This window comes from Rhyacophila brunnea, unplaced genomic scaffold (genome assembly GCF_057557595.1).
Source record: "Rhyacophila brunnea isolate RB1 unplaced genomic scaffold, BYU_Rbru_1.0 scaffold_7, whole genome shotgun sequence".
Lineage (NCBI taxonomy): Eukaryota > Metazoa > Arthropoda > Insecta > Trichoptera > Rhyacophilidae > Rhyacophila > Rhyacophila brunnea.
Genome location: NW_028233339.1, coordinates 2,972,599 through 3,260,956, shown reverse-complemented (window position 1 = coordinate 3,260,956; position 288,358 = coordinate 2,972,599). Strand labels below are relative to the sequence as shown.

At 31.5% G+C, this 288,358-nt stretch overlaps 1 protein-coding gene and 1 pseudogene across 4 annotated transcripts; one reads left to right on the top strand and one right to left on the bottom strand.

Annotated features, from left to right (window-relative positions):
* The first annotated feature begins 48,566 nt into the window (after positions 1 to 48,566).
* LOC147064382 (ubiquitin-conjugating enzyme E2 G2 pseudogene) lies at positions 48,567 to 50,328 on the top strand (annotated as a pseudogene). 3 transcript variants are annotated; one of them, XR_015071871.1, is made up of 2 exons: positions 48,567 to 48,690; positions 49,310 to 50,328. The product of XR_015071871.1 is annotated as a ubiquitin-conjugating enzyme E2 G2 pseudogene, transcript variant X1 (transcript). The 3 variants fall into 3 exon arrangements; XR_015071873.1 differs by lacking the exon at positions 48,567 to 48,690 and adding an exon at positions 48,785 to 48,925; XR_015071872.1 differs by lacking the exon at positions 48,567 to 48,690 and adding an exon at positions 48,958 to 49,071.
* A 6,859-nt stretch (positions 50,329 to 57,187) lies between these two features.
* On the bottom strand, positions 57,188 to 240,589 carry tnc (tenectin). The gene is made up of 7 exons (XM_085957631.1): positions 239,970 to 240,589; positions 133,096 to 133,197; positions 90,738 to 90,779; positions 72,521 to 72,721; positions 70,955 to 71,218; positions 58,194 to 69,555; positions 57,188 to 57,406 (listed from the first exon to the last, which is right to left on the bottom strand). The coding sequence occupies exons 2-7, from the start codon at positions 133,172 to 133,174 to the stop codon at positions 57,304 to 57,306; spliced, it is 12,051 nt and encodes a 4,016-aa protein (XP_085813757.1). The 5' UTR covers positions 133,175 to 133,197; positions 239,970 to 240,589; the 3' UTR covers positions 57,188 to 57,303.
* Positions 240,590 to 288,358: the final 47,769 nt, after the last annotated feature.

The following is a 288,358-nucleotide window of genomic DNA, read 5'->3' as shown; positions in this document are numbered from 1 at the left end:
GTCTAAAAATAGTTCATATCTAAATAACATAATAAATAAGTTTGATAAGGAATTAGGATACGACAAAAATACGAATAAAAAGGATTTCAAGTTATACACGTCATTTATATTTTTTATATAAAATCGATGTTTTTTAAAATAGATATAAAAAAATATTAAAACTATGAATTAGTCAAAAATCTAAAAGGTGAAAAATTGAAAACTTAATAAACTAAATTTTAATAATACGTATAATCATAACAATAATGTAATAATAACGTAACATATCTACCAAATATGTGACAAATTCACATTTTTTTACAATTTATTGTAAGTTTATCTTTGACTTAAAAAAAATCTTTTTAATGTTTTCAGATACTTACAATATTTATTAATTAATACAGTCGAAATTGTAAATTATTAAAAGAATTCTCAAATTTCAAGCTAATTAATGCCTCCTCATTTATATTTTAAATAGTCAATATAATATGTAGATGTACAAAATCATTTAAATGTAAAAAAAAATTCAATTAAAAAAAAACTTTTATAAACTGTGAATATTGAAAGCGTTCATATTATCATTACATGTTATTTTATGAATTAATTTAATTACGTCTTCTCTTCAATGCCGTGGGAAGATTTTTTAATATTGCATGTTTTTTTAATTTTTTAATTAAAAAATCTAATAGGACTTATGTAGGTACTTATCATTTTTTTTCTAAAAAATAAAAATGTTTAGGTATATCTAGAAATCCTTTTTTTATATCGAGTTTTGATATTGTAATGTGACTGAATTATATTTTTAAATAGGTATGTACTGATTATTAAAAGTGTTAGTTATCAATAAAGTGTATTAAAATACAGTTTTCGTATTTTGTCGTTGAGGCACTGAGGTCACCTACCCTTAAAGCCCGCGTATCCAAGAGAATAAAAAATATTATTCTTTAACTTTGATCCAAACGCCCACTAAGCGACTTTAAATATTTTATTCGACTTAAATATTTGCTTAATCGTTTTGTATAAAATTATTTCGAGGATATTATTTTTTTTCGAAAAATCCTATCGCTTATTCATTTGAGCCGCAAAACTTAAAGCCAGCAAACAAAAACAAGAAATCGGAGGATTAGAAAGAAGAAACATTTACATAGCTGAACGTTTTCCAGTTTCATTTAAATATTGAAAAATGTTTACGAACGAAATTATTTTTCTCAGTAAGCAATTTTATTCTAGCAGAGCAAAAAAAAATACGAAACGTTTTACATTATTTTTTTTTCATCGGGATACTTATTATAAACTTCTAAATTGGATACGAAATTCATTTTTTCCTCTCGCAAATCTCATAAATTTTAAAGAGGAATTGAGTTGATAAGGAGAAGTTTTTTTTGTATCCAATAAAGACTGGAAAAGTTTGTAATGAAATAATTCTGCCTTCGCATAATATCACGCTTTGCCGAGAGAGGCCGCTGATTGTCGTCAAATTAAAGCTTTTTAATCAAAAGCTACGACTTTGATATCATGTAAATTGTGAAATTTGTGATGCTTATTTTAAAAAGTTCGTATTATTTTAACGAAGATTAAAATTTAAAACTGATTTCATATCTCGAACATAAATATCAAACATCTAGTTATCTCGTACAGTTATTGAGATATTGATATAAAAGTACAATAAAAAATGAAGAGCCGTCTTAAGCCGGGTACTCATTAGCGAGCCGTACCTGTAACCGTTCCAACAAACTTTATATGCAAAATAATTATTTATTAGGCTCGCGAATTAACTATTTGGCGTCCAAACTGGTTACTGTATCTTCAACGGTCACATTTACGGCTCGCTAATGAGTACCCAGCATTAAACGACTCCACCCGTATAAATTTTACTTTGTTCACACAAATTTCATAATTTTGTATACATGAAAGTGATTGAAAAATAATCACAATTTATAATAACGGTGATTATTGTAATAACGTATTCATATCTTTACACAATTTGTTGTCTTTTTCTACTAATGGCCTACCAGTTACGCATATAAAATGTAATTGGAGGGTGGTTTAATATGGGTCTAGGACGATTTGGCACCGGACAACTGGACGCCATGGAATTCGAAAATAAAAAGACGTTAATTACTTTGAAAAATATATTTAATATTATTATTTATATTTAAATGGTTATATTATGATTTAATGGTTGGTGAGAATGTAAATATGCAGACGTAAATAATGATTTAATCGTGAATATGTTTAAGTTCCAACGAAAAAAGAGTTTTTTATTTTATATAAAGCCTAGGCATGGTAATTCTCAATCCGCAATTAAGAATACATTATGTTGAATTAAAACTACAAAATAGTAGATAGAAACTGATTAAAATACCTCGTCTACGTTCTTTATACGTGTCTACGACAGTGCGGCGTCCAATTGTCCGGAGTCCAGTTGTCCCATTCCCTTTAATATTGAACTGTACCTACATTGTAATAGGTATAGGTTATTATTTTTTTAAATATGTTCATATTGTTGACCATACGTATCCACTTAATATTGACATATTGTATATGAAGGAGTCTACTGAGATGCTTTATGTACATATACATACAATAATATATATTTTTTTATTTTATTGTATATTTATTTATTTATAAAAAAGAGTATTACGGCATTACAGCTTTTGGCCAATGCGCCATAATACATAATACATACAAATATATAAAAATATCTTAATTACAAATAACAACTAATATGACAAGAAAGAGGAATTATTAATAATCATAATAATCATAATAATTAATAATCAAGTCCTTGCTTTTTCGTACAAGATGGTTGTTAGTAATAGAAATGGAATAATGACAAACACCCAGGCTTTGAGAAAATCACATAAATATATTGTGTCCTCACTGAGAATCGAACCCAGAGCTCCCTACACAATAACTATAATATATGTAATAAAGGATTTCATAGTAAAACAATATGATATAAGAATAATAATATAACAATTTGAAAGTAATATGAATGTATTTAGACATGCAAGTTTCATAACGATTATTAATAATGTGATGAATAATGATTAAAACTGATAATTTTTATGTGGTACAAGCTATGCTTATTTATTATCAGTGTATTATAGAAAAAAAGAAGTTCAGCAAGTTTTCTATTGTATTTTTAAGAAAATAAAAATATACACATATCGACTGCTTAATCTACAAACCGCCTAACTCCACTTGGGTATATTGTTCAGGAAGGAGAAAAAGCTTGATAATTATTTAACTGCAGAGCGGAATTTAACAATTCTAAAAATACACATGGATTTATTATTTTACAAATAAGCTGCACTATAAATTAATACACTATTTTAGCTTCCTTTTTATAAACAAATAAAAATTATATAAAGAGCGTAGTTGTTCCATTTACGATATTGGAAATTTGGCACATGCAGCTGGTTGTTTTGTGTGAAGAACGATAACGCATTTATTTATGGGTTTTTTAGGAGTTTGAAATTTTGTGTGAGCATAGAAAACATGCTTTAAGTATTACAAAATGCCATCAAATTTTCAGTTTGGTCAAAAGTGTAGTTAGCTGGTTTACGGATTAAGCAGTCGATATAATATATTCTTTTTAACACTACAACAGGCTCAGAGGCCCAATTAAAGTAGTGTAGTTTAAAATATATTTAGTAATAGAAGTGAAACAATCATAAACACACAGGCTTTCAGTAAATTACATAAATAATATATTGTACATGCCCCCCCACATCCTAAAGCGGGTCCCCAGGTCAGGATGTTTGGCGGGCTCCCCTACCTATCACTAATTTTAAGAGCAATATGATGTTCTAAATTACTGTTCCCGAAATCCTCAAATGATATTTCGTAGAATCCCTGGGTTCCTCGAGGTAAAATAGTGTATTTTTAGTGATTTTTTGTATTTCCATAACAATAGGCGTGAGCGTCAACCAGTGTAGTGTGAGCTTTACAAATCGCTAATCGCATAGATATAATTTTATTGGATCGATGATGTAATCAGGTTCGAGAGGGTTTCATCAAGCAATGGATGTAACCTTATTGATGATGATGATAAAATAATATTTAATGAACTGTTTACTATTTAAAAAAAAAATACATAAATACATGTATGAACAAAACTCCAACAAAACCATACTAAAAAAATGTTTAAAAATTACTATTTAAAATGATAAAAATGAAATCGATCCCTTTAACATAAGGTATTATTCGCTTATATTTATTAAAAAAGAGATTTATCAGTTAATGAGAATGGTCACATTATTCTTATTTGAAATTATTATACGATGAAAAAAGAAACTAACCAGTTACGTTTGACATAAAACGTCATTTACCACCGATATTCAATTCTCCACTTCTCACCGGTTTTTAAAGTAGACAACTATAAGACTGTTTATTATAAAATAGAAACACCTCCGGTTTTAATATTTATTCTGACTTCACAGAGATTGATCAACAATAAAAGAGAATAATCAAATGCTACACGGAAATAGAGTAACAACATAAGATCAAGATGACTCGCTCGACCCAATGAGCAGATAAGTTCACTTTAGGTGTTTATCGCATTTTTGACAACTAGATAACCATACTTAGCACTAGAAACGGGTGTCAATATGTAATATAAGGTGCTAAGTGTCAAAATAGAGGTCTTGTTTGATCAAAAGTATCAGAGCTAATTAGACTAAGCTGAAGCTGAGAGATTGTGAGTGAAGATTACGAAGTGAACATAGGGTTACGTTTTATTCCATCTACATAACGCTTGCGACTTCCAGGCAAGTAGCAGCGCCTGAGTCTTTTTTTGACCACATGGTCGCTACACTACTTTATTTGTTTACACATCAAGAAAACATTGAATAATCGTTGGGCCGATTAGGATCCCAGTCCCAACCTTAGCCCGCAAAAATATGTAATCCTACTATCCTGTATTCTTATTCTCATCCAGGCACTTAACAATCACGGGTCATCAGCAGACCGTGATTTAATGACAGTCAGTTATTAGTAGACAGCGAAAGAGCCAACTTACTACAGTGTGACCATCGTTTAATAAGCAAGAACTCAATACAAATCTCCGAACGAGCTCAGCAAATCAGAACATCTATTCAAGCCATGTTACCAGCACAGGGTATCTGATCATTCATACAAACGTCATCATAATTCATATTAACCCAAGTGTAATAGTGAGAGCGACACTCCAAAACTATTCACCTACTAGTTCCAGCGCGCGCTAGCCCTCTCAACATCAAAGGTCAGTGCCTGGTATTCTCGTGTAAATCGCCCCCCCTCCCCAGATCCGGAATCTACAAGCTTCCTTCAAAATTACAGTCTACAAAAGCTCAACCAATTTAATATTAAAGACTCGTCTCAGACGTTGATGGAATCTGCATTATATTATTAAACTTCCATTTTTTTCAATAAGTATTGAATTTCAATTTCTTATGAAAAGGTTTATGAAAATACATACACACGTATTTCGTATGCCTACTAAATTATACATAAAATTTTCCATCTCAATTCCACGCGTTGCGTCTCTTCTTTTTGCCTATCCGCGTAGAAAATGAATAAAATTTCCACTAAAATCAACATCCTTTCTTCTATTACGGCGAAATCGTTATTATCTTTCAGGAAAATAAATGCGTAGTTATACTCACGTGTGCTATTTACTTTGTAAATTTCTTCCGCCAGAGCGATCATGTTTCCCGCGTCTTGTCTTTTTTTTTATTTCACTAAAGGAAGATTTTGCTTCATGGAAAGTTTCGCAATTTATATTTCTTTTTAAAAAGGAAAACACGATAAAAAAAAATATCTTAATCTTGTAGAAAATTTGGGAAATTTTGCTCAAGCACCTTTGAATTATATTTAACTAGGTACGTGTAATGAAATATGTATCATTTCTTTCAGAAATACCAAATAATTACGTGTAGTATGTACCAAGAGAACTTATTCATTTACATAAACAAACATTAGAAATTATATTGTTATGTACCTACATCTTATTTAATATAACGAGAGAAATAAGAAACATTATTAAAACATCATAAGAAAATAATATAATCAAATAAAACGAAATACGAAATATGACAACAAAAAAAGTTTGTTTAAAATTTGTATAAAATACCATATAAGGAAATAATCGTATCAATATGGAATATTGAGGACTATCAGTCATGTAACCAATGATGGCCGCGCGGCTTAAGCGACGGTTCAGACACGGCGGAATCAATTTGTACTAGCTTCTATATTATATTCATTCGCATTTACCCGCGGCGGAGCTACTACAAATTTACTCCGCGCGGTCCAATCGAGGCTAGCGTTGGCCTATAGCGTCGTGGGTCCCAGGTTGAAATCCTGGGTCTGGCAAGTACCTACCTACAAATATTGTTTTTCAATTTGTGTATGAGTCAGAGTATGTACATAACAGTTGAGCAAGTGGCTGACATCCATTTCTCGTAAAAACAAAATCTGTTAATACAAACCTCTACCATCGTCGTTTGTTGAATATCCATTTTGTCGAAATCGACCTTTTTATGCAAAATTATTTTTTGTATCTAAATGGACCAGAGGCCGGAACCATCTTATTCTTTAAATTACTTTGTAATTAATACAGCATTCATATGCTGTAAAAACAACAATTTAATTACCTCCATGTATTTAAATATACGATAATGAAATTTTCTTTTCGTCTCCTGAATATTTGACATTTGGTCTATTCGACAAAACTATTATACAGCGACGCTATGTAGATGCCCATATTATGATCGTATTAGGATCGGACATGGTCAGAAGAATCAGTCATCAGATATTATTATAATACAATCCAACGGTTAAAAGTTACCATCAGTTAAAATTCAAAAAATAAAGTACACTATTATAGTAATAATATTCTTTTTTATATTTTTATACACCATATTGTGGCGTGATTTATCATTGATTCCGCTTATTTGTTCATTCTAATAATTCCAAGTTACTTTAAACTTCCTCCCGTAATACTATATTGATATTTTTTGTGTTCAATGAATCAAATTATTTTAGTTACCTACATAGGTAGTAGGTACATATTTATGCAACCAATTAATATATTATTATTAAAAAATTATATATTATGAAAAGTAGGAAACAATACTGTATTTTTATTACTTTTAAATTTTTTACACTGGTAATTTTATATTATTTGTAGAATGAATGTTGTGAAAGTGCTGCTGAGCTCAACTGTTAATTCTGTATGAATGTTGATGTTTTTAATATCACTATATTATTATCTATGTACAAACTCGTGCGAGCCTTATTTGATTTTTTATTTAACTTATCTAATAAAACCGAAAAAAATATGTAATCTACTAGTTAAAAATATTGTAAAATATCGCTAAAACTCGATAATCAAATTTCTAATCGTAGTGCAAACCTACATGGTGTTATATTATATTATATCGCTAATGTTTACATGAATCTTTTAACTTGATATTTCAGCGAAGGACTTGAGCGTCCTTGTAACCTTTACACAGGAACGAGGTTTCTAGACAACTGTCAGATTGGTGTTTCCGATTCACCACTGTCAATGCCCCAAACATGAGTATAAACAATGGTGTGGCAGTTGTAGAGTTGGGTAAAACCTCTACAATTCTTTTAAGATGCCACTAAGCTGCATATTGTTACTCTTTCTAAATTGTCAATAAACAAGTCATACTTTTGATCAATTCATTATTTCGTTGCTCTCTTTCACATTTTTATGAAACATTTTTTTTTATATTTACTGTATTAACAATTATGCTTATATGTATACTGTACAAAAGTTGTAATATTATCAAATAATTTAAAAGAAAGGTAACCCGAGTCTACGCTCTCGCTGCAGAGATTCATCCTGTTATATTGTTCTCTCTGCACAGGAACGCGTATACATTTTATAAATTATTTTATATACTTAGAGGCCATCCATAGACTGAAACTGTATGCGGTTTAGAACCGTGTACGTACCATACTAAATTTATGATTTCTGTTCATAGAAATATTTTTTCACAACGTAGGTATATTTTAAGCATTTGATCGTATCCGTTTATACGTACAACTTAGTGAAATATATTTTCATGAACAGAGCTCATAAGTTTAATATGGCACACGGTTCAAAAGCGTATACGGTTTAAGACTTTTTAACTACCATCAATATTATCATAAATAATTACTGTTCCAGTTCTAACTATATAATTACAATGTATTACTTTGGAGTAAACAGAGTTTTAAGATTAATTTAATATATCGTACAGTGAGTGTACTTATATAATATTATATGACCTATTCAATTTGATTGACATTGATTTATAAGGCTTAAAGTTTTTGATAAAAATAAAAGCTTCGAGAAAAATTTAATAATAACATAATTTTTGACATTATAAAAAAGAGCTTATCACGTCCTGATATTCACAACACATAAAAATACTTTTCTATATGTTTTTCGCTGGCATAGTGAGCTTTACCAATTGTTATGAATATTAGGCAATATCAATAGTATGAGTTGTGAGGTATAAAAGGAGCTATGTAACGCGGGAAAGGGATAGTTGATAAAATTCTGTATATGGGGTGGACGTGTGGAGTAGAAATCACTTATGATTCAAAATATGTTTTTAATTAGTGTGTGTATTGCTGTTAATAACGGTTTTATTTTATTCCTGGAAATTTATTTTAAACTTACTTTTTTGTACGATGAATGGTTTTAAATTATTACTACATGCATTTAACAAAGTCTTCTATAATAATCTATAATATATCTAGATATATCTTAAGACTATTATTATGTGTGTATTTATCATAGATGTTCTAAATATAGAGATAGGCAACGAAGCGGGTTACTCATGCAACCAAATGAAGCATGTCGACGACAGCCGACAACTTACGAGAAAAAGCGACGCGATAAAAAAATGCAGGGCATCACTGAGGATTTACGTTGGCCCTTTGACCGTAGTACCTTATGTAGGTAGTTACTACGTACTCATATAATATAATAATGTTCAGCGAAGGAAGGTTTAAAATAACAACACTGTTAGGATTTTAGTATAATTATATTTGAATGTTGGGAATTTATGAAAAGATAGGTAGGTTATTTAGGTACTTACTCTATATGTCTTTCAAAAGTAATACAAGTAATAAAGTAATTATAATAATAGCAATAAAGTAATTAAAGTAAATAAAATTATAAAAGGTTATAATATATATTATGTCATATTATATTAATCAAAAATAAAGTTTACATAAAGATATAGAAAACACATTATTAAATTCTTGCAAATATCCCATCACTGTAATTAATTCAGCCTTAATTAAGATTAACTTACACATTTGTAATTAGTTCGGGTTTAATTAAGTTATACTACAATATAATATATATATACCTACAATATATATAATATATAAACAACTTTCCTTTCCTAACTTATATAATATATAGTACGCACATATCTATAGGTAGGTATATGGATTATAAATATCTGAACACAAACACGTCTCATAATCAATTAATATTGTAAACAAAATAAATAAATAAATAAATAAATAAATAAATATATATCACGTTATTCACAGTTTTTTAAAATCTTGTGTACTGGTATTCCACGAAGAATTAACAGTGATTAATATCAAAGTATCAACGCATACAATGATATAACAATGCTCAAATATACGATGCAATCAAAATGTGTTTCTTATATTCAATTATAATATTAATAATCAATGCGTTCACTTAAATGCGGTCCTGAGTAGGGAATCCAATCCCGAGCCAAAATTCTGATCCCGGGATTTCGGGATTACAATTTGACAATCCCGGGATCCCGGGACTGGTCCCGGGATTGGGATTTTTTTCCATTGTTAATATAAAATTTTTATATTTACAAATAACATTGATAAAATCGGTCAAAAATAAATCTAGTATAATTTATACTATTTAAGACATTTATTGTTAATATTGTAAACGTTAAATCTTGGAAATACACAAGTTTAATGGAGTAAATAATATTGTAATATAAATAATAATGTGAATTTAATATGAGATTGCTATTTCTGATAGTAAAGACATAATGAATAGATCAGCGAGATTTAAAATAGTAAAGCAAATAATCATGGCGTACTTATGGCCTTTCCGCTTCATAAATCTAATTAGTCAGCCAAATATGAAACTGCCGTAAAACGTATGATATCATGGTGGAATTACTTTGTTAAAAGTGCGAAGCATTGTTTTTTTACCAATCTTTCTCATTTTTAATAATCTATGTGAAAAAATAAAATGAATCGGCAACCTACACATCAAACTTCATTCAAACTCAGTTTATTTCTAATGTAGTTATTTTGTATTAAAAGTATTTTTTCTGTTATATTTTCCATAAAAATTGATAAAAAAATCAATCCCGAAATCCCGGGATTATGTTTATCAATCCCGGGATTCATAGGTATCGAAAATAGCTCGGGATCCCGGGATTGGATTCCCTAGTCCTGAGCAATACAAACACGACTGCTGTTTAATGGTATGTAAACAGAGTAATTCGGAACGAATTTAAGCATGCGTTATGCAGCCGAGATTATTTTAGATTATTATTTTAACATGTATAAAATTAATTAAATATACTCTTTTGTGATACGTCACGGCTCCTAAGCGTTTATTCTTTTCATTACTGTCGATTTTACAATTTAACACACTACACACAACCGTTTTTACTGAATATTATCTAGCTCAGGTGAACCTTTTACGTTGATTTACTAATGCAAACTGAACGTCAATGTGACGCATGTTGAAGTGCTACCATAACTTGATTACCAGCCTGCCTCACCATACTTTCATATAAGTTGCCGTCCCTAGGTATTTATAGTGACTATATTTTAATTGAACATAATACAAAAATAGCACAATATTATAATAACACAGTATTATTATCTTCTTATTGTAAAAACTAAAAATGAATTAGCTTATTATTTAAAAATATACAAAAAACAATTATATTATAGTCATAAGTTACGTTGATGGAACTATAATTTTAAATATCGATCGATAAAATACAATTCCTGGTGAAAAGTTTTTAATATGCCTAATATATACATCTTAATACTAGCGATCGCCAACAACTTTTTCCGTATAAAATTCGAAAAGGAAATGTACACACACCGAAGAAATAAATTAATCCGAGTTATTAATTATTCGATTCCTAGACGTGCGTTTCTTTATTTCATATTTTTAAATATCTAAATGAACATCCACTAAAAGTCTATTATTAAACCGGTTCCAAGCACGTCGTATATCAGCTGTGATTTAGTTATAACAGAACAAACAGATATAGTGAAAGATACTCCATTTTGATTGGCTAATATTATTGGATAATATTATATAGCTTTAAGCCTACCAGTTTTCCACATTTTTATAATAAACCAAATCAAAGACGTTGAAGAAAACCTTCTTAGATATAGATGTCGTCTAAACGTATAAAGGTGATCAAAAGACCACCAATACAAAAAAAAAATCATGCAAACCACAATCAGATACTTTTTTACGTACTTTTTTGCAAACCAAAATGATACTTATATCAATCTGGAACTTATGTAGGTGATTTTTATAAGAAACTATAGAATGCTCCACCTCAAAGAAGATTCAATATTTGGGGATCGATGAGCAGGAGGATGATGTTTATTGTCTTGATGCAGAGTACAGAGAGTTACAATGGTCGGATTAAGATAACGGTACAGAGTATCGTGGTGAGCTAGGTGCTCAGACCGAGTTGCGATACGGTTGTCATGATGATCCTGACGAGCTTGGGATTCTGTGCTCGAGAGGTGAATGTTGAGTGACTATGAGCAGATTACTGTGTCGAGCAGTAGCGAAGGGTGGATGAAGGCTATTAATATCCGCCATAAATAGTGCATATTAAACTTTCATACGTATTTGTTTTTATTGAACTAAGACTACAATTTACATTATGGTGTTGGTTAGTTTTTAAAAATCAATTAAACCCGGACTAAACCAAACCATAATAGTTTTGGTATATTTTGGGCGATTCGATAAAATTGTAGATACTTTTTCATTCATACTTATTTGTTTTCGTTCGATTAAGAATACATATTAAACATATTCCTAGCTCATTTTTTCAAATTCATTAAGCCCTGCCTAACCCATACTATAATAGATAAAAAAAATATTCTATATATGAAATATCTAATGTTATGGATGATTTAATTGAATAATTTTAGATATTTTATAGATAGACGAGTATTTTTTGATAATTATTATCTATCATGGCTTGGTTTTCGCAGGGTTTAATTGAATTTTAAAAACTAACCAACACCGTCTGTAAATTGTAGTCTTATTTCAATGAAAACAAATATGTATGAATGACGACGTTTAGTGTGCACTATTTATATTCAATATTAACAGCCTACATCCACCCTTCGCCACTGATGTCGAGTGACTGGACTCGAGTGAATTTTACTACAAATATTTTTGAACAAAAACGATGTCAGTTTTATGACACTTCCAGTTGAAAATTTCACTAAAACAAAATCGGTCTTGGTTGTTTACATGTGAAAATGTATGTAACAATAATTGCATTGTTAATTCTTTTAACAAACGTAAATTTAATTCACATCCCTAATATGGAGAATAGTAACGCGTGGTTGATAATATATATATTATCAGGTAATTAAATTATTTTATTTCAAGTTCGTCGTATGATGTCACAAAGTGTAATACTGTATCAAGTGATTCGTACACAACACACTAAACTATCGTCTTTTCTGCTAAGCCCCATCTATTGGTTTGAAAATAAATTCCTTGTATCAGCCGCTTTTCCTTCACTTCACTGTACACCCCCCTCCAACACGGTTATTTTCATTCCAATCTCATTTTATATTCCCTTTATTTCCTTTTATCTACTAGCGCCCCTCCCCACAGCCCAGGGGCACCTCCTCGTGCCCCCCTTTTGGACCCCTTTGCCCCTCTTACTTCCATCACCACGAAAGTATGAGGGGTTGATATTTAATATAAGGCCCGCAGACATATATTTTAACATTATAAATATATGACACTTACATTCTAACCAAATAAAGATAAAAAATATTTATTGAACAAACCAACATTATTAAATCTTGTGAATTATTATAAAAAAATAGTTCATTAAAAATTATTAGCAAGTTTAAGTAAGTTACAACAAGAAATCTTGGGGTGATCCATGAACTTTTATTTAAAATTCAAAAACCGATCGCCAATAGTAGCTCAATTTGGAAAACGCTTCAGAGAGTATTAAAAGCCATTAGATAAATTTGTCGCAATTAAGTATGACTCCTTTAGCATATTGGTCTATGTGCGTGGGCACGATACCCGAGAGATGCAGGTTCGATTCCTGCGGAGTGTCTTACTTTTTCAAAAAGATTTTTTCTATTGGTTATAATATATTTTCTCAGAAGTGTTTTCAAAATTATGTATGTTAAACAAAAAATGCAAATTTACAGCTCTACAGAATGCGCCATATCGCTTTACAATGTTAAAGAATATTGGCGCGAAACCAGTGCATATTCTCGTACGGGTTCAAATCCCGTCAAGCTTCGTATTTTTTTCAAATATGGTTGTGAGTGATTTCAAGCTATATTATTCAATATATGAAATGTTACATTTTCAAATCTTATGAATTATTTGTTGAATAAAAGAAATGGTTTATTACTATCTTAATTTAAGTTATACCTCATCATCATCATCATCAGGGGAGCGACAACCCGGTGTGGGTCTTGGCCTCCTCCAACAGCTCCCTCCACCTGTCCCTATCCAGTGTGACCGCTTTCCAATTCGGTACTCCCAGAATACGGCAGTCACTGGCAGCTCCATCCAACCAGCGAATCTTTGGCCTGCCTCTTCTTCTACGCCCATTGGATTGCTGGACATCACTCTATTTGCCGGTTCATTGTCATTCATACGGTGCACATGACCTAGCCATCGCAGTCTCCTAATCTTAATTGATTGAACTGCGCTGCAATCTTCGTACAGCCCGTACAGCTCAGCATTATATCTTCTCCTCCAATTGGTGCCGTCCCTGATCGGTCCATATATACGGCGGAGAATTTTTCTTTCAAAGATGTTCAGGGCTCGTTCATTTCGCAGAGTTAATGTAAAGGTTTCCGTTGCGTAGGTGAGCACTGGCTTTACAAATGTCTTGTAAAGAGTGCTTTTAGTTCGGCGAGATAGTAAGCGGGACTTAAAATGTCTTAACAGGACAAAGTAGCATTTATTCGCAGACATGATTCTCTTGTTGATTTCTTCTGTAATATAATTATGTCGAGTTACAAGAGAACCAAGTTATATGAAACTGTCGACTGTATCAAACTTGTATGCACCAATATCTAACTTTGGTGCGCTTTCTTGTGGTGTGACATAGACAGGCATGTATTTAGTTTTTGCCTCGTTTATTTGTAAGCCCATGCTCTTGACAGAGGCTGAGTTATACCTAATATTATATTATCGTAAGTAATTCAAACTGAAGTTATTTAGTGATATTTTTTTAAATGAAATATTTGATATACACACAGTTTTAAGAAATATACATATTTTAAAAAAAATAAAATTAGAACGAGTGGGACTTGAATTCATGTCTTTCACATTCCGGTTGTTTGATGTAATTTGAAGTACCTGAATCAAAAACGTTGTTATAAGAAATACTCGCATGCATCATAGATGCATCGACAGGTTATAGGCGAAAGTACTCACCTGAAAAGTGAAAGACGTGAATTCGAGTCCGACTCACTCCAAATTTTATACTAGATTTATTTTTAAAAAATATATGTGGTGGCGCTTTTAGCAGCGGGCTGTATAATTTGAAGGTGATGGTATATGGTGGATTACGGATGTAGAGAGGGGGGGGGGTTACACAGGATGCTAGACACTGACCTTTATGTTTAGATGGCTGGCGCGCGTTGGACCGGTTCGGTGTTCACGCACTCACGCACTGGTAAACGGACGATACACTTGATGGATGATATTATATGAGGTTGATGAATGATGATGATAAGTTCAGGATAGATGATATAGACGCGACGTTCGCTAAAACCGTATCAGACTTAGCGTAAGAAGGTCAAACAGATATGTTTTGAGTTAACTATTGAAACGCGGTGCGGCAACACACGCCCGTTCATTATTTTGAAGTCACTTTGTAGGTAGCGAAGGTAAAGTTATAACAAACTTGCCCACATCTGCTTGCTGCATCCCTTATTTGCAATCATGGTCGTCTTATGACCCGTAATTGCTCATCGTCTGGTCTTGTGACAATAAAAAATATGGGGATTTGGTAGGTGGATAGGTAGGGACCATTGATTGCGAGCACAATTTGGCCCAACCAATATGTTTCTGAGTTTTTTTTTTAAAACAATGTTATTTTTATTATAATACTAGCTGACCCGGCAAACATTGTTCTGCCATATAAATTATTTCTAGTGAATATTTTGGTTGTTAAATAAAAAATAACGAATGTATCGTAAGTGTGTGGGGATGGGATCTATGACAGAAAGAGCAATGAAGCGCTGTAGACGATGACCGCCGATAAAAACAAAAAAACACCAACCATTCATTTTCTCAATTCAAAATGAGTAATGATGTTCATAATGAATGAATTACCTGTGATAGGATCTCGTTGTTTAATGTTTATGCAATAACCGTCTTGTCCCTTCCAGAAAATTAGCGGATATTGGAGAGCGTCGTATGAACGGTGTGTGTCAGCGATGAACTCCATATTATTGTTTCTTCTTCGAATCACGATTTCTCGCGTCGATGTGCGGTCGCCAACCGTGATTCCAGCAATGTCGTCAACACCAGGCGCATTGAATCGACGCACGTGCTCTCCAGCTGGTGTTTTATCAGGATTGATGACAATAGCGTGATTGTCACTTTGCAATTCGTGCATATGTGCTTTGAAGAATTTCAATAATTCATTGTGCTCATTCAATACGGCGTCCAGTTTGCCGACGATGCGCCTGGCATTAGGCGAATTGAGGTTATTGTAGCCGCAACGTGCATCCACACGATTGATGTCCTCACCGCCCATGAAGTAGATTTGTATAAATGTATGTGGTTCGTTTGGCATTGGCAGCAATGAGCCTACTTTGTGGTATACTTGGCCTTTGATTTTGAATGTAGAATGGAATTGTTGACCATTTGCCGCAGTATTGTGAACTATTTCTGTTGCTCCAAACGAAGTCATTTGGTAGTATGAATTGAATGTGCGAATGGGCTTCAGGAACAGGTTTGAATCTGGAACCGTGCCGATGAGCAAGCCGTTCAATGGTTCTGGTTGTATCTCAATTCCTGGTAGTTGCACTTTTCTTGATGCGCAACACATCCCGGCTGACTCATGTTTGAATTTGAGCGCATGATAATGGGGACATTCTTTGTCCATAGCATCAATCAGTACTTTCGGATGAGCGGAATATTCAATATCTGGCTCGTACTCGAATGCGAGACGAAGGAACGAAGCGGATGTAAATGTTCGATGTACTTGTTGGCGTTGACGTTTTTGTTATCTTGTTGGATTTGTTCGTCTGTTCTTTCTGCTCTACTATTTCGCATGTTTGTTGCTTTATTCGTTCGACGGCCCAAATGGCCCCCTTGCGTCTTGCTGGCATTATGCACTGTAGTACACACACACAAAAATAGATAAATGTAAATAAATCGTACAAAATTTTTCACACACTGCGTTGTGATATGCCGAATGAAATGTCAAAATGACGCGACGCTTCTCTTGAATTCTTCTCGGACGTAGCGCCATCTGTCATTCAACAACATAAATAATTTCGTTCTGTTTGAAATACGAACGACGGTTAAATTTGTTCATACAAAAATAAGAAAATCACGATTAAAAAATGGGAGGGTGGGGGTAAGAGGGTCAAAATTTGGGGTTATAGGTATTTTTTGATGCAAAATAATAAAAAAAATACAAAAAGAAATTTTCAAAAAAATAAAAAAATTTAAATTCTAGATAGAGATACCCTAATCACCTTGCGGTATGAAATATACTTGTTGACCTATTCTCATACCTAAGAAATATACATAAAAAAATTCATAAAAATCGGTCGAGCCATTTCGGGGGAGTGCGACCACAAACACCGTGACACGAGATTTATATGTATATAGAGATGTGATGTTTGTACATAAGTATGGCTGATTATAATTACGGATACCACACAGATCTTATCCGATGAATCAAAATATTAGTACCAAACTACTATTTTGATTTTTGACCATGTCCAGTCATAAGAAGATCATATTATTATGGGTCTCCATCAATGACACTATTAATGGACAATGCACTCAATATAGTAGCTAGCAATTAGTAAATTCGCACATAGCCACATTCGCACATGTATAGGTAGACATCACGCAATTTTCATTATGCGATATCATGCATCGGGAATTTATAGCAATATGACCTTTATTGTAATGGCGTTATAACAGTGTTTCTAGTGTCAATGTAAATTTGAGTGAACCCGTTTGAACCGAACCATTCGGCAGACTCGACAAAAAGCATTGGGAATTTATAGCAATATCACCTTTATTGTAATGGCGTTATAACAGATTATGCCATTCGGCAGACCCGACAATAAAGTGAGTGTCATTTTTTTTCCAGATGCTTCGTCCATATTAATATAATTGGTCTCCACAGAGTGGAGGTTTGTATTAACAGATTTTTGTTTTTACGAGAAATGGACGTTCGCCACTTGCTCAACTTATTGGGTACATACTCTGACTACAAACACACATTGAAAAACAATATGTGTATTTGTCGGACATAGTATCCAAACCTGGGACCAACGACATTATAATGCGTAACTACCATCTTCTTTCTTCTTCTTTCGACCATGTTCGATCCTAATAGGATCATATGGGCCTCGACAGAGTGGAGGTTTGTATTGACATATTTTGTTTTTACGAAAAATAGATGTAAGCCACTTGCTCAACCTATTAGGTCCATACTCTGACTCATACACAAATTGAAAAACAATATGTGTACTTGCCAGATCCAGGATTCGAACCTGGGACCCACGACGCAATAGGCCAACACTTAAGCCGCGCGGCCATCGTGAGTAATTACATGCGCTAATATTATCTAAAAGTAAATATAAGTAACAGAAAAGTAAATTAAGGAATTTATACATTCGATTGGGCTCCTCTGCTGTACCCACTCAAATGTATGGAAATGAAAATACATTAAAATTTTCCGTTTCCCTTATTCTATTTTCTAGTTATTCAAATAGATTCTGCTTCACATATAAATAAAAAAATATTGCTTCGTCGTTATGAAGAAATATTTTATGAGCAAATGTGTCGACATACTTTCGTACGTGGTTAACATAATACATTGCATACCTATATTTATTATATGGAGAAAACTCCAATCATCATATTATGTCCTTAATCATATTCTTGCAATTCTGAATGAATTTCAGCCAAATTTTTATTTAAAAGACAATAAAAAATGGTTGAAGTATTCATTTCTATGAATCGCAAACATGAATGTACATATTGAATTGTCATAATAATACTATTATGATTTACTTAGATTTCAGATACAAAAGATTTCTTATTTATTTTATATTTAAAATATAACATTTTTTTCCGACCATGTCGGATCCTAATAAGATCATATGGGCCTCCACAGAGTGGAGGTTTGTATTAACAGATTTTGTTTTTACGAGAAATGGATGTCAGCCACTTGCTCAACCTATTAGGTCCATACCCTGACTCAAACACAAATTGAAAAACAATATGTGTATTTGTCAAACCCAGGATTCGAACCTAGGCACGACGCTATAGGCCGTTATATAATATACATAATAATTATGTAAACTATACGTAGGTTCTAAAGTACTAAGGTAGGCTTTAATCTAACTTTAATCATACAGAAGCCTCCTAAATATACAGATTGGAAAATCTTTGAAATAATATTGGACGTGGCTGAATTTTAATACACGCCGTTCGGTTGCCGGGCGAGTACTTCAACAAAATTAAGCTAGCGACTTGAGTAGACTACTTATCGTTGCAGATATTTCCTAATAACTGTGCATTTTTCATATTGAAATTCCTTAAGTAAATGGTTACTTACCATGTTTTATAATTTAAATCAAAGCATTGACATTAGCTCTTGTGCATGTCTTTATTTAAAATCAATTAGTTATTTTTCATCTTACTATAATGTCTATTTAAAATTCTTACATGAATATATGTGCGAAATTTGGGGTTTAGGTTAAGATTCGGCGCCGGGACAACTGGGCGCTACGCAATCGAATGAAATTTTAAAATAAATAGTCGTTCGTGAATTATAAGTTACTTATTTAAAATAAATATTTAATACTATTTTATAATTCTTGGTAAGAATTTAAATATGCACACGTAAATAATGATTTAATTGTGCATATTATGTTAAAGTATTTAATTAAAGAATATTATTTAATTCGACATTGCGGCGTTCATTTATCCTGGCGTCCAGTTGGCCCATTGCCGATTTTTTTTATCAGCTTACTGTACACCATTATACATCATGATATAATCATCATCATCCGAAGTCGATCCATTGCTGTATTAAGACTTCCTCCAGCTCCTTCCACTCTTCTCGATCCGTAGTTCTTTGCTACCATATACTTATCTTTTAGGATAGGCTTGTGCCCCTTGGGTACCATTTTATAATATGTAAGAGAAATTTAAACAATAAAAGTTGTTTACCTTGGAAAGGTGCATGCTGGGCATAATGTGGAAAGACCATAAGAAAAACTAATGACGGCAGATAAGATTAGGTATGCAATGTGGTACAAGTCGTAAAGTTGAAGAACTTGCAATGGGCCTAATGGGATAAATACAATGGTACACGATCAATGGTAAAACTAGCTGGATCGATACCGACTGATATATTATAATATACGGTAGGCATATCGAAAATCCAGTGGTAGATTGATGATGATAATGTTATTATACACTATATACCTACCTCTAATAAAAAATAATAAATTATGGAAAATAATTATTTTAAGTTTGTAATTTATTAAAATTCTTTTATCTTCTTTTCGCCTGAAGGGTAATGGATTATGACAATTTTAACATTAATGCGATTATAATACTTGGGCGCTTAATAATGAAAATGGTTTTTATTTGCATTCAAATTTATGTTCGTACAGTATTGAAAAATATTTGAAAGCACTCGTAAAACACAGACAGTAACATAAAATACACTTTTCGGAATTCCAATACATTTGCCCGATATTGATGGGCTTTTTTCCAGTTTGCTTGACAACATTTTACAGTAATCAATTTCAAAATTTGACATCGCAAATAAACGACATCCATTAGAAGTCTTCATCATTATTTTTTTTATCTCGTCTACTTACTTAGTTTTTTTATTTATATTTTTGTCGCAAGATTATCCCGACGTAAATGCGTAAGTAGTTATTTTGCGTAGATATATATAGATATACATATTTTTAATCAATATGGAAAAGTAGTAATCTCTTACATTGACGAAATTTCACGGGCTCAATATACTATATGTTATATCGTGTCCGGAAATTTGTACATATGCAGTTCGCCGTATCACACTTCACTGCGAAATGTTGTATCGGAAATATATTATGGTCGTATATTGAATTCTTCTCACTTCTAACTAACTTCTAACTTCTTTGGGTCTTATAGTACTGACAAAAAATCATGTCTAAATAAAACACGGTTCTTGTCAGTTTACACTTTACAGAAAGCCAGCAGCAAACAATTTTTTAAAATAGCCGATATATTGGATTATTTGTTAGGTTAGGTTAGGTTACTTTATCATTCTTGAATATTCATGAAATTTTCCAAAATCAGCAATGAAAATTGAATTAACGTTCATATTGAATCTAATAAAATTGGTCATCTTTTCCCGATAAAAAAGCTCACGGCGAACTGTGCCACGGTGAAATATTTTACGTACAATTTATATGTATTTCAGCTGCTGAAAAATAAATATTTAGTACAAAATATACGAATAGGTACCTACGTATGAACATTATTTCTTAATAGTAATATAATATACCTTGGTCATCATAAATCATAAATAAAGTCTTCAATATTTTAATCACCTTTTTGAGAAGTCTATGGAATTACATATTACAACGTTTTTCTTAGCTCATATTCTTGTTTGTCCGGTGGTTCTTTGTCCGGTACAAATCTTGCAATCGATTTTTAACTAACTTCCCGACTAGCTAGACATTTGAAACTTTTAGAATATATCAGAACACGATGCCAATGCATTTTTTAAATACTTTTAGCCATCTTTAAGTAGAATTGAATTCATTGTCAGTTAATTCTGTTTTGTATGAAAAGTTATTTCGGAAGAAATCCGTAATCCAATCCACTATTATTGGTTGCTAAGGGGGTGTTCCTAGCAACTAAATTATTAATAATAATATATACGTGCGTTACTATGGAAATCAATATGACATTTCAGTATTATTTCTATCAAGTACAAATTTTTTTGATCGTTTAAGCTAGTCAAGTCAAGTTTATATAATTCAACAGAAAATTTAAAAACGTTGTTTTTAAAAAGTTCTTTTTATCTTGTAATTATTTTATATGTTAAATAGTATTACATAGTTAAGTATATACATCTATAAAAATTAAATACGATGTACAAAAAACATTATCGTAAAAGACGTCCCCAAGTTCTTATAAAAAAAGTGAATGTTATAAAAAAACATATTCGTTCGAATGAGTTTTGCTAAGGCCGTTAGCAAAAAATTATTTCTTAAAATACCAAATACTTACAGAAAAGTTTTAAAAATATTCCTCCGGTTACCATAGCAACAAACGATTTAACAAAACTTAGCTAATTTATATTTGATTTATATGAAAAGCGAGAAGTCGAGAGAGCCACTTTGAAAAATTTATAATGGGAAACTTTTTTTAATGGCTTTTCCACCTTTTTCGCGAGAGTAGAAATTGTGGATTTATTTTGTTATTATTATTGAAGCAATTTTTTAATTTCTTTCAAAGTTTATTCTTCTATTACCGTCGTATTTTTTGAAGTTTTCGCACAAATTGGCCAAGTCAAAATATTAAAATATGCTTCTAAATTCTCAAGGGATTATTACACAACTACGGCATAGATAAATATTTTTCAAGTGACGAGCCATCTTGTATTTTTTCTCCCGACTATTTTTCCATTATTTCCACCATTTAGATGTGGGCAAGTACTACCTATCACTATTATCTATTATTATTATTATTCATTATCTATTCTCAATATTTTAAATACATATAATATATACAGTTGCTGCCAAAAGTTGGTAAGTCGATGGTACATATTAAAAGTTATGTATTCAAGAAAAAAATCAAGGTAATCCGATTTATAGAATATGCACATAAAGCACAAATAAATTAGCATTATGTCTGATTTTAAAAGGCATGTCAAACTTTAAAAATGCAATTACTCCATAACATGACTTCGAGACTTACCAACGTTCGGCAGTAACCCATGATATATATATATATATATATAAATTATATTCGTAGCATCTTTTCTTTTTTTACAGGTATTTCTATAATATCATATTATAGTATAAAACCGCAATAAGTGGGGTTTACAATTCCCTTATCTCAAATCCCGCTGGATCCCGGGATAACGGGATTAGCGTTTACGTAATATTCGCCCAAAATAACATATTTATCTGAACTAAAAAAATTCAACCATCAACATAAACAAAAATTTATAGTTATATTACATTGAACAATTATTGTAAATATGTACAACAATTAATTATTATTTAATCTTTTGTACATGCATTCAATGAAAAGTTCCAATTCACAATTATTTAGAAAGGATAAATAAAGTTTCCGATTATGACAAAACGGATATTTTTAAGTGTTTTCTTAAGATATATAAATTTATGATATATGAAACAAATTCTATTGGTTTTTTGCCGCGGAAAAAAAATTTAAATTTCCAACAATCCCGGAATGCCGGTAGCGCGATCTACATTGGACTTACTGGCTGCAATGAGAGCTGCATTCCCTACTAGTAGTAACTCGTAGATCGTAACCGAATATATGGGAAAACTATGATTTTACATAGTACATACTTAATAATCATATTTTTATTATATTGGAAACATTAAACTATCTAAGAACATATTGAAATATAAATGGATTACCGGCGATACTGTTTTGGAATTTTTTACATAATAAAATTTATATAATAGAAATGTAGTGTAAACAGATTATATTGAAAATGTATATTTTGTACTATTTTACACTCAATATGGTAAAATAGTACAAAATATACGTAAAACAAATATGGTAAAAGCAAATAATCTTAGGTCGCAAAATATGTAAATCATTTTATTCCTTTAATACAGATTTTCAAATTTATTTATTTTACATGTAAATGCCAAATTATAAATTCAAAGCGTTCACGACATGACAAGCTGAAAATGGCGAATTATTTACAAAATTTACCAAAAAATTAAAAAAGGAAGGAAGTGATGTGGAAAAAACGACTTAACCACCATTTTTGCTGATTTTTTTTAATTAACTCAATAATTAATATCAGATTGAAAATATAATAACAACATCATTAATAATCATGCACTTCAAGGTTGTGTCTATTTTGTATTTTAACTTTGACCGAAAACCATAACAATAACGTTAGTGTGCCTCCTGTAAAATTTGATTTGTGTGGATTAGGCCCTATCTCCTTCCACAGTCGAAATAAAAGTAACGTTTGTCATTGGTTAATTATTATTAGCATATTGCCTGAAGATGCTGAATGGAAAAACTTGGGTCGTAAATAACAATTAAAATGTAAAATTACAAAACTGAGTTCAATTAAAATTGAAATTCTAACTCCAACAAGTCGATATTATTAATTTAATTAATTATTTGACACCGACAAGAAATCTCTGAAAAGCCCATGAGGTACGATAACAACGTTGTCCCTAGAGAATTCCTGCTTATTTTCAACATTGTATTTATTTTTATTAGCGATGAACAATAATAAAGCATGAAATGAAAAATAAACAAAGAAAGAAATTGCAGATTCTGAGACAGTGATATTATAATAGGTACTGTATGGGTAAAATATTATTTTCTCGAGTTTCTCCTTCCTCCCATTCTGGTCTCCACAGCCCTCTTGGAAAGCTATTTAGTTACTAAACTTTAATACGTAACTTTTTCAAACACATTTTAAAATGAAAATAAAACAAAGTTTTATTTTTCTCTGTTCGTGCCTTTACTTTCGTAATAAATTTACAACTTTGTTATAAGCTGCAGTCGAACCATAAGAAACTGCTGCTTTCACATAACGATGTATTGTTACATAGCATTTTATTGTCGCAGCTTTGTGGATTAACGATTAAATTACTATACTTTATAATAATATGCCAGAGTTACACGTACAGAGCCATAGATATTTATATAAATTATAACAATTGAAAAAAAAATATTTAATCTGGTATCTATCAGTTTGGCACACCAGTTAGTACGATGTACTAAAATAATTTTTCTTTTTTCGATCGTCTTTAATTTTTCACAATGTCATTATATACGTCATTAAATTTCTCGTTCTTTCAACGAGACTTAGGGCTCACTACAGAGACTATTTTGATTTCTTCATCCACGTGTTTTTACACGACTACCCTAAACTTCATTAGAATTCTAGCGGAACCTTTATTCGGCCCTCACATCTAAACTCGCCTCGTCTGCCACACAGCTATAAATCAAACCTTCCAAGAACGTCGATCCGGTGTTTTATCTGAAGACCGCGCACATCTACCTAGCGACAATCACACGTAACCTTCGTAACGTATAGATATTTGATTGCTGCGATCGGCGAGCCTGTATAGGAATGACCAATTCGTAGGTGTTCGTATGTATCCTGCAGTGGCGAGGGGTGGAGGTAAGTTGTTAAGATTCGACATAAATAGTGCACACTACGCTTTGTCAGTCATACTTATTAGCTTTCATTGAACTAAAAATACAATGTGCAGGTGGTACCTACTGGAAAGTTTTTGAATTTCAATTAAACCCTGCCTAACGAAACCATAATAGTTTGGGTATGTTATGAACGATCTGAAAAAATATTATATATACATACTTATTTGTTTTCATTGAATTAAGTACGTATTATAGATGATGTAGGTTAGTTTTTTCAAATTCATTAAGCCCTGCCTAAGCCAATTCATAATCGATAAAAAATATTCTTCTATCTATAAAATATTTTAAATTACGTATGGTTTAATGGCATAGTTTTAGATATTTTACGAATAATTTTTTGACTATTATCTACTATGGCAAAATTAAAAACGAACAAACAATATCTACACATTGTAATCTTTATTCAATGAAAACAAATACGTTTGGCTGACAAAGTTTAATGTGCACTATTTATGTCGGATCTTAGCAGCCTACCTCCACCCTTCGCCACTGGTATCCTGGTGTCTGACTCGCAGCCCGATAAGCATGCAACTTGTCGATTGCAACAGCAGATGATTTTTTCAAACTAAAAAGTCACATTCGACCAATCTGCGGAACTCCATTTGGCAACGTGTGTTTTGTAAATAACTATGAAGTCACATCGACGTATTCGACACGTTGCAGGCGGACGAGTTTTAATAAGAGAGCCGGCTTAGACTACGCGGGGAACTCAGTTGGGATGGCCGGAAATACGAGTAATATACCGAATATTACATATTGCTGAAAGTTCTGAAAACAATAAACTTTTTTAAATTTGGCCTACCGTCCCTATTTATATTGTCAGGGTACTTGTGAATTTTGAAGGCCTCCTTTACATACTAAGAACGAAAAGAATCCCTTATTTTTCATAGACCACTGAAACGTCGAAGAAAAAACACATGATGACAACCCAGAAATGACAAACAACAGCGTAAATCTCAAACACTAATGAGTGTGCATACATCAATAAAGTAGTCATACTTTTCAATCCGTAGACATTCAGATGTGAAGAGAAAGTCTTAGAACTCTGCTAACGGCAGTCCTAAAGATGGTATTTTGATATTCAGAAACCGACCTGATATATATGGAGCCAATAATAAAGATGGTATGAGGCGTCTGTGGCAATCGCCAAAAGTTTATGACGAATTTATAAAACCAAACATAATCCAAACCAAAATTTACTGGTTAAAATAGGCTGGCTATGTTCAATGAATGGAACTGGGTCGACCAGCCTCCAAAACAACCCAGAACCGGCATTTTATAGTCAAATAAATGGAGACAGTTGCAGCATCATTAACAAAGTTACATTACAAAGTATTTATTTATGTATATTTTTATTGTATTGTAACTGTATTGTATTGTTTTTATTGTAACTAACATTTACCTACTGAGTGGTACGGGCCATTTTTGACAGGAAATTTGTGGTACTTGCCATAGCCTCCTGGTTAATTCTATATCACCATCATCAGCCGGGGTCAATCCACTGCTGGATGAAGGCCTTCCCAAGCTTCTTCCTCTTCTCTCGGTCCTGTGTCATTTGCTGCCACGTATTTCCGCGGAACTTTACCAGTTCGCCAATCCAGCGGCTTCTAGGGCGACCATGTGGCCGTTTCGTGCCCCTCGGGTACCACTGGATGACGGCATTTGTCCAGCGGCCGTCCTTTCGGCGAACGATGTGGTCCGCCCATCTCCATTTCAGCTGTTTGCCAACGTATATTACATCGCGTACTCCTGTCTGTTTCCTAACCCATTCGTTTCTCTTACGGTCCTTTCGCGTGATGCCCAACATACACCTCTCCATGCCTCGCTGTGCGACTCTTAGCCTTTGGACATCTCTCGTGTTGAGGGTACACGTCTCGCAGCCATACGTGAGCACGGGTAGCACACATTGGTTGAACACCCTAATTCTATATAGTTAAATCAATACTTGGGGTAAGTCACACGTAAACTTTTAATCTGGACCTGTCGATTTCATGTGAACTATACGTGATATTTAAATAAATACCGTTTTCTGCTATAACTCTTGATAATTGGACCCACCTTACACTCTATCCTTGTAAGAAACAAATACTGACCAAGGAGCCCATCTCACAAACGTATCACTACATAATATATTCAAGAAGTAAAACTCAAGAAGGTTGAACTACTAAAATCTAAAAACGAGGAATATGTGAATCAAGTTGGTAATGTTACGTTAAGGGGGTACATGCTCAGCGTAAAAATGGAGCTTTTGTTCTATTTTCAAAGCATGATCCTGGACACTCCTTAAACGTTGTAGATAATCTATTTATATAATTTTGAAGCCTTATTATCCTTTATAGTTATTTTAAACATTTGATGACTGCATAAAGTATTTTTGTTACATAAAATAGTATTCTTTTAAACCTCTCGCTCTAATGTTTTAGAATATAGTCATATTTCGGTACATAACTGTGCAGTGGTGTTAAGATTTTTTACATTTATTAATTTTTAAACGCATTTATAAGACTATTAGTATAATTTATGACGAGATAATTTTAGTAAAATATTTACGATAAAAAATTATATTGATAATCTCTGTGATCCCAAATTTGACAAGAATTAGGCATTTTATTATTCAAAAAATGGGCAAGATTAACACATTTGAAGATAATTCTAAAGATACTAATTATAAGCTATGTCTTTGACCATTCAAGTGTGATAAACATCTTACGAATATTGATTGCTTTATAATAATTATTGACCTAAGAATAAGGTAGTGTTTTTTTGAAACACGCCATTTCTTTTGGCATTCCCCAGTGGTTAAGCTACAACATACGGCCGTAGCCATAAATTGACAAACTAAAATTGAAGTAATGAGTAAGATCATGTTAACGCGCGTGTTTGAACATGCACCTAACCGAAAAAAAATCTTTTTTTAAACGGTACATGTTCAAACACGCGCGTTAACATCATTTTACTCCCTAAATACATTATGCAGTCATCAAATGTTTAAAATAAATATATAGGATAATAAGGCTACAAAATTATATAAATAGATTATCTACAACGTTTAAGGTATGTCCAGGATCATGCTTTGAAAATAGAAAAAAAGCTCCATTTTTACCCACGTTGAGCACGTCCGCCCTTAATTTAAATTACACCTCAGCTTGGTAGCTAAGTTGTTATGTAATATAATATGCATGATTAATACATTGTATTAGGCGGCTCTCGTGGTGCAGTGGGTAAGGCGCTGGTCTTCCACCCGAGAGTTCTGGGTTCGATTCCGGTCATGACACAAACATTTATGTGTTTTTCTCAAAGCCTGGTTGTTTGATGCCTGATTGTTTAAAGTTACTAACAACCACCTTGTACGAAAAAGCAAGGACATGTGTTAGTCGCATAGTGGGACAAGCCATCATACAGCGATATTTATTTAAAGTATATGAAAATTAGTATTTAATTCAAAATATAAATAATTTGAAAACATCTCATGCATATAACACTAGAAAAAAATCATTTTGTTGGAAAAATACGACACCAGACGGTACTTAGACCTGTATCTACTGGATTCATGTCAGTAAGCTTTTCCAATTAAGCTATTGGCATCTTATTAAATTACGACTATTTAATCTAGTGGTTGTACCAGAAATGCTTATCGAATTGCGATATAATGTTGGCTATCGATTTTAGTATATTAAATTAAGGTAGGTATCAATCAGTTTCGTGTTCAATCAATTTTAATAAACTATTTATTTTTATTCAACGAATACACAAGATTTGAGAATGTTACATTCTATATATTATTGAATATAGGTACCTAGATAATTCAAAAATATCTCATGCATATACACACTAGAAAAAAACATTTTCTAGATAAAATACGATACCTGACGGGAAATGAACTTGTATCTGCTGGATTCTTGTCTGTATTTTTTTCTACAAAATGTGAGATGTTTTCAAATTATGTATACCCAATATGAATATATAGAATGTTTCGTTATTATTCGTTGAGTAAAAAGAAATAGTTTATAAATGCAAGATATTTAGATTTAATAACTCAGGAATAATACTGATAGTACCTATGTAGTATCATAAAACATTGGGTATGTATGAAAAAATATTTTCTGTTTCTAAGTAAATTAATTCTCCATTGATTTTTTACCACGTTTTTCTTAACTCATATTCTTGTTTGTCCGGTGGTTGTTTATCCAGTACAAATCTTGCAATCGATTTTTAACTAACTTCCCGACTAGCTAGACATTTGAAACTTTTAGAATATATCAGAACACGATGCCAATGCATTATTTTAATACTTTTAGCCATCTTTAAGTAGAATTGAATTCATTTTCAGTTAATTCTGTTTTGTATGAAAAGTTATTTCGGAAGAAATCCGTAATCCAATCCACTATTATTGGTTGCTAAGGGGGTGTTCCTAGCAACTAAATTATTAATATATACGTGCGTTACTATGAAAATAAAAATGACATTTCAGTATTCTATATATTTTGTTTGTTTGTTGCGAAATAGCAAAAAAATGATTTGTTGCCAATTGCCTTATTTGTCCTAAATTAATAATACATAAAATTGTCAAGTTTATATGATTCAACAGAAAATTTAAAAACGTGGTATATAAATCTTGTAATTATTCAAAGTATAGGTAATATAGTATTATGTAATAATGAAAAGGCTTTCATAATATTAAAATAATAATTGATTAAAAAATAATAATTTACAAGACAGAACTCAGACAAGTGTTATATGGTAACATACTCCGATAATATTATCTTACTCCAAAATACAATTTAAAATATTCAATCAATTTCAAGGAAAATGATTTATAGACATAATTGCGTAATTAAGAATTGTATTACGCTATGTTAATACACTCAGACATAATTAAAATAATAATTATTGCTGATGAAACTCTCCCAGAAAAAGCGATTTCGTTAATTGAAGCAATTAAAACGGTTTCGGCATTAAATTACAAAGTGAAAAAGGAATATCTAGACCCACCCACGCAGGCTTTGTTCGCGAAAATCTGTATATGAGGTAAGCGTATTAAATTTTCATAAAGAGTAAAATTTATTTAACGGTAATTTATGGATAAGAAAATGAAATATTCACGCTAACTGTAATAAATGTAATGAATTAATCTCGGCTCGTGTTTTTGAATAAATGTAAATATTTACCTTCCAAAGATTTTCCCGAAATGTAATCCTAAATCTACCTTCGAGATAAAGGATAAAGGCTATATTTATTTATCCATCATTTTTAGATTTACTTCATTCTAATAATACGGTCGTATTAATTTGAGAAAGCTATATTTTATAGTAAGTTATTGTTACGAATTTCATTTTAATACTCTAAAAATATATAAATCATGCCGCGAAATTAATTAATTATTAATAAAAAAAACATTGTTACTTAATTTAATGTTCATTATAAATAATATTTATTTTATATTACTAGTTCGTTACATAAAGAAACTGTATATTATTTTATTAATAATTATTACACGATTAATTTTGTTGTATCTATGTACTTAATTAATATTTCCCGTTCCTTTAGTTAGCGAAACGTGCGACTGAAAAAATATGATACCTACATTGTATATAAAATGTTAAATTACGATGAAGAAAGATAAGTGTTTATTTAATTTGTAATATTTCTATGTCCTTAAAGTGTTACATCAGTGAAACGGCAAATAATTTTCAGCTATAGGCGCGACGAAATTTTGGACTCGCTCGCATTCTGAGAGAGAACGTCGAGCTGGAAACACGTCACTTTGTTTCGTGATGGCGACGGGCGTATTAATTCTTAAATCGTGTAAAGATGACTAAAAACGTTACCCATTTACTTTAAAAAGAAAACATGTCAATGAATATATTATTATTGTTACTAATAGAACAATAAACAGAACATAAAATGGACGTATGTTGGATTTATGTAACAAATTATATTTCGTTTGGCATGCGTCATTTGCACCCGCGACCCGCAATCCGCGCATCGCTTAGCCACAATCTTTTTAGACCGTGCCTCAACTGAGGTACAACCTTAAGCAAACACCTATAGCAGGGATGGCCACTAGTGGCACGCGAGATGATTTTGCATGGCACGCGAATGTTTCATTTTGAAGAGAAAAGATTTTCTTTAAAGCTTTACAAATAAATATATATCAAGTACTTACTTATATAATATTTAAAAATAATGACGACATAGCGATGCGTATTTTCTTCGGTTTTTCATATTGTATTTACCAATTGATGCGCAAACGGAAACGAAGAAATTCATGCATAAATGACAAATCGCATTGTATAAAAAATGCAGACAAAACCTTTTCAAGAATAATCATTACGTTTAATGTAAATACACAATTGCATAGATCGGTCCTTAGGATCGGAAAATAAAAAAAAATATATTCAATCAAAAAACCTTATGAAAATAATTATCGGCAACCATTTAACTGCTTGTTATTTTGCCTCAGATAATATAATCTCTAAAAATGGAAAACTTTCAGTGATGGAGAATATAATATGAAAGAAGAGTGGTTTAAATTCTTCCACGATCTATTTGACTAATTTGAAAACAAGGAAAAAAATACAAAGATATGCCTTCGGCTATAAATACGGCGACACATAGACTATCAAGAATTCAATTGTAATTTTTAAACTTTTTTAATAGAATTCTTGAAAACTACTTTTTTTAGAAAACTTTAAAAAACTTTTTTTTGTCATGAAAAACTGCTTGGCACGTCAGACAGTAGAAAGATATTATTTGGAAAATTTTGGCACAAGGTTCGCCAACCCTGACCTATAGTAATATAGCCACCATACCACTCAGCATTACAAGTGTCACACACTTGAATATTTTTGTTTTTTAGTCAAAAACAAAACAATGTGATTGAAGCGATAGTCAGTATTTCCTCAATCATAACCTAGATCAATAGTGTATATTATGATATGTATAATTGCGACAACGTCTCTTGTAATGTATGGACTGCATTCGTATGAATAGCTATAACGATCCATAACCCGTCACTCATCACGAGTCCGGTCACTCGACACAGTCAACCAAAGTCATTCACTCGAATCCAGTCTCACGGTACGATTAATCTACCGCGATTATAATATTAATTTGTCATCTTTATCATTGTATTTATTTATTCTTGTATTGATAAATAAACTCTCTCCTCGCAACTTCCAAGTGATTTGTTTATTCTGAACAATGATAGTGGGGAAGTGAGGTAGATCGCTATCTACTTTTGGACATACGTGTAGTATAGCATTGGCCAATATCTGCGATGCCATGATATTTCGCTGAATAACTGAATAAATTTTAGTAACTCACATTGGAAAAATCGTTTGAAGTAGGTGTGTGAATCACTGTGTGAATTACAGTGCCCGGGAAAATCATTTTTTTATAAGAAGCAATGACCCCGACATCGATAATACTATCATGCACAGTGTGACTGAAAAGTGTGTACGCCATTCTTAGTATAAATCCTAGCGTAGGCAATAATTGCAATTCCGCCCTTCTGTCACTAATCTCATACTCAAACAAGACGCAATGATTGCTTTATTAATTAAACGCCCCGACGGCGAAACGGTTTAAAGCGCCAAACACTGGTGAAGCAATTGAATTTCGGAAATGTCGCCGTGCCTTAGGGCGGAAGGGTGAAAGTCGCTTGCAAACATCAAGATTAAAGAGCGAATTAACGTCGCATAAATAATTGGAACTGGGTTCTTAGTTATTGCCGTATGTTTATCTTTATTGTTTTTCAATTTAATAAAATAATTATACTAAAATATATTATAATTAAACATGTTTAATTAGATTATTTTTTATTCGTGGCTGAAATACTAGTAGGTTGGGTATCACTACACATAATATAACTTAGAAAATTAATTTGTCTTCAAGCTCTCCCAATTTTATATATCCACGGTTTCATAAAAAAAATAATATCTGTAATAAAACTATCCCATAAAACACTAAATAATATATCACCACAATAGGGCATTCCGATTAAAAATAAATAAATATTTTCGATATCTTTAAAAATAACTGTCGTCTTCCATGTCCGCTCATAAGTTAATACGATGTGACCATAGAAGAATCTTTGTAGCTCACCTGTCTTCTTGCATTTTCCCAGGTTATGCTGCCATCCCGTAGCTCCGCCGCATACCCCATGGATGCTATTTAGCAGCCTTCCAAGACTTCGGAATCCGACCGTTGACTCGACGTTGAAAGTTGGCATGTTGAGACGATCTTGAGTGATCCGCGGCAAGACCATGAAGTGATTGAAATTATCATAGGTACATACTATTATAAATAACAGTGGCGAAAGGTGAAGGTCGGCTGTTAAAATCCGAAATAAATAGTGCACACTAAACTTTGTCAATCATACTTAAGTATTTGTTTTCATTCAACTAAAAATACAATTTGCAGTGATGGTGCTGGTTTGTTTTTAAAATTCAATTCATTCATTATGTGTGGTTTAATGGCATAGTTTTACATATTTTATAGATAAACGAATATTTTTTGACTATTATCTCCTATAGCTTGGATTAGGCAGGGTTTAAATGAATTTTAAAAACTAACAAACACTATCTACACACTATAGTCTTAGTTCAATGAAAACAAATACGCTTGACTGACAAAGTTTACTGTGCGCTATTTATTATTAATTAATTTAATAAAACGCAATTCTTTTAGTACTTATTCCATTTTTATTATTTAATAAATCTGGACCGATTTCGTCCGCTTCAGAGAGACATTTTCAATATTATGCTATTTATGTCGTATCTTAACAGCCTACCTCCACCTTTCGCCATTGATAAATGATTTATGTTGAGGTTTCGCAAGAACATTTTTCAGGGGGTAAGATTTAATATTCAGTTAGAAGTGGTTACCTTGCAGATCTAATAAAACATTAAGTTAAAACTTTAACGTTTTCAGTTAATATTTTCACTTCTCAGTCAGACCACTTAATATTATTTTCTGTAGAACTACCTAGAGTGACTAAAATTGCCTGGTAGAGTTTCAACTTTGATAAATAGTAACAGTTTGAAAAAATCTGGCGGAGAAAAGAATAGATTAATAAAATATATTTTTTGATTGTGTCATTTTTTCAAACCGATATTCGACGTAGTCACAATAATATGTTATTATTTTTAAATGAATCTCTCCCAAATGGATACGTAGCTAAATAATTGATCGATTAGGCAATTTATTTTGTGAATAAAATAATGTTTTCAAACTGAATCACAAAACCGTTTTACTTGGAAATTAATTACCAATTGAAATTAAGCCCAATCGTCCATATTTGACAGCCAATTATAAAAGTACTTAAATAATAAATTATTAATGTCGAACCTACGTGAAAATGAATACGTACTGTCACTACCCTAAATATTTATTACTAAGTTATTTTGCACTTTGTCACCAGAATAGTTTACAATCCAGAGGTTATTAATAATTATAAGAAAATATGTCATAATAATTAATAAATTGTAAAACAATGTGATGTTAAAGGATTATTATCCCGAACAAGATTTTCAATTCCTGTATTACTGGATTAGTATTTTTATCAATAATTCATGGTTTAGAATTTAAATAAAATGAACAAAACATAATTACAAGATAAAAAAAACGTTTTTAAATTTTCTGTTGAATCATATTATAAACTTGACTTGGCTAGCTTAAACGATCAAAAAAAAGGTACTTGATAGAAATACTGAATAAATATAGAATACTGAAATGTCATTTTGACATTACATATTGATTTCCATAGTAACGCGCGTATATATTAATAATTTAGTTGCTAGGACCCCAGACCCCTAGCAACTAATAATGGTGTCGATATAACTTTTCATATAAAACAGAATTAACTGAAAATGAATTCAATTCTACTTAAAGATGGCTAAAAGTATTAAAAAATGCACTGGCACCGTGTTCTGATATATTCTAAAAATTTCAAATGTCTAGCTAGTCGGGAAGTTAGTTAAAAATCGATTGCAAGATTTGTACTGGATAAACATCCACCGGGCAAACAAGAATACTGTCTAATAAAAACTATAACTATAAAACCTAAAAAAATATCATGTATTGACATAACATTATAAATTTATTCTAACAAAAAAATTAACAAATAAGTAGCATTTATTCTTAATTGACACTTTAATAATCATAGATAATCTTTCAATACCTAGTTTAATTAGAGTTTTATAAAATTTCACATATTTTTTTACTTACATAACTAATTTCTTTAGAAAAGTTAAACTTCTATAGTTGACATCCTTGACACGGCGATCGAACTGTTGGATGCACAGAACAGATTAATAAATAGAATTCCGATAAGCTATAAACCAATGCAGTGTTTGACGCAGGTTTGAGTCACGCATATAGACGTGCAATATAGTGTCCGTTGCAACCTTCAATACACCAATATTAAATGAGCGTCATTGTATAAACCGGGAGCTGTTGTCAGTAACTATTCGAAGTATGACTTATTCTTGACATGTGCTTAAGTTTATCCCGTATTCTTCCATGCCCGAGATCGGTTGCCTGTTAGGTATTTCAGTTCCCATTATTTCTGAGTTCCCTGGTTGGATGTCACCGTGAACTCGAACAATATAGATCAGCTTCTGAATGCAGCGAAGACCAAATCCATCTGCAGTGCTGTGTACATTAAGATTAACATTCCTTTGCGGGTTACCGGTCGGCCTGTCGAGCTGGTGACCAGGTGTAAATATTTATGTGCCACGGTTGCCGACAATGGCAGTCTTTCTAGTGAGCTTGAAATCCACATGGACATGGCAGGGTATGTATTCATCCATCATCACCATAATCATCAGTCTGAATCTATCCACTGCTAGATGAAGGCCTTTCCAAAATTATTCCACTTCTCTCGGTCCTGTGCGTTGCGTTGCCGCGTACTACCGCAGAACTTAACAATTTCATCGATCCAGCGGCCTCTAGGTCTACTTTGTAGACGTTTTGTACCTCTTGGTTACCACTGGATGACTAGATTTGTCCAGCGATTATCCCTTCTTCGAGCTATGTAGCAACGCAGTGTACGACAACCAAATGTCTGTGACATATGGCATCTTACCAAGGTTCAAACGTCGATTTTGAGCTTTGAGAAACGATGTCTCCGACTAATCGTATGGGTACACAGGTACGACCGTATTACAACTATTCGAGTTCATGCGCTGAGATGTTAGTCCTTTGTGACTGACGTAATCATGACAAGGCGCTTCACGTGGCTTGGACATGTGTTCCGGATGTTGTTAGAGAGTTTGACATTCTATACTCCTTTAGAACAACCACAAGGATTCCGTCGTCATATCCAATCCTCCCTAACCCTGCTACGGTGCTACAAAAGCAAAGTATGCGCTTCAGGTCTTACATATCGGTAGGTCCAAAACGCGGCGATGTACCGAGGGAAGTGGAGCGGTTACATGTATATTGTACGTATAATATTTCACCGTGGCAAAGTTCACCGTGCGCTTTCTTATCGGAAAGAGATGACCATATACTATACGGTTTCCAATTATATTAGATTCAATATGAATATTAATTCAATTTTTATGCCGATTTCGGCAAAATTCATGAATTCAAGAATGAAAACCTAACAAAACCTAACAAATAATCCAGTATATTGGCTATTTTCAAAATTTGTTTGCTGCTATCCTCCTGTAAAGTGTAAACCGACAAGAACAGTATTTTATTTGGACATGAATTTTATGTCAGTACTATACGACCCAAAGAGGTTGAACGGTCTTTAATGTAAGCCCATATATTTCCGATACAATATTTCACATGTTGAAATATGCAAATATAAAATATGAAAATATGCCATTATTTTATTTGTGTGTAATTTAAGCAATAAGATTTCCACTGTCTTCGGAATATTTTGTTTACAATACTTTTTAGTATTACGTAGCAGGTTCAAAGTAAATATACTTACATTCACACTAATTATTTACTTCGTGTATATCTGTACAAGAATAAAATATAAACAGTTATGTCAAAACTAATAAAAATGCACAAGTAGGTGGAAACCCAGCGTTCTCCAATTCCTATAAAACCAATGAACCACCGTCGTAACAAACTACTTGTATAAAATTTCATTTCACATAAAATCGAATTACCCCATCTCCGCGCCTCCCTTCTTCTTATACCCCGCCATTCCCCACCCTGCAACCCATCTGAGTGGGGGCTGGGGTACGTCACCCCATTTTTTATATTATCATTTCAATTTATTCTTACTTACCATCAGATAGAAAATTTTCTTTCCTCCTTGCCCCGCATACCGCAAATCTCGGGCGGGGTCCGCCAGTGGCAACACGTGATATCTGCCTATATCGTAATATTTTATTGGAAATATATCGGTTTTGAAAAAAGTATATTATCATTATTTAATGTTAGTATTTGGTATCTATTATCAATAGTATTTATTGTTCTTTAAAAAAACAAACTGGTAATAAAAATACTTATGTACGCGCGTTAGAAGTTATTCTGTGCGTAACAAAACAAAAACAAAACTTGTGATAAGCTAGATTCTTTGACTGGCTCTTAATTATCTTGTTAAATTACACACTCAAGAAAAAGGACCGCTTATTGGAACGCCGTTGGTTTATTTCTATACACTTTAACTTATATTACTAAATTATATAATGGTTTCTCGTTGTTTTTATTTTTAAAGTACCAACTGTCACTCTGAATTGTAAATGGCCGACAATAATAAATTCTCTGCCTAGGCAACGGAACAATTCTAAACTATAATATTATACTGTATAATCGTCACGATTTCAGTATCATAATGTGGCGTAAAGGTAGTGCGTGCAGAGGAGTCAGGAGTTGAAAGTGATGAATCTAAGGAGGGATCGGAATTATTCCATCCTCCATATGATGCAGCAAACTTTTCGAATGCCTCAAAATTGGCCTTGGTTGATATCAAGTCGGCGTGGCCAATCGGGCCTGTATGTGGACGGACCCTGGCAAACAACTCCGCTCGGTCGGATCCCATCAACGGGCAGTCCCAGAGGACGTGTTCAGCGTCTTGATGGTCGTGCCCGCATGAGCATTCCGGCCCATGTCCTATCAAACGAAAACCATGCAGCTTGGCTGCGAAGTCACCATGGCCGGTCAGGAACTGGCTTATCCAGTGTGTTGGGGAGGCCTTCATTCAACAGTCGATCGACCCCAGCTGATAATGATGACAACGATAATATGTCATCATCATCATCAGCCTGAATCTATCCACTGCTAGATGAAGGCCTCTCCAAGCCGATTCCACTTCTGCATTCCGCAGAACTTTAACATTTTATAGATCCAGCGGCCTCTAGGTCTACCTTAAACGACAATATTATCTGGTGAGTGCGTCACTGTCTTAGATTTTTTTGGTATAATTCAACCAACACCGGCTAAAATCCACTCACTTGACCGCTGTGCTGTAAAATTAATTTAATTTTTTCCATAAAATACGCTCTTTTTATAAATAAATATTTTTCCTTCGCGTAGGTATTAGATATTAAAATATTTAAATAAATATCTGTTACGAAAACTTATCTAATATTATAAAGCTTCATAATTTATGTTAGGCCCGAGCCAACATTTACATAATAAATATTATAAATAATAAGTTTTCAGGGAAAAATTAAATACTCAATTTATTTTTCATCCTTATTACAAGAAGTCTGGGAAAGATTCCAATTTGAATTTAAAACTTTTCCGAATTATTCATAAGACCTTTCGGATTGAAGACGTCACGAGTGACTTATTTCTGTCTCATATTCCTCATCAAATTTTGTCTCTTTCATGCACTCCCTTTGGCTAGCCCCCTCCGTGTTACATCGATATGGTGACCAAAGCGATAATCTAATTTTATTATATAATTATTTTTTATAGCGTCAAAATAAATCCAACTATCGTTACTAAAGCCTCAATTACATTGAGCGAGTTTACTAGCTGCTAGCCGACGAGTTTAAAAACGGGCGAGTCAACTAGTGCGATAGTGATGATTAGTGAATCCAATCCCGAGCCAAAATCTTGATTCCGGGATTTCAGGATTACGATTTGACGATCCCGGGATTGGCATTTTTTTAATAGTTAATATAAAATTTCTTTATATACAAATAACGTTGATAAAATCAGTCAAAAATTAATTTAGTTTAATTTATACTATTTAAGATATTTATTGTTAATATTGTGTACGTTCAATCTTTGAAATATATACGTTTAATGGAGTAAATAATATTGTAATATGTATAAATAATAATGTGAAAGTAAAACAGTTTTGTTTATTTATTAAAAGATAGCAAATAAAAATTCAATTAAAATAAAAAAATTACAAATGCATTAAAAAACATAGTGGAATCATTTTGTTAAAAGTGCGAAGTATTGTTTTTTTCCAATCTTTTTTATTTTTATTAATTTATGTGAAAAAATAAAATGAATTGGCAACACATGGGTAATAAATCAAACTTCATTCAAACTCAGTTTATTTCTAATGTATTTGTATGTTATTAAAAGTATTGTTTCTGTTATATTTTCGTTTTTATTGTATTTTCCATAAAAATTGATAAAAATACTCATTCCCGAAAGTTTCGTGGTTATGTTTACCAATCCCAGGATTCATAGGTATCGAAAATAGTGCGGGATCCCGGGATAGGAATCCCTAGTGATGATGATACATAAAACTTTCCACTCTCTCAGTAGCCAACTAGCTAGACTCTAGAGAGTTGAAACCGTGTATGGTTTCTTAAATTTGCTCGTACTGACAGCTAGTTCACTAGCAACTATGATGACACACGGCTAGTCTACTAGCTAACGAGCTCACACGCCAGCGAGTAGCGTTTAAAGTAGCCCGGCTTTCAACTTTTCTCGTAGATTGTTTACAATCTGCTAGTTAGCTAGTTAGATGATTACACTGGCTGAGTTTACTGGCAGATAGTGAATTCGCCGGCTAATAGCTAGTAAACTTGCTTAATGTCATCGAGCGGCTCGAAATAGTTTTCTAGAGTGAAGCAAAAATGTTCTAAAGCAACTATATTAGACAGAGACAAATTGGACTGTGAGGAGATATAATAATTTGTAGTATATAACTAAAAAAACAGCAGATATCGAACAAAAAATGGCTTGGACCCACTCAATAAAATTGTAGGCAACTGGAACATTTATTTGATAAGAAATCTTTTGTCAAAATCTAAGTGAAGGAGCACACTGCAAGAAGCCGTGCGATGCGCACACAGCGCAAGTGGCCTACATTTTATTTGCTTTGCGCACTACGCTATGGGCATCGCACAGTCACTCGCTGTATGCATTGGCCCAAATGTGAATATTCTTGTATTTAAAGCATTGCTATCTAGAGTTCTAGACCTATACGATAGATGGGTAGTAAGTACCTACGTTAATAACTATTAATGTATTCACTCAATGGCGGTAGGGTATAAAAAACAATAAAGTAATATGGACAGTAAAATATAAAATCAACAGAGGCGGATTTACTAGTCTCATTAAGCAAAAATAGTGAAATTCTTGATATGTCTGAAGTCATTGAAGACTTTGAAAATATTGTTTTTACGGTAGTATGGAACATTTATTCAGAAATGGGGCTGAAGAGGGCCTTCCCCTGGGTGTTTTTAAATCACGTTTTGATCAGTTTGTGGGTCCCAATACGTATTAAAGCTCAGGGTCCCTTTAAGTGAAAATCTGTCTCTATGTTTATTGCAAATAATGAAGGCATTAAGTAAACATTCCCCAATAATAGTTGTAGATTTATTATCTTCTCTCAACTCTCCAGTACCTCGGCCACGTCATTATGAGAGGACAAAAGGTCAACATTCCCCAAATTGTCATCCAAGGAAAGATCAACGGTAACGTAGAGGACAAAGCCGCATTTCGTGGCTTAACCCTTCACTGCATGAAGGAAAAATAACATTTTTTTTTTCGAAAATTCCATTAAATTTTGTACTACGTGGTGTCGCAGATTTACGACATTAGGAAATCTTACATTTCAGTATGGCAAAATACAAAAACAAATGATAACAATTATAAAAAACTAATGTACACACCTTATTTGATGTGAAGATATTTTTATTCAACTAATTTCAACCTTCTGTGCATTTTTTTTATTTATTTACAAATGCGGATTTTCGCATACATACGAATTCGTCAACTGTTAGAGCAGAAATGCAGAGACTATAATGCAGAAATGCTTTATTTCTTGAAATGTCCAAACAAAATCGGTAAAGTAGGAATGGTAAAACAGTTTTCTAGGCATCGAAAAATGATATTATTTGATAATTTACACAGATGGCATTGGCTAAATCGAAATAGTTTGAAATGTCGCAAATTTGCGACACTGTGCAGCAGTGGCGCACCCAGGGGGGGGGGGGCAAGGCGCCCTGGCACCCCCCAAAATATGAAAATCATAAGAATGATTTTACACGTTGAAATTGAAAGCCAATAAACTATACCTTTTAGACAAATAACACGGCAAAAAAATGATTTGTAATTCTCCAGCACACTTTTTAGAAAAATTTCTTAGATTTTAATTTCTAACACAAAAATTTCAAAACACGGGTTTTTTTAGAAACCCGTTCCCTAATCAACTATCAAAAAATTCTCGGTGTCCACCCGAATTCCAGAGTGGTGTAGGTCATGGCTCTGACTCTGAGCTGACAGGGCTCTAACCTGGTGGCCCGGGTTGTGGGGGGCCCGGGGTGTCGGCTTGACCAGATAAGTGAGATAAACCCACATCATAAATTAGCTTTAATAGCAAAAAAGTCGCCTGCGGCGCTATTATAGTTCATGACCATGAACATTTTCAATTATATAATTGTCCAATATATTTTCTGATTATTATGTGTCGATACTCGACAGCTCCATTATTAAAGTAGATGTATTGAAAATCGCCAATAATTCACTGTATAAGTACCTTCAAATTGAACTAAAACACAATTTCAAAAACGTTAATGTAGTGTTTCACACTGCCTTTAATCTAAGCGGTGGATAGGGGGCCCGTCAAGTACTCTAGCCTGAGGGCCCGTTTCAGGATGTGGGGGCCATGGTGTAGGTACACCGAGTGCAATAGACAAAATACCGATAAACGAGATATCAGTGTTGAGTAGGTTGTGTATAAGTTAAATGCAATAATACTTTTTTTTGTCCATTTTCAATTAATATTTTGGAACCAACCAAAAATCTACGATAAACATTTGGTGAAAAGAACCACTACACCCACTACAGTCGGTGGTGGTGCATTTGCAACCTTAATGATGTTTAAGTACACTCCTTATATTTATTTTGCAAGAATCCGTCTGAAGCTAATAATTCCAACAATTGCTCTTCTTCTGCATGTGATAAACCTTCTAGCATGGATGTTGTATTAATGCTTGTTGCACCAAGCGCAGCCATAGCCCGGTGCAGCGCGTATCCCCACCAAACTCTTCCCGTACCCAGGGGGTACGCGTACCACACTTTGGGAAACACTGCTCTAGACCAAGCGGATAGCACAGCCGATATTATTTGAGAATTTTCTTAGCATACTAGGTGCACATGTCCAGCATGGTCGCTGTTGGTCACTTCCAATCCGCCAGTCGCTGATGACACGCTCAACGGTTACCGCCACTATGCCTCTAATTTAATAAAAATTAGGAGAAACTGTACATATATCGCCGAGTATTGTGAAAATATGTAAAAATAATTATATGAAGAAGGAAAAAGCCTATGGGAATAATTTACATTCTCCTCCTTGGGCCCCCCCAATATTAAATCCTGGGTGCGCCACTGCTGTGCAGTAAAGGGAACCTCCGTGATTGGTACGAGTGCAGCTACACTGAATTGTTCCGAATAGCAGGTGACAAAGCTAAGATCACCCTGATGGTGGCCGACCTCCGCTAGGGGATGGCACAATAAGACAAAGATAATATGCGTAGTGGCTTGGATTTCGACATACCTTTACTATAAAAAATACTATCATAGTAAAATACTAATAATTATTGCCCGTAGAGAATAAGATATTGAAATACACTGGAGGTAAATAAAATGTTGATGATTATAAACCCTTTTGTGATTATGATTTTGACATTATATTAATACTACCTTATCATTAAATTTCCTCAATGACTACATTTATTTTAATGTAACATAAGTAAAATTATGCTAATTACAATTGAAATTAAGTAAATAGCACATTTTTTTATAACTAAGCGTAAGTTGATAACATCGGATCAGTTAATATGATTTTATTATGGTTACCCTGTCTCAACATTCTTCCCAACCCCTCCTCATTCCACCTTCCACCCGTTTCATTTCATTTTCATCCCATTTTAGTTTACTTTTATCTTTTAAAGTAGACTTTTATCATTTCCTCCTTTTTATTTATCTTTCGTCATTTATTTCGGTTTTCTATCTCGCTCATATCTCTCTGTCCCGTTCGCTGTTTCCCCCCACTCCCTCACGTCACCGCAATCGTCCCGAAAGGAATAAACTGATTCAAAAATAATATTTTGTTAACGATGTAAGAATTTTCTTTTTTTTTTGCTTTATGATTGTAAATTGAAGAAAAGCAATAGAAATTTTATTATTCGCGCACATTTTAAAAGTATCGCGAGGGATGTTCAATAATCACTATACCTTCTACTTATAAAAAAATAAATAGATACGTCACAACACTCCTAGCTGTGTACAAAACTAGTATACTCAATAATGTGCAGTGTCGCCCTTAACAGCCCACATGCCTCACGTAGGTCAAAATGGAGTTTATGGTATTTTCAGAGCATAAGCCTGGACATTCCTTAAACGTTGTAGATAATCTATTTATATAATTTTGAAGCTTTATTACCCATTATATTTATTTTAAACATTTGATTAATGCATAAAGTATTTTTATTACATTTTATTAAAATAGTATTCTTTTATACCTCTCGATCTAATGTTTTAGAATATAGTCATATTTCAGTACATCCATGTGCAGTGGTGTTAAGATTTTTTAAATTTATTCATTTTTAAACGCACTTATAAAACCATTAGTAAAATTGTTTACTATTTAAATAATAGAAATATTTACGATAAAAAATATATATATATAATCTCTGTTATCCCAAATTTGACAAGAATTAGGCATTTTATTATTCAAAAAATGGGCACGATTAACACATTTGAAGATAATTCTAAAGATACTGTTTATAAGCTATGTCATTAAGTCATTAACCATTCAAATGTGATAAAACATCCTACGAATAATGATTGTTTTATAATAATTATTGACCTAAGAATTAGGTAGTATTTTTTTGAATACGCCATTTCTATCGGCATTTCATACGGCCGTAGCCATAAATTATTGACAAACGATAACTGAAGTAGGGAGTAAGATCATGTTAACGCGCGTGTTTGAACATGTACCGAACCGGGAAAAAATCGTTTTTAAAGCTCAGCCTGTGCCTAACTATACCTAATCGATAAACCGTCATTACAATAATACGCAGGCACTGGGTATTACAATACAATAGTTACGCTGTCAGAATTTTTTGCTTCAATTATATTTAAAACTAAGATGCCGACTGTCTAATGAAGCGACTAGTTCGTCTGGTTCATGGAAAACAGCTGCCACTGATCTTAAAAGTTGTAATATTTGTATTCTTCATTCGCCGCCCATATTAAACGCATGACCTGTCTACCCCCACAGTACATCACCGAATATGAATCAACCACTGAACAAATTTAATAACAAAAATGCTAATAACAGAACGAGGGAAAAACCAAAGGTTATTACATCCTAGTCTCGCCGCGGAACACAACCAATTTTAGTAAAAGTAGTGACGACGACTCTTTTGTAGGCGATAATTAATAATTAAATTATTTCACTTCAGTCCGACATAATATTTATTAATTGTCGGTTGTACTTAAGGCGAATTCTTTGCCTCAATTTACGATCAAATGTGACTTCAACGCCATCTAAAGGCATCTACAGGCATCTACCATGAATTTCTAAAAATGTGTTACTAAAAACTTTCGTCGATCGCAACCAGATGGCAATAAAATATAAAATAAAATATTGTGTGTCGCCACATATTAAAAATCATAAGCTTGATAAAAATGCATTTAAATTTATTATATATTTACTTACCTATGTAAAAATATTTACAATTAATATTTTCCTCATAAAATATTTAGAATTCTAACATGTCTATTTGATTTGATTTAAAGTGTTTATGATTTTTACATTTTGTTTACCGTAGTTTTTTTTACAATGGCAATACAAGGGTATCCTGTCCAGTCAATGAACCAGATTTTTTTACGTTGTCAATACGAATTAATATAAATATTTTTCTACAGTAAAATTCATTTATAGTAGTAAATGAACATTTAAGTACAAATGTTTATAAGATTGAGTTTAATCTTGTACAATTGACAATTACATCGAATTTCTACTAGAGGTGGAATAAAAGAATGATATGAAATGAATAGCAAAACAAATGCCATTCGAATTATTATTAAACAAAATAAGGAATATACAGTTGTACTTGGTTATTACTAGGAAGGTTGGACCGGCTGAATGTGCTCGTTATAAGCGGTACTCGTTATATCAGAGAATAGGTATTTTTATTGTCGGCGAAAACAACAATTAGACACTTAACTAGTGTCATAAACGTAATCTGTCCCCGGCGGCATCCTGTCCGATCGGATTTTATTGCTTAGGGTCGAAATGTCTTTAAACGATCAACACATTACCAGTATTTTAGCTCGGTATATCCGATAAGTATCTCGTTATAACAGTGAATAAAAATGTACGGAGAAAATCATATACCAAATGTCAACGACTGTTTCCTCATTACATCCGAGATCTCGCTATGTCCGAGATTGTAATAACCGAGTTCGACTGTAGTTATAATTATGACAATGTCGATATTATATAGACATCCCAATTCATTTCGTTTCAACCATGTCCGATCCTAATGGGTTCATATGGGCCTCCACAGAGTGGACGGTTTGTATTAACTAACTAACTATATCTGAGATAAGAATAAAGTAAGACACGCAACGAATTGAATAAAAAAGAAGTTGGAGGTAAGAAAAAACGTAAATAAACATGCGAACAAATCTTGATAAGCAAACCCAAGGACAAAATAAGTGACAAATTAAAAAAAAAATTGTAAAACGTAAGAAAAAAATTTAGAATTTGAAGTAAGTGCACCACTGATTACATAATATTCTAAGAAAAAGACAGAACGTTATTTATTTGAAAAAATCTAATGTCGATTTTAAAGAACAGTGCAAGATAAAATAAAAGATAGTTTTATTTATTTTACCTATAAATGTGTAAGTGAAATGGATTTGGAGATATAAAAAGAAACCTTATTGGCCCAGTGGTTTCTAGGTGTGGACTTTTGTAATTCCCTGAAGATCTCGAATAAATAATTAAAAATTATCAACACCTATACCATATTCCTAGGTATCTACTATGATTGAAAAGTAGATCTTAATTTTTTGTATTTATGATTGCTTCATAAAAAAACAATATTTACGACTTTATGATGTAGCAGATAAATGAGCAACTAAATAGTGATCCAAATATTATGAAAAGTTCAACTATCAAAGCATCACGGCATAAAATTAGTAATACCACGGTGATACACAATTTATTGTACCTACCTATTGTTATAATTTTCTTAGTTCATTTAATCGTTTTTAATTTAATTTATTTTCAAATTCACCTCTTATGTGTTCATTCACTGAATTGTTTACCCTATATTTTATGGAGACTAATAATAACTTCTATTTTCTACATACTAAATTATCAACCTCCACTTTTTGACAGGACGGCATACAGTTATATAGGCACGTAGATAATAATTTTAAGGCCGTAGACAGGAATGAACGTTTGATGGCCCAAATATAGTACAATAGTATGTATGTAATTAAAGTTAGGGTACAAGTCGGTTATCCTGGATACAGCGGCAAAGACATTTTGAAAATAGCCTATATACTGGATTATTTGTTAGGATTACCTAATCTAACTTAAACTAACCCAAACTAACAAATAATCCAGTATATCGGCTATTTTCAAAATGTGTTTGCCGCTGTATCCAGGATAAACATATAGAACAAAAGTTAGTGAAGTGGAAGTTTGTCGAGGCTGTTTTGATCGGGTTAATTTGTCTTTGAATAATATTGTGACTAGAAATTTTAACAATTCTTATTATTTTTAACATTGTATATTGTTCATAATTTTCGCGACTACCACGTGAATAGACGATTTTTTTTTTACTTATAACATTTTAAACACTTAACATAAATATGGATAAATTGTACAGTTACTAGACAAAGATTAAATTTGATGTGTGTCAGAAGTATCTTAGGCATTTTCGCTCGTATGCTTTCTTTATATTATTATGAAACTATATTTATTTTAAAATCGCTTTATAAAAGGTAGGTACGTCAAAACAGTAATAAATATCTGAAATAATTACACAACACTATTTCAGAAAGTGGAGGTTGATATATGTAGTCCATTGACATATTATGCTCCAATATCGCAAACAAAAATTATTGACAGCAGAATTAACACAGTTTTTGTCTTCGTACCTGGCGAACCTTTATTTTCAATGTATGTGTGTGTGTATGTATTTTTTAATCTATGCAAGTACTGTTTCAAAAATAGTTCGATTTATTTCCGCGTTAGCAGCATATGTCGATAAAGTCTTGTCAAATATTCATTTTATTTACAATCGATTCGTTAATATACAAAAATACAAGATTAAATTTAAATAACTAGCCTAAAAATTATTAAATAATATTTTTAATAGAAACGCTAAGCGTTTATTGCGATAAATTACATCTGAACCGAGATGTTTCGATTTTAATTGCATGCTTTCTAACCTCTAAATCGATGTTTTTTAAATTTGAAAAAAAAGATATAAGGATATAATAAATTCCAATTAACGTTTAGCGTTTCCCTAGGTAATAGATTTACGTACATTTTTATCGTAATTTTGATAATAAATCTTATGTCATTCATCCATACCACCCGATAGAAATGTACCGAATTTGACACGTATTTTTGGTATATAGAACTCCACGATACATCTTAATTTTTTATTTTATTTTTCTCATTACTTTTGAATATATATTTACCGATTAATAAACTTTTCTAGCTATTTTTCGATAACAACTTTACCTAGAGACATCACCTTAAGGATCTGTACAATTCAATAATTCAACATGGGTCGCCATCGTACAAAAATAATATTATTAATAAAACAATTAAAAATGCAGAGATTTTCCTAAATACATGACACTCGATATTAATGTTATAAGTAATATTATTTTATTACATTAGAATAATAAATTATTTTATTATAATATTTTTATATAAGAAATTGTAACATTGCATGCCATCTATGATTTTTTATTAACGTCTATGACGTCTGGCCGCTTATTTTCACAAATAGCTATCTGCCTGTAAATACAGAGGGCTAAACAGAAATTTAGATAATAATTATTATTTAGGATTCGCAACAACTGTTGATAAAATAAAAAAAAACAATATGTATTATGTAAATATGAGAGGTGATATTAATATAATTATTTTATGTTTTGGGAAGTTATTTACTTTACGCCATAGATACTTTTACAGCCGTAGTCAAAATGACAAGTGGCAACATTTACATTTGACAGCTGCGATCAATTTGACGTTTAGATTATGATAGAGATAGAGGTGTCATAATACAAATTTTGTTAAAAACAAGGTGATTAATAACAAACGTTGCCAGGTAATAAAAATCTCGTGTTATTTAGATTATTATTTTTAAACTTTTTAATTAATAGTTCAATTATATAGGTACTAACTAACCCCCTAATGACAATAATCATTCATCAAACTCAACACAATTCAGTAGTTTCATCATAATAATATTATTTGGCCTATTCTGTGGGTCTATTCTATACTTATCGACCGCTAAAGTGATAAAGTGATAAATGGCGTCTCACTTACTCTTGAAGAATGAGGTTGGTGAGACAGTCGGCACTTTTACATGTAAATAGTTATTACCGCGATAGTTTAAAATATGCACTATTGCTACGAGTAAATCCATGCAGGTGTACAGGCCCTATTATACCGTCTTTGTTTTTCTCAGTTGGAATAATAAATTTAGGTACAAAACAGCTTTATTGTTTATAAACCATCCATTAGAACTTAATCAAATTTTTCATTTTTTATTCAACAAATAAGCAACATGTGCTGCACTATATTTACCTCATCATTTATAAGGCATACATTGAAGTGCACTCAATCTTATTCTAACGCTTATTGTGGAAATTAAACACATGCTAAACGCGAATGTAAGGAAAACAACATTTTGCTTTAAATAATCGGACATTTTATCATTTCAGATAGTTGAAGATAATGGCAGGGTCTGCGCTACGCCGCCTGATGGCTGAATACAAGCAACTCACCCTCAACCCTCCTGAAGGAATCCTCGCCGGACCCACAAACGAGGAGAACTTCTTCGAGTGGGAGGCCTTAATCACGGGACCCGATGAAACCTGCTTCGAAGGAGGAGTCTTCCCTGCCAAGCTGGTACTACCCTCTGATTATCCTCTCAGTCCGCCCAAAATGCAATTTCTCTGCGAGATGTTCCATCCTAACATATACGCGGACGGTAGGGTTTGCATTTCTATCCTACATGCCCCCGGCGATGATCCTATGGGGTATGAGAGCAGTGAAGAACGCTGGTCGCCCGTTCAGAGCATCGAGAAAATACTTCTGTCCGTTGTTAGTATGCTGGCTGAACCGAATGATGAAAGTAGTGCCAATGTTGATGCTGCTAAGATGTGGCGAGAGGATAGAGAACAATTCAATAGAAGAGCTCAAATGACCGTCAGAAAAACACTCGGTATTCCGCTAGAATAATCAAAAAATCTGTATGAATCATTCCTGTGAAAATTTAAATCAATTTGCAACTTTGAAAGTTAAGATTTCGTTCTCTGACCATTCAGTTCATTAATATTGTATTTTTCATTAATTTGATACTTCTATACTATAGTATTATAATATATCTAGTGTTGGCAAGATTTTTTTGTAATGTTTTGAAAAGACAAGAGCCTTATGAAAAAAATTCAAACAGCACAAAGTAATACGACATCAAATTAGCTAAACTAGATAACATCAGGATTCTTTAGGTATAACAAATTTATTCAGTTAAGTATTTATTTAGTATTTTTAAATAATAAATTATTAAAATTATGATGCCATTGTTATCATGGTAAATTAGTTCAAAGGATTAAACAAAATTTTGTTTTATATTGAGTCTTTTTTGTTTTAATTAGAACAAAATGTTTCAATATGTTATTATTGTACCTGTTCATAGAATATTGATACCTAACGAATGTAAATGGAGAGGTGTGTGAAAAAAAAAAAATTGTTTTTATAAGTAGATACTTACCTACTATTATATGTTTGTTAAATTTTAGTTTTAATAAATGGATTTTGCAATATGTCTGATGTTTTTTTTAAATCACCGAAATTCAGTACACAACTGTTAATTAATACCTATTCCTTATTGGAATTCGTTTAACCAAAACGGCTACAAGTGCATTGCACTGCTTGTATTGTTTTGAAACATCACTCAACATCATGAATCATATTTTTTCTTCATTTTTTTATATTTTCACACTTATTGTAATGCAAACCATAAACTGATATGCCCATAATTGCCAATAGGCATAGGCACAGACAGTGGCGGCCGGTGATAATAAAATTAGGGAGTGCAAATAAAGACATGCATTTTTCTTTACGTGGTATTGAAAAAAAATCTGCAATAGCCTTCGTGGTGGAGGTAGGCGTATGCTAAACGACGCTTACGTTCACGAACAGCATTTATTTGTTGTCAAAGTTACAAAGTTCAAGTCTCTGGTATGATAAGTATGCAAAAGGCAATAGGTACACACATTTTTAGATTTTTATTGTACCTAATTACACTTCATATGTGCTGACATAGTTACCATGTTTGTCACTCGTAACTTCCATAAATCGTAACTGATGTAAGTATTTTAGACGTGTGTCGTTGAGAAAAAGCCGTAAAATCCTCATTTGTCATCCCACATCATTCTCATATGCGCATTGTATCATTTTTATAAATACTGGGCATGGATCATTAATTTTCCAACGGGATATCACTTGTATTAAAAATTTGCCACTTTTGTACACCTCCACTCCAAAATTGCACTCCAAATGAGACTGATTTGAAATACATTCAACATCAAAAATAATAGTAAGTATAAGTAGGTATATTGTATGTATTATGTTACCGACTTACTTTTCTGTAGATTTATTTATATTAAAATTATTTAGTGTTTAATTTTGAAATGTAAAATAATTATAAAATCGTATTTGTATGGTGAGATGGCTGTACCTAACTTAATTATCACAATATTACTCTAATCGATATGTTGATTGATTCAATATTATTAATATGGCACATCAAACAACAGAGCATTTACCTCATAACGTCATAACGTATGAAATAATAATATACCTAGTATTTTTACGTACGTACAATAATATTATTAGAAACGCGCTAGTCAATCGCGACATCTATCGGTTATACTTGAAGCACTAGGAGGGAGAACATTGCTCAAAGCAAGGTAAAAATTGTACGTTCAGTGAGGTTACATTTCGGCAGCATGCAAAAAAATCGTCTACGGTCGGGCACTCGGGCAGTACAGGTTGTCTTTCGAACATTCAACAAATACTATGAAAGTATAATCAATGAATGACAGTTAACACATTTGGTTAGTTTGATTAGTTGCAAAAAACACCACCGGAGCGCAATCATCTATTTTGACCATAGATAATATACCTACGTACATTTTGACCAATGCATGAGCATTTGACACATTTAGTTTAGTTGCAAAAAATATCACCGTAGCGCTACTATCTAATTTGTCCAATGCATGAACTAGGCAGAAAAATTACTGCCGAATTCACGCACTCGCCAGATATTTTGTCTAATTCATGAATAAGGCAACGGGCTTGCATTTTTCATGATTTAGGCAAAATTTTGGCCATTTCATGTAATAGTCAATTTCGCATATTCGGTGTAACATAATAATATATAAGTACAAACAACATTGATAACATCAGTCAAGGTTTAATGGAGTAAATAATATTGTATGAATATTCATCTTGTGTATACAATTGAAAAGTCCTTTGATACTTCCCCTGCCGGTTTTTAACACCACACTACATTTTTTACACTTAGCTGTAGCTCCGCTCCATCCGCTGATGTCAAATAATATATCCATATTGGATTTATATCACCACCTTTCTTGTGAATGTGTAATTAAAATTCTTGGGCTCTTAATGGGCAAAAATATTTTTGTGAAATATCCATGGGTGTCCTGTTGAAATGCGATTTTAGAACTGATTGGATTAAAAAAAGGTTCCAGATTATATAGTAAGTACAGGAGGACCTCGACTTTCGCACATAATTGGTTCCTGAAAAGGTGTGAGAATGTTGAATGTTCGAAAGTAGAGGGAAGTAAAAAAAAATTTAATTGTGGGTATTTTGAAATATTTATTTATCAAGTAAATATAAGATGTTTAAGAGACATGTTTAAGTGGGGTTTGCGGGTGTTTCCCTTAAAAAGTTATCAAGAGTTAACTCTTTGCCACTCTTCTTTTTCTTATTTTAAATAAAATATTTTAAATGGTAAATCATTAACTTTACAATATTGCTTAACTGCTGGCACGAAATGTAAAGTGAACCAATCTTTTAATATTAACGCAGTAAACCCAGGCTTTTTTATTTGATTACTGGAAGCAATTCTTTATCCTTCCCTTTCAATGCTCGGAGATTTTCTGGTTGATAAATTAACATTGGCATCAATTTTAAATCACCAGCCAAGTTTCCACCAAGAAGCAATGTCAATCGGTTTTTAAAAGGTTTACGCCCAGGGGCAACTGATTTTTCCTTAGATAAGAATGTACGACTAGGCATTTTTTCCAAAATAAACCTGTGTCATCTACATTAAATATTTGGCTAGAGGAATATTCTCCATCTTCAATAATTTTGGATAATGAGGAAATAAATTCTTTTGCAGCATCTTTATCCGCATCAGCCGATTTTCCAGTGAATTTAATATAAACCAACCGTTACTTGCTTGAAAAATCGTGTTAGAATCTTCTTTTTCTAGCTTTCCAATCTTTGTAGAAACTAAGAGCCTTCGCTTGAATAATTTAATTATTCAGAGGGACATCTTTTTGATGTTGGTCGTCGATCCATGATGACAAATATTTTTCCATTTCATCCATAACTATGCCGTGTCTTTTGGAAACAACCTTTTAAGATAATACCACAATTTTGAACGTATTCCTTAATTTTATTTTTATTTTTCAAAATTGAACATATCGTAGTAGACCTGTTTGTATCATACGAACGTCCGATTGAAGCAAAAGATTCACCGCAATCAGAACGTCATGTGAATTTTATAAGTCCTTGATTTCTTTTTGTTCGTATCAACAATGCAGTTTTTCCGTTTCTCACTCATGTTTATAAATTTTTAGGGTGAAATATTTCAAATGAAGAAAATTAGCAAAACGCACAACATCACACGCCCGCCCGCGCTCCTGCGCAAGACTAAACCTATCCTTGCTAGCTCACAAGCAAAGTGACGGGTGCGAGCAGGATGCAAGTGACGCAAGAAATGCACTTGCCTGTGAGCGAGCGAGAAGGGGATATCTTAACCCCACGGCTAGCGCGACGTTTTAAAAAAACATTTTTTTTTGAAATGTGCGAAATAGCGAATTGTGCGAAAGTCGAACGTTCGTAAGTCGAGGTCCGCCTGTATCTGAAAGGAGTGATTTTTTTGTTGATTCGTCATATTTTCAGATTTCTGATTGTTATTACTCTAAAATGAGAGATAATAAATAGCACTAAATGACATTTTTATTGACGACAAATCGTCTCTGTTCTGGCAGAACACACTAACTGGAGAATACTAGTTTTGAGTAATTTGACTTTGAAGTTGTTAAAATGTTTGAAACGTTCTATCATGTGAGTTTATTAAGTAATCGTAAAAAGGATGACTTTAAAATAAAGACTGTTTATTTATTAAGAAGGTTTCCAGACGGTGAAGTTTGAAATAAGGAACATTTTGGTATAACTATTTCAATATGTAATTTTTTCGAATTAGTGTCTTCTGCCAGAACAGAGACGAAATGCATTAACTTCCCCAGATGTTATGATTGAGTTAAGATTTTAATGCATTTGACATCCATTAAAACATTATTCATCACCTTAAATGAGATCTACTTTTTTTATTTAATATTTTTCGTCGTCTAAATTCATTTAAATAAACGGATTTATTGTTTTTCTGATGTTGTTATGATTGCATATGGCAGCAAAAAATGTATTATCCGTGAGCATCAGGCGATTCCCCATGTAACATGTGCAGGTACATACACGTCACTAAAATAATGATTTTGTACACATACTAATTGATTGTGATTGATAAATAAATCAATCCCGAAAGTTTATATTTACTAATCCCGTGATTTAGAGGTATCGAAAATTTGTTTAGGATCCCGGTATTGGATTCCCTGCTGGGAATGAACTCGAGTGAATCGAGTTGAGGAGAGGAAGCGATAGTTTTTGGATGGAGAAGGGATGATTGTGACAAAATAAAAGTTCAGATTTAATTGTTTTTCATAAAAAGATGTTTATTTATCAGACGTATAAAAAAGGACACTTGTTGTGATATCCTATTGTGTATTTTACTATGTATATATTTATATAACTCGTTTACATGGCGTTGCACTCCGCACTGGCTTTTTATGAGTATGATGGCTGACTGGCTTACATGAATGTTATTTACTAAATCATTCCAGACAAACGTCTGAATATTATTTAACAACACAATAATTATAATTGATATATTGGAAAGTTCTTGGAAGAATTCTCTCATATTTCAAATCAGCCGGAGTGGCGTTAGATACTCTAAGTACTTCACGGTTGTCGATACGATTAATTCGAGTTAATTATTGTTTCATACTGGATCAATCAATTATTAATGTTATAAAGAAATACAGTACAATATGTATATCGTTATTTTTTTATAATAATATAGTTTTTTTTAATTATAATATAAATACTACAAAATCTAACTAGAATTATTTTACTTAAAGTAAAACTCATATACTTAACAATAATCTATTAAATATACCACCGCAATGGGTTTGAGCGCCCTTTATTTATAATGTATTGATAAAAAAATGTTTTTTGTGTTTTCCAATTTACATGGGTATTTTTTTTCAATTTTCTTGTGAAAATTTTCATATGTCTCAATCCAAATGTTCAAGCGGCAGAAATCTTTGTAAAATATTATGAAAATTATAAATTAACAAAAAAGCAGCGTAAAGAGATGTATGGTAAAAACATATACATACCAATTTTGAGTATCTTATATTTAATTGTATATTATTAATAACTAGCAGATTTCTGCCAATCGAACAATTTGGACCTTCTTAGGTTTCGGGTCGCGTTTAGACACTATTTAGAAATAAAAGAAAGTATCATTTCTTTATTTTATATCTTGGCAATAATGCATAACTCTTTAGAATCATATTCTAAGAATAGACAATAATTATTAGAGAAATCTTCATACATAAATACGTATATAAAATAATAATAATAATACAAAATTATAATTATAAACTATAAATTATTGACTCCTAGTCAAAGAGGGTAATTATATTGATCAAAAATTCAAAGATAATAAAGTGTTATTTTTGAATTGTGATCAAAGCAGTCAAACATAATGACTATGAGATTAAATCTAACACAGTAAGATATAAATATTATTTTTTATATAATATTATATTGTTATAATGATGGAATACGGCGATAGTGCAAATGGACCGTTTGCATCTCATCGACAGGGAGTCTGGCAGTTTTTCATCTGTCGAGGACAATATTGTCCACAACGATCGACGCTCCGAAGGAGCTGTCTAACTAAACGTTTTAACAAAAGAGGACATTAAAACACGTAATGCGCTTATCTATTAAATATGGGCAAACTTCATTCGTCAGTCGTTCGTCATAAAAAAGGGCAATCACTCACAACTCTAGACTAATCACTTATTAATACGAAAACAATTTATCATAAAGGACTAAAGAGCACAGATTGGCCTCATCAGCTGAGACAAGAACTATCGGCGATGTACACGAAGCAGTATGTTTTGGAAATGTTCCATATTTCCTACTAATCTACTGGATATAAAGTCAAACAAGTCTCCTCGCTTCCCTCCGACACTAAATTACAATTACAATAATATAGGTATATCGTATGTTTTTAAATTTTTTATATGTTTGGCACCCAAGTTTCAAAGTTATTAAAATTATAATCTAGATAAAATGATAGCGTGGGCGTACAGGCAGAAGTCACTAACTCCAAATACACAGTTCTGAGATAATCAATGTTTTGTGTTTTTGGTGTTCTTAAAATGGTTGCAAAATCTTTATTTTTTGAGTTATTCATTCAAAACTGGAGTTTGTGACTTCTGCCTGTACGCCCACGATAGAATCGTTTAAATACATATTTTTCGGGTGCATCCATCGTTTTACTGATGTATAATAATTATTATTAACAATCTCTCGATATGACATTGTCAATAAAACAACATCTGCGGGTCTATTCTTTACTTATCGACCGCTAAAGTGATAAATACGACGGCTAACTAGGGTATCAAAGTATTACCACTTATTGTAACAATTACAATAAGTTGGTTGTAGTTGTTGCAATAAGTGCTATATTTTAACAGCACCACTCTTGTCTGTGATAAAATTTAGAGCGAGATAGACAGTTTTGACTGTTTAGCCGGCTAACTTATTGTAACAATAATTATAATACTCAATACAAATATGTAATAAATACTATCACTTTATCACTTTAGCGCCTTGTGTATAGAATAGACCTGCTGGTTAGTAATATAATAATATAAACAAAACATTTTTTTATGACGCGATTTACAAAAAAATAATAATATTATTGTTAGCACCAGAATAAACATAAAAAACAACAGAAAGTCTTAAGAATGTTTATCCTGCTTGATAACAGGTAAATAATAAAAGTAAATAGGTTAAGCAATCAAATACCAATAATGGTGCCCTTTTGACAATGATATGACAACTTTAAAAAAATAATAAAAATCGCACGTCTTTCATTTTGGCTACTTTAACTTCACTGTCCCGTTACTGCGGTAACGCTTCTTCGAATCTCACTCTCACTGCACCATTGATTAAATGTTTTTCATTTTATTTGTCTGTCAGTTTAAACACACAAGATCACAGTGGGGTCGGGGTCAGAGGCGGCTGTGGACCTCCAGCTCACCTTCTTCGGGTGGTGGCCGCCACAGCTATCATCTGCCGCAACATTGGCTCCGGAGTGCACACCTTCGGGTCGCATTTCATTTGACCGTCACCTCCGCATCTGAAAAAGTCAATGTTTCAACAATAAATAATCAATATCGTATCTTGGCGGAATACATTACATTATCATTATTGTGTATAGCCAAAGAGGTGAAATAACTTACTACATATTATATCGTCGCTAATTTTCTACAAACACGTATCTCAATTATTGTCAGTTTTGAGTTGTTTGATGCAATGAATTCACGTATCTCAAAACATACTTTAAGCAATTACATAAGACTCGTATCACAATAAAAGACTTTTATAAATATTATAAACTCGTATCCTGAGTTATGTGTTTGTAAGTATGCAGATTACTGAACTCCGACAGCTGATTATATTGAAGCACTTTCTCGTAAGTCAAGATACGTGTTTACTGCAGTAATATTCACAGTAAACTTGCAACGCTTTCTCATTATCTTCGACAATATGACTGATCGGTTGAAAGTATAGTGCGATAAATTGAAGAAACATAACATTTTTTTCATTAAAATATGTGTAACTATGTGAAATGGATGATTATTTCTAAATTAAAAACTGAGAGAATAAAGTTGTTATTTGCCTCTCCTGAAAAATTGTGTTTTTTATTATTCTTCCGCATAATGATGGTCCATCATTGTTTAAAAAAACTTTTAGACTTGTTATGTGCAATGCAGAACGACTAATCATCATTTTTAGCGGTTTCATATTATATAAAAGCTCCATCTACATAGAAGAAGATTATTTTTCTTCACCATTTTTGGGAAAGCAAATAATATTGGTGTACTTATTGGTGTTTTATATATGACATTTTTTTATGTACTTACGTGCAATGTAAACAGGGTCCTGATGCAGACTGCACCACTTCTCCGACCTTATACGCCTGCCCCTTTATTTGGCACCCTCGTCTCTGAGCGGCACCCTTGTATGCGTGCGACAAGAAATGCGGCGGCAGAGTGGTAGTCGTTGTCGTGGTGGTGGTTGTGACGTTCAATACTGTCGCCATGGAGACAGGACATTCGTACCGAGGACAACAGAAACCTGATATGGGTTCTTCGTGACAGTGCTGAATAGGAGGTGGACAACTTTGTTGCAGGCATATGATATCGCTTCTGAAGCAGAAGCAGAAATCGCAAGGATCATCTCTCGGAATCTGCTGAGCGGAAACGTAAACTTTTCCACCGTATCTGCAGGTTCCGGGTCCAAATGGTTGATCCTCTTCCTCATAATCTTGTTCTTCGTTTCCGTATGTGCCAGGGAAGTCAGGAACCTGTGGCATTTGGTGTTCTCCGTCTTGGTCTGGACTAGGAAGATGCGGAAGTTCTGCTTGACTGATATCGTCCGTGCTGGATTCAGAATCAGGATACCTATCATGTATGCTTGGAACTTTCCCGTCATCGTGCGATGGAATAGTATCGTTAACAGGAGTGAGCTCATGTTGGATCGGAGCAACAGTAGATGATGGCACAATCGATTCTGTATGTTTTTCTGTTGTTTCTGGTACCGTTGTTGCATCAGGATGTGGTATTTCCGTGGATCCAAACTCTTCACCTCCGAGATGTGGTATTTCTGTTTTGTTATCAGCTGGATGGACATCTGGATATTTTGGTGTCATATGAATGTCATCATCTTGTTTATGGATAGTTGTGCTATCGAGATAATGCGTGGTCACCTCAACATCCTTGTCAGATTCTTCAATTGACAGCGTTGTAATTTCAATACTGTGTACTGGTTTTTGTGTTTGGTCATCATGGGGTTCTGATTCATTGATAAGAGCATGCGTTTTGTCATCAGAAATTGGACTATATGTAGTTTGTGTTGTCTCATGTGGTTTCTCAGTTTCATGTACATCTGGTTTTAATGTTGAAATATCTATACCATGTTCTGTAATAGATTCTATACTCTTTTCGGTTGACGCTTGGTCTTTAGTGAGTTCTGGCTTATCAGTTACTTCAACAATATCCTTTTCAGTTCCAATAATTTCATCAACAGTTTTGTCAGTTGTTTTAACAATATCCTCTCCTGCAATGTCAGTTGGCTTTACATCTTCCAATGTAGGCTTAACAGAAGTTGTCGGTATATGTTCAGGTTCTTCTTGAGAGTCCGCATTATCTTCAACTTCTTCACTAGATTTATCAGTATCTTCTTGTGATTCACTAATTGGTCTCAATGTTACTTCGCCCTGTCCTGGATGTTGAGTACCCTCAGAGTCTTCAGGTGTTTTAGTTGAGCTTTGAATGTCAACTTCAGGTTCCTTTTGTAGTGTTGGTTTTTTAGTTTCAGATTCCTTTTCTGGTGATTTTGTGTAGTGTTCGTCATGCTCAGGAATCTGTGTTGTGATGTCTTTTTCTACCTCTGCAATTTCACTACTGGTTTCTGGTGCCAATGTAGTACTGTCAGATTCTTTTATTATTGGTTTTTGCGTTTCTTTTACTATATCCGATATTTCAGTCGTGTGCACGCCCGCTTCCAATTCCTCTCCAGATTTTAATGTTGTGCTTTCAACGCTTTCTTTTTCAGAAGTTTGTGGAACATGTTCTTCAGTTTGATCAATTGGGCTCACTGTTACCTTCTCGTGATGTGGTATTAAAGTAGATTTCTCAGTATCATCCTGAGGCTTGCTAGTTGGTTTTTGAGATTCATCTTCTGGCGCCACAGTTGATGTTACTTCTTCTGATACAACAGGAGACTGATCTGTAATACTAGCATCTGTTGATTCTTTAATCTCATCCTGCGGTACGGTCGGCTTCAATTTTTCATCAACATCAATCGATGTAATAGTGGAAGTTGTGAAATCAGTAACATGTGCTGAATCTGTTACTTCAGGCTCCTTGGATGTGTCAAATATGTCTGGTTTCTTAGTATCATGAGCTGTATGATCTTCATCAAATACTGTGGTACTTTCTGTATCAGGATGCTTACTGATCAATGTGCTTTGTCCATAGCTCTCTGTTGTTATAGACTCAGGCTGTTTATCAGTAGCGTGCGGCGCCTGTTCGGGCTCTGTTACGCTCGGTTTCTTTGTAGTAGGTATTTCGTGCTCTGGTAATTTTCCAGTTTCTACAATTACAGGAATAACTTCTACAGCTGGATATTTATCAGTACTGACAGTATCTGAGGCCGTGCTTGCAATTTCAGTGGAATGCTGTGATGTCTCCTTCGGTGAAGATGTGGTAACATCAGAATCCTTCTCAAGAATATGTGATTCCGGAGATAAAGTCTGTTTCTCTGGCATCTCTACCGAATATTCAGTTGTTGGTACAGAATCATCTTCCTTGTCGGTAACTGTAACTAAGTCATCAATATTCAAAGAAACTGGAATATCTGTACTTGGGACATGTGGTTTGGGTCTTGCAGGTTCATGAGGGGATAATGTTGTATGCTTATCGACCAATTTATCATCGTCGCTTCCCGTTTCTGTTTCAACTGATCCAACCTCAGTAACATGATCATCGCTAGGTGAACGGAGCGTTGTGAATTCCTGGTCAGGTCTTGTAACCTTGTCATCTTCAGAGAATCTATCGTCAATATTTGATTTTTCAGTATCAGAATCAACTTGAGACGGTTCGATAGTTGTAACATGTTGATCAATACCGGAAGGAATTCTATCTGTTGATGATATTTCAGTTGTGACAGATACTTCACCGTCAAATTCAGATTTATCAACTGACTTTGGTGTAGAAGCAGATTCTTTCAATGGTGTTTGTGTTTCAGATGATGTTCCAGTGGGCTCTGTTATCGAGATTACAGCATCAGTTGGACAGTTACCATCATCACATTTAACATCTTTGTGATCATCTGGTGCTGTTACGCGTGGCAGAGATACAGTTGTTGATTGTTCCTCAGCTTCTGAAAGTGGATGTGAAGTCACTGTTTGACTTTCTTCTAAACAGTCAGGTGATTTGCAGTCGTCTTTCTGGCCAGTTGCTTTTTCGGTTGTTTTATCGGTGTCGTATAACTGAGTGGTTGCATGTTCATCGCTGTCAGATTTAATTGTAACAGTTTCCTCTGTCGATTCGCTCTCTGATTTTGTTGGTTTTTTAGTAATTGTTGGTGGTTTCGAGAATACTGTTGTTACTTCTGGGATTTCAAGACTCTCAGTAGATTTTTCTGGCACATCACATACTCCAGACTCACACACAGGTGTTGAATCTGTTGGTTTTTCAATGTCTGATTTTTCTGTGTCATCCTTGTCTGTAGGTTTTACTGGACTGCATGCTTCACCATCGCAATCTTCTGTCGTTGAAATCGTAGTGGCCTTGTCAATATCATCAATATGGATATCTGGTATTTTGGTTGATTTTTCAACTCCAGCATCGCATCCATGAGGTCCACAATCTTCCATCGTAACACCATGATCGTGTGGTATTTCTGTTGCAACATCGCCTGAAACTGGAGTGGTATCGGTGGATGGGACAGTTGTTGGGTGTGCATCAGTTTCAATTACATTCTCATCTGTGGGTAAGCACACTCCATTTTGACAATCTGACACTGATGGTTCTTTATCGATTGGTTTTTCATCAGTTTTATCAACAGGCTTAGGGGTTTGAGCATCGCCACAGTTCTCTCCGTCACAGCTTCCTTGAGAAGGCTCCAATGGATGGCTCGCATTATAAGCTTGGTCGATTTTAGTTGGTGTGCATCCTGAAGAATCACATTGTACAGTTTCATTTGATACGCTTTGAGGAATTGAACTATCAGTCGGCTTATGAAGATCTTGTATTGGTTCACCTTCGGTTGAATCGCATCCGTTGGGACCGCACCCTTCATCTTTGTCAGATTCTTTAGGAGTTGAATCATCAGATGGAGTGACGTGCGGTTTGCTTGTTGAGTGTGACTGTTCACAGCCAGCTGGCCCACACTGTCCATCTTTGTCAGATTCCTTTTTGGTTGAATCTTCTGATGGTATAGTGTGTGGCTTGCTTCCCGGTAGACATCCGTTCGGACCACATTCTAACTTGTCATCGTCAGTTATAATATTTTGTGTTTCGTCATTTTCGCATCCATCCGGTCCGCACTGTGTCGGTACATCCACCGCTTTGGGAGGAGCTCCTTGAGAAAGCTTGCATTCTTCAGATGTGCATTCTTCAATTACAGTTGGAGATACAGTGGTTTTATCGACCGGAACTCTTGTAAATTCAGCTTCTACTTGACATCCCTGAGGTCCACAATCTCCCTTGGAATCTATGTCAATCGGTGTTTGACTGGTGACTACATCGTGCGGTTGTTTTTGTGAACATCCTGCAGGACCACAATCTTCATCAACTGTATCAGTTGGAAGCACAGAAACACCTATTTTGTTGACGTCATCAGATGAAATTGTGGTGATCTCTTCAAGTTTTGTTGTATATTCTACTGGTTTGTCCGTTACTATCTCAACCGATTTCATTGTTTCTGATTCTATCTCTTGAATACTTGATTTCACGGTGGTTTGGAAAGTGTCGGACAATGTGACTGGTGATTCTGTCGGTTCTTCTACACCTGGTTCTGCACTAGGTGGTTTCTTAGTGCCTGTTATCTCAGTCACTACTGGACGTAGAGTTATTGAATCAGAATCATCGTCAGGACCAAGAGTTGTAAGCTTATCTTTGACGCTGCCATCATCTAGCGGTATTTTGGTTGATGAAGAATCTTCCTCATACTTAGTTGTGGTTTGATCATCGATATGTGCACTCGTGACATCTGTTACACTAATATCATGTATGTGTTCTGTCGCACTATCATCCTCGGGTTGCTTGTCTTGATCCTTTGATGGCTTCGGTTCATGTACAGGTGCAGAGGTTGAAACTATTTGACCTTCAATGGTGGTTGTTTCATTATGACCCTTATGAACCTTTTCAGATTCTTCTGGCTTGCCAGTATGGGAATCAACTTCATACGCTGGAGTTTCATGCTCTGCTGTATCCTTGGATTCAGTAATGGGTGTCTTATCAGATATTTTATCAGTTGATTGAGTGGCAGATTCTTTTTCTTGTTCATATTCTACAGTTGTGATTTGCTCGCTTGGCTCATCTGTTTCTTGTGAGTCAATACTGATTGTTGGCTTGACTGTTGTCCTCACATTGTCTTCAGGCTTCTTTGTGGAATCTAAAGTAGGAACCTTATCTGTTTCGCCTTCTGTACTCACTGATGGATGTTCAGTTTTTTGTTCAAATGGACTAACCAATGTGGTGTGTTCTGTATCAACAGACTTGCTGGTGGTAGATATAAATGTAATTTCAGAATCAAATTTAGTAATTGGAGTTGAATATTCATAACCATGTCCTGGATATTTGGTTGATATAGAATCTTCTGTGACCTCTTCCGAAACTGATGTATCTGTGGCATCTTTTTTGCTATCGGTATCTTTTTCTGATGATGTGTCATCGGATTCAACTGAATCTTGGCTTGGTGAAATAGTTGTACCTGTGGAATCTGTAATTGGTTTATGCTCTGAACCAGGTAATCCTGGATGAACCTTTTCTGTTGTGTGTTCAGAAAGACTTTGTTTTTGAGTTGTAAAGAATGAGTCGTCTTCAGGCTTAATGGTATTTTGACCAATATCATCATGAGGAATTTCTGGCTGCACAGTTGTTAAATCATCTTTGACTATCTTCGGTACAGTAGTTGTACCCTCATCACTGATACTTGTTTGATGTGTGGTATCTACTTTGTGTGGTAATACAGTTGAAGGCGTGTCTGTAGCGTCTAAAGGAATGTCCACTGAAGTGGGTTTCTGTTTATCATCTTCATCAGTTTTTTGGTCATATGCTACTGTGGTAGCTTGTTCAAGGGTATCATCTTTTTCAGTACTTTCCTCACCTACAGGTTTTTTGGTGGTTCCAGAGACATCAAGCTTAACTTGTTCAGTCACTTGATCGGTTTCAGATTTGTCTGAGGTAGGTTTAGAATCTGGAGAACATCCATTAGAACCACAATCTGGTACATAGACGGAAGGCACAACTGGTTTTTCATGTACTTCTTTGTCTTCTTGGGGCTTGGAGTCATCGGTTCCAACGGATACTGTGATAATCTGTTCTTCGTCAGCGACCTTTGGAGATTGAGTGGCTTGGCCAATATCTTCTACTGGACTATCAGTTTGGAATCTGTCAGTAGCATTTGATTCAGTATCTTGATCAGTTCCGGAAACATGATCCTTGCTGGATTGTGTGGTTTGAGCAGATAAAATTGTCGTTTCCTGCGGTGAGAGCGTTGTCATATCAGCCATATGATTCTCTGATTCAATTGTGACAGGCTCAACATGTTCACACGTGTACATCGGGCAACAATTGTCCTTAGCATGATAGACAGGTTGGCAATTAACCATATCGGCTGGAGGTGGTGAACATTTAACGTGGTCGCACTTAAGAATACTGTTGACACATTGGCACGATGCTTGACATTTATTTGATGAGGGTATCGGAGAATTATTTCTGTAAGTAACTCCATCAACCAAGCAATCACCTTCTCCTGGAATTCTTGACGGTTCATGTTCTGGATACTGATCACCCTCTTCGATTTCATTTGTGGTATCATCACCATCGACCTTAGTATGTACCACAGGTGTAGTGGAGTCATCTTCCCCATGCGATTGGTCTTGTTTATCAGTAGTTTGATATACATCGGTCACTGAGTCTAATGGTTTATCGGTTACTGAAGAATCAATTTCATGTGGCTTATCTTCATGCTCAGGTTTTTTAGTTTCAGTTTCTAATACTGCTGTAATTGTTGTCTTTTCATGAGATTTTTCAGTGGTGTGTTCACCATCTTCACTTTGTGAAATGTCTTTCATGGTTGGAATAGGCTGTTCAGTAACCAATGTTGGAGTTTGTTCTCCCTTTTCTGGCTGCTTAGTAGCCAATTCTACTGGAATATGTACCCTTTCTGTAGTCTGGTGTTCTGTATCATAAGCATTTATTGTTGTGCTTTCAGTTTCATCACCGCTTCCTTCTTCATGTTGATCAATTGATGGGACAGCAGTAGTAATATCGTCCTTTGATGGGTGTACTAAATCACTCTTGGCAGTAGTTGCATCGTCTGTTTTAATTCCAGTCTCTTTATCACTGGTTGATAATTTAGTCACCGATTCTATATTTTTATCTGTAACGACATCTGTATCAATACGATCGGTTTGATATCTATCGTGAATAGAGTCAGTAGAGTCTGAAATAGTTTTGACAGTTGTGAAACTAAATATGTCATCAATATCGGTTGACTCAGTTACGCCTTTGTCAACGTGTTGTGCACCTGTAGTATGACTTTCAGCATCTGTGATACTAGATTTTGTTGTTTGAGATGAAGCCACTGTAGTTGGTATACCTTCTTTATTGATTTCCGTGTGTGAATCGGGTAGTTCAGATTCTGAATCAATTATAGGATATTTAGTATAATCTGTTGCTGTATCTTTAGGACCTTCAGTGGCATGTGGAGAGCTTGTTGTAAGGAAAGGTTGTTTCGTAAAGCTTTCTGTAATCTCATCACCAGTTTCAGGTGATTCAGACCCTGAACCTTCATCTCCAATGTCAAGCGAAGATTCTGTTGGCGTTTGAACTAAATCAGAATCAGCAATTGTGGTTGTCAATTCAGGTTCGAATGCTTGTACAGGTCCCTTTGTCACTTCATGTGGAATCTTTTCTTTCTCTTGGGAAACTGGCAAATCTGTTGTTTTTTCACCATCGTATTTTTCGGTAGTATCTGATTTAGTTGCATCCAAATCTTTATGTGTGGTTGATTGGTATATTTCAGTAACTGAATCCAATGGGAGTTTTGAACTGCTATCTTTATCAGTAATTGATGGAACATGTGTGACTTGGCCAACATCCTGATCATGAGGCTTTTCGGTTATTTCTGAAGCCTTTTCACCATATACTGTTGTTTGTTCTTCCTCTGCGTGGGGATATTTAACTGTTGTTACTTGATCTCTAATAGAGTCGGTAACTACTGGCGATTTTGTTACATCATCAATTTGCTGTTCGATAGAGTCGGTAACTGTTGGCAATTTCGTTACTTCATCATGTCCTTCAATAGAGTCCGTAACTACTGGCGATTTCGTTTCCCCGTCAATATGTTTTTCGATAGAATCGGTAACTACTGGCAATTTCGTTACATCATCAACGTGCTGTTCGATAGAGTCGGTAACTGTTGGCAATTTCGTTACATCATCAACGTGCTGTTCGATAGAATCGGTAGCTACTGGCAATTTCGTTACATCATCAACGTGCTGTTCGATAGAGTCGGTAACTGTTGGCAATTTCGTTACATCATCAACGTGCTGTTCGATAGAATCGGTAGCTACTGGCAATTTCGTTACATCATCAATGTGCTGTTCGATAGAGTCAGTAACTGTTGGCAATTTCGTTACATCATCAACGTGTCCTTCAGTAGAGTCGGTAACCACTGGCGATTTTGTTACATCATCAATTTGCTGTTTGATAGAGTCGGTAACTACTGGCAATTTCGTTACATCATCAACGTGCTGTTCGATAGAGTCGGTAACTGTTGGTAATTTCGTTACATCATCAACGTGCTGTTCGATAGAATCGGTAACTACTGGCAATTTTGTTACTTCATCATGTCCTTCAATAGAGTCGGTAACCACTGGTGATTTTGTTATTTCACCTTCTTGTTCCTCAACAGACTCAGTTACTACTGACAATTTCGTTACTTCATCATGTCCTTCAATAGAGTCGGTAACCACTGGCGATTTTGTTACATCATCAACGTGCTGTTCGATCGAGTCAGTAACTGTCGGTAATTTCGTGACATCATCAACGTGTTCTCCAATAGACTCAGTGACCGTTGGCAATTTCGTTACTTCACCATCTTGTCCTTCAATAGAGTCAGTAACCGCTGGCAATTTTGTTACGTCATCAGTGTGTTCTTTGATAAAGTCAGTAACTACTGGTAACTTAGTTGTTTCATCGACGTGTCCTTCTTGCAATGCATTCTCAGTTGTAACAGTCTTGTCATCACTGTCAATAATATCTGTGACTGAAATAGTTTTATCTGTGACCAAACTGGTTTCTGTTGTGCCTTCAGATGATTGGTCTTTATCTCTCGGGGTTGGCGTGTATTCTGGTTCATGTTCATCTCTGTGTTGTGGAACTTTAGTAGCGGCAACATCGTGCTTAGGCACATCTTCATCTGGTTTGTCATCGTCCTTGTAATCACGTACCGGTGTAACAATTTCAACACCTTCAACTGTTGTTTGTTCATCAACACCGTCAGCATCAGATATTTTTGTTACTCGCGGTACATAGCTTTCAGTGCCATGTTCAATATCAGTAGATTTTGGTGTTGTCTTTTCTTCAGTTTCCGATTTAATTGACGAATCATCTGCAGCAATCGTCGTTCCTTCTTGGGAAGGCTTGTGTGTATAATCTTCTGGTGACTGGTCTTCAGTAGATTCTTCTGGCTTATGTGCACCATCTTTTTCACCAGTATGCGGTTTATCTTCATCCACTATTTGAGGAGTCTGAGGTTTATGAATATCATCCATATCGGGCTTCTGGGTTTCAGTTACACTTTCCGGAATATGCTTTTGTTCATCTGATTCTGGAGTATGTATTGTAACATCATCATCTGATTCAGGTTTATGTGCCCCAGTCACATGTTCTAAAGTAGGCTTACTTGTTTCAGTCTCATGTTCCAATTCAGGGAACTGTTCACCAGAATCCTGTTCAACTCCAGGCTTTTGTTCTCCTGATTCACCATCTGTTTCCTTTTGACCATCATCCTCTTCTTCTGAATCTGGTTTTTTACTGACTCCTTGTTCTAATTCAGGTTTCTTATCCTTCATCACGTGATCCACTTCTGGTTTTTGTGTTGCATCTGTCTTATTCATATCAGGCTTAGGTTCATTATCATCATCCAACTTGGGCTTACTTGTAGCATATTTATGGTCTGTTTCCGGTTTTGGTCCAAGTTGACTGTCTGACTCTGGTTTCTTCTTCTCTGCGGTGGTCGCTGTTTCTGGAATCATGTTTTCAGTAGCATGCTCAGGCTCTATTTTTTGCTCCTCTGTAGTGCTATCTGATTCGGGTTCCTTGTCATCAAACCTGTCACCTACTCCTGGTTGCTGTCCTTCAATTTCGTTTTCTGTTTCAGGTGTTTTCTTTTCAGTAACACTATCTACCCCAGATTCTTGAAGCGTTGTATGTTCGTCTTGCGCTGGCTTGTGAGTAGGTTTGCCTGCTTCTTCCAAATCATGCTTGATTGTGGTGATTTCTAATTCTGGAATAATGTTTTCAGTAGCGCTTTCATATTTTGGTGTATGAGTATCATGATCGATATCTGAAATGATAGGTTTGTGAGTTTCAGTATCTCCTTCAACCTTTGGTATCTTAGTGCTACTTTCAAAGCCTGAAATATCGTCAGTAATTCCGTCTGATTCTGGTTCTTGCTTTTCAGTTGTAGCATCTGAATCTGCCTTCACTCTTTCGGTAGAACCTTGAGAGCTTGGTTTATCACTTTCTGTAGCACTTGTTGGCTCTGGTTTTTGTTTGTCTGTTGACGATTCTGATTCTGGTTTGACATGTTCATGTTCAGTTACAGCTTCAATACTTGGGGTAGTGCTTTCAGATGAGTCACTCACTTCTGGTTTGTGTTCGGTGGCACTCTCTACACTAGGTTTTCCTTGTTCTGTAACAGGTACACTTTCAACGGTGGACTTGTCACTCTCAGTCGTAATGCTAGAATCTGTTTGTGGAATAATTGTTGAAATTTCAGGTTTTTGTTTGTCTGTGACATTATCGACATCTGGAGTATGTTCCGATTCCGGCTTATGTTTTTCAGTAGAGCTATCAACTTCTGGTTTTTGGACTTCCAAGTCTTCAGTTCCAGGTCTCTGAGTTGTAGTCAACATGTTAGCGTCTCCCATTGACGTGGTTGGCGCTTCATCTCCATCGCAAACATAAGTTTCGGGGCAACATTGATCCGGATTCGGAGGCAGAGCGGTGCAATTCTTTCCTTCATTCTCCATCGGCTGGCCACATTCTTGGACTGCGCATACAATATCTCCCTTCATACAGTAGCAATGCTCGCAAGCTTTGTCGGTAGCGATGAGTGCTCCATCAGCATACATCTGATCATGGTGGGTACATTCCATTGTGTATCCCGGTGCGAAAGTCGTTGTCAACATGAATCCAGGTGTGGGCTTCACTGTAGTTGTCATGTCATCGATCATCAATGGTCCTTCATCGTCAGGGTGATCTGTAAATATTAAAATCTTAAATTAGTGATAGCAAATAAAATAAATTGAGTAATTCAGGTTGATCCCCTTGTTAACATAATGATATAAGTAATAATTTAAATTTAGCAATTAGATAAGTTACTTCTTTAGTGCTATTACGTTGTACTATCATTAATACCTCTCGTTTATCTCAATAAGTAGAATGTACTTTATCATCAGTTTATTACAATTATTTCAATATTATTTTAATTATAACAACTTTGAAGTAATCGTATAGATCATGTTATTATGATGTGCAATCAGTATTACCAACTCATGTCGACAAAAAAATGCCAGATAGGACAATAGATTTCCTAAAAGAGACATTGGTTTTCGTCTATGGATAAAAATGTCGGAAGAATAAAAATGACACATTTTTTTAGCCCTGCCCAAGAAGTCATCAACAAAAGTAATAGTGTATCCATCAGTAGCGAAGGGTGGAGGTAGGCTGTTAAGATCCGCCATAAATAGCGCACAATAAACATTATTAGTCACTATGTATTTGTTTTTATTGAACTAAGACTACAATTTACAGATGGTGGTGGTTAGTTTTAAATTTCAATTAAACCCTGTCTAAACGATACTTTATGGATAAATAAGAATTGGTTGACTACATATTATTATTTATTATGGTTTCATTTCGCAGGGTTTAATTGAATATTAAAAACTAACCAACACCTTCTGTAAATTGTAGTCTTATTTCAATAAAAACAAATACCTATGACTGACAAGGTTTAGTTTGGATTATTTATGGCTGATCTTAATAGCCTACTTCCACCCTTCGCCATTGCTATCCATGTTATTAACACAATATGTAAACAAAGGCTTGCTATAATTCATAGTTTTTTCTTATGTACCTACCTACTTTGATGGTGTGTGCCCTTGAGTCCTGGCCGACTGTCTGCTTTAGTATATAAAGTTTGTGAGACTCGTAAAAGGTAAGGTACCTATATTTATGATTTGTTTATGCTATTTTAAATACAACTGGGTGGTTTAGCAGATAGTCAGTGCAGGTAGGGTAGACGCATTTTAAAAATATTTTTTATTTCAGTGAATTAAAATTATGAGAACTAGAAAAATACTATGAATTATTTTGAAATTTACCCTGAGATAGATAATTTGTTTTCAAGTAATTACTTGTTTTTGTATGCACTTTAATAATTACCATCAAGGTCCGAATCTGAAAGTTAATTTTGGTAACATTCACAAATTTAATACAATATTATAATAGCGAATTTTGATTTAAAAAAACTGATAGACTTAACGCTACGTATGAGATACGTGCTTTGCAAACTGAATGACTAGTAACCGATGTTAGATCTGGCATGAAGAAAGACTAAGTTGATAACACTATTATCAATAATTGCCAAAGATATTTACCGCAAGAGTATCGGACGGGACAGCAGACTCCTCTGTTGTAAACTGGCGTGCATCCCTCGACGTGGAGAGTACATTCTTGCATGACGCAGGCAGTCATGTTTCTGATGCAGTAGCAGAGTTCGCATGGCTTGTTGGGGTTGGAGGGGACTTGGGCTCCGTCCGAGTAGAACTTGTCGTCTATCGAGCATCCGTAGTTGTCGTGATGGCCAACTTCGGTCGAGTCGACTGGAGGTTGAGTCGTCGAGGTTAGGAGGTCTACTGGAACTGCAATCAAAACGAAAATATTAGTAGATATAAACGAAAATACCTTATAATATACATTGTAGAATACGAAAAAAGTGAGTAAAATAATAATTATTTGCAACACCGAAAAAATTTTAATAAAATATTAGTAGCACCATCTATCAAAATATTTTATAAAAAACATATTTAGCCGAGTTCTGAATTTATTGTTGAAAATTATCTTTTATAATAGTTTACATTACTATCGCTAGATGCCACTAAAAATACATTTTTGCGTGCTTTTTTCAATTTCGAGTTTTCCTTGACTGGTTTCTTGCCTTTCTCGTCAATGTCAAGTTTAATAAGACCAGTTTCAAGTTTGTACCGCGATGATTGCTAACAACGCAATACAGAATGGTGTGATATAATAGTGCACCTGCTTTACAACGGCATTTTGCTGTATTTATGGACAAGCCTTCGCAACTAGGAACAATATTGTGATTCTTCTGAGATGGTCAAATGAATGCGTAACTCGCGGAAATTAAAACTAATAATTATTACATATTATTAGCTCTTACTTCCTTAAGCCTTGAACGGTTTATATCTGTGATTGATTGCCTTAAAAGGGAATATTAAATAAATTATATTTGGAAGTATTATTATTATATAGGTTGACATTATTAAATTTTAGAATCTATAGCAGGGGTAGTCAACCTTTTTATAACTACCGCCCACTTTTGTATCTCTGATAGTAGTAAAAAAAATTAACCGCCCACCGGTTCCACAGTAATGGTGATTTATAAAGTAAGGAAGTAACTTTATTTTATAAAATTTATAAAGCAGAGTTACAGCAAGTTAAAGCATATAATAATAATTACTCAGCAATAATAATAAAGACAAGCATTTTTTTTATTATTTTGCCATAGGTTTTTATATCCACCACTATCGAATTTATGTTTACTTTCTTCATCATATTATCTAATTTCTAACAGTTTTTCTTGGAAAGTTGTATCAGCCTCTTCGATATTTGGGGTAAAAGGATTTTTCATCGAGTCATACACCTTAAAATGTTTTTAAAACCCCTACCGCCCACAATGAAAGCTGGAACACCCACTAGTGGGCCGCATAGGACCAGGTTGACTACCCCTGATCTATAGACATTTGGAAACCCGTAGCAAACACATGAATGTCAAGTGGTTTTACACAGCCATGTAAGTCCACCACGCTTTGTCATCTTGACTGGGGTTTGTAATCCCAAACATATTTTGCAATCTCGGGATTAGACTAAATTAAATTAAATTTTGATACCTTAAATAATAAATAAATTAAAGTAATGTTGCTTACCATCCGGGCATGTGATGACTGGGCAGCACTGGTCACCTCGCTTCTCCACCGTACAGTCTTGGCCGATGGGCTTCGTGAAGGGGCATACCCTCAGGTAGCACATTAGCATACGGTTGTGGCACGTGCAATTTAAGCAGGGCTCGTTCGTCATGATTCTATCGCCTTCTCCGTAGTGTTGGAAATTGTAATAGCATCCGGCTTCTGCAAAACAAAAAAATAAATAATTTAATACAAAGATATTTTACCTTCATAATCGAGAAATAATAATATTAAAATTTTAGCAGCTCTCGAAATGGACCGGAACGCAGTTCAGGTTCGTGAAATCCTCGACACGTGGAACAGTAAAAAATGGCGTCCCGGTTTCGAAATTATTATGAAAATAGCTACCTACATTAATTAACATATTTTAATAAAGTTTGATTTATCGTACACACCCTATTTAAAATACTATCTCTACAAACAATAATAAGATTTTGTGTTGTTTTGTTACAAAGTTTTTAGGCAATATTAATAATTATAATACATCTTCAATGTTCGTGAATGTGTTACTAATTGAACTAGTGATCGTACATAATAAATGATTTATAAGTAAAAAGTAGTAACGTCCCGCTGGGATAGACAAACCATGCACAATTTTAATGCGCCATATAAAGGATGGAAAAATTATAATACCATTTTTCACAGCATATTTAGAAAAAAAACTATGTTTTTTCGCGTGCAACGCTGATAAAAGATATCTGCCAAAATAGTATTGAATCTGTTCATCTAAAAGGACTCTAAGGTAGGTGGGTAGTAATAATATATAAAATATACCACAAAAAAACTAGCACACTTCAATATATTCGGAAAATTGTTGAGCACTCCGGTTCATAAACTTTTCTATTTCGAGTCCTGAATTTTAGTGTCGTTAAATAATACATACACAGCTTGTTTCCAATTTTGTAAATAATAAAGAAATTGATTTTCACTGCTCGTAGTCCAAAAACTGTGCTTAGCAATGATTGTCAAAAAATACCTATCTCTACATAATTACTTTATTTTATTAAATTATTTTCATAGGCAGTGTAATGAGCAGGTGCATGTTTCTTTTAAACCAGTAAACGCTTGACATGAATTGGGCAGTATTGTGCAACAAGGAACCAACCCTCAACAAGTCGATTTGTTAGGAAAATAATGCCACGCGTGTGATTGAACGTTACTGCCATAATATCATATCGTTGTAAGAACCAACCAACATGTATCTACATCTACAGACTGTTTCAATTACAACTACAAAAACAAAATCAATTACACAAAATGTTGATTGGTTCTTTCTTGCATAATACCGTCCAACTTTAAATGAACCCTACACACGCTGTCCATAATACACATATAATTTGATATGCTTTAAAATTTAATGTTATGACATTTATTAAGTTGAGTGTCAAACAATGCATCTATTTTACCACGTTTTTATTAGCTCGTATTCTCGTTTGTCCGGTACAGATATTTTCTTCTGCAGTACAAATTTTATCTTGTTTGTCCAAGATTTTTAACTAACTTCCCGACTAGATAGACATTTGAAACTTTTAGAATATATCAGAACACGACGACGATGCATTATTTTAATACTTTTGGCCATCTTTAAGCAGAATTCATCAGTTAATTCTGTTTTGTACGTTTCGGAAAAAAATCGTTAAAAGTAATATTTACTACTCACTATTATTGGTTGCAAAGGGGGTCCTAGCAACTAAATTATTAATATATTATACGTGCGTTACTATGGAAATCAAAATGAAATGTTAAAATGACATTTCTGTATTCTATAATATTTATTCAGTATTTCTATCAAGTACAATAAAAAGTTTTTATTAATACATAGAATTGTCAAGTTTATATGATTCAACAGAAAATTTAAAAACGTTGGAAGTATATAAAAAGTTCTTTTTATCTTGTAATTTATTTACTAATAGTCTTAAACGACATATTGCGTTAATTCGTACACTATTTCTCTCTACGAAACTAGATTATAATCAGTCTTTTTTCATTTTGGCGTTTATATTATATTGTCGACTAATCTCAACCATTTAATCGCCTACTATAATAATATTATCCCAGACGTATCAGAAAATTCGCGTTAATAATACAATGACAATCTTGCATTGTCATCTCACTCATCAGTCACTATTTCATTAGGAATATCTACATACTTATGGATTTCTGAATAAGCTCTGTAATGTTATGAGAAATGACTTTTATTTATTCAATGAAAATACATACACACATGGATATCATTTTCAAGGTACATATTACATAATAACATGGACGTTTTTTTAATACGCTTTTTGCATCGTCACGAATTGTTTCGAACATGAATATTATTCCATTTTCGATTTCAATTTTATTTATCATCATTATATAACATTTTTTCAATAGTAAGGGGTATTTTTTTTCAAACAATTGTAATGTAAACAACCACACATGGACATCCATTTAACTTTTAAAAGTGATAATATGTAAAGCGAGTTAAAATAAAACGGATAGTAGGAAAACCCTATTATTCAAAATATACTATATTAATCTCGTTTTTGATGTCTTTATGAAAATGTGTATCTTACAATTTTATTTATTTTTAAGGGCTTATAATGGCACCTACTCTCCCACGTTTATTTTGACTACCTAACAATATAAAAATAAAGTAGGTACCTATAATTTATGTATATTTTCCAATAAACAGCCAATAATTGTCAAAGCTGTATTCAGAATGTGTTTATTTTTTAAATACATAGGTGGCTATGATGATATGATGTGGCCATTTGGGCGTCAAGACAACTGGAATATTGTAAGTCGTTTGACAATGATAACATTTAGTTTTTCTCAGTTTTTCACGTACGTCACCAACGTACGGGTCTTGAGCAAATGAGCAAGCCTATATTTATATCGCCAACTATTAATTTGAGCAATAAAATAAAATTATGTATTTAATACAATTAAATTAAATTCATCAAAAAGTCTGAATGACAAATTGGTATAATTTAAGTCTAAGGCATAAAGCCCACCAAAAAAGCGTTCGGTGCGCTCACTACTGAGTAGGCCCCCTCCCACCCGCGCATTACCCTTCACCTATGTAATAAGGCCCCCAAGAAGCACAACATAATTATTATTATCAGCGTCTCTCATAACAAAGCAATAAAAATATTATATTATTTCTCGGGGCTTGTAATTACGCAATAACTACACAATGCGTTCTCTATTATTAAATAATGGCTTCTCGCCGACGACGACGGCTTCTATCGACGACGCTTCCAGAGCGTGATTTTGCTCGCCGTGTTCAATGAATGGACTACGTTGTATTTTCGTTAATTCGTCCGGCTGAAAAGCCACCAACGGTGACTCATGGGGCAGGCGGGCACAAAGCGTCGTCAAATCCAGTGTGCGCTGGCGTATTTGATTACGTTGTATTTTTGGATGATTTACACGCCACTTGTGAAATTTTGCGCGAGAGCCCCGCCCCACTCGCTCCGTTAAGTGGGTTTTACGCCTTCATATATATTTATAAAAAAAGTATTATTTAGAAATTAAATCATTATGGTATAATAATGACAACACTGACGATATTTTTTATGCGACTGCAGCGACATCCGGTTTTAGCCAAGATATAAAAAGTTCATGTTTAGTTCATCTAAAATGTCATTAGAGATTTCAATATGTACTAAATTAATGGATTTTAATTTAACAAACAGGTTTTATATTATTGAATCCACGATATCTACAAGTTAATGCAATCTTTGAGAACAAATCCTGCGATGAGTAGAGTAGGTACATAATACGTGTTTTGCGGAATATAAGTCCACTAAAACATGGCATTAGTTTACTAAAAAATATTAGAAAAATATGATTTTAATAGTTTTCCTCTGAGCCAAATAATAAAGACGTAAATCACACAGCGCGAAATTACGTGTCGACGTACTCCTTAGTATTTTGTGGTAGGTAATTGTAAAAAAATATTTGCATGGTTTGTAAGAATTAAAATATTTATAGCCGCGAAAAAAAAAACAAAATGTATAGCGCGTTTATTTTTAGCTCGAAACAAACACAGCGAGGAATCATGCTCCAAAGAATCCCGGATCTGTTGACTTCCGCATCATCTCCGTTTTTTGTCGTTATTCACCAGATTCACGACCCGTGTACACATATTTTGTACATCAAAGTGATAAGAAACTATTAATAAGAAGCTATTAACAATTAATATATGCATATTCTAATGTGTTGGTACATTACGAATGTGAATGTGCAATGTGCATGGTTCATTATCAAGTTTAGTGTCTTTAAGTAAGCAATTAATTTATTAAAAAAACACATAGTATTTATCATTCTCGTAAGTATGCACGACATACTATCAGTGGCTTTATCCAGCTGATAGGCCATCAATGGACTGAAACCGTATGCGGTTTAGAACCGTGTGCCATCCTAAGCTTATCTTTTCTGTTCTTGTAAATATATTTTCACAAACTATATTATAAGCATCTGATCGTATCCGTTTATACCATTCACTTACACTTACAAATTTAGTGAAAACATATTTTCATGAACAAAAATCATAAATTTAGTATGGCACACGGATCTAAACCGCATACGGTTTCAATCTATGGATGGCCTCTGACTTTCTTTTAGGTATGCTTACATGCTGCAATTTAGAAGAGATCTTTATTTAGCTACGTATTTTTTTAGACTTATACAAGGTATGAATGAGAACTCTGCCATTCTGGGCAGTGTTGACCCTGTACCTATGTCTCTGATAACTAACTATCTTAGAAATAGAGAGCATCAGTTGTTTATTCTCCCAAGGTGCAGAACCAACCTGCCACTGGTAAAGCCGATTGGGAGGGCGATAACTATGTTCAACCAAATTGCTTCGTGTGTTGATATATTCTACTTGCGTGAGGGTGATTTTAGGTGGATGCTATTTTATAAATTCTTAAAATAGAGGCTCCTTAGCAAACTAGGTGTATTTCTTTGAACTTCTTTATATGTATAATTGTATATTCACTGCTTTTTTATATTTATATTATGTTCTCTTTTTATATTTTCATTTTTATCGCTTTTATTACTTTTTTCTTCTTTATAATAATGTTTCATGTCATGTTGTGAACGTCTTCAACTTATAATTTGTAATGTCCACAATATAATAAAAAAAAAAAAAAATAGACATAATATTAAAAAAATATTACGAGTTTTGCTCACGCGTTGATATTTTATCAAAAATAACACCAACATGTACTCCTATGTTAGAGTTTGTGTAATATTATCAATATCATTACTGTGAGGTGAGGTTAGACACAGTACTATGTAATGTGAGAAAAGGATAACTAATGAAATTTCCAAGTTACAAAAATTGAGTAAAAAGGATAAGAATTTGGAATGGGCAATAATTGAGGAAAAGCGTAGAGCAAATAAATTATTTGTTTGTTAATATTATTTAATGTGTCATTGCTGTTTATACTCTTTTATGTTATTATTAAATAATTACAAGATAAAAAGAACTTTTTATATACTTACAACGTTTTTAAATTTTCTGTAGAATTATTATGCTCAATATGCTCAAACTTGTATAAACAAACAAACAAATATAGAATACTGTGTATTATATTGTGTGTATACATTTTGACATTTGACAACGTTTTTAAATTTTCTGTAGAATTATTATGCTCAATATGCTCAAACTTGTACAAACAAACAAACAAATATAGAATACTGTGTATTATACTGTGTGTATACATTTTGACATTTCATTTTGATTTCCATAGTAACGCACGTAGGTATATATTATTAATTTAGTTGCTAGGACCACCCCCTCAGCAACCAATAATAGTCTTACTTTTTACGGATTTTTCTGAAATAACTTTCCATACAAAAAAGAATTAACTGAAAATGAATTCAATTCTGCTTAAAGATGGCTACTAAGGAAATTTAAGTAAAGTATTAAAAGAATGCATTGGCATCGTGTTCTGATATATTCTAAAAGTTTCAAATGTCTAGCTAGTCGGGAAGTTAGTAAAAAATCGATTGCAAGATTTGTACTGGACAAACAACCACCGGACAATCAATAATACGAGCTAATAAAAACGTTGTAAAATTAACATAGATGTACTTTTTGTTATCGTTTTATAACGTCTTTATTGATACTATTTTACGAATTATTCAATGTAATAGATTGAGTGCAATTTCAATTTGTTTCAGATAAAAAGCGCAATACTTTTTTATATACTTGCAATACTAACGTAGTTAATCCAATATGGCGAATAACATTCCAAGCAAATTGGCGGTAAAAACTTTTTGCGCCAAATTTAATAATCCTTAGCTTACGTACGCCCATCATTTGAGTATATTTTTTGTGAGAAACATTAATGATTTATTAACGAATCGCGTTTCAGCCTATGTTTAAATTGAAATAAAAATTAATTACCAATAATCCTTTATAGGCGCTTAGTCGCTCACGCAGAATGAACATTAATTTGTACGTTTTTAATTAATATTATATACACAAGTCAAGTGCAAATTTCGCCATTGCGATCTGCGCACACGTTAACGGCCAACATGCTCAGCGTAGGTCAAAATGGAGCTTTTATGGTATTTTCAGAGCATAACCCTGGACATTCCTTAAAAATTGTAGACAATCTATTTATATAATTTTGAAGCCTTATTATCCTTTATATTTATTTTAAACATTTCATGACTATTTAAAATATTTTTATTAAGTACATAAAATAATATTCTTTTAAACCTCTCGATCTAATGTTTTAGAATATAGTCATATTTCAGTACGTCCGTGTGCAGTGGTGTTAAGATTTTTTAGCTTTATTAATTTTTAAACGCATTTACAAAACCATTGGTAAAATTAATGTTATATAGTGATATATTTATGATAAAAAAAATATTTTTTATAATCTTCGTGATCCCAAATATGACAAGAATTAGGCATTTTATTATTCAAAAATAGGCACGATTAACTCATTTGAAGATAATTCTAAGGACACTGATTATAAGCTATGTCTTTGACCATTCAAATGTGATAAACATCCTACGAATAATGTTTGCTTTATAATAATTATTGACCTAAGAACAATGTAGTATTTTTTTTAAATACGCCATTTCTATTGGCATTTCCCATTGGTAAACACGGTTGTTATCGGTTTACACTTTACAGGAAGCCAGCAGCAAACAAATTTTGAAAATAGCCGATATACTGGATTATTTGTTAGGTTAGGTTAGGTTTTCGTTCTTGTACATGTACCATTAAGCAGACAATGCATAATATTTTCAATATCACAATGCTAACGTGACTGGAATGTAGATTTTATATTATATTCTCATTTAAAGATTTAGGTTCGTACCTATGTAAATGCATCATGGATCAATATTTCGATACTCGATTCCACACGATGCATCGAATATCATTAGTATTTTATACAGTGACTACCCAGAAGATGTAGTGTAATATTAGGACAATATGTAGAAGACACTTATCGTCCATCATAATACACATTACGTCACTTAAATGTAGATGTATCCTAAGTGATATTTAAAATATATAACAGTGCCCGTGTAAGTAATCCAGAGTACCCAGATTTCTCAGATTTTTGCATGTATAGAAATGACTACCTATCCTATAAAATATTTTAAATATGACTGAGAATAGTTCTGCAACAAGTGACAAATTTTAATAATTTTGTGACACAACAATGTCACAATCTTTTTTCCGAATATACATGTTATGTTAGGTACCTACCTACTCTAAAAGCTCCGCCAAAGCAATATCTACTGCATCTAAAAACTATTATAAATCTCACTAGTTTATAGTATAATTTTATAATTAATATTATACTTACGATATAAGCAACGATATTAATTATGCTAAAGGTCGGCATACACTAACCGAAGGAACCGCAAAATCGCGACTTTCTTGCGGTGTCGGCTGGGCTGGAGATCAGTTAGTTAGATATATAACACAGCATATGAGAAAGAAAATAATAGTTAGAAGCTATCATTAAACTCTAAAGGTGTCCGTTATGTGGTCATTAAAATCATATTTTATAAAACATTTTTTTATCGATATAGTGAGTTTTTTATTAACTACATTTTTTTGCAAGGCGATATGGCTCTTTAAAAAGCGGCCAGGTGGGTAATAATAATTATCGATTCACAAGCGCCGGCTATTTTGTTACACAGGTAGACTCCATTTCGCCAAACGATTCAGGCGATGTGTGTACAATGTATGCATGTATGTATTAATACTATTGACCGAAGGTACTTGATGGATTTACTTGGATTACGATGGATGGACTTGATTTAAATTTTGTACTATTGAGATACTTGAGATACCATTGAGATATTTCAAATGGAATAGTACAAAGCTTAAATCCGTTACAAGTATGTATGTATATCCAGCGTTGTGTCTCTGCATGATTAAGCTACCCCAGTCTATATTATAATATTTGGGATTTTCACGATTGTTTTTATTGTAAAATATGTTTGGGATATCATCGCGTGCTTTTCCTCCTTCTTTCTTCCCTTCTCATTCCTCACTGCCTCTCTGACTCTCTGTATCTCTCTCTCTGTCTTGAGAATGACCTCTCCAATGCCCCGAAACGTCGAGGAAATAAGGAGTAAGAACACGTGGTGACAATCCAAAAATATATTACAAGTTTTAGCAATCCTTCTTTATTAAATATAAAGCACTTAAGTTAAAAGTTTTTAAGATAAGGCTTGCCCTGATCAGACTATGTGGGGGCCCAGTGAAGGTTTTAGATACGCAGAGACCCTATTGCCAATAACCGCTAGAATGTTAAAAATACTTACTGCAATCGTTTCGACAGGATTTTTGACACCTTGATTGATTCATTACAAGCCAGATTATGAAAAATTCGCATATTAAATTTTAAAAAAAATGTATTTTTAACGAGGATACCACCACGTCTGCTTCATACAAAACCGCCACTGTGGGATCATTGTTCCGTGGTTGTACTTTCTTTATTATATGCCATGTCTGTCGTTTCCTGAGTCTGGCAAATATATATTGTTTTTCAATTTGTGTTTGAGTCAGGGTATGGACCTGATAAGTTGATCAAGTGGCTGACATTCATTTCTTGTAAAAACAAAATCTCGATCGGAGATGGTCAATATAATAAATAATATTAAATGTCTGTCGCATATGGCTCAGAAAACCCTTCTAAATAGTATATCCCTTTAAAATAATTATATACTGATTCCCATGATTCTTTTTTTCTAAAGCCCAGACTACACAGGTCAATATACGACTGATACGATGAGAGTAATTAGAAAGTTGCTGTAAACTGTATGAATATTTGGTTACTTAATAATATTTCTACTAATTTCTTGCCTGACTTTTTGAAATATCAAGTCATTGTGAGATAATATGCCATGATCGGTTGAATAGTTTGTTACACTCCCAAATGGTCCCCATTTGGGGATGTCTCTGTGAATCTGGAGAAGCGCTAATTAATACCAAGCCGACAAATAGTAAGGATTGATTACGAAAATAAATAATAATAAACCGGCAACGTTGTACATGGTTTCGGCAAAATTTCATATTGGCAACGCCGCAATGGTATCGCTTCGTAAGCGGCCGTTTTTTTGGCGCGACAGAACGCTGCAAACAGCCAAATCGTAAACATATACATTTCGTCCTCCGTAAAAAAAGTATATAAAATATAGTAACCTAGTAGATATTAACGCAAATAAAACTCATTGTTTCTGACCACAATTCCGGTGTGTTATTTGTCCACCTCCAAGTCCCGAACCCAGACGAAAAATTAATACAAAAAACAATATACGTTTATTTACCACGTATTATATATTTGCATGCATATTTTGATGCCAATAGGTCACATATTATAATATTATGTCTAATTGACAGGACTGACAGGAATCCACAGGTGAAACATAGTGTAAATACAATGCGGATTCCAACATGATTATTTTCTAAGTATCTCTTTTTTATTTGGCGCAAAAAAAAAACCCTAACACTGTTCGCGGGTTGTTAAATTTAATATTGTGTATTTACAAGCGTAGTAATATTGTTTATTAATTCTAAGCACGCCACCGTGATTGTATTTACATCATCATTTATTTTAATATATTGAAAAGATTGCTAATCTCATATTGAAAATATAATTATTAATACCGCCGAAATAACACACTTCTGATTCTATAAAGTAGAAGTTAAGAGCGTAATGCAGAGTTCTCCACGTTAAGGGGGTACATGCTCAGCGTACGTCAAAATGGAGCTTTTATGCTATTTTCAAAGCATGATCCTGGACATTCCTTAAGCGTTGTAGATAATCTATTTACAACATTTTGAAGCCTTATTATCCTTTATATTTATTTTAAACATTTGATGACTGCATAAAGTATTTTTATTACATACAATAGTATTCTTTTAAACCTCTCGCTCTAATGTTTTAGAATATAGTCATATTTCAGTGCGTCCATGTGAAGTGGCGTTAAGATTTTTTATATTTATTAATTTTTAAGACCATTAGTAAAATTTATGTCTACATTATTATAGTGAAATATTTACAATAAAAAAATATATTGATAATCTCTGTGATCCCTAATTTGACAAGAATTAGGCATTTTATTATTCAAAAAATGGGCAAGATTTACACATTTAAAGATAATTTTAAAGATACTGATTATAAGCTATGTCTTTGACCATTCAAATGTGATAAACATTCTACGAATAATGTTTGCTTTATAATAATTATTGACCTAAGAATAAGGTAATATTTTTTTGAAATACGCCATTTCTATTGGCATTTCCCAGTGGCTAAGCTACAACATACTGCCGTAGCCATAAATTGACAAACGATAAATGAAGTAGGGAGTAAGATCATGTTAACGCGCGTGTTTCAGATCATGTTAAGCAGGATCATGCTTTGAAAATAGCATAAAAGCTCCATTTTGACGTACGCTGAGCATGTGGGCCGTTAAGCAGCAGTTCTAACAAGAAAAACACGTTACATGTTTTTTCTCTCTTCCACTTATGCGTTATGATAGGAAGGACTTACTAGGAATATTTAATTATTTAATAAAAACAATAGTACCTATCTGATATTTACTATAGTAATGTTACGAGTATCAAACGCAATAATGTAAACGGTTTCAAAGGTTTAAGATCAAAGAAACACATCTTATTTGCAGAACTTAAGTTTACAGCATACAGGAAGTCGAAAGTTGTATTTACTGTTAATAAAATGGGAGATAACTATGTGAAAATCATTGCTAAGAATATTAAAATAAACATATTATAACGTTATGGTGTTTGTTTATATTATTATTATAAGCGTTTCGCGCAGTTGCGCACACAGAAAACCGGCATAGGGAGGGTCCATTAAAAAATATACGTAATAACACTAATAAGTATACTTAATATTAATTTATTATTTTATTTTACGACGAGGGAGAGTTAATAATGTGATTTTTAGTTTTAATTCTTAAGTATATCCGATATATCCTAGAGATTACCTAGTTTACACAATACATATTACATGTTGATTGTTTTATTCATATTTTAGTATTTATTATGTGTTATTTATACGCATGGAAAATATGATATAACCATAATATAACCATTAGATACTTTTTAAATAAATGTGTAAAACTGTAAAAAATGTTTAATACCAGATTAGGTTATAATTACTATGGCCTCAATTCAACACTGTCCCGTCTTTTAGACATACCGTCCATACCGTATTACAATATTAAAATAAAGCATTTATTTTAATATCGCCGTAATAAGTAATATTTAATTTGTCTAAATAAGTTGAAGATATTTTGTTCTTTCCAAAGGGGGTCCAGTACCGACGACCCCACTTGGAGTACGCGCCTGGTTCGCTTATGCCTCTACATCCGAATGAAGTAAATTGACCTGTAAAATAATCATGTCGGCACTACTAAGAAAAACCTTTAGTCAATTTAATGAATGGAATGAGATTAATAATATAACACATAACCGTTAGTATTAAAGCTCTGTATGGATCATGCTGAATTTTCTGTGTCAAATAATTCAAGGCTTTGATTCGCAGTAATTAATACTTATAGGTAGGTACATAGGGAGGTCGAATAAGTATCAATACTTTGTATCAATACCAGCGCATCTATTCTATATACAAGGCTGTTATCGGCGGCTATCGATGGATATCGAGGGTAGTTTATCATATTTATGTATTGAGGCGGTTAATTGTTACAATAAGTTAACCGTCTGAACAGCACCTATCATGGCTGTGTTAACTTTTAGAGCGAGATAGGCAGTTTTGACAGTTTAGACGGCTAACTTATTGTAACAATTATAATATTGCAATATGTTAAACTACCCTCGATAGACGCCGATAGCAGCCTTGTGTATAGAATAAATGCGCTGATAATATTATTCCTCTGATTTTTTGAATGCCGATAATCCATGCATTATGATTAAGAATATAGATTAGAAGAATATATTTGAATTAGGTATTTCTAGTATGGTTTTTTTTCAACATTTTTGGTCCAGATGGAGCATATTACCTATATATATATATATAAGTATATATATATAATGTATGTATTTTTATATTCTTTTTCGTTATTCAAAAATAAATATATAATATCGGTATTGCGTGATCAATAACACAAACGGCTATACCTCAGTTGCGGCATGGTCTAAAAAGATCGTGGCTAGGCGATGCGCAGATTGTGCAAATGACGCGTGCCGAATGAAATATAATTTGTCATATAAATCCAACATGCGTCAATTTAATGTTCTGTTTATTTTTCTATTAGTAAGAATAATGATATATTCATTGACATGTTTTCTTTTTCAAGTAAGTGGGTAACGTTTTTTAGTCATCTTTATACGATTTAAGAATCAATACCCCCGTCGCCATCACGAAACAAATTGACGTGTTCACAGCTCGACGTTCGCTCTCCGATTGCCAGCGAGTCCAAAATTTCGTCGCACCTATAGTTGAAAATTATTTGCCGTTTCACTGAAGTACCGTGTTAATGCATAACGAAAACTACCTACCGTAATATGGGATAAGATTAGAGTATTAAACCGAAACTGTTTATAATTAATATTTTTAAACCTAATTTATTTTTTAATCCACATATTTTGTTAAATAAATATCCCGCATGACTATATAAATTTTATATTATATCACTATTACTGTTTAAAAAAAACACTGCATTTTTAATACCTTTTCAAAATGTAGTACTTATCGGTTCTTGCAAGTATCGATACCTTCCCAAGTTATACAGAATTCTTAGATATTTAAATGGTGTCCTAGACTACCAGTTATACTAAATATTAACCAAACAATAAATGCTTCATTTAAATTTAAACTTAAACAATAAGTAACAGTTAGAAAAAAGTATAAGTTGTGTCGTTACTGAGAAAAGTATGATAATTTGCATACAGGAAACAATAGAATACATTTATTAAGTACCTACGAAAGAAAGTTATGCCATATTTAAATTGCAGAGTGTATCAATGTACTTCTCCATATACATTTAACTTACAGTTATCGCACTCTGTATTCTCCCCATGGGAAATATGTGGAGTGAATACGAACACTAACACGTTTCATGACATCTTAATTAATGTTATTAATAATGCACCTTGGGTATAAAACAGGTGTATCATTATGACGTCTATATTGTTATAGAATATAATACTGAAATGTCTGATTAAATAGTTTATATTATGATATGCCTGCAAACGAGCAGCTCTAGACTATAATATTAGATCTGAAAAAAAAATAGTATTTAAAATATATAATAATATGTTAAGTAGATATTAATTTCTTGCGTTTATAATAACGAAGGGTAGATAATTAATTAATGACGTTGTATAAATATTTACTTTTTAATAATCGAAGGTAATCAAGCCTGTGGAGATCAACACTTAAAGCTATATACCTCAGTTGAGGCATGGTCTAAAAAGATCGTGGCTAGGCGATGCGCAGATTGCGGGTCGCGGGTGCAAATGACGCATGCCGAACGAAATATAATTTACCATATAAATGCAACATGCGTCCATTTAATGTTCTATTAGTAACAATAATAATATATTAATTGACATGTTTTCTTTTTAAAGTAAATGGGTAACGTTTTTAGTCACCTTTACACGATTTAAAAATTAATACCCCCGTCGCTATCACGAAACAAATTGACGTATTCACACCTCGACGTTCGCTCTCAGAGTGCCAGCGAGTCCAAAATTTCGTCGCGCCTATTGTTGAAAATTATTTGCAATTTCACTGAAGTATCGCCTTAATAAATATATGACGCCCACGATAGCTGCGTCGTGGGTCCCAGGTTCGAATCCTGAGTCTGGCAATTAGGTACACACATTGTTTTTCAATTTGTGTATGAGTCAGAGTATGTACATAATAGGTTGAGCAAGTGGCTAATTCAAAACTTCCACTCAGTGGAGGCCCAAATGGTCTTATTAGGATCGGACATGGTAAAAAAAAATATATGACACCACTGGAAGAGTACCCCAATAACACTGAGAGTGTTTTGGAATTTAAATGAAATTATTTCGTTCCATAATGAATTTGTATTAATTTTTTCTCTTTTTTTAAAATCAGCATTCGATTGTTTTATTTGTCGTATAAACTCGTACTTCATTCATTTCACATAATGTGTGACTATATTATTCATACAAGTGGATCCAATAATCTATTATGAAAAAAGTTTCCCAAAATATCATTTAATTATTGAAAAAATGGTGATAATAATTCTACGACTGCAATTTTTTTTAAAGAGAGAAGTTAAATGTTTTAATTATTCCAGCAAAAATATCAATTTAACATTTATAATAATATATTGACCAAAGACCATAGATAATATTCAAATATGTTTTTTGTACAGGTAATGTAACAAAATAAGCTAATCACCGCGTAGAAAAATAAAGATAAGTCGACGAGTAAAAACGTGGCTCGCGAAGGCCGAATAGAATCATCAACTCACAAAAAACGTGAACAAGGTCTCTTATATAATTATTTTATCAACCAAATAACGTTTTGTCGACGATTTGTTGAATTCCACGAGGCTTCTTCAGTAGGGGCAAAGACAATCAATCTTTGTTACTTATCAAACCAGTGGTTACGTTCGCGATTTATACTTTTTAACCATGTACTGCGCGCTTAATTTGATTTTTTAATGTACAAAAAAACGAATTAATTAATAAATAATATTTCAGTTGGCACATCACTATTATAGGTCGACATAAATATTTTAATTGAGTAATTAATAATTTGATTTGTTTTTATAGCACGAATTTCTTATTAGCATTGATTTCTGCTGAGTTATATCTCGTCATCTATTTATTAAATTCTTCCCATTTAACTTGGAAAAGCTTCGGAAATATACATATTAAAAAAACCGTAAATAAAATATTAGACCGAGTTATTGTAGACTGTAGAGTGCTCTAGTCATTTAGTACCTACGATTTTCGAGTGTTTCAAATACCCGCAAAGAGATGGCTACTATCGTTATAATTGATACAACGTAATAATAATAATATTTATTATCTTATGTGTAACTATATAATAATTTAAGTAAGTAACTACATATAAGTATGTAAATTACTGTTTATATCGTAGTTGCAATCAAAAGGCTGTTATTAAATTATTCCACATGTTTTTATAAGGTTTTATTTAGTTAAAAAAAATATTAAAAAGAAAATTATTGTCGTAAATGCATGATTTGGTATAATTTTGAGTAAAATGCGTTCTTATTTCCTACATTAATCTATATTTCTTATAATCAAAAAAAAATATTTAACTATAAATCATTCAAATTCTGTGGAAAAAAAACTCAATAAACGTTTATTTAATAAAACGGAATTACTAGTTTATATCTGAATCGAAACATATACTTACATTTTTATGCGTTCAAGTTCACATGGATCAATCAAAGTACTAGGTACATTAAAAAAATGTAAACACATAATATCTCAGATACCTAATCTCCAAAATTTTGTATATATTAGAACAGTCATAGAAAAAATCTTGGACCGAGTCTGAGTATTGTAACAATAAAATTGGTTTTGTGTTTCGAAATTCCAATATAAGATGTCTCTAGTAACCAAACTAAAAATAACTACAGACGTTATCGTTGATGTACAATACGTACATATATAATTCATTATTTTGTGTACAAGCCACGATGCATCTTATCTTATAAATATTAATTAAACCATTAAGATGTGTATTATAAAATACCACTAGAATATTCTGCTCAGGTGAGTTTACCTGCTCAACAATGTACGAAGTATAAACGCAACAGCGTACTTAACTGCATTTATGCCCCATTTTCAAGGAGACGGTACTATCACCGCACCGCGAAACCCCAATTCTATAACAATATGGCCGTTATTTGGTCTTCAAAGTATAACATTACTATTATTATATCTATATCTAAGAGCCAGTGTATCTTAAATCCAAAAATAATAGTTTTGGAAAAAACTCCTTTGAAGATGTTTCATGCCCTAACCCTCACACTATACGGTTTTAACTGTATGGAAAAAATCGAACGGTAAAAATCCGAATCAGCAACAAGTTCACGATGTTTTCACACTATACGGTTTATGCACGGTTTTTATCCGTCATAAGCTCAGTTTATGGTTGAGTGTTGTGCTGTGCCGTATGATTTAAAACTGTCTAATGTGAAAGCGTGCATTTGGTCACGAATACTACGAGTCATCGGTGGCCGTCTGGGCGCCGTGAATACAGTGGAAATAGACGGCTACTCTACGGCGCTATTTCGGTTTTTAACCGTCGCCGTGTAATGTGAAAAGGACCATGCTTTTCTTCACGCCACTAAAAGAATGTCGCCGTTCGATTTTTTGCCGTACGGTCAAAACCGTATAATATGAAAGAAGCGTTATTATTCGTGTACGTAATACATTTTTAATTAGACGATTTTATCGAAAGATTTCTTTAATAATGATTGCTTATAAATAATACACGTATTGAATTAATAATACTTTACTTTACAATCTAAAAAATTGCGTTGTTGATTTTGGATGTAGTAAGAATACGAGTTATAAATGTTAAGTAACTATGTATCTACATAAGCTTTTTTAAATGTGCGAGTACGAGTTTGTTTATTAATAATATACCCTTTCAAACAACTCAGTGGTGATCTCTCATAAGAACATGACTCTATATGTTTTTTCTTGGCTAGCAGGTGTCATTCATAACTCATTTTTTTTGATATCTTACTCGATCTGTAAGTCTCGAGACGTGCAAAGGGGATTATCCACTGAGCTATAATAAATTCTAGACTGAATACAATAACAATAATATTTCTGAAGTGAACGCAAAAATCGCTTGTACGATGATGTTTCTTGAACGTACTTATGTTAATCATCATACATATTCACTTGTTATCAATTATTATCACTAACAGCGTTGTCAACTTAGCTTTTCTTGTCAGATCTAGCATTATTCGATAGGCATCTAGCTTACAATAAATGCAACTAGCTTATGGCGTTTTTTGATGCCTTCATCACCTATGTACTGAAAATTCGCTAGATATTTAGTTTATTTATTTTCTTGCACATCAAATAGCTAACCATCGGAAAGGTATTTAATAAAGGTAGGTCAGTACTTGAGAAATAAAACAACATAATGAAATAATAGGAGCATTCAAGAAGTAATAGTGATATAATGATATCAGATATTATAATTTAAAGTGTGCTAATGTGGCATCGGATTGACGATTATCGGGGATTCCACTCTCTGGTATTACTTACCTAATTATTAATTATCGAGGGTTGTTAGATTAATTAATTATCTTTTGTCAATTTTGAAATGATTTTCTAGGAAAATTTGGTGTGATTTTTATCCGTATACCGATTTTTTTTTTATTTTTGCACTTAGATTAGATAGCTTAAAAATAGTGCACTAAGATTAGCTTGCACTTAGATTAGATTACTTTAGATTAGATTAGATTTTGCACTTAGATTAGATAGCTTAATAATTGATAGCTAAAAAAGTGGTATTTTTTACAAAATCTACAGTTTTTCCTGCCAAATAGCTTGTTTTAGTACCCCGTCTAGCATGTTTTTATCAAAAACAGTAGGCAACACTGATAAATATACATGCTAAGTAATTAATACCAGTATAAAACATAATTTTAAATAATAAAAAAAATAATATTGTATTCTTACCTCCATCATATGTATCCATATCTGTCGTTTCACTCAAAGGAGCTGTAACAAAAAAAATACACCATTAATTACATATTACAGAAATTAAAACATACATTCTATTAATATTAGCAATATGAACGAACAATTCACAATTTTCGTTCTCAGAATAAACTTTAATTAGTATTTTTTACAAAGATTAGTTGTCATTCATTTGTTAAATCATGGTTTGTATTAAAACACGTAATATGTATAGTAAAAATGTCTATTTGATATTCTGGAATCATTTTTACTCCAAACGAATAGTGAAGTTTAATAAATGTGTCGCAAGATTTCAAAATCAGCCAAGTCCATAATAGATGAATAGGAGAAATACAGCTTTTTGTTTTCTCAAATACACAGTCACAAGGGTGAAAGTTTTTATCATTTCGAGTATAGAATATTTAAAATTAATAAATTCCACATTTTGATAATGCAGAAATGTTAGGAAGCAGTAGTTCTTCAGCAATTCACAAAAAAGTCGAAAATACCTAAAAGTGGACTTGGCTGATTTTGAAATGTAGCGACACAAATATGATTAATTCATCTGTGTACTTTAAATTGTATTTTGACTGATGTAAACGATAGTGAGGGGGTGAAGTGGCACAGTGAAAACTACTGTAATATTTATTCTGCTTAGTATGTTTTGATTTAATTTGGGCTTTGAGGTCAGCCCACACACCGCAACATTGGCATATTATCAGGATACTACATTATTGTGGCAACTTATGGATTATCCTGTGCAGTAACTGTCATCTAATAGTCCTATCTTCAAAATTGCAAAACATGAATCAATTTCGTTAAGAGGTGTTAAAATTGTTATAGCATGTGCGTGTTTACATCGCTACAGTGGTTAAATAAATAAGTACATACATTATTTTGTTAAACATACGCATTCTTACATAACTGTATACAAACTTATCAGATTACTGTGGGAAAACAAAATAATTGTGAATCTCGACAATCACACAATACATGACATTGTTAATTCGTAAAACGTATCATCTGTAAACCGTTAGACCGTACGTACGTAGGTATTACACAATCGCATGATGGTACTAGGTTACGGTTACAGATGGTTGTTAAAATTATTAAAATTGCATTGTCAAAAGAAAAAACATACCACAATCAGTGCATACTATTTTTCCCTACATGCATCGTGTTAATGCATCACCGTAGAGATGCTACGTACGAGTATTATGATGGTGACCGTTGGCTAAAATCAAAACCGTACTTGGAGTTTTCGGCGCTTCAGACTTGCTTCTGTGGGTCTATCGGTATTTTATCATATTTATGTATTGATCGGTTAATTGTTACAATAAGTAGTTAACCGTCTAAAATGTCAAAAAGTGGTATGTTTTAACAGCCCCTCTCTTAGCTGTGTTAACTTTTAGAGAAAGATAGACAGTTTTGACAGTTTATACGGCTAACTTATTGTAAGAATTAGTTCACCTCAATACATACATATGGAGTACATTATAAAGTTTTTTAAAAGCAATTATAATATTATTATTACTAAATCATTTACATTTATTCAAATATTATGTAGTTTACGTGAACAAAAATAAGAAAAAAGGCAATATTTTTAGAGTATAGTTAAGGGATCGATTCAAAAATTCAAAATAAAAAATAAAGTAGCCAGACAGAACTCCGGAGAAAAAAAAACACATTGACAACACTGCATCATGCATGTACCAATCGCGGCATACACACATATGAAGCTTTTAAACTGAACATATGAATACCATTGGACACGATACATTCAAACAGTAATTAATATTGCAGATTCGTATGAGATTGGGATTGCTGGGAAAATCACCGTCGCTGGCCGTTGATTGTATGAGTGGGGCGGAGTCATGTCCTGTCGGTGTGAATAGAGATGGGATAAAAAATAGGGATAGGTGAACGAGATTCTAAAAAAAATAATTAAATAATAATATTGATTTACTATTTATACGTCTATATAGTATACAATGAATTTAGGTAGGTAACTACGATTAATTTATACAGTATAGTGATTTGTTTGTAATATATAATAGCGCATTCACTCAATCTACGCCCCAAGTATTTCCCTATGTTGCCTAAAATAGCACTACGGCTCTGGCTATAATATGCAGGACAATGAATGAAGGATTTTGCTTTTGTAAACATTATAATGCTGAAAGTCGGCTTACTTTAATATCATTTTTTGGTGTTGCGTGGTTCGCGAATCGCGTCGCGGGCGGGAATGTAAAAGGTTATCAAACTGAATTCCTACATCGAAATTTTGATAGATTCTGATCATATTTTTAAATTAATTAAAATCTTTATATTACGTAGATAGAGGAAATCCTTGTCATACAGATGAATAAAATTACGAAAATTAATTTCTTTGATGTACAGTTATGCAATTAATGCGCCTAACTTGTGAGTTTCGTGTCATGAGAATTGGCTCATGCAAATAAAAGTACCATCGAATATATTGACTAAAATAACGGTCAATACCAGCAACGAATCAAAACAAACACACACCATTGATATAATATATGTATATTATAATATATCGCATCTCTAGTTTTAGAAAAGTCTACTCAGTTGATTAACATAAATAAATGGGAGTCACTATAAACACGTGGCGAAGGGTGGAGGTAGGCTGTTAAGATTAGCATAAATAGCGTACAGTATACTTTGACATTCATACGTATTTGTTTTCATTGAGATAAGACTACAATTTACAGATGGTGTTGGTTAGTTTTTAAATTTCAATTAAACCCTGCGAAAAGAAAGCGTAAAAAAATAAAATGCCATAAGTACATAAATCTATTATGGTTTCGTTTAGGCAGGGCTTAATAAATTTAAAAAAAATGAACCAACAATGTGTAATATGTATTCATAATCCAACGAAAACAAATAAGTACGAATGAAAAAGTGTGCACAATTTTGTCGTATCGCCCAAAATATACCAAAATTATTAAAGTTTGGTTTAGGCAGTGTTTTATTGATTTTTTAAAACTAACCGATGTCATCTGTAAATTGTAGTTTTAGTTCAATAAAACAAACACATATGACTAATAAAGTTTAATGCGCACTGTTTATGGTGGATCTTAACAGTCCACCTTCATCCTTCGCTACTGCTATAAACAGAGAACACTGAAAAACCTACATATAAAGTGTAACTTCCATTAGTTGAAATACGTTATGGGTAAAATTAACTGCATTATTAATCATGTATACATAGTCATATCGTAGTCCTATACACAACTATAAGGAAGCGACCAAGTGAAAGAGCTGACTGGGGGCACCATTCGTTCTGCCCTGCGAGAAGCGGAAGATCGAGAAGGATGTTAAGTCTTGGTTGCTCAAAGGATGGAAAAATTAGGAAGTGGTCACGATCCTTAGCCATGAGTGTACGACCAAGGAGATATAAAACTGAAAACACTGAAAAACCTACCTACAAAGGGGTAAAATTAACTGCATTACATATTAATCTTATACACATACATAGTTATATCATAGTCTTATACAAAACTATAAGGAAGTGTGAGAAAATTGATGATCACATTAATATAAAATAGTTGAACATTTTATGATAATTTCTGATATTAGAATAGAAATTCTGAAGATTATTTTTAATGTGATAAATAAAGAAATTATCTTGATTCTCTGAATTAAATAATAAAATAAATATAAATTGATAAAAATCTTCAAAAAAAATATTTTCATTGTATAGTTAAAAAGTCGATAAATCAACAAAAGACACTGCGACTTTTCCCACTATCGTAAAACATTTGAACAGACGGTCAGCGACATCTTTTACTGGGCTGTGATTTTACGATGTCAGGAAGTCATTCGTTAAATAAATAAATAAAAATAATAATCATCATTATATTTATTATTTTATCTACCTGATTATTATTATTCTTTATTTGTATAGCGCGAAAAGCAGTGAACGGTAAAAAAATCGCGAGATCTTTGACACTTGTCTTGTGCTGTAATAAATTATTTTTGGAGTTTCTCAAAATATTGAGACACGACATACAAATATTCTGTTTTGTAAATGAAGCAATGTTTAACGTAAATGTACCGTAGTTATATAAATAATAATTATTATAAAATGTCGAATCTAAATAGGTACCTGTGAGAATGAATTATTTAATAAATAAAAAATAAAAAAGCCTTTTTATTTCTTACAGATAAAAAGTAAATGACAGTGAATTGACTATATTTAATGTATATGTATAACTTATAATTATATATGTTATGTATATATATCTATCTACCTATGATTTTTTATATTTTTTCTAAGTATATTTTTATATTTTTGTTTAATACATATTATATATATTTAGATTTTTATTTTGTATATAATACTGATAAATAATTTTTATATATTAAACAGTGCTATGTAACGTTTATATAGTATATATTTTTGTATTTGTAACTTAAATAAATTTAGGTTTGTTTGTTTGTTAGGTTTGTAAGAACCCCTCTTCGGGTGAAGGCCTCCTCCAAAGAAAGAAATCCCACTGGACTCTGGAATATATGCAAGGTTTGTTATATTGCGTGGTTGTAGTTTCCTTTGGAGGGTTATGGTCGTGATCTTCCTCGGTGACCAGCCGTATTGGAAGATTTAATAATACATAATATATGCCAAGAAAAACTCATCCTATTACAAGAATCATTTATAATTTATTATGTTATGAAATGGTAGAGAAGTTGCTTGTTTATTATAAGCGGAAAAACGTAATAATAAAAAAAACTAATTTATACAGTTTAGATAATATGCAATAATGCGGCTCGCCATGGAATTATTATACATATTAATGTCAATAATTGAAAATATAAAAATATAATATTAATTATTTCCATATTTTATCAGCATTACGTAGCTAGCTCATCAGCTGATTTTCTTCTGCGACCTTGCAGATAAATATTTGTTTTAATGTGCACATATTCGAATGAAATCGTTCATTGCCAAGGCAATCAAGATAATATTATATTATTATGTAAAAAAAAAAGATTAATATGGATTTATTTTATATATTGTAACGAGCATGAGAAATTGCAAACTTAAAGCGTTTGCAATTATAAATAAAATTATGTTTTAAAACAATATTAACATGGTAATTTGAATTAAAAATAGTACATGGAAACACACTGTGTAAAAACTTATAAAACAACGTCTACCATAACACAGTTATTGCCCTCTAAATTGGCACTAGAAATAATGGCAATGTTTATAAAACACACTTTTGTGCAAACTCTACGCAAATATTAATGAACACATTGGCAGTGTAAGGTTATTAAAATGTAAATTTTAAAGTACCTAACTTAAGGGTTAAAAATATTGAAACTATATAATTCTTCAGTTCGGCTATTGTAAAAGACACATTGTTTTTGACATGGCGTAGTTCTTTTTATATTAATTTGAAGATGCGTAGCATAAAAGGTTTTATGCGTCAAACCTTTTATCTTTGCACAATAATGAAACAATATTACTTAAATAGTAATAATTAAACTATCAATAATAACAAGAAACCAGAAACTTAGAGTAGCACAACGTGGTATGGAGAGGTGCATGCTGGGCATAACGCGAAAGGACAAGAAGAGGAATGAGTGAATAAGGAAGCAGACAAGGGTTTGCGATGTAATAGAGTTTATTAAAAGCCTTAAATGGAGATGGGCTGGAAGAAGAAGAGACATTGGAAAAATCTAGTCATCCAGTGGTATCTAAGAAGTATAAAACGTCCGCAAGGTAGACCTAGAGGCCGCTGGATCGATGCAGAAGTACGTGGCAACACAATGCACAGGACCGAGAGATGTGGAAGCAGCTTGAAGAGGCCTTCATCCAGCAGTGGATAGATTCAGGCTAATGATGATGATGATGATAAGACCATTGTAATGATTTGAACAATGTTTTTCTTAATTCTGCAATTTTGGAGTTATTGATAGTTGACATCACTGTCATGGACTTCGTCCATTCCTCACAAGGTTTATTAATAATTTTCTGTGCTTCATAAATATCTCTCTGATGTTGGGTTTATAACCGTTAATACTGTAGTATCTCAAAAAATGTAGAATGATCAAACAAATATAATTATAAAACTTTTCAATTATACGAGTACGTCACGTGATATTATTTAACCCTACACTGCATAGTGATGCCATTTGGCATCATGATATTTTAATGAAAATATTACTAACCCCATCTACGAATTCGTTTTTGAAATATTTTACTATGTTTCATTAGTAAATATACTAAGCAATTAGTAGTACAGTTAATTAGCAGATGTCTCCAAATTATTACAAAACTTCAAATAAACTCTGACGGAAGTGAAAACGGTTAAACCTGAAATTCACCTGTTTCAAATATGCTTTTTAGCCAAAAAAAGTCCATTCAAGAACATAAAAAAAATATTTCGTGATACACTCAGGTATGTACTTTATGATTATATTATCATTTTAATGCTGAATATCAAATAATATAGAAATAATTCGAAAAATGTTTGTGATGCCATTTGGCATCATCATGCATTAACGTACTGCTTTTTGCGTGTACTTCAGTAATGATTTGGTTCTCAATTTCTAATTTCTTTACCAGAATGAATTTCAGAAAACGAGCATTGAATGACAAGGAGAAGACAAAATAAAAACTGTTTGAAAAATTTTCATATCTTTAAAAAATAAAAAAAAATATACTTCACCTTATTGCATGCAGATGCCATTTGGCATCATATTGTTTATTTGAATAAAAAAATACAAAAAGTTAATATTTTTTTTTTTTTAATATTTTTCCCATGGTTTTTATCATAATTCACAACACATATATTTTTTTTGTTAAAAAAGAAAATGTCATGCAGTGTAGGGTTAAAACTTATTCGTTTTAAAGCTGTGATGAACAGTGAATAATAACACTTTTTAAGATATGTGGATAATTAGATTTTCCTTACTGATTGTTGTATAGTTATCCGTTCGGCCACTTTAGCGTATCAACGAAAGAATTTTGATTAAAATAATCTGACGCGAAATATGTTGTAATTTATTACTTAAGTGGGTTGTGATAGATTATCAGTGACCGAATACATAACACCTTTCTTAGTTTTCTAATAAGACATAAGAGTAAAAAAAAACTTCATCTAGCTCTAGCATCTGTTGGTAAAACGGGAAATTGCTTTGCGATGTTTATTACCATCACTGTCAACTTACTTTAGAAGAATGTACTAATTCCCAGAATTGTTAGCGAGAAGAATAAAGTAATAACCATTGATGTTAGTGTTAATTTGATTAATAATTCAAGTTAGTTAATTTTTCAGACAGTTTTCTTTGTACCTTCAAAAACAGTATAAATAGAAAAACAATTATTAAGTAACAGAGACGATTAACAATAATTAATGTTTGTCCACGTGTACACGTTCATTTTTAATAACACACAATACCAGTTTACAGTTATATTGAAATAATCTTAAATTTATTTTTACAGGATTTATGTGCGAACGACGATGTACCTCTCCGCAGTGAAAGTAGGTTCCCGAGAATTGATTAGTAAGATAATTTAAAAAAAAAAACTGTCTAACATGTAGAATACTAGCACAGGGATGCAGGGAACTCAGAAATAATGGAAATTAAAATACCTAATGGGTGTGGAGTAGCAGGCAACCGGTCTCAAGTGTGGAAGAATATTGGATAAACTTAAATACGTGTCAATAATACGCTTGTATTTCGACACGACAACTGCTCTCGGTTTCTGTACTGACGCTCATTCAATATTGGTGTATTTTAAGGTTGCAACACACGCTATTGCACGTCTATAATGTGTATTTCATTTTCGTAGGATACTCACACATTCAAAACCCTGCATCAAAATGTAGTGTATAGAGCCTCAATTACATTGAGCTTCTTTACGAGCTGTTTGTTGGCGAATTTATAATCTGCCTGTAAAGTTGCCCAGTGTAATCATCGAACATGTTAGCTTGTTCGATGATTACACTGGGCGATTTTACAGGCAGATTATAAATTCGCCAACACACAGCTCGTAAAGAAGCTCAATGTAATTGAGGCTTTAGGGTATAGCCAATAAAGCGAGATATTACTATTTAAACAGTGATCATATTTTCTCTTATATATTGTATAATAATCACATTATTCTAATCCGTTATTGTATGGGTATTTTAAATTAAGTAAGTGGTAATCGTTTTTCACTAATTGGATGATAATATATAAAGTAGGTACATTAATATTTTGATCAAATTTTCCACATAATTTAATTGTGATTTATCTTAGGTTGTTCAATTAATAAGATGGATTTTAATATATTGCCTCTTGCAAAATAAATGGGTTTAGACACGTAATATAGAGCTTCATAAAACCTGTTTGTGTTATTTATTTGATTCATTATTAAAATTTATTCGAACAACATCCAGGTTCCATTTGACTTCTTATTTTTGTTTAATACCACTTACTGAAAAGGGTAAAAAATGCCTTATCAATAATATTGTTAAAAGCACGGCTATAATCTAGTTTAATACTTTACATCTGAAGTTCCAACTCTTCTACACTGATACTACTGATGAAACATTCCCTTGTCATTTTAAAAAAAAACTTATTACAGTTCTCCCAGAGACTGAGTAGCGAAAGCTGGAGGTAGGCTGTTAATATCCGCCACAAACAGTGCACATTACATTTTGTTAATCATACGTATATGTTTTTATTGAACTAATACTATAATTTACAGGATGGTATTGGTTATTTTTTAAAAACCAATTAAACCCTGTCTAAACCAAATTGTGCACACGTCTTCATTTATACTTTTTTTTTTCGTTAGATTAAGAATACATAGTACACATATTGTTACTTCATTTTTTTAAATTCATTAAGCCCTGCCTAAACCAAACTATAATAGATAACAAATATGATTCTACTTATCTATAAAATATTCAAAGATATGTGTGATTTAATTGCATAATTGTAGATATTTTATAGATAGATGAGTATTTTTTGACTATTATCTACCATGACTTGGTTTTCGCAGGGTTTAATTGAATTTTAAAAACTAACCAACAACATAATCTGTAAATCGTTGTTTTATTTCAATAAAAACAAAGACGTATGACTGACAAAGTTTGGTGTGCACCATTTATAGCGGATCTTAACAGCCTGCCTCCACCCTTTGCCACTGCCAGCCTGGATAGTTAATATAATATGTGAGATAAGTAATATTTTAAAGCGGCCTAAATTTCACTTTCATTTTAATTGACAAATTATAATATAGGTAGTACCTACATTAACGAACACAATGGATTTATATAACGATGGTTCTAGAATCTAGAGCCTTATAATTAAGTACTAATTTAAGTCAAGTATGTAGTAAATAAACGATTTCGTAAAACGTTTTGTAAACATATATATAAATTATTCAGAAATATAATAAATTAAATACTTGAATAGCCAAATTGATAGCTTTTTTTACGCGTGTTTATTTTTTTATATTACAATTTAAAAATAGCTTAAGACGTTTTTTTCGTATTTTTTTTTATCCATAACATACATATTCATGTCAAATAAAACAACACACATTCTGCTAAAATGCTAATCTAGCCTTCGAATTCTGTCTCTAAAAATAAATAAAAAAACACATTTCGGACACGGTAAAAACGGTGTCAATTGACCGTCATCCAAGTGACGCAACGAAAACGGTAAAAACCTCTATTATACTTGCTGCAAATGCTGCGTGGAAATTTATATTGAAAATTTCAGCACAAGACAGCATTCTTAGACTATCAGTCACACATCGCGATGCAATACTGTCATATATCCAACATAAAGATTTATGCAAAACGCATTGCTCGACTATCAATAATTCTGGGATATTTGCGCGCGGGGAGTGTATTTCGTTAATGCCTTGATTTTAATGAATTGAGACATCACGCTTGCTAAGTCGTAGAATGACAACTTGACTTGCATGCTAATTGAATGACTACCATCTTTATCGGTGCGCAGAGTCGAATTATATATTTTCAAATTTTCAATTTAATTTAATAATTTATAATTCACTATGTCATTTATTCAACGAATAATTCACAAGATTTAAGAATGTACCATTCTAATTATTGAACATACATAATTTTGAAAAACACTTCTGAGAAAATATATTAAGTATAAACAATATAAAAAATCTTTTTCAAAAAAGTAAGACAGCCCGACAGGAATCGAGCCTGCATCTCTTGCTTGGTTTCTTTCTTGGTTTCTTGGGTTACCAGCTGACATACTAATTACGACAAATTTTAACTATTGGCCCTTATACAAATAACTTCATACCTGCTCATATTTTGAATTTAATTTTTTTTTTTAACATATTGTGGACATTACAAATTATAAGTTTAAGACGTTCACAACATCAGATGAAACATTATAATAATAAAAGCGATAAAAATGAAAATATAAAAAGAAAACATAATATAAACATACAAAAAGCAGTGAAAATACAATTATACAATAATATAATAGAAGTTCAAAGAAGTACACCGACAATAGTAAGGAGACCCTATTTTAAGAATTTATAAAATAGCGTCCACCTAAACTCGCCCTCACGCAAGTGGAATATATCAACACCCGAAGCAGTTTGGTTGAACATAAACATAACCCAATTGGCATTACCAATGGCAGGTTGGTTCTGCACCTTGGGAAAATACACAACTGATGTTCTCTATTTCTAGGATAGTTATCAGGGACACACAGGTCAACACTGCCCAGAATGGCAGAGTTCTCATTTATACCTCGTATAAGTCGAAAAAATACGTAGCTAAATAAAGACCTCTTCTAAATTGCAGAATGCAGTATGTAAGCATACCTAAGAGTAAGTAAATTTGATAAAGCCACGGATAGTATCCATACAACCTCAAGTAAAGGAGTCTCAAGAATTTCTTCTGAACCCTCTCAACCATGAGGCTATACTTCAACTGATGCTGTACCCAAACAATATACCCACTTACTATAAATTAAAAGAAACTTACTGTAACTAATAATAATTATATACTATTTAGATATCAGTAATTTCCGTGATAAAACCAGAACCATAAAATATTCACCATGCAGAAATTTATACATTTTGATTTCATACTTGAAGCCCGTGTATTTTATGGTTGTATATTAACACTTAGGATTAGTCTCATGGAATAAAAACAAGAATTGATATATTAAGGAGTTCTTTTCTCAATATGAGACGCCTACTTAACAGTCGTGTCTGGAAACCTGTACGTGTGCAGTTCACCGTGAAATGTTGTATCGGAAATATATGGCCGTATATTAAAGACAGTCCTACCTTTTTGGGTCGTATAGTACTGTCATAGAATTAATGTTTAAATAAAACACGGTTCTTGTCAGTATACACTTTATATAAAGCCAGCAGCAAACAAATTTTGAAAATAGTTGATATACTGGATTATTTATTATGTTAGGTTTTCATTATTGAATTAATGTTCATATTGAAGCTAATAAAATTGGAGATAGTATAGTATACGGTCATCTCTTTCCGATAAGAAAGCTCATGGCGATCTGTGCCATAGAACAATATGTACCTCACTAGCTTTGCTGTGTAAAAACGGTGAATTTCTATCTCCACAGGAAAGCACTTAAACACGATAATCGTAAGGGCGAATATCCACTTAGTATTGCGAATAAAAAACGAATATGACGTGTTAGGCCTTTTTAAAATATTATATTATAATGCCTATTATAAGGACAATATTCTTTTTAAGCTTTATTACATTTATTTATAATCATCCACAGGTAATTAATAAATAAATGTCAAAAGTTAAAAATCCTCCTCATGTGAAATAGCATTTTGGTTAATTCGCCTTTTTTACAAAACACCGACGATATAATGTATTGTTTTACATACTAACTTATGTATTACTTTATTAAATACGACGCCATCTATCAATAATTATTGACATATTTTAATTAAAATGAATATATATTTAAATTATAATGATTCGATTCGCTCCTGTACTTATTCCAATATCACCGAGCAGTACTCAAACAATTACATTAAACACGTGTAATTTTTACAAGTAGGTGGTCACTAGTAATAGATCCCCATCACGACCGATTGAGTGTCAACTCATCGATTGTATTTTTGCGTATCACGTCTCACTGCGACTACCAATTCTCCGCCTGGATTACAATTAGTAGTCGCCAAGAGACCCTGGCCTATTCGGGACATGGGAACCAGGAAATTTGTTACCAGTGAACACGGTGAACAGCATACCGCAGCTATTAGAACTTATAAGACACATCGTTACATAATAAGAGGTCAGGTTTATTTGTGGATGCGGTCAATTACCACTAGTAATGTTTCGGTTTATTAGTGACTTGTTTGGTTATTGATTAAACATCAAATGTAACTATATAATATATTGTTTTAGCGTTTCGTTATTGTATTTTGATTTTGGGGTATCAGTGTCTATTCCCCCTCATCTTTCTTTCCTCGACGTGTGGGTTTCTTTCACATGTCATTTTCAAGAGATTTTGTAGTAAGTAATAATTTATACCTACCTAATTTTATCCGACTTTAATTGATGGACTTATATTAAACGTTATGTAGAATAATTACAAGATAAAAAGAACTTTTTATATATATATGTATTTATATGCTCAAACTTGTACATGATACGAAGTAAATAAAAAACAAACAAATAAACAAACAATTAATATAGAATACTGAAATGTCATTTTGATTTCCATAGTAACGCACGTTTATATTAATAATTTAGTTGCTAGGACCACCTACTTAGCAACCAATAATAGTGGATTGGATTACGGATTTCTTCCGAAATAAGTTTTCATACAAAACTAAATTAACTGAAAATGAATTCAATTGTACTTAAAGATGGCTAAAAGTATTAAAAAATGCATTGACATCGTGTTCTGATATATTCTAAAAGTTTCAAATGTCTAGCTAGTCGGGAAGTTAGTTGAAAATCGATTGCAAGATTTGTACTGGATAAACAACCACCGGACAAATAATAATACGATCTAATAAAAACGTTGTAATAATACTCGATAGTGATTACATAACTATAATATAATAGAGTAAATAGTCGATAACTATAAAGCAATTAATATTCTCTACGTTGGGATCACGAGTGCGCTGTTTGTATAAGTATATATCAGTGGCGAAGGGTGGAGGTAGGCTGTTAAGATCCGCCATAAATTGTGCGCACTAAACTTTGTCAGTCATACGTATTTGTTTTAATTGAAATAATATTACAATTTACAGATGGTGTAGGTTAGTTTTTTAAAATTCAATTAAACTCATAACTAAAATAATAGTCAAAAAATACTGGTCTATCAATAAAATTAATATCTAAAATTATGCGATTAAACTCTACATACATACACTATTTATGGCGGATCATAACAACCTACCTCCACCCTTCGCTACTGGTATATATTTAGTTATATAATTTTAACTAAGATTATAATAATAAATTCACGTTTATTATAAAATCATCGTTTATATATCATTAGACCAAGTTAATTAGAATAATGTAGATATTCTAAAGAACGCCGTTGGTTTTTTTTTTAAATATTGTTATATCTCAAGATCCACAGTAGTATTTTTTATAATATCACATCACTTTTAATATGTATAATATAATAAAAAAAAACTACTATTGTCAAAAAATCATTTTGAAGTCACTTATTATAATAATCATTCTTTGGTTAATATTGTATAGTTATTCGTAAGAAATTTTCAAAAATCTATACCCAGTATTGGAATGCAGTGAATTTGGCTTAAAGACAAAAAAATAATTACGTTCTTTATATTAATCTATTATATTACTTATGTGCTCAACAGGCGATTAGTTTGTCATGCGCCCAGTTGGCCAATTCCGTGCCAAGATTCCCAGGTGCCCAGTTTCCCAGTGGGTTCCCAGGTCACATAACGTCGTCGTCTCTCGTAAGGCTGGCAAGTCGTGGTCTCCACTCGATGATTAATCGACCCGTTATGGCATTATATTTGCAATAACGTTAATGAGAATAATTCCGTCGCCTGCGTTATTCGCCGAAACTAAACCAGTTTTGCGGGTCAACGTCCAACGCTTCCGACCCGCTGGCCACAAACCGAAAACCAGGCCTTAAAAACCGACAAAATTAATATCACACAAACTATAAAGTTGTCGTAAAAATTAATGCACAGTGTTTCCTCTGTGTACAAAGATTTCGAATAAAATAACAAAAAAATCGGACATGTTCACACAGAGAAAATAATTTTATTTACAAAGGAAGTGTTTAAATTTATCACCATAATTTATTTAACTCGATTCATCAAATAAAATTTGTATTCGTCATAATTTTTCTCAATATTTGTTGTGCTCATTTTTAGTATTGAATACGACAAAAATAATATATTAAAAACAAAATACCGGGGTATCCGCTGACATTACGAAAAAAACCCACAAAGTTTTGAAAAACTTGCATTAACACAAATAATGTAAGCGGAAAACAACTAACTACCTGCTAAGTTGTTTTACAAATACACAAAAATAAAAAATCATCTGAATTTTGAAAGTTTTTTGTTTTGTAACTTCCCAACTTTTTAGTTTGTTGTTTCGAGCAATAAGTCCAGTCGCACATTGAAAATCGTCTCGACTGAGATAAAATAGTCATAAATCAAAACTGAGCGCAACATGCTACTTTCTTATGTGCGTATAGCAAGGCCGTGCGAGGACAGTAACGTCTCTCGGCAAGCCAAAATGAATGACGAAGTGCGATATTTCTGGATTATTCCTGCGCTGCATGTCTGGTTATATAAATATATAAATAGTTGCATGTGCCTCCAGATGTTTTTTTTTCAAACTAAAATGTTTTATTCCAGCAGTGTCCGAAGGTCCATTAGATAAGCTATGTTTTGTGGATAACGATGACGTCATATCGACGAATTCCACACGTTGCAGACGAGATAAGTTTAGATGTGAGAGCCGGCTAAACGGATCTTCAGAACGATCTATAATATACTGAGTTCTGAACTGAAAATATTATATCTATCAGCTTTTATAGGGCGATAAAGTTAATTAACGTCAATACGAATCACCATTCCAAAAAAGGTTTTGTTTTACAAAAAAGAGTTAAATGCAGTTCTAGCATGTACTCTCAATTTACGAGATTATTACTTTGTCTTGATTTATCTGTAACGCACGAGAGAAAACATAAATGTAAATGTGTAGGAGAGAGCAAGAAAGGGAGAGGACGTTTTAAATGGAATACGGCGACATATGAACGCAACTTCTAAATTTAAAAAATAACCTAACTTTATTTTAATCGGGTCGTAAAAGAAAACAAATGATAGAATAATCTCACAACCATGGCCCCCCGAGGGAAGGGGGGGCTGACAGGGCTCTGGCCTAGGGGCCCCGGCCTGTGGCGTTATTTCATTTCAAGCATATGGTTGGTCGATGCGATTTTTGATTATTTTTTGTCGATATTTGATAATTCCATAATTCCATTGGGTGTAAGTATTAAAAAATCCCTTTCAATTTTTAATTTTACCTCATATACCACTTGGAATACTCATATGTAGATCGTCACACTACCTTTAACCTTAGCGATGGGTAGGGGGGGGGGGGGGAACCAAATATCCGAGCCTGGGGGTCCGCTCCAGGATATGGGAGCCATGCTCACAATAATTTGACAAAGTCTGAATGTGGTTATGCCTTACAGGCGATACACTTAAGGACACTCGATAATTAATTGAAGTAGGTATCAACATTTTAGACAAACACAGTTATTTAGTGTGAGCTGATTTTAGTTTGAATTCCACTGGCCAAAATCCGTGCGACCACCAAATAGAATATTACCTATAACATTTCCAAAAGTAATGTCACACAGTCTGTATCCGAATTATGATTTGCATTAAGCTAGCCCACTTATGAAATTTTCGCTCCTCTAACGGGAATATCTCACACTCATTAGGTGCGGTTTTTATTTCACACAAAAAATAACTCAGTGAGATAAGTCACCTTTTGCGAAAACCTACGAGATTCATTGTTGTCGAATTGATATTAAAACTTGTAAGTATTCGAACGGTTCCAGTATGGTAATTTATTTTCAAGTTAATAGCCCGACAACAAAACATGATATAAAAAAATTGAATGTTTAACATATCGCTATGTTTATGTTTATAAAAAGACTATATTCACAGAATGGAAGTAGAATGAGATCTGTTGTCTTATATAATAATATTATTTTAAAGCCTTGATTTTATGTTAATCTTTACAAATGAGGACATATTTTTAATTAAGTATTATTCTCATTTAACGTTTATTGACTTTTAATCAATTAATATATTATGTATATTGTTAAACAGAATATATTTTTAAAATACTGTTAAGTATAGTATCAAGAAATTTTGAACAAGTTTTATGGAATAGATTTGTATCTGTAGGTAGTAGGTACTACATATAATATGAAATTTTAATTACCATTTCCAACGTTTATTGACTTTTAATCAATTAATATATGAATATTGCTATAATTATTTTAAATAAAATATATTTTTACTGTTAAGCATAAGTATCAAGAAAATTTGAGTAAGTTTTATGGAATAGATTTGTATCTGTATTACATAATATAATATAAAATTTTAATTACCATTTCGAACAATACGGTGCTATACGAGGAGTTGTTGTTAGTCATTTGATATAATATTCCCTCAATTCAGTTACAAGTATTCACAGACGATGTGATTTAAAACTAGCCGCGTGACTGGAACCCGTGATCAGCCACTCAACAAAAATATACTTTTTTACAATGAATTAATATACATATTATGAAAGTGTGTTTCTAACTAACGGATTCCATAGACGCGTTCGATCATCCCCCGTTTATCATGCAGCGATACTACAAGAGTCATTTACGTGCTCACCAGCGTTAACATACGATATTACGCTGGAACGAGGGAAATGGAGCGAGGTTCAATTAACTGCATTTTAATATTATAATACGTATAATATGAAGATATCAATGATATGAGAAAAAAATCTAAAAAAGGTTTCGAATTAGATGTTTAATGAACAATTTCACCTTAGCATCAAAAAATCTTAATTCATAGACAAAAGATATACGTATGTCATCTTATCGTTAGAATTAGGTACCTATGCAGGTAAAATCTATATCTTTAAAGCAGCATTGGTAATTAAGCGATTTTCTTGCCAGGCATAGCATATTTGAATACTTACAAAAATCGCATCTAGCGTATGGCGTTGCTGTTGAAAACTTCTCATAAAAAGTTAAAATATTACAACAGATCAGTAAAAAAATGTTAAGTACATACTTAATAATATTTAAGTGATGACTTAGTTGGTTCTATCACGTATTAATTAGTTATGTAACAATAACTTATTCAACATATATTTTTGAAAAACACTTTCTGAGAGAGTATATTATAACCAATAGAAAAAATCTTTTTTGAAAAAAAGTAAGTCACCCCGACGGGGAATAGAACCCTGTATCTCCCGAGTTTACGACTCATCCGTCGCATTTATCCATTATGCTACGGCGTGACATACTAATAGCGACAAATTTTAACTATTGGTCAATTTTAATACCTACTCATCAGCGTTCTTCCAAATCAAGCTACTTTGGCAATCGATTTTTGTTTATTAAATCAAAGTAGGTATATTACTATTACTTTGATTACTAACCGACGTCGTGGAATTTCTCCAATATTTTTTTTTAGATGTAACTACTTGCACTTGCTAATATTATTCATTATAATAACTTCTTCGTCATTTTTTTGTTGTAAACTAGCATATTTTTGTGAATAAAAATACTGGCCATACGGCTTTAAAGGGCTGCTAAGTTGTTTTAAGTTAAGTGGAAAATAATGCTTTCGTTTATCTATTTAAATAGACTCAAGTATGCCTTTAAACAGACAAGAGATGAAAAATAAACCTTTTTTGATTTGCACGCATCTCTTCATTAAGCATACAATCAGTCTGGGATGAAAGGCGTCTATGCAATTATTTTGAGATAGTATAAAATTATTGATGCAATCTCCCCCATGTAAGGAAATGTGCAGTAAAACATCAGGCAATAAAACCATTCCTGCAATATAATAGATAGTATGATTCCAGCCAAACGTCTCTAATGAAATATTATTATTGCGCGCGTTAAAATAAAGATAACGGTTTTCTTTGAATTATCATGGGAGAATGTTTTGATGTCAATCAATGTGCCTATATCGGAGATGCTGCGCATTCATTACACTATCAACTAAACGTAAAATCACTGCGATATTTTCTTTTAAACTCGTGGAAGTTCACGTACCTACTTTCAACGATTCTCTAAAACTTTGAAGAAAAAAATTTTATTATTATGAAAAACTATTTTTTTTCAGTCATACACCTTTGTTTTTATTGAACTAAGACTACAATTTACAGATTGTGTTCATTAGATTTTAAAAATCAATTAAACCCTGCCCAACCAAACCATAATAATATGTGTATGCTATGAGCGATACGATAAAATAGTACACACTTATTCATATTACACACGGTCTTGGTTATTTTTTTTTAATTCATTAAGCCCTACCTAAAGCAAACCATAATAAAAATGGAAAAATACGAAGCTTGCAATTTAAGACATTTTTTTTGATAATTTACAATTTCAACTGTATGTATCTGAAAACATTAAAAAGAAAAATCTTCTTTATTTTACGTCAAAAACAAACAGTTTATCTTTGACTTATAATAAAGAAAATTTTAGTAATGTTCATGTAAGTTACTTACAATTGTAAAAAAATGTGAATTTATTACATGTTTACGTACACAGTTACGTTATTATTCCATTATATTTTATGGTCATATTTATTATTAAAATTTGGTTTATTAAGTTTTTATTTTTTTTGCGTACAGATTTTTAACTAATTCGTAGTTTTAATATTTTCTATATTTATTTAAAGAAACATCAATTTTTATAAAAATATTAATGTGTATAAAGTGAAATCCTTTTTATTTATATGAAATCTTATTTAGGTATGGTCCCAATATTTAAGCTCGATTTGATATAAAAACAGTTGAAATTGTAAATTATCAAAAAAATGTATCAAATTGCAATCTTCGTATTTTTCCGCTAGGTGCCTCTGGTAGGTATCCCCTTTAAATTAATATTTTTTGTTAAATATTCTAGGCATATTTGTATTATTTTGAACGTCTTTTTAAACGTCAGTTCGTTTTAAAATAATATCTGAAATAAATCATTGTGATTATAAAAAAATAATTTAACAAAATGATCGCATAATATTTCAATGTTTTTATATAAACAATGCCATCTCAGTAAAGCCTGCTTCAAAACAAGTCAGTGTCACATTTGGGTAAATATTTTGGCTTGGCAACACAGACAGCGGCGAATTTCGTCTCAAGGTTTTAAATATAAAACTCGTTAGAGGTATACGCCCACACAGTCTCACCTGTCTAGCGTTTTAACTGTAAAATCTGTCTCATTGAGTGGAATGTTGATAAATAATCTCTTATGTAGGATCAATTCGTTGACACACATCTTACGGTAATGGATTAATGACATTTTGGACGTCATGGTTTTTAGATTTGACACATTAAGAGGATTTTATGTCAGACTGGATTAGAATTAAATTACTGTTATGATATTAATGATACGAGCTTGCATATCCGCATTGTATAATATAAAAACAACGGTTTAAAATATCGTATTATAGATAATATAATAATTACAAGATAAAAAGAACTTTTTATATACAACGTTTTTAAATTTTCTGTTGAATCATATAAACTTGGCTTGACTAGCTTAAACGATCAAAAAAAATTGTACTTGACAGAAATAATACTGAAATGTCATTTTGACATTCATATTGATTTCCATAGTAACGCACGTATATATTAATAATTTAGTTGCTAGGACCCCAGACCCCTAGCAACCAATATTAGTGGATTGGATTACGGATTTCTTCCGAAATAACTTTTCATACAAAACAGAATTAACTGAAAATGAATTCAATTCTACTTAAAGATGGCTAAAAGTATTAAAAAATGCATTGGCATCGTGTTCTGATATATTCTAAAAGTTTAAAATATCTAGCTAGTCGGGAAGTTAGTTAAAAATCGATTGCAAGATTTGTACCGGATAAACAACCACCGGACAAATAAGAAACGACCTTATAAAAATGTTGTAAAAATGAGGAATCTGGATGTAAAGTAACGGAAATGGAAAATATATTATATTTATATGTTATTAATTAGAATATACTCGTACATATCTAAAATGACGATGACGCATATACAATAAGGCAAAAGTTATTAAAATACCTAAACAGCGACTATGAGACCACTGGGGTAATTAAATTTAGTGGAATTAGTAATGAAAGACTAGACACCGAGAGGAGCGGAGGCAACAAATAAAGCCTTGCGTCCAGCTGTGAATCGCAAATGACTAAAACAATGAATGATATCGTCGGTGGTTTGTAAAAAGGGTGAATCAACCATTTTGGCGAAATAAAAATTTTGATGAAAAGGCTTCACTAACTTTGTTGTGTAAAAACGGCGAATTAGTATCTCCACAGGAAAGTACTTAAAAACGATAATCGTAAGGGCGAATATCTACTTAGTATTACGAATAAAAAGCGAATGTCGCATATTAGGACTTTTAAACTATTCTATTATAATGCCTATTATAAGGACAGTATTCTTTCTAAGCTTTATTTTAAACTTATTGACATTTATAATCATCCACAGGTAAGTAATTAACAAATAAATGCCAAGAGTTAAAAAAATATTCCTCCTGTAAAATAGCATTTTGGTTAATTCGCCCTTTTTAAAAAACACCGACGATATTATGTAAACAATACCGTTTTCAATTTTAAACTTTCGAAAAAGCTCTTAATTCATTCATTAGTAATACCTAGTAATTACTATCAAATTTTAAAAGGAAAAGCTTTTACATTTTACCACGTGGCCATCGATAACAACTTCACGCTTTTCGTTTACTAGTTATATTGACATTGATTATTTTTATTCTTCACATTGGTATTATTTGGTATGAGCTACACAACTCTCAACAAAAAGTATATAATATAATTATTATATATCATGCAATAGAGGAAGTATTGTTGCATAATGACTTCTAGTTAAAGAGAAACGAGTGAAATAAGGCTCTATTTTAATATTCGTAACAAGTGTTTTGTTAGGCTAGATCAGGCGCATCTCTGACTATCGTAGAACATGCATCTTTGAGCATTGAAATGCATTCTTAATGCACCGAGCTGATCTTAGTCGGAAAATTTATACTGCATTTAAATTCGTTGTGTGATTCCACAGCTGATAAGTCAGTAATGAAAGTAAACATCTGTAAAACACTGTAACTTATTTCTAGACATATTTTAGAATGATATTCTCGTATCATTGTTACAGACATCGTATAATATTTTCACTTAAGTAATAATGGCAGTAATATTTTTATGTCATTTAATTTCTTCATTCTTTCATATACTTACACACTTTTAGTTGATTTCTAAGTATTTCTTATTGATTAAAATAGTGCTGCCAAAACTGAAAGAATTATTTATAGAATCAATGGTAAACATTACACTTATTGAACGCTCACGAAAATACATCATACACTCAGCATTCTAAATGCAGAATGTATACATAGTAATTAAATTACTTATGAGTGTAGGTAAATTCAAACCATTGAGCAATTCGTTGATACCTAAGTACTGTATGTTTTCACCAAGAAAATTTCTGCAATTAATGAAGCTGCGTATCTATTCTATACACAAGACTGCTTTCGGCCTTCACGGCAGTTAAATAGGGTAGGAAAGTATCGAAATATTAACACTTATTGTAACAATTACAATAAATTAGCCATTTTAGGATCTGTTCTATACACAAGACTGCTTTCGGTCCGCTACGGCAGCTAAATAGGGTAGGAAAGTATTGAATTATTAACACTTATTGTAACAATTACAATAATTTAGTTATAATTGTTACAATAAGTGCTATGTTTTAACAGCACCTCCCTGTGATAAATTTTAGAGCGAAATGAACAGTTTTGACGGTTCAGACGGTTAACTTAATGTAACTGTTACAATAATTGTTAATAATTCTATACTTACCTACCCTATTTAGCTGCCATAGCAGACCGAAAGCAGACTTATACCCGCTGAATATATAGCACTCATTGTAACAATTACAAATACTTGGATACTTTCCTACCCTAGATAGCGGCCGAAAGCAGTCTTGTGTCTAAAATAGATGCGCTGATAGGAATATGCTAACATGCATTTTTGTAATACCATTGGTTTTCTAGTGAGTAGGTACTGTTTTTAATAATATAATAATGTCTTTGTATTTGTAGTTTTATTCATGTGCGTATTTTTATATTATCTTCTATACCATATTATCAGATTATGTACTTATATACAATATTTCCAATACTGATTTTAAATATTATATAATTATGCTAATTTACTATAAAATAATTTTGCTGACGATACGCTTATGTAATAAAAAATAATCACAGTGTTTAATAAGCCGTTGAAGATGTTGGTTAAATATAACATAAACATAGCCTCAATATAAATGAACGTGGTTAGCTTATTCAATAAAGATGTTTACACGTGTTTTTTTTCAAACTGGATTAACAACATTTAAAGAATAACTTGAGATTGTGTGTATATAGATACGATAGTAATAGTATTTTATAAGTAATTGAAATCTCAGACTACTTATTAATAACATTTTGATCAGTTATGATAACTATTTGAATAACTGGTAACGCAACTTACGTACTCCGTTTTATGATGCATTCAAGATATCTTTAACAAGTTGATTTATTTATTTAACAAATAAATGGATCCATAAAATATTATATACCCAATAGTTAGGATTTGCGTTATAATTTTATAGAATATATACTTTGAAAGAAATGAACTACGTGCAGATTGGAGGCTTTCGTGATATGGCTGTATTGTGATTTTAAGACGTTGGTATAAAAAAGCTAAGATAATTTATAGTTAACATCAAACTCAGAAAAGCTACAACATAATTCGATAATACCTTCTATAATGATGATTTCAATGATGTACTTTGCATTTTGTTTTTGAAAATGTATTTTTCTGTATAAAATTGTACTATTTGACTTATAATGTAAATCTCATGTTGTGTACGTCTTGAATTTAGATTTGTTATGTTCAAAATGTTCTGTATTTTTAAATAAATAAATAATGAAAAAATATGATTTACTTCAAGTCATAATTTCAGGAAAGATAGTGTGTATCAGAGTCCTACGTAAAACTGCATAAGTGATCTAATGTCCAAGACGTTGGTGATCTAAAACAAATAATCCAAGATAGGAAGATGCACTACAAATTGGTAACCAACCATCGAAATCAATCAATAGTGGGTGTTTATGAATGTCAGCTAATACTATAGTAAAAGTTAAGAATTATATTGAATTATACAAAATTATTTTCTTTTGTCGATAGGTATTACTTAGTTGTCATAATATTATACATAACACTGTCAATACATGTTTTGATTATAATGTGGTAACAGAAAGAATCATTAAAAAATATAATGTAATTAATATACTGTTATTGTTAGAATCCTGTTGTCCAATATTTCTTGATATAAAAATATATTTCACAAATTATACAAAAAACTAGTTCAATAATAACTCGCAAATCTATATTGTATGCAAATAAACTATATGTCAAAATTCAGGTTTCGTGTCAGAGCTTTTCCGCGCGTCGATGTTACCGGATCATCGCCCTTTACACACAACACGACGGACAGATTCTAAGCCGACTTAACTACGATTTCAATAAGCTGACGGGAAAATTTACAGCCAAATCATCACTAAGGAATACATTCATTACGCAAAATACCATTTCAAGCTGACAGTTTTCATTCTTAAGTATGGAAAGTTTTGCTTGAAGTGGTATTTTTAGTGTGATATTAAGAGTAAATGATTAACTTGGATGTTGGTTTCTCTGCGTGAGAGATGACTGGCCACTTCAGATGGGGTAACGCATTTCCGATAATGGATCTTAGTTGTCTGACATACAAAGTGAATTATGCCGCGCAACTGAACTCTATCCACTGACTTACACAATTTTATTAATATTAGTTGTATAGGTTTGCTGATATTGAAGATATTATTCTGTTCAGTTTGATAAGGGGTTTGAAACATTGCTTACTTCGTAGCATACTTGTAAGTCAATTGAATATTTGGGCCACGTATAAGTTAAAGTACAGTAACATAGCGACTGATTACGGTTCAGAAGACATTTTAAGTCCTTAGCATAATGCTGTATGGATGGAAAGTATCCATGACTTTATTTCACTGTTTTGATTGTGCTATTTTTTTATTTTTATATTTCATGCAATATTCATAACGAATTAGGTACCATAGGCGCATAATACACGCAAGTTTATAAAACTCTTGCCCAAAAAATTGCGATAATGAAAAAAAGGTACAAGTCTGTTTGAGGGAAGCCAGCGGCAACACATGTTTAAAATAGCTGATATACTGGATTATTTGTTAGGTTGGGTTAGTTTAGGTTAGGTTAAGTAAGGTTAGTTTTTCATTCTTGAATTCATGAATTTTGCCAAAATCGGCTATGAAAATTAGCACGGTTCCCGCCTGGCTTCCCCATAATCGACTTGTACTGGCAAGTACACATATTGTTTTTCAATTTGTGTGTGAGTCAGGGTATGGACCTAATAAGTTGAGCAAGTGGCTGACATCCTTTTCTCGTAAAAAACAAAATCTGTCAATACAAACATCTACTCTGTGGAGGCCCATATGATCATATTAGGATCGGACATGGTCGGGGAAAAAAAAAACTAAAGACAACATTTTTTCATGACAAATAAAAACTAGAGTGTATCGGAGTTAACCAATTGAATGATTTATATCAGTGAATTATATTTTTTTTTATATAAAATCTTGAATAATGCAGCAACCATAACGTAAACAAAAATAGTTAGCTGAATAAAATTTATTCTGCGATTAATTTTCCGACATGGGGAAATAAGTAGGTATGTACATATTTTATTGGTTTCAACATTGTGAAATAAATTTCAGTGACGACGCGAAAAACTGACACATAGTATTTAATTATTTTGTTTCTAAAATTACAGAAGACAAAAAAAGCAAAAATAATGTTAAATATTTCGCCTTGAAAACTTCACCTTGGTGGTGGTGTGAAATATCTCATCATCTCTCTAATAATTGCTTGTTGTTGTATTGAAGCTTTGTAGTTTTTGGTTACATTGTAATATTACGTGCGCAAGTCGGTGCGCTTATGATTAGCGATTTAAAAGATACTCATGGACATTAAAACAATAAAACTTTAATGGGTGCCATACGGATGTTGATTTTGTGCGAATAATAAAAATTAACCATTAACCACACTAACAATGCTTTTTAAGGAAATTAAGATGATATTTTTCTACGCTGTCACTGCATTTTTTTCTGCGCAGCTTAAAAAATTTAGTATACTACCTTCTAATATAAATTTAAGTAATAATTCTGAATGTCATTATCATTTTTAAACAAGACAGAAACCTGAAATTTAGCATACGGATATTACTTGAAATAAAAACTGCGATGCATAAGTCTGAACCAAGATACACCGGTTACATGTAAATTGAACATAAAACATTTCACCGTGGCACAGTTCGCCGTGAGCTTTTTTATCGGGAAGAGATGACCGTATATACGGTCTCCAATTTTATTAGATTCAATATGAACGTTAATTCAATTTTCATTGCTGATTTTGGCAAAATTCATGAATGTGATACGGCGAACTGCATACGTACAAGTTTCTGGACGACACGAGATACACCAGTAGAAAATGTTATTTGTATACAAACTTTTAACATGTTTTAATACAAACGTTAATCGGTGTCGTTTGGGCATAACCTGTTAACTGCAAAATGTTGAATTTACAGGAGAGCCATTTTAAGCTTTGAATTGCCCACATAAATTTCAGTTCATTTTTTTGTTTAAAATTGAAAAAAAACATTTTTAAATAAATAACCGAAGAAGAATATGACAATACTTGGATTGTCAATTATTTTACTAATTAGGAAAATAAGGTCACTTATCAGTGATCAAACTATGATAAGGTCTTTGGTCATGTTTTAACCAAACTAACCACTGTGTTTGTTCACATATCATCATATTATTACAATAGCGTTTTGAGCATTTTAAGTGAAATATAGATATCGGGTTATTACCAAATGGAAGATAATACTATAGTGACCCAATTTTTACTCTTAACATAAAATGACCAAAAAAGCAGTAATCAGGTTATGCCCAAACGCCACCGTTATATTTCAGTCGCGAATGGAAAACTTTTGGAAAAACAACTGATAAATATATAACAAGTGTGGCCATGTTTAAGGGATTTTTTTAGTGTTTAATGGGATGTGACGACGTGGAATATTGTTTTGATCATAGAGTGCGATATATTTTGTACGACATAAATACAATCTACATTTTATTTAATAGCAATATTTGTAGGATTTGTCGAACAAGAACTTCTTGTCTACATGAACTAACAAGCCCCTTCTATGCATTTAATCGTACTTCCGTTTCAAATGAGGAATGCCCCTAAATTTTTCATTTCATTTTACTCTTCCGTTGTGTACGGATCTACCAATTTATGTAATTTGATGCTTTTTATAATAAAGATATGTACCTATAAAACGATCAGGAGTGATATTAAAATTATTATTAGTAAACTTTTGGCTTATTGTGAAGAAGAAAAGAAATCGCGTCTAAGAAGAGATCTGATATATTATGTAAACACGAGTTGCCGCCATGACAGGTTCGTCACTGAGAATTCTTCCATATGCGACTACAGCGACTCCCGGTTATCGACGAGATCTTGTTGTCGGACAGTATTTGCAATAATTATGTGACATTGATTGGTTATTAATATATTCTTGCAAAATATCAATTTTGACAGAAACGTCAGATAGGACATAATGTCAAAATTATTCATACATTTTATATTGACATGTGCCAGCTATTCCATCAGTAGGTATTAGTATGCATGTACAAAATACACTAAACTATGAGCTGAAACCTGATATGTTAAGTAATTCAATGACATATTATGTATTAAGTAATAATAATAATATGTAAATTAGCTTGCATATTTAGTGCGGGGTGTCACTGGAAGGCGCAAGTACAGTTACCTCAAGCGAGAGTATAAACGGTCAAGTTTATTTATAGTTCTTGATGCAGGTGAATACAGTGGCGACACGTGGAGACCGATTAAGGAAATAATTCTCATATAAACATTCAACTCAAGTGTGTTTTGTTTCAACAGTATCTACACTTACTATTGAATTTGAAAGTAGGTACATACTTATTTATTTAAAGTTTTGTTAAGTCGACGTCTATTAGAGAAATTTTATTTAAAAAAAAATATATAATGGTTTCTACAAAGAATTGAATTGTTAGTGTTAACACGAAAAATGTGAATATTATTTCCATTACACTATAATATGATATTCGATAAAGTATAACTAAGGCTGAAAATATTATATAAATACGTCATTAAAAACAAAATAATTGTAACCCTATCCCCAAACTACTGTCGGTTGTTAAATCGTTAAAATGGAATAGTTATATTAGGTAAAAGAGTTTTAAATCGTATATTATATTCTTTTTTGAGAATAATTTTTGGGGCTGTTCAAGAAAGTGGCATTTGTGGGTCAAAGTATAATAAGGAGCTGTACACACTTTATAGGGGCGAAAAGATCACGTGGCATATGAAAATGCAGAGACTGCGATGGATCGGCCACGTGGATATAATGCCGAAGAATATACCGATGAGGCGGGCTATGTACGCAACCCCAGATGGCAATAAAAGACCTGGACGGCCGAAATTTTGCGCCATGGGAGATTTAAAAATGCTCGGTCAAAGCGACTGGAGAGTGTAAGTGAGAGTGCAAGATGGAGGAAGGTTTTGAATGAGGCCAAGAACTACCAAGGGTTGTAATGCCATAAATGATGATATTATCTGTAGAGATAACAATGTATATACTTATATTATTCTTTCAATATTGTAAATATTGCATCATTAGAACGAAATAATTCTCAATACTGATAGATTAATATAATTAACATTTTTAATGGCTGCTGTAAATATTTATTTTAAATAAAAAATCTTGGAAATGTCATTGTTAATTTTATTGTAGCTAACATTTAAAAACTATGTTGTTAAATTGATACTTTTTAACGAGTTTTATTGTAAAAAAGGTAAATTATTATTGTAAGTATGTCGTACAAGAAAAGAGTACAATCTACTTGGAATGACTAGAAATACCCAGTAAAAAAATTAATAAACAAAAAAGTTATTATGATCTTGTGACCTAATTAAAACAACTATTTATATCACTTGAGAGAAACGTTATTGTTTGTTATGCATAAATTTCAATGCTAATATATTTTTGGCAAAATTATTTATTCAATGTCTTGTAAATGAATTTGTAAAAATCAACGATCTTGTACCAGAAATTCAACCGGTTATATCTGAATTATTTTAAAAAGGATTATTTTTTATGTCGGCTCTTTATAATAATGATATGATAACATGTGAACATTTTTATTTATTTATATTTTTGTTATTTTGCGTCTTCACTCATCTGATAAAACGAGGAAATGATTTGTGTGCTTTTGTTTTATTTTAATTAATTGACAGGTAATTTTGGCAACCGTTGCTCTTCGCTATTGGCGGCAGGCATAAGGCAGTAATTACTTAATCACTTCTGTTCGATAAAAAAAAATACTCACTTATCCAGTTTTTGTTGTGGCAAGCCGTATTACTGAAATGCTTGTTTCTGTAAGCGAACCGAAATATTTGGAAATATTTGTTTTACGGCTCAATAAAACAGTAGCTAATTTATGTAATATATCATCTGGTAATTAGTATGGAAAATAAACTTATAAATTTCATTTTCAGCCTAGAATTATAAATATTTATCCACATTGAAATATAATACGACTATATTATATATATATATATATATATATTATTTAATATTTACACGGTATTTTAAATCGATTAATATTCATATCAATGATTCATAAGTATTATCTCTCCTCTCCATAAGACACATAAGAGATTTTAGGAAAACACAGATTATTGTAAAATAAAAACACGGAAAATGGCTGCGCAGTCCAAGTTTACTAGAACACCTCAATTATTAAATGTTACGGAAATTATACAGTTAAATTGTTTAATAAATTAAGTATTTACTTATTCTCGTTGATTATCGTATTAATTAAATATCGAAAATAAAGCAAGTATAAATTAACATAAAATACACATTAGGTCACCGGCGAATCGTCAAGGATGGGTTATTATAGTGAAAAGTGACAGCACGGCTCTGGGCCTTAGATACTATTTGAGAAGATTGAGACTGCAACAGTAGTCCACATGTTTACCGTTAAACTCAAATTTAGGAGGATGGGTATGGGGAATGTACACGAAAATTCGGGGGGAGGGTTCGCGGTTGAAGCGTCAAGAAGTTATAAGTAGTAGGCGGGGTAAATATGGATATTAGTGACATCTGTTCGATTTTATTAACCCTGCCTCATCCTGCCACGCTAAAATCAATAATGGGTTCTTGTCTATTTAGAGGAAGGTGGAAGCCAGCAGCTAACAAAATTTGAAAATAGCCGATATACTGTACTATTTGTTAAGTTAGATTAGGTTATAATTAAAAAATGATAACCTAACCTAACAACTAATCCAGTGTATCGGCTAATTCATGAATTTTGCCGAAATCGGCTATGAAAACTGCCGCCTGGCTTCTCAGGCTGATAATCAATTTTCGGCAAAATTTCCACGTTAACATTATGTTATATGGGTACGTTATAATGACCAAAGTAAATCCTACGTGATGCCCTGCATTTTTTTTATCGCGTCGCTATTTCTGGTAAGTTGTCGGCTATTGTTGGCCTGCTTCATTCAGTTGTATGAAAAAGCCGATTTCTTGCGCCTCTTTAATTAATACCTCTATGGATGGCATATTATTATAGGTATAACAAACTTAAATATTATATAACAGTAATTTCTTCATTTTGTAACTACATTGATGCTTTTATTTGTGGCAATAATAAGTAATTGCATTTTTATTGCGTTGATCCAATGCAGAGTAGTGATTTCCGACCGCATGTATGATGCAGTATAATAATTATCATTATTAAATAACAGTGCTGTGTAATAGCAGAGCGCGAGTTGGCCAAAGCACTGCACGAGCAGTTAAAGCTCCGGTTAGTCAACTTTCAGGCGACGGGCGTCGGTCGCTTGTCCGAATCGCTTTCTGCGTGCACTTGAACTTGAGTGCCGAACGCGCGGACTGCACTTGACCGAATGGCGCTATTGGCCGCCTGCTACCTCCACTACGCTGCGACTGGATATAGACGCAGCTGTATTAGATAATATACCAGAAAACGTTTCAAATTACTATTAATAATAATTATTAAGCACTGTTCAAATATATATTATTATATCCATTCATGTGGTGAATTTGAGCGCCAAATATGACATTCATAAACTCTGTTGTCCACGTTAACGATGCTAGACACCCAACCAGTAGCGAAAGGTGTAGGTAGGCTATTAAGAATCGGCATACATAGTGCACACTTAACTTTATTTGTTTTCTTAATAAACCATTTCTTTTATTCAACGAATAATTCACAAGATTTTGAGAATGTAACATTCCATATTATATTGAACATACATACATACACCTCAGATATATGCCAGCTGTGCATTAACCAATTCTGCTACGATCCTCCTATAAAATTTCGACAATTTAAACTAGTAGGTCGTAGATGAAATGCTTATCAAATCAAATGTTTAATGCACAGTTGGCGCGATACCAAGTTCAAATCCCACCGAGCATCGTATTTTTTCAAATATGATTTTTTCTAGTGGGTATCTGAGGTGTTTTCAAGTTATTTATTTTCATTGAACTAAGACTTCACTGTGTATATATTAGTGTTTGTTAGTTTTTAAAATACAATAAAACCCTATCTGATTCAAGCCAAGTTAATAAATAATAGTCAAAAATATTCGTTTATATATAAAATATCTAAAATTATACCATTAAACCATATATCATTTTAGATATTTTATAGATAGGTTTGTTTTAGGCATAGTTTAATGAATTTAATACAAAAACTAACCATCACCATCAGTAATATGTATTCTTAATTCAAAGAAAACAAATAAGTATGGCTGAAAAGGTGTGAAATATTTTTGTCGAATTGCCCATAGCATACTTCAACTATTATGGTTTGGTTTAGACAGGGTTTAATTAAATTTTAAAAAGCAAACAGCGTAATCTACAAATTGTATTCTTAGTTCAATGAAAATAAATAATTAGTATTAGTGACAAAGTTTAGTGTGCACTATTTATGTTGAATCTTAACAGCCTACCTTCAGCGTTCGCCACTGTTGTACCCAACCGACCATGTATTAAAATACCTCAAGTGAGTAAATTTTATGGTGTAGAATAAGGCACAACATTTTTGGGGTTGTTTCTGATATACAGACGATTAGGATCCCTTTAGGTCGCAGTTTAATTGATGATGATAAAACCAAAGCAAATAATAATATGATAAAACCCTAGCAATAAATAATGCGATGGAAAAATTGTATTATTTAATTCGAGGCGTTTCTCAATTAAAAAATAAATCACTCATTTTCTGAACCCGTTAATCAAAATGAGAATGAATATTTTATTATTAAGATAATCTCCTGTCTACAATACTAATATTTTTGCGATTAATTTTAGTATGCCATAAATAATTTTGCTTTTGGTTCGATTTTAATTTACGACCCTGTCTTATCCGCACGTAGATTCAAAACTATCTCAAATACCGTACGATATTAATTATAATTACAAAAAAAAATGTTAAACATTTCCGCTAAATTATAAGACAAATTTAGACTATATTTATTAGGCAGATGCTAAATCGTCAGAAAAAATATTATTTATTACATATGTACTTAATTACTAAAATTCTAATATTAATTACAGTAGGTATATTTTATTTCGTCTATATATATATGTAATAATATATAAGTATTATAAATTAATGAATTTCATATACTTATTACGTTTTTCTGTATTTTTAGACCTGACATTCTCAAAGGGTAGGATGCATTGAGTGCTATTAATTTCTTATATTGAAAAGTGTCAAATAATATAAATTGATATAATATCTCACTTTCGTAATATGAATCAATCTATTTTAAGTTTATCCATGTTTTAAGATTTAAGTCATCAGGAATTATGCGATTAACGAAAAGAATATTATCGATCGTACATAAATATATTTATTATATTATATGACATTTTATGTGTTTTTAAGAAATGGTAGAGTATAATCTGCTTCATAACTTTGCACTCCGGCTCTAGGATGAAAATGATGTAATATATTCTAAAAACATTTTTTACGTATATTATCAGCTGTATATTTATTTATAATTACATAATGTATTATTAATACAAGTAAATATCATTTGATCTAATTATATTTATTTATTTATTTGGGAAAAGAGTATTACGGCATTACAGCGATTGGCCAATGCGCCATAATACATAATAAATACAAAATTATAAAAATATCTTAATTACAAATAACAACTAATATAACAAGAAAGTAGAAAAAACAACATGTGTTTATGTAGATATTAAAGAAACATGATAATATATACAATTATAAATTTAACCTGTTAAACACGTCCACAAACATTATATAGTTAATAAAAAATGCGAAGTAATCAGGCAAAGAGGCGTATCAGTTTAGTAAAAAGTGAAAAAAAGTTATAAAACGTATACTCTACTATCAGATTTTATAAGAAAAAACATCGCAATATAAATAGTTTTTTTATTCAAAATATTAATTTCAATGAATTGTTTTTTAATAATTTTATGGGGGATACCGGGGAAAGGTTGGGAAACTCTTGTTTATACGAATAGTAACATGTATTGAGCAAGTAAACTTGATATTGTAAGTAGAAGTATGTGGGATACATTGAATTCTTGCATTACACTTTGTAGTGATTGTAGGAATAAATTCATTTTCATTTTCTAAGAAGAATATTCTCGGTAAACGGTAATAAATCGCTTCGTTTTAATGCACAATGCAGCAACATTGTAAACCTTACTATGGTATATTAAAGTTATATTGCGTAAAAATCTGACAAAATGAATACCTAGTAAGTGGAGTGGGTATGTTAAAAACCTCTAAGAGTCGGCCTGTATTGAAAAGTACGTCAAACAAATTAACATGCAATATCTCGTAACTCTGATGATTTGTTAGTGGAAAGAAAACAGAAAATATTATAATATAGATATAATAAAGACCTCCGAATAGAGTTAATGATTATTAGATACACGATAATAATACTAATATTATGTAGAGCAGTAAACTTTTATATACATATCTGAATCTTAATTTTATCTCATAGTGCGGCGATAGTGGTTCTCATATATCTTATATCATATATATAAAAAATCAGTCAACTTGAATATAATATTATGATATATGACAATTAATTTATATTCAATTAACATAGTAGTCAAAGTAAACGTTAAATCTTAAGCACACCCTTTAAGCTGGGTATGTAAGTAGAATATTGTTAAAAATGTACTTTTTACAGTATTTTGTTCGCAGTACATTTAAGCAAAAGCACATATGCCAATTAGTAAGCTTTAAGCTGTTAATTTCGATTTAAACTAAATTTAATTTAAGCACACGTTGATTTTTATTGTTTTAACCATTGGAAATAGCGATTTATGTGGGTAATGATGTATTTATTTTAGATTAATTATATGTCAATCCATTTTAAACAGGCATAAGTAGTAGTTATATTTATTTTTATTGGCATTTTGTGTAAGTAGTTGATATTTTTGACTCTTTTTATGTGATTGATTTTGTCTGTATGATAATATTTTTAGATGTGAGTTTGTATAATGTGTGTACAATTTTTTTTACTAATTCAGGATTTAACTGGTCTTAGGTGTATTATAATAATGATTGTCGAATAAGTACTAACAACTCTTATCAGTAAGCATTTGAGGTGTTTATTATTTCTTAGAACATAATTAATAACTTAGGAGAGTGGTGAGACGTTCTCGATTGTAGATGGGAGCTATTGCACGAGAAGTAAGCGTATGGAAATTGAAGTTTAAACAGCGTGAAATGTTGAGTGACGCTAATTCGATTTACCCCTTGCTTCGGTTAAGTTAAGCAGCCCGAGGCGCGGTAACAGAGAAGAAGTGGGTTTATTTTTAACTTTGGAGATGCGCACATACTGCTTGAGGCAGTACTTCGTCATTAAATGAGATATTTCTATTTTTCCACTATACGACACCGCGAGTGAGTGCATCGCCCATGCACATTAGCGATAGCGCACCATTCCTTAAAAGAAATCAATTACCTAGACAATACGTCTGTGTAACTTTATCTATTAGTATAACCAGGGAACACAAAATTGTATATTTTGTGAGAATAACTTTAAGGCACTCTATTTTTATTCCTTTTCAATTACGTATGTACGTGAGATGTTATTAAAAGTAATCAATGCTTTTACATATAATAAAAAAAATATTAAGAGTTTATAATTTGACTGTTTTATCATAATTAGTTTGGCATGACTCTTGAGTCTCGATCCATTGCTGGATAAAGGCCTCTTCTTGCAATCTCCACATTTCTTTTCGTTGCACGTAGAGTTGCCATTGTATAACTTTGCACTCCGGCTCTATGATGAGAATTATGTAATATATTAAAAAAATACTACACATATTAATACAAATGAATAACATTTGATCTAACTTTATGCGAGATAATCAGGCAAGGAGGCGTATTAGTGTAGTAAAAAGTGCAAAGTTATAAAGCGTGTACTCCACTTCAGCTAAACTCAATCAGTTCATCGATCAAGCAGGCTCTTTGACGTATTTTAGCTCTTTTATGGCAAGACTGAATGATAAAATTTATTCAGCAAAGCTGCGTTTTTACTGTCATACATATAATAATATATCAAATTTAAACTAACCTACGTGAAAAATTCCTTTTTTCTCTCACAAAATGTGAATTTTAATAATAAATGAGTATTTTAAGCACAATAATAAATATTCGTTTTTTCTCCATAGAACATAGACAACATTTGGTTATAGATAATTCATTTAATTATCAACATAATATAGTTTAATGATATAATAAATTAAAAAAATTCTTACAAAAAGTAATGTCATGAATTAATAATTATTTAATTATTTATTAATTTATTTATGTACCTGCATACATTAGGATGGGTTCTTGTCGGTTTATAGGAAACCAGTAGCAATAGATTAGGTTAGGTTAGGTTAGGCTAGGTTTTCATTCTTGAATTCATGAATTAGCGCGGTTCCCGCCTGGCATCCTGTAAACCGACTTGTACCTTAGAATGTCGTAGTAAGTCAAAAGGAATAGATAACACTACGTCTTGAATATTAAATTAAATTATTATTATTTTTCTAAGACCGATGGTGGTCAAACACTGCGGTGAGGTTGCTTGCACTGCGCTTTTTTATGACCGCAGAGCTTGCACTTGTTGCGCAATGTGACCAACCTCGACGTTTTTTTTTTACCACATCTGACCGGTTCGTCATTTTCCACATGCATAATGCCTTGTCTAAACATAGACGTGCAACGCCGGTCCCATTACACCAAGCGACACGTTTTATGGCATGGGAACTTTTTTTAAACCACTGCAATAAATAAAGTATCTATTAAAATATTTCTTTAGACCCATCAAACTGGGAAGCATTAAATCATCGAAAATGCAGGTAACTGTTTTATTAATGTCACACCTTTACGGCAATAAGTATGCCTATCGATCGAACCAATCACAAAGAGATAGATTTATGTTGATCCATTGCCAGTACGTACCGGCCATTTTAATGTTATTTATTAGAAAGTATGTTTGAAAAATTTCTTTATAGTATTATATCATACATAATTCGACAACCAACATGATATTATGGTTGCAATGTCATAGTGTAAAGAACGGAAGCGGGAGTCAGGTTATATATTATATCGTCACTTCAATACTACAATTAGATAACTCTGATTTGATCATTGTTTGAAAAATAAAATTTAAACTTTACTTGATTAACATAAATCTAGGCTATAATTGTTATTTAAAATAAAATTGGAAAATTGTGCTCGTCTAATTGTGAACAATTAAATAATGTTCAATTGTATGAAAAAATATTGTAGATATATTATTTTATTTATTTAATGCATTTATGGTTTTAAAGTTATCTAATATTTTCAAACACACAATTAATACAGTTCCCTTTAACTTCTGACTTACCTAGTGTTATAATATTGTAGAGAAGGAAATGTATAATAATATTAAATAGCTAACTCAAAAACAGTGAAAATTAAGTTATCTAGTTGTAGTATTGAGGTGACGATATTATGTACACGCAAAGAAGCGAGGGGATTTGATCGGTCCCTTACACATCTGCAGCCATGATATAATGGTCAGAAGATATTTACAAGTATTAATAAAATAAATTAAAAAATAAATGCAAGAAATAATTAAAAATAACTACACACATAATATTTTTTTAAATTTTAAGATGTCTTATGAGACAGCATATTAAACATATTTAATACCTATATTATTTCTACGTAAAATGGGTAGAATTTCCATTAATTTAAATATATTATTGAGATATTGTCACTAGGTACTACTGGCAACATAAATGTCATATTAGAGCTGACTGAACCGATCTTGATCATTATTAAATTATGGGGAATCTACTAATAACTATGCTTTGCTCAGCATTTTTACTAAGAATTGACATTGGTTAATACCATTAAAGATTTTAAACAATTGGTCAATATACTAGGTCATAATAGCCAATCATAATTATTATTAGAAATATATGAATTATTAAATAAACTAAAATAGTCCCCTTATTTCTAATACATTAATATCTTTAGGATTAAAAGTCATGTGAAAGATGATTCTGTGCATTTCCCTAGCTTAATTTTTTTTTAAATGTAATAGTTATGCAATATGGTTTGTTTTACAATCAGATTATAATATAACGAAGAAATATTTGTGGAGTGACAAAAACTGTTTTGAAAGTGTTTTTTCTTTTTTTAATATGTGTATTTGATTTCAGAGGTGGCCGCGCGGCATAAGCGTTGGACTACAAAGCCGTGGGTCCCAGGTTCGAATCCCGGGTCTGGCAAGTACAAAAAAATTGTTTTTCAATTTGTGTGTGTCAGGGTATGGACCTAATAGGTTGAGCAAGTGGCTGACATCCATTTCTCGTAAAAAACAAAATCTGTCAATACAAACCTCCACTCTGTGGAGGCCCATATGATCCTATCAGGATCGGACATGGTCGGTATGAACATAATAATATATTGAGCGAACGAATGGCTAATCTATGGCCGAGTCTCGTAAAAAATCTGTATTTAAACCTCTTAAGGTTACGGTAAAATCAGATTGTAAAAAAAAAAACTAATGAAAAATCTTTCTTCCGCCGAGATTATTAATTTCTGTTGCGATGGCGTCCATCATATAGGATCTCGTACGGGTCAAGCCGCCGTCAAATCGATTTACCACCGTGCAGTGAAATGCGCCATAAATGGTCCCGCGTGTAATAAAACTTTACGCAACGTGCGCTCCAACGCCGACAGTTGACCGCCGCTGGCAGGTGCAATACAGCAGCATCACTTTCAGTCTAATGAGCCCTCTGCAGATAGACTACCTACGTACGTGCGCGATGTCATGTTACCTGTAATGCTTCGGCTTTCGTGCAAAATTTAAAACAAACAATTATTGACAAAACTCTCATTTTTACATTTACTATTGTATTGTATGCATTATGTATATTATACCAATGCACTTAGGTATCTAAATTCTATACTGAAGTCAAAATATTATAATAATTCATTATAAAGCTTTTTTTTATGTCTTCATAATATTATAATATAGGCTTTTGTAAATATATATCAATACATCACACTATCGCAACTAAACCGCCACATGTCCAAATTTAAGTGTTTTGAGTTAATTACTATGTTTCATTGGTTATCGTTCATAGTATATGTACCAAAAATGTCATATCTCTAAGTCATCAAATTCAAGTCAAAACTTCACTCAATATCTAAACATATTTCAAAAACACAGTACAAAAATGCGAAAGGTAAAATTTTCAAATCTGATTTTCTCTGTTTGACGATTTTTGGATTGTGGCAGTTTAGTTGCGATGGTGCGACATAATATAAGATATTGGTATATTGTCAATGTAATTGTTTGTACACATATAATATAAGGTTACATATAAATTGTACATAAAAAATTTCACCGTGGCACAGTTCGCCGTAAGCTTTCTTATCAGAAAGAGATGACCGTATACTATACAGTCTACAATTTTCATAAGTAGCTGATTTTGGCAAAATTCATGAATTCAAGAATGAAAACCTAACCTAACCTCACAAATAATCCAGTATATCTGCTGGCTTCCTGTAAAGTGTAAACTGACAAGAACCGTGTTTTATTTAGACATGAATTTTATGTCAGCACTATACGACCCAAAGAGGTTGGACGGTCTTTAATATATGGCCATATATTTCAGATATAATATTTTACTGTGAAGTGTGATACGGCGAACTGCAACGTACAAGTTTCCGGAGACGATCATATGTGTCGCTAGATTTCAAAATCAGCCAGGTCCATAATGAATGAATAGTAGAAAAACAGCTTTTTGTTTCCCCAAGTACATAGTCACAAGGGTGAAAGTTTATATTATTTCGATTATAGAATATTTAAAATTAATAAATTCCACACTTTGATAATACAAAAATGTTAGAAATCACTAGTTCTACAACAATTCACAAAAAAGTCAAAAATACCTAAAGGTGGACTTGGCTGATTTTAAATCTAGCGACACATATAATATGATTCATGTTAAAATAAATTTGACATTATCATAATTAGTTTTCAAAAAAAGAATTATATATTAATATCTTATATTTTATTGATATTTATTTGCTAAGTGTCAATAACCTGTCCATGGTATATACTACTTATAGGTACAGTAAATGTTGTGTTGGTATGCGCGTATTGCTATTATTTTGACCATGTTAATATTTTATTATTCTACACGTTACAGTACCTATCTAGTTAGTGCCAGATCTTGATCTAGCATCCAACATTTGGGCCTTGCTTATTATTAATATGGTGATTATTGGTTTGTGATTGAACTCACGCATATAAATGGAGGTGATTTTGCTTCAGAATAACTGTTATTAGCAGCAGATGGACGTCGAGAGATTCCTTCCTTGTTAGTACGCAAGTATCTTGTTACCGGTATGAATGCGTAGGTACTTGCAATGTACGAAGACCCACTACCAGGTCGGAAGACTACCAATATATATCATTCACTACAATTATTATTATAAAAAAACGCGTGGCTATATTGCAGGGATCGTACATTTTATAAATTATAATAATTTAACTCTACAAAGTTTCTGTTAAAACAATAAATGTTCTAGTCGAATTACAATACTGGATACATAGACATGGATTAATTGTTTATAATTTTAATTATTTTTATTTAAGACTAAATACCATTTGAAGTGTTGAAAGTATATAGGGTCTAAGTGCACAAAATGTAAAACTGAGATATAACAAAAAAAAATAAATAATAAAACCATACATATATTAAAACTTACATTTTTATTTTTACAAAGATACAGAAGAACATCAATATAATATGATAAACAAAGAACGAATAAAATATTTAAACATGGACAATATTGAAACGTTCTATGTAAAGGGATATGTAGGGGCACATGGATTCCGCCCATATCTCAATGTATTTGTTTGACAAAAATGGTAGAGTTGGGAATTTAGACACTATAATATCACACAGAATATCACTAGATTTTATTTAAGTAAAAAAACTTGTTATAGATTTTTTGGCACTTAGACCCTATAGAATATCAACTCTTCATTTTATATTGTAATCACAAGTTGGAATAGCCACAGAACTAAATCTTGAATGAAGTGGGGTTTCGAAAACACATCAGTTAATTACTACTAGTGAGCTACGTACGATAGCTTAATGAATAAAGATCTCGTCCAGCAAGCGAAGTTCAAATCCCATTAGATAAGTGTGTTTTAGTGTAGTTATTTATTGTACATAAAAAATATTTACAATTAATTGATTAATATTTATTAATGATTACGACTATATTATACCATTAATATTTTCGTATAATATTTACCTATATCAGATAATATAATCATTTATTAATATTACTGTAAATTCTAATTGATTTAAGTTTGATACTATTCCATTTTAGTAATTCTTTGCGACCCGGATTTCGCCTTTTTTAGCATGTTTACGCACTCACCAATGGCAAATACACAATTTTATTTAAAATTAATATTCTGTCAAGTACCCCTGTGTCAGTAATATTTATATTTCAATATAACCGTGTTGAATACAAAGCTATTACATTTTTATTATATTAATAATGAATCAACGCTATTTTAGCGCCAAATTCATTGAAAATAATAGCCTATGCAGTTCATTGAATACTATTGTTTTAAATTCTAATGGATTTAAGTTTTGTACTATTCATTTTGAGTCGTTTTTTGTGGCCCGGGTTTCGCCTTTCGGCATCTTCAGGCGCTGCGTACACTCACCAAAGACAAACATACACTGACAATGAATACTCTTAACTCTAGATTATATAATAAATCAATACAATAAAGAACGTAAAAATTAAAATATTGATTTATTATATAAACTAGAGTTAAAAGTGTTCGTTTTCAGTGTATGTTTGCCTTTGATAAGTATACACAGCGCCTGAAGATGCCGAAAGGCGAAACCCGGGTAGAAAAAAAACGACTCAAATGGAACAGTACAAAACTTAAATCCATCAGAATTTAAATTCAAATTCCATCAAGTATCTTCGGTCGATAGTATTAATACTATTGTTTTGATTGTATCCAGAATGATATCTTTGTTGAAATGTAGAGGTTGAGAAATTACGTTATATTGTATTGTTAAAAATTACCGTTTTTTAAAACGTTATGGTTTACAACCAACGCATTTACACGCGGTATGAGTATTTTTTTTACCACGCGTGTGTAATTTGTCCGTCTATGTAATTTTGTAATAATTTTGTAAATGTTACGCAACTGATCAGTCTTGAGAACTTGAAACGCACATAAAATGTAGGAGAAAAAACGACTAAAAATTTATTTATTATTGGCCCCGCGACCTCGTGGGCTTTCGTCCGCCTTCTTTGGGCCCTGGCTCTTGGTCACGCGTCCATCATCACACCATTAGACGATCCACCGAGTGGAGACGTGATGACCCTAGGTGTGATGATGCCAGCACCATGGAAACGCAAGGCCGCGTGGGAATGGTCATCACTTTAACTTCGCCACAAGTATTACATATAGCAATAATTTTGTGAATACAATCTTATTATTATGATAAATTTAAACAGCGTTTTATTTTAATTATTGCCTATAAAATTTTATTAGTGTACCCAGATTCGAAGGCTAAAATATATATCCGTGAACTAACTGACCATATCAATGCATTATTTATAGATACCTACAATAAAATAAAATGATAAAAATATGAATCACGATGCCTGAATCAATTTATACATTTTCTGAATACTCCCGATTTGGATTATATATTCCATATTTTTGATTTTTTTAATAAATTAACTGACACAGCTTTCTAGTGATAATATTAAATATTAGTTGATTATACGTATATTACAAATTTAGATTGTAATGTTACTAATAATATTGACTGTGAAATGGAAAAGGGGCGTAATCCATAAAAATCAAATTTTACAGGAGGCACAAAAACGTTTTTGTTATGGTTTTCGGTCAAAGTTAAAATTTAAAATAAACATCACCTTCGTGCATGATAATTAATAATGTGGTATTATCCTTAATCTGATATTAATTATTGAGTTAATTTAAAAAAAAAAAGAACAAAAGTGATGGTTAAGTCGGTTTTCAGACGTCACTTTGTTCTTTTTTTAATTTACAGCTAAACTTAGATAATAAATCGGCATTTTCAGTTTACATCCTTTAGACACAATGTGTATTTACTTGTGTATAACGTTATTATGCAATAAAACCTATTTTGAAAAAAACTGAGGGCTACGGCATTTTTCCTTTCAACAGTCGATATGTAATTATATGTTTGGAATGGTTTTTATTTATTAATTATTGACTTACCGGCTGTGACAAGTGGCGCCAGTAGCGACACTAGAAGCACCAGCGCAAGCGCCAAGCGCTGCGCACCCTCTCCCGACATTCTGCGCTCTCGTATCCAACTATCTGAAAACAAATAAAGAATTTATTAAAAAAAATGGATTTATGACATAGTATAATCATACTCATGTTATTAATATAATATAAATCCATTGAAAGCAGCATTTTCATAAGTTATAGTAAATGATTGTAAGGGTGGTTCGTTTTTGGAAATGTACATAGGTACTTAGACATACAAAACTGGACTTGTCCACCATTTACCATTCAGAGATATATGAGCTTTTCTGAAATTCGATTTGCCCACAATGATGTAATAAAAAATACGTTAAATAGAAAAATGATCAACATTATACTATTTTTATAAATACATAAATACAGTATATAAACATACGTCATTAGCTAAAACGGAAATGGCTGGTTATGATTATCACTGACATTATTCACGTCCCGATTTGAAAGTCACCCCATTTTTAGAGCCTCTTTCCGATATATTATGAAAATTATATTTCTTTGACTATCAATTATTGAAAGTCAACCAGATGTGTGTGTAGTCATAGAATTATTTTATTCCGCTCATTTTATTTATAGAAGAGACATGTCCAATTTTGATTGTAATTTAAATATTTCAAAAAAACTACATATTATATTGAAAATAACAATGTTTTAATTATTGTAATTAAATTCACGAGTTTCAAAAAAATCTTGTTGTATCTATAAGCAGTTAACTTAGAAAAATATAGTGTTTTTAGCAGATGTATTTATTCCAGTTGACGATGTTGACAAAATTAGTGTAACGGGTTTGTTATTTAATAGAGAAGATAAAATAATACATACGAAAACAAAGATAATGTAGGTATTTATGACGAAAGGATTGTGTGCGTATCAAAAACTAGAAAATCGTGTTTTCTCCATGCTTTATATGAAATAAAAAAACATATCTTTGCGATATCATCAGCTAGATAACATTTAGCGCACTATAAATGGAGCAACTTTGTATGAGTAAACAGGAATAATGTATGAAAAAGAGAACATATATTTCTGAATGTTCATAACTTATTCAAGTTCTAGTAGATAGTGTTATTTTCTTGTGTTTATCATCAAGATAAGAATACTGGCAGTAGCTGCCTAAGTAGAATAAACTCTAGTCAAAATATACACTATTTTATCGCCTGTATATTTTTCTTGTAGTAGAAGATTAAATGCAGAAAATAAGGTTGCTGTTTATGCATTTGAGTGAGTAGGTAAAGAAATTTAATTAAATTCATTTATGTTTTCACATATAATTAGAAACACATAATAGAGTGCACTATAACCTTAAAAATGCTGAACATTTAGACTGAAGAAGGAAGGCTGGAAATAAAAAAAACTTTAAGCCTTGTTGGATTAATGAAATAGTTTAGTTCTGCGAAAATAAGTGGCAAAGCAATGGATATAATATAATTTACTTGCAGAGGCCTTCTTTTATAACTGTGTCATGTTCATATATTATGAGGATATCATATAAATTATAATTTTAATTCTATACGTACATATGTAATATATTTATAATACATAATTAAAGAGATACTAATTTATTAATTATACTTAAGATAATTTAGAATATACGAAAATAGAGACTATAAAAATAAATTAAATAAACGTATTATAAAAAATCAATAAGATCGCAGACGCTAATTTACTCTCAGGCAAGTGGAATATATCGATATCCAAAGCGGTTTGCTTGAACATAATTAATGCCCTCCCAATTAATGTCGGCAAATTTCATCGTCGTGGCGATGTTAAAAGGGTGATCTACATGATGAATAATTGACACGGCAACAGACGATTAATGTGGTGATCGTTATAGAAAATTTGCGTGACTTTGTACTTGCTCTATATCAACTCAGATTAATTGTGATGTGGTTACATATTTATAAAGTAATTTTGATTTTCGGAAATATTAAATTACCAAACCAGACAGCAAATTACACGTTTAATTTTCTCATTTTTATTACAAATAATAATTTTTCTCACTTTTACACTATAAGACGTAGTTTTATACAGATAAACTGCCAGCATATTGATACTTGATTTGAATTCTCGATAATAGGAATTAATCCAAAATGGAATTAAAGCCCTAATTCTAATAGATTATAAGACATTTTCCATGTCTTGTGACTTCATTATAATACAAGCCAATTAAACAATCTATTCGATATTAAAATAGAAAAGCAAATTAATTTAATAAACAAAGGTTCGATAGTATTTAACGTTCATAATAATATCTACTCGAATATTAAATTGTTTATACATCAAAAGGCACTCCATCCATTTACTTTCTGTATTAAGTCAATTATATTTACGTGGATAGTAATAATATTGAAGCAGACAAGATGATGTATTACTTAGGGGCCAATAAGCTGCTTTTAAAGGATAAATGGAAGGTTTATGAAGACCACCCAGGACTCGATAATGGTTTACATGTTACTTAATATCATGTACAAATTTTCTAACTACCTCGTATTATATACAAAAAAACCGGAATCTAAAATTTGATCGTAAATACAAAATTACAAGTTACATAAATAATATAAGTAAGTAGTAGGTACGTCAAATGTATCATGTTATAATCCTACACGTAATTTAAAAATAAATAATATGTAGTAGATACCTACTTAACCAATACAATAAAATTAATATTTTATAGCATAACACTTGTACGTTGATTTCAGAATGTGACATTCTATATACTGAATATACATAATTTGAAAACATCTCATGCATATACAAACTAGCAAGTCTAAAAACGTTGTAAAAACTAAATAATGAAGTAATCCGGGATGTCGGTTAGTAATTAAGATATTAATTAATACCTACCTTAATTTAATATACTAAAGCCAATAGCCAACATTATAACGGAATTCGATAAGCATTTTATGTAACAACTACTAGTGAAAATTATCGCAATTAAGTAAGATGCCCGTAGTTTAATTGGAAAAATAAACTGGCGTGAATCCAGCAGATACAGGTTCAAGTCCCGTCGGGTGTCGTATTTTTTTTTCTAGTGTGGCATGAGATGTTTTCGAATTATGTATACTTGTACGTAACTTGTGTTAAGTATTCAAAAATAATGAAGACCTCAATGAAATACAGTTGAGTAAAATTTTATTCAATTAAACATATACTAGATTAAGAAATACATTACTTAGAATTTAGAATAGCTTCAAAATCCTAGAAAAAATCATAGACCACATGTGTTTCAAACGCACAGCTTTATAAAACCGGGTGCATGCTTTATTTAATAAGCTTTTCATATTTATGGTTGTTAAAACACGTAGATAATACAAATAAATTTATAATGATTAGACCCGGTTTCGTAGATCTATAGAGATTTTGTCAAACGATATATTTTGTTTTGTATTTAATGGCATTTCATTAAGAATTGATAGCTGTAAGTAACCATTATTTAACCGATGGAGATAATATAATATTATCAAGTTTTTGTATACTATCAATTTTATAACAATATACATTTTTCAGGCGTGAATAAATAATGTATAGAATGTGTGTAACTAATGTATTTTTAAATGACTTTAAAAATATAATTTAGAGGAATGAACATAAGGCAGGAAAATTTGCAGAAGTCTAATAAAAGACATCAAAAAACCTCGTATATTTTGCACGGTGTTTTCTCTCCGATAATAACATAAGCTCCGGGAGTACCATAACTTTTTCGTTCTCTCGTTTATTCTGATTAAGACACTTTGACAAGTTGCCGTAGGATTCACAAATGTGAATATATATATACACAGTACAGAGTGAACTTTTGCGCGAGAAAAATTATCATACATTAAATCGGTCTTATTTATTTTCGTTACGAGATGAAAGTTTTTCGCAAAAGTTGAGGCAATATGTAAGCGACATAAAAGTTTTATCGCATTCGCAGCTTTAGCAAAAGCTCACCTCTGTATACCTGGGAGCTTTGCGTGTATACTGGATTAGGAGCTCGATCCGGGGCTTTTGTTGAAACGAAAGTTGATACATTCCGCCGGAGTTATATTTCTTATTTCCCCTGGGCGCAACTACGGCCAGATTTATTCTTTAACTTTAACTTACCCTCGTAGCCGAAGACAAGATCTTTTCGGAATCGCATTCATTTTGTTTTGACACAACCGGAAGAGAATAAGTTTTTTGATCAAAATTTTTAAATTACTCTCGCAATCTAAATAAATCTTCCACTTTGCCTACACTCGGGTAATTTTAAAATGCTCATATTAGGTATATATTAAAATTATAAAAGATAAATCTTACTTAATATTATTATCGACAAGTCGTGTGTTCAAATTTGCGGCTGAGAAAAATTAATTCATAAAATATATTTTTGACTTCAGAGTATGGATGTTAAGGTTTGGTGGTTGATAAGTATCTGTTAATATAACGTCATTAAGTAAAATAAATCCTGCAGTAAAAATTTGAACTGATGACAAGTGATATCATAATTAGCATGAATATCTATGTATGTAATATATGATATTACGCTTATAAAATAACTTATATTATATAGGCAGTTGTGATGTAGGGCTTTTAGGCAATCAATATAATATATTCTAGAGTCAGTAATATCAGCATCTATATAATTTATGTAAAACACAAAATATACTAATAAAGATAACTTTTAAATTAAAACTATCTAACTTATATGCGGAGCATATAGCTGTCAACAGTTTAAAGAGTAACAAATTTTTATTTAGTTATTAAAATTCACCTAATCAATTTACTGTTTGCTCTGAATAAAATACACATTTAAACATACAAGATTTGCATTTTTTCCTAATATTGTGATCGAACCCACGCCCACGAGAAAATTATACCTACTATATATTAACTAAATTTAAATATGTAAACTATTTTGTTTTTGTATTTCATTTTAGGTAGGTATATATCTAAAATATTTTCAAATTATGTATGCTCAATAAATTTAAATATTTGATAGATATTATAAATTCCGATTTAACTGACATTCGCGCAATGTTATTTACATATTATTGTATAATAATATATTGTTGATTGTAGTGTTTTGCATTTATAAGAAGATTAATAACACCAGAAGACTTATTTTATTATAAAAAAATATAGACACGTTATAAAAACACGTCATATTTTTCTAACGGTTAGTTGTTACGATTTTTTAAAAAAATAAACTATTACACGACGTGGTTAAAGTTAGGTGCAATGTCGTTAAAAACTATCGCATACATTGTAATCCCAGTATTATATGTAGATGCCAGCGATGAATTTATTTGCCGTCGTCGGTTGGAACAAAAATCCCAAGATGCCCATAAAGCTCGCAGAACATTGCATGCTCCATTTCAGAACAGGTTTCATTTAAATGTCCCCACATTTATCCGCACTGACCTATCTGAAAATGTCGCTCCTCTGTGTTGTCCGCGCCATTCCTATTTCAGGCTTATCTAATCATTATTGTCCACTCGTTTTACAAGAATGTTTTCTCGGGGCACTGCATAATAATAGTAAATTTTGTTTAATCGCTGGTTTTTGTTTTGCTTTGTTTTTTGTGTACCCTGTAGTCGCTTGTTGTCAAAAGGAGCTTTTGTAATGAACAAAATGATTGTTATATTCACTATTTATTTATAGTATTATTTAAGTATAAACGATATAATAATAATTATTTCGTATGGCAACCCCAGGATCCACTCGTTGTAAATAAAATACATGTATCCGTATCATTTTTGTGTGGACTGTCAAAAACCGTTGCATGGCAAAAAAAATCTAATACGTTATCACTCCGCTAAGATAATAATATGCGTATATATATAGAGGTCGTCATCAAAAAATCTTCTCTTGAGAAATATAGAAATTGTCAATAATTTGTTGTAATATCTCGTTGATTACTGATTAAAAGAGCTAATGAGAGCTTTTGACTCTGATTCTGAATGGAATTTCACAAATTGGCCGAAAGAGCTAAAAAAAATCTCCACTTTCATTGTGATATAATATGGAAGTTATCGAGACTCTCAAGAATTCTCGTGACAAAAAATATTCTTGATTTGAGAATAATTCAAGAATTTCGAGATAGTAAAAATATCGAATTCTAGATATGCAGGCATAACATGTGGAAAAAAACATCCAAATTATATCACTAGATGATATGATACGCGGGTATGTAACTAGTGAATACCTACCGGATTTAATACATTACTCTCAATATTACTATATATACAATAATATGATAATATTTTAATGTTGTTTTTGGAAAACAGCTTATATTTTAAGAAAAAATATCTAGGTTCTTATGTAATATATACAAAATATATTAAGGTTCTATTTCTCATTCCTATATAAATAATTAGTATGCTACTTAGGTATGGTAACACTAACGTAACTACTTGGGCACTAATAATATATTTTTTAATATTATTTTATGAGTAATAATTTTAAATTGGCTTATAAACTTATCTTAAAAAGGAGGTGAAGGCGATTACTGATATGCGTAGATTTTATTTTAATATTGCACTAAATACAAACATAAAAAGTCGCAAGGAAGTCGAATAAAAAAAGCAATTAACGTTTCATTTTTTATTTCATTGCAAAAAATGTGCTACCTTTACAATATTATATACTATTTATACTGACTTATATATAGGTACTTGAAGTAAATGAGAACTCTGTGCTTATTGATCTGTGCCTTTAATAACTATCAAAGTTCTCTATAGCATCGATAAAGTTATTTATGAGTATTCTTTCATGATGTAGACATAACTTTCCATCGGTAATGCCAATTGGGAGGATAGTAATTATATTCAACCAAATCGACTCGATCATTGACATATTATTATTATGAGTTTGCTTTATGTGAACGTGGTTTTAATAATACTGAAATAGGTTATATTAACTCATTTTTGGTAGCAATACTTCCTTGTTATTACAATGTACCTATAGGATTTTTATATTATTATGTCTAAGTGTTTTTAAAACATATTTAGGTATTGGTATATACATAATTTGAAAACACTTCTGAGAAATATATAAACAATAGAAAAAATCTTTTTTTGAAAAAATACGACACCCAGCAGGATTCGAATTTACGCCTACGTGTGTGCATTGACCACTATGCTTTAGGAATCTTATCTAATTGCGACGAATTTTAACTAATGGTTCATACAATACCCTCTGAAGCGCTTTCTAATTGTAATAAAATCTAATTATGTAAGTTCAATAAAAAGAATGTTACATTCTTAAATCTTGTGAATTATTCGTTTGAATAAAAAAAAAATAGTTAATGTTTATATATTGTGAGAAGTATATTAAAAAAAACGATAGTTTACATACAGAATATGTGGGTGTGTAATAATTAATAATTTTCAAAACCGGATATAAACAATAATTTATGTAAAAATGTCTCAAAATCTGTTAATATTAAAAAATTCAAATGATACAAATAAATGCAGATATGTCCTATATTATTTCGTTTAACTTTATTTCAATAAGGACTTAAGTTTGTTGTTTAATAAAATAATTAGCATAATCAAATTTGAAAACAGTTATGTATTCATACGTCTAATAAATCCGATTTTTTTTACGTGTAAATTGTTGAATGATACGTTGAAAAAAAACTAAGTTTAAATCTAACCAATTACACGTAAAATACAAAACGTCATTTACCATGTATTGAATTACTGACTTCGGTATTTAGAAATAGATGCCTTATGTTACTTCGTAATATTTACCCATGTAAATAAATACATGAATTTTATTCAATGATTATAATATTAAATACAATCGATGATATACAATATACCAAAATATAATACATGTTTATCAAGTTAATAAACATTAAATTCTTGTAATACATGTAATCGAGAAAACAACAGATTCATTCTAATATAATGTACAATCGCTGCAGGCAGTTTCCGTCGCTACCCGTATTCTATGTTACCTATCCATATTCCGTATTATATTACCTATCCGTAGCATATTCCTTCGTACTTTACATGCAAATAATGGCCGGGCACGACAAGGCGCATACAGCCTCCTGACTGTTTTCTTGTGGGACGGTCACCTGGAGTCCTTTCTACGGGTAATAACATTAACCACTGCGCATGATACACAGCATGCAGGTTTCAATAAACTATTCAGGGATGGACTAGTCATAGGTATTCATTGGATATAATTTAATATTATATTATTACAGTATGATCCAGTACAGGGCAGTAAATTAACCTTTATGCGTACAGTCAACTTATTGCTTGTAAGGAAATAAATTTTTATAATTTTATTTGTTCTATTTTTTAATAGAAAATTTGATATACTTACGTGATATCTACTTTATCTATATAATTATAATAGTTATATGTTAAGTAGATACTCTATTTTCACTATTGTCCAGCACTCTAAATAGACAATTTTACGAAAATAATATAGTTATCTAATTTTATGTATATTTTATAAGTTAAGTGTGTTAGAATTTTTGTTATTATGGCATATCTACCTCAGACGGTCAAATTAAATTTTCCATCAGACGGAGCGATAACTTTCTTTCTTTCGACCATGTCCGATCCTAATAGGATCATATGGGCCTCCACAGAGTGGAGGTTTGTATTGACAGATTTTTTGTTTTTACGAGAAATGGATGTCAGCCACTTGCTCAACCTATTAGGTCCATACTCTGACTCATTAAACGGAACGGCGCTCCGGTACATTTAGAACATTGATATTGTCTATTAATATCTATAAAAGAGTTTAAGTTTCACGTAAGTGGCATTTTTCAATATTCTTTTCTTAAGAGTTTCTATTAAAATTAGTTGCCCCAATAGTCCTGTTCTGTCAACAATTTCATACGTTTGAGCACAATATCTATAAAATAAGGTTGATTTTTTTTATAATATTTTGATTTTAATAATTTTTCTGAATTATTTTAGTGACAGAATCAAAAAATATTTTACTTGTGATTTAACATACAATACAATTTTACAGACTATTTTTTTTTAAATTTTTCAACATATACCTATGTGTAGATAAAAAGTAATCTTTAGCGTTGCTACAGCATTGATACACTCATTTCAGGTTTTTTACAGCAAAAACCAGGCAAACGACATGTTGTTTTGTCTTCCCTATCTGGAGTCTGACGGTGTCAAGCAGTTGGATCATACTTATTAAATACTTTATACTAATACACTTCCATAACTGGAAATGATTTCCGGTGTTCAACACCATGTAATAAATTGCTACCTAACACCATTTATAATGTCAGTGTTGTAAATTTACGCTGTTTATCTTGAAAATAATATACTATTATTGTCTATAATATAACGATTGTTTATATCAGCTATTATACAGAAAATGACGGCAATCAATATCATTGGTATTGTACACCTCGTCCATCCAATAATAAATAATTTCATAACGTATGATATTATTTTAAAGAGACAAGACACTTATTATTTGTCACACTACATGGTCAAGTCTGCGTCCGATGTAGACGCATGTCGTTAGATTTAAACTACACCTTGGATGCATTCACCTTCCACGATGATTCTATGACTCTTAAACTGAGCCATTCTACTATTTTGATCAAAATTAACTGACATTACTGATCACATTTGAATTAAAGTTACGTTATTTATGTTATAAAAATAAATGGTGCTTGTCGGGAAGCCAGCGGCAAACAAATTTTGAAAATGGTCAATATACTGGATTATTTGTTAGGTTAGGTTTTCATTTTTGAATTCATGTAATTTGCCAAATCGGCTATGACAATTAGCTCTGTTCCCTCCTGGATTCGCATTAACCGACTTGTACCAAATAAACAAATAAATAAATAATAACACTGTATTGTCAAACAGAATAATATTATTTTCATTCATCTAATTTTAAATGAAACTCTTTAATTTATTTTTTATTATTTATTAAATTGATAGGGCATTGGCCTTTCCTAGGGCATTGGTGATATAACACATCTGACATAGAATACCTACGGTAATTTGGCTGCCGACCTTTGATAGAAGACGGCATCAACATAATAATTTCATTTATAAGGGTTGTAGATAATCGTGGAGTTACTGTAAAAAGTTGGTGTGTCGAAACAATGTTATGGAGTATTTGCAATAATTTGAAGTTTGACATGCCCACTAAAATCAGGAATAATGCTAATTTCTTTATGCTTTATGTGCGTAAGTGACCTTGATGTTTTTCTCTAGTATACATATTTATACATAGACACATAATTCTTTATTAACTCTAAATACTTAAATTATCGACTTACCAACTTTTGGCAGCAAACCCGCTAACCAGCAATCGTTATTTATGATTTTATTTGCATACATATTTATACATGGACTTATAATCCGTATTAACTCTAAATACCTAAATTATCGACTTAACAACTTTTGGCAGCAACTCGCGATATATGAAAATTGTTATTTATGATATCAGACTTTCAAATCAATTTATCTTTCTTGTGAGTGGGTATTTTGTTATTTTTTTATTAAATTAATACATAAGTATATTTTATGTCAAACAGTAGTAATTCTCAATAATATTGCATTATTGTTGGATAGGTAATGTTTTTTTTTAATATATAGTTCAGTTTTTATATAGTATTCAGAGTAGAATTTAATATTGCCGTAGAAACTGGATTTTTAAAGATAATATAATATTACTATATCACATATTGAAGTTTGAGAAGCGTCGAAGAAGTGGCCATAAATCGGCACAACAAACATTACCGGTAGGCGGGAGTGCAGCTTCCAGGGGGCGGCAGGCGGGGGAGAGGGGAGGCCGCAGAGGCGGCGGCAGGGGTTTTCCGCCCACGAATTTATGCGTCTGGAAACTTCAGGATTTAAAATTGCCCCGATGCAGTTTTATCCGCCGTACGCGAGAAGAAGGGCATCGTATGGAAATGCGCTCCGAAGAATTAATGCAACGCTGACCAGGATTTAGTGCAGCTACGTTCAATGCGCTGTTTAATATTCTAATAACTTGGAAAAGATCGAAAGTCTTGATAGAAGACTACAACAGATAATAATAAATATGATAATATTCTTTAAGCGACTTTTAATATACTAGCTTCTCTCTGCTTAATGATGAAATTTAATACACCCAAATCTATATAAATGATTGAATGCTATTATTATTAGATTAATTTTGGTTGCATATACCTACTACATGCCTCAGTGGCAAAGGGTGGAAGTAGGCAGTTAAGATCCGACATAAATAGTGCATATTAAACGTTGGGCAATAAGACAAAATTGTACACACTTTTTCATTCATACTTATTTGTTTTCGTTGAATTAAGAATACATATTATTACACATGCTGACGGTTATTTTTTTAAATTCATTATGCCCTGCCTAAACCAAATCATAATAGATAAAAAAAATATTATTATATCTATAAAATATCCAAAATTATGTATGATTTCATGGAATAATTATAGATATTTTATAGATAGATGACTATTATCTATCATGGCTTGTTTTTCGCAGGGTTTAATTGAATTTTAGATACAAACCAACATTATCTGTAAATTGTAGTCTTAGTCCAATGAAAACAAATACGTATGACTGACAAAGTTTAATGTGCACTATTTATGTCGGATCTTAACAGCCTACCTTCACCCTTTGCCACTGATAAGCCTAAATATTAATACGTAAAGCTTGTATTATAAAATTCAAATCATGTCGGCTGAGTTTTTAATTCACTCTGACCTGAGCATTGGCATTTTGTAATGTTTTCCGTTACCTAAGTTATTTTTTCAATGACTACTTAGAAGGTTGAACCATTTTTTTAACTACTAATGATGAAAAATAGTATTTCTTGCGTCATATTATTAAGTTATTAAGATGGTTGAAAATAGTATAATTTTAATATAATATGCGAATAAATAAAAATACGTAGTTAACAGCTAAGTTTGTATATTTGGTTTCATAACTGTAATCGATTTAATGGTTAGATGTAAACGTATAAATTATTACAATAATTGTATTACAGTACTTGTTTAGGCGTAACCAACGACTGTTATTGGAATAGTAATAAAATAACGATTTTCATCAATAAAACATGATCGCTGCTTAGTTTAGTCAAGTCAACTTGATGAGAATCAATCAAACGTGCAAAAACACCACAGTGAATGTCATATAAGAAGATGGAATCATGTGATACATGAAAAGTATTAAATTAAAAGAGTGTCAAGTTTAAGAGTGAATAAACAAGTTCTGGACGTATGTAAGGTAAGGCTTTTAAGATACGTGCAGGGAGAGTAGCATCGTCTTAGCTTTACTAGTTGGTATGGAGTAATTACAACAACGTGTTACAGTATATTGCTCGGACGTATAACGGATTTGCAAGTAACAGCTTTTGAATATCATATGTACCCAATGAATTATATTATTATGCTGAGTGCAAACTGCAAACTGAATGATTGATGCATTCTCTAGTGGATGCTCTTTCAACTCACAGGTATCTAGATAAATTGAACATGTCGATAAACTTTTACTTACGACCGATAAAAGGTGGTTGTGTGCGGCATAAAAGCTAAAAGGGTAATTGAAGATTGTCTGTCTTCATGTAAATTATGAATGGATCGAATATGAAACCTTTTACAGTTCATACGGGAAATAAATTGAATTTCTTCTCACAAGTAAAAGAACTTTATACATATCACTCATATATACATTCAAGTATGTTAGGTTACACATTTATTAGGTACAAATTTAATCTATTCTTCTTTACGTATCTTTTTATTTGATAATACGTTAATTTTTATTTTATATTTTTTAAAAGAATTTCGTCATTGAAACTAGAAAATTGTTTAACTCCAAAGACACTACTTTACAGGAGAGACAAAAAACATTATGGATACAAATATATGATTATGGAGTTAAATCATCCATGGTTTAACAATGTTACATTTTTTTTGGAATTACATCATTTGCAAGACGGGTATATACTAGATGGCATTCAAAGTCAATTTTCGATTAAAACGGAGTTACACATTTTTCTAGTTTCGACGACGATTTTGGGAAATTGCTGATACTTGATTCCAAAATCCTGGAATTAAAAATGTAGGTACTAAACGTATCACAAGATTTCGAAAATACGTCATTCTTAATACTATATTAAGTGTAATTAAAATTTTACAAAAAACATTTATATTAAAAAAGATATATATCTGGGAAAAATGTCATTTGTTTTTGTCTAATACTGGAATCGCTAGTTTAAAAATTTGTTCCAATTTCTTCAGCCGGTACCATCAAGTCAATATACTCTTTCCGAATAAAATAATTACTTTGAGTTTTCTCAATGCTGATGACGTAAGGGAGGCCGTAGATTATCATAGTAGAGGAGGTCAAGTGTCAAGTGAAGTTGTAGTTCGACCGGAAGAAAAAAACATATTAACAGATACTCATGTTCCAAATTTGATTTATCTACAACCTTTATAATATTATAAAGAAGACGTAGGTATTGTTTTAACGTTTACTGTTTTATTTTTAATTAAACCTTACTGAATTGAGTGTCAATTAAAACGTTTGAATTAAACTAATATTTATTACATTACTATTAGGTTACCATACTTTATTCATGCTGGTAGTTTCATGCTATTGTAAAAAAATAAATATCGATTTGGCAGACTAACTGATTTAAATAAACATAAATATTTTTAACATCCTGCAAATATTTCACAATGAAAAAAACTAAACTCATAAAACAACTGAATCACTAAAAGACCGTAACATCTCAATTTAAATGAATATAATATAATGTGATGGTGGTCATAGATTAAAAGTAGGTACGACAGGAAATTGTATTTTTATCCCAATTAATAAATGCCACTCTAATGTTTCTCGTTTACAATATAAACTTGGTTTATCTACGTTTTTTTTTTTTTTTTTGATTTCCATGTAATATAATATCATGTTAGTATGTAAATAATATATTGTATTATTTTGTTTGCATTAAAAGAACAATATTAACATTTATTTATTTACAGTTAACTTAAGATGATAATTTAATATATTTTTTTTTTGTTAAAACTTTTTTTTTAAGTGACACTATCAAGTGAATACCTATGTCAGTTAAATATCAATATTTTTATGTAAAGTGATAACACAGTTAAAATTACATTTAAAAAATAAATTACTTATTGCAGTATTGAGTTTGTACACTAACCTGAAAACAAATAGCCCTAACTCACGTTATCTTAACTTTAGCTAGAAGTAAGTTGAGAAGTTGTTTGTCTTTTATACTTTTGCATTAGTGCTCATCAAAAATATTAATATTACGCAAATTTTGATGTTTTTTTTAAATATGTATTTGTATGGATAGCTTTTGACAAAATATTTATTTTAAGTGTACGAAACCGGTCCTGATTAATATTAAATTTTATTTTAATTAATTAATATTGCTAAATATAAGCACTCACACACACATCACAACCTCAAGGGTTCCGTCACTGTGGATGACATTCCTTGTAGCGGTGAATGCACGAGACGTGGCAATGGACCGAATGAAGTGTTTTTGATTTTGTGCTTGCCCTATGTCCCAACACTAGGGTCTAATAGGGCAATCAGTAAGTAAGTAAATTTAAGCATTAATTAAGGCACTAACAAATAAGAATGCAAACATTTATGTGTCCTTTTAATTGCCCGCCTACAAAGAATATTTGGCCCGGTAGTCGTTTAATACATGAAATACAATCTATCCATTACTTTTAAATTTATAATACATTTATGTGATCGATAGACAACTTAATCAATCGTTTAACATAATTATTGGCTACCCATAAAACCATAAATCTCTAATTCATTCCTTAGATTTTTACCCGTTTTACGATATTGCATAAATTAACGATAAAAAGAATATAAGATAATATATACGAAAGAAATGTTTGATCATTTGTTTTAATTAAACAAAAATGTCTACTGTTTGAGTATTTCATTTACGATTATTTCCCATACTCAAATAGTGCCCACAATTACGCGAAAACTTTAACACGTAAATGTGAAAAATAGAATATTGTTTAACGTGAATTGAAATTTATTCGTATCATTATAACGGTGATTATACTGACTTGTGAATATATAAAACTTCACACGGTTCTTGACCTTTTCGAAGGAACAACACTCACAAAATCTGTTTCAAGTACAATCAACTTCCTGGGTGTGCATTTTCAACACCTAATACATAATAATTTGCTCATATAATATTACAAGGATAAGATATACTATTATTTAATCAATATACTTACTATAATATTAATTAACTTACACATTAGTGAAATCACGTCAGAAGATATAGTTTTTACAAGCATTAATCATTGTAAATCCTTGATGGAAGGTCATTCTATAAAATAGTAATTATAAATAAGTACTTAACTTTTAGACACAATTCTAATTGATTAATCGAAATCAATTATGTATTTATCCATTTTTATTATTTATATTAAAATGTCATCAGATAGTACTGTAAAATTATCAATATAGAAGATACAATGTTTTTTTTTGAATCTACAAAGACCAAATATAAGTTACCGGTTGATTTTGAAATCAGAAGTCTGATAAAAAATATTTAAGTATAAGTACCTAAATATTTATGTGTTTGATTGTTTCAGTATTTATACAATGCTTTGTATATAAGTAGGTACCTATTAAATTGATTCACTTTTGGCAGTAAATATAATAATTAGGTAATATAATATGTACTACTATTACTATATAATAAATGAAAAACTTTTTTACTACGGATACGTATAATTATTTTCCCAACATGTTGGCTCCTTGCTATGGATCAAACATAAAACGAAAATACATGTCATTTTTGTGAGGCGCGGGATTCAAACTGCGTGGCTTTAGAAAATATGAACTCTTTCAAATACGTGGGGCATGATAATACAGTGGCAAATACTAAATACTAGGCGATTATTTAAAGCCTACCTTCTTAAGAAAAATAAATTTAAATTTCATATTCAAGTATTTAAATAATCACTTATATTCTATAAAAATAAATTAATTTGTCAACGACATCTATGTACGATTACAGCATCATCTGTCAACGGTTTAAAAAAATGTGCCACAGCACGCCATCTGTCTTTAACGTATTTATCGTATTATTCACCGAGGAATGCTGATGTGTTTTTGTATGGACTTTATGTCAAGTGAGCTCAGCATCTCTATTGCAATGTATGTATTACGGTAGGCTCTGATGGCTAAGCTTAAAACATTTGCGCATAATATTATTATCTATGACTGGAGATTTGTCCAAAATAATTAATAAATAGATAATTTATAAAACAGAATTTCAATGGCATTTAATCACATATAAATAAGTATAAGTAGATTGTTTTCTAAATAAAATAATTGTATGTAATGATTTTTGATATAAATATATATATATATAAATAATTAGGAAAATACATAATTTACACTCAATTCTACGAGTATGTTTCTTTCATCCGTAGTAATATCGTCTTATTTCCCGTAAGTATACCTGACAAGTGTGCTCTTTTTTATCTCCACAGCCTACCTCTTTCCAAAAGTCAGCCTTCGCCTATAGCGTCGTGGGTCCCAGGTTCGAATCCTGGGTCTGGCAAGAACACATATTGTTTTTAAATTTTTGTATGAGTCAGAGTATGGACCTAATAGGTTGAGTAAGTGGCTGACATCCATTTCTCGTAAAAACAAAATCTGTTAATATAAACCTCTACTCTGTGAAGGTCGATATGATCCTATTAGGGTCGGAGATAGTCGAAAGAAAGAAAATTATTATTGTTAATAAAATATATAACGTTAACTGTATTTTTTATAATTGTATAACTGAATAATAATATATTGTATTTAAAAGGCTGTGTTAATGAACCCGAACAAAATAAATTAAAAATAGATACTTAAAATAAAAGAAGACATCCATTTTCAAGCGGATTTGGGGTTATCGCACTGTTTGTATTTTATCTGATGCTTCTCATGGGAAGGGTTAGTGGGCATCTCCATGCAAAACCAGTTGGATCGGTACGTATGCTAATTTCTGTTTAATTAAAACGTAACATAGATAAGAATGTTAATTTTCTCTTATAAAATGACTCACTGCAATTATTTTTTAATGTCGCAAAACCTAATTTTATCAAAAACAACGGTACCTACAAATTACATTAGAATATCTAAAGAATTAATGTTGTAAACTAATTGTAATTCTATTATATTATTATGAATCATTATTCTTTTTTTATTTAGATATTTAACATGATAAATTATTTTTATTCCCGTGGTTTTATTGTCATTTGCATACTTAATATTTAATAAATAAATTTAAATACTTCTCAATGGCGCATAAAATTTAAATAATAGTTGACCCAGGCTCTGGCTTTTTATTAATATTCATAAAAGTAAGTAAGAAAGAGTGATTCAATGCATACGCTTAAAAAGATTTCTATGATATGATCATTTTATGAAGATTAATAATTCCGTTTGCAAATAGATTGTATCATTTTCATATTATCTAATATTTAATAATTTCACACTAGTTATTCAAATAATATACGCAGGTAAGCCACACGTTACGAGAAACAGTTACTTTTCAAATTTTATTTAAATTACTAAGTCAATAGTATTTTATTACATACAAATATATAATTCTAATATTGCCCGAGAAACGTATAGCTGACTTCAAACGTAATAAAAACTACATACTACAGTCATATTTTTTCCTGTGATAAATATATTTTGCTCCACCGCAGAATGCAGGGAAAATAATGACTGTAAAGGTGCAAGTGGAAAGAGATTCTCTTAGCTATACAAACATCATAAAAATGACTTTATTGCCTAAGCCGTTGATGATCTGATCTGATTGTCATAGAATAGGGAGATGGATTGTATACAAATCAAAAGACGATGATACAAAAAGAAAAAGATTCAATCAGTAATTGTAATTTTATAGGATGGTTTTCATATATTAATAGATTTGGGCCCACGTTGGTCGCCAGTTATAGTGTATATTTATAAAATAGAAACACTTCCGGTTTTAGTATTTATTCCGAGTTCACAGAGATTAATCAACAATAACAGAGAATACTTACATCAATCAACACGAAAACAGGTTAAAGATGACTCGCTCGACCAAATAATCAGATTAGTAATACCAAATAATTAGTTAAGTTCAGATAGGTATCACATTTGACAACTAGATACCACGCTTATCACTAGAAACGAATCTCGATAGTGTAAGGTGCTTAGTCTCAAAATATAGGACCTGTATGATCAGAAGGGTCAGTGATAATCAGCCTCAACTGACTGGCTGTAATACTGTGAGAGATATCAATTACGGAGTCAACATAGAGTTAAATTATAATCTATCTCCATAGCGCTTGCGGTATCCAGTCAATAGGCCGTGCCATCTATGGGTCTCTTTTCGAAGTTATGCCGCTACAATTGCTCATTTATTTCACTTCAAAACATCGTTTTTAATTCTTAATTTTTAATATTATTTTTATATAATATTAAACGATGTAATTTTAAGATTTAAATTCCTGGGCTTCGGATTTCGCTTTCATAAGTATCAAATAAATAATACTATTAATAAAATTGTTAGATATATTTTCTAGTAGAAATTTCTTCTGAATACCTGTATAAAATAATATATGGTAGGTATACACTTTTATAGGCAGCTAATATGCGATGAACTACGGGATATAATCAACAAAATGTCTATCTGACACGAATGGTGAAATACGTCCAGTTTCCGTTAGTCGTCGGTTTAAGTTGCAAGATAAAACTGTCATTAACACTAGATGAAGGTTCTAAAAGATTATATGCAGATTAACTGGTCAGCATTCGGCTTCCGTTGGAAAATAACATACATGCTTAGGTTCAATTCACGCAATTTGTCTATCTGGTAATACGGCGCTTAGTGTTTTATTGCGTGGTTAAATCTTTATATTTATTACTCGAATAATTTTCTTGGTAGGTAATCAAGCATGTAAAAAAATACAGTAGCATATTTTTTATAAGTAAATAAATTAAAGCCTTGAATTATTAATAGAAATAGTCGTTTATGTAAGAGAATCCAATGAAACTTATTCAGAAAAAACAGTCTATACGATTTAGCTTAGGTAATTAAGACGATTGGATTTGTAATCTTAAAAGTTAGAAGTACCACAAAGAAGAACACAGATACAAAATTAATATAAAACTTACGGATTAAGTTATTTTATGTTTGAATTAACGTAATAATATAGTGAAAATGTAAAATAGCCTTTTAGCGGTTCATTCAAATGCAGCGGAAATAAATGAACGAGTAGAATGCTTTTATTATCATCCGAAGAAAATAGCCACGGTTACATACAGATCTATCGTTATGACCACGCCTTAGCGTATTAAATTAAGATTTTGCACACTTTGCTAACATAATATTATGTATTATAAATTATATAATAGCAAAAAAAAGCTTGTTATGATTCTTGCAAAGCTCATAAATAATAATAAAAAAAACCATTATCCTCGCAAGTAGAAAAGTATAAAGTAAGTCTTCATTCCTTGTTTTTATTTGTTTTGAAAGTTTAACGTTCCTGATAAGACGTCCATTATTTAATGATAACGTATTTTATAAGCAGTAGCTCTAAATCATGTGCCCATTATCTGTCGGCCTAATCACGGCAATTTCGCGTATTTTGCCTTAATGAGGGAAATTTTCTTCCCGTGTGCAATTTTCGCAAATTATAAAATATATTATATCTCGCAAGATGCTTAAGCTGTTGCTATTACTCGGTAGACTTTTAGAATAAATAACATATGAAAATATACTTAAAGTTAATACTAAATACATAAAATAACGGCGAATGAAACAGGAAGCCGTCTCTAGGTTATATTAACTAAGTTAAGTATAAAATATATTATAGTAAAGCTAATATTATATTAAAAACTTACTGGAGTTACATACAAAATAATGTTGCCATATATATTGCTATAGATCACCGAATAAATAAATGTCTGTTCACCTGAAAGATGATCAATAAAGAATAAACTAAAATTTAATACTGACAATTATTGTCAATTTATAACTTTTTCTGAGTCAAGAATCCCGATTAAATATAATTATATAATGTCAAAAATTTCATTAAAGCGCCAAACTGAGGCGGAAGATCTTGGCATAATTTTTGACTGTTTGTTATCTTTTCACTCGCATATATCTACAGTTCTATGTGCAAGTAAGCTTCTAGGATTCATCATGCGTCAACCCACACCATTCAAAAATCCAAAGTCTGGACCCGAACTCCTCCCCCCCCCCTCTTTATGTACACACAAGTGGGTCTATCTATACTTATTGACCGCTAAAGTGATAAATATTATCAAACTTATGGTAGGTTTATATCAAAGTACACTTATTGTAGCAATTATAATAAGATGTTTGTAAATGTTGCAATAAATGCTATATTTTATCAGCATCTCTCTTGCTGCTGTTAAAATTTAGCACTTATTGCAAAAATTACATCCAACTTATTGTAATTGTTACAATAAGTGCTAATACTTTGATACAAATCTACCCTAAGTTTGATAATATTTATCACTTTAGCGGTCGATAAGTATAGAATAGACCTACTGATTTTTCAATTACCTACTTGCTAATATACTTTTGGGCGATCAAAATTATACCTAAAAACTATTCACGTTATGTACCTATATTAAAATATACGTTACAGGCATTTTGCTCCTAATGAAAATTTATTTAAATTATTATTTGGCATCTAATTATAAAGATATTATAGTCTTTAGCGATCTTCAGTCGGTCATATATTATTATTATTTGCACATGTCATGAAAAGTGACAACCGCTTATCTCGCCATGTTTTTTTGCGCCCATCGTCAGGCCATCTATTAAGTTTACCGATACCCATTAATAATATTGTAGAGCTGATGGTATTATAATGTTGCCAATATCGGCAATCTATCATGTGTCAGATATTTAAGAAACTAATTATTGTAATTGCAACACTTCAGCTCTCGACTACAGTTTTAAATGGACGACTGGTTAACGTTTATATTCGATATGTATTGGATAAGATTTATTACATTCTATGAAAGATGTCTACTTAGCGAATGGATACTTAGAGTAAAACTAATAACTAATAACAATATGTTTCAACGTTTTATTTATTGACACAACTTCTTGATCAACGTGTTAGTCTTGATTTTTTGTAGATAACAAGTAATCAATTCTTTTGTCAATATACACAAAGGTGGCACCACATAATTATCAAATTATAAAATGTTCGATTCTTAAAAAAAATCTCTTATGATACCTATCACTGGGGACTATTAAAAATCTTCAAACCATTTCTATACAATTAAAACATATCCAATTATTTTCAATATTATGGAAAGTTTGGAGAACAGTAAGGTAACAATGTAATATTGTCTATTTGAAAATAATGATTCTACATAACCATGAATCTTCGCAGTGATCGAGTGGATTCGTTTTGTTCTCTTGCCTCTTTTAAATTAAGTTGCTCGTCTAATTAAAATTGAAAATCTAAATTAAATTGAACGTCTGTTTTTTTTTATTTCATTTTTCTTTTCTTATATTGCCTGCCTACATAACATATAATACATAACTTCATTTTTATTAAATTGATTTAATTTTATGCTTTTTGTGTCTGCCTGTTATTGAAACCATCACATATCCTTTTATTCTATATTATCATTATACTTAGGTATTCTCTGTGATTGATCCTATTGTTTTACCTAAATAAATTTAAATATTATATATATAAAACAGGTATTTTTAAAGTTAGAACCCACATGACTGAGATAAACGTCAGTGGACGTGTATTTTAGAATTTTAATTATTAATACGTGAAGCGCATAGTTTCAAAAGCCCCTAAAACGATTTTAGGTAGTTCTGAGAAAAATGAGAAAAACTCATATCTATTAAATTTGTGAACTTTATGTACTTATTTAGTTTTTAATTCGTTACATTCTAAAGAGTATTTTAACTTTCCATTTTAGGGGTATTTGAAAAGCATACCCAACCATTTTAGCGGGTTTGGAAATTTACCCTAATTTTTGATCATACGTATTGACGACAAGTTTTTTAAAGTTAAATCTTTGGCCATCATAAATAGGTAACAAAAATATCCTTCTAAATACATATCTGACTCAAAAATTTTCAAAAACCATTTTAGGGGGATTTGATTTTTAGGCGCTTCACATTAAGATAACAGATAACAATAAAATATTGTTTAAAATGAATTTAACATTAAATTTAGGGCTAAAAATGGAAAAGAGTAGTATTCCAATTATGAACAGCAAGTTTTCTAGAAATATTACTAACTGCACAGTGTTTCTATTTCATTTGTCAAATACTTACTGCCAACATACGAATAAATAAATAAATTGAAAGATTATTTTACCATTTTTTTGGTGTTGCAATAATTCAGAATATTCCTTTTTATTAGAGTGCCTAACTGGAGTATTTTGATAACACCTCTCAGTCAACAAGTGGATAACGCTTTCTCGATATTCGAAGCTGTCTTTCGCTAAAGTGTCTATTGTGGAGCGGCGATAATAATTACGATGCGTAAAATGGACAAAAAAAGCTCTATTGGATTTGATTGGAATCGTGCTAGAATCTCAGCGCGGCCATAACAATAGAGCGAATCCCGTTACCATGGTGACCGCGTGATGAAATAATGTAGAACACACGTCAGATCAAATTACAAGACACAATTATTATTTTGGTCCATTATAAAATTCTTTGAAACCCCGGCTGACGGTTCGCCTCCGTCAACAATGCTCGCATTGCCTCCAGCAGACCTATACTAAACAATGTGATGCAGATCATCAAAACATTCTGCACGCTATAATTAGATTTCGCGAATATTGTATCGTTTTTTTGTTTATACAGCGTCATCAAAAGTGGGAGTAAATTATTGTTTACGTCTGCCATAGACAAAGGTATGCAGCAACCCGTTGCATTACAATAAAACTGACAATAAACAAAACAATCTTTGGTACTGGTTGGTTATCATGGATACAGCGGCAAACACATTTTTAAAATAGCCGATATACTGGATTATTTGTTAGGATAACCTAACCTAACCTAAACTAAACTAACCAGAACTAAGAAGCCGCTGTATCCAGGATAAACGTATAGAACCAACAATCTTTTTTTCTATGATGAATATGTTGTTTAGTAAGAAAAAAAACAAGCATATTTTAATATTTTACAGGCGCCAAGAGAACAACACATATAAATTACGTTGTTACAAGTCGGTTATGGGGAAGCCAGGCGATAAGCGCGCTAATTGGCATAGCCGATTTTGACAAAATTCATGAATTCAAGAATGAAAACATAACCTAAACTAACATAAACTAACCCAACCTAACAAATAATCCAGTAGGTATATAGGCTATTTTAAAAATGTGTTTGCCGCTGGCTTCCCCATAACCGACTTGTACCATTACGTTTATATTATGTTAAAATTGAATGCCTTAATATTATTTTCGTGCAACTTTCAATTTCATACAAAATAAATGCCGTTAATTAATATCAATCATTGGAGTAAAGAACCCGAAATTCCGGGAATATGTTTTTTCGAACGGTGGCAATACTTTTCGAATTAGGCGGGTCAAGCAACCCTGACGCGGTCGCGCGGCAAAATGAATCAACGTCTTCCTGTCTGGCCGGTCCTTCATTAGAAGCTTCCCGCTAATTCTAATGCGGCCATATTAATTGAACACATCCCTATACACGAAAATTAAAAGCATTGCTTTATGGGCGCACATGTAAAGGATGTAACTTGATTATATTTTACAAAACATGTTTTTCGGTTAGTCATTCATTATTTGGATAGGTTACCCGGGTTCGAGTTACGCTTCTCAAACATACTAATGATTTTGTCTGATTCCTACATTACATACATATTACTTTATTGACATCTGTAGCTACTAGCTAGATAGGTATCAATATAAAAAAGGACCAAGTATCCTTAGTGAAATAATAATTAGAATATTCATTGCTAATTTATTATTAACAAAATACATTGTGTTTGGTTTCAAGATATGTAGGTATCTATAACTGTTTATTATAAAGCTTCGATAGTAGAATATACATTTTATAACATTATACTAGAATATATATTACACATGATAGACCATTTCAAACATTTTAACAAGTTCAAAGTCAAATTACTCAAAACTAGTATTCTCTAGTTAGTGTGTTCTGCCAGAACAGAGACGATATTATAATAATTCAATGCCTATTATTTTTAACCAATTTATGAATATAAACTGCGTTAGGGAGCAGGAGTGGCGCATCCATATTTTAAACAAAATAAATCAATATCGAGTGACATTTTTAGAGTTTGTTTCCTTGCGTAACCTTTTGACATTTTGGGAAGATGCCGCTTTCAGCCCTGTGGCGCCGCTGCGTTGGCAGGCGGCATTAGCAAAAATAAAATATTAATATTGCAACCGTGAAAAATTGCAATGGAAAATGCACTCCGGCGGCCCTCGAACCCGAGTTGGGGGTGTCGGGTTACCAAAGCGTTACGGCGCGACTCTTTTCAGGGAACGCCCTGGGCGGCCGCTGAGGAATAGCGGCGCCCTTTGCCGAATTTAGGGTGCGTGTTTGCAGGCCGATGGTATTTATTTATCCACTGCTGAATATTGCTTCAAAATAAAAATGAGAGTGAAGGGATTTATGTGAAAACCGACGTGCCCATCTCAGATTACAGCGCGATAATTAATTATTGTTAATGATCCTACGATAACTTTACAACATGAATTGGGAGAAGATATTATCAGCTGTGGCCAATGGTCTCTGGTCAATTTGCGATAAATCATTTTCAAACAGGTAGGTATAGGTTTATTAAGTTTTATAATCTTTTTCGTTTGATCGATTCAAATTTTAATAATAACGATTTTATAAAATTTACTATTGTAGTTTCTTCAGACGGAAATTAAAAGTTCGGTACAAGTCTGTTTACTGGAAGCTAGGTGGGAACAGCGGAAATTTTCATGCCTGATTTCGGCAAAATTCGTGAATTCGAGAATAAGAACCTAACCTAACCTAACCTAACAAATTATCCAGTATATCGGTTATTTTCAAAATTTGTTTGCCGCTTGCTTCCCCTAAATAGACAAAAACCAAAAGCTCAAACTTGTCTTATGAAATACTTTTAATATAATATTATTTTTACATACACCAAGATGAATTTATATTCCATGTGCTTATATGATTTATTGAACGATTGCCAAAGGAATTAAATAACCGTAGTATTAATTAAAATAATAAAATAGAAAATATACACAAATAATATAATAATATGACAACACTGGCGTATTGAGAATTTCTTTCTAAAATCCGCAATGATAATTTGTCATTCGTTTTGACATTCATTTTTAAAAGAGGGCGTGACTTAGGTTTATTAGTGATATTTAAATATGTCTTCCCTTACAAAAAGGGATGTTTTCTTGCATCACTATTTAATAATCTTTAAAAAAAATGTGTCGCCTCCCCAACTCCATTAGTTCGCCAAAGTGCATATACGATAAATCATATTTTTTTTTCGGTTCTATACGTTTATCCTGGATACAGCAGCAAACGCATTTTGAAAATAGCTGATATACTGGATTATTTGTTAGTTTGGGTTAGTTTATATTAGGTTAAGTTAGGTTAGGTTAGGTTATAATAACAAATAATCCAGCCGCTGTATCCAGGATAACCGACTAGTACCTTTTTTATACCTAACACAGCACCAATTCAATGAATAAATATTTTTTTTTTATTAAGTTAGTGGTATTATGAAGGTTTTTTAAATGTGTTTATTAAAGCTTGTTTTCTGGTGGTCAATATTATATTAAACTTTGATACACTATAATATTACATTCAGCAGAATGCATACATACAGATCAATAATTATTAGTGCAACAATTATTCGCGTAAGCCATTATTAATTTTAAAAAAAAATTCGCTATGCGCTATCTACAGGTGATCATAATATTTATTGTGAACATTGTCGTACTAAAATTCTGTTTACAGATCAGAAATAATTTCAATTATTAATATTTTTAGTTACAGGGAAGGCATGGATCGTAAAATATTGTTTCCATGAAGCTAGTTATGTTGTTATATCGATGTAAAATTAGTAGATATGTAAATGAATCTGTAAACAATATTTTTAAATACATAACTGAAAAATATTTATCACCGTTTTGAACTTTGCTGTTATGTTAAAATTAAACTTAATAATATGATAGTTTTTACAAAGTGAGTCACTTGATACAATGCGAAACTATAATAAAAGTGTATAACATTAAATATTATTATGTTATAACATAACCATGTTATAACTTTACAATTAGTAGCGATTTTTCCTGAAATACAGAAGGCGTTTGCTTCGTCAGAATTTTTGAAAAACCTGAACAGCGCATCTATTCTATGTACACAATACTGCTATAGGCTGCTATCGGCATCTATCGAGGCTAGTTTTTCATTTTTTGTATCGAAGCATTAGCACTTATTTTAACAATTACAATAAGTTAACCGTCTAAATAGTCAAAACTGTCTATCTCTCTCTAAAATTTAGCACAGCCAAGAGAGGTTCTGTTAAAACATAGCACTTATTGTAACAATTACAACTAACTTATTGTAATTGTTACAATAAGTGCTAATATTACGATATACAAATATATACCCTCGATAGCTGCCGATAGCAGTTTTGTGTATAGAATAGATACGAAGGTGTCATTTTTTCTACAATCAAAGATTTTTAAGTTGAAAATCCTTGCTATGTTTATAATTCTACCACTGTATTTTTAACATTTAATGGTGGTTATTAAAAAAGTTAACCTTTGCAAGATGGTTTTCTAAATCTTTCATAAAATACGAACAAATAATAAACTTTTTTTTTTACTAAAAGTTAATTTATTACGGAATCAGTCACCCTCTATTATCTCTATGTAACTTAACCACCACTTTTATAGTGTTAACTGTCAATTTCATGGTAGAACTGCATTGTATTATTTTATTAATTATTTGTTAAATTTAATAAACCACATTTAATTAATAATATGGGGTAAGTACTATAAAATTGTGTTTTATTTAATTAAACAAATAATTAATAAAATTAACCACCACTGTGAGGGAATGCCATAAATAAGTAGGTACCTACATAGTAGAATAATATGTTTTCTCATGTAATATGAAAGAATTAATAATACTGGCAAAGTACTAGGTATCTGTGTTGTAAAATTCTGTTTTGGTTAGTACATGCACATAAATTGAAATTTATACTATACGTGCCAGAAGCTACTTGCAGTAAGTATTACATAGGCCAAACATGCAACAGGTTAGAATTCCATTGTTTTGCAATGAATAGCTGGCTACAAGATTCGAAGGCGAATGAAAAGATGATCATCAAATAATATATGAAGCTGGTTCTCATAGCATGGTCGACAACAGTTCTGGATAACGGCAGGTCTCTCTCGAGTAACAGGCCACCATACCACGTACGAGGTAAATATGTTACGTCAATGAGATATCGCGGTCAGTCAGCTATATTTTATTATACAACCTAAGTAGGTACGGCATAGACAATAATGATATCACAAAGGAATTGGTCGCCGGGCAAAGCAGAGCGGAGCAAAAAGTGTGAGAGCTGAATCGCCTGTGTTAAAATCGATCGGCGACTGAGGGAACATGGATTTTTTCAGACAAAACGATTGTGTAAAAGTTAACGGTCGCTCATACCAGAGTCACACAGTTATCCATTTCAGTTATAACTGACTAGACTTATTTGGGTAATACCTTAGATTATATTACTACATCAATTATCTGGGGGTAACGGTGAAACACTATTGAAAAATGGGGATATTATCCTGCATGAAATTAAAATTCATAAAGCCTACCAAATATTTAATCTGGTTCTATACTTTGGTTAGTTCCACATGCACAACTATTGTATATAGAGTATATTACTATAATACATTGTCACATTGTTAGCTTTTACTCCTGTAATAATTGTATGAGTTATTAATATTTGATGGTTAATTTCTATTTAGAGTTAAAACTGTGGCAAATTATTTTGTTTCACTTCACCTTTATGTATAATTCAACTTAGCACTTAATTAAATAATTATAGGTATTACATTTTTGTAATATTAGAATACACATAAGTATTGAAGGTATCTACATTTTATATTAGGTATCTTGCAAATTTATGTGCATACGTAATTGAGTACTTAAAACCTACCTATTTATATTTATACTTATTTTTCTATATTTTTAATAAATTGTATGTACCTGCACAATGATCATAATATTTAAACGTTAAGTCTATTTTGAACAATTTACAGGTGAAACAAATAAGTGATTTTTCGCGCATTAAAAATTTGGCATATTAAATACTAATACGATTTAAGGTAGGCACCTAAAATCTAATACAATATATTTATTGTTTTGAGTTCTTTCCACCTTATTTTTTTAATACCCGAAACGGGTTTAAAAAGTTTACCTCTAAAGATATTTTAATTTTTAGCATTGTTATTAAATATGTACATTATGAATAACATGGTTACTAACTCATTTTCACTAAGTTTGGATCTACTGTAGACCTCTCGCATACAGTTATGTCACATAAATGGTTATTTTAATAAATTAATTTATCACTCATAATTTTTCATTACATTAAAAAAAATGTTATAGTCAACACATTTTAATTAGTCATTATTAAAATTAACATTCGTGTAATTTTGTCGGAAATTTAAGACTGTTTTTTGGAATATACAATGTAACTATTATAAAAGATTTGATGGTTAAAATATAATAATATTTAAAAAAAAAAAAAAAAAAAAACAAAGTCAATGTCCTTAAGATATATCGAATTACTGGTTACAATATTGGAGCAGTATACAATATCTATACATTATGAAGACAGTTAATATTATAATGGACGCATCGCCTTGGGACACATTGTAAGTATATAAGCTCATTATGTTTGGTAGGTAGTGGATTAATAATAAATAAAATAATAATATATAGATCAAATGGAGGCATTAACCTCGCAAGCCTTATGAGCTTTTCATTCATCATAACATAATATCCTGTCTTACCGTTTTTTTTTATTAATAATATTATTCTTAACCAGTCTTGGTGAGATGAAATATTTACTAGTTACAATATACTATCATGGGTAATGATTATATTCTTTAAATATTAGTATCATAAGTATTTTTCTAAAATAACCGTTACATCCCATAGATTATGTTTAAAGATAGTACCAACAGTTTTTACAAAAAATACCATTTTCACTTAAATAATTGTGATATGATTATGTATATTGAATATATCGACGTCAAGGTGAAATGTGTACTCAAGTTCTACACACAATTTTAGATTCTACATAATAATTATTAGCATTCTGTTAATGAGGTATTGTTTTCACGTAGTTACTATTCTGATATTTCGACAATTGATATTTCTCAACGTTTCCCTATTAATGCTTTTAGTTATTATTGATTTAAGTGTTGTACTTGTCTTACATAATATTGATCATCCTAAAGATAAAACAGTAAGTTATAAATTTACAACAATAAATTTAAAGTACATATTGCATTAAGATGACGAAAAATGAAACAAAACTTACTTAAAACGTAGGTTTTTCATGTTTGAATTAGGACAGATCAGAAAAAATCACTAAAATTGAATACATCGCCATAAAAAAAAGGTTCTTGTGTATTTAGTGGAAGCCAGCGGCAAACAAATTTTGAAAATAACCTATAGAATATACGTTTTATATATTTGCCCTTTTTTGGAATATTTACTACACTGATACCCCTTTTTGTCTGATTACCTCGCATAAAATTATATCAATCAACCATATTCACTTGTATTAATATATGTAGCAATAAATAAATAGATAATATATGTAAGAAAATAATTTTAGAATAATTATATTACATCATTTTCATCCTAGAGCTGGAGTGCAAAGTTATGAAGCATATACTCTACTCTACTGGATTATTTGTTAGGTTAGGTTATCATTCTTGAATTCACGAATTTTGCTAAAATCAGCTATAAAAATTGCCGCTGTTCTCACCTACCTTCCAGTAAACAAATTTGTATCGAAAAGAATAATAAATCTTTATACTTCGTATCAACCGGATATAATCCGATGTTAGGACTAAAATGCTTATAATTTTTCTTACAAACCAGGTCAATAATATTTTAATTCTGTTTCACGTAAACATTGTTGTAATCAGCTCATTTACCTAATATACGTGAAGATCTTTTAGAGTTTGATATTTGTGACAAGATAAAATAAGTCATTATTGAAGATTTGGTTTATTTGTTGTACGTGCTAAATGCTTATATAGGTACCTAGTTGGGATTTTATATCCATTTAGTACGAATCGGCTAATGTTTAGAAAACAAAAGGCGGCGTTGATTCAATTCTCTCCCCTCCTCACAATGATTGACATTTTTATTATTCCCCGATTGCGATAAATAATAATAACGCGAGAAGTAAAATTCAGCGAAGTGTCCGGTCAAGCACCCCGGTCGGCAAAGCAGATTCCTGCGCTGGCATTTCTTAATTAATCCAAATTTTTTTTATTGATCCATCCGACGACGTATTGAGTATCTTCGGCAGAAAAAAAAACATTAAAAAAATAATATATAAAAAATAGCGAGACCGCCACAGAATGTTCCTCTCCGGTCGGGCAAAAAAGTAATGGGAATGACATACGCTATAAAGCAATTTTCTCGGTCTTTGTGAATCACAAATTAAGTTTCGTTACGTTACGAGTGGCGGACAATGGTGGCGGACGAGCGAACTTCGGCGTGCGTACACCAGGGGAAACAAACCAATGGAAACACTAATAAAAAATATACAGCTTAAATTTAATAACATAATAAAATGAATCAATTACCGTTCAAAATTGTTCAAATTAAAAATGTTGCCTATTGACAAATAGTAAATACTAAATATGTACAAAAAGTGTATAAAAATAAGCCTCAATTAAATGTTTTACTGTATTTTTGAAAAGGTTTGTAAAACAATATTTTTTTTAGTGGAGAGTTTTTTAAGTGTGTCAAATAGTTATTTAAGTATAGAATATCACATAATTTTATTTATATAATAAAATACACTAATATTCACATATAGTATTTATACATATATTATATAGTAGCAAGTGGTGTATTTTATTATAAAAATAATACAATATTTTTTAATCAAAAATTAATTAACATTACCAAAATGATTGTAATATTGTTTGTTTATAGAGTGGAGAATATCTTGCCAGATCTAGAAAAATACGCACATGACTAATGGCGTTTATTCTAACGTTTTTTGACAACATAAAAGGTTTTAAAGATTATTTATAAATAATGCGAGGTAAAAAAAAAACTACAGACATGTGTATATTTTGTATGACTTCGATTGCAATTTGTTGTTAGACCTAAAAGAATCAGTTCCAATGTGTATGAATATTTTCATTCAATAAAATATTTTTTACTGAAAATAGTTTTGATTTTTTTTCTATCTATACTAGAAAATGTTTTGGTTGAGCATTATTTTTAATATTTGAATAGCGTGTTAATTATTTATTAAATAATAATACATTTTATCAGCTGGTTTCTAGTGGCAGACACATCTTACAAATTCTATTTTAAAATAATTTACAATGTAAAATTACTTTACTATATTGCGGAGATTTAATAAGGTGGATGAAAAAAAATCAGATAGTAATGATGGCGCCCGAAAAATTATTTCAATTTATTTTTTTCGTCCAACGATAAACGGTTTTCCGATTTGCGCTAGCCCAGACGTGTGTGATTTGGAGAACAAAATACATTTAAACCTTAAACGGCACTTCTTTCTTCGCGAATCAAAATCGCCATTGTGCCCTCCCTGGTCAAAGAACTGACTTTTGTATCGCGTCGTAAGTTTTCATTACAAGCAAAATAAAGAGTTGCACGCAATGCACTAGAACGGGATTTTTATTACAGGTGACTAATGATATGAATATAAATATATTTTTACTTTATTTGTACATTTTTATTATAATATAGATATATGTAAATAATTGTGCTTATACTTATTATGGCTGCTTCTTAGGTGCCATTGTTGTCGACTGTGGTAATAATTACTACATATGCTTCTATATGACTGTAAGACATTGCATTTTACCAACATCTGTAGGTAGGTACTTTTGAGTTTTAATAATCTATATTTCCGCTAAATCTTGATACGACCGCGATTCAAACACTCGAGTTAGTGAGGTCTCATGGATGGATTGGACATGTATTCTGAATTTAACCAGAAAGTTCAATACTCGATTCTGTTACCATGGCCGAACCTATCTCATCCTCACGTTTAGAATGGTCTAAGTTGCCTGAAGATACCGAAAGGTGAAACCCGGGTCGTAAAAACGACTCAAATGGAATAGTACAAAATTTAAATCCAATAGAATTTAACTTCAAATACCATCAAGTACCTTCGGTCGATAGTATTGATATTATTAAGCCCAGGGAACTCAGAAATAATGGAAACTGAAATACATAACGGGTAAGGCGATAGCAGGTAACCGACTCGAGTAAGGAAGAATCCGGGTTAAATTTACACACGTGTCAAGAATACGTTTTACGTCGAATACTGAAAACTGCTCTCGGTTTATGCATTTACGCTCATTTAATGTTCGTGTATTACACACACTATTGCACGTGCATAATGCGTGCTTCATTTTCGTAGGACACTCACACATTCAAAACCCTGCATCAATATGCGGCGTATTGAATATAGCCTATCGGTATTCTATTTATGATCTGTTCTGTGATTAAGCCATTGTAAAACTTACATTATTTGTAAAAAAAAAAGTAATTGGAAAGCCTCGAGAAATATTTAAACATTGGCTAGTAATAATTCATTAAAACATGATAATTATTATTAGAGCTCTAATATTTATGGACATAGATGTAATATTTTATTATAAAAAATACATTTTCTTTATGTCATTCGCTTCTAAAAAATCCAAGGCATGCCACGAGAAATTCTGTTAGGTACTGAGGTTTAATTCAACGTCGAGGAATTTCGGTGTACAAGTAATATGTGTCAAATACGAAATAATACTGACAGAATCGAACCGAATTACCGTTGTACTAATTAAATAAGCACACCACCTACTACAATCGATCCGTTTAAAGCTGTCCAATAAAAACGTGACTGATTAACAAAGCATTCTAGATTTAATATAAAACGCATGGAAACCTCGAGCGGTTTTTGCCAAATTCTAACACAAATTGTACATAACCAGATCTTCCGCCCGATACAAACTGTAAACAAATATTTTTTTATTATAAGTAGGCAGTAAATGTTTAATGCTTTACATGTAAGGATATAACATATTAGCAAGTGTTCTAGATTTTAATAAGGTGACTAGGTTGCCATTTTTTTTATAAATATATGAAAACGAAAACCAATTCTCATCAACAGGTGAAGCATTACATCGAACTGGGACAACATGTGTATATCTATAGATGTTAACAAAGCGGTGCTGCGCAACTATTCTGTACACATGTACACAACACTGCTATAGAGGGTGGTTTTTCATTTTCATTTTCATTTCTTAAAATAGGGTCTGCTTAAATCATCCGGTGTACTTCCTTGTACCTATTTCTACTGTGTAATAACATATTATCTATCTCCATATACTGATCTATCTCTTTTTTATGTAATACTGTTTTATATTTCTTTGTTTCTAAATGTCATATTGTGAACGTCTTAAACTTATAATTTGTAATGTACACAATATGTTAAAAATAAATAAATTGAAAATGATAATTGAAATTTTTGTATCGAAGTATTAGCACTTATTGTAACAATTATAACTAACTTATTGTTACAATAAGTGCTATGTTGTAACAGAAATTCTCTTGGCTGTGTTGAATTTTAGAGCGAGATAGACAGTTTTGACTGTTAAGACGGCTAACTTATAGTAATTGTTACAATAAGGTCTAATACTTCGATACAAAAATGAAAAACTAGCCTCGATAGATGCCGATAGCGGCCTATAGCAGTCTTGTGTATAGAATAGATACGCGCGTAGAAGCGTATTTAGAAGCCAAAATAATGTCTACAAAAATTACCTCCCAATTTGCCTAAAATTTAGTGTACTTTACGTAATCACATCAGTAAAATAGAGCTCCAGAAATTTAGAGTAGCGTAGAAATATGAATGTTGGGCATAACGTATAAGGAAAATAAACGGAATATCTGGATAAGGGAATGCACTATAATAATATGTGATGTAAAAGGGTTTCTATCATGTCCAATCCTAATAGGATCATATGGGCTTCCACAGAGTGGAGGTTTGAATTAACAGATTTTATTTTTACGAGAAATCGATTTCAGCCACTTGCTCAACCTATAAGGTCCATACTCTGACTCATACACAAATTGAAAAACCATATGTGTACTTGTCAGATCCAGGATTCGAACCTGGGATGCTATAGGCCGACGCTTAAGTCGCGCGGCCATCGTGGGTAAAACGGTTTACTAAACGGATACAATTGAAACGAGGAGAACACATATTTCGAAGAAGACAATCATCGTGGATAAATTCAGTGGTACCCAAGAATTTTCAAATGTTCAAAGGGTTGAGACTGACATAATTATATTCTGCAGATGTAGTAGGCGATAACGCAATGCACCAGACCGAACGGAATGAAAACAGCTTGAAGAGGCCTACATCTAACAATACATTAATGATAAAGTGAAGTATTGTAATGATAAAAATTAATACTATTTATTTACTTAATAAACGAGTTTTACAAACAGAATACCTATCGCTAAAGGTTATACTAGTCACACAGACGTAGTTAAATAGAGTTAAACAGATAGAGCATGGTCATATATTAAAACAGAAAATAACTTGTAGTTTCCTTTTAATAACTTTTAGTTTAATTTGACGTTTTTTTGTGGATGGGGATAATTGTTGTTATTCAATTTTCAATATCGAAGTCGTTAAGACGAATAAAAACAATAAAATATTTATTATGAATTGTCTTTAGGCGGCGAACAAAGTTTAATATTATTATACCTTTCAATTTTATAGTAATAAGAAAATGAATTGAACACTGACATCGCGCGTCGGTCAGAAAAGTTTACGGTCAAGGCGAATTTGGATGACGGGCGGAAATAAATTGTCGCGCAGCCAACTGCCTATTCACTACCTGGTGTTGTAATAACAGATAACGTTAAATTGAAAATTAAATTTACATCCTAGTGTTCAATTCTATAGTATATATCCTATACTATATATTATATTCTATACTAAATAAAGGGAAAAAGTTGTAACCCTCACTTTTTTCAAAATAGGTTTTATTGGATAATAATATTGTAAACGACGTTATGTCTAAAGATGTAAGTTGCAAATATCGATTTATTATCTAAATTTAGTTGGTAATTAAAATAAAAAAAGAAGTGAATTGGGCAAAACGACTTAACCATAATTTTTGTTGATTTTTCTTTAATTAACTCAATAATTATTATCAGATCAGGAATATAAAAACAAACTTAATAATTATCATCCACTTCACGGTTATGTCTATTTTGTATTTTAACTTTGACTGAAAACCGTTTTGTTGCTCCTGTAAAATTTTCTTTTTGTGAATTACGTCCTTTTTCCTTACTACAGTCGAATTTTATTATAAAATCTATAAGAGCATTTTTTGAAGCTTAGTGTTCTGGAACTTCTTCGTTCTTATTAATATACAGATAAATATACTTAGAGACACGTCTTATAAGCAAACTCAGTGTGAAGAAATACAATGATAATAAATATTCGTAGATATAATATATATACGATAGATAAGTAACAAAAAAAAATGTGTTATATAATGATGATTCAATATATTTTATTTATTTATTTAAAACAATAATCTCTTACCAACAACGTACGTATGTATTAAAATTAGCGGACTCTGAACCAGACTTCTTTTCATTGCATTTTCTTACCTGAAACAGAATAAAAAATAAACAATTTAGTATAATGCATACAAATTAAAATATATTTGTGAAGTACTCGTAAATGGGTTTGCTACCGTCTATTTTGATCATGAGATAGCATAATTGAAATCAAATGCGGTATTAGACAGATATTTTCGTTCGTGCGTGAAATCAAAATAAACACACAGGAAATAGGAACTTATTCTTTTGGAAGTAGATATTATTATTAAGTAGGCCTTTAAATTTAAAAAAAATGTCAAGTTTTATAATCATACATAACGTTATATTATGAATAGTGGGGTGCCGATAGTTGACCAAAATAGTTTTTATATTATTTTGACCAATACAGTTTATTTTTTTAAATATTTAGAATGTATTTTTTATCATTTTATTGTAGAAATTACATTTTTAATTATTTTAAAATATTATGTTAGATTAGTTTCGATTAGGTTAGTAAATAATTCTACATGAAATCGTATAACAGTAAATGTTTTGTAAATATCTCGGAATAAAACTTTATGAATGTAAATTATTTTGAAATAAGTTAATGGTCTTAATAACTATTTTACATTTTATATGCTATAAATAGGTAGTAAATACACTATTATACCGATAGTAGGTCCTTGGTAACTACATAGGATCATTAAACCATTAATATATAACAATTGCGGTCACTTAATGAGTCTATAAAAAAAACTATAAATAAATTATAGTTTATATTAATAATTCCATGTAAGGAAATATTAATTATACAGGGGTTATAATATAATAAGTATTAAGTAAGTTGATGAGTTCACCTGTAGGTTCGTTGTACTGTATTATTGCATAATAGCAGGGAATACCATATGTATATTGTTCACGCACTCATATGAACATAATAATAATAAGCCCTTCATTTTCTACTCCACAAGTTTCTCCTTGTCTCCGTCATGGTACCTGGGCATCAACTCAAGCCGTAATTTTTACTTGCGAATGCTCGACATGTTAGTTAAAATCACTCATAAAAAAGGTTTTTCTACTAAACGTAATATCATCGCAATAGCCTGTGAGAAGAAGTAAAATAGCCTTTATTATTTTATTTAATAATATATTCTTGGGAATTTTTAGCATTGTTACGTAATGGTAAACAGCAAAAATTACCGTATAATATTATCATATTAATCGCTCGGTTTTAAATCAGGGCTTTTAAAATGTAAACGCACGCATTATAGCTTAAGAATAATACAGAGTATAACTATTATTCTAAATAAAGCTCTGTTTGCAAGTTAGTAGCGTCGTACTGCAAAATTAAATTATCATAACTCATACTTACATTATTATTATTATTATTATGCCAATATTGCAATCAGTATGCGCAATTACATATTAAATACAGGTTAAGTAGAATTATCATACTGCCTAGATGAGTATCAGAGAATGATGTTTATTTTATATTATTAAAGAGATAACTACAGTGACGTCCCGTGGATGTAGGCAGATTGAGCGTCGCTTGGAGGCGGCAGTTACTTGAAGGGCGTCAAATCGAGGAGAATTATTTCGAATATATAGAAATAGCTACATAAACTCAGTAATAACGAAAATATCTTTCCATTAAAAAAATCAGTCACTGTTTTTTATAGGGTTCGCGATATCTAGTTTACTTCCGTTGCCCTTCGACGTATGTGGTGACCAGAAACGACACGTGTAGATTTGCAAAAAATTAGTCTGATATTTTATTAGTAATGTATCCATACATCACATTTCTTAGATATTGGACTCATGAAGGGATGATAAAAATACTGTATAAAAATGAAGCGGCTTTTTGGTGTTACCTAAGGGCGGCATTTTATCTAGGGACGTCACTGTATAACTACCATATAGTGTTTTCATTAATTTAATCTATGGTAGTCAACTATCATGTCTTTTGTATTGGACTGTATTAATATTGTCGTAAGTTTTATTAAAGAAAACACGAAAAACACACTAACTATTTAGTTTAATATTGTTTGATTATTATTGAATGATAACGAATAACGATGCATGAGCCATGAAAAAAAACTAACAAAACGTATGTAATAAGAAATTAATATCATATATTTTTTTTAATTAAACTATTTTTTTATTCTAGACTGAAATATGTTCTCATATTACACATCGACTGTAGAAAGGAAAAATGACGTAACCCTCAGTTTTTCAGAATAGGTTTCATTTGATAATTGACGTTGTACATGACTATGCTGGAAATGCTGATTTATTATCTAAATTTAACAGGCAATTTATAAATAAAGAAGAAAATTAAGTGGAAAAAACGACTTAACCATTATTTTTGTTGGGTTTTCATTAATAAACTCAATAATTAATATAAGGTTAGGAATATATTATAAGCCAGATTATTAATTATCATGCACTTCACGGCTATGTCTATTTTGTATTTTAACTTTGACATAAAACCATAACAAAAATGTTTTTGTGCCTCCAGTAAAAATTGATTTGTGTGGATTACGTCCTTTTTATTTTCTACAGTCGATATTATAAGATTTAATGTTAATATTGTATAACTATTTGTGTCGGATTAAAACACAAATCGTTTCCTTGACGAGAGAATGTTGTTAATCAAAATTCAGGTTTACTATATTTGAGACGTTTCAAATTTCAAGTCAAGCAAAAGATGTGTGTTTAGTTGAATCTCACCCTGTGTAAGATTTTCTTAATTCGTATTGAATTTACAAATGGGTTTAAATTAATACAATATTATACTTAAACGTTTTCATAAATGAAAATAATACATTCAATTATTATATTAGGAAGTCTAACAAACGCTTGAAAATGTCTTCCACAAACCCAGCAGAGCGTGTAATTCGTGGTGCTTGCGCTAAAAAGTAAGACGATTTGTAATGTTTTCATGAAAAACACTAAATATTTATGATTTTTTAAAGAGATCGCGTGATTAAATGATACCATTGACCTTAAAAGACCAATGATTTTACTATCATTACTTATTTATGAATAGCTTTAAACGGGCGTGGCGAATCCAAAAAAATAAATATCTACCACTATAAGCTATGTATTTAATAATATCGCGATCTGATAATATTTCATTCGGGTCTAGGACGATTCGGCGCCGGGTCAATTAGGCGCCACGCAATCGAATAAAATTATAAAATAAATAAACGTTCGTGAATTAGAGGTATTTTTAAAATATGTATTTAATATTATTATTTATACATAATATGCATACGTAAATAATGATATAATTATGCATATGTTTAAGTTCCAACGAGAAGACGCCTCAGCTATAATAATTCTTAATCCGCAATAAAAAAAACATTATGTTAAGAGCAAAATGAATTAAAACCACTAAGTAGTAGATAGAAACTGATTAAAATTCCTCGTTTACTATCTGTATGAAATCGTAACGAACGTCTATTTATTTCATTCGACAAATTGGCGCCCAATTATCCTGGCGCCCATTTGTACGAAGGGAGTATTATAATTTGATGCAATTTTCATATTCATAATTAATCTTATAAAAATATGATAATAAGTTTATCTGTATTTTAAATTTGTCTCTAATAACAAGTTACACTAAATACATATTGTGGAAAGTATGCCAGTAAATTTAATTGTGGTAAGTAACTAATTAATAAATTAAATTTATGCTATGTTGTCTTATAAATTATTTAAATTTATTCTATGTAAGTATTAGTAAATAAATTTTGTTTTATAATTTGTACATAATGTATTAATAGAGTATAGTATTGAGTGATTATTCAATAACAAACAAGATTCGTACTAACATTGTCAAGTATTATTCTTATCCAAATTAATGAATTACGTTGGTAAAATAGATAATAACTGTGGCATTTATTTATATTAATTATAATATATCTTAGTAAATACCTAACACATAATATGTTGCACTTATGACATGGCTCCCATCTCCTGAGGCAGCCCCCAGGCTAGGATGTTTGGCGGGCCCCCCTACATATCGCTAAGGGTAAAGGCAGTGTGACGCACTGTAGTAGAGTTTTTCAAATGGTGTCCATAATTTAAATGTAAATCCATTTGAATTATGGAGTTGTCGAGTATCGGCACACAGTTAAAAATTGCATCGTACAACCAAATATTTTAAGTTATTAATAATATTGAAGTAAAATAGCGCCGCAGGCGACTTTTTTTACTTTTTTTCTATCAGAGAAAATTTGTGATCTGTGTTTATCTCAGTTATCTGGTCGACTCATGACGCCGGGCCCTTCCTGAGCCCGGGCCCCCAGGCTAGAGCCCTGTCACCCCTTGTGGGGGCCATGACTTATGAACGCAAACTTCTTAAACTTTGTATTGCACTTTTTAATATGTATGTTATATTCAATAGAATTCAGTTAATCTAGTAGACTGAAGATTGAATTAATATGTTATGACAAAAAATAATAAATCTGGGTAGCAAGACGATAAGCCAATTTTCTTTTAATGAGTTATAAACGTAGTGACGATATAATATCTAGTAATATTTATTTACCGTTCGTTCACAATTGTCGGAAAATTACGTTTATTCTATAAGTAACGTGATTCAGTGTATCATATTATACCAAATTATGGATGAAAATTACCAAAATTACAGAAGTTAACAATTCATTCTTGGATACATCATTTCGACCATGACTGTAAATTTTCAGGAAGTGATCCGGTAGACATACCTGGAAAATTTTATTGTGTCTACGATTTCGTTTAATTAATTCATTCATATAACAAATTGTTGCATCGCACTGACGAAAGACGATAATATATTGCGCTGAGGAAAGATGAAAAAAATGCTAAACGCGGCCATCTTGCATTGTCCTGTCAATTTTATTGCGATGAATATGATTTTTTCACATTAAACATGATAACAATGGAATAATGATTCATTCCAAGGAAAAACTGATAAACATCTTGTACTAATGACGCTAAATCTATTAATTTCAAACAATTTACATTTTATGTAATGATAATAATATTATGCTGTTAAAAACATTGTCTTTTAAAGCTAATGAGATGTTATTAATCATCATCATTATTGGCAACATATTGCAGGATAAGTAACGGATTCCTCAAGTAGTAGATTACAAACTCTTCGTCATCCAAGCTCCAGATATCTAATTCCTGTCAGACTTTAAGGATACCCATATACATGGGTTGCACTCTTCTCTATACATAGTGTATAAACATTATCTCACTACATCGGGCTGATTAAAACCATAGATGTTTTTCAAAACGTTTCATTTAAATAAAACCTTTGTTATTGTCCAGCATTCCGAACCATATAAAAACTGGCATAATAAAGTGTAATATTAAGATCGGTTATTTTGTTTTTTTTTTTTGAATAATAAATGTTATTAAACGTGTAATAAATGAAAATTACAACAATATATTATCTCGTGTAGACAGGAAAATTACTATCAACCAATTAATGAAACTTGAACATTTTCAAGCCATTTTCTGGAATAAGTATAATTAGTTTTTAAGTAGGCAGGTACGAAAATATAATGGTGACCTATTGCTTAAACAATCATAAAATTGGTTCAATGCTCTGGACATTGGGGTCGTTGTTGGGGATGGCATATAACATGGATAGATACTACAATCTAGTACTCAATTAACATTATTAAATAAACCAATAGCAATACTAAATACCTAGATACTATTATTTCAATTTACTTTAACAACATATCTATAAATAAGTACATTTAAAAAAATAAATATAAGTAGGTATGGTGGATAATAGTTTTTAAAATCAGACAAATTTATCACTATTATAATACGGAACTTAAATCATTTATATAATATATTATTATAATAATTCTATTATAAACTGTATAATAAATAGTGGATATATATGCACAACCTTTTGTTTATGTACTTGGATGAATACTCTTTGTAGTATTATTACAAATAATATAATAAAGTTACAGCTTCTTTATTATCATTATTACTTTTTATGGGAATACTAAATGAAATTTACGACTATAACAAATTCCTCGGTTATTTTCTGTATTAAAAATATTCATTACACCTTATTACTACTAACTCGAGAAAGTACAAGTTCAGTTTCCCGTGAATTGTGGTTATTATTATATTATATATATATTAATTAGTAGTTTTAAAGTATGTATTTTAGCCATTCAAATTATAAATAAATTAGGTACTGTTCGGTTATGAGAAATACAGCGGCAAACACATTTTGAAAATAGCCGATAAACTGGATTATTTGTTAGGTTAACCTAACCAAACCTAACCCAACCTAACCTAACCTAAACTAACCCAAACTAGCAAATAATCCAGAATATCGGGTATTTTGAAAATGTGTTTTCCGCTGTATTCCTCATAACCGAACAGTATCATAAATTACTATAAAGTAAAAAAAAAAGGTCTGTAAGTAAACTTTATATTATTATATTGTAAATAAATAACGATTAAAATACTCAAACAAAGCAAAGAAAATGAAACAAAACTGGACATGTTTACAAAATGAAAGAAGGCATATAGCGTACAACTGTGTGTAAGTGTTGTGTAGTGATTCTTCTATCGTTTCACATATTGTGAAGGTGGAGAGAATCATATTATATAATATTTTTGGTTTCAAAAACACATAAGAGACTCTCTTAGAAACCAGAAAGGAAAAACTTATGAAAGATCTAACTGACGTGATTGGATTATAGAAAAACACAAGTAAACTAACCATCCATTAGAGTTTAGACTAAGGCAGTACAGAGTGCGTGTTGATAGGTAGATATACCTATATAATTATTAACGAATAATTTATTGAACAATATCAATGTAACTAAAAATGTAAATTTATCCAATTTCTCCTTATTTTTCACTGTTAAATTCTAATTTACGTATTATTAAGTTGAATCGTTATTAATAAGCGTCTTCAGGAACCTACAGATCTGTATCTAATAGAATGTCTGTCTATTAAACCATGGATACGGGTTCGATCCCCGCATCTTGCAAAAATAGCATAATGTCATTGACGTGTATTCGATTTCGAGCTATAGCAATATTGATTGCTAAATTATCTACCAACTATTCCACGTAATATGTATATTAATATAATATCCACTCTATGGAGGCTCATAATGCTTCGCCTACAAGCGAAAATAATTATTATAATATGTAGGTAGTGTTACATAATATAGTAAAGGTACATAATATGATCTGATTTAAAGCACTTTTATTTAATAAAAAGTAATGCTATTCTTCTTTTTATCATACCATTCCCTAATGAAGGTCGACCACCATTGGGGAAATGCTTTATCATGTGCTATCTAGACTAGTTCGGTAGAGCTGGACTCATAGCAATCACTCAAGTTCTTAACCCACGAAAGCCACGAAATGCGGCGTCGCTTTGTGACTCATACTATTCATTGTCGTTTAGTGTTAGGGAATTCTGAATAAAATTCATTCGGTTTAAATATTTCGGTGTTGGTTGTGAAGAGTAAAAATTGGCTCATTATAGTACTATCTTACATTTTGTAATAACGTGATATCTGTATTTAATTTGAAAATGCTCACAAATTTACCGTAATATGATGATAGTGTAAATAAACACAGCGGTTAGTTTGGTCAAAACATGATCAAAATCCTTATCATATTTTGATCACTTAATGGAATAATTGAAAATATATTTTTTGTTATAAGTATTCTTTTTCATTTATTAATTTTAAATTTATATTAGACTACTATTTTATCTCAATATTAGACAAAAAAAACAATTGAACCGAGATTTATGTGGATAATTCAAAGTTTAAAATTGGTTTCCTGTATGTATAATATATAACATTTTGCAGTTAACAGGTTATGCCCAAACAAAACCGATTTATTAAAGAAATACTTTTCTAATCTGCAATAAGTAATTTAATTTTCACACGTAGATTCACAATGATCGATTTTATTTTAATACCTTCGTAACCCAGATCGCTATCAATATATTATTATTTGATTAAAATATTAAATTTTCAAGATGTCCGATCACGTATTACATTGTAGTTCCTCTCCGCGTCGGATTATTGAATCTTTCGCATTTTACGATATCAAAGCGATGTTGCTGCAGTAACCTGTATTTTGCAAGACGGTATGTTTTATTCAAGGCACGATTCGATATAAAATATCGTTTTTTTAACAGTCGTACATTTGTGTATTGAGTTTGCGAGCACGTTTGAACGGTAGGCACAGAACCGACGACATCTGTGAATCGACAAAAGGGTCATGAGGCTATTGGATTCCAGCGCGATTTCTGTTTCACTGTGGTTTATCTTGTGCATTTTATATGCCGTATTTGCATAACTTTGAGGGCTTGGTATCCATTGCGGTATTGCGTATGGTATCCATGCAAATTTATTCCACTAAAAATACTACGAGGATTTATATTTGTTTTTGATTATCTTGTAGCTAGGATGCATATCAAAAGTTTAAAATGTTGGTATAAGGTATAAGAATAATTCACGAGATTTTAAGAATGTAACATTCCATATATTGAACAGAATGCACAGTTGGCGCGATTGCAGAGGTTATATGGGTTCAAATCCCGTCGAGCATCGTATTTTTTCAAATATGATTTTTTTCTCTGAGGCGTTTACATGTTATGTACATAATGTACAAAAATACTAAAATACTATTTCTCAATATTACATCTGTGGTTTCGAAAATTTTTGAAATAAATCACAGTTTTCAAAATACCCTTGCTTATAAGTTAATTGGTGTATCTTTCTTTTATATTATTGTAAATTTAAGTTTCTGATATTGTTTATTATATTCAATGTTTTGGATAAGTAATTTTACTTAGAGTTAAAATAATTTTTCTCAGTTTAAGTTATTTCTCCAAGTCGTCGATTAAGAAATAAGATATGAATAAAAAAAATGATTACTATACCTGTTGAATACAATAAACCAAGTACAACAAAATTAAAGTCCAATTTTCTTATTTGTTATAATATTATTTAATAAATTATTTTATCACTAGATTTCTGCATTTTCACTAAGCAATATGCACTAACTAAATACGTTATATTATATAATATACAAAATATCACATATTATCAGGTAGAATTACCACCTGTCATCATTCTCATACATCTTCACCCTGCCTCTTTCTCATACGTTTACGTGTATGTTCTGCCTTACTGTTTTTGTTCTGGTGTTTCTGACTAAATTATTTATCTGTTAGCTGCTGCATTAGCCTGGCGGAGTCTTTATTATAGTCTCCTGATTTTGCCGAGCACGCCCTCGTTGAACTCGTTTATTTGTCAAACGGCGACAGTGACTTTTCTTCTATTCTTCTGATTAATTGTGTATGTTACCTAAGGTTACATAATCCTACCCCTACCTTTAAATATTATGGATAACACAGTAATTTCACGATACCTACTCTTATCACTTGATATGCTATTACCGCACTGTAAGCATCTGTCAAACTATTATGAGAGTATCATTAGTTTTCTTTCACGATCCGGTTAAAATAAACGATTCCTCCAACTTTTCAATTCCATTCTTAAATTTATAATTTGCGTTTATACGTGTATGTTTAATACATCTTCGCCCTGTATCATCCTCTCTTACAAATTTTCATATAATATATTCCTTATGCATGACAGATAGGTAATTAAATTAATATATAAATAAATTAGTTAATATTCTGTGTATTGGCAATAATGGTATATGAAATCTGATGTCACAGTGGTCCTTTTTACCATAACTTTATACGTTTGCTAAATCTCTATGACAGATAGGTAATTAAATTAATATATAAATAAATTAGTTAATATTCTGTGTATTGGCAATAATGGTATATGAAATCTGATGTCATAGTGGTCCTTTTTACCATAACTTTATACGTTTGCTAAATCTCTATGGTAGAATGTTATTGTGTTAACATTTATTTTAGATATTTAGGAATTATGTAATATTTATGTTATTAGTTGATTACCTAAATATTAATGGATAGTACCTAATGAAAACATTATTATTTTCTACTTAATATATAGAGAGGTTTTAAATATTTTATTATACATCAGATGAATCGTTAAAACATTAACCCCAGTGTTTCAAACAACAATAATTATAAAATTCCGATCTGTTTATCCGCATTTTTTCCACAACTAATTTGTTTTTTCTGTGTTGGACGGATTAAATCTATGGTTGGACGTTTAAATGATTCCTAATATTCACGGAAAATTGTCTCAGATCAGAACGAAAAAATGCAAAGAAGATTTGCCATTGAAAACGGAAATTCCTTCGCGGATCACCAAATAAAAACAAATGTCCGTTTGGTGACTCAACCAATGTTTTATAAATAATTTTCATACCTTTTTATTATGTTTTAATAAAATAAAACAAAAAAAACTGTGGAATTTCAATTCGTTTTACTAAGTGTAGAAAAAAATAATTTTAGATTATAATCCCAATAAAATCCTTATTTTTTAGTTTTGTTTTATATTTCTTAGCACATATTTTTTACACACCATAATTACCTAAGTATATTTTTTACAACATTTTAAATAATAAAACAAATTAATACCTACTTGAAAAAAGAGTGTTGATATTTAATGTTATGTTTTGCAAATATTATATATTATTACTATTATAAAATATGGTGCTCTTGAAAATGCATACAAAATTTAAAATAAACAAACCCTGCATAAATGGTAGGTACTGAACGATTAAATCGTGATTAGTAATTATATTAAATATGTTAACCAAAAGAAAAAAATAATCCACATACAGCTTGACAGTGTGCACCGTACAATAAATTTAATATTCATATTACTCTAATTATATTGTACGATGTGATGAATTGATTGTGAATCTTCTATTAATGTTTGCATTCAAGATGGTATAAATTAAACTGCTAGCAAAAACCAATGATTTAGGATATCAATATTTGACCACGTAATTTTTTCTGTAATGTAAATGAGACCTCTGCCATTCTTGGTGGTATTGACTTGTGTGTCCTTGATAACTATATTAGAAAGTAGAAAAGATTAAAGCATCAGTTGTTTGTTCTCCCAAGGAGCAGAACTAACCTGCCATTGGTGATGCCAATTGGGAGGGCAATTCTGTTCAACCAAATCGCTTAGGATGCTGATAAATTCCACCTTCGTGAGGATGAGTATAGGTGAGCGTTGTTTTATAGATTATTAAAATAGGGTCCACTTAGCTCATTCGGTGTGCTACTATGCTTTATAGTTTATAATTTTTGTACCTTTTACTTTACTTTTTATACTGTTTTTGTGAAACTGCATATATTAATTTCATTCTTTCACTGTTCAATACTCCTTTGTTTTTAAATGACATGTTGTAAACGTCTTAAATTTATAATTTGTAATGTTCACCGTCTGTAAAAAAAAAAAAAAAAACAATAATATTTTACCCGTCTATGAAGTAGTGGGCGTGAAAAAGACATGTTTTTTTAGAATTTAAGAATCTAGAATAATAGCGCCTGTACACGTGCATGGTTTTACTGGCAGAAATAGTGCGTATTTTCAACTATAGTGACAATAACTGTTTATACGTGAAAGTGCTGACTCTCTCTCTAATCTCATTCTTCAAGAGTAAGCAAGACGCAATGTTGACTTTTTTTATGGTACTACTTGACAGGTAATGAAAATCGGTTAACCTCAAAATGAGTATAGTTCGTTTTTTTGCCGGCAGGTTCGCCACTATCTTTCGACTGCGCAGGTGCAGATCGAAAAAATCCGTTCTATTGCATGAAAATTCAGAAGCTTCCAAACTTTTTTGATCCATGCATGCAAGTTTGCAACGGCAGGATAATACATGTTAACCCATAATTTTTCTTGTTTTGGCCGGGACAATATTTACTGTCAACAGTAAATCCATGCACGTGTAAACGGGATGTATAAGGACATAATATTATTATTATGTTGGTAATAAAAACCACGTTAACACCTACATACTCTAATTTCTAAAAATATTAAAAGTAATACTGTAGCGATATTTATATTGTATCCTGTAGTTTAGTTAAGAATCCAATTATGATCGGCTACGTGTATCATCTTAAAATGATAATCTAAATAAAAATAGGCTTAAGAATTAACAGCCTACTAAGTAGCTATGAATTATTACGATAAAGCATTTGCGAAAATACCATTGACATCGCTCGAACTCTGCCGATTATCAAATAAATAAAATTAAAAAAAAATGGATGAAAAAAATTATCTGCTCATCCGCGGCACAAACCGTCATCGCATCATATCGCAAGGTCGATGACGCAATCCTGACACTGGCAGTGATTTTTTAAAGCTTTTTTTTGACAGCTTATACGACCTAGGGGGGCTTCTCAAGCCGTGAGGCCAATACACCTGTACGTGTACGCAGTAAAATGTATCACATAACATAAAACTGATTATATTTGGGCCAGATTTTATGCTAAGCCGGGATTTTGATTCTGAAAAAATTACTATGAGCGTCAAACTAAGGTTTTTTTCTAATTTATGCCTTTGGCTAAATATTATATTTATAATTTTATACAAACTGCAATATTATATTCATTTATTTATACTGAACAAAATTAAAAAATGTAGGTGTTATTATTAAAGTTAATGACAAATATCGACAGTGTATGAAATTATATTAAGTATATCATTTTAGGGTCGAGAAAAACATTCACAAAACGAAGTAGATACTGACCAGAAAAAATAAGACCGCTTTTAAAAGACTGTAATTTTTCATAGAATTCTGTATTTTTAAAAATGCATGAGGTATTGTTTGTATGAAAACGCGTGTGCGACCGTGTAGTTATGTGCATTTTGCAATTTTAGATTATGCAAATTGCCTAGTCTATTAAACACATAAACATAATATGTGCATAGATTATATAAAGCCAAGCAAATGTAATGTAACACATTTTAAGGCTTTACCAAGCTGAGTTAGACTATTTTTAAATTATGCATATAATTACTTTCTAAAAAAGTAAATAGAAATTAAAAAAAACTGTCAACGCAAGAAAAAAATAATTATCTGCAAGTATTAATCATCAATGATAAGTATCAAAATATTCAGAGATAAGGATTAAATATAAATAGGAAAGTTTGTTAGACAGCGTGAGGGATACTATTATCATAAATTGTAATAATTATAAATTCGGTCTCAATAATGGAGCACCCCTTTAAGGGCTTGCGAAGCCGATTCACAATCGCTGTCTATCTCTCGGCGGCTGGCGGCTGGACCGCGCCAGGGTCGAGGCCGTCCCGCGTAGCGTGCGACCCCAAATGTCAAGTTTGCGACCCGAAGTTTTTTCGGACCCCAAAAAAGTTGTGCCAAGGTCCGGGCGATCACGACCGCCTCAGCCGGGCTGACTTCCGAATGTTTTCGGTCCATCTTCGCGTCAGGTGATTATCGCCACCATTGCGTCATCATGATTGGTCATCGTTACGATCATTCTAGACGTCTTTGCCGGATTTATTAAACTCCGTACTATGTTTCTTTTTTTAATCTATAATGGTATTAAAGTTTTCTTGGAGTTTATTTTAAAATTGAAAGCGGAGATCGGCATATTCAAAACTGGACTGAATAAATTTGATTTTTATAAATAATAATACTTCCTAACGTATTGTATTTTTGGTACAAGTCGGTTATGCGGAAGCCAGCGGCAAACATATTTTGAAAATAGCCGATATACTGGATTATTTGTTAGGTTGGGTTAGTTTAGGTTAGGTTAAGTTAGGTTAGGTTAAGTTTTCATTCTTGAACCTACCACGCTTCCCCATAACCGACTTGTACCGTATTTTTTATATTTTGCTCTTGATTTTATTTACGATCCTTCATTTACTTTCAAGGCGTCCAAAAATTGGTAAGTAATAGAAATAATGCTATGTACTTGCACCAATGCTCTAAAGCTTGCAGAACTTTTTATGTTTGATAGTTAGGTATCAATAAGACTAAGGCGTCGGTGATGATTTTTCCTATATATTCCTTCTCTAAGCAGAGTTGATGTATGCTGCTGTACTAAGCACAGAGGCCGTAACTGACGTATTTATGTATTTTCATGTTTTGATGAATTTGAATTCATCATCATTCATTATTTTTTGCATAATATCGGTAAATAAACCCAAGCCGTAACTGCTATAATTACAGAAAAATCGATGTTTTTAATTGCCATATTTACGGAGTTTGAGAAAAAACTCGATAAGTACTAAGCAATTTGGTGGTGACTATCATTTACTAAACGATATTAGCCGTATCTTACATATTGATGGACTGGCCTAGTGTCGCTGTTGTTACGGCTATAATGCGTACTGAAGAGATAATACTGTATGTTGATCGTGTGACTGCAGAAGCCGTATTTGGCCCTATTGGACATTTGACAGTTTCACCGTAATCTTAGTAATTTTCTAGCCGTGTATTTTGTTTGTTAATAGGCTAATATATAAAAAGGTTAATAGTTACAGGCTAATAAAATAAACAAAAAGTTCTAAAATATTAACAGCAAAATTAAAATAAAATACAGATACGGCCTCTGTGCTTAGTACGGCAGTATGCTCAAACAAGTCTCTGGATTCCTTGAGTTAACACGTTCTTCTTCTTCCATGGCCACGCTTATCATAAAACTTCTTTTCTACAATAAGATGCCACATGATGTAACCAAAGTATGCTAAGTTCTCGAACTTATAATTTTTAAATTAATTTTATATGACTCGGAAATAAAAAAATGACTATTACAAAAATGACCAATTCTTCAGTTTATTATTGATGACGAATTTTCTATGAAACTTTTATTGTTTACTATTATTTTTAATGATTTTATTGTGATGATAACAACATACGAAGGTCACCAACTTACAATAAAAATTAAATTAAAAACATGATTCCATAATTAAACAAAATTGTCGATTATTTTAGATAATATATCATCATCAATGCAAAAGCTCATACTAAAATAAAATTTGTCCTCGTTTTTATTTGTATTAAATACAATAATTCAAGAAAAAAATATTTTTTATTTACGCAGTTTATTGAATAATATAAAATACATTAAAATTTATTTTTTAATATAAGGCGCAAGTGCACGATGTGAAGGCCCTACCGTGTTATATCATTTTTCAATTACCTCGGTAAATCTCAACTTCACGCCTTAGTTTATCTCATCATTCTCTTCAAGGCAGATTGTTAAATTATCAGAAGTACTAAAATCATTTATTTTAAGGAAAATACTATTAATTTTATGGTAAGTAAGAAAAATATGAAGCATAACCATTAGGACGACAGAATCTAAAAAATGTGGTTGTATCGGAGTACAATGAAGATTGTGACCCCATCAGGTTATTAATAATGGGGTTGCAAGATGAGCCAATAATCCAAGAGTGTTAGTCTACCATCAGTCGCAGAAAACTTGATAATATGATTTACATACACCTCATAATGAGGGTAGCGGAGTGTAAAGCAGAGAGAGATTCTATTGACTACGGAATTTTTGTAAGTCATCATTCAACCCGATTTCATTCATAATATTGGGTCTACGACGATTCGGCACCGGGACAACTAGGCCACGCAATCGAATGAAAGGTCGGAAATAAATAGACGCTCGTGAATTATAAGTACTTTTAAAGTATATATTAAGTACAAAATATTATATTATTATTATTTAATACATGACGTTGAGAATTCAAATATGCATACATAAATAATGATTTAATTGTCCATATTGTGTTTAAGTTCTAACGAGAAGAGAGCTCTTTTATTTTTATATAAACTACTAAGTAGTAGATAGAAACTGATTATAATTCTATTTATTGCATTTGACAGTGTGGCGCCCAATTATCCTGGCGCCCAGTTATCCCATTCCCATAATATTATACTAGTAGAAGTTGTTATCCTCATCATGGTCATCAATTAATTATGTTTTTTTATTTAATATAATGTAAGATACGATATATTATTTTTCGGTTATGTACATCAATAATTAATGTAAAGTACCTGACATATGTAATATTATTTAGTAATGTAGTTATAACAATTGTAATATCTAGTTTTTAGTTTAAACCTCCTTTAGATTGTATAAGATTGTGTTATGATCTACTAAACCTACTTTGTAGAGATGGAATTAAATATGTATTTTTTTGTTTGTTTTTGTCTAATGTGTTGTTTTGTAATATTTTACGACTTCCTAATAAAATTGATTATTAATTTAAGATTAAATATAAAACAAAATAACGAGTCATACATAATAATGAGATGAATAGATGTTGTTAACACAGTAATCATTTATAAATAACGTAATCCTGTTTATTATGGTATTGAAAGGTATTTTCGAATTGTGTCTATTATTAATATGGCAATAAATTAAGCTCACAATAAAACAAGTATGCGAATGAATCATTATGATTTATTCAAAGGATGTTGCAAACAAAATGCTTTGTTAAAATTGTATCCTTATGAATAGTGCATTCAACTTTAATCAAAATGTTTTGTCTTAAAATATTACATTATATTTTATAATAATATTAATACCTGGCCAAGATATTATATTTCATTTTTTTTATATTTATCTCTTAAATCGGCACTTTATTATATGAAATTAGGTGCAAAGATCGCATGTTTTATTCCAATGGCAGTATTATTTCCATATCGAAGCGTTCGCCTCAGAACGAATGAGAAATTTGATACGAAGAAACCAACATAAAATAATAATATTAATAGCTACGAGTATCATTAATATTTATAGTTATAATACAGGCACACATTAAAAATCTTACTGTATTACTTAAATAATTTTTTAAAGAAAAAGAAATACGTTTAGAGAATAATTCCGAAAAGTCAATAATCGGACATTAATTATTTACTGCCATTTAATTAAATCAAGACGTGTTCTAAAAATGATATTATCTATAAACCAAACCATATTTTCCAGATTGGATTTAATGGGAAAAGATTTCAATAGAGGTAGACAATAATACTCGATTATGATTGTATAGTGGTGATGAGAAAATGAACCGGACATGACGTATATATTATGAAGTCATCCGAGGGTATTAGACTACTTTTGAACCCGCTAGATCTTCGAAGTTATCAAATTTAGTGAACGTAGATACGTGGCAGTGTAAAAAAAATGGGTCCGGGGATAATGAAAGGCGCTAGGGGAGACCTTCTTTCTGTCAATATTACGTCAACCCCATAGTATATATTTAATAAGCATTAATAAATTATATTCTTAAATCCACATAAATTAATTTTAATCTATTTCCATCAACCGTTCGTACAATGCTATCAAATTAAACTTACTTACCCCTTTTAGGATCGTTATTTATTTCTCGTTTTATTTCTTTCCATTGACCTACGTAACACAAGTTTCGTAATTAAGGATTGTGTTATTAAAAAATATTATATCGAATAGGTGCAATAATGATGGTCGTTTATAGTTTCTACTGAGAAATATATAATGGTATCTTGGTTTATAGTTTACTATAGAAACTATTTCATAATCAAGACGAGCATTCCTACTATATTATATTTAAGAGCTAGCTAAAAAAACAAAACGAAGCATTTTTTAGTGCACGCACTAACTAATTTTAGTTTGTTGTGTTAAACGTGCGGAATATTTTCCTCCCTACAGTGTGTATATAAATAAACTTCCGGCCATTATTTACTTTACAGTGTCTATTTTCAACACACCCACTGCTAAGTTAAAATGCAGTGGGTGTGCATAAGATTTTCAATATCACCCAAAGCGAGTATTTAAATTCAATATCGCTCGATCCGCGGTTTGCATGGAGCACCTGCGAAGTTCACAGCCTCTGGCACAATGGATAACTTGAATCCTCATTCACTATACACATAACTGATTGGTTTAGCTTTTAGCATTCACGCGCATTTAAAGAATGCTAAAGCTCATCATGAAGAATGATCAAAATAGAAAATATAGGTTGTTAATATCTTAAAAATATTTAAAAAATGAGTTATAATAATAATTAATGACAACACATAGAAAAATCGTTATGTTATGTACATATTAAACTACATATTCAGCACAAAAATATAGACCTATGTCAGTTTGATATAGTTTGAGGCAATGTATCATTATCCTGATTATATATAGTATAAGAGAACTGCAGGAAATATATTATGGGTAAGTCGGTTGTTCTAACGGGTTAATCCAATTGCATCTCCCCACGTGATGTCCAAACCCTCTACTTGCCCTAATGCTTTTTGCGATTTGTAGCTATCTACCTACTGTAACTATTGTAATATTCATATACATATATATAGAGTCTAAATTTGAAACTACAACTAAATATATAAAAAGTTTCCAAAACTAATGAATTGAATTAGTCCAGATAAAAATGCCTTACATTAGTGTAACAAGCGTAAAACAAGTTATTTATACAATTAACTATTAGTATTTGAAAAATTAAAATGAACATCAAATAAAATGTCATATGCACATCACAACCAAACCGCCCTATTCTATTAAGCTACAATTTTTCAATGCACCAACATACAACATATATTTTTTTTATATAAAACTATCAAAAATCATCAACCGTATCACTTGTATGTAAACTTTGACTACACCGATTAATGATTATAATAAATAAAATCTGGATCATTATTGTTTCAGTAAAATGGAAATAAATATAAGTAATTGTTAATTTAATGTAATAAAATTCTCGTTGGTATTTTCATTATTTAGTTGTATAAGATGTACCTATTATTTCTATGTATTATTTTTTATTATTTATTCACTCAGGTTCATTGTGAACTTGCTAATAACTATATTATATTTTTTAGTACAAATGAAGTTTGCTAAACAAAGATCGTGTGTAAACAAGTTATGTGTGAATAAAGTGACCTCAGTAAATCATGATTTTTAATTAAATAAGCAATTTTTATTATCGAATTTGTATTATACAATGTGGCCTCTATTCGCATGAGTAAAATCGAATGCCTCTCGGGTAAAGGTATTATATCAGAATTAAACGTAATAACATAGATTACTACGTACTTACAGTAAAAAGCGAGGATATTTCTTAGTAGGAAAAAAAGATAAAAAAGGATTAAATATCCGCGGAATGTATTTGCTCTCGTGCTAAGAAGATTGAGCGCTTGTTCTGAGATTCTCAATTTCAAGAATATGTTTGACTTATCTAACTGCCACTTAATAAACTTGCACATAATATCGACATTAAAAGAAAGTAAATTAATTGTAATGTATGCTTATTGAATCATTAAAGGACGAGTACATATAGATGGTTTTCGTTTATATATATATTTATATATTTGCTTGGTATTTTCCATTATCATGTAAGTATTAAGTGGAATCCTAGAAGTATACAATGCCAAATAGATATGCAGAATATATATCAAACTATAAAGACGTGAAGTATTCATGCAACTTCGCATACGTAGTTAAATACTTGCCATTTTATAATTTTAATTTACCGATTAAAATATTTTTATTATTTATATTACAATTATAAAAGAATGCAAACGATACAATATAAATTGAATGATTATAAATTAATACTAAATATAATGAATCCTTAAATAATCACATTATGGATACAGTATACCTAGTGAGGTATACTGGATTCGTATATTTATTATTGATATGGCAATATATTTGTATATTGAATGTTTACGAAAATTAATATTGTAAGCGTTGTTAATAATGCAATTATATGTGTTTAATACTGCTATTATTCATATTTGCGCACTTAGTTAATATTATAAATATTTTAACGCAAAAGAAACTATGCGGTGCAATACCAATTTATGCATAAACATATACTCGACATTTTCAGTGTGTTCTTTCTTTGCCAGACTATTTCTCCGTATGATATCCCAATGCTAAAGCTATACTTACCTTAATTAAAAATAAACTTGCGACTTCCTGCTTTTCATTATGACATCTAGTGGTCGTCTAGTGCGATGTAAAATCTGATTTATTGAGAATGTATACACATTATATCACCGTTTAACGGGCATTTAAAAGCATTTTTACAACTTACGGATTTCATGTTCTGTTTAATTTTAGGTTTACTACTGAATAACGAAACTAATTGAACCCAGCACTTGACAATCAGTGGAGTCGGTGCATCGGAGTTACAACTTTACTCTCATGCCACTAAAAGGCATACGACTCCGTGCGAGCATTGTTACACGCCTCAAGTATTTAAGAGTATGTATGTAAGAGTATGTGAAATCATTCGCGAGTCCGACCATTCATTGGCCATACATGGATCGTGGTGGTGATTCACAGACGAGAACGATATTGAAAACTGAACTAGACTTTGAGAAAATTATTGATCTTGACCTTAAAGCTTCAATACTTGAATTCATGAAACGGTATTGACTTTGCTTATTACATTATGGCTTATAATATGGTTACTTATAAATTCTACGTTAAACATTTCACCATGGCACAGTTCGCCGTGAGTTATCTATCGGAAAGAGATGTCCATATACTATACGGTCTCAAATTTTATTAGATTTGATATGAAGATTAATTTAATTTTCATAGATGATATTGGCAAAAATTCATGAATTCAAGAATGAAAACCTAACCTTACCTAATCTAACCTAACCTAACACATAATCCAGTATATCGGCTTTCTTCAAAATTTGTTTGCTGCTGGCTACCTGTAAAGTGTAAACCGTCAAGAACCGTGTTATATTTAGACATAAATTTTATGTCAGTACTTTAATACTGCCCAAAAAAGTTGGACGTTCTTTCCGATACAACATTTCACGGTGAAATGTGATACTGCGAACTGCATACGTATAAGTTTCCGGACACGCTATAATATATCGTCACCTCAATACTACAACTAGATAACTCTGATTTGGTCATTGTTGGGGAAATGAAAATTAAACTTTACTTAATACTACTACTACATAAATCTAGGCTATAATTATTATTTCAAATAAAAATGGAAAATTGTGCATGTCTAATAGGGAACAATTAAATAATGTTCAATAATATGAAAAAATATTATAGACATGTTATTTTATTTATTTAATGCATTTATGGTTTTAAGGTTATCTAATATTTTCAAACACAAAATTAATACAGTTACCATTAACTACTGATTATATAGTTTTTATCATTTTGTAGAAAAGGAAATGTAGAATCATATTCAATAGCTATCTCAAAAACAGTGAAAATCAAGTTATCTAGTTGTAGTATTGACGTGATGAATATGTATGTACGTAAATATATGTATCAGGCATAATAATTATGGGTGAAAAATATAGAATAAATGAGTAGGAAATATGCTACAAAAATATACATAAAATACCTAAGTTGAAAAATGTGTAATGTGTTAACCAACAAGCCATCTAAATTCTCAATAAATGAATAGCTATCCTGTTTCTTCCTGTGATGAAAAATTACTTTTTAGAGTCTAAATAATAAATATTCTTTAGAAGTTTTAGTTATCTAGAATTCCACTATAATATTATCATAAATCGCACGTACTACGCTTAACTGTTTTTAATCACTGAAATAAACAGGTATAATTAATATAATTTTTTTCAATGGTCCCTCGCTAAGAAGGAAAATTTCAAAGTAATAACAAAGGAAACCAATTATTACTTCGTGAATTTTCAGATTTCATTGTTAAAGTTTTCGCAAAGTTGGAACTCATTGCCTAACTAAGCGAGCTTCACACCTGCCTGCAGAATAAAATTGTAACAGTTCAAGATACTTGGAGAGCTTTTATGTTTTCTGTGAAAAGACGTTAAAAGCCCTGACCGTTATTCTTTGTTTTTCACCAGAGAGAGAAATTGTTCGATCCGCTATCGTCGCCTGCTAGAAACTTTGTATTCACACTGCCTAGCACATTAAACCAGTTACAAATTATTAGTTAAGTGTAACCAAGATGTTAGTTTGACATAAAGTGTACATTAAGTATATTTTAGTATCATTCATTAGGCTTATTTTTATGCTCTTATTAAATTTTAAACTAATTCATTTGGTGTTGCCTGTACTTTAATTAATTTAAATTTTATTTTATTATAATTCGTGGTGAAATAATACGTTTTTCTTCTAAATATATGTTCGTGAGGCCATGAATAGAATTGTATGGAATGGTTACATACTGTAGTTTAAATGCTAGAAGATATCAATATTTGGTCACGAATTTTTTTCGACTTATACTTGTTGTAAATGAGAACTCTGCCATTATTGGTAGTATATACTTGTGTGTCCCTGATAACTATCATAGAAATTGGGATCATCAGTTGTTTGCTCTCCCGAGAAGCAAAACTAACCTGCCATTGGTGATTCCAATTGGGAGGGTAGTAACTCTGTTCAACCAAATCGCTACGAATGTTGATATATTCCACCTACGTGAGGATGAATATAGGTGGAAGTTGTTTTATAAATTCTTAAAATAGGGTCCAATTAGCTTATTCGATGTGATTCCATGCTTTATAATTAATATTTTTATAATTTTTATACCTTTTACTCTACTTTTCATACTGTTTTCTTGTGATAGGTACTGCATATATTTATTTCTTCACACTTTTTCTCTGTTTCTAAATCTCACGTTGTGAGCGTCTTAAATTTATAATTTGTAATGTTCACGGTACGTAAAATAAATAAATTTGAATTTGAATTGAATATATTTGTTTGTAAATTTAGAAAATAATCAACAAATATACCACTGTCACAATAATTATGATCGATCTATGAAATCTTATATTTTTACTGTTATAATACTCAAAAAATGGCGAAAACATCATGAGAAAGTACGAAGGAATGTATCAGGAGAACATACAAATACCACAGCTTCACGAAACTAGACATTGCCATAATTTGTTATTAGAACCGTTGCGATGGTTGGCTTGTATGGGCTGGTCGCCGATGTCGGTATGTGATCACGGGCGTAAGGTAGATCTGGAACTGAAAAACCTTAGGATATCTGTTACCGAGCAAATAAATGATGTATCAGGCTGTCATACAATAGAGAGGATTTATAATGTAATAACGCCAATCGTGTATTTGTTATTAATTTATAGAAAGCAAGTGAGTACTCGAATGTATTATCAGAAGGTACTCACTATCCCGTGTGAAACTTTGGTAAAATGTAATGTTAAAATTATCTCATGTAGTTCATTATTTTTACTAAAACTATGATTCTCGTAAATTATTCTGACAGGTGTTTAAGTTTCAACTTTCGCCTACTTTCCTTACACATAGCGACCTAAAATTCCGTACATAGATGCTAATGCAGTGATATAATATTTATAAAAATTATGGATATTTTTGCGTTTTCACCACGTATTTCATTCTTTTCTCAACGTTTCGGGCTCGTTGCAGATGCTATTTTCAAGGGATAATATTTTATATTGAATAATCATGATAATAGTTATTTACTAAATAAACTGTATCTAATTTAGGTAGGTAAGTGGAGGTCCAAGGCAGTAACATGTTTGAAAGCCCCCTTCCAAAAATTTTGTTTGTGCTTTTATGGCCTAATTCATTTTTACACATATATTTTGAAAAATTCGTATTTTAAAGATTTTCCTATTTCATGAAACATGAAAACATACCGGCATGGATTGAGGTTTTTACTGGTGCCTCTGTAGTGCTAACAAAGTGATATCTTACTGTGATTTTGTTAATGCATAATATTATCTCGATGCCATCGCTGATACCCGCCGCCATACGAGTAAATGAAGGAGTGTATAAGTACCTAATTAATATCTTACACGTACCAACATCGGGTATCTGTTTTATTTATTATCATGTATAGTAAATGAAATAAACCATTTATTTTATTTAACAAATAACAAGATTTTAGAATGTAACATTCCATAATATATCGAATATACATAACTTGAAAATCACATTTGAAAAAATACGACGCCTGATTTAAAACACAAAAACCGATAGTCATTAATAACGCAATTTGATAAACATTTCATGTAAGACCCGCTAATTTAAATTATCGTAATTAAGTAGGAGGTCTATAGTTTAATTGGTTAAAGCATATTGGCGCGATACCAGTGGATATAGGTACGGGTTCAAATCCAAATTTTCAAATGTGATTTTTTCTAGTAGGTATACATCTGAAGTGTTTTCAAGTTATGTAGGTATATTGAATATATGGAATGGTACATTTAAAAAAATATTTTAGGGAGGGAGGTGAATAATATATTTGAGGTGTTTTGAAGTTAGGTATGTATGTTCAATAAATAAAATACGGTACAATTCGGTTATGGGGAAGCCAGCGGCAAACACATTTTTAAAATAGACGATATATTGGATTATTTGTTAGGTAAGGTTAGGTTAGGTTTTCATTCTTGAAAATCATTAATTTTGCCAAAATCAGCTATGACAATTAGCGCGGATGCCGCCTGGCTTCCCCATAACCGACTTGTAACTAAAATGCTTATTCACTGAATGAGAGAATTTATGTCAATGCTAATCGTGCTATAAACAAATAAAATGCTTCGTGCAAATCATGTTGAACCGAAAACAATCTTGGATTTGACCTACAGATAGCGATCGTAAATCTCACATTCGTTAGTGGCTCGTCCACATTAAATTAGGCGTGCAGAATTAAGTGGGCAATCATCAGACTTGTGTATTTGAATAATTCATTATTCATTGCGAATCTACGAAGCCGGGTTTTGAACCGGTGATTTCGCCTCTCGGTGTGGTGACGGCTTTCTCGTGGACTGCAGCCGCACTGCAACGGTAATCCTGCAGCGCGGTAAGGTCGGTGGGTAATTCACCCAAAGGTTTATTTGCGCGCACTGCACTTTACCTAAGTTAACCAAGGGTGGAGGAGAAATCGAAGCTCAAAAACAATATTGTAGTAATGATAAACGTGGATTAAGAATTAATACCAATAACAAAAGCACACACCCATTGAGTTTGTTTTTTAGAAACATGTACATCAAACACTAGCATGCATGCATACATACATAACAAACAGTTTAGGTATAAGTTACTTTCTTAGGTGGCCCAACCTAACTATAACGCATTGCTACAACAACGATCTACGCGATGAAATGGCAAAGGCGATGGATGGAAGAAAAGGGAGCAACGTTGTTCCGATACGATGTTACGATATTTAAGCGTGACATGATGAAGTAAGTTAGTAAAAAAACTAAAATTCAAAAGGTGAAAATATTAAGTATTATAAATCAATTAAATTATAATATAATTTTGAATAACCGCAAAAACAAGCATACAAAGGTTCGACCTAGTGGGTATCCATGTCACATCATTCACTGTGCGTGAGTGCTCTTATCCTTCAAGCTATCGATCCGTGTATAATTCGTGCAAAACCTTTATAATAATTACGTCATTGTTTCTAATACCAGTCTTAAAACATTCTTAAATCTTTTATATATTCAGTATACATTAATAGTCATAATAAACCTTGGCAACAACCCGTACTTATTACGACAAACGCCACAGTTGTAAAGGAAAAAGATGAAGCTAGAGAAATAATGATAATAGTAAAATCTATATTATCTAATTGATATTTTATAAAAAAAAAATATACCACTTGATATTTGGTGTAACAGTTAACAGTGAATATTGCATGTTATAACGTTTTTAGAAAACATTATTCTGTTGTATTGTTTTATAATAATTTATACAAATGCTCCATCCTCACTTTATTTATACAATGAATTGACCCCGCTGCACAGATTAGATCTTTCAATTTGTTGTATTATAATATTAGTGCCTACTTTAGTGAGAGAAACGGAACATTATTAACTGCAGTGCAATCGTGGCTTGACTCAGCTAATGTTAATTGCATTCGGCGCTGGATTCATATCTGAGCAATATATTATGATAAACACTATTATTACTATGCAAATAACCTCTAATATAAATAATTAACTGTTTGTGTAATTCAAAAAAAAATAATAGTACATTGTTACAACTCATTATAATACAGCTTTTAAAAAAAGCTCGTCTACCAAAATAACTTCGACATAATTTATTAAGTTTCATACTTATTGTTTTAAATTAAGAACATAACAAACTAATGAAAATGAAAATTGAAAAAGGGATCAAAGTAATCTAAAAAATTGACTATTTCATTTATATACCGGATTATTTAAATATACACTATTAATTGCAATATTTTGTAAATTAAGTATTGTTTTTAAATAGTCCATTTTTATTATATAAAGAATAATACTAATATTTATTTGTGTTTATAATTGTTTTTAGTGTTTGAAGGGGGTACGAAAATAAATCATTTCTATACGTTAATATGAAAAAAATAATGACACTACGCATGACAGTTTAGGGAGTGAAATTAAATGTTAGAAAAAAAAATGAATATTTGTAACTTACCAAATTAAGTAATTGGCTACGTCATGTTTGAATTCTGTTTTATACAGTTATGATAATATCATTTTCATATTATGAAAAATCTTTTTTTTTTCACTTTTAACCGTTCAATTTTCATAACCTCAATTATTATCGTATACACAATGAAAGATGATTGTTTATACAATATCGCAATACGTCATTATTTAAAAAGACAATTTGGTACAAGTCGGTTATATAGAAGCCAGGCGTGAACCGCGCTAATTACCAGAGCCTATTTTGGCAAAATTCATGAATTCAAAAATGAAAATCTAACTTAACTTAATTCAACCTAACCGTAACTAACCCAACCTAACAAATAATCCATTATATAGGTTATTTTCAAAATGTGTTTGCCGCTGGCTTCCCTATAACCGACTTGTACCGACAACTTTTTACATATTTGGCATCTACGTTTTTTTAAAGTGAAGAATCAATAATTTTAACTGTTTATTATAAATGGAAAAAAGAACTCTTCACATTGAGACTTCACCGTCACTTTGAAGGACGACTAATGCTAATTATACCACGACACACAATTTAAATAATTTTATGGGAAGCATTATTATAACTCATAAAAATACAAAATGAATGAAAATATAACAAGATCAGCTGTTGACCTTACTAAAATTGTGTGAATATAATGTTTTTATAGTAATATAATTTATAAATAAATAAAAACCAGTTTAAAAAAGAAATAAGACATCCGCATACCTTATAGTAATATATTAGGTATGTATGTGTACAGCGCGACTAAGTAAACGATTTTTCCACTCATAAAATAAGCCCCTCGAGATAATATCCGATAAGCCACCAATAGGGCATAAGAATTTCATTCAGGCACGGATACACGCGTTGCAAAATAATTTACGTCACAAAAAACAAGCGAATTTTGCATAGCCTGTAATAAAACAGCCATTTTCACACTTTTACGATTTTCTAACTAAGCAATATAAAATTATTTTCTTCACATTGCGTTATTATATTGTAATGCCTGCATTCCTGGCGGACCATTCACAATACTTCAAATGAAGTGAATACGTCTTATATTAGACTTTTAACTTTATGTAATAACGGCTTGCAATGGGTACTTTGTGATATTGTGAAGATCTTTTACTTTTATGATACAACCAAGAATCAGAGGTATCTTTAATTATGCTATAACTCTTATATTAGTACTGATGTAAATGACTGAATCTTAGTCACAGATGATAAAAAATTCCATCACCTTAGACATGTATATATTTTGATCAAAATCCGAATCAAACATATACACCTAAGTGTTCTTTTTTTACTAAATGATTGGCCTCAAATACTATTCTATTCAGAACTAACATTTTGCGGGTATATCTAAAATTATAACCCCAGTTCTATTGATTTATATGATTTATCTGCTTAGAGTAGTGATTACCAACTGGTCTTCAGGGATCAGTCAAGCAACCGTAGGTATTCAAAAAAGCTCACCCAAAAGGTACATCTTGAAACATTTTTGGTAATAGGTTAAAAGTAACCTGTATTTAAGTAATGTAGTGCATATTTGAAAAATTGAGGTTGTTTAGGTTTAGAGATTAATTACATGACAGTTATTTTTGAACCAAAGCGAATTCTACTGGGAAGAGAATTTTTCTAATATATAACTACACGAAAGAACAAAAATTGAGGAAATTCAGTTGTATTAAAAATTTGTTATAATATTTATTTATATTCTTATATATTGTATTATTGTTTACTTACCCTACTAACAGTGATATACCATGTCAGTAAGCTGATCGTGCGTTGCTTAGGGCAAGGCATTTTAAGAGGGCGGTAGATTAAGGAATAAATACGACTAATACAACTTTTCATGGTAGATTACATGAAGAATATGTATTAATATTTCGCCTGGGGAGCTAATATCTGTTTAAAACCCAAAGTGGCAAAATTGCAGATGGCAATGAATTTAGATGGTAGCATTTGAGATTAAAATAGTAAGGAGCGGCATTTCAAGTCTGCTTATGATCGACTATCATACTTAGTACGATTATTTTGTAATTGATCAACTGGGATTCTACAAAATTTAAAAACATGTCTCAAGGGTTCTGCCAAATAAAAAGATTTGGAACCACTGGTGTATAGAGAATAAAATTTCAATTTAAAATTAAAATTTGTGTGAAGTTCGTACACATGGCATATTAAAATTTTGACTAAATGAGTCAAAATCAATTAATACTTGGACCCTCATACATTGAAATCTAGGCAGAAACTTTCACGAATTATCATCTGCTAAAGTGATATACAAATCAATATTTGTACAATACTGTGCTATATAATATTATGTGTTGTTTTATGTTAAGAATATGCAAGTTTATATTATAAGTAAATAATAATAAGATAAATACTATTAATTCACATTAAAATAGACCAGAGTTAATCAATGAAGGCACCTTCTATTAAGTTAACGGGGGTTTTATATTATTCAAATTGTTACGGGTAGAATTGCGACAGTGCGGTGGAGAAAATACTAATGCAAGCCGACTTGTGAGTAAGCGTTACAGCATGTACTAAAACGCTATAGAACTGTAAACTCGGCCGCAAAGAGTCGGTTACGTTATACGATTGGCATAGATTTCGTTTGAATGACCACCTCTGATTGGAATGAAACGTGTGACGTTGCGAAGCTGGTCCTAAATCCAATAACTGGACTCAAGATAAGATGACATATCTAATTACATAATATGTGAATAAAGTCATCTCTTCAATTACGTAAAAAAATAAAATAGGCTGAAAAGCAATAGATACCTTGACTTGCTGATGTATCTTAAAACTAAACAACTTTTTCATTAGAGTCAAAAAATGAAATGCTAACAAAATAAACCGATGGATACAGGACACAAATTTGACTCTGAAACCAAGATATTGCGTCGGAATAAAGGATATTTCACACGATTGGTAAAGGAGGCCATCGGAATCCATATAAACCCTGAAAATATTAAAATGGTGATGATGGGTTACGGTTATAAACATCATGGCTTCCGGCACTACCAGCAAAATCCAATATTCGAGTCGATATCTCTGGTCGTAACGATTAACACATTACTCTGAGCAATGTTTACTCTAGCTAATCGGATTCCTTCTGACATTCTCAGAGCAACGCTTACATTCATATACCTACACTACACTTTATCATAAAACATACCATCTCTTGATAATAACCTCTGCAACGAGCCCGAAACATCGAGGAAAGAAGGAAGAAGTACATACGGTGGAAACCCAAATATCTATTACGATAAAAAAACAACCGCGAAAGCCACAAACATTATATAAATAAACTGTATTATTTAAAATGCGCATCTTTTTATACGCTTTCAGGTAGGTACACTAACAAAATAATTCATCAATTTTGATTACCAAATATACGAATAACGGAAGAAAGAATGACAAAGTTTAGCTTTATGTTACGTCTAAAAATATTGTATTCTTAACTTACGTCATTTTACCTCTTAGGGCCAGATAATAACTTCGCATTAAAATAATACCCATACGGGCTGTGTACCTACAATTATGAAAAAAAAAACTAACAACGAAATATTTCATACAATGTTGTATCAATTATCTAGTCACATTTTTTTCAATACGAAATTGTGTACAGGTAACTTAATAAAAAAATCACCTGCTAACATTATTTATTTTATTGTAATAATACTATTTTCTTTCTAATACATCATACGTGTCACTGTGATTATTTGATAGCTTAGTATTGACTCATATTAATTCTTTATACATCATCCTAAGTCGGTGCGACAAGAGCGATCTATGCGCTTTAAGGTTGACATGATAAGAGACAGAAAATAGAAATAGCGTGACCTTAATAAACGAATTAAAAATTAAGGAGCTCAAATTACCGGCACTTGAGCGTGCAGCCACGGACGCCTTGGGCAGAATCCTTAATTGGGGGTTGCTGAACAAGCTGACCTTTGCCCCGAGCAAAACGGAAGCTGTCCTCCTCAGGGGTAGTTCTCGGGTCAACATAACTCGACGGCCGCCCACGGTTCGTTTTGGCCAGACCTCAGTGCGTTTCTCCGAAAGGGTTACGTATCTGGGAGTAATTCTTGATGACAAGCTGTCTTTCGTTCACCACGCCAAGACGGCCGTCTCTAAGGCCAATTCGGCCTATCAGAGAATGGCCCGAATGGCGGGCAGCAATTGGGGACTTAAGCCTAGAGCCCTTAAGGTTGCATACGGCGCAATTTTCATGGGAATTGCCGGTTACGCCTCCAGCATTTGGCATTCTCGAGTAAACTCCTTAACTCTCGTGAGACGCGCACTATTAAGCGGGCAGCGACTTGCGCTGATCTCGCTTACCAAAGCCTACCGCACAACTTCTACTGACGCGCTTGCCGTACTCGCGGGGGTGCTACCCCTCGATCTGCACGTCCAAGTCAGAGGATCGATCACCCTCCTCTTGAGGGGGATCAGCACAATACTCGCCGGTGTCCATCTGACACCACCGCAGAGATCCGAGGACGTTCCTTACAGGAAGACTGTAAGTGACATTGTGTACAAGACCGCATTTGCGGCATGGCAGGCGAGGTGGACCGCCTCCCCCAAGGGGCGGCACACTTACCGTTTTTTTCCAGACGTATTCTGCAGGCACCAAACTAGAAGACTCCAACCTTCGCACTGGATTAGCCAGTTCCTCACCGGCCATGGCAACTTCGCCGCCAGACTCCACGAGTTTGGCTTGATAGTAGATGGGCCGGGTTGTACCTGCGGGCATGACCACCAAGATGTTGAACACATCCTCTGGGATTGTCCGCTTCTGGAATTCGAACGAGCGGAGCTGTTTGCCAGGGTCCGTCCTCACACGGGCCCAATTGGTCATGGAGATCTGGTAGCAACCGAGGCCAACTTTGCGGCATTTGAGAAATTTGCAGCGTCGTATGGGGAGCGGGATAGTCCCGACTCTTCTGTAGACTCATCCATTTCAATTCGTGACACTCAGTATGCGGGTACACAAAGCGCTTAACGTCAGCGGACAGCAGAGCCAGTCCAAAAACAAACATTTTCTTTCTTAACTTTCTTCTTTCAGCACTACGGTGCATGGTTGCAGCATCAGTCCCGTGCGGCTCCGTCTCGGGACGGAATGAGCACTTAAAATCACTTCTTTCAGACACGTTTAAAGCGTCATAGAAAGCGGCCGTGCATATCCACGGTTGTGCATATATGACGGGTGGTGGTGGGCACTTTAACGTATAGTCGGACTAAACCATATTTTTTGTTATTTTAGTAATAATTCTTATGATTGAAATCTTATTTAGATTCTTAAATTTTTATCAGTTTCTATCTACTACTTAGTAGTTTTAATTTATTTTGCTCTTAACATAATGTATTTTATTGCGGATTGATTTATATAAAAAAAATAAAAGAGATCTCTTCTCATTGGAACTTAAACATATGAACATTAAAATCTATATTTAAGTATGCATATTTTAAAGTATTAAATAATAATATAATGATATTAAATAAATATTGTAAAAGTACCTATAATTCACGAGCGTATATTTATTTTCAAATTTCATTTGATTGCATGGCGCCCAGTTGTCCCGGCACCGAATCGTCTTGGACCCCACGAAATACAGTTAATTATTCTCATAGTATAATATGAATGAAAAGCACGATTAAATTAAATTTACTCAACAAAGTTAGTGGTTTTGTGTTTGGACGGATTTTACTTAGTTACATTTATATGCAATTAGATTATATTCAATTAATAAATTAGCTATAAAATAGGAATAGGCTAATAATAAAATTGTTTTTAACATTTATTATTATTATACTCATTTTTTGTAAACCGGTTCTATGCCTTTGGCGAGTTTTTTCGCTCTCTGAGGCCATGATCGACAGGCCGCATATACAAATATCGCGAGTTATCTCGTCCGACTTTAAACTCAAATTACTAGTCACTGTCGATTGATTTGCATAATCTAAAAAAGATAAACACACAGTGACTTCTGTTTGAATAATTATGAAAAATTGATCGGTGTTACAGCGATTTTCAGCTTTGCTCTACATTTGAGGTGTGTCTTTAAAAATCTGCGGCCTGTCAGATACTGCCATAGTAATATCGTGAGGCATAGAAAAGGTTAATATGACGAATGAATAATAAAAGATTATTATGCTTTGTTTCCTTTAAAGAATTCGGCGCAATAGATATGATTTAATTATACATTGCGCTGAAGTGTTTTTTGCCGCCAAAATCAAACAAATATACCTGTTTCCGAGATGCAAAAAAATATTTAAACATCCCGGCAAGTTGAAAATTCAATTATTGCACGTCTTACACAATAAACTGAATAAACTCTCTCACAAAGAACACGTTCTCTGTAATAACAATGAATTGAGGTTCACATCACCTCGAGTGAATAATAATCCATCCTCTCGATTTTAATTACGCGGGTATCTCTTACGGACCGAGAAAATCTGTTACGAGTTTTATAAACTTGAACTTGGTATGCCCCACCTGTTCATTATGCAACAACCATGCCATAATAATTATGCCACAGTTCAATCGACTTACACAGGTAAGATTATTAAGTACTTACTCAATATAACGTGAAGTTTAGGTCAAATAATATTAGTAACGAAAATATCCACATATACATTTATTATTACAGAATTAATAATATTAAATAATACAAGTATAGGCGCATCCTCAAAATTCCTTAGACTGACCGGGTGACAAATGTTGAAGTTCTCAATCGAATGGGGAAGGACCGAGAAGTTCTACGTAGTATCAAAACCAATAAACTATAGTACCTCGGCCACATTATGAGAGGACAAAAATACAGCATTCCCCAACTTGTCATTCAAGGAAAGATCAATGGGAAGCGTAGCAGAGGACGGTGCCGCATTCCGTGGCTTAAGAACCTCCGTGATTGGTATGAGTGCAGCTCCACTCAACTGTTCCGGGTGGCAGACGACAAAGATAAGATCGCCTTGATGGTTGCCGACCTCCGCTAGGGGATGGCACAAGAAGAAGAAGAATAATATTAAGACTTACGGGGGAGGGGGGCTTACAGGGCTCTAGCTTTGAGGCTTGGACTAAAAGGGTCCCGGCGTGGCGATTCGATCAGTTAAGTGAGATAAATAAACCACAAATTACTATATTAGTTTTAAAAAGTCAACTAAGTGTAAAATTTCATTTTATAGTTTTTTTAGTGTATTTCCTGCTGACTAATGAAAATAGCTATTTATCCAATTTGATGAATGTTTGCATATTACTTGACTACCACAAAATAGGGTCATGATCAGTGCTTCATAATATGTTGCCAAGTTGCGACAACTCAATAATGCAAGATTTATTTAAAAAGACAAAAAATCGCTAAAAATACACGAGATACTTTTACCTCGCGGAACATTAGGGTTCCACGGAATATCAGTGAGGAACACTACTGAATATCACACTACCCTTAACCTTAGCGATGGGACCTGCTTTATGATGTGGGGGGCATGCTGTAAGGCGTCTGCGATCGAATTTTAAAATTACAATATATTACATTATAATTATTGATAATAAAACGTTTCTCTCACCCTTGAATAATCAAACTATAGAACAATTTTAACAATATAATAAATTATTAGGTAATATCACCGATTGATAGATAATGTTATGATATTAACGAGTAAAATATACTTGTTTATAGAAAATAAATTGGGGTAGATTTAAAATGACCCAAGAATTTGGTAGAATGCATGGGGTAGTATTCATATATCGAACACTGCTGAGTTGATATGGTACTGGATTAAATAAAATAAAGCGACCGTGTGCCTGTTATCTGTGTTCTGATGCGAGCGGATTACATGGCAAAGTAAATTAAAGTTTGCAGGTTTGAATCTTGCTTATGGATCAAATTTATTTTAATGCATTTTTGGTTTCAAAGAAATACGGAATAGATTGCGTGAATGGCTGACATCCATTACTTAACTTAACTTAACTTAATAATTAACACGGCAAATTTTATAGAAATGAGAATTTTATGGTTAGGTAATTGAGTGTTGCGTTATCGAGCCATAATAAAAATAAAAGTTTTAGAACACTTACATTTGTACTAGATTTAGTTATTACCTATTTTATTTTACTGTATCTAGATAAATAAATTAAACATTTAATGTATAGTTATTAAACTATTATACATTTATTTATAATAAAAAAATGTAATACCAAAATGTCTGTGTAATTTTTATTGTTAACTGACATGCTTTTATAATATGTATTTTATAATTTGTACAAAATCAAAATAATTTCTTAAAAGTCGTATGTAATAAGTATCATCGAAGCAAAGCAATACGATTCATTTATTTTTCTTTTGATCACACGATATTTTTTCATTCGATTTCGAGTAAATTTGGTGTTTTGGAGTAAAGTATCCATCAAATAGCACCTCCGCAAAGAGACGCCGAAGTGAGAAATAGTCGCCTCCGGGGGAGTCAATGGACTGAGAATGCGTTTGCCCGCTCGGACATTGTGCAATAGTGTATGAAAAAACTGCATCTAAGAAGACAAGTGTCTACCTAACCTACCATGGGCAGGCCCGGATTACCCAATACGCAATGTACGTAAGTAAATAACTACACACAGATGAAAAAAATTACACCTGCGACACTAATATATAATTATAACATTCCTTTTGATTTATTGACTTTTTAAAGCAGCGATATATCAAATAAGAAAAAATTTTAGACACTCTTTTAATTTTGCCATTACCTACTAATGATTCTACAATATTGTATTATTAAAAGTTAAATAAGTTTGCCAAAGTAAGTTTGATATGGTTTGATAATTATGATTATTATTGTAAGTTTTAATTTTTGACAAATTAATGTTTTTTGATATTATCGACTTTAGAAAGGAAAAAGAGCGTAACCCTCATTTTTTCAGCATAGGTTTTATTGAATAATAACGTTGTATATGACTAAATACAAGTTGTTTCTAAAGGATGTAAGCTGCAAACGCCGATTTATTATCCAAATTTAGCTGGCAATTTAAAAAAAAAAAAAAGAAGGAATTGAAGTAGTAAAAACGACTTAACCATAATTTTTGATAGTTTTTATTTAATTAACTCAATAACTAATATCAGATTAGGGATATTAAAACCAAATAAATAATTGTCATTCACTTTAAGGTAATGTCTATTTTACAACGGTTTTCTTAGCTCGTAATCTTATTTGTCCGGTACAAATCTTGCCATCGATTTTTAACTACCAACTAGCTAGACATTTGAAACTTTTAGAATATATCAGAACACGGTGCCAATGCATTTTTTTAATACTTTTAGCCATCTTTAAGGCCATGCATTAGTTGAGGCACGGTATAAAAAGATCGTTGCTAGGCGATGTGCGGATTGCGGGTTGCGGGTGCAAAAGACGCCTGTCAAACGAAATATTATTTCTCATATAAATCCAACATACGTCCATTTTATGTTCTGTTTATTATTCTATGACTGACTCGACGTTCTCTCAATGAATGCGAAGCGAGTACAAAATTTCGTCGCGCGTACAGTTGAAAATTATTTGGCGTTTCACTGATGCGTCACCTTAAGTAGAATTGAATTCATTTTCAGTTAAGTCTGTTTTGTATGAAAAGTTATTTCGACACCATTATTGCTAGGGGTCTGGGGTCCTAGCAACTAAATTATTAATATATACGTGCATTAATATGGAAATCAATATGACATATATATACACATTTTTTTGATCGTTCAAGCTAGTCAAGTCAAGTTTATATGATTCAACAGAAAATTTGAAAACGTTGTATATAAAAAGTTCTTTTTATCTTGAAATTATTGTATTTTAACTTTGACCGAAAACCATAACAAAAACGTTTGCAAAAACTGCAAAACTAGATTTGTGTGAATTACACCCTTTTTCATTCTACAGTCGTTATTATACGAGTATATAAACTATGGTAATTCTTAAAAATACATTCTCTAAAGAAAATCACTAAAGTCGTGACCATAAATAACAAGGTAATCGTAAAATAAATGCGTAATTAATTAATTCGCTATATTACATTGACTATGTCATTGGTAGATTACCTTATAGCCATAACATATTGATTTTAGTTACTTATCAGAATAATCAAATGAACATAATAATATATTGTCGTATATAAATAATCAAACGTGTACATTAATAATCAATAAAAAAATATTTAAAATGAAAATTGATAAAGAAATTTTCAACATTAGTAGATATGTCAATTTTATGTCACTTGTATAAGAACGATAGATTATTATAACGATGACTCTTCCTAAATCGATGTAATTTAACTTAACCAAGTCTCATTATTGTAAATTGAACAAGGAAAATTAAAATCCAATCCTGACCATCTCACAGTATACCTAGCCACAGAACAACGAAGTAAATGATATGATTTTATCGACTTTATATTATGCATTCACAGCAAAGTGGTAAAAGCTAAAAGAGCTTTCTCGACGAACTTTTGAAATGAGAATCAATTTATACATTTACAGCCGTGAGAACTTTGAGAGATTTTTATGTCTCAAAGTGCAGTATGATTTATATGATATTAAAAATCAGTAAGTTGTAAATTTATGGTAAAGTCCCCCGTTATCTATCAAACTCGAGAGAAAATGCAAATTTCATCATTTAATAATATAGTATTTTCGACTGACGTAATCGTTTTTAATTATTGATATTTTAGACTTCCACTTCGTGTCACTTAAATTTTATTTATATGTTGTTTTCTTATAAATATTAATTTAATTGTGTAGCAGTAATAATCTTACTGATAATAAATAAATCTTAAATTCGATATATTGATTTTAATATGCATATTAACACTTACCTATCTATTGTGTTTATTATTTATAACCATAAAATGCTAATCTCTACTGTATACCGTTGATATAATTATTATTATAGTTTTCTAATACTTAATTATATTTTGGTTAGGTTATTATACCAGATCACTCTATTTCGCTTTTTGCATTTCCTATTATGATTGTCAACATTTATTTTATTTGCAAACCTTTATATGCCGAGATAGTTTTTTTTTCTGAATATTATAATAAGTATATCTCAGAATTAAAAATATATGCAGTGACTTTTTAATTTTATTCCAGTAATTTATAATGCATTATTTTAAAAATTTTCATTCATAATTCCTAATTAAAAGCTTTAGTAATATTCGAAAGATATACTAAAAAAAAGCTTAGACCGAATATAATTTGTACAGTACATCTTTCACTTTCCGAATAAAACGTGTTCTTCGTCAATTAAACTACCGATCTATGTATACTTTTTATGAATAAGTTATTATTAAAAAATTTGTAGGTACAGTATTTTGATATGAATGTGTAGTAAAAATGTTTCTATACTACAGAGATAGCGTGTCTCATATCCACAACTTAAGAAATAGGCTTCTGAAATTTGTTATGTTTTGACTTAGGATACACTGACTGGCAAGTACAGAATGTATAACCTTTATAAATATATCTACTGTAATTATATCTTAATGCTTCTATGTTACGTCATACCCCTTTGGCTCTAAACTTCATATATTACTCAATCATCAGCTACTAACTCACTGTAATCAAAAAGTAATTTAACTGAATAAAGCAGTATTCTATAATAAAAGACGGTAGCACAGGTTGTACAATTTCTAAAGATGCACCTGATGATAATCTAAATTGCAATCAAATTTCGTAACCAAAATGAATATTCACTTCATAGAAGCAACGCACTCTACACATATATTGACATTAAAATATCTATAGAAATCTTATAAAGACTCACATATTATTAAACATATTGTTAATTTATTAAATAATATCATTTTTGCATTAACACATACGATGAAAATTAAAGAAGGAAAAAAACACATTATCAAGCATAGCATATTGTGAAAAATAAAACACCTCCATATCCATATACATATTAGACATATGTATGTAATTCATACATAATTTAAAATACTATATATTATTATGTGCCTTACAAAATATTTTTAAAATTATATATAGGTTACCTAGTATATTCAATATTGTTTCTGAAATGATATATTCTCATTTTTTATAGAGATCAGGGAATCTAGGGATGAAATTCTAAACAATCTACATAATTTTTGTCAAATCTATTATACGCTTTTGGCTTGGCAACGTTAATATAATATGCGACTGATTACGCGGCTTAAGACCTATAACGTCGTGGGTTCCAGGTTAGAAGAATTGGGGAATGTGCATAGTGTCTGAAAATTCCGAAAGGCAAAACTCAGGCCGTAAAAACGACTCAAATGGTATAGTGAAAAACTCAAATAAATTAAAATTTTACAAAGTATGTACCATCAGTTGATAGTATTAATTACAACGTTTTTCTCATCTCGTATTCTTATTTGTCCGGTACAAATCTTGCAATCAATTTTTAACTAACTTCCCGACTAGCTAGACATTTGAAACTTTTAGAATATATCAGATGCTAATGCATTTTTTTAAATACTTTTAGCCACCTTTAAGTAGAATTGAATTCATTTTTAGTTAATATTATTTTGTATGAAAAGTTATTTCGATACCATTATTGGTTGCTAGGGGGTCCTAGCAACTAAATTATTAAATAATATATACGTGCGTTACTATGGAAATCAATTTGAAATGACATTTCATTATTCAGTGTTTCTATCAAGTACAATTTTTTTTGATCGTTTAAGCTAGTCAAGTCAAGTTTATATGATTCAACAGAAAATTTAAAAACGTTGTATATAAAAAAGTTCTTTTTATCTTGTAATTATTTTGTAATTAATTGGTATAATATATTTTGTTTCATGTCGTTGATCTATTCTGTTAATATGTGAGCTTTAATTTTGTGATATTATATTATATTATATTAAGGGGAACCCTGGTTGTATATTATCACTATGCGTTACTTACTTGCTTATGATAATCTTGAATTATTATTTCTATTTAGCAACGGTGTTGAGGAATGTACCGGGATATGATGCTTACCTGTAAAAAAATCGAAAAAAATGTCATTAGGAACAGTTTGGTTGATGTCATATATAATATAAATCTTATGTCGTTATTAAAATGAATTTAAAGTCATCATTTTATTGTGAGCATTAATAAAAACTGCTGACCGCTTCCTTTTGAAATATGAGTTAATTTGAAGGGAAAAAATATTGTTCGGTTTCACTTTTAGTCACGGTGAATTAACTCTGTTTCATCTTTAATATTTCTTTGGCACCTTGGCGTATGTGGCAATCATACGTTAAGTTTACAAATATGCGCGATCTGTACGTAGAGTTCAATAACCCACGGTGATTAGGGAACCATTACCGTAGTAATAAATTGGTTAGAAAGAATGAATTAGATTTCCACGTGTACACATTCTTGGTGCTATTAAACTAAAATTATTGCGAATGCATTTTTATGTAGCTACCCATTTGTTCATACTATTATAAAATGTCAAAATATTTCACGGATTATTCCAGTATTTGCTTCACATAATAACGTGGATAATTTGTTTTAATATTAACACAGTATAATTTTGTAATCTTAAGTAGTATGCATAGTATATAGAAAATGACGACCTCATAAAATATATATTTTAAGCATGGCCCCCACAAGAATGGGGGGCTGATAGGACTCTAGACTCTAGCCTGGGGGCCCAGCCTCAGAGGGGGTGGGACGGCATGGCAAGTCAACCAAATAAGTGAGGTCAACACAAATTTGCTCCAATAGCAAAAAAAAAAGTATTAACATTTCGAAATATGCGATTGTGGGATACAATTTTTGATTATTGTGTATCAATACTCGACAATTAATTATTCCTAACCCTACATCTAATTATAATTCATGTAGATGTATTAAAAAACACAAAAAAATTGCTAAACATTTAAAATTTTATATTGAAAACAATAAAATTTTACCTCGAACACCATTAACCTTAGCGATAGGTAGGGGGGCAAAGATCCTGGCCTGGGGGACCACTTCAGGATATGGGGGCCATTATTACAAGTAATTAAAAAAAATATACAGTTAATTACTTCCAAAAAATGTTTAATCCATTTCTAAATAGAACCTTTTACGGTTTTCTTATAAATATTACTAATACAGACTCCAGTTTTACGCAAGGGTAATTTTAGGAGTAATATATTTCATGTTGAGAGTTTATAGGAAAATTATTGGTGGAACTAAAGGATTTTTTTTGTCTCATTTTAAAAATTTTAAGTATCATCTCTATTAAAGAAGTTTATTTTTAATATACCTATATATATATTGTGCAGTTAGGTGGAAAAGTTAATTATATTCAAAGATATATGTGATAGAAATGGAGCCTAAACATAATATGAAAGTTATGACAAAAATAGAACCACTAATATTCATGACTCTGGAAACAAAGTGAGAGTTTACATTTTTATGCATACGAAAATTTAACGGATGTCAAACTGAAAATTCCATAAGTAATTATATATAATTAATCTCAGAAAGCCTCATCTGGAAGACAATTATTCAACATCATTCTTAATTTATATCCATAATATAAACAAAATATATAGGAATGATTTTCCTCTGTAGAAAGTATACTTAATCGAAATTTTTAGATCAAAAGAAAATGAAAAATCACTATCGCGCTAAGAAAATCCGAGTAATTAAAGGAAGATATCTATTCCAAATGAAGGCTTTTGAATTACGGTAACGAGCCCCCAGTCGACTTCCAGTTTTAATTAAACGCGACAAAGCTTTCGATCCGTTTATTTCGCGTAATTGCAAAATGTCTGCAAAAGATAGTGCCTTATTACGTCGGCTAAAGGAAAGCTTCCTAGAAGAACGCATGTACTTATTTGATTCAGAAGCAGTGGCGGAACAATAAATAATATCGTAGTTTGTCAGTTAATTTATTACTTTATTTATTAATTCTGAAAACACTCATGAGAAAATAAGAAAATAATTATAGCCAATAGAAAAAATCTTTTTCGAAAAAGTCACCCGGCAGGAATCAAACCTACGTCTTTTAGGTATCGCGCACTATGCATTACCACTATGCTACGACTGCCATCTTTAATTGTGACAAATCTTTAACTATTTACCTTTTTAATACCTGCTCATAATCGCTCTCCAAGAATTTCAGAATAATATATGTTTAATAATTAGAATGATACATTTTTAAATTTTGTGAATTATTCGTTGAATAAAAAAATAGTTAATTGATATTTTAATTATTTTATTCATAGGTAGTAATTTATTCAATTACTATAACTATAGATTCCGATTATACTTCTGGTACTTAGTTTAATAGAAAAACCTTATATTTCTCCAAACATATTAATGTGTACCGTGTTTTGATTAAACATAAAAAAATAAGACACCTACGTATATTTAAAGCATTACACAATTACAATAAAATATAATAATTTGTAATAAGTATCCACAATTAGAAACAGCTTCATCCATTTAAATATGAAATTCTCAACTTAATAATGATTTATTTTATTTATTTATTTAAAAAAGACACATTGAGCACATAACAAATTATTAATTCAAGACGTTCACAACACAATATTTATAATAAAAAGTGCATGTAAATTGACTTGGTAGAGAAAAATAACAAATCAAAAAATAATTTTAAAGAAAAGAAAGAAAATAAAAAATGATATCGTAAGTACGTGGACAAAGTCGGTTCTGATTATCATAAATATATGTGAAATACTCGTAAGTACTACATAGTAATATAATATATTATTTTAATTAATACAAAGACTTTCCACCAAGGATTAATAGTATTATCGTGTGTAATTTATATACTTTTTAACGATATTTTGTGGTAGATAATTAATACGCATAATTACTTAATATTTTTGTTTAGCAGTATTGTAAATGTAAAACATACACCATCCCATCCGTAGCTTAAATATTGTGATTTAAATACTTTCATTTTATGAGGGCGGTGTATTAATATATGCATTAGATGCACCCCTACGAGTTGTAACCTACAGCCGCCCCTGGCCATGTGTGACGTCCAATCATTGAAAGGAATACATCGCCAATGCGCGTAAATCAATCACATTTATTTATTATTAGGACCACGTATTGCGGCTCGTTCACATGGGATCGTGGAATACAAATTTTATTCAATACCGGCGGGGAGTTAGTTGGCTTAGGTACATTTATATACGATTCTATTATCGCGACTTCCAAGTCTGCGAAATGGATGATTATATTCACACTATTCTAAAAAACAGGCAATCAAAATACATATATAAATAATTACCAACCAACTTTTGAAAGTGACATTGAATTAAAATTCAATAAAAAATATTACAATATAATACATATTCCTACTCATTCTTATTTTTCAATAAATCTTTTGTTTTAATTGTGTAAGTACCGTTAAATATGCACTGACAATGCTAAAATAATGTAATTATAAGTACCTACATCATATTATTATTTACAAAATCATATGGCGAATATTGACAGTCATAATATGGAATATTTTCATTATACTAGCTCGTGACTTTTGTTAGCGTGAAAAACGGAAATATTAATCACATATATGAACAGAATAAATATAAACATATATAGACTGATTCGATTTTATTTTTTCCAGATCAATGAAATAGGCACGCGGCCCTCTACCCAAACCTCACCTCACCATTCCACCGCTACTATTTGACCACGTTACATGACATTACTTGAATGAAAAAAGTTTTTAGAGGAAGCCATATCTCGCTAAATAACACATTATTAATTTAATGTTCAAAAGGCTTCCTCTTTTATGAGTTACATAATAATATATTATTTTAAGTCAACGCATCTATTCTATACACAAGACTGCTTTCGGCCGCTACGGAAGCTATCTAGAGTAGGTTTGTATCAAAGTATTAGCACTTATTGTAACAATTACAATAAGTTAGTTGTAATTGTTACAATAAGTACCATGTTTTAACTGCACGTCTCTTGGATATGCTAAATTCTAGAGCGAGATAGACAGTTTTGACTTTTTAGACGGCTAAATTATTGTAATTGTTACAATAAGTGCTAATATTTCGATACGAACCTACCAAAAGCAGTCGTGTATATAGAATAGATGCGCAGGAGTAAATTAATATATTATTATTATATATTATATTACAGTGAATATCATAAAATTTAAATTACTTACTATAAATATTATTACTTATATTATGTGCGAATAACAACGTATTATAAAAGGAAATAAACTATATTATATAGATAAATAACATACAATACTTTTAATTGATTTTAAAACATCATGTCAGCGCTTTGTGTACCAACGCCAAGACGTCCGAGTGACATTGCCTTTTGAAGAATATGGTCAAGTCAAGTTCAAGCAGTAGCAGTTACATAATAATACTGGCTTAATGCGATCTGTCGAGGAATATGTATTCCTCGGCCATCGTCAGTAGGTACGAGTGGAGAATGCTAATGCCTTGAATCGCTCGCGTTATATCATTTTTATTTATCGCTGAAGGGCAACTTCATGTCATTAGGGAAGAAGAAGAATTAATATTTAACACTTTTCTTATAACAGTAACTATCATGCGAAAATTAATTTTCAAAACACGAAACGCTACCGGCTACACATCATTCATTTTTACATATACGAAACTATGCATGGAATGTAAAAACAACATACCGTAGTAAATATAATAATAAATCAAAATAATGATAATAATATGAAAGAAAAATAAATATCAATGTAATATAATAAATTTCACATTAAAAAATTTAGTCAACATAATTTAATAACGATCAGGATTGTTTTGTTGTCTCTGAATGCAAGCTTATTAATTGATCAATATTAAAGGGGAGTGTTATGCTACTAGAGGTATGTAAGTGATTTAATCAACCAACAACTACCTCAAAATGTATACAGACTAACTACACAATTAGAAGATTTTTTTAAATTTTATTTTAAACACTAATTTATAATAATTAAAATAATATATTTTTAACTAATATTTCTAATGTTAGATTATAACAATTTTGTATTCATACTTTAGGCACCATTGATTGGGATTAATACAATTTTATATATTAATAATTATTCACAATATTTGAGAATGTAAAATTCTTTATTGAGCATACACAATTTCGTAGTAATTAAATAGGATGCCCATAGGTTAGTTGGTAGAGTACACTGGAGAGAATTCAGTGAGAGTAAATTCGAGTCCCGCTGGGTCTCGTATTATTTTCAAAAACGATTTTTTCTTGTTTACTTTTTAATATTTCGTCGAGTGTTTTCAATTTCTGTATTTTATATTATGATATTTTTAAACTAATGTTACTTATTGATTCTCCATACAAAATAATACTATAATACATTATCTAATAACAGGTAATAACTAATATATATATTAATATATACTAATTAATTCCACATATTTGTTATATATAATATATATATAATAATTTTATAAAAGGATAAAATATACTTCTACTAACCAATTTAATTATGTAATGAATATAAGGGAAAACGTAGAGATCATGTGTAATGAATATTATGTTAAAATTATCTTTGTGCAATTTTGTTGACAATATCATAATTTCGTTTCCGGTTGTGCTACAGACAAGTTTAATGTTATTTGAGTTATAAAATATAATTCATCATAAGTGGGAGTAAAATTATTCGATCAGGCTCTTTGAACTCAGGACCATATTACTATTAATGATTTAGCAGAAACATCTGAATATGAGTGCTTGAAATAGATTTTATGGATCATTACATTATACATTATGTCGTCTGGTGTAATTACCAGGAAATCAAAAGTGAATTTTGTTTGTGATGTCGGCACAGTCTTTAAGCAGAATTCACTGTAAAATAATGTGACGCCTACTAATCAAAAGACTGAAAAAAGATGCAAGGATGATGCAGTATTAAAATGACGTATTCACTGGCTTTATCTAAGCTGTAATATTTTTTTAATATATAATATTTTGGTACTGTGATGGCAGACGATTATAACTGCAGTTTTTTTCTATAATGTATTCCAAATTGTACATCCTTTGATGTGACAAAATATTATAGCTGCAACTTTGTTGGTTACTAACTAATGTTAAAATAATTACAAGATAAAAAGAACTTTTTATATAAAACGTTTTTAAATTCTGTTGAACCATATAAACTTGACTTGACTGGAGTAAACGATCAAAAAAAAATGTACTTGACATATCATATTGATTTCCATAGTAACGCACGTATATATTAATAATTGAGTTGCTAGGTCCCCAGACCCCTAGCAACCAATAATGGTGTCGATATAACTTTTCATACAAAACAGAATTAACTGAACATGAATTCAATTCTACTTAAAGATGGCTAAAAGTATTTAAAAAATGCATTGGCATCGTGTTCTGATATATTCTAAAAGTTTCAAATGTCTAGCTAGTCGGGAAGTTAGTTAACAATCGATTGCAAGATTTGTACCGGATAAAGAACCACCAGACAAATAAGAATACGAGCTAAGAAAAACATTGTAATAAAATATCTGCATCTGACCAAATGTGAAAAAAGTTTATATGGCAAAAAGATATTTATCTGTTTAAAATGTAAGATACTTTAATACTTTAAAATATCTCATATACTAACTTGTCAGACTGAATTCATAACTTTGTTTTTGCTCTCCTGGAAAATTGTGTAAACAGCAGTTATAACCGTTTGCCATCACAGTACCGATTTTAGAAAATAAATCAAACTATGACTTATTTTATTACTTTCGACAGTTATAATTAAAATTATCAGCAAATTCCTTATTTTTTTTTTGCGTTTTCATCGAACTTACACGTCTTGTAATGTGCAAGGCTCGAAATTTCATTTCTGTATGTGAATTTTGGCGAACATTTATAAAATATACTGTTTTTATGCGTGCTGGTTTTTTTAAACATATACAATTACAGTAAGAATGTAACGTATGGATGTTAAAAATATTCGCAAAAAACTCCACGAAAATAGAAAAAATCAAAGAAGATATGCGATCATTTATTTTTTGCTATTAAAATGATGCCAGCAATTTATGCTGGACACACGTTATTGAAAATCCTTTGTCGTGGCATCTTGAAAACATGTCTGGTATTATGTAATGCTAAATCTAATTATGTAGGTATGTACGCCATAATATAACTTGATTGTGGCAAGGATATGATCAGGAAAACAGGTTTAATCGCGGGTGACTCACCGTTTCAGACGAGGCGATGACGTCATCATAAAAGACACGACCCCTAATGGTAGATAATTAAATTTACGCTGAGCCACTCCAAAATAGAATTTGTCTACTAGTCGCACATATTTTGGGGTAGATTTTTACGTCTTTATTAAATAATGTCTCTTTCTAATATCATTTAACAGAATTCAGTCAAGAGATCATAGGTGAAGTTTAGTGTAACAGGGAAAAAGACACTACTATATAAATATAGATTTTATTTTTATAATTTTATATTTATATATAAATAATATAAAGGTAGAGTCATTGAAATTTATTCGTTAGTAATCCCATAGCATCAGTGACAAACTTGCAAAGGATAGTGACAGATAAATAAATGTGATCCAGAATTCGATAGTATATTCCACAGTAATCACAATAATTCTAAGTCATGATTATAATTTATTACGATGAAGACCGTTTATATTATTTTGATAAAATCTAGGTCAATTACCTAAGAATTTCAATTGAGTTATTCAGAATTACTATACGTTTTGTTAACTAAAAATTTACGATTGACTTAGGTAAAGTAGCTGCCACTTAATTTTGCCATTGACCATTAAACCAATCAAGTGCTTGGAATTTACTAATACTTATACGGCGTACGTGAGTAAACCAATCAAGTGCCTAGCTTTTACTAATACAATTATACGGTTGGGTATATATACAAAGCCTTGTCACTGGATACAATGTGTACAATGACAAGGTTACGTGGAGGATACTCTATAAAGCTTAAAGATTGACAATACCTAGAAACATAACTAAAAATATTGTAAGATTAGTTGTCTTAAAATAATTTAAATTAAATATGGATACTTTTATATATATTTTTTTAAATTTAATGCTTTATTCAAATGAATAATAATCTTTTAATCGTCGAAATAATTGTTTTGTCGTGAGCGAAAATGCATGATAAGTTAAATAAATTATTAATTATGTACTTATTAGGTAAGAATAAGATTAATATTAAATATCCCTTTTTTGTTTTATCTAAAACAGGTAAAATATCTCTATCGTGCAAAATATTAACAAGACATATAAAGAGTTGAAAGTTCAATGTTAGATGTCAATCATATTTTGACTCGGTAATAATAAATACTATACTATTATAATAACAATTTTGACAGCTCATCTCCTAAGTAGATATTGTTAATAAGTTTAACAATACTCAAATTGGTTGTTGTACAAGCTTTAAAACGTTTAGTGTGATGTCCTAAGCTGATGTCATTATTATCAATAACGTAAAGTTGTTTATCCTGTTTATTATTTATCAATTATGTTGTACCAAACTAAATAATATAAATATCTCAGTTATTAATCAAGTAAGTATATTAAAATATCTCTGTCTGAAGCATTTTTTTTTACATATTATGTTAAACATTTTTGTTCATCAATTACTTACCCTCAATTAATTGTTAAATATAGCTTTCGATTTTAAAATTTTAATATGATTATAAATCAGTTTCAAAGTGGTAGCATATATTAGCCAATATTGATATATGTATTAATTAAAATTACTGATTTTATAATATTTCGAATGTACCTATCAAAGCAAATATTATATTTACATAACATACGTTACGATGACAATATATATTTTTAAATATCTCATAATACATGTGTACATATGGAGACAGACAACTGACTGCAAATCCTCAAATGATTAATTTAATTTCTAATGGATTTAAATTTTGTATTATTCCATTTGAGTCATTTTTGCGACCCGGGTTTTGCCTTTTGGCATCTTCAGACACTGGCAACGAATACAATTAATTCTAACCCATATAATAAATCAATACAATAAAGTAGATAAAAACTTTATCACCCACCTATTAAGTCAAGAAATTATGAAATGTTTGTAAAAAACCCCTATGACTAGTAATACAATCAATATGTGTATAGATCGTCAAACCCTAATAATAGATTACTAAATAATAATCAATAAATACTACATTCAAGAGGTCTAAAATCGTCAATACTAACTAATGTAATTAACTAATGGGATATATCAATAATACCTATCAGTCATTAAAAAGACAAATATTCTTACACGCTACTATTTTTTTTCTTTTTTTTTATAATAAATCTACAAATAAGATAAGTATTGCCAACCAATTAATTTTCAATATTTTAATAAATTAGGTGGCAAGCCGTGGAGGAGGCCAATACTCGAATAAAGCTGTAGTGTCACCGAATTAAGAAGAACAATGAAGTATGTTTATTTTAATTACGACTAAAGTTAATATAAAAATTAAATATGTACAATTTTTGATCGTAGTAAAGTAGTAAACCGATACTTATAGTTCGGATTAATTGAATATAAACTTAATTTTTGTCAAGTTTTCTCAGTTGATGGTATTAATTTTATTACGTTTACAGTATTGTATTATTATCTTTATGCATTTTTAGATTACTGCAGCCAAACAAAATAATTATTGGTCTGGTTTATTATTATGTATTTTGTAATTCGATTTCCGTTCCTGAGTTCAAGCGTTCTATTACAAGCGCGTTGTATGGAGAGAGAGAAAAAACGTTCCGGTCAAAGAGAAGTACTTTTCGTAACTGGCCAACAATGATATTGCATTAAATTTATAAGAGATATGAAGAAACGTTGTACACGGTGTCCGAAAAGTAATTGATTTGTTCTGGCACTCGCTTGATTGACGCTGATCTGTGAAAATCTTTAATATGATAAGATAACTGTCAAATAATGAAGTTTTATTTCGCCGGACAAATCACGAATATACATTAGTATAATGTCTTCCTCTCGAAAACTTAAAAGTAAATCAGTAAAATATTGGGTGGCCGAATCATGAATAAACATAGCGATGAATTATATGGTATCTGAGCTTTATTAACTTTATTAGCTTAATTAAGGCTATACCTCAGTTGAGGCATGGTCTAAAAAGATCGTGGCTAGGCGATGCGCGGATTGCGGGTCGCGGGTGCAAATGACGCATGCCGAACGAAATATAATTTGTCATATAAATCCAACATGCGTCCATTTAATGTTCTGTTAGCGGCCGTGCATATCCACGGCTGTACATATATGACGGGTGGTGGTGGGCACTTTAACGTATGTTCTATTATAGTTGACAATTATTTGCCGTTACACTGAAGTATCGTCTTAATAACTTTATACTTTATTTTTCCTGTTTTCTTCACGACTCCCATCTGATTTTATTCATTATCACATTTACTATTAAGAATAGCCAAATAATACCAAAAAATACATGAAATAACTATAAAGATCGAAAGAAAATTATCGTTTACAATAATATGATATTTTCCCTTCGAAAGACAAACTATTGAGTTAATTAATTAGTACGTCACCTTGTAGCATAGAGGTAAATGCGACGGACAGGGCGTAAACCCAGGAGATGCAGGGTGCGATTCCCTACCGGGGGGGGGGCTTACTTTTTTCAAAAAGATTTTTTCTATTGTTTATAATCTATTTTCTCAGAAAGTGTTTTTCAAAATTATGCATGTTCAATAATCAGAACGGTACATTCTTAAATCTTGTGAATTATTCGTTGAATAAAATAAATACATAGTTAATTATAAAATATTGAGTTGTTAAGCTAAGAAATTATTATTAATATATTATGAACTCCCACAGAATGGAGATTATATCAATAAAATGTATACGAGGAATTTGTTTGCTATTGGGTCCTTGCTCTGGATAAAAATACACACTTAAAATTAATTAGTAATACTCACAAAATTAATACAACATATTGCAACTCTTACCAGAAAAGGGATCAAAGTCGTACAAACGTTTATCTAAATATGGACTGATTATAAAACGTATCTAACCAAAATAAACTCCGATATTAGAAAGACTAGTAATTAATTATCGGTATATTTTTCAGGTTATTTTTAATCCATCTATTGAATAAGATAATGACGTACCTACATGTTGTATTAAGATCAAAAAAGTTGCCGTCACATCATTAATTACCTTTTAATTAATGGTAAACAGGCATCATCAATATAATATATAGTTTCAAATTCAATTATACATTTTTTTATATAAGCAATAATTATTGCTCAATATGAAACCTTTGATCAAATCAAAAAAACCTAAACAAAACATCTTTGTATTCAATTGATTCATCTTGCAAGCATAGAAATGTATATAATAATATATACATACTTATCTGTAATGAAATAGAAGGCTTCGCGGCAATTTGTATAGACCCTTCTCGACTATCGCTTCCTGGCTGTAGTAATTAGCTCCTTTTGAGTCTGTGATAATTTTGGATTCATTGTCCTGTCATGTGTTAGGACAAGACGGTGTCAGATAACGTTGGGTGTCCGCCTCATAAGCTGTGCACTTGAGCTTTTATAGCGAGAGCTTTAACGCGACGTTGAATAATATTTATAATACTTTGATCTTGGTAAAATGAGTTAAAAAGCTTCAACTTAATTTTGTTTTGATAATATTGTAGTAAAACTACAATTCTACAGGAAATGTGTTGTCTTAATAATTATAGATAAATTTTATTTATTATGTATCGATCTTATTGATATACTTAATAAAATTAAGTACATATTTGATTCCGTTGACGTGAATGACCCCTTTATTCTTTAGCAATGTTAGGTATATGTACAATCTACGTGCCGAATAAAGTAAAAACTCATAGATTCATTATACATTAAGGATTGAGGATGACAGGGTGTGTCACATTTGTGTGTTTATAAGTTCTTATCGAAGTCAAAATTAGCGGAAAGTTGTAAACAACGAATACCTTATTTTTACACATTGTAAACTTATATACAAAATTATCGTAGTTGTTTAAAAATTATTTGAGGATTACAGTTTAAACAATCGAGGTTTAAATTTATATAATTAATTTTGTGAAAGTTGAAAATCGATTTTTTTATAAATACCGTTCCTTATTGTTAGTGAGTAACTTTCGACTAAGAAGTAAAAAAAAGTGTCAAAATGTGTGTCAAGAGATCAGTGCCAGCTGCCAATATGATAATGATCCACATTCCAGCAGGCATCCATTCATCGAAACAAAAGCTCTGGCCCCTCAAAAGACTTGGCACATATGCGGTGGGGAAATTAGCGAACGGGGTTTTGCGATGCAACTCAATGATGAGCGTACAATACAATGCACTGCTTTACATTCTGTGAGGCCAGGCCATTTGTCTTGTTTGAGTGCTTATTGTCTTTAAATGTTATTAGTTCTCGAACCTGCTTACAATTATTTTAAAATAGTTTGCGCATTACGCATACTCAAACATAAAGAAAAGCTATTATTTTTTGTGTCCATTTTATTATATAGAGTTTATGATATCGAAAGTAATATTACTAATTTTAATATAAACCTACATAAGATTTACTATTTAGATAAAAAAAAAGCATTTTAGATATAACGATTAATATTTTCCAATTATTCTATACCCTTTAAATATGTTTAGTGTAAGTTATAAGTAGAAAGAAATAGTATTATTTAGAATAAAATACATTGTACTGAACGTATTCTACATAAATTATAATTGAGTTGAGTTTTGTTCTAGCTAGACACAGGCTACAAGCACTATGTGCACTCATTCACCAATGACAAATACACACTGACAGCAAATACAGTTAATTATTATTTATATGGCAACTTAATACAATAAAAGAAAGTAAAAAACTTATTACCTAAGTAAAATCTCAGGTATAATAATATTAAAATATCATTACTCCTTGACAATGGAACTGGGTAACCTGTTGGGAATTTTATAGTTTAATAAATTAATATTAGTACCGGTTTCATGTCCAGATTCTTATTACCTAATTCTAATAAAGAATGAGTTAAATTGAAAATATCATGTCAACTGAACATTTTGATTTTTTGTGCAATAATTAATACTATATTGTATTTATTGGACGAATAACTGACAACTGTTCTTCATAAAAAGTTTGTTAATACAACCTTAACTCTGCGGAAGCTCATATGTTATACTCACAATCGAACATGGTAAATTAAATAAGAAAAATATATTATTATTTTAACGAAAAATAATGCTTAATTATACGGTTTTTTTATTAAACGAATAATACACAATATTTAAGAATAGCGTTATTTAATATACTTAATTCAGAAAACTTCAGAAACGTGTATATTAGAAAATACATTGCTCATACCCATAACTCATAATAATCGCACCATGAGTGTAAAACCAAGACAACTGCAAATTTTTCAATTTCGAGATTAAATGTAAAACAACTGCAAAAGTCGTGAACTTGATAATTTAAAAGTAAAGTAACTCAAAGAATATGCAATATAGCGTAGATATAAACCAAATATTATGTTTTTTTTAGAAACTCTATTTCTCCTAACAAAACGAAGACTTCAAACCCTAATATATCCAAAATATGTCTTTTGCAGATGCCTTGGTTTTATACTCACGGTGGGATATATGAATCTGATGTATTCCAAAATATATATGACAATTAATACGTATATTTATTTAAGTTATGTATATATAATAAAATAAGATATATTTAAAAAAAAAAAAACAAAGCTTCTCAAAGGGTAAATTTAATGCACTTAACACTTATAAAATATCAGATAGATTGGCTAAAAATGCTCATTGAAAACAAACAACACGTACTTACAATGCTGCTAGTTTTTATTTTTTATATGACCTAGACACGGTCATCACACTGTCATGTAAAACCCCGTGTTTTTTGTCTCAATTTTTTCCTTGTCGATTGACATGCATTCGTGTGCTCTACAAACACAACTCCTACGCAGAAATCCGTCCTACTCCACCCACTGAATCAATTTTATCCTATTGATGGATTTAAAATTCAGAAGAATTATTCTAATTTTGTTTCAGATTAGTTTATAACTATCTAATTTACCACAATGAAAGAGTTTAAATATTACCATGCTTTAATGAAAATTTACACAAGACTAAAAGGTGTAATTTAAGAAGCTTTTCCCTAGCGTAATGATCGTATATATATTCTATTTTATACTCCCAGTTCAAATTTAGTTGTATATCTCAGATATATTTCAAATTAAAGCCTAATATATAACCCGTAGGTATAACGTATGTACATTGTAACCGAAATCGTGTAAGTTAAAATTAAACATATCAGTCACAAAGTTCTTTGAACTGACGGAGTAGGTAATATATTATTATTTTATTGTATTCGTAGCGCCTTCGCGAGGCGAGCATTTCAGTGGGACTAAACGAAAGTGATTGTCCCGTCGAAGCCTTTATTAAATGCAAATTGGATTCGCGATCGAATAGGATTCACCGAGGAAGCATTCTGTCCTTGGGTGACACATATGCTTGGAAAATATTTGCGTCAATGCTTATAATTTGTGGTTTTATTTTCCATTGTATGATATACCCACCCAATATTAAATTATTGTGTCATAAAATGAAACGGTTGGAATAACAATAAGTGCATGACCGAATGATTAAGACGTAGGATTGTTTTTTTGTACTGCATTAAAACAACTAAATTCTTTAAATTTATTAGATATAAAAATTCAGAGTGTGTTGTCTAACAATTTCAGAAAAAAAACGCAATGTGCCCACGAATATAAAAAGTTAAGTGATACATTTTGAAATCCAGATTCAAATTAAATCTAAAACACATTCGTAAAAGATCATTGCTATAGGTAGATATAGATGGATCAATATCGATTAAAAATAAGATATTATACAGTTGCGAGGTCTTTATTCAATTCTGAGTTAATAAAAAAGTCTTTCAATGGGATCCAGAGCATATAACCCCCGCCAAATAATAAAACATATTATCACCAGCTTAGTACTTATACGGTAAATAACTGAATAATTAGTAAAAATATAAATATAGCTTAAAACCCTGATAAGGCAGGTAATAATAGCAAATCAGTCAAAATTAAATAAACTTTTTAGCAATAACTCCATAGGTATAACACAAACTATGTGGCTTTACTGAGTTAACTTAATTTACCAATAGATACATATTATCCCGTTTTCTTTTCAATACAGTTTTGTAATGTCTTTTGTTATGCTATCCAACGTAAAAACGTATTTTCATAGTGTCAAACGTTTATATCAAAGTTGTAAATATTTAAATATCACTATGAAATCAATAATACCCATGAAGGGGTAGTGGAAGAAAGTCCACAAATATGTCGATTCCTTTTTTTTCTTCATTTTTGTGAGTTTGGATGCAAATGCAAAAATAATTTGAGCAAATAACTAATTTTGTAACGAAAAAATATTAATTTTACTTGGGAGGTAGCCATGATCTACACTGCATTGTATTATAGTCAATCAAACAACTGTAGTACATATAGAATGAATATTTCAACTTTATCTACGAAAGGATTCATGATTTTAGGGATAAAAGTTTCATTGGTCACCAAATTGAATAAATCGACATATTTATAACTTTTATTAAATATTCTACTTCTATAATTAGGACCCTTTTTACAACGTTTTTATTAGCTCGTCTTATTTGTCCGGTGGTTGTTTGTTCGGTACAAATCTTGCAATTGATTTTTAACTAACTTCCCGACTAGCTATACATTTGAAACTTTTAGAATATATCAGAACACGATGCCAATGCATTTTTTTAATACTTTTAGCCATCTTTAAGCAGAATTGAATTCATTTTCAGTTATTTCTGTTTTGTATGGAAAGTTATTTAAAAAAAATCTATAAAAAGTAAAAGACTATTGGTTGCTAAGGCGGTGGTCCTAGTAACTAAATTATTAATATATACGTGCGTTACTATGGAAATCAAAATGAAATGTCTGTTGTGTTTGTTTGTTTGTTTTTTATCAAGTTTGAGCATATTGAGCATAATAATTCAACAGAAAATTGAAAAACGTATATAAAAAGTTTTTTTTATCTTGTAATTATTTGTCCTAAACTCTCAATAAAATTACGTTAATATGTATGGTATAAAACGGTCATAGTTTTCTTTCAATTATTGTATACATATTATATGCGTATAATAATGTATATTGCAACATCATAACACATCAATCTTGTTCACTAATAATAAAGTGAGAATGCATTTTGTTGCGGTGTCACTTGTAATTCAACGTTATAGGTCACTATACAATAATAATGTGTTTGCTGTATGTCAAAGTGCGCTCCGAAACAAGTTTTTAAGGAGGCCATAATGATGCATGTAATGCACCGTGAACCTGTGCAACTTACTGTCAACATTGCGCTGGTCATGGTTCGTCAAACATAAATCCTCAGTTACTTCAGACAGCCAAATAATAGTCATATTTTATTTGAGAGTTTTAACGTACTGTTTTCTTCATTAGAAAAAAATACCTACTTTTTGGTTGAAGATTTGCACTGATACGTTAAATCATTTTTTTAACGTTTTAATCATATAAATGGTCATAATTCTATAAATACATTAATATACCTAGTAATGAAATAAAATATAATAATTTAATTAATACGCATATAAGTATATAATTTGTAGTGCCTACTCGAAGCTAAGTAATTCAAATAATTAACGAATACAACTAGTTAATTGTTATAAACCATAAAAACGTTAATAATGTACTTTTGGTGAATAATATTAAAAAATGTAAAAAAAAAACAAACAACCACCATTTTGACCAATATGACAGTTAAGGTTATTCATTTTTCAAGGGGCAGTACTAAAGGAAGTTTTCATATTACAGTAATGATCCAGAATGATTTTAATAATAGAATTAGTGGCTGCGCTGCTACAAAAATAATATTCATCGCATTGAAAGCTTTAAGTCGTTTGTAACTATACAAGATGGCGGCCAAGATGCCGTTTTGCTTTCCTTTATTGTTTTTTTTTATTTACTCTAATAATATTGAAGGTTCACTGTATTTTCAAAATCTTATAACACTAATGCAAAGTAAATACATCTCAAAGTACAACAATGTAAACATTGCTATAAATATATCTACAATGCAAAATTAAACTTTTTCAGCTTCACTTTCATATATATAGTATATACTCGTAGCTCTCTCTAATATAAGAAGGTGTTCTTCAAAATCTTTAGTTATATTAATCAGTGTGTGAATATTTTATGTTAACATTTCCCTGGCGGATTTTTCTAAATAGCTGTTAATTATTATCTACAGTACCGTAATTATCAAAAAAAAATGATCACTGTTTCAATATTGACATATTAATATTCATCACGCATACTGACAACTCGCTAATTCTCCGTAACGACCATAATAATTTTCATCAAATATGCCAACACTTACACACATACAGAAAATTAATAATATTTGCACTCGCGCAATATTGATTTATAAATTATTATTTCGCGGTGTGGCCAGAGGGCAGAGTTATAAATCACTTGGCACGAGTTGACGTCAAAATACTCCAGGTATTCATAATATATTTGTAAGCTCTTGCATACTTATGTATTTTATAACTCTTATTTTTGGTTTAGATCGTCGATTACAATAAAAAACATTTAATTGATCAAAAGTCTCATTTTACAGTTTTTTTAATAAATAACAATAAACTGTCATATGTAGCAAACTATGGTAAAATATTATTCACGCACAGTTCACCGTGAGTTTTCTTATCAGAAAGAGATAACCGTACACTATACGGTCTCCAATTTTATAATATTCAATATGAACATTAATTAAATTTTCATAGCTGATTTTGGCATAATTCATGAATGCAAGTTTGAAAACATAACCTAATCTAACAAATATTCCAGTATATCGGCTATTTGATTTTTTTTTTTTGCTGCTGGCTTCCTGTAAAGTGTAAACTAACAAGAACCGTGTTTTATTTAGACATGAATTTTATGTCAGTACTATACGACCCAAATAGGTTACACGGTCTATTATATACGACCATATATTTCCGATACAACATTTTACGGTGAAGTGTGATACGGCAAACTATATACGTACAAGTTTCCGGACACGAAATATTATAAATAGCAAGCGTGCTTACTCCATATTTTAACATTTTGATATGTAATTAATAATTTATTTAATAATTTAAATTGTTCGTTTGACGTCCAATTTATGGACATCAATAGATGCTTGAAGTTATCATTTTTTCAAAACATGAATTAATCAATTAACGGTTTTTTTTACTAAAACTGCCGAAAACCTACTAAAGATTTTTTTAGACGGATTTTCTTTTAATAACTTCACGTATATATAACATAATCAATATTTGGTTAATATCACATTATATGCACCTACTTGAATCATTAAAAGCTTTTTAAAAATAGCGTTACCATAGAAAGTTGCATCGTAATATACCCACTAGTTTATATGCAGTTAGATTCGGTGTATTTGAACAGTGACTGAAAATATACGTTATCAGAATCATCGTTTTTGACATTAAAAAATATGAGTTAGTTTTAAAGTATCGCAGAGATAATATTATGTTTTATCCTAAATAAAAACTAGCATATCTACCTAATTACTATTTATGTACTAGAAGATATCTACGCAGATGACAACAATTATTTTTATCTAAACACATGCACTTGGTATTATTATAGAGACACAAAAGAGAATGAATTGTTTTCACAATTAATGAAATATAACATCTGAAGGAGTTCCGAATCTGAACCAATCATAAACGTGCAATTTAAATATTAGTAATGACAATTTTGAAAACACATTAAGTATAAGAAAATTCTAAAAATGTCTTAAAACTAAATCGATTTGGTTTTATTAAAAAACTATACTACTCCATATAGGATCAAGTTTGGTGTGGTATGGGACTTGCTATAAGTGAAAACTAATAATTATCATAGTATATCACTAGGTATTCATAACAAACTTGTAAATAAAATTTAGCATGCCCACTCTACATGAAACCAATGACAAAAAAAGCTACACTTGTCTTAATTGTTTTTAATTTCGCCTACCATAATAATAAATATTGTTTATATTTATTTTTACTGTCATACCCTAACTTCCGGCAATGAAAATAATTAGTCAATTAAAGACCCCACAAGATAGAATCATAATTATAAATTTCAAGTAATAGTTATAACAGTACAGTTCGGTTATGAGGAATACAGCGGAAAACACATTTTGAAAATACCCGATATACTGGATTATTTGTTAGTTTGGGTAAGTTTAGGTTAGGTTAGGTTGGGTTAGGTTAGGTTAGGTTTGGTTAATAATCCAGTATATTGGCTATTTTAAAAATGTGTTTGTCGCTGTATTCCTCATAACCGAACTGTACCATTATGACTTTTATCTTAAATTTAGTAATGGAGATCGATGCATTGAGAGTTATAATTTATGATATAATTATTATTTTTGGATAATTCCGATCATGCATTTTTTATGGATATCCATTGCATTGTTGTCTTGTCGCGGTCCGGATAATTGGGACCATATCTACTTGCACTTGGTAATTTTACCGTATTCGGACGTCTAATTGAAAAGGTAAAGAAATTATCGCTATATTATTAAACGAATTTAGTTTATTTGTTGGAGCGAGAGCTGGTCTGTGGATTTGGTGTGGTGCACTTGGGAGTAACGACCTAGCTTAACCCTTCGCAGACGAGGCCGGAAACTACGCGTGGTTTTATGAAGAACGGCAAAGATCTTGATGTATTATTATTTGGTGTTATTACAACAGAATGCAAATTTTATTACACTTGCCGATGAAAAAGCGGCTAATTTTCTTGGAAAAATGCGTTTACAAAGACAAAAACTGCACCACACAGTATAATACATTAATGATTTATAATATAATTATTAATTTCATAAATAAGAATAATAATTGCAAGCTTTGGCAAGCATCTCGTTAAAATTTTATTCCAAAATAATAACAAAAAAATTCCACAGTATAATATAGTAATTTGAATATTTTGGTTTGACAATCATTTTACTAAATAATTAGTAATGTAAAAATTGAAATAGAATCTATTCAAACATTATTTTTATAAATTTACGTATATTACCCAGTTTGTAACCTATAATTTTCACCCAATTGTACTGTCTAAATTACTGGATTTAATCCACATTTTAGACTTTAAAGTACTTCAAGTAGATATCACTGACATTGCAACTGAACAAATAACAACATTTTTTTAAATACATAATTTTAAAAAGCTTCAGAAACGTGCATATCAGAAAAACTTATTAATAAGTCGTAATAATTCCACAAATTTTCCATTGATAGTTACAATGAATATAATCTTTTTTTTTTTTAAATACACCTTCCACATTGAATTTTTATTTACGAAAACCGAATATATATCCTATCATTGGGAAGATACTTAATTATAATTATTATTCCATTAAATTAACAGACATTACTAGATCATTTAAAATAAATAAACACCAATAAAATTTGTCACTTTGAAACAACACCTGTTGAATTATAATGATATGTTAAAATAATATAATTTACTAAGTACTGTAACATTACAGACACAGGTAAAAATATAAATACAAAAAAAAATGTAATCAGTTCATGTTACAGCAAATAAAACCAGTGAAATATTTTCCTTTATAATATGCACGTTTTACGAAAAATATTTAAATAATTAATCGTTACAGTAAAATTTATGTTTTTTAGCGGAGAATGAAATAAAATTTAAATTGTTAATGCAATATTGGAGTACAAAGAGTTGTCAACAATGGTAAAGGCGTTGAGAATGCTTCCTCCAGATTCGGTCGTTGAGTTTCGCCGAGATTTTGTGACTCGTTTTGTTTGGGTCTGTGTGATTGACCTTCCAATAATATATTTGGGAAAATGACGTTACTTTGTAAATGTTTTGGTCGTTTAAGGCTTAATAGCGGATATTCTTTACTTGACTACTTAGTGAACAAATTACACCGCGACATTTTTCATTGCATTTTCACCACGCGGATTAACAGTAATTGCATCAATGAAAAATACAAAACGGACTATTTCACCACCGATTAATATATAATATTATTAACCACAGTAAATACTTAGCACAGGGTGGATAAATAATAAAAACCTTGGCAATCATGGCTATCTCATGGAAATCATAAATTTTCGAAAACTATTTATTATTTCAATTAAAATTTTTTTAATAAATACTATTATTTTTTTTAAATTTCACAACAATAAAAAATATATAATATCAAGTATCAAATTTAAACTTATTTATTTACATACAGTAAACATTACAAATTACAACTTTAAGACGTTCACAACACGATATTATGAAAAAGCCAAGATGTAATATTAAAACAATTTTGAAAAAAAAACCAAATTTAAAGAAGCAGTATTAGTAGAAGAGTAACTACAAAAATTATAATTTACACAGAAGTACGTCGAATGAGCTAAAAAGACCCTATTTTACAAATTTATAAAATTACGTCCACCAAACTCATTCTCACGTAAATGGAATATATCGATATCCGAAACGATTTGTTTGAAGCTAGTTTTTATACAGAGTCGAGTCGTGCATGCAGAAGACAGGGGAACGGAAGGCAATTGATTCCTTTGAAATGTCGTGTTGGCGCCGAATGCTTCATATTTCTTGGATGGAGCACTGGACGAATCAGTCAATCATCCAGCGACTGCAGATAAAGGAACGGCTCTCGACAATATGTCTGAGACGAATTCTGCAGTTTTTTTGAACATATTGTCAGGTGCGGACCGGACAATCTGGAGAGACTGATGGTTTTGGGTGGCCTCCAGGGAAGGCGAAGCTGAGGTAGAGCGTCTGCGCGCTGGAGCGACCAAGTGAAAGAGCTGACTGGACCCTGAGAGAAGCGAAAGATCGAGAAGGATGGAAAGTCTTCGTCGCTCAAAGGATGACGAAATTAAAATGTGGTCACGATCATCAGCCATGAGTACACGATCAAGAAAAGAGTTGTGTTAATACTTTACTATAAATAACAATTAATATGTTACTATTTTTCGTATTACACACTCATGTTGATAATAAATAAATACATTAATTATTGTTGCTTGTATTATAGAATCTATTAGATGCTTTACAGGTGAAACGTTATAGTAAAGTAAAATGCAAGTACATATCGTGCCTGTCGATTTGTAATGTCATTAATCTTATTCCATTAGCCCAATCATAGACGCAGATAAGCGGGAAGCATCATAGGTGAAAATATTTTGAATACTCAGAGTGTATCGTTCATTGTATTCGGCGGAAGAAATAAAAAGTGAAACATGCCATACGATACTAGCAGACGACCCATGTATGTAAGTGGGTACTCGCTTATTAAAATAAGACTCTTGCTTTCTTCATAATATATTCTTATTTTTTTGCATCACAATACCATCTTATTAAATGTAAATATTGAATACTCCTACTTAGTGAACTATATAATGATATTTTCATATTTGTAAAAAATATATCATTTGAAAACTTTCTGCTTAACTCTACTCTGTATCTCTATTCTTCTTTTCTTATTATATATAATACTGTTTTATTAATATTTCTTTATATATTATATTCACCACTTTGATCAATATTATTATTCTATAAAACATTGTTTCGATTCAAATTTTAAGAAGCTAAATTTCATTAATCATTATAATGTATATTTCAATATTTAAATGGGACATTTTGTGTAGGTTCTCGTATTTTTTTTTTAAATTCACAACAATCACTTTCTGAAATTTTTAAATTAGATTAATAACAACGATTTTTTTAAAATTTAATCAATGCTCAAAGTAGCTCAATATACTCTTTTAATATTATATAATAGAAGATTTTAATGTATACAAAAATCTCTCAGAACTATGTCATTATTTTTATGAACTTTCTCAACAATTAATAATTGTCAGTGATGGAGAAAAACCTACTTATTTGCAGATGGGTTTTTGACCACCCTCTTTATCACGATTAGATTGAAATTGTACGTAAAAAAATTCACCATGGCACAGTTCGCCGTGAGCTTTCTTATCGGAAAGAGATGACCGTATACTATACGGTCTCCAATTTTATTAGATTAAGAAAATTGATTAAATTTTCATAGCTGTTTTTGGCAAAATTCATGAATTATAGAATGAAAACCTAACAAATAATCCAGTATATCAGCTATTTTCAAAATTCGTTTATATGCTATACGACCCAAAGAGGTTTTTAATAATATACGACCATATATTTCCGATACAACATTTCACGATGAAGTGTGATACGGCGAACTGCATATGTACAAGTTTCCGGATACGCTCTTTCGCTGGTTGAACTTAAGGATCAGTTAGGATGAGTTTATAGCCCGAAATAACTATCAACATAAATAACTGAAATATGCCATCACAATGGGGAGGTATCCCAAGTAAACGCCGGTCAAATTAATAATAAATATTCTCGGATATTTCTATATTTTAACGAAAACTTTGTATGAATTATATATTTATTGTAAATGTGATCTATAACGACTGTCCTTGTAATTATTTTTGCATTATTAATCTGTTCTGTGATGATGATAATTATTTTGTCGGGAATAAAATAAATAATATTTATTACATGGAAGGTGAACCAATAACGAATCACTATAAGAGGACGAATCAATTGAAAACCCCTGCCATCTTCACAACGACCGTTGAGAAGTGTTCTCTCTCAAAGGAAAAAATAAATAGAAATAAAAATGAAGTAAGTCGGGCATATGTGTTGTTATGACATGTTATTCGATGTAAGAAGGACTTGAGATCGATATCAAAGGACTTCGAAGCACGCATTGTAAAATAATATCTCGTTTCGAAACAGACACGATTTCTTCTTCTTCTTTGATCTGTCGAGTATCAGATTATGACGACTCTTTGTTGCATCCTTATAACATAAAACTCTCAAAGAAAAAACGGATAAGTGGAAATATATACGCATTATCTGATATGTTACGGATTTACTTCACTCTGTTAATAATAATATGGAATCAATACCAGTTAAAAACGAGATGAAAAAATATTTTTACAAAAAAATATTATATAAACATATTATAGAACACTAAATTATTTATAATTTTATAGTCACAAGTAAAGTCGGTTATGGGGAAGCTAGGCGGAAACCGCGCTAATTGTCATAGCCGATTTTGGCAAAATTCGTGAATTCAATAAATGAAAACCTAACCTAACCTAACATAACTTAACCAAAAACTAACCCAACATAACAAATCATCCAGTATATCGGTTATTTTCAAAATGGGTTTACCGCTGGCTATCCCATAACCGACTTGTACCATTTCATATTATTTAAATTATATGTAATCCATGCTATTTTTTTGTTTGTTTAAAATATTGTTACTTATAACGTTTTCATATCAAAATATCTAAAATTACATTCGAGGTTCCTCATGTATACAAATATTTTCATCGTTTTACGTTTTGATTACCTACTGGTTACAAATATACGTTTTGTATACACTATAATTATTTATTATATTACTTCTAGCGAATATCTAATCTAAACATTTAAAATGCTTCATAATAATTTTATTTTAGAAACATTTATCTTCTTAAACAGAAACAGACGTTAAAAAATTAATTATTATGTTAACGGTTTACAACTCTTTTACAACAATATTTTACCAAATATTCTTTTACGTAGGTATCCGTAGTTGGGCATCACTGTTTTAAAATAACCATTACACAAAACTAACACTGTATTATTTGATAGATGAAATAAGCACAAAGCTTTGATACAAATATGTGCAAAGATAACGATATTTTACAACGTTTTTATTAGGTCGTATTCTTATTTGTTCGGTGGTTGTTTGTCCGGTACAAATCGATTTTTAATTAACTTTCCGACTAGCTAGACATTTGAAACTTTTAGAATATATCAAAACACGATGCCAATGCATTTTTTAATACTAGACATCTTTAAGTAGAATTAAATTTATTTTCAGTTAATTATTAAATTATTAATTAAATTATTAATGTATACGTGCGTTACTATGGAAATCAATATGAGTGTCAAAATGACATTTCAGTATTATTTCTATCGAATATAATTTTTTTTCATCGTTTAACCTAGTCAAGTCAAGTTTATATGATTCAACAGAAAATTTAAAAAACTTTGTATATAAAAGGTTCTTTTTATCTTGTAATTATTTATAGTTTATTATTATATTTTATTAAAGTTATTATTATAAATGCTTTTTCTAAAACTTTAAATTCTGACTAAAATAAATATAAAAAATAACAGTTTATCATAATTTATATATTTAAATTAATGCTTGTAATATAATAATGTAATAGCAATGCATTTACAATGGCTGACGTTTAATACAATAAAGAATTTATCTAAATTAAATCCATAATATATATTTTCTTATATTATAAATTCTAATAAAAAAAGTTTCGATAAGTCACTTGTAAAAAAAATTGCAATTTAAAGCCAGATTGGGTAGATGACTTTTGACAGTGTCGATAAATTGACACAAATAATAAAAATTGCTCTAGTTCGTATCCAGTTGTACTAAAAAAATCGAATAAAATGTAAATTTATTCGTGCCAAATACGATTCAAATTGAAAAAGCTCTCACCTCGTAGCTTTTAATCTTGATCGCATGTCACTAACTGTTACCTCTCACTTTATTATTTACTCTGAAGAGATGACCGTTTAAAATCGCGCGCGCCATCTATCGACAGTTTTATAAAGGAGTAAATCAAGCGGCATGTAGGCGATAAGATATTATTACAATAAAAGATAACTCATGAAGAGAATGGTCAATAAACTATTTGCCTCGTTTATCTATGCACACAGACATTGTTGGATGCATTTACACGGTGTCTACAAATTCAATCATAGTTGCATTCACCACATAAGATAAAAGCACCTAACTTTTTCACCCCCTATAAACAAATTATTAATTATTGTTTTAAATTACTGAGTGATCAAAACAAATACCACATAAAGTTTAATCGAACCCTGCTATCTAAGAAAAGATAATAAAGAAATGGTTAATTAAATTAAAATATCATTATGTTGACTTAAAATGTAATAAAAAAAACACTGTCAAAATGGTGTAATGAAATCATAAAAAGCACTGTATTGAATCATAAATATAAAATGCTTAATCCACATAATTTATAATGGATCAGGACCGGTTCCCTCTATATAGGGAATATGTGAAATATTTCAAAAATATTCTGTGTTAATAAAATCAATTAAATTTATCTCCCTTTACTTACATAATCATAATTTTATTGTAAGAGAATTGTAATATAATTTATATGTTAATTAGGTACTGTTCGGTTATCAGGAATACAGCGGCAAACACATTTTGAAAATAGCCGATAAACTGGATTATTTGTTAGGTTAGCCTAGCCTAGCCTAGCCTAACCTAACCTAAACTAACCCAAACTAACAAATAATCCAGTATATCGGGTATTTTCAAAATGTGTTTTCCGCTGTATACCTCATAACCGAATAGTACCAATAATTATATTTATATCGGTCTTTTAATCAATGGCAAGAATGCTTTAACAATTATGCATTATTTGATTATTGATATTAGTCTAATTTTATTTTTATTTTTTGGTTCATTTTTACTCCACTATTATAGACGGATTTAAAAACATATTATATATAATATATATTAAAATACACTTGAATTAAAAAAAACATTACTTAATAAAAAACACTACTTATATATAAATAAATTAATTAGAATTTTAACCTTATTAAATAATGAAATATGCACAGTTCAACATTTTTTAATATTAATTTTAAAATTAATATTACAAGCACTATGTTAATTTTTTAATCATTGATATGGTGTTGAATGTTTCTATGCATTGTGTATTGAAACTTTTATACGCGACTAGAATCTTTACTTCCTGAGGACATTTTTATTGCATCTGCCTAATGCGTTGCACCAGTGATCATTCAATTTTTATATCAACCCACACTAAGATAAAACAAAAATCAGTACGTTACTAAATAATGTAACATGTACTGTACTACTGAATTAGGACAACTAAAAAAGTGTTTACTGCGAACATGCCCGAATGTTGTTTCATACTATTTATATACTCAAATAAAAAAGCAATGCAATCACTAACTATAAATATATAATAAATAAAAAATAGTATTCGCCTGCCCACTTAATAAAATATCTATACCTGAATTAAAATTAAAGTGAATGCGTATTTTTTTTTCAAATAAATAAAAATATTTGTAATTTATAATTTATATTTTGTATTTTAAACCAAAGATGTTGAAGGAAACGACCTTTTATTTAAAATTAGTAGCAATATAGCAACAAAGCAGCGGTAAAACAGGGGAAACTAAATAAAATGAATTAGCTCAAGTCATTTCGTATTGCAGATTCATTTGTGGCGAAACATAAAATGTATGCTGTGTTAAAAACGTATTGCATTAATTTTACAACCATCAAGAAAGTTTTTTTTTTTAATTATTTTTAACCATCATTAAATGATATAAATAACTTAAGCAAAACATGAAACATGTCTCACTACTACAATACTACCTCAGAATGCATGTTGACCTATTAATTGTTTTCTTTAGTTCGCGATTCGACCATAATAAAAATCTTATTGGAATCATCTTATAGTTACTGCTTCAACAATTCATATAAAATGATTCCTCAAACTCTAAAGTTAAAAAAAATTTTTTAATGCTATAACTTTATTAATACACTTTTCCCAGTAATATTGGTAAATTTATCAACGAAGCGATTTTTTTTCACCCCTATTTTGTATTTACATTTTGGACAGTTGTCCAATTATTATTCAGAATATCGTTTATCATCGGCAGAATATTTTATAGAAAATACATAAGATGATCTTCGTTAATTAATTATGTTATTAAAATATTATTTAATTCCATATTGTAAAATGTAAATAATCATTGAATTGAAAATTATGTATATGAAATAAAAGTAGTTGAGGTGGGCAATGACTGAAATGATATTTAATTACAATAAAACTATAATCAATTTACTATAAAATAATTTGAAAAATAAAATTGAGATTAAAATAATTACAAGATAAAAAGAACTTTTTATATATAACGTTTTTAAATTTTCTGTTGAATTATTACGCTCAATATGCTCAAACTTGTACTTGATATAAAGTAAATAAAAATCAAATATATAATACTGAAATGTCATTTTGACATTTCATTTTTATTTCCATTGTAACGCACGTATATATTAATAATTTAGTTGCTGGGACCACCCCCTTAGCAACCAATAATAAATAGGCTTTTACTTTTTACGGATTTTTCTGAAATAACTTTCCATACAAAACAGAATCAACTGAAAATGAATTCAATTCTGCTTAAAGATGGCTAAAAGTATTAAAATAATGCACTGGCATCGTGTTCTGATATATTCTAAAAGTTTCAAATATCTAGCTAGTCGGGAAGTTAGTTAAAAACCGATTGCAAGATTTGTACTGAACAAACGAGAATACGAGCTAATAAAAACGTTGTAAAATAATTAATAGCTAGGTTTAATAAAGTACCGTATCGACTAAAAATATATTGTTTCTATGAAGTTTTTTTTCTTGTGTGGTTACAGTTTCAGAATAATTAAATAAAATGTGACGTTGATTCTTAGGAAATCTAATAAATATTAGCATTAGTATCAATGTTTAATTAATTATATAAATACAATATAATATGTACAGTATTTTCCCTAATGACATATCGCTCACCTATTATAAGCTGAATCGCACTCATTCTAAGTTATTTAACAAACACATACACACAAAGATCTCTCGATTCGCACAATACACTCTTGTTTCTAATTCGATGTGAAATAATAGTGCACCCCCTTACGAGAAGGGTCGCGAACAATGGTACGGGGCACTCCCTCGCAGCATCATGGGAGGATACTAACCCAGCCTGCACTGTCCGGTCACATTCGCATTTATCATAGATCGTGATTCTCCAAAGGCGACGCGATGCGAATGTATTTTTTCAATGCACTTTTGCTTGGGAGAGAGTTCACAAGCGACGCCCACGCTGATTCGCAAGGAAACTATCGGTACAGTGGGCACTGAGAGTTATTCAACCCTAAACAATCGATGATGTTTTTTTATCAAATACATACGATTCTTGGTTACCCATATGCTCAACACAGAATAAAATTTGGCCTAATAATCTTCTCAATTCATGACCAAACGATTAGCATTGCTATTTTTTCTTTTAAAACAAAAACTGTTTAAGTCCATATAAATTCTATTTACTGCAAAATTATTGTGATATGGCGATAGTAAAATAAAAAAATGCATAAATATACATTTTCAATATAAAATCATAATAATATGTTTTTACTGTTATGTATTTACGGAAAATATAGTCGTTAACTGAAATAATAGTTCGTTAAATTACATATAACGTACATATAACGTATATAAATCTACTTTAAATTTTAAAACAAAAATATATATAGTACTATAATATATTTTTAATTACATAAAAATAGTTTATTAAGTTAATTGTTGTAAGTACCTTTTTTAAATTAAACACAAGCTAATTCCAATAGTTTTATATGTAGATAAATATTTTAATTTTAACATAAAATATAACTGAATAATATTTTGTTATTATTAAATTTGAAGATATTTTGTTGCATTAGATTATTATAAGGACTGTATAATAAATAATAATGTTTCATTGTTGCGTGATTGATCTGTGAATCGCAGGCAGAAATTTTTAATCAGACTGTGCACAATGCCTTTGCGACCGGATGAAATAATTATTGGATTCTGGATTTATTGATTTTGTTATTGTGAATGGCGAAGGGAGTAAGTCAGTTTATTATCCAAGCGGGGTTTTGCGATAGACTCTGCTTTGTTTTATGTTATTGTTATTATCCACCATTACTATTACTGTGACCGGTATAAAATTGCAAACCAATAGATATGTTAATAGTGACGATGGTGCACTCGAACGAACTTGTTTCAATTTGAGTTAAATAAATTGTTGCGCAAAAACTTTGGTCAATTTAAATGAATTACTAGATAATTAGTACTAATAAAAATAAAATACATCATTTCAAAATAAATCATGATTTTTTAAGAATGATGTATTAATAAAACTCGTAGGTAGTAAAATTTATGCTAAGTAAAAAATGATATACTTCATTGGAAAAGTTTAAACTTTTGGTTTATCTTTATCAAAAAAAAAAATTGTAATGGTAATTTTATAATTCTAAACATGAAATAGTTTGAATTATCAAAACGAAAGAGCTCACAGAACAAAGTAAAACGATTTTTCCAATAATTGCGCATATTTAAGTTTTATAACAAAAAAAAACTACTTTAATGATTTCACACAAAAAAGCAGAATAAGTTAATAAATTAATAATAATAAATATTCGCTTGTTTTATTACGATAAATTTCGAGATTTTTAAAGTACATATATAATTATTCGTCTCGAAGAACAAAACTTAGCAAAATAAAAATTAAATTTGTTAAATTACACAAAAAAAAATCTATACTCAATTATATTATTAAAATTAAATTAATTTTGAATAATGTACGGTACAATTTTAATTTGAATCATTTATTTAATATTTTTGTGCATTACATTTAGTTTTTGGATGGTATTATATATAATGATTTGAAAAAATACAGTTATTTTTCATTCTTAATATTTTTCTACACTCCTTGGAAATAATGTGTTATATTATAATATTGAATACGCTCGGCGGTGCACGTACTAAAAATATGTTCTGCTTTTGTGCATTTAAATTGACCCAACCGAATAAATAGTACGCAGAATTATTGAACATGCAAACGCAGGAATCCGAATCTGTTACATGCATGACTACAATATGACCCCGCTAAGCCGTATCGCCTTTGTAATACTTTCATGGGAAATTGTTACTGCCTCTCTGTGCGGAGAAATAATTTTTATTTCTTTCAGCGCGTCACTCAGAAAATTCGCAAACTCGCTCCGAATTCCGACAGCCAACTTATTTATCGAAAATAAAAATTTAACGGTAGATAAACTTGACCTTGCGAAGAATTCTTACTTCGGATTACTTTCCTCTATTTTTCACAATTATTTTTTAAACTATTTATCACAAATTTCTTTTTAATATAAAGAAATTTAATGAAAATTTTGCACTACTTAAGTATTCAATTTTCTCCACATTCATTTCTATTTTATCATTTAAATAATTCGTAAATATTTCACTATAGTAAATTATTACAGTCACTATAAAAAATTATAAAGAAAATATAAGAAAAACCGTTAAATAAATTACACTTTTATAATATCAAGAATGTTTTTCTTTTTAAAAAAAAAATTCCGAATGGTTCCTACCTATTTTTTTTTTAATTTAAAGCACTTATTTTTTTTATAAAAAAAAACTTTTAAAAAACACCGGAAAACTGCATGGAAAACTTTTTCAAAAAAAATAAAATTAAAACTTACCGTTATGTAAAAAGAGTCGGAAAATTCCGAGAGCCGTTCTGTTCAGCTTCTTAGAGTATGCGATGATGCTTTATGATGGTCCTGTTGCTATGGAGACGAGGAGTCAACGATGTGCGCGTCTTCACTCAGCCGCCGCCTGGCCACAACTGACCGCGGCAGCAAACCCGGCTCACAATCTCAACCCGAATCCGCCGTGTCTCCCCCGGAGCGCCTACCACTCCAACTACACTCAAAAGTCCCAGTTTAGCGCAACTCCTTTTGCATAAAAACCTTCGACAATGCGAGCGAGTCCTGCCGATTCGCCAAAACTAACGTCGAAAACCGACCGAAACCAATCACAAGCCAAATACAATCGATCGAATATCACCCGTGCCCTTTTTTGAAAAATTGTTCGTTTTTTGAAAAATTATTTTATCGATGAAAACAAAACGCGATCGCGTTGCATCTTAATTCAAATTTTCCACGCGTTCTTTTTTTCAAATAAAGACTTTTCGTTGTATTTAATTTTTTTGTTAATTATTAATTGTGGCTTTTTTGTATTGCACGTGTGTATTGTGTATCGAAATGTGAGACGACGGCGGTTTGGTGCGAAACGCTTGAAGATTCGTCCGCGAATGAACTCTGTGCCGCCGATGGACCTGGACTTTAAATACTCGGGTGGCAGAGGGGGGAGGCGACGCGGCGCGATCGGCCGCAGGGTTCTAGCCCCTGGGGTAGAGCAGAGAGCCAAGAGTAGTATTCCTCGCGAGGTAGTCTTGCTACACGGAGAGTACTCCAAGATGCGCGCGGCTGCGCAAGTATGTGTATGTGTGAGGAGGGAAGTAAGGTTTCGCGACGCCGATGTACTTACTGCCTCAGTCTGCGACGAGACGCATCCGCGGGAGGTCGATATCCGCTGCGGTGAACCTGACAATGAAAACGGCCCGAGCGGAAATTTAATGTCTCGGCCACCTCAGTATTATTTATTTTATTATACAACGGCAAAAAATGTCAAGAATTTTACATCCATTGTGCGACTTTATGATGTCGCAATGGTTCATTCAACAGTTTTTGCAGAAATTCTTTGAATTTTATGAACACAATAAGCAGTCATTTTACATTTATCGTAAACATACATAAAAATCACAATTCATTCAATATATTATTGAAAACAAATACGTCTAAAGATTTGACATTCTTACGATCAGTCTATACAGTAATAAAATTATTTAAATAATAATTTTATAATGTGACCATTTATAAATTCTATTCATATTGCACATATTTATACTTAAAGACAGATAAAGATAAATTGAAAAACTTTTCTTAATCTTTTAAAACAAATATTATAATGCTACGAATAAACAAACTATACTATTAACATCAAAATCAGTACCTATGTACGTTATATAATTTACTATTCTGTCGTAAAAGAAAATTACAATGAACTCATGAATTACAACTATAATGAATATTAATCTTTTCCAAGTTTTCGGATAGGAAAACCGATACAAATAGGTATAAAATAAACTACTTCACGTGGTATTTCCTGGTGATTTAAAACGGAAAAATAAACTATTCCAAGTAAAAATAAAAAAACAAATTCATAAACAAAACTAATATTTAATGATTAACTGTTAATCTGTTTTACATAATATTGATATTGAAGTATTCCATTGTATTACAAAAAAAATCCAGTAAGTTATTATTGAAGTGACGTGAAAATCGTCTTCATACAATCGTAAAAATTGAACGAAGAAACTACTAATTGTTTACTGTAAATAACTTCATTAAACATAATATACTTACTCAAATTGTCACTTGAAAACTATTACATTTGAAGTAATATAATAATTTTGAAAAACCTCAGAAACATACAAAAGTTGGACCTAGTAGGACTCATGTCTTTCACCTTCCGGGCTTTAGCCTCTAAGCTATCAATCCCATATCTATATTGTCATTTACCTTTGTTATTGATCACAAAGAAGATTGCTTCCTGATCGACGGAATTCGAAATACCTCAGTTTAAACGTAAATATAAGAAACGTGGTATGGAGAGGTGCATGTTGGGCATCACGCGAAAGGACAAAAAGAAGAATGAGCGGATAAGGGAACAGACAAGCGTTTGCGATGTAATAGAATTTGCTAAAAACCTCAAATGGAAATAGGCTGGACACATAGCTCGAAAAAAGGATAATAGTTGGAAAAATTTACTCATGCAGTAGTATCCCAGTATAAAACGTCCGCAAGGTAGACCAAGAGGCCACTGGATCGATGAAATGATAAAGTTCTGCGGAAATACGTGGCAACGCAACGCACAGGACCGAGATAAGTGGAATCAGCTTGGAGAGGCCTTCATCCAGCAGTGGATAGATTCAGGCTGATGATGATAATAAATAGTTCGCATGAATCATGGAAGGATCGATAGAGTTCAAAGCCCCACTCGGACTAACTTTTTTTCTAGATTTTTTTTAATTATGTATGTTTTTGAGGTTTTTAAAAATTATGTTATTTTTTATTTATTAGAATCAATTATTCTTAAGAGCGAACATAGTGAAACGGCAAATAATTTTCAACAGTATGTGGAACGAAATTTCGCAGTCGTCGCCAATCGGAGACTGATAGTCGAGGTGTGAGCACGTCAATTTGTTTGTGATGGCGTCGGAGGAATATATTCTTAAATCGTGTAAAGATGACTAAAAAACGTTCCGAATGTACTCTAAAAAGAAAACATGTCAATGAATATACTATTATTATTAAGAATATAATAATAAACATAACATTAAAAGGACGCATGTTGAATTTTTATGACAAATTATATTTCGTTCGGCTCGCGTCATTTGCACAATCCGCGCATCGCCTAGTCACGATCTTTTTAGACCATGTCTCAGCTGAAGTATAGCCTTAAAAACCTTGTGTATATTATTCAATATTGAAACAAAAATAATTACTAAGTACCTATTCCTAAAAACATATCTACCAATTTTTATTATTATTTGACAAACTGCAACAAGATTTTTTTCACTGCGGATGCACTTTATAATAATTTGTAATAGGCTTTTCTTGTTTGTTTTTTTTTTTGCATTGCCTTGAAATTAATTATCAATCAGTTTAAATCCAAACACTGCAAATTTTGTTATGTGTACAAATTTCAATATCACCTTCAGAAGATTCGTGAGCTCATATATTTGTATGCGTGGACACCTCCTGCGGTGATGCATTTAATTATTTTCCTTTGACACCTTTCTTTGATACTAAAAATAATAAATTAGATTTTTTCAAAGCTATAAAATCTTATTTTATTCCTAACGCGTAAATTAATTTATTCTTCTTGACATTGATCTAATAATCGAAGAAGGTATAAGATGTAACTATGTCGTGACAAATCAATGTCACCATTAAAACGTAGAATTACTAAGGTTACGAGACTTTAAAATTTCAATAGCGAAGTGATACCGATTCTTCACTATTATACGGATCCAAGCCAAGAATGCTTTCTGTAAAAGAGGAACTGCTTCAAATACGTTTGGAGAATCGCAAACGTCATAATATACTGCAGACATGGCCCCCACGTCCTGAAACGGGCCCCCATGCTAGAATCCTTGGCGGCCCTCCTATCTATCGCTGTGGTTAAAGGCAATGTTACACTATACAAACATTTTCCAGATGGGGTATTATGTGTAATTTTAGCGATTTTTGTATTTTTGAAAACATCAACTTGAATTATTATGGAATTGTCGAGTATTGACATACAATCAATGACATTAATATGGACGAAGCATCTAGACAAAAAAATGACACTCACTTTTTTGTCGGGTCTGCCGGATGGCATAATCTGTTCTAACGCCATTACAATAAAAGTGATATTGCTATAAATTCCCGATGCTCTTTGTCGGGTCTGCCGAATGGTTTGGTTCGAACTTGCTAGCTACTGTACTGAGTGAGTTGTCCATTAATAATGTCGGCATACAATAATCAAAAATTGTATCGCATAATCACATATTTTAAAATGTTAATATCTTTCAAGTAAAATAGCGCCGCAGGCGAATTTTTTACTATTAGAGAAAAATTTTAATGTGCGTTTATCTCACTTATCTGGTCGATCCATCACGCCAGGCCCTCAGGCCAGAGCCCTTTCAGCCATGACTGCAGATATGACGAATAAGCAGAGATTCAACTTGTTTTCTTCAACTGAGTGCAGAAAAATCCATATTATTGAGCATATCGTTATGTATGCCTTGCTGGTAAAAACGCGCTAGTCAGATAATATAGATTCAAACCCTGCCTATTTAGTGAAACCTATTTCTACAGAGTGATTTGTGTTGGCGTTTTTGGTTTTGTTTCGAAGTGAAGTATAGTTTTCTATACCTGCCGCCGTACGAGTTATTGTATGGCACAATGGTTAGTTTTGTAGCGTCTGTTAATTTTAATAGAAAAATAAATATTATTTTTCATAAGTTTACCACCTGACGAATGATTATGTGCTATCATATAATATGAAGGTAAATTTCTATAATATTGTTTATGGGACAGTGTAGTAGGCAAAACATCAATTTATTGAATATATACAATGAAAAATATTAAATAGAAGAAAGCAAGGTAAATCACTATTTTACAACGTTTTTCTTAGCTCGTATTCTTATTTGTCCGGTGGTTCTTTGTCCAGTACAAATCTTGCATTAGATTTTTAACTAACTTCCCGACTAGCTAGACATTTGAATCTTTTAGAATATATCAGAACACGATGCCAATGCATTTTTTTAAATACTTTTAGCCATCTTTAAGTAGAATTGAATTCATTTTCAGTTAATTCTTTTTGTATGAAAACTTCGACACCATTATTGGTTGCTAGGGGTCTGGGGTCCTAGCAACTAAATTATTAATACATGCGTGCGTTACTATGGAAATCAATATGGCATGTCAAGTACAATTTTTTTTGATCGTTTAAGCCAGTCAAATCAAGTTTATATGGTTCAACAGAAAATTTAAAAACGTTGTATATAAAAAGTTCTTTTTATCTTGTAATTATTTGCTTCAACACAGATGAGGTATACGTATGAATCTCTACAGTTAAAATGTGATAGAAGTTGTTATCGCCTTGGATTCAAATTGAAATTGAAAAATAACAAATGAATTTGACTCAGCTGCCAAACGACTCAACTCAATATGCATTATAAGTGAGTAAAGGAATCCAAAATTAAATCTGAAAGTTAATAATTGATATGCCATGCATATGCATAACAGCCTGGGGAACAATAAAACATTCACTTTTGTGGAATCTATGTATTAATTAAATACTTATAAAACTTATGTTTATAAACGAAATATATATAAATATTTAATATTTTAATTTTTTTCAATTCATTCATTCTGTTGTATGTATCCATATTCTTTTTTTGCAAAAGACAATAAAAACATGGAGGATATGAATTTACAATCTTGGCATGCCATGTACCTATACAGCTGATAAAACATGCTGGGTGCTTTATCAAATATTCCATAAATGACATTTTTGTTTAATTCTAAGAGCAGATCACCGTTCTCAATAGCCAATATTCTTTCTGGGTCATCAGCTCCCGTACCATGCAAAATTTTATATACTATATTGATGCATCATTTTCAAAATAATGGTTTTGTAAAAAAATGTATAAGTACTTTAGTATATACCTAATAAACAGTTGATGATTTCACTTATAAATTGAAATTTTTTTAAATATTTATATATTATATTTCATTTATACAGTTAAGTTTTATACTTAAGGCTATACCTCAGTTGAGGCATGGTCTAAAAAGATTGTGGCTAAGCGATGCGTGGATTGCAGGTCGTGGGTGCAAATGACGCATGCCGAACGAAATATAATTTGTCATATAAATCCAACATGCGTCCATTTAATGTTCTGTTTATTGTTCTATTAGTATCAATAATAATATATTCATTGACATGTTTTCTTTTTAAAGTAAATGGGTAACGTTTTTAGTCATCTTTACACGATTTAAGAATTAATACCCCCGTCGCCATCACGAAAAAAAATGACGCATTGACACCTTTGCTCTCAGACTGCCAGCGAGTCCAAAATTTCGTCGCGCCTATAGTTGAAAATTATTTGCCGTTTCACTAAAGTATCGCCTTAAGTATTTAATTAATAAATAGATTCCACAAAAATGAATGTTTTATTTTTCCCCTGGCTGTTCTGTTTTGTCCGGTTGTTAATATAATATAGTCATCATAAAGAATGTAATGTGTGTTTAATTTTAATAAATTCAATTAAAGAGATTCCCATAAATAATAATAATACTAATGTATTTGAAGACAGGTTTACATGAACATTTATTACAATATCATTTTATGAGATATATTAAAATATACTCCGTAACAATGATTCTCTTTCAACATTACAATTTTTATTGCTAATTATAATACGCGTTTATACAATATATAAAATACTTAAACGGTGGAATGACAATGTGACCCGTTATCTTGTTAAATAGCGACCCACTAGACTACCAAGCCACTGACAGTGGTCAGAGCTGTGTACAAGTGTATTATAATACCTACATTTCACATTATACAAGATGCATTATACTTCTCCGCACAAAAGATGATCTACTAACTGAATAAACATTGCGATGTTTTATAATCTGGATTAAATTAATAAAAAAGATGATTATATTATTATCAACAATAATAATAAAATAATTTAAACTTATAAATCAGTCAATTTTGTTCAGGGTTAATAACCGGAAAAGGGATGGAATATTTTAAACAGTGGAGTGGATAATTGATAATTGGTGCAGAACACCAGATTCGTACACATGTAGTCAAAACCTGTATAAAATTCTATTGACAAGAAAATAATTACAATTCATTTAGAATTTAAAACATTTCTTTCACTTATTTCTTCGCTTTACGTACCTACAATAATTGTATACTTGAAAGCTAATAAACGTAAATAATTACAGTTCATTTACAATTTAAAACATTACTTGTCACATATTTCTTCGTCTAACGTACAATACTTTATACCAGAAAGTTTATATAGGTAACTACCTATACGTCTTGTTTCGACTAATTTCATTCATAATTTTTCGATCCTCAAAATACCCTATCATAGTTTAATATTGTCTGTCTTTACTTTTAGCATGCACGATGAAATTTCTCGAAGAATAAAGCTGGGGTGGAGTGCTTTCGGACGTCTGAATAGTATCTTCAATAGTGACCTACCATTATGTCTTAAGCGTAGGGTGTTTAACCAATGTGTGCTACCCGTGCTCACGTATGGCTGCGAGACGTCGACCGTCAGGCTAAGAGTCGCACAGCGTTTCATGGAGTGGTGTATGTTGGGCATCAAGCGAAAGGACCGTAAGAAAAACGAATGGGTTAGGAAGCAGATAGGAGTACGCGATGTAATAGATGTTGCCAAACAGCTGAAATGGAGATGGGTGGAGCAACTGGATAAATGCCATCATTCAGTGGTACCCAAGGGGCACGAAACGGCGACAGGGTTGCCCTAAAAGCCTCTGGATTGACGAATTGGTAAAGTTCGGTAGAAATACGTGGCAGTAAATGACACAAGACCGAGAGAGTTGGACGAAGCTTGGGGAGGCCTTCATTCAGCAGTGGATTGACCCCGGCTGACGATGACTTTTAAAATGACACTTAATTTTTGTATTTAAACTGCGACCACGGTTTACATAGATAGAATAATCTGTTTTATTTGCGCTAAAAAATAAACTTTTGAATGAAAATTTTATTAGCACTTTAGTATTATTAAATTCTGTGCGGCTATCATCAAGTAGATAAAATTCCTTCTGTAATAATTATTTTCTAAATTACGTGTATTTTATAATATGTATTCACTCTACTTAGCATCCTAGAAATGTGTGCTGCTTATTTTCATTTCAACTAACCAATATGTCGAGTATTGAATACTGATAACATATTTGTATTTAATATTATTATGTGTGTATCAGTGGCGAAGGGTGAAGGTAGGCTGTTAAGATCTGACATAATATTGTAGTACTCACGAAACTTTATCAGTCATGCGTTTTTTTTTCATTGAACTAAGACTACAATATACAGATTGCGTTGTTAGTTTTAAATTTGAATTAAACCCTGTGAAAACCAATCTAATAATAGTTAAAAAATACTCGTCAACTTATAAAATATCTAAAATTATTCCATTAAATCATACATAATTTTTGATATTTTATAGATATACTAATATTTTTTATCTTGCGTCATAATATGTTGAGTATATATAGGTACCTATACTTAATTCAATGAAAAGAAATAAGTATGAATAAAAAAGTGTGCACTATTTTGTCGGATCACCCATAGCATATCAAAACTATTATGGTTTTGTTTAGGAAGGATTTAATTGATTTTAAAAAACTAACCAACACCATCTGTAAAATTGTAACATTAGTTCAATAAAAACAAAAACGCATGACTGAAAAAGTTTAGTGTGCAGTATTTATGTTGGATCTTAACAGCCTACCTCCACCCTTCGCCACTGGTGTATATAAATATTATGAAGAGATTCAATTATGTATATACTATGTTTTATTTAATATAATTTTGAATAGCTCACATGTTGTAAATTCAATACAGTCGTATAAAATATTCAATCCATACCACCATGTCTCCGTAATGTGTTGAAACTAGATTATCTATTTTTGGGTATACCTACTTGTCTTGATCTTACCTTAATAGACAAATTAAGAACAAAAATTAAGTGTCCGGAAACTTGTACGTATGCAGTTCGCCGTATCACACTACAACGTGAAATGTTGTATCGGAAATATATGGCCGTATATTAAAGACCGTCCAATCTTTTTGGGTCGTATATAGTACTGACTTAAATTCATGTTTAAATAAAACACGGTTCTTGTTGCTTTACACTTTACAGGAAGCCAGCAGCAAACAAATTTTGAAAATAGTCTATATACTGGATTAATTGTTAGGTTAGGTTAGGTTTTCATACTTGAATTCATGAATTTTGCCAAAATCAGCTATGAAAATTGAATTAATGTTCATGTTGAATCCGCTTAAATTGAAGAGCGTATAGTATACGGTCTTCTCTTTCCGATAGAAATATCACGGCAAACTTTGCCACGGTGAAATGTTTTACGTACAATTTACATGTAACCACGTGTCACATAGAAGGCTTATTGTAGGCGTTGGGTCTTTGGGAACGACTTTCAGAATCAGCAAAGATGTTGTATAGCGAATAGTCATAATCTCATCTCTTTCCGATAAAAAAGCTCACGGCGAACTGTGCCACGGTGAAATGTTGTACGTACAATTTACATGTAACACTAAATTTTACTATGTAGGTATGTGTCCTTTTTATGAGTGTAATACAACGTATCAAAAAATAATATTCAGGTTATATTTTTTAACCAGTCGCCAGTTAACTGAAAATCTATATTTACCAGCGGAAGGACAACATTCCGAAATGTAGTCTATCTGTAGAACAAAACAAAAATAACAAAGCTACAAAAGATAAAATGGGAAATCTCTGAACAATCAATATACTATTGCAGCCGAATCAAAGTTGCTTGCGATGGCACTTTTTCGTCCGGTTGATTTTTGATAGCCACGGAGATTGTATTGGTAATATTTTTATTTGACATATGGGAATAAACATGATTTACGCAGCTTTTTATATTCTATCGTGAAACGTTGTGATTCTGTTTTGGGATTTTTCGTACAGTATGAATGAAAATATCGTGCCAAGAAACAATATGCATTTTTACCACGTTTTTCTTATTTGTCTATATCTGTATTCTTGTTTATCCGGTGGTTGTTTATCCAATACAAATCTTGCAATCGATTTTTAACTAACTTCCCGACTAGCTAGACATTTGAAACTTTTGGAATATATCAGAACACGATGCCAATGCATTCTTTTAATACTTTTAGCCATCTTTAAGTAGAATTGAATTCATTTTCAGTTAATTCTGTTTCGTATGAAAAGTTATTTCGGAAGAAATCCGTAATCCAATCCACTATTATTAGTTGCTAAGGGGGTGGTCCTAGCAACTAAATTATTAATATATATATACGTGCGTTACTATGGAAATCAAAATGAAATTTCAGTATTCTATATTTATTTGTTTGTTGCAAAATAGCAAAAAAATGATTTGTTGACAATTGCCTTATTTGTCCTAAATTATTATAAATAATGAACATCAGGTATGATGAATCTCTAAAAACTTTTCACTGTTTTGAAAAGGATTTTTTTTTTCATTAATACATAGAATTTTCAAGTTTATATGATTCAACAGAAAATTTAAAAACGTGGTAGGTATTTAAAAAGTTTTTTTTATCTTGTAATTATTTAAACTAAGGTTCTAAGAATAGATTCTTTCTATAGAGTCCAATAGTAACATATTATATTGTTCATAACTAGTAGATATCAGTAGCGAAGGGTGGAGGCAGGCTATAAGAACCTACATACGTAGTGCACACTAAACTTTATCAGTCAAACATATTTGTTTTCATTGAACTATGTGCAGATAGAATTTTTTAGCTTTTTAATTCATTTCAACCTGCCTAATGCAAGCCATAGTAGATAATAGTCAAAAAATATTCGTTTATCTATAAAATATCTAAAATCATACCATTACACCAAACATACGAGTATTTTATAATATTTTTTATCGATTATGGTTTGGTTTAGGCAGGGCTTAATGAATTTAAAAAAAAAACTAACCTACACCATCTCTAATATATATTTTTAATTTAACCAAAACGAATAAGCATGTTAAAATTGTTGAAACCTTGATTGTTGAAGTAAATATGTTTATTTTTGTAAGTAAGTACCTACTTCAAATGAACTTATTAATGCCCAATGAAATTTTACAGTTTAACAAATAATCAATTCAGACATTCCCATTTATAATTATTGAATTGATTATTAATCCTAGAAAGGTTTATTCGAGTTTATTACTCATTGAAGAAATTTTTGTTTATTTTTTTATTGAGTTATAAATAAAAGACCTTTCTACATCGAATGGCATTGTTAACTCAAAAGCTTGAAATGTTGAGTTATTTCCTTATCATCATCATCAGCGCCGGGGTCAATCCACTGCTGGATGAAGGCCTCCCCAAGCTTTCTCCAACTCTCTCGGTCCTGTGTCGTTCGCTGCCACGTATTTCCGCCGAACTCTACCAGTTCGTCAATCCAGCGGCTTTTAGGGCGACCCTGTGGCCGTTTTGTACCCCTTGGGTACCATTGGATGACGGCATTTGTCCAGCGGCCGTCCTTTCGGCGAGCATTGTGCCCCGCCCATCTCCATTTCAGCTGTTTGGCAACGTCTATTACATCGCGTACTCTTGTCTGCTTCCTAACCCATTCGTTTCTCTTACGGTCCTTTCGCGTGATGCCCAACATGCACCTCTCCATGCCTCGCTGTGTGACTCTTAGCCTTTGGACATCTCTCGTGTTGAGGGTCCACGTCTCGCAGCCATACGTGAGTACGGGTAGCACACATTGGTTGAACACCCTACGCTTAAGACATAATGGTAGGTCACTCTTGAAGATATTATTCAGACGTCCGAAAGCACTCCATCCCAGCTTAGTTCTTCGAGAAATTTCATCGTGCATGCTTCCGTCTATGGACACCTGCTGTCCGAGATAGACGTAGCTGCTGACTTGCTCGAGTTGGGTGCCAGAAATACAGATAATCGCAGGGTCCGACTTTTGAATTTGACCGACATCCGCGAGTTATTGCATTCTACCTTGGAGGTCTTTCGGGTCTTGTGAGAGTATAACAATACCATCTGCAAGGTGACTGAGGTGCTCTCCATTAATTGGAACACCTTTTTCCTCCCAATCATGTTTCCTAAATAAGTCCTCAAGAGTAGCGGTGAATAGTTTAGGTGAAATGGTATCACCTTGCCGGACACCTGTGTTAATGGGGAATTTACACGACCGTTTGTGGAGTTTCACGCATGCTGTGGCATCACTGTATATACTGTTCAATATGTTTATGTAGCGTCTGGAAATTCCTTGGTGGCTAAGGGCGTCTATAATTGAGAATTTTTTGATGGAATCAAACGCCTTTTCATAGTCTATAAAACCAAGATATAATGGCAGTTTGTATTCCTGGTAGCGCTCTATGATTTCCCTGACGACCTGTATATGATCCATAGTACTGTAGCTTCTTCTGAATCCGGCTTGCTCTCTTGGTTGGTTCTCGTCTAGAACTGTTTCGAGACGGTTTGAGAGTATTTTCGTGAAAACCTTATACAGAATTGGCAGTAGACTAATTGGTCGATAGTTTTTCAGATCTTCAGTGTGTCCTTTCTTATGGAGAATAATAATAGAGGCATTTTTCCATGACTCTGGGATGTTCTCTTCGTGCAGATAAGACGTGAACAGATGTGCGAGCACTTCGCTCACCGTCCTCCCGGCCCGTTTGAGAACATCGATAGTCAGCCCATCTTCTCCCGGGGCTTTCCCACTCTTCATGCACATTATAGCATATTCCACCTCTGTGGTAGTAACCTCGGAAAGAGGATCTCTATATTCTCCGTTCACTGGAAGATCTGAATTGATGTCAGTGTCATCTTTGTATAGAGCGCTGTAAAACTCTACAACAGTGTCCAGTAGATGATCCCAGTTACGCACGATACTTCCATCTTGCGCTTTTAGTTTCGTGATCTGCCGTCTCCCTGTTGACAGATGCTGCTTGTTCTTATGTAAGCTCCTTCGTGCTTACTCGTTCAACCACAGCAGCAACTGTCTCTTCCGAAGATTCTATAATGATTTTTGTTATTGCCTCGGTGTTTTGTAGGGAGATGGGGTCATTTTCAGCCTGGAAAGCCGCTAACCTGTTCTCCAGCTCTTGTTGGAATTCGACTCTGCTTCTCAAGCCTCTGCGGACTCTGGGCTTCTGCATTAGTTTGGATCTCTCACGTTTGATGTTAAATCGTACTTTACACCTTACCATTCGGTGGTTGCTGCCAGTATTAAATCTGTTAATGACTGTGCAGTCTAGAAAAATATCCTTCTTGGATGTAGTCGATTTCGCTGGTTTGTTTTGTTGGGCTTCGCCAAGTCCATTTTCGGGAAGGCTTCTTTTTGAAGAATGATTTCATGATGTAGAGATTGTGGATTTCCGCAAACTCCACTAACATGTCTCCTCGGCCATCCCTGGTGCCATGTCCGAAGTGCCCGACCGCTACATCATCCTTGTGTTGAGATCCGATTTGTGCATTAAAGTCCCCCATGATGATAATGAAGTGACATTTCCGTTTATTTTTCAACGTACTGATTTCTTCATATACCTCCTCCACTTCTTCATCAGGTGAGTTTTGAGTGGGCGCATAAACTTGCAAAAGCAGAATCTGGTATCTTTTGCTGAGCTGAAGTGTTAAACTTGCTACTCTATCTGAGGAGAAATCAAATTCAACTATGCGATCTTTCCAGAGTCTGTGGATTAAAAATCCGACACCGCTTGTGCGTCCGGTCTTTTCCTTATATGTATATATACATATTCCTAGAATATCGATAAACTATGTGCGCTATTTTAAATTTACATTGTAATATCGAGTCGCTATTGGTATTTTTAAGACAAGCGTTAAATAATCGCTTAGTAGGGAGTATCCATAGTTGGTGTGTTTATTTAATTTGTCTTCATTTCGCTGTATATGAGAAATGAGAGTACTCAGTACGCCTTTATGTTAGCGCGAAATATTCAACCACAAAAATCAATCATCACGGCTTCAGCAAAAAAGTAACGTCTCCCTTATTTTGATCGCATCGTTTTGTGTGCAAGATGGTGGGTGCCGGAATTATCGACAACAGGGCGACCAGGAAGAATACAAACGCGGTATGTAACTGCGTGCGCGGGACAGTTGGGGTAATTGGATTCCGCTTCGCTGGCCACCCTGTATATTGCAATTCGATTCCAATAAGTTCGGCACTGCAGTATCAATACCAAACCGCAATTGTCAAAATGTCAGGGGCTCTGGGATTACATACAATTTTAATATCAGCATTTTATTTAAATGTACCATAATACTATCTTTTATATTTTTAGAATATTTACTTATATGATCCTGAGAAGGGTTAAAGTTAAATATACTGAATTGGAGATAGTGTTATATGGGTCTAGGACGATTTGGCACCGGGACAACTGGACGCAACGGAATTCAAAAATAAATAGACGTTAGGTACTTATAGGTACTTTAAAAAATATTTAATATTATCATTTATATTTGAATGATTATATTATGATTTAATAGTTGGTGAGAATGTAAATATGCAGACGTAAATAATGATTTAATCGTACATATGTTTAAGTTTCAACGAAAAAAGAGTTTTTTATTTTATATAAAGCCTTAGGCATGGTAATTCTTAATCCGCAATAAAGAATACATTATGTTAAGCGTAAAATGAATTAAAACTACTAAGTAGTAGATAGAAACTGATTAAAATACCTCGTCAACGTTCTGTATACGTGTCTACGACAGTACGGCGTCCAATTGTCCGGAGTCCAGTCGTCCCATTCCCTGTTATATACTCCTAAATAGAGGGCAAAAACTTCTTTATTGCTGGGTTAAAAAGTCATTTTTGAAAAAAATGGACATGATGTTCTATACCTCCCAGTGGCGAAGGGTGGAGGTAGGCTGTTAAGATCCGCCATAAATAGTGAACCTTAAACTTAGTCAGTCAAACGTGTATGTTTTTATTGAAATAAGACTACAATTTACAGATGGTATTGGTTATTTTTTAAAAATAAATTAAACCCAGCCTTACCAAACCATAATAGTATTTGTATATTTTAGGCGATACGACAAAATTGTGCACACTTTTTCATTCATACTTATTTGTTTTCGTTGGATTAAGAATACATATTATACATATTGTTGAATCATTTTTTTTAATTCATTAAGCCCTGCCTACGCCAAACTATAACAGATAAGAATCATTATTCTATCTATAAAATATCCAAAGTTATGTATGATTTAATTGCATAATTTTTGATATTTTATAGATAGATGAGTATTTTTTGACTATTATCTATTATGGCTTGGTTTTCGCAAGGTTTAATTGAATTTTGAAAACTAACCAATACCATCTGTAAATTGTAGTCATATTTCAATAAAAACATATACGTTTGACTGACAAAGTTTAGTATGCACTATTTATGGCAGATTTTAACAGCCTACCTCCACCCTTCGCCACTGATACCTCCCGAGTATAGAATTACGCTATAAAAGTGATAAAATTTTTACCTATTTTATTGTATTCATTATTATATAAGTTAGATTAACTGTATTCGCTGTCAGTGTGTATTTACCTTTTGATGAATGCACATGATGCCTCAAGATGCCGAAAGGCGAAACCCGGGTCCCAAAAAACGACTCAAATGGAATAGTACAAAACAAAAATCCATTAGAATTTACATAATTGCAATATTGATCATTCACCGATATATTTTTTTATACAACATAGAAAATAAAAATAAATAATTACAAGATAAAAAGAACTTTTTATATACAACATTTTTAAATTTTCTGTTGAATCATATAAACTTGACTTGACTAGCTTAAACGATCAAAAAAATGTGTACTTGATAGAAATAATACTGAAATGTCATATTGATTTCCCTAGTAACGCACGTATATATTAATATTAATAATTTAGTTGCTAGGACCCACTTAGCAACCAATAATAGTTTTACTTTTTATGGATTTCTTCCGAAATAACTTTTCATACAAAACAGAATTAACTGAAAATTAAATCAATTCTACTTAAAGATGGCTAAAAGTATTAAAAAATGCATTGGCATCGTGTTCTGATATATTCTAAAAGTTTCAAATGTCTAGCTAGTCGGGAAGTTAGTTAAAAATCGATTGCAAGATTTGTACCGGACAAATAAGAATTCGAGCTAAGAAAAACGTTGTTATGTCCCGAGAGTTCTGGGTTCTTGCCTTCTCACCTTGTACGAAAAAGCAAGAACATGGTTATTAATAATTCTAAAAAAAAAATATAATATAATTAATCATTTATTTTATTCAACAGGAATGTAACATTATATATATATATTGAATATACATACATAATTTGAAAACATCTCAAAAAATACATAATAAAATTAATTGTTTATCAAATTATAAGTAAGTGCAAGTACGTTATAACTAAAATTTTTGAGTGATCTGGGCATCGGTTAGTAATTAGGGCAATTATCATTAATTACCTTAATTTAAAACACCAAAACTAAACTTAAATTTTACTAAGTACCTACCTGTTTATGTTCTTATATTATAGGTCCTTTTAATGTCAGTTGAAAGGCTTTTATTCCTTGGATAATATTTTATACTCAATTTATGAGAAATACGTATCTGTCTATATTTTTAAGATTTTGGTATAATTTAATAATTGTATGACTTTTAAAGCATATAATGAATCGATTGCGCCATCATCTACCTTAAAGAAGATCACCGCTGAATACGAGCGAAAAAATATTTTGTATTTGTAATATTTTTTATATTCCCTTAAAGTCACTGTATCATGTTGTAGCAACCAATACATTATTTTGTTTGAACAAATTTGAAAGAGAGAGAGAGAGATAAAGGATGGTACACAGTATATTATGAAAATAATCCGTCTGGAATCCCATTATCGATCAGTTATAGCAAATTTCCATTAGATATATAATGATACCTAGATATATTCTTCACGTAAAACTGTTGCCTGGATAAGGACTAAACTTAATGAACCCGTACAAGCATTATTGTACTAATAATTAATAGATTTTCCTGTGTGTATTCAGATGGTTAGAATGATAATTTAACCTAATCACAGATAGTTGTGTTAATTAAGAATGTGATGAACTAATTAAATTCAAAAATAACTTAGAAAATTGTAACCTAACATCCTTATCGATCAGTTCCGTATTTCTAAGAATGGAATTTATACACACCTTCCTACTGAAGATGTTGTGGAAGATATTATTAAATCTGTTGTCAGAGTTGAACTGTTAGGGTGACATAGCGTATTGGAAACAGAATTTTATGTTCTTTGATTTTAATGGAATATTTTTACATAAATTTTGGAAAACAGGTTGCAAGAAAATAAGCTCTGAAGTTCTCAGTGCATTTTTATGACTTTTCCTTTTTCTGGAGATATTTCACTCAACTAATTTTACGAGAAAGCGGAATCTATCGAAAAATTTATGCATTTAGGTAAAATGGTGTTATACAATTTTTATAGATTAATATCGTAGATTTCATAATAAACTTTATTTTACAACTATTAGAATGTGGTTCTACGGTAGGTTTTTATGGTTATTTATGTATTTAAGTTTCATTTCGATATAGAAAGAGAAAAAAACAAGTATTATAATTTATAAAGATCATTTTGTCTTTTCATAATTTAATTTATCTGCATTTAATTTTTCGTTATCCCTGTCGTTTGCTAGTCTTTTTGCATCTCTCCAGATGATGTTAGCTTTTTCATATATACCCTATTAATTGTATTTAGCGACCTTCCGGGACGCCAAAATCTAGTTGACTTGAAGAACATGGAGACCAAGATAAAAAATCTCTTACATTCGTACCGTGTGACCTAGTCAGATCTAACGTCGCTAATTCACTTTCGTGTTTCTCTTAATGGTTTGCATTGTTACTTGATCGTTACTTTTAAAAACATACACGTACCCAATAGTATTTAATATAGTCTAAAAATAACAAATTCTACTCCCTTTTCGTATTGTTAGTAGTAAAATAAACACGGTCAAAAATCAATCAAAACCGGGAATTAAACCTCGAACAGTTTATAAGTCTAGCAATACAATTTCATATTGAAATGCTACATAAAAATATTTCGCCCGAACTCCATTATATCCTCCCTTGTCTCCCGATTTACCGCGCTGCGTTGAAATGAAGTCATGCAAAAGCGCATCCATCAGCTGTAACGTCCCTATACTTCACGTGGCGGTGCCATAACAACGACCAGCCTCTCGTAGAAGCATTCCCTAACTGCCTCGATCAATCACATCCCACGGGCCACAAAGTGCATACATCGTATACTAGGGTTCACTGCATTATTCCGGTAAGGGAATCTAGTAAGACCGATATATAAACATGTTATTATATGCTCTTGGAAAGCGATTACCACTGAATTATACATTATAAACCGACACAATAAGTTATTTATACTGTATAACAAAATGATCACATGAACTGCAACTACAAACATGCGGTATTCTGCAGTTGCTAGCGGCTACTTGCAGCAGCTTGCGGTATAAATTAAGCGGCCTTCAAAGCGATGCCTTTAGTAAATTTAGCAAATTCTATACACAGCCATATTATGTTTTAGTCGCAGAGTACTGGGATTATTTGTGGTAGCATGCAGTCAGTGTGAGCCAAAGTGTGAGGTTACTTCTTCACTCTTCATGGATTTGCATCCGTAGATAATGTGTGACTGCCTTCCATGTTGCTACGGATCTGATAAAAGGAACAGACTTTAGTGCTTATCCTCACGAACTAAAGATTTCTTTCTTTCTTCTTTCGACCATGTCCGATCGTAATAGGATCATATGGGCCTCCACAGAGTAGAGGTTTGTAATAACAGATTTTGTTTTTTACGAGAAATGGATGTCAGCCACTTGCTCAACTTATTGGGTTTATACCCTGACTCACACCTTACTCTTCAATAGCATTTAAAACGTTCAAGACGTCTACAATTTTAAACGTTTACGATATCAATGATATATTTTTCTATACTACACATCTTGAACCCTAACCTAATATAATTTATGTATAACTATTTTTTTAAAAGCTTCCTTTTTTTACGAAAAATATATCAACATTGTTTTAAATACTCAACTGAACGTAAAAAAGCACTCATCTTCTCCCATGTCTTCTCATAAGAGCCGGCCCACAACTTTACCACAAATTATCACAAAACTTGACAAACTGCAGTAATTTGCGGCAATTAAAGTCATCCATAGCGGTATAATAAAAATCTTCTCATTAACCCCAATTTGACGCAAGTTGCCTCGTTTTTGCGGCAACTTGCGGTTCGTGTATATGAATAGGTATTACGCAGCATCTTTAGAACCCGTATTGTTCGTTTATTTATTTGCTCCTTCCCTTATTCTGTAGCTCTGTCATATAAAATCTATGGATAGTTGATGTTATTTTGTCATCCAAGATATTAGAATACGGTTGGACTGAATAAAATATGTTTAGACCGGGTTGTTCTGAACAGATAGATAGCAATTACAATATATTACAACGTTTTTCTTAGCTCGTATTCTTATTTTTCCGGTGGTTCTTTGTCCGGTACAAATCTTTCTATCGATTTTTAACTAACTTCCCGACTAGGTAGATATTTAAAACTTTTAGAATATATCATAACACGATGCCAATGCATTTTTTTAATACTTTTAGCCATCTTTAAGTAGAATTGAATTCATTTTCAGTTAATTCTGTTTTGTATAAAAAGTTATTTCGACACTATTATTGGTTGTTAGTCTGGGGTCTTAGCAACTAAATTATTAATATATACGTGCGTTACTATGGAAATCAATATAACATGTAAAGTACAAATTTTTTTGATCGTTTAAGCTAGTCAAGTCAAGTTTATATGGTTCAACAGAATTTAAAAACGTTGTATATAAAAAAAATCTTTTTATCTTGTAATTATTTTATACCTAATCTATGTTGTCGTCAGATGGGAGTAAAATTGAGCTTGACCGGAATCTTTAGGTGAAATGCTTTCTACAGGAAGCAAAGACCCATTATTCACACCTTTGCCACCTTGGGAGAACACATGTATGTAATGTGTAATGGTAATTATATTTGACAGTTCAAAATGTTAGAAGAAAAATAGTGATAGCTTTATTTTTTTAGTATGTAGGTACCTATTGCGTAAGTCATTTTAAAATAATAGTATAATAAAAAATACAAATATGTAGATATAAATATTTTAAAACAATAAATGAACTAAATGTACGTGAGTGACGTCCACAGTGGCTGACAGGTAACGTATCGGCTTATAAAGTCGTAGATCTTGAGTTCGAATCCTGAGTCTGGAAAAATTTGTAATCAGTTAAAATACCACCTTTAGAAGTATTTTAGGATTTACCTAAAATGTGTAGTAGGTACAAGTAAAATATTACTTACACAGTGTGTACATTTACATCACCATGTTCCATCCAAAGAAGATCATACGGACCTCCACAGAGTGGAGGTTGTAATAACATATTTTTATTTTTACGACAAATGAATTTTAGCCATTTGTTAACTTATTAGCTCTGGTTCTTTTGGTTCAAACACACATTAAATAATATATACTTAATACGTGAATTTTTCAGACTCGGGATTGAAACCCAATATCTACGACTTTCTTATTATTATAATATCTAAATTTTCGTTTTTAATTAATTACAACTTTAATGGTTGTATTAAACTTTTATTTATCTCATAACCATATTATGTTTTGGCAATATATGAGTGATGAGTCTAACGAATGAATCATTCTTAAAAAAATATATTATATTATTAATATTATAATCTGATTGTCAGTTGTATTGAAATCGTAATTCGGCATAGATGCATAATAATAATTATTAATGAATTGTAATGATAGTAATTACAAATTATTTTATTAATATAATTTTATAATTTGAGCTCATTATATTATTATTAAAATAAACCGTCATTTAAAATATGTAATAATAATATTAAATTACATGGAGAACGTTTTTACTACAAATTATTTGTTATTTTTTGCTCTTTCTTTTTGTACTATAATAAAAATGTAGGTTCCTATATTTTTTTTTTATTTTCGTAACCTTGTTACGTAATTGCTATTCATTAAAATATAATATTTAATGTCATATCCTCAAGGATTTACTTCTAATAAAGAATTACGTTATTTTGATTCGGGTTGACTCTTCAAATATACCTTTGACCTCATTCTGTAGTAGGTAATGAAAACTAAATTTAAAATTAATTACTGTCCAAAAAAATAATATTTTATTTGATATCGCATGTTGACTGAAACAAAATTGCATCATGATAGTATTCTAATTAATTTATACTGCTGTCAAAACGGAAGGTTTTTATTAAAAAAAAAAAAAACGTAAAACGATAATGACCAATTCTATGACCCGCCTGACACCTAGATATGTCGTAATATTATCATCTGAAGTAGTTAACAAAAATAAGTGACTGGTTTTTTTCTATTTAAATATATTATTCCGATATGGAATACTATAGATTGCGATCCATAGAAAAGAAAATGCTTGATGTAGGTATCCGGAATGTAGTACTGGTGACTAGTTGAAGATACCTGGATGGCACACAGAACCAATGTTTTGGTAATGCAAGAGCTGACCACCAGTTAGAGTCTCTACTATATGTGCCTGCATCATATTGTATGATTCTTCGGACACAATAAGGTGCAATAATTATGTCAGTGATGGCGAACCTGCTGAAATGGTTTTGCATGGCACGCGATTGTTTTATTTTGAAAAGAAAAATATTACCTATAATCATTTTAAAAATACTTATTTCTTTTTACAAAAAAAAATAGCAAATAAATGATTTTATGACGAAAAAGTCATGGGTATTTTCTTCAGTTTTTAATATTATTTACCAATCGATGCGCAAACGGAAACGATAAAGTTCATGCATCGTATTGTATAAAAAATAGCAAGCAAAAACTCTTAAGAATAAGCATTACGTTTAATGTAAATATATAATTGCATAGGTTGGTCCTAAGGCTTTATAAGTCGCACATTATATTATTGCACTCACCTCATCAAGTGGCGGTAAAACCCGCGCTGCGAGCCTCTGATTTTGATCGATTTACAATGCTTGAGACCACTGTAGTGTGAGAATGCCTCATCTGATCTAAGCAATTCTGGTATAAATTTGTGCATAAAAAAGCAAACTAATTTATTGACAAAATTTATTAGTCATTCACCATTAAGCTTTCATTGTATAATACACTAAGAAGCGCTGCGTGGAAAGAATGGTCTTTTTAAAGGAAATCTTTTGAAGACGTGTAGAAACTTTAACTACTAAGATAGTTAACTGTTTTACTGCGTATGCTTTAACTTTAAACAAAGGTGATTGGGAATATAATATGAAAGACGCGTGCTTCCTTCGTGCGTGATACCTTCCGCTAGAAACACGGTGAAGTATAGAATCTGAAAACTTTTTAATAGAATTATTAAAAACTATTTTTTTTTCATTTTTTACCTATGAAAAACTGAAAAACTGGTCGGCACGTCAGACAGTCGAAAAATAATATTAGGGAAATGTTGGCATGTGTACGCAAAAAGGTTTGCCAACCCTGGACTGGGTGAATGGTTTCAAGGGAATACCAATAGAATCCGTTAGAAGACGTGAATAGGATGTAGTTAATAATAACGATGCAGAAGTCCAATCCAGAATTTGGTAGTATTTCTGTAGTTATATTTTATTATTAGTTATGAGAGTGACTACAAAGAAAAAAGAATAATATAAGATAATATAATAATAATATGATGGTAACAATAAATTATTATTATGTAAATCATTATCATGAATACGTCATTTCAACCGCTACTTAAATTTACGGAAAGAAAATAATTAATGCCCCACCATGAACACTGTTAATTGAAATTATATATTATATTTAAATTTTCTAACTTTGGAGGCCACTTTTTCTTTCTTTAAATCGGCGACATAGAAAAGATGGATAGTTGAAATTAAAAATAAAGTTTTTTTTCAATGGAACTACAATCCGGTGTGGATCTTGATCGGATGCTTTGGGTTCAAGGTCATATTGAAAAAGTACATTTGAATTTTTTACTAGGCCCAAAATTTGATCCTGAGACTCTTAACTTTTAAAACGGATACGTTAAAACTTGGCCATCGCGGACGCTTAAAAAATAGTGATGGAAATGAACAATAAATAAAATTAACTTTAATCAAAGAGCTTGGACTATAACTGGAAAGATTATGAAATGTGTTTATCACAACATTTTATGCCGATTCTAAAACTTTTGTAGTGTGGTATAAATCTATAGTTATTGCAAGATATTTATAAACTATGTAACTTGGTTTCATTTTTATTTGTTATTGTTCATTTAAATATTCTGAATAATAACACTTACGTATAAAAAAACTTGTTTATGCTGGCAACACTGATTCAAAGTGATTTTATCTCAGTGAAGCTCTGGAAAATTGATCAAAATATTGTGCTGTATAAAATATTAAATATGAAAGTAAATTAGTATTTTCGCTCTTTGACAATCTGTTAATACAAACCTGCACTCTATGAAGCCCTATAAGATCTTATTAGGATTTAAAAAAAACAAATAAACATACTTTTTTGAAGGGGGATGACTGTCAGTCGTTTGCTTAACCAATGAAAAATAATTAGCCCTAATATTCTCTTTCAGCATCACTTTAGTATATGTAAATCTACATAATGAAACGTGATTCAAGTGTCTTTGACTTAACTCAAACTATTTCTTTTGAATGAATAATTTCTCAAAGTCTTTGACATCTTCCCATAGAGATTTGATTATTCTAAAATTAACTTTAATATTTAAAGTTCACCAGACCGGCGTTTTAAGTGGATCATAAACGTAACTACATACTGCTTTTAGATTTTATTACAAATTTTAAACAGAACACATGTCGTTTGAATTAAAATCACTTATCGTATACAGAAAACTTTCTTTCATTATTATTTCTATTTGAGACTTGCTTTCATAAAAAGAAATAAATTTAGCCAGACACTTTTTATGTTATATCATCATCATTAACCAGGATCGACCACTGAAATATGAAGACCTTCCCTAGCTACTTCCATTCTAAACACTCGGTTTCTAGTTCTTCGCCATTTCATTATTTTAGTACCTCCTTATTTATTGGTTTATTTTATGGGTTTATCAGGTCGACTCCAGAAAGGAAAAAGGGCGTATCCCTCACTTTTTCAAAAAATAAGTTTTATTGCATAATAACGTTGTACACGACTAAATGCACGCTATGTCCAAAGGATGTAATCTGCAAGTGCCGATTTATTATCTAAATTAAAAAAAAAGAAGGAACTGACGTCGGAAAGTTTCTAAGCTCCTCATGTTGGTGTAATACCTATGGTATACCTATTATACTTAATATACATGAGTTGTCTAGAGTCAAAACTCATAATGTCTTAATTTTGACAGCTTAGAGTTAATGCTGCCAATTGCTTCTAAATGCAACAATATTTACAAAGAAAAATAGTTTTTATTGATTTTTTTAATTAACTCAATAATTAATATCAGATTAGGGATATAAAACAAAATAATTAATTATCGTGCACTTCAATGTTATGTATATTTTGTATTTTAACTTACGAGTACATTACATTAACAAACCATAACAAAAAAAAAATATGCCTCTCGTAAAATTTGATTTGTGTGGATTACACCATTTTTCATTTCCACACTCACCGCCATGCCTAACAATATGAATGATGTTAGATATTCTTATGTGTGTTGAACATAATTTTATATCTGAGATATTATTTTTATTTTCGTAATTGTGCACTATTTATTGCTGAATCTTACAGATTCCGTAATCGTGACCGACCTTCCATTACCCTACTGTAATAGTACAAGAGAAATCTACGTGCTGCATAGTAGTTGATAATATTGTGAATAGTGAAATGTTGTGATTATTCTATTCTCCAAATCTTTATGATGAAGTGAAGCTTATTTAGTCATTACCTAATTTTAGTATCTTTTTTCATTTCACTTTCATACTTATATTATAAAACGTTCTCCAGTATTTAAAGAAGAATGATATTCTTCTACATCATGGACTTACATCACAACTAGATATAGATTATTGGACTTAAACTTGTATCGAACGGATACGCGCCAGTGTGCTTAACCAATTAAGCATGTTACATTTTTAAATCTTGTGAATTATTCGCTGAATAAAAAAATAGTTTACTAAATGATTAGCAAGCGCAAGTACGTTATAACTAAAATATGAAGAGATCCGGACGTCGCAGTAGGTTAGTAAGGTAGCTACTTAATTGATTACTTACTTAACTCATACAGTGCTGATGATACGGCTGCCGTGTCGGCATTAGAAGGCCATTAGATATAATTAACATGTTATTTAAATGTGTCATGCTTAATTGGTATATCACATTGGCGCAAATCCAATGGATACGGGTTCAAGTCTCGTAGTAGATCTTTTCAATTTATGTTTGTTCAATATAAATAATATTTCATTCTCAAATCTTCTGAATTATTATGTAATATAAATGTTAGTGAAAATAATAATGAACATAATTTCATTAATAAATTAAACTTTAATAATGAAATTCTACCGGGAAGAATTTTGAAAACTTTGTTAATATATGTCATGTTTTCATACATCAAAATCGACGTAGGAACTTTTACCACGCAAGACCCTTTCTTACTTCTTCTGTTAAGTCTTTACGGACATAAAACAAGGTAAATGTAAAACTAAAAAGCTTTTCCGAGCATAACACAAAAGGTCTAACACAAAAAGTTCTAACGTGGATATTAAGAATTTGTGGCGCAAGTGAAAACTACATTCTCTAGGAAACAATTCAGTAGTCAATAAAGCTCCTTCTGAACAAAGTCAACTAGAAATCACTGAGAATGCGCATTATTGGAATAACGAGAGGTTAACGCCACGCGGACTTGAACACCCACTCTTTCTCTGTCGGAATTCCAGTACTTACCGTAACTAACAATCCACACGTGGTTAAATGGGTGAATTAAAAAAAATGCAAGTTGGTTTTCAAAGTCCACAAAGGTTTAACACCGAAGCTATAAGTACCCATATTCGGAAATTTTCCAATACATATATAATTTTAGCTTCTCCACTGATAGTTTTCATTTATATCCTTTTTAAAAAAACAATAATGTTTAAGCATACATGTATATAAACTTAAACAATATGCAATATTTTATGTATAAGACTTATGAATACCAGCCCCTGAAACTGTGGATGTAGGGTTTGAAGCCCCCGTGAAGTAAATTTACAACTTGTTTTATTCAGTGCATTTATAGATCAACATCATAAATCTGTTTTGGTTGCGTAGATGTTTAAGATTTTTTAAAATTTAAAATAGGTACTTACTGATATCTTTTTTCAAGACCTTTATTCCATTCACAATATACAATAATATATTGAAAGTAAATTTGCGTATTTTTGATATTATAAGTAGATAGACATACGCACGTACATAAATATCGCGAGCCTTCTATTATTACAAGGATCTAAGTAATTATTTTTTACAAAACAAACCTAACAATGAAGTAGTATTCTAAGCTGCCTCATTGTTATTTTGGTTTCCCCATAAATAAACCCTTAAAACCGTGTAGTTCTATCAATACTCGCGATATATAACAAACTTTAAGTAATTTTAATAATATATACACTACTGTCATTCCATTTACGAGTATATCCTGTTATAATGGATAAAATTTATTTTTTATACCATTAGTAGTTACTACAGTGAACTATGGGTAGTTTTTTTATTGCAATATTCAATAAGGCTTAAGACTTACTGCTACACGGAATGCTACCCTTTTGTATACACCAACATCGCATTAATTAAATTTGGCCTGTGGTATAACGATGGTGTTAAGCCAAAAGATGTTAGGAACGGCGAACGTTGTGACAAAAATACGTTATCTATTGACTATTAAGAATGTCATTTTCAGCGTTCTAAATGTGAATTCTGTGTAAAATTTACAAAATGTTTTTGGCAGGGTAGTTAAAAATGTACACCAACATGAAACGGTGGTGAAATTCTGTCGATCCCAAAGACTAAGGTGGGCTGGACACGTTGAGAGAATACCTGAGCACAGGACGCCAAAAATCATGACCAGGTGGATCCCACAGTGGAAACGGTCTAGGGTCAGACCAAAGAAGAGGTGGGCTGACTGTATCGAAGAGGACTGGAGAAAGATGGGGAGGGCTGGAGACTGGAGAAGAGCAGCCAGGGAAAGGAGCGTGTGGAGGACAATTGTAGAGGAGGCCAAATCCCGACCCGGAATGTAGTGCCAAGAAAGAAGAAGAAGTTAAAAATGTAAAGAAATTTTTTCAATTCTTAATTTCAAACAGCTCTTCTGTAAATTTTAAAATATTCACTAATGCCACTTTGGCTTGATACAGTTCATAATATTATTAATTTATTGCAATAATATGACTCTGGATAAATACATCAGATAAAAGGTTTTGTTAACAATAAATTGATGTTATACAAATATCGATACACAAAGTATTTGTATGATAATGCAGTTTTAAAAGGTGCATCGACCCTTATTCTTGTGTCGTTTAAAAGGGAAATGCAATCTCGCATCCTTATTGAACGGCCGCATTTGCATAACACGTAGAGTTATCTTATTTTCTTTCGCGTTATATAATAATATTTTATTATTCGCAAAGACGTTCGGTCAATTATGTTTGGCCGCACGGAATGACGTTCCCCAAAAGTTGGGCAATTTCAAAATTCACCAATTATCTGCACTTACACAATTAGTTTCCTGCTTGTATGCACGCTTAAAAATGTCCATGATTTTTTTTTGGAGATGTTTTGTTAGCTTTATCACAGTGTATTGGCTATTAAAATCATCACAAATTAATTCCGTATACGTACTTACTTAAATTTAATAAAAAACGTATTTTGTTGAAAATTTTTACTTAAGAATTTGAAAATGTTATGTTGCATACATTCGGATATATTTCGTGATAAAAATAAATAATGCAGCGGCGCTTTTTATAAAGGACTGTGAAATGCCGCTTATTCGACGCTTGTATTCTGACGGTGCTGCTTTACGATAGCGAATCATGGCACCGTATGAAGTCTCAGAGCAACCGTTTAGTGAGCTTCGAAAACAGATTTTCGCGACGGATGGTGGCATGACTTAAGAAGCAACTAGAAGATAATAGAACGCACCAGGCAGCCTCTCATCACGCCGAGAGTGAATATGCGACGTTGGACCTGACTCGGCCATGTGCTGCGGATGCCAAAAAAAAACCTCAACCTGGCTTGCCTGTTCTTCAAGCCAACCGGATTCCGGCGTCCTGGAAAGCCGCTAAATACTATCTATAGAGTGTATACGGCGGAGCTACGAGATTCTGGTTTGACCTGAAATGAAACAAGAAGACTGGCGAGTGATAGGGATTCTTGGAGGCACCGCGTGGTGTCCATATGCTCCAAATAAGGGGCGGATATGGCCGAAGAAGAAGAAGTAATTTGAGATAGTAGTGGATTTGGATGCCGGGAGAGGGCAGTTTAAACCGGAGTCGATCCACTGGTACTAACCTTGATGTTTTTCGGCTGTTTGGCTGGAGCAGGTCCCAGTTTCATGCACTTACGTCCTAGTGGATGGTTCTGAGTGTCACTCTCACTGTTAAATTAATTGCAATTTGAAGTTTGATATGCCCTCTAAAATCAGGCATAATGCTAATTTCTTAGTACTTTATGTGCATGTTCTATATATGAATTGATTGAACGATTTTTAGCATACATATTTAGGTATATATGGATATATAATACCTAAATTATCGACTTACCAACTTTTGACAGCAACCCAATGACTTTTCATAACAGTAAATAATAATAGTAATAAAACCTGACTAGCTATAGGTAACGGATGGGTAATCATTATGATTATTGCACTCTCGTTAGTATTAAAATAGAATCTTTTCCTCAATTTAGATATTTTGACAAATAAGACATCCCTGTGAAGCCTCATTGAAACTGTTTCTTTTGGTAGTTACTTCTATCCAACCTTTTTACTCAATATTACTGAGTTTTTTTTCAATACAAACAAATCTCATCTTAAATGAAGCGTTAAGGATATAACAATATAATCTATCCACGTGCCTCCTAAGCCACATTGGCTGAGTCATAATCCAGTTGTTTAGAAAATTCGTTGGCTAAAATCTATCAGCTGAACGGTGAATCATTAAAATACTCGATCAAAATATTTTAATAATATATTTTGCCGGTAGATTGGTAAGTCTACATACCTTGTATTAAGTGACGCGAAGTAAGCAGGCAGTTACCTGTTATATGAAGCCAGAAATTATCCCATTATTGTCAGTGGTTCCGCAAAAAAATGTAAACAAAATAGTACAATAATTTAATTTCTAATGGATTTAAGATTTGTACTATTCCGTTTGAGTCGTTTTTTGCGACCTGAGTTTCGCCTTTCGGCAAAACCGGTAAACCGAAAAAGTAGATATCAGGAAAGAATACTATTTAATATTAACTGTTTAACTAATAACTTTTTAAAAATGATATCAGAGATAATATATCTCATTAGTTAACTCCATTAATTCCCAATACGTTACCATTGTTCCCAGAATGGACGATTTTACACCTCTTGAGTGTATTATTTTTATTATTTATAATTATTCTTCTTTTCTTTCGACCATGTCCGATCCTAATAGGATCATATGGGCCTCCAAGGAGTGGAGGTTTGTATTAACAGGTTTTATTTTTACGAGAAATGGATGTCAGCCACTTGCTCAACCTATTAGGTCCATACTCTGACTCATACACAAATTGAAAAACAATACGTGTACTTGCCAGACCCAGGATTCGAACCTGGGACCCTCGACACTATAGACCGGCGCTTAAGCCACGCGGCCATCGTGGGTGTGTTATAATTATTAATGATCTATTATTAGGTTTTGACGATTTATTATACGCTTATTGAGTGTATTATTATTGATTTTTTTTTTAAATTTTATTTTATTTATTAAGGAAACAAACAGTTACATATTGATTACAAAAATTTTAAATATAATAATGAAAAGTTATGGTGTGGGGTTTTTTACAAACACTTCAACTCTTCATAATCTGTTTTTTATATATTTTTTTTATTATATTATGATACTTGACTAGGTAGGTGATAAAGTTTTTACCTACTTTATTGTATTGATTTGTTATATAAGAGAGTTAAGGGGGGACATGCTCGTCGAAGGTCAAAATTGAGTTTTTATTGTATTTTCAAACCATGATCCTGGACACTCCTTAAACGTTGTAGATAATCTATTTATATAATTTTGAAGCCTTATTATCCTTTATAGTTATTTTAAACATTTGATGACTGCATAAAGTATTTTTGTTACATAAAATAGTATTCTTTTAAACCTCTCGCTCTAATGTTTTAGAATATAGTCATATTTCGGTACATAACTGTGCAGTGGTGTTAAGATTTTTTACATTTATTAATTTTTAAACGCATTTATAAAACCATTAGCATAATTTATTACGAGATAATTTTTGTAAAATATTCATGATAAAAAATTGAATTGATAATCTCTGTGATCCCAAATTTGACAAGAATTAGGCATTTTATTATTCAAAAAATCGGCAAGATTAACACATTTGAAGATGATTCTAAAGGTATTTATTATAAGCTATGTCCTTGACCATTCAAGTGTGATAAACATCTTATGAATAATGATTGCTTTATAATAATTATTGACCTAAGAATAAGGTAGTGTTTTTTTGAAATACGCTATTTCTTTTGCCATTCCCCAGTAGTTAAGCTACAACATACGGCTGTAGCCATAAATTGACAAACTATAATTGAAGTAGGGAGTAAAATAATATTGACGCGCGTGTTTGAACATGTACCGTTTAAAAAAAAATAAAAAAAAATTCGGTTAGGTACATGTTCAAACACGCGCGTCAATATCATTTTACTTCCTACTTCAATTATAGTTTGTCAATTTATGGCTACGGCCGTATGTTGTAGCTTAACTACTGGGGAATGACAAAAGAAATGGCGTATTTCAAAAAAACACTACCTTATTCTTAGGTCAATAATTATTATAAAGCAATCATTATTCATAAGATGTTTATCACACTTGAATGGTCAAGGACATAGCTTATAATAAATATCTTTAGAATCATCTTCAAATGTGTTAATCTTGCCGATTTTTTGAATAATAAAATGCCTAATTCTTGTCAAATTTGGGATCACAGAGATTATCAATATAATTTTTTATCGTGAATATTTTACAAAAATTATCTCGCAATAAATTATGTTAATGGTTTTATAAATGCGTTTAAAAATTAATAAATGTAAAAAATCTTAACACCACTGCACAGTTATGTACCGAAATATGACTATATTCTAAAACATTAGAGCGAGAGGTTTAAAAGAATACTATTTTATGTAACAAAAATACTTTATGCAGTCATCAAATGTTTAAAATAACTATAAAGGATAATAAGGCTTCAAAATTATATAAATAGATTATCTACAACGTTTAAGGAGTGTCCAGGATCATGGTTTGAAAATACAATAAAAACTCAATTTTGACCTTCGACGAGCATGTCCCCCCTTAATAGTATTTGTTGTCAGTGTACATTTGCCTTTTGGTGAGTGTACACTGTGCCTGAAGATGCTGAAAGGCGAAACCCGGGTCGCAAAATACGACTCAAATGGAAAAGTACAAAACTTAAATATATTAGAATTCAAATTTCATCAAGTACTTTCGGTCGATAGTATTAATATTACAATGATTTAAACTAATCTTTAACTATTTAGAGAACAATTTAACTAATTATTTATATTAATAAGATTTCGTCACCCTTCTGAATGATGATGTGTTATGCATTTCTGCATATGTGCCATTGTGTCATGCACATCAATGTAATTACGGAAGACCAGTTAACCATATTATGGGTGACATGGATTGAGCTGCCAGAAGGGTACCATGAGATCTAGTAGTCATTCTGCCATCAATGATTTGATCTGTCGATCTTTAGTTTTGTCCGGAGCTCCGTCAAAGTGACCTATTGGTATCACGATGATTCCATGGAGAGAAAGAAAGCGTATGGTTTCTAAAATGTATACATTATGTTAAATTCTTAAATCATGTGAATTATTCGTTGAATAAAAAAAAAAAAAAATTATTAACAAGTTGAAGTAAGTTACAACAAAAAATCTTGGAGTGATCCGTGACATCGGTCAGCAATTAAAGTAATACATACTTTCATTTAAAATACAAAAGACGATCGCAAATAGTAGCTCAACTTGGAAAGTTTTTCATAGAGTATTGAGGGTCATTAGTTAAAGTTGTCGCAATTAAGTATGGCGCCTTTAACACAGTGGTCTATGTGCATGGGCACGAAACCCAAAACCGATGCAGGTTCGATTCCTGCGGGGTCTTACTTTTCCAAAAAAAGATTTTTTCTATGGTTATAATATTATATTTTCTCAGAAGTGTTTTCAAAATTATGTATGTATATATTATTATTTTTACTTTATCATTATATTATATTATTTCTTTTTTAATATTAATAAATAGTATACTGAATTATGACAAGACTTTTTGATTCACCATTACTAACTTTTAATAGTATAATAATCTCAATACGCTATAACGTCATGACAAACTTTGAGAACTGTATGAAGCCAACTTCTTGAATGAATTAAAACAAATTGTTAGTCACTGCGTAGCTTCAAAGTTCAGGAGCCTGTGGTATTTTTTAGTAATCGATTTTGCATAAAAAAATGACAATCGTCAATGAATAGGTGGCCCACATAATCGATTATTACTAAGTTGGTTGCTATTAACACCTATTCAATTATTTTTTCGATAATAGACTCTAAGAAACTCGGACAGTAGAACCTTTTTATGTTGGAAAAAATTGTTTGTGATTTAATTAAATATTCTCGTGAATTTTATCTTCTTGTTTATTTTATTTATTATTTTTAACGTTTTTATTAGTCGCATTTTATATAGAAAAAAAAACAACTGCAATCACTGAGTCTAAGATTCCAACTGTACCAATTCTATCTATTATGTGATGATACTGTGGCGAATATTATATTCATTTGAATTGATTTCAAGAGTATTTATTTATAACATCAGTCGTCATTAAATTTACCTACGTATATTTTTGAAGTTAATACGGTAATAAAAAACAAAATCAGGTATTTGCTAAATTATCCATTATTATAGTTTTATTTTTTTATTGTAACCAATAATGACGAATTTCCTTAGAGCGCGGAAGGTGCTGCTCCATTCGACAGTAAGTTCCAATAATTTAAGCAAATGCATTTTTTAGTCTAAAAATTTTAAGAGTGAAAAATCATTGCAAAAGATTTAAAATACGTACATATTTATAGCTAACTGCACATGCTAAATTTCACAAGGGGATTCCAGACCTACCATAAAATACGTACATAATAAACAAGACGATAAACTGAAACAATTTCGACATATTTATAAATTTGAATTGGAAGCAATTAAATTAACTTTGTTAATATTATATACACCCACGATGGCCGCGTGGCTTAGGCGTCGGCCTATAGCGTCATGGGTCTTAGGCATAAAGCCCATTGACGCAGCGAGTGCGGCGCTCGCGCAAAATTTCTACAAGTGGCGCGTAAATCATCGAAAATACAACGTAATCAAATACGCCAGCGCACACTGGACTTGACGATGCCTTGCGCCTCGCCTGCCGCATGAGTCACCGTTTTTCGCTTCTCGGCGATACGATTTAATGAAAATACAAAGAAATCCATTCATTGAACACGGCTACCAAAATCACGCTGCTCGAGGCGTCGTCGATCGACGGGCGAGAAGCAATTATTTAATAACAGAGATCTCTTTGTTTAATTTTATCCCGTGTCCTATATTTCGCTGGTTGAATAATGTCGTCGTAAATATTAATTACAAGCCGCGAAATAATATAATATTTTTATTGCTTTGTTATGAGAGACGCTGTAATAATAATTATTTTGTGCTGCTTGGGCCGCTTATTACATAGGTGAAGGGTAATGCGCGGCAAGAGACGTGTGATTATGGTTATGAATAAACGCTTCATACACCGACTTCGCCCGCTCGACGCGTTCTATGGGCACTATCGCCTAGGTTTGAATCCTATGTCTGGCAAGTTCACATATTGTTTTTCAATTTGTGTATGAGACAGAGTATGGACATAATAGGATGAGCAAGTGGCTGACATCCATTTCTCGTAAAAATCAAATCTGTTAATACAAACCTCCATTCTGTGGTGGCCCATATGATCTTATTAGATCGGACATGGTCAAAGAAAGAAGAATATTATATAATATTATTATAAAAGACGTTGTATAGATTTTACTTGTACGTTTATACTGACAATTGATTAATTAATAAATTTATATTATAATGGGAATAAACCTTGAAGTCTCCGCGTATCTTAAACCGTGAAAACTAAAATATATTATTAAACCCATTTTTGTCAGTTATATTTAAATTATTTTTAATAACTTAGTCAATCTCGGAATATTTAAATTAGGCACGTTCTACGAATAAATATTTAAATATTATATTCCCATTATAATAAGATTGGGTAAATTAATCGACTGGCAACAATTTTCCGTGAATATAAAACGACGTAATTTTATTGAGTGGGAAAACTGTTACGTACGAGTATTTGTACCATATTATATGGATCAAATTCCACGTTTTGAATGAAATCATTCGAATACTACTAATATTAATAACGTGTAAGGACATCAATGAATACCCATTTCAGGTTGTAGTTCTGTGTAATAGAATGATGATTAATCGACAGGAATATCAGCAAGGGGTTTTTATGGATGTCACGTTTATCGTGAGTGGTAATTCTATGATGACGTCAAATCCAATTCATTATTTTTTCATTTAGTTATTCAATGAAATATATTTTTAATAACGATTTACTTGGAATAGAGTATATGTATGAAGTCTTAAAATAATGAATTATTGTAGATACAGTACTGAAAATACACACTTATATATACAGTTTATAAATATAATGCCAATGGTGACGTGCGAAGCTATTCTATATACAAGGCGGCTATCGACGGTATTTTATCATATTTATCTATTGAAGCGGTTAATTGTTACAATAAGTTAACCGTCTAAACTGTCAAAAAGTGCTATATTTTAACAGCTCCTCTATAGGCTGTGTTAACTTTTAAAGCGAGATAGACAGTTTTGACAGTTTTGAGTGTTTAGACGGTTAACTTATAGTAACAATTAACCGCCTCAATACAGAAATATGATAAAAAGATCATATTTATCGCTTTAGCTATCTATAGCCACCTTGTTTATAGAATAGCTTTGCTGGTGTTAATTGTTGGCGCTCTTGCTTTGCTAATTTCAGCGATTTTATGTAACTGTTCACTTTTACAATGATGGTTCACTATATTTAAAAAAAACTTTAAATTTTAATACTAATGCAAGGTATTCTTCCATGTCCGGTAAATAAATTTTAGAATACGAGTCGTAGATAACGACACATTTCAATAATATTTTTTTGACCATGTACGATCCTAAAAAGTTGGGCCTATGGAAATATGGGCCTTCTCCTTTGTTTTTTTACGAGAAATGGATGTTAGCCACTTGCTCAACCTACCTCTTGAGTCCATACTCTGACTCCAAACACACATTGAAAAATAATGTGTGCATTTACCAGACCCAGGATTCGAAATTTGGACCCACGGCATTATAAGCCGATGCGTAAGCCGTTCGGCCGTTTCAATAATATATATACCTACCAAAATATTGCATAGGTAGGCGATAAAATTTACGTTACTATAAAATATAGACTAAAAACTCGGTATGTTTAATTAAAATATGATTTAAATGAAGAAAAATCCACATTTTAGTAACTTTTTATTAATAGATACTATAGAATAAAACATAAATCGACTAAATAAATTAAGATATGTGTTCTATGTAATTATAAGTAAATGCTTTGACGATGAATACAATTTTCATATTTCTACTGCAATTATAAAGACATACCATGGAACTAAAAAATCATGGTGTATTTGAAATGTGTGGAGAATTTTGTAATTAACGTTCTTGTCCAGAGTGCAATGGATGTGGGTTCAAGTTGCATTTGGTCAATGTTTGTTTCAAGAATTTTTCGATTAAGTTTCTTATTCTGAGACTATATAAAGAATATTTCACTATTAAATTTTGTGTCTTGGTAAAAAAATAGTTTCGTCTTCGTTCTTCTTGAGCATGTCTGATCCTCAGTTAGAGCATTTAAACACCATAATGCGCCTCCAAGGATCCATGTTGCTCGACAGGATTCTTGCATCTTCCCAGGTCATGCCTATATTCTGTAGCTCCGCAGTATACAGCAAGGCCATCTAAAGAGAGCCTTGGTATCCAGTATCCATCCAAATGACGAGTTTCCATATTTCCATAGTAAAGCACGTATATATTAATAAATTAGTTGCTAGGACCCCAGACCCCTAGCAAACCAATAATGGTGTCGAAATAACTTTTCATACAAAACAGAATTAACTGAAGATGAATTCAATTCTTTCTACTTAAAGATGGCTACAAGTATTAAAAGAATGCATTGGCATCGTGTTCTGATATATTCTAAAAGTTTCAAATGTCTAGCTAGTCGGGAAGTTAGTTAAAAATCGATTGCAAAATTTGTACTGGCATAAACAACCACCGGACAAACAAGAATACGACCTAATAAAAACGTTGTAAAAAATTATTTTATTTATGAAAAATAATTATTGTTTTATGTCAGTACAAATTATAGCAAAGTGTTATAAACACGTAAGTGTTATAACAGGTACAATGTGTAGCTTGTGGCATAAATTAATATGCTATCGATATTTTCCATTCAAAAACGACGAATCGATTATGACGTATTAGTTATCCGTACTATGGACAAAGTTTCAAGACTTTGTCTATGGAAGTTCTGCGAAGGTTGTCATATTCGCGGAAATAATGCGTACGCATGTATTACCTGTTAACACGGAAGGTCATCAATGTCAGGCAAATCTCAAAGAACAGTTTCACAGTCTAGTCTCGGTGATTAAAAAAAACCCGATGTGTAATATTATTAACATCGAATAAAATCGAATTGCTATACCAAAAGGGCGTAAGAGACTTTTGGTAAAAAATAGTTACATATGTATAAGTTTATAAATTATAATCGTAAGTTTTCTGAAAGTCTTTCAGCAAAAATTATTACGTCATAAATATACTATTTTTTGGTACGGTAGTCAGTGAAGAAAGTATGAAAAATCTAAATAAAAACATATTTAAAATTGTACTCCTCTTAAGTTTCAAATTGTCACGTATGGCCATTTGGCTTTGCAATTTCGGAATGATAGTCATACCGTGGAATTTATTCAAAGTGTGTCGAGTTCAGCGAAAAGTGTTTAAATTTATTCGAAATGTTTTTATTAAGTATATTATTATCCTATAAAAATATATATTAAGTAGGTATTTCTATTTTACCTCAAAAATAGCTCTTAATGAACTGTGACTTTTGATGTGACTTTAGCTTTCGGGGATGCTACTAAAAACTACAAATTTACTCAGTACCTACTAGTTGCAACTGGTGGGCTACCGATGATGTAGTTGTAGTGTGCGTGGATATTTTAATGTAGAATCTTTAGAAAAAATACACTTATGTAAAATTGACATTACAATTTTACAATACATAAGTACATTATATTCTTAAATGGTACTTGATCGAATACTTCTAGGGGTACTCCGCAAATCTCACATCTATGGACCGCACGCCACTGATAGGAATGGTATCCAGTGCTTTTAAACCCTTTTACTAAAGTGGTACACTTGACCAACTGCCACACTTCCATGACATAACAATAATTACACACGATGCTCTATATAATATGACTCACACGTTCGACTGGGATACGGCATAGCTGTGTAGGAAGCGCAGAAACGAAAAAATTGCTGACGAACGGTCAGTTTGCGGATCGATCATCGTGTCTCACTAATGCACGTGTAGGTGAACTGTAAAACAATGATCATTTGATTACGCCTAGCTATCTAATAGAATTGGTCAAAAATATTTTTAATTGAGTAAATAATATAAATACAAATTCAATTAAAATAAAAAAATGTATATATATATTCTTTTGACAATAAATACAATATCTATCTTATCTAAACTCACAAACATTCTGAGATTCTAACTATTGCTATTCGTAGATGTGTTTGTATTAAATTCAGTGAGAAAATGGAAACATGCATTCATAAAATTCGGCGTAGAAACAAGTACGTGTCTGCACGTCCGTATCGCTGACGGTTAGACGCCGTTCGCGTGCCAGCACGTCGATGGCGCCTAACTAGAAATAAACGGATTTATTATTTTTCTAATGCTGTTACGATTGCGTATGGCAGCAAAAAATGTTTATTTATTATCCGTGAGCATCCGGCGATTCCCCTTGTGACATATGCAGGTACATACACGTCACTAACATAATGATTTTGCATACATACCAATCGATTGTGATTTTAAAAAAAAAGTCTTGAAAGTTTCGGGATTATGACGTTTACTAATCCCGGGATTCATAAATAAAATATAAACATAAAAAAGCCTTTTTATTTCTTACAGATACAAAGTAAATGACAGTGAATTGACTATATCTAATGTATATTATAACCTATAATTATAGCTGTTATGTATATATTATATATATCTCTCTATCTATGTATGTTTTTTTATATTTTATCTAAGTATATTTTTATATTTTTGTATAATACATATATATATTAAGATTTTTATTTTGTGTATAATACTGATAAATAATGTTTTTATATTAAACAGTGTTATGTGGTATATATTTTTGTATTTGTAACTTAAATAATATTTTGGTTTGTTTGGTTTGTAAGAATCCCTCTTCGGGTGAAGACCTCCTTCAAAGAAAGAAATCCCACTGGACTCTGGGATAGATGCAAGGTTTGCTGTATTGCGTTCATATATATTCGGGATTCATATTATGTATCTAAAATTGTCCGGGATTGGATTCCCCACTAGGTACTAATCACTCATACATAATATTATGTGGTTAATGTTATGTATTTATTTTAATTTATCACGATGGCCGAGCGGTAACGTGTCAGCTTATGATTTATTAGGTCCTAGGTTCGAATCATAGGTCTGTAAAATTCACATGTTGATTTTTTCAATATATTTTAGGTCCAGAGTATGTACCTAATAAGTTAAATAAGTGGCTAACATCCATTTCTTGTAAAAATGAAAATCTGTTAATACAACTTGAAAAGCCATGTTGAAAAAAAAATACAACTTATAGGTAAACTTCTCAGAGGAATATAAATAATAGAATGTAAGTGCCAGGTATTATAATGACAGTCACTGGTTAAAGAATAGGTATTCGTGGAGGAATATCCTTGCAGTTACATACCGTCACCTTACTATTAAAACCTCGTATGTCTGTTTGAGAAGAATGTTGAAGGTAAGGAAAAAAACGCAATAAAAACAATATTAGAAACACCTCTCTAATCGATGAATCAACACTGGTTGTGAAATACGAGGTTTTAATTCCATGTTAGACATACGAGTTTTTAAAATTTGACGATATATGGACAGCATACTAGTCTAGAGAACCGAGGTTTTCATATGATTTAAAATGTTTTTTTGTTTAAATTTTATGGAACAAACTTAATTTTTCTATAATATCGGACTTACGAGGTCTTAATAGTAAGGTGATGATAAAGTATTGTAGAGTTACTGACGATCTAATAAATTGTACATGAATAATAAAAAAGACCAAGTTAATTACTATTACAACAAAACTAGCGATAGAGACATAAAAAAGCACCTTCAAAAATGTTAATAAACTGTTTTGAACGTGCGTAGGTACTGGTATCTTCGATCAAGATTTGTGTTTTAGTATACATTTCTCTTACACGTCAGTATTACATCATAATTAGTCAAAAAACTGGTTTTATACGATTGAAGTCAACGTATTTTTTGATTATTTGAAGAGAGCAGACGAGCGAAGTAAAAATGCATTTGGAGTAAATTACGTTTTTTACTTAACTACCTACCATTCATAATTTAATACTATAAGTCATTTAATTCTAGCTTAGAGAAGATGATTTTATATTATTTATTAATTTCCACTGTATTAAGTAAGTATGTACCATCACACAATATCTAGTATAATTTTATATGTTTTGAAATCTAATGGATCTAAGTTTTGTACTTTTCTATTTGAGTCGTTTTTTTTTCGGTTTTCGCCTTTCGCCATCTTAAGGCACTACATTCGGTCGATATTATTAATATTAATTTAATCTGTACACTTATTAATTTAACCTGTACACAAAGAAGACTTACAAAGTGAATTGGAAGAATTGAAGATATTGTTGTTAATGAGAAATCAATTACTACAGTGCTGATCACTGATGTCCTGTGAAGGTAGGAAGGTCACGCGTTGCTTAGGGGCGGCAAATAAAAGGAACGAATGCGAATATTACAACGTTTGAGAGCAGTGGGGATTTTCCATGAAGCAAACGATTCTATGGAATCTTCCTTTTTCTGTCTTTTTTTAATTAATTTATGCCACTAGATGACAACCATACACTACTTAAATCCACTATCTTTGTTTGTTCTTGGATTAAGCAGTTTTCAAAACCTTGCATCTTCAGGCACTCTGTACACGCACGAAAAGGAAAATATACACTGACAACGAATACTATTAACTCTAACTTATATAACAAACCAATACAATAAAGTAGGTAAAAACTTCATCACCTACCTATTAAGTCAAGCAAAGGTCACAATAAAAAATATAACATATAAGTCATGAATAGTTGAAGTGATTTGTTTTATAAGTTAGAGTTAATAGTGTATTCGTTGTCAGTGTGTATTTTCCTTTTCGTGAGTGTACAGAGTGCCTGAAGATGCCGAAAGGCGAAACCCGGGACCCAAAAAACGACTCAAATGGAATAGTACCTACAAAACTTAAATCCATTAGAATTTAAATTAAAATTCCATCAAGTACCTTCGGTCGATAGTATTAATATTATGTTTTGGTTTATTTCCAAAAAAATAATTAATGTTGTAGTCACATTTAAATTTTCCCGGTGTAATATAACAGAATACTAATCTTAAGTGTAGTGATAAACGTAAACACGAGCTATTTTTAATAGTTACGTCTGGGTCATAATATGTATTACAGTTTGTGACGAAAACGAAACGCACTTTGTGCTCTTTGAAATTTATGACCTGAACTAATAAAGCGAACCCTGCTTCAAAACCTTGGTCCATGGCAACTGGCTTTCACATTTCATATTATTAATCTGTTCTGTGTTTTCAAGTTAAATTATTGCTGAAAACATAAGACTCCAATTAATACTACCTATTGAATTCTAATGGATTTAGATGAATAGTACAGAACTTAAATATATGAGAATTTAAATTCAAATTTCATGAAGTGCCTGCGGTCGATAATATTAAAATTTATTTTAGTTTTAAAACATTGATTTTTTTATAGAATTTACAAATTTTTAGAAAAATCAAAAAAAAACCTAATTATTATATGCATCCGAGAGAAAATAGGTAGTGTAAAAGTGTATTAGGTATTAGATATTTCAGAAAAATATGTACAGATCATTATTAAAATGTTAAAGTATATTCAAAAGATAATATTTAATTACCTGAGACATCTCAAAGATTTTTAGTTTAGTTTATCTGTTCAGTTATAAATTGATTTTCAGTTATATATTATAGAAACAATTATAATTATTGCACATTATTTAAAGAGAGTTATTTTAATCTGTTTAGTTAGAACGTTTGTTAATAATAATTGAGCATTAGCAAATATCTTTACGTATAACAATCCTCAGCAAACAAGCTAAAAAACTTCGATGCAGATGATAAGCAGAAACCCTTTTCAAAACAGCGCCGTAATTGTTGATAATAAAAGGATGGAATTTCGTGTAAAGGATGATCTTTGCGAAAGGTCATGACCCTAGCTTTCCATTCTTTTCTGAAAAAGGGTTCAACGCACTAGAGACTTTTTCCACACATGCCCACTCACAAAAGGGTCTCTAACAAACTAGCAAACAACAGGCAAATGTAATAAACCTCAATTCCTAAGGCAGAAATTCTCTTTCCTCTCTCCACTATGTCCATTACATTTCTGTGGGCCAACTTAGTGCAGTAACAAGAGAAACATAAAGTTAACATTTTGAATGCTGCGGTGACTGCATTTTGCGTTGAAAAATATAAAAACTTTTAATCTTCATGACGTACGAGTATCTACAATTTTAATAATTATTATTGTTGTTCCCAACAACACACAAATTAATTGCTAATACTAATGTAGATGTTAAACCGAATGCGTGAAATTACGTATTACATGAAATCAGCAAAATTGTGCCTATTTCATGAAAAATGCAAGCCCGTTGCCTTATTCATGAATTAGGCAAATTATCTGCCGAGTGCGTAAATTCGGCAGGGTATGGAATTCTTAAATTGTCAACTTGACAGTAAAAAAAGTGAATTTAATACGGATAGTTTTATTAGTTATAATTGGACATAATATAATTATAAAATAATATAAGGTTAGGTTAGGTTAGGTTTTGTTATTCTGAATTCAACTGAATATCCATTTTGAGGTTAGCTAATAACTGTCAACAAACTATCAAACCATACTATCACAAACAAACAATCGACCATTGCACGATTGATACCCAAGCACGAATCAAATCGCGAAAATACCTTTTAATAAAATTCTTCCGTTGTCATATTATAGTTCTAGATTTTTTTTTTTTGGTCATAGTAAATGGAAATGAACGTCATTGTAGTTATTGATTGGTATATTTTTTTATATAATCAATGACATTTGACACATTTGGTTAGTTTGATTAGTTGCAAAAAACGCCACCGGAGCGCAACTATCTAATTTGCCCAATGCATGAACTAGGCAGAAAAATTACTGCCAAATTCACGTACTCGGCAATATATTTTGCCTAATTCATGAATAAAGCAACGGGCTTGCATTTTTCATGAAATAGGCTAAATTTTGCCGATTTCATGTAATACGCAATTTTACACATTCGGCGTAACATAGACATATATATTTTTTAATAATAATACGTCACCAACATGGTGAAACTAATGTGTGTTATATTATACACTACATTATTCTTCTTGTGGTACCGACACCTCCCAATCCTGGGTCAGTTGAATCAGATCCGTAATACCTTAGACTTTCAGCCACTTACAAAAGTTGCGTAGACAAAATAATTTTCTTATGTTTAAGTTTTTCCTGAATTATTAGCAAAAGTAAAATCATACATTGTATTGCGAAAAATACGGTGAATGTAAGCAGCTATTCTGCACTTGATAATAGCTGTAAGTTCTCTCTTAAAAACTCATCAGTGGTAATGTGATCACCTCAGGAAATCTCCATACTACGTTGATACAGCCACATATACAAAGCGTCTAGTATTATATGATCAGTCGTTCTTTAAACGTCCAGGCTTCGACTGATAAATATATCCTGATTTTCCTATGTCTTGATCGCATACGCCACATATAAATTATTTTAATTTGTTATCTGTTCATACCCCAGAAACCGATGCTGTTGGCACTACCTTTTAAAATAACTATATAATAATATACATATAAATATAGGCACCTGTAAACAAATATTAATTTAATTAAAGATAAATAACGATAATTGATCCAAGTTAACCCACCCTTAATCCAAAGGTTACGGATTTCCGGGATTTTTGTGGTCAATATTTTTTTTAATTTGTGTTTCATACATAATATTAGCGTCAAGACTATGGAGGAAGCTGTGTTTCAAAAATCAAAAGTTGTAGTACAGAATGGTAGTTATTTGAAGATCAAGGGTACAAAAAACCTTTTTACAGAATGAAGCCGAGTAGGTATCGACTGACGATTATAGTCAAAGTTTAAACAAGATCACAACGACAAAGTGTTTTTGGTACGACAGTTGAGTTTTCTTGTGAATTGCTGTTACTTTGATATATATTGGTGTATTAGCCGAATGTGGCCTTCCTGGAATTGAGCAGGCATGCTACAGGCAGGCAATTGTTACGATTTTTAAAGTTAGTTTACATACAAAAAAATCAAATTAATATAATAAATTTGCAGCTAGCTCCTTTCACATTATACGGTTTTGACCGTACGGTAAAATATCAAACGGCGACATTCTTTTAGTGGCTTGAAGAAGATGGGCCCTTTTTACATTACACGGCGACGATTAAAAACCGAAACAGCGCCGTATAGCAGCCGTCTATTTCCACTGTATTCACGACGCCCGGACGGCCACCGATGACTCAGTTGTGTACGTGACCTAATGGACACTTTTACTGTACGATATGATCGTCTTGGCTACGTGTTAAAACTGTGAACTAACAAGCTTTTCCCATTTTTAATCGCACTTCCATTATAAACTAACAAGCTCTTTCCATTCAGTCGACGATAGCGCCTTCCGGCTTGTGCCGAAATTTTCTTGTTGTACAGTATATGAAATGGTTTTTAATCGTACGGTCAGCACAACACTCAACCACAAACTGAGCTTGTGACGAAAATAACCGTGCATAAACCGTATAGTGTGAAAAGAGCGTGAACTTGTTGCCGATTCGTATTTTTACCGTATGGTTAAAACCGTATAGTGTGAAATAAGGGTTACTGTGATTATTTGGCCGTCAAACGTTATTTCTGGTTTGTTTTCGGAGGACGCCCAAAAACAATACATCACACTGGAGCAAATAATAAATCGTTAAGAATTTTTACAGTTGCATAATTATGTAGTATTGTAATAAATCTATATATATATATATATATATAAAAATTAATGTTTGTTTGTTTGTTTGTCCCGTATGCGTTCCTATACCATTCATCCGATTACGATGAAACTTTGGTGAGTTATTGTGTGCACACCTGCAAAGGTTTCTGAATTATAAAAACCATCTTCTTCTTCATTCTATCTTCTTTTATTCGTATGGTTCCTATACCATTCATCCGATTGCGATGAAACTTTGGTGAGTTATTGTGTGTACACTTGCGGAGGTTTCTGAATTAGAATAACCATCTTCTTCTTCTTTTATTCGTATGCGTTCCTATACCAAATTTGGAAAATCCATGCTTCTCACATGGACAGCTGTATGTGGCCTCCTCACGCGTTGGAAAACCTTCTGATTTATTCGTGGACGCACCAGACGGAAAAACAAAAAATTATGTGTATCCAAAAGCACTACAATAAACAGAATTAAAACACTTTCTTTCTTTGAGTGGCTTTGCAACGCATGCCATCGCTAGTTATAAATAAAATTTAAATTATTTTATTAATGCATTTACTTGAATGCAAAATTCGCTCAGTTGCAACTGCACCTCGAACGGGTTTAAGAACACTTCCTCGCAGGTTTACGTAACCGTGAACTGGGCCGGCCAGACTTGGCAATGGCTTTGCTTATTACCTCCCGACAGAGCGAAACGCCGATATCGCCGGGTCCCGCTCGCACTCGGAGCATTGACATTGAAGCCAGAGCGAGGCGGAAATAATCATGACTGCGAGCGTCGTCTCGCTTGCCCGAGCAACTTGAACTTGGCCCCGAAACAAAACAACGAGCCTTTTTTAAAGAAGAAAGTTTTCTTTTTGAGATTTTCGCACAATGACGTTTTTAATTGTATTCATCTTGGCTGTTGATACTTATTGTCATAATAATTAATATGCCTCTTAAATAATTCTTCTTTTTTACTAAAGATCGTAATTCGGATGATTTCACTTCAAGCATCCTTCTCAACGGCTTGGTTCTATCGGCTCTAATTCAGATGTGTCAGTAGAAAATAAGTGGTACTCTTGATAAGTCTCTCATTTTCTCTATTCTATACGTTTGCCTGCCCAAAAACGAATACACGAATTCTTCCAGTTTGTCATAAATGATTTTAAAAAAATCGGTGTGTGTACTTATGTACGCGCGTTAGAAGTTATACTTCTTCGGCGTAACAAAACATAAACAAAACTTGTGATAAACTAGATTCTTTGACTAGCTTTCAATTATCTTGTTAAATTACACACTCAAGAAAAAGGACCGCTTATTGGAACGCCGTTGGTTTATTTCTATACACTTTAACTTATATTACTAAATTATATAATGGTTTCTCGTTGTTTTTATTTTTAACGTACCAACTGTCACTCTGACGTTCAATCGATTGTTTACGTAAGGAATTGCAAATGGCCGACAATAATAAATTCGCTGCCTAGGCAACGGAACAATTCTAAACTGTAATATTATACTGTATAATCGTCACGATTGCAGTACCATACCGTGGCGTAAAGGTAGTGCGTTTAGCTGATAACGGAACAATCGGTGGCTCGAATCCAATCGAGTGCGTTTTTTTTCGTGTGAAAAAATAAATTATGTGTTACATGTCACACGCCAAAAATACAATCTGATCTGATTTCCCAAACGCGCCAAAAGAAGTTAAACTTCAAAAAGTTGGAGACACTATAAAACCTCTGTCTGTATGTGTCCTCGAGAGTCTGTATCCGGTGTGACGTTCGTTAATGATACACTCATTTATTGATTTGGCCATCCATGAGACTCTCAGCATCCGCCTCCAGTACCATAATATTTCAAATTCGTTTAGTGTATGTTATGTTCTATTATTTTGAATTAACAGTTCAAGCATCGGTGGCATATAATACAAAAATGGGAATACAAAGGATCTTCCTTTACGCCGTTTAGTACCTAGCATTGGGATATTTTGTTGAAGAGGAAATGAATCGGCTTGAGAAAGCCTTTATCTAGCAGTGGAATTATTATAATGATGATAATTTTATTATTGTTATGGTTGACATTAACCTACCATTTTTTTTTTATACCATATTCAGAGTTTTTATTAGTTTACCATGTTTGTGTAAATTATAATTATATTATATTCTCTATAAATAATTAATAATTACTATGATAATTACCGCACATTTAACAAATACATATTGTATTAACCTATTATAGTCAAAGATTTTTTTAAATGCCCATTCTCTATGGTTTCTATATCAAAATCACTTATGAAAGTTCCATTCAGTTATGAGTGAAATTGTCAATAAATCCTGAATAAAAATCCCCTGTTTATAAAACACCCCGTGCAAAAGCCCCTAAATAAAAATTAAAAATATTTAACTAAAATTTCCAATTTTTATACAATATAATTTTAAACACCGTTTGAAAGACAAACGCACAAAAAGTCCTGAAATTCTGAACGATATTATTGTTCAAATAGTTATTGTGGAAAAAATATCATGGGAACAACAATTAATCTATGATAAAACCCTTTATCTTAAAAGATTGAATAGAGAAGAAATCAGTGTTTGATGTCATTTTACACGTGCCATTAGAGCAAGAGAAATGAGAGTAGTATTCAAAATGATGTTTGAGGCTTTCACGGTTGTTTTTTATCGTAGTATATTCTTGGGTTTCCACCGTGTCTCGAAACGTCGAGTAAAGAAGGAAGAAGGAGACACAGTGGAAACCCAAGAATATACTACGATATTCAAAATGAATTGGTTCCTATGGGAATGGGATAACTGGACGCCAGGACAATTGAATGCCGCACTGTCGTAGACACGTATACAGATCGTAGACGAGGAATTTTAATCAGTTTCTATCTACTACTTAGTAGTTTTAATTCATTTTACTCTTAACATAATGTTTTATTGATTGCGGATTGAGAATTTCCATGCTTTAGGCTGTATATAAAATTTAGTTGGAACTTAAACATATACACGATTAAATCATTATGTACGTGTGCATATTTAAATTCTCATCAACTATTAAATCATATTATAATAATAAAATTTAAATATAAATAATAATATTAAATATTTTTTTTAGTATCTGTAAATACGTAACGTCTATTTAATTTTGAATTGCGTGGCGTCCAGTTGTCCCGGCGCCAAATCGTCCTAGACCCGTGCCTATCTACCTAGAAAATGTTGATTTCGTAGAGTAGAGTATTTTTCTTCTATAGGGGTCCCCAATAATTAATATTGCGAGTAGACCCAAAATACTTAAATCCGTCTCTATATGCATCCAAAGTATGGATTTTTGTTTTGTTATTCCTTTAATTCTAATATTTCTACAATTAATGGTTTCTCATAAAAGTATGTTAAGTTGCGTTTTATATTTTGGATCAGCTATATCCGGTTTGGAGCAAAAAATACTTCTAGCATGTAGTTATGCACATGCGCAATTCGACCATAAATTAACATCTTCATAATAATATTTTTTCTTTTTTATGCAGTAATTTACAAACATTACACAATGCATTACACTTGGTGTTCAGCGTAGCGTCTGTCATTTCACGCTAGGAAAACAAAAGTAAAAGGTTCTGCCGGCTTCAACCGTTCTGAGAGTAAGTCCCGCTTACTGCCATCTCGCCTTCTTACTGCCTCTTTCACCTGTCCTGAGAGGAAAGTGGTGAAAAGTAATTTACTACACTCTGATTGGGATTTGATTTATTTCTTTAGCACGCCATGCGATTTGGTCTGCCACACTTTTCTTGTTCTAGTGTTCTATCACGGTTATTTTCTTAATACCTCGTCTAAAT

Excerpts from the sequence above, each read along its gene's own strand:
- tnc (XM_085957631.1), bottom strand. The coding sequence starts at position 133,174 with ATGTCGGGAGAGGGTGCGCAGCGCTTGGCGCTTGCGCTGGTGCTTCTA. Across the intron at positions 72,722-90,737 it reads TATGGATACATATGATGGAG|AAGCCGGATGCTATTACAAT; the intron begins GTAAGAATACAA and ends TTTGTTTTGCAG. Across the intron at positions 69,556-70,954 it reads TCCCGTCCGATACTCTTGCG|ATCACCCTGACGATGAAGGA; the intron begins GTAAATATCTTT and ends TAATATTTACAG.